The 243,793-nt window shown below is 49.2% G+C and overlaps 73 protein-coding genes and 1 non-coding gene across 88 annotated transcripts; 34 read left to right on the forward strand and 40 right to left on the reverse strand.

Moving 5' to 3' along the window:
* Window positions 1-20,771: 20,771 nt before the first annotated feature.
* On the reverse strand, window positions 20,772-24,132 carry PV09_03949. 2 transcript variants are annotated; one of them, XM_016357219.1, is made up of 6 exons: window positions 23,906-24,132; window positions 23,197-23,853; window positions 23,005-23,141; window positions 22,560-22,861; window positions 22,357-22,501; window positions 20,772-22,306 (listed from the first exon to the last, which is right to left on the reverse strand). In XM_016357219.1, the coding sequence occupies exons 2-6, from the start codon at window positions 23,382-23,384 to the stop codon at window positions 21,132-21,134; spliced, it is 1,947 nt and encodes a 648-aa protein (XP_016214623.1). In that variant the 5' UTR covers window positions 23,385-23,853; window positions 23,906-24,132; the 3' UTR covers window positions 20,772-21,131. The 2 variants fall into 2 exon arrangements, with proteins under 2 accessions (XP_016214623.1, XP_016214624.1); XM_016357220.1 differs by having other exon boundaries at window positions 22,560-23,141.
* Window positions 24,133-24,206: 74 nt separating this feature from the next.
* PV09_03950 (uncharacterized protein) lies at window positions 24,207-26,289 on the forward strand. The gene is made up of 2 exons (XM_016357221.1): window positions 24,207-24,315; window positions 24,361-26,289. The coding sequence occupies exon 2, from the start codon at window positions 24,682-24,684 to the stop codon at window positions 26,215-26,217; it is 1,536 nt and encodes a 511-aa protein (XP_016214625.1). The 5' UTR covers window positions 24,207-24,315; window positions 24,361-24,681; the 3' UTR covers window positions 26,218-26,289.
* A 961-nt stretch (window positions 26,290-27,250) lies between these two features.
* PV09_03951 (uncharacterized protein) lies at window positions 27,251-28,080 on the forward strand (the record flags this gene model as incomplete). Its single annotated transcript, XM_016357222.1, has 2 exons — window positions 27,251-27,383; window positions 27,464-28,080. 2 exons carry the CDS (start codon window positions 27,251-27,253, stop codon window positions 28,078-28,080), a joined length of 750 nt encoding a protein of 249 aa, XP_016214626.1.
* On the reverse strand, window positions 27,472-30,808 carry PV09_03952. 2 transcript variants are annotated; one of them, XM_016357223.1, is made up of 4 exons: window positions 30,375-30,808; window positions 30,285-30,317; window positions 29,247-30,118; window positions 27,472-29,200 (listed from the first exon to the last, which is right to left on the reverse strand). In XM_016357223.1, exons 1-4 carry the CDS (start codon window positions 30,580-30,582, stop codon window positions 28,283-28,285), a joined length of 2,031 nt encoding a protein of 676 aa, XP_016214627.1. In that variant the 5' UTR covers window positions 30,583-30,808; the 3' UTR covers window positions 27,472-28,282. The 2 variants fall into 2 exon arrangements, with proteins under 2 accessions (XP_016214627.1, XP_016214628.1); XM_016357224.1 differs by lacking the exons at window positions 30,285-30,317; window positions 30,375-30,808 and having other exon boundaries at window positions 29,247-30,153.
* On the forward strand, window positions 30,263-33,219 carry PV09_03953. 3 transcript variants are annotated; one of them, XM_016357225.1, is made up of 6 exons: window positions 30,263-31,075; window positions 31,131-31,217; window positions 31,394-31,502; window positions 31,697-31,791; window positions 31,848-32,256; window positions 32,307-33,219. In XM_016357225.1, the coding sequence occupies exons 1-6, from the start codon at window positions 30,901-30,903 to the stop codon at window positions 32,983-32,985; spliced, it is 1,554 nt and encodes a 517-aa protein (XP_016214629.1). In that variant the 5' UTR covers window positions 30,263-30,900; the 3' UTR covers window positions 32,986-33,219. The 3 variants fall into 3 exon arrangements, with proteins under 3 accessions (XP_016214629.1, XP_016214631.1, XP_016214630.1); XM_016357227.1 differs by having other exon boundaries at window positions 31,131-31,502; XM_016357226.1 differs by having other exon boundaries at window positions 30,263-31,502.
* PV09_03954 (uncharacterized protein) lies at window positions 33,060-34,314 on the reverse strand. The gene has a single exon (XM_016357228.1). The coding sequence runs from the start codon at window positions 34,116-34,118 to the stop codon at window positions 33,225-33,227; it is 894 nt and encodes a 297-aa protein (XP_016214632.1). The 5' UTR covers window positions 34,119-34,314; the 3' UTR covers window positions 33,060-33,224.
* Window positions 34,315-35,767: 1,453 nt separating this feature from the next.
* PV09_03955 (uncharacterized protein) lies at window positions 35,768-37,250 on the forward strand. The gene has a single exon (XM_016357229.1). The coding sequence runs from the start codon at window positions 35,838-35,840 to the stop codon at window positions 36,915-36,917; it is 1,080 nt and encodes a 359-aa protein (XP_016214633.1). The 5' UTR covers window positions 35,768-35,837; the 3' UTR covers window positions 36,918-37,250.
* Window positions 37,121-41,485, reverse strand: PV09_03956 (uncharacterized protein). The gene is made up of 5 exons (XM_016357230.1): window positions 40,513-41,485; window positions 39,301-40,349; window positions 38,221-39,151; window positions 37,848-38,161; window positions 37,121-37,798 (listed from the first exon to the last, which is right to left on the reverse strand). The coding sequence occupies exons 2-5, from the start codon at window positions 40,225-40,227 to the stop codon at window positions 37,751-37,753; spliced, it is 2,220 nt and encodes a 739-aa protein (XP_016214634.1). The 5' UTR covers window positions 40,228-40,349; window positions 40,513-41,485; the 3' UTR covers window positions 37,121-37,750.
* Window positions 41,486-45,600: 4,115 nt separating this feature from the next.
* On the reverse strand, window positions 45,601-47,276 carry PV09_03957 (uncharacterized protein). The gene is made up of 2 exons (XM_016357231.1): window positions 46,533-47,276; window positions 45,601-46,483 (listed from the first exon to the last, which is right to left on the reverse strand). Exons 1-2 carry the CDS (start codon window positions 47,089-47,091, stop codon window positions 45,888-45,890), a joined length of 1,155 nt encoding a protein of 384 aa, XP_016214635.1. The 5' UTR covers window positions 47,092-47,276; the 3' UTR covers window positions 45,601-45,887.
* Window positions 47,277-47,404: 128 nt separating this feature from the next.
* PV09_03958 (uncharacterized protein) lies at window positions 47,405-50,103 on the forward strand. The gene is made up of 2 exons (XM_016357232.1): window positions 47,405-49,107; window positions 49,158-50,103. The coding sequence occupies exons 1-2, from the start codon at window positions 47,443-47,445 to the stop codon at window positions 49,899-49,901; spliced, it is 2,409 nt and encodes an 802-aa protein (XP_016214636.1). The 5' UTR covers window positions 47,405-47,442; the 3' UTR covers window positions 49,902-50,103.
* A 192-nt stretch (window positions 50,104-50,295) lies between these two features.
* On the reverse strand, window positions 50,296-51,879 carry PV09_03959 (uncharacterized protein; the record flags this gene model as incomplete). The annotated part of the gene is made up of 1 exon (XM_016357233.1): window positions 50,296-51,879. One exon carries the CDS (start codon window positions 51,877-51,879, stop codon window positions 50,296-50,298), a length of 1,584 nt encoding a protein of 527 aa, XP_016214637.1.
* A 1,316-nt stretch (window positions 51,880-53,195) lies between these two features.
* Window positions 53,196-56,797, reverse strand: PV09_03960 (uncharacterized protein; the record flags this gene model as incomplete). Its single annotated transcript, XM_016357234.1, has 3 exons — window positions 53,196-54,413; window positions 54,459-55,663; window positions 55,714-56,797. The coding sequence occupies 3 exons, from the start codon at window positions 56,795-56,797 to the stop codon at window positions 53,196-53,198; spliced, it is 3,507 nt and encodes a 1,168-aa protein (XP_016214638.1).
* Window positions 56,798-57,241: 444 nt separating this feature from the next.
* PV09_03961 lies at window positions 57,242-61,004 on the forward strand. 2 transcript variants are annotated; one of them, XM_016357235.1, is made up of 3 exons: window positions 57,242-57,444; window positions 57,558-60,113; window positions 60,167-61,004. In XM_016357235.1, the coding sequence occupies exons 1-3, from the start codon at window positions 57,397-57,399 to the stop codon at window positions 60,176-60,178; spliced, it is 2,616 nt and encodes an 871-aa protein (XP_016214639.1). In that variant the 5' UTR covers window positions 57,242-57,396; the 3' UTR covers window positions 60,179-61,004. The 2 variants fall into 2 exon arrangements, with proteins under 2 accessions (XP_016214639.1, XP_016214640.1); XM_016357236.1 differs by having other exon boundaries at window positions 57,242-60,113.
* Window positions 61,005-61,552: 548 nt separating this feature from the next.
* PV09_03962 (uncharacterized protein) lies at window positions 61,553-64,262 on the forward strand. Its single transcript, XM_016357237.1, has 5 exons — window positions 61,553-61,886; window positions 61,947-62,717; window positions 62,770-63,092; window positions 63,153-63,488; window positions 63,555-64,262. The coding sequence occupies exons 1-5, from the start codon at window positions 61,755-61,757 to the stop codon at window positions 64,126-64,128; spliced, it is 2,136 nt and encodes a 711-aa protein (XP_016214641.1). The 5' UTR covers window positions 61,553-61,754; the 3' UTR covers window positions 64,129-64,262.
* A 17-nt stretch (window positions 64,263-64,279) lies between these two features.
* Window positions 64,280-68,409, reverse strand: PV09_03963 (uncharacterized protein). Its single transcript, XM_016357238.1, has 3 exons — window positions 67,483-68,409; window positions 66,878-67,410; window positions 64,280-66,828 (listed from the first exon to the last, which is right to left on the reverse strand). Exons 1-3 carry the CDS (start codon window positions 67,505-67,507, stop codon window positions 64,663-64,665), a joined length of 2,724 nt encoding a protein of 907 aa, XP_016214642.1. The 5' UTR covers window positions 67,508-68,409; the 3' UTR covers window positions 64,280-64,662.
* A 447-nt stretch (window positions 68,410-68,856) lies between these two features.
* PV09_03964 (uncharacterized protein) lies at window positions 68,857-71,134 on the forward strand. Its single transcript, XM_016357239.1, has one exon. It carries the CDS (start codon window positions 69,255-69,257, stop codon window positions 70,791-70,793), a length of 1,539 nt encoding a protein of 512 aa, XP_016214643.1. The 5' UTR covers window positions 68,857-69,254; the 3' UTR covers window positions 70,794-71,134.
* On the reverse strand, window positions 70,979-74,001 carry PV09_03965. Of its 2 annotated transcripts, XM_016357241.1 has the most exons (4): window positions 73,757-74,001; window positions 72,241-72,359; window positions 72,077-72,178; window positions 70,979-72,005 (listed from the first exon to the last, which is right to left on the reverse strand). In XM_016357241.1, the coding sequence occupies exons 1-4, from the start codon at window positions 73,763-73,765 to the stop codon at window positions 71,117-71,119; spliced, it is 1,119 nt and encodes a 372-aa protein (XP_016214645.1). In that variant the 5' UTR covers window positions 73,766-74,001; the 3' UTR covers window positions 70,979-71,116. The 2 variants fall into 2 exon arrangements, with proteins under 2 accessions (XP_016214645.1, XP_016214644.1); XM_016357240.1 differs by having other exon boundaries at window positions 72,241-74,001.
* A 1,996-nt stretch (window positions 74,002-75,997) lies between these two features.
* On the reverse strand, window positions 75,998-77,854 carry PV09_03966 (uncharacterized protein). Its single transcript, XM_016357242.1, has 2 exons — window positions 76,897-77,854; window positions 75,998-76,830 (listed from the first exon to the last, which is right to left on the reverse strand). Exons 1-2 carry the CDS (start codon window positions 77,671-77,673, stop codon window positions 76,189-76,191), a joined length of 1,419 nt encoding a protein of 472 aa, XP_016214646.1. The 5' UTR covers window positions 77,674-77,854; the 3' UTR covers window positions 75,998-76,188.
* Window positions 77,855-78,004: 150 nt separating this feature from the next.
* Window positions 78,005-80,069, forward strand: PV09_03967 (uncharacterized protein). The gene is made up of 2 exons (XM_016357243.1): window positions 78,005-78,284; window positions 78,349-80,069. Exons 1-2 carry the CDS (start codon window positions 78,107-78,109, stop codon window positions 79,887-79,889), a joined length of 1,719 nt encoding a protein of 572 aa, XP_016214647.1. The 5' UTR covers window positions 78,005-78,106; the 3' UTR covers window positions 79,890-80,069.
* Window positions 80,070-81,824: 1,755 nt separating this feature from the next.
* PV09_03968 (uncharacterized protein) lies at window positions 81,825-85,781 on the forward strand. The gene is made up of 4 exons (XM_016357244.1): window positions 81,825-83,410; window positions 83,462-83,598; window positions 83,656-83,763; window positions 83,818-85,781. The coding sequence occupies exons 1-4, from the start codon at window positions 82,824-82,826 to the stop codon at window positions 85,386-85,388; spliced, it is 2,403 nt and encodes an 800-aa protein (XP_016214648.1). The 5' UTR covers window positions 81,825-82,823; the 3' UTR covers window positions 85,389-85,781.
* Window positions 85,782-85,844: 63 nt separating this feature from the next.
* On the forward strand, window positions 85,845-89,026 carry PV09_03969. Of its 2 annotated transcripts, XM_016357245.1 has the most exons (5): window positions 85,845-86,170; window positions 86,291-87,218; window positions 87,264-87,765; window positions 87,812-87,955; window positions 88,002-89,026. In XM_016357245.1, exons 1-5 carry the CDS (start codon window positions 86,065-86,067, stop codon window positions 88,755-88,757), a joined length of 2,436 nt encoding a protein of 811 aa, XP_016214649.1. In that variant the 5' UTR covers window positions 85,845-86,064; the 3' UTR covers window positions 88,758-89,026. The 2 variants fall into 2 exon arrangements, with proteins under 2 accessions (XP_016214649.1, XP_016214650.1); XM_016357246.1 differs by having other exon boundaries at window positions 85,845-87,218.
* Window positions 89,027-91,672: 2,646 nt separating this feature from the next.
* On the reverse strand, window positions 91,673-96,407 carry PV09_03970 (uncharacterized protein). The gene is made up of 3 exons (XM_016357247.1): window positions 94,497-96,407; window positions 93,121-94,442; window positions 91,673-93,034 (listed from the first exon to the last, which is right to left on the reverse strand). Exons 1-3 carry the CDS (start codon window positions 95,785-95,787, stop codon window positions 91,850-91,852), a joined length of 3,798 nt encoding a protein of 1,265 aa, XP_016214651.1. The 5' UTR covers window positions 95,788-96,407; the 3' UTR covers window positions 91,673-91,849.
* A 560-nt stretch (window positions 96,408-96,967) lies between these two features.
* Window positions 96,968-98,945, reverse strand: PV09_03971 (uncharacterized protein). The gene is made up of 2 exons (XM_016357248.1): window positions 98,404-98,945; window positions 96,968-98,343 (listed from the first exon to the last, which is right to left on the reverse strand). The coding sequence occupies exons 1-2, from the start codon at window positions 98,637-98,639 to the stop codon at window positions 97,698-97,700; spliced, it is 882 nt and encodes a 293-aa protein (XP_016214652.1). The 5' UTR covers window positions 98,640-98,945; the 3' UTR covers window positions 96,968-97,697.
* A 125-nt stretch (window positions 98,946-99,070) lies between these two features.
* Window positions 99,071-101,862, reverse strand: PV09_03972 (uncharacterized protein). The gene is made up of 2 exons (XM_016357249.1): window positions 100,746-101,862; window positions 99,071-100,693 (listed from the first exon to the last, which is right to left on the reverse strand). The coding sequence occupies exons 1-2, from the start codon at window positions 101,515-101,517 to the stop codon at window positions 99,204-99,206; spliced, it is 2,262 nt and encodes a 753-aa protein (XP_016214653.1). The 5' UTR covers window positions 101,518-101,862; the 3' UTR covers window positions 99,071-99,203.
* Window positions 101,863-102,130: 268 nt separating this feature from the next.
* On the reverse strand, window positions 102,131-104,136 carry PV09_03973 (uncharacterized protein). Its single transcript, XM_016357250.1, has one exon. It carries the CDS (start codon window positions 103,989-103,991, stop codon window positions 102,447-102,449), a length of 1,545 nt encoding a protein of 514 aa, XP_016214654.1. The 5' UTR covers window positions 103,992-104,136; the 3' UTR covers window positions 102,131-102,446.
* Window positions 104,137-104,365: 229 nt separating this feature from the next.
* PV09_03974 (uncharacterized protein) lies at window positions 104,366-109,534 on the reverse strand (the record flags this gene model as incomplete). The annotated part of the gene is made up of 8 exons (XM_016357251.1): window positions 104,366-106,693; window positions 106,828-107,102; window positions 107,212-107,530; window positions 107,606-107,964; window positions 108,015-108,147; window positions 108,200-108,775; window positions 108,828-109,452; window positions 109,506-109,534. 8 exons carry the CDS (start codon window positions 109,532-109,534, stop codon window positions 104,426-104,428), a joined length of 4,584 nt encoding a protein of 1,527 aa, XP_016214655.1. The 3' UTR covers window positions 104,366-104,425.
* Window positions 109,535-110,178: 644 nt separating this feature from the next.
* On the reverse strand, window positions 110,179-113,790 carry PV09_03975 (uncharacterized protein). Its single transcript, XM_016357252.1, has one exon. It carries the CDS (start codon window positions 113,608-113,610, stop codon window positions 110,890-110,892), a length of 2,721 nt encoding a protein of 906 aa, XP_016214656.1. The 5' UTR covers window positions 113,611-113,790; the 3' UTR covers window positions 110,179-110,889.
* Window positions 113,791-117,179: 3,389 nt separating this feature from the next.
* On the forward strand, window positions 117,180-121,861 carry PV09_03976. 2 transcript variants are annotated; one of them, XM_016357254.1, is made up of 4 exons: window positions 117,180-117,844; window positions 118,297-119,640; window positions 119,713-119,889; window positions 120,019-121,861. In XM_016357254.1, the coding sequence occupies exons 1-4, from the start codon at window positions 117,763-117,765 to the stop codon at window positions 121,164-121,166; spliced, it is 2,751 nt and encodes a 916-aa protein (XP_016214658.1). In that variant the 5' UTR covers window positions 117,180-117,762; the 3' UTR covers window positions 121,167-121,861. The 2 variants fall into 2 exon arrangements, with proteins under 2 accessions (XP_016214658.1, XP_016214657.1); XM_016357253.1 differs by having other exon boundaries at window positions 118,297-119,889.
* A 3,679-nt stretch (window positions 121,862-125,540) lies between these two features.
* Window positions 125,541-125,928, forward strand: PV09_03977 (uncharacterized protein; the record flags this gene model as incomplete). Its single annotated transcript, XM_016357255.1, has 2 exons — window positions 125,541-125,684; window positions 125,731-125,928. 2 exons carry the CDS (start codon window positions 125,541-125,543, stop codon window positions 125,926-125,928), a joined length of 342 nt encoding a protein of 113 aa, XP_016214659.1.
* Window positions 125,929-126,163: 235 nt separating this feature from the next.
* PV09_03978 (uncharacterized protein) lies at window positions 126,164-129,401 on the reverse strand. The gene is made up of 2 exons (XM_016357256.1): window positions 127,781-129,401; window positions 126,164-127,731 (listed from the first exon to the last, which is right to left on the reverse strand). Exons 1-2 carry the CDS (start codon window positions 129,094-129,096, stop codon window positions 126,270-126,272), a joined length of 2,778 nt encoding a protein of 925 aa, XP_016214660.1. The 5' UTR covers window positions 129,097-129,401; the 3' UTR covers window positions 126,164-126,269.
* A 1,071-nt stretch (window positions 129,402-130,472) lies between these two features.
* PV09_03979 (uncharacterized protein) lies at window positions 130,473-132,465 on the reverse strand (the record flags this gene model as incomplete). Its single annotated transcript, XM_016357257.1, has 2 exons — window positions 130,473-131,895; window positions 131,957-132,465. 2 exons carry the CDS (start codon window positions 132,463-132,465, stop codon window positions 130,473-130,475), a joined length of 1,932 nt encoding a protein of 643 aa, XP_016214661.1.
* A 587-nt stretch (window positions 132,466-133,052) lies between these two features.
* PV09_03980 (uncharacterized protein) lies at window positions 133,053-134,337 on the reverse strand. Its single transcript, XM_016357258.1, has 4 exons — window positions 134,268-134,337; window positions 134,066-134,194; window positions 133,851-133,927; window positions 133,053-133,689 (listed from the first exon to the last, which is right to left on the reverse strand). Exons 1-4 carry the CDS (start codon window positions 134,283-134,285, stop codon window positions 133,497-133,499), a joined length of 417 nt encoding a protein of 138 aa, XP_016214662.1. The 5' UTR covers window positions 134,286-134,337; the 3' UTR covers window positions 133,053-133,496.
* Window positions 134,338-134,443: 106 nt separating this feature from the next.
* PV09_03981 (uncharacterized protein) lies at window positions 134,444-137,449 on the reverse strand. The gene is made up of 3 exons (XM_016357259.1): window positions 136,525-137,449; window positions 134,928-136,389; window positions 134,444-134,847 (listed from the first exon to the last, which is right to left on the reverse strand). Exons 1-3 carry the CDS (start codon window positions 136,826-136,828, stop codon window positions 134,781-134,783), a joined length of 1,833 nt encoding a protein of 610 aa, XP_016214663.1. The 5' UTR covers window positions 136,829-137,449; the 3' UTR covers window positions 134,444-134,780.
* Window positions 137,450-138,828: 1,379 nt separating this feature from the next.
* Window positions 138,829-142,854, forward strand: PV09_03982. Of its 2 annotated transcripts, none has more exons than XM_016357260.1 (3): window positions 138,829-139,133; window positions 139,340-141,702; window positions 141,818-142,854. In XM_016357260.1, the coding sequence occupies exons 2-3, from the start codon at window positions 140,062-140,064 to the stop codon at window positions 142,274-142,276; spliced, it is 2,100 nt and encodes a 699-aa protein (XP_016214664.1). In that variant the 5' UTR covers window positions 138,829-139,133; window positions 139,340-140,061; the 3' UTR covers window positions 142,277-142,854. The 2 variants fall into 2 exon arrangements, with proteins under 2 accessions (XP_016214664.1, XP_016214665.1); XM_016357261.1 differs by having other exon boundaries at window positions 139,544-141,702.
* Window positions 142,855-144,355: 1,501 nt separating this feature from the next.
* PV09_03983 (uncharacterized protein) lies at window positions 144,356-146,293 on the forward strand (the record flags this gene model as incomplete). Its single annotated transcript, XM_016357262.1, has 5 exons — window positions 144,356-144,452; window positions 144,578-144,792; window positions 144,876-145,225; window positions 145,311-146,168; window positions 146,257-146,293. The coding sequence occupies 5 exons, from the start codon at window positions 144,356-144,358 to the stop codon at window positions 146,291-146,293; spliced, it is 1,557 nt and encodes a 518-aa protein (XP_016214666.1).
* A 61-nt stretch (window positions 146,294-146,354) lies between these two features.
* Window positions 146,355-146,760, forward strand: PV09_03984 (uncharacterized protein; the record flags this gene model as incomplete). Its single annotated transcript, XM_016357263.1, has 2 exons — window positions 146,355-146,367; window positions 146,489-146,760. 2 exons carry the CDS (start codon window positions 146,355-146,357, stop codon window positions 146,758-146,760), a joined length of 285 nt encoding a protein of 94 aa, XP_016214667.1.
* Window positions 146,761-147,126: 366 nt separating this feature from the next.
* PV09_03985 (uncharacterized protein) lies at window positions 147,127-148,507 on the reverse strand. The gene is made up of 2 exons (XM_016357264.1): window positions 147,920-148,507; window positions 147,127-147,851 (listed from the first exon to the last, which is right to left on the reverse strand). The coding sequence occupies exons 1-2, from the start codon at window positions 148,311-148,313 to the stop codon at window positions 147,688-147,690; spliced, it is 558 nt and encodes a 185-aa protein (XP_016214668.1). The 5' UTR covers window positions 148,314-148,507; the 3' UTR covers window positions 147,127-147,687.
* A 702-nt stretch (window positions 148,508-149,209) lies between these two features.
* On the forward strand, window positions 149,210-152,629 carry PV09_03986 (uncharacterized protein). The gene is made up of 4 exons (XM_016357265.1): window positions 149,210-149,380; window positions 149,504-150,119; window positions 150,180-150,656; window positions 150,717-152,629. Exons 2-4 carry the CDS (start codon window positions 150,097-150,099, stop codon window positions 152,401-152,403), a joined length of 2,187 nt encoding a protein of 728 aa, XP_016214669.1. The 5' UTR covers window positions 149,210-149,380; window positions 149,504-150,096; the 3' UTR covers window positions 152,404-152,629.
* A 260-nt stretch (window positions 152,630-152,889) lies between these two features.
* PV09_03987 (uncharacterized protein) lies at window positions 152,890-154,193 on the reverse strand. The gene has a single exon (XM_016357266.1). The coding sequence runs from the start codon at window positions 153,915-153,917 to the stop codon at window positions 153,039-153,041; it is 879 nt and encodes a 292-aa protein (XP_016214670.1). The 5' UTR covers window positions 153,918-154,193; the 3' UTR covers window positions 152,890-153,038.
* A 173-nt stretch (window positions 154,194-154,366) lies between these two features.
* Window positions 154,367-156,510, forward strand: PV09_03988. Of its 2 annotated transcripts, XM_016357268.1 has the most exons (3): window positions 154,367-155,036; window positions 155,091-155,221; window positions 155,275-156,510. In XM_016357268.1, the coding sequence occupies exons 2-3, from the start codon at window positions 155,141-155,143 to the stop codon at window positions 156,349-156,351; spliced, it is 1,158 nt and encodes a 385-aa protein (XP_016214672.1). In that variant the 5' UTR covers window positions 154,367-155,036; window positions 155,091-155,140; the 3' UTR covers window positions 156,352-156,510. The 2 variants fall into 2 exon arrangements, with proteins under 2 accessions (XP_016214672.1, XP_016214671.1); XM_016357267.1 differs by having other exon boundaries at window positions 154,367-155,221.
* Window positions 156,511-156,727: 217 nt separating this feature from the next.
* Window positions 156,728-158,643, reverse strand: PV09_03989 (uncharacterized protein). Its single transcript, XM_016357269.1, has 2 exons — window positions 158,398-158,643; window positions 156,728-158,342 (listed from the first exon to the last, which is right to left on the reverse strand). Exons 1-2 carry the CDS (start codon window positions 158,441-158,443, stop codon window positions 156,877-156,879), a joined length of 1,512 nt encoding a protein of 503 aa, XP_016214673.1. The 5' UTR covers window positions 158,444-158,643; the 3' UTR covers window positions 156,728-156,876.
* A 54-nt stretch (window positions 158,644-158,697) lies between these two features.
* On the reverse strand, window positions 158,698-159,781 carry PV09_03990 (uncharacterized protein). Its single transcript, XM_016357270.1, has 4 exons — window positions 159,427-159,781; window positions 159,335-159,370; window positions 159,153-159,268; window positions 158,698-159,107 (listed from the first exon to the last, which is right to left on the reverse strand). The coding sequence occupies exons 1-4, from the start codon at window positions 159,554-159,556 to the stop codon at window positions 159,054-159,056; spliced, it is 336 nt and encodes a 111-aa protein (XP_016214674.1). The 5' UTR covers window positions 159,557-159,781; the 3' UTR covers window positions 158,698-159,053.
* On the forward strand, window positions 159,703-161,333 carry PV09_03991 (uncharacterized protein). The gene is made up of 3 exons (XM_016357271.1): window positions 159,703-160,093; window positions 160,236-160,609; window positions 160,672-161,333. Exons 1-3 carry the CDS (start codon window positions 160,053-160,055, stop codon window positions 161,016-161,018), a joined length of 762 nt encoding a protein of 253 aa, XP_016214675.1. The 5' UTR covers window positions 159,703-160,052; the 3' UTR covers window positions 161,019-161,333.
* On the reverse strand, window positions 160,889-164,039 carry PV09_03992 (adenosine deaminase). The gene is made up of 2 exons (XM_016357272.1): window positions 161,063-164,039; window positions 160,889-161,004 (listed from the first exon to the last, which is right to left on the reverse strand). The coding sequence occupies exon 1, from the start codon at window positions 162,446-162,448 to the stop codon at window positions 161,393-161,395; it is 1,056 nt and encodes a 351-aa protein (XP_016214676.1). The 5' UTR covers window positions 162,449-164,039; the 3' UTR covers window positions 160,889-161,004; window positions 161,063-161,392.
* Window positions 164,040-164,396: 357 nt separating this feature from the next.
* Window positions 164,397-169,074, forward strand: PV09_03993 (uncharacterized protein). Its single transcript, XM_016357273.1, has 6 exons — window positions 164,397-164,902; window positions 164,969-165,286; window positions 165,394-166,111; window positions 166,164-166,261; window positions 166,310-167,077; window positions 167,162-169,074. The coding sequence occupies exons 3-6, from the start codon at window positions 165,692-165,694 to the stop codon at window positions 168,372-168,374; spliced, it is 2,499 nt and encodes an 832-aa protein (XP_016214677.1). The 5' UTR covers window positions 164,397-164,902; window positions 164,969-165,286; window positions 165,394-165,691; the 3' UTR covers window positions 168,375-169,074.
* On the reverse strand, window positions 168,421-171,734 carry PV09_03994 (glutamate decarboxylase). The gene is made up of 6 exons (XM_016357274.1): window positions 171,178-171,734; window positions 170,721-171,120; window positions 170,451-170,628; window positions 170,271-170,399; window positions 169,692-170,208; window positions 168,421-169,641 (listed from the first exon to the last, which is right to left on the reverse strand). Exons 1-6 carry the CDS (start codon window positions 171,378-171,380, stop codon window positions 169,509-169,511), a joined length of 1,560 nt encoding a protein of 519 aa, XP_016214678.1. The 5' UTR covers window positions 171,381-171,734; the 3' UTR covers window positions 168,421-169,508.
* Window positions 171,735-172,424: 690 nt separating this feature from the next.
* PV09_03995 lies at window positions 172,425-174,179 on the reverse strand. 2 transcript variants are annotated; one of them, XM_016357276.1, is made up of 2 exons: window positions 174,094-174,179; window positions 172,425-173,906 (listed from the first exon to the last, which is right to left on the reverse strand). In XM_016357276.1, exon 2 carries the CDS (start codon window positions 173,500-173,502, stop codon window positions 172,666-172,668), a length of 837 nt encoding a protein of 278 aa, XP_016214680.1. In that variant the 5' UTR covers window positions 173,503-173,906; window positions 174,094-174,179; the 3' UTR covers window positions 172,425-172,665. The 2 variants fall into 2 exon arrangements, with proteins under 2 accessions (XP_016214680.1, XP_016214679.1); XM_016357275.1 differs by having other exon boundaries at window positions 172,425-173,967.
* A 160-nt stretch (window positions 174,180-174,339) lies between these two features.
* Window positions 174,340-174,456, reverse strand: PV09_03996. Its single transcript, XR_001622104.1, has one exon. It is a non-coding gene; the product is annotated as a 5S ribosomal RNA (ribosomal RNA).
* A 553-nt stretch (window positions 174,457-175,009) lies between these two features.
* PV09_03997 (uncharacterized protein) lies at window positions 175,010-176,387 on the forward strand. The gene has a single exon (XM_016357277.1). The coding sequence runs from the start codon at window positions 175,665-175,667 to the stop codon at window positions 176,187-176,189; it is 525 nt and encodes a 174-aa protein (XP_016214681.1). The 5' UTR covers window positions 175,010-175,664; the 3' UTR covers window positions 176,190-176,387.
* Window positions 176,329-179,496, reverse strand: PV09_03998 (uncharacterized protein). Its single transcript, XM_016357278.1, has 2 exons — window positions 177,467-179,496; window positions 176,329-177,418 (listed from the first exon to the last, which is right to left on the reverse strand). Exons 1-2 carry the CDS (start codon window positions 179,293-179,295, stop codon window positions 176,356-176,358), a joined length of 2,892 nt encoding a protein of 963 aa, XP_016214682.1. The 5' UTR covers window positions 179,296-179,496; the 3' UTR covers window positions 176,329-176,355.
* Window positions 179,497-179,637: 141 nt separating this feature from the next.
* Window positions 179,638-181,048, forward strand: PV09_03999 (uncharacterized protein). The gene has a single exon (XM_016357279.1). The coding sequence runs from the start codon at window positions 179,698-179,700 to the stop codon at window positions 180,856-180,858; it is 1,161 nt and encodes a 386-aa protein (XP_016214683.1). The 5' UTR covers window positions 179,638-179,697; the 3' UTR covers window positions 180,859-181,048.
* A 328-nt stretch (window positions 181,049-181,376) lies between these two features.
* On the forward strand, window positions 181,377-182,973 carry PV09_04000 (uncharacterized protein). Its single transcript, XM_016357280.1, has 2 exons — window positions 181,377-181,959; window positions 182,021-182,973. The coding sequence occupies exons 1-2, from the start codon at window positions 181,450-181,452 to the stop codon at window positions 182,666-182,668; spliced, it is 1,158 nt and encodes a 385-aa protein (XP_016214684.1). The 5' UTR covers window positions 181,377-181,449; the 3' UTR covers window positions 182,669-182,973.
* Window positions 182,974-182,979: 6 nt separating this feature from the next.
* PV09_04001 (uncharacterized protein) lies at window positions 182,980-185,949 on the reverse strand. Its single transcript, XM_016357281.1, has 7 exons — window positions 185,323-185,949; window positions 185,095-185,266; window positions 184,987-185,009; window positions 184,772-184,936; window positions 184,402-184,708; window positions 183,757-184,352; window positions 182,980-183,703 (listed from the first exon to the last, which is right to left on the reverse strand). The coding sequence occupies exons 1-7, from the start codon at window positions 185,496-185,498 to the stop codon at window positions 183,316-183,318; spliced, it is 1,827 nt and encodes a 608-aa protein (XP_016214685.1). The 5' UTR covers window positions 185,499-185,949; the 3' UTR covers window positions 182,980-183,315.
* A 3,066-nt stretch (window positions 185,950-189,015) lies between these two features.
* On the forward strand, window positions 189,016-190,684 carry PV09_04002 (uncharacterized protein). The gene is made up of 2 exons (XM_016357282.1): window positions 189,016-189,867; window positions 190,024-190,684. Exons 1-2 carry the CDS (start codon window positions 189,156-189,158, stop codon window positions 190,659-190,661), a joined length of 1,350 nt encoding a protein of 449 aa, XP_016214686.1. The 5' UTR covers window positions 189,016-189,155; the 3' UTR covers window positions 190,662-190,684.
* Window positions 190,685-191,524: 840 nt separating this feature from the next.
* On the forward strand, window positions 191,525-193,180 carry PV09_04003. Of its 2 annotated transcripts, XM_016357284.1 has the most exons (3): window positions 191,525-191,560; window positions 191,639-192,069; window positions 192,117-193,180. In XM_016357284.1, exons 2-3 carry the CDS (start codon window positions 191,904-191,906, stop codon window positions 192,884-192,886), a joined length of 936 nt encoding a protein of 311 aa, XP_016214688.1. In that variant the 5' UTR covers window positions 191,525-191,560; window positions 191,639-191,903; the 3' UTR covers window positions 192,887-193,180. The 2 variants fall into 2 exon arrangements, with proteins under 2 accessions (XP_016214688.1, XP_016214687.1); XM_016357283.1 differs by having other exon boundaries at window positions 191,525-192,069.
* A 1,096-nt stretch (window positions 193,181-194,276) lies between these two features.
* Window positions 194,277-196,175, forward strand: PV09_04004 (uncharacterized protein). Its single transcript, XM_016357285.1, has 3 exons — window positions 194,277-194,443; window positions 194,495-195,100; window positions 195,151-196,175. Exons 1-3 carry the CDS (start codon window positions 194,431-194,433, stop codon window positions 196,062-196,064), a joined length of 1,533 nt encoding a protein of 510 aa, XP_016214689.1. The 5' UTR covers window positions 194,277-194,430; the 3' UTR covers window positions 196,065-196,175.
* Window positions 196,099-197,957, reverse strand: PV09_04005 (uncharacterized protein). Its single transcript, XM_016357286.1, has 2 exons — window positions 196,471-197,957; window positions 196,099-196,418 (listed from the first exon to the last, which is right to left on the reverse strand). The coding sequence occupies exons 1-2, from the start codon at window positions 197,896-197,898 to the stop codon at window positions 196,170-196,172; spliced, it is 1,677 nt and encodes a 558-aa protein (XP_016214690.1). The 5' UTR covers window positions 197,899-197,957; the 3' UTR covers window positions 196,099-196,169.
* Window positions 197,958-198,299: 342 nt separating this feature from the next.
* PV09_04006 (uncharacterized protein) lies at window positions 198,300-201,150 on the reverse strand (the record flags this gene model as incomplete). The annotated part of the gene is made up of 4 exons (XM_016357287.1): window positions 198,300-199,884; window positions 199,940-200,784; window positions 200,833-200,987; window positions 201,036-201,150. The coding sequence occupies 4 exons, from the start codon at window positions 201,148-201,150 to the stop codon at window positions 198,597-198,599; spliced, it is 2,403 nt and encodes an 800-aa protein (XP_016214691.1). The 3' UTR covers window positions 198,300-198,596.
* Window positions 201,151-201,937: 787 nt separating this feature from the next.
* On the reverse strand, window positions 201,938-202,849 carry PV09_04007 (uncharacterized protein; the record flags this gene model as incomplete). The annotated part of the gene is made up of 1 exon (XM_016357288.1): window positions 201,938-202,849. The coding sequence occupies one exon, from the start codon at window positions 202,847-202,849 to the stop codon at window positions 201,938-201,940; it is 912 nt and encodes a 303-aa protein (XP_016214692.1).
* Window positions 202,850-203,204: 355 nt separating this feature from the next.
* On the forward strand, window positions 203,205-204,787 carry PV09_04008 (uncharacterized protein). The gene is made up of 3 exons (XM_016357289.1): window positions 203,205-203,888; window positions 203,942-204,126; window positions 204,179-204,787. The coding sequence occupies exons 1-3, from the start codon at window positions 203,345-203,347 to the stop codon at window positions 204,680-204,682; spliced, it is 1,233 nt and encodes a 410-aa protein (XP_016214693.1). The 5' UTR covers window positions 203,205-203,344; the 3' UTR covers window positions 204,683-204,787.
* A 222-nt stretch (window positions 204,788-205,009) lies between these two features.
* PV09_04009 (uncharacterized protein) lies at window positions 205,010-206,557 on the forward strand. The gene is made up of 3 exons (XM_016357290.1): window positions 205,010-205,522; window positions 205,577-205,648; window positions 205,700-206,557. The coding sequence occupies exons 1-3, from the start codon at window positions 205,463-205,465 to the stop codon at window positions 206,459-206,461; spliced, it is 894 nt and encodes a 297-aa protein (XP_016214694.1). The 5' UTR covers window positions 205,010-205,462; the 3' UTR covers window positions 206,462-206,557.
* A 20-nt stretch (window positions 206,558-206,577) lies between these two features.
* On the reverse strand, window positions 206,578-208,723 carry PV09_04010 (uncharacterized protein). The gene is made up of 2 exons (XM_016357291.1): window positions 207,372-208,723; window positions 206,578-207,320 (listed from the first exon to the last, which is right to left on the reverse strand). Exons 1-2 carry the CDS (start codon window positions 208,366-208,368, stop codon window positions 206,749-206,751), a joined length of 1,569 nt encoding a protein of 522 aa, XP_016214695.1. The 5' UTR covers window positions 208,369-208,723; the 3' UTR covers window positions 206,578-206,748.
* A 131-nt stretch (window positions 208,724-208,854) lies between these two features.
* PV09_04011 lies at window positions 208,855-212,565 on the forward strand. 2 transcript variants are annotated; one of them, XM_016357293.1, is made up of 2 exons: window positions 208,855-209,101; window positions 209,160-212,565. In XM_016357293.1, the coding sequence occupies exons 1-2, from the start codon at window positions 208,993-208,995 to the stop codon at window positions 212,171-212,173; spliced, it is 3,123 nt and encodes a 1,040-aa protein (XP_016214697.1). In that variant the 5' UTR covers window positions 208,855-208,992; the 3' UTR covers window positions 212,174-212,565. The 2 variants fall into 2 exon arrangements, with proteins under 2 accessions (XP_016214697.1, XP_016214696.1); XM_016357292.1 differs by having other exon boundaries at window positions 208,855-212,565.
* Window positions 212,566-212,830: 265 nt separating this feature from the next.
* On the reverse strand, window positions 212,831-214,112 carry PV09_04012 (uncharacterized protein; the record flags this gene model as incomplete). The annotated part of the gene is made up of 2 exons (XM_016357294.1): window positions 213,830-214,112; window positions 212,831-213,760 (listed from the first exon to the last, which is right to left on the reverse strand). Exons 1-2 carry the CDS (start codon window positions 213,974-213,976, stop codon window positions 212,831-212,833), a joined length of 1,077 nt encoding a protein of 358 aa, XP_016214698.1. The 5' UTR covers window positions 213,977-214,112.
* A 201-nt stretch (window positions 214,113-214,313) lies between these two features.
* On the reverse strand, window positions 214,314-217,003 carry PV09_04013 (uncharacterized protein). Its single transcript, XM_016357295.1, has 3 exons — window positions 216,428-217,003; window positions 214,790-216,341; window positions 214,314-214,733 (listed from the first exon to the last, which is right to left on the reverse strand). The coding sequence occupies exons 1-3, from the start codon at window positions 216,767-216,769 to the stop codon at window positions 214,582-214,584; spliced, it is 2,046 nt and encodes a 681-aa protein (XP_016214699.1). The 5' UTR covers window positions 216,770-217,003; the 3' UTR covers window positions 214,314-214,581.
* Window positions 217,004-218,139: 1,136 nt separating this feature from the next.
* PV09_04014 (uncharacterized protein) lies at window positions 218,140-218,549 on the forward strand (the record flags this gene model as incomplete). The annotated part of the gene is made up of 2 exons (XM_016357296.1): window positions 218,140-218,339; window positions 218,441-218,549. The coding sequence occupies 2 exons, from the start codon at window positions 218,140-218,142 to the stop codon at window positions 218,547-218,549; spliced, it is 309 nt and encodes a 102-aa protein (XP_016214700.1).
* Window positions 218,550-221,666: 3,117 nt separating this feature from the next.
* PV09_04015 (uncharacterized protein) lies at window positions 221,667-222,619 on the forward strand. Its single transcript, XM_016357297.1, has 2 exons — window positions 221,667-222,004; window positions 222,159-222,619. Exons 1-2 carry the CDS (start codon window positions 221,813-221,815, stop codon window positions 222,537-222,539), a joined length of 573 nt encoding a protein of 190 aa, XP_016214701.1. The 5' UTR covers window positions 221,667-221,812; the 3' UTR covers window positions 222,540-222,619.
* Window positions 222,620-222,800: 181 nt separating this feature from the next.
* On the reverse strand, window positions 222,801-226,676 carry PV09_04016. 2 transcript variants are annotated; one of them, XM_016357299.1, is made up of 4 exons: window positions 226,439-226,676; window positions 226,295-226,389; window positions 224,202-226,000; window positions 222,801-224,150 (listed from the first exon to the last, which is right to left on the reverse strand). In XM_016357299.1, the coding sequence occupies exons 2-4, from the start codon at window positions 226,318-226,320 to the stop codon at window positions 223,687-223,689; spliced, it is 2,289 nt and encodes a 762-aa protein (XP_016214703.1). In that variant the 5' UTR covers window positions 226,321-226,389; window positions 226,439-226,676; the 3' UTR covers window positions 222,801-223,686. The 2 variants fall into 2 exon arrangements, with proteins under 2 accessions (XP_016214703.1, XP_016214702.1); XM_016357298.1 differs by having other exon boundaries at window positions 226,295-226,676.
* A 3,566-nt stretch (window positions 226,677-230,242) lies between these two features.
* On the forward strand, window positions 230,243-230,581 carry PV09_04017 (uncharacterized protein; the record flags this gene model as incomplete). The annotated part of the gene is made up of 2 exons (XM_016357300.1): window positions 230,243-230,395; window positions 230,465-230,581. 2 exons carry the CDS (start codon window positions 230,243-230,245, stop codon window positions 230,579-230,581), a joined length of 270 nt encoding a protein of 89 aa, XP_016214704.1.
* A 3,872-nt stretch (window positions 230,582-234,453) lies between these two features.
* PV09_04018 (40S ribosomal protein S18) lies at window positions 234,454-235,562 on the forward strand. Its single transcript, XM_016357301.1, has 4 exons — window positions 234,454-234,568; window positions 234,705-234,732; window positions 234,806-234,905; window positions 234,970-235,562. The coding sequence occupies exons 1-4, from the start codon at window positions 234,527-234,529 to the stop codon at window positions 235,265-235,267; spliced, it is 468 nt and encodes a 155-aa protein (XP_016214705.1). The 5' UTR covers window positions 234,454-234,526; the 3' UTR covers window positions 235,268-235,562.
* PV09_04019 (SBDS family rRNA metabolism protein) lies at window positions 235,523-236,972 on the reverse strand. Its single transcript, XM_016357302.1, has 2 exons — window positions 236,733-236,972; window positions 235,523-236,665 (listed from the first exon to the last, which is right to left on the reverse strand). Exons 1-2 carry the CDS (start codon window positions 236,751-236,753, stop codon window positions 235,757-235,759), a joined length of 930 nt encoding a protein of 309 aa, XP_016214706.1. The 5' UTR covers window positions 236,754-236,972; the 3' UTR covers window positions 235,523-235,756.
* Window positions 236,973-237,174: 202 nt separating this feature from the next.
* PV09_04020 (uncharacterized protein) lies at window positions 237,175-239,407 on the forward strand. Its single transcript, XM_016357303.1, has 3 exons — window positions 237,175-237,942; window positions 237,996-238,901; window positions 238,968-239,407. The coding sequence occupies exons 1-3, from the start codon at window positions 237,471-237,473 to the stop codon at window positions 239,219-239,221; spliced, it is 1,632 nt and encodes a 543-aa protein (XP_016214707.1). The 5' UTR covers window positions 237,175-237,470; the 3' UTR covers window positions 239,222-239,407.
* Window positions 239,408-239,480: 73 nt separating this feature from the next.
* Window positions 239,481-240,450, reverse strand: PV09_04021 (uncharacterized protein; the record flags this gene model as incomplete). The annotated part of the gene is made up of 2 exons (XM_016357304.1): window positions 239,481-240,197; window positions 240,325-240,450. 2 exons carry the CDS (start codon window positions 240,448-240,450, stop codon window positions 239,718-239,720), a joined length of 606 nt encoding a protein of 201 aa, XP_016214708.1. The 3' UTR covers window positions 239,481-239,717.
* An 810-nt stretch (window positions 240,451-241,260) lies between these two features.
* On the reverse strand, window positions 241,261-242,368 carry PV09_04022 (uncharacterized protein; the record flags this gene model as incomplete). The annotated part of the gene is made up of 2 exons (XM_016357305.1): window positions 241,261-242,217; window positions 242,270-242,368. The coding sequence occupies 2 exons, from the start codon at window positions 242,366-242,368 to the stop codon at window positions 241,261-241,263; spliced, it is 1,056 nt and encodes a 351-aa protein (XP_016214709.1).
* Between the last annotated feature and the right edge of the window lie 1,425 nt (window positions 242,369-243,793).

Raw genomic sequence — 243,793 nt, forward strand, 5'->3', positions numbered from 1 at the left:
GTTACTAGGGCTATTTCATCCTCTATATCTTTTTGATCAGATATATTTGGTGAATCTGCTGATTCTATATCTAATATATCTTTAGATATATAAGGATTTTTTTAGAGAATTAAAAGGTAATTCTTTAAATCTGCCTTCTAGTATTTTTACATCTCTCGACCATATAGTGTTAATCCAGAATGAGATCTATGATATATTTCTTAAATAACAGAATGAAAACATTAGTCATTCAGGTATTAGGTAATAACCGAGGTATTTAACTAACCGAGGTTGTATGAAAAGCGGGGTAATTGGTCTATATAAGCAACAGGACCTACCTCAGTTTTGTAATGCAAGTAAAACAAAATATATAACTTAAATATATAAGTTTTCTTCTATATAAATCTTACTAAGCATCCGCCCTCCAATGAGCATAGCTTAACATTAAGTAGAATAAGTAAAATAAATAAGGTAATAAGGATACTAAGAATTAAGTCTATATAAATATCTTGTCTCTACTAATATTACACTTCTTTGTAATTTAACTATCGAGTTTATCTAGTAGTTAGTTTAAATATATTCCTATACTCTTAAAGCTTATACTATTCTAAGTTATAAATATAACTATCTTATTATATTCCTTCTATAATAAGCTCTGGTTATATCTTATTCCTTTACTCTAGGAAGCTAAACCCTTTCGAAGTGGCTTACATTAGTGAAGCTAGTCGGTACTGGGAAATTATTCCTAATAGTATTTAGGCTTAGTTATTTAGGTTTAGGTTAGGCTATTATAGTCTTAGAGTTTATATTATAATTATTTAATATAAGATATATTTTATACTTTATATTTAGCAAGAACTACTATTTTAAGTAAAGTATTTTTAGGTTCCTAAATATTATTATCTGGGTTATTATATCCACATTATTTAATTAGGAATTATAATTAATAGTAGCAGATTTATATATCTAGGATCTATTTAACTAGGTATTTATCTTCTCTATTAATCTTAATTAGGGGTAGTAGCTCCTATTACTGGCTAGGTAGTAATTTATAGCTAGTTAATAATATTAGATTTAATATATTAATTATAGGTTATATATATATTAAGCTAGATAACTTTAATTTATATATATAGGGTAATACTTTTTTTTAATTTTATATAGGCCCACATTCTTCCAGTCCAGTTTTTTAGTTAGGTAGTGGCTATATATATTCTTTAAGTTTAGCTAAACCTGATTACCTACCTAATAGTTAGGTCTTATTTACCTATTATAATCAGCCTTTTCAGCATAGATAGCCTGGGCCTAGGCTATTTTATTATATAGGTATCAGTTTAATTTATATATCTAACTTATAAAGTAATTAATATTATTAATTATTAGAGACTATAGGCTATTAGAGGGTGGCTTAAAACCTATTCACGGGTGCTAGCCAGTATTTATTAGGAATAGTATTATTCTTATTATCTTATTTCAGCTATTATTACTAGTAAATTCTGTTATAGGTAATCAGTTATCCTAATTATCTTATATATAGTCTATAAAGCTGCGGAGGTACTACTCTATTTCTGTGAGGAACGGAGTAGGAACATACGCACGGTACGGCTGCGCTCAGGCTACGGGTCACGTGCTCCAGGGGGAAGTAATATTTAAGCTATATATAATATTTACCTTAGTTTTACTCTTTAATTATTAGTTTTAATATTAATCTATACTTATTACTCCCTATCCTGATATTATACTTATATTTACCCCTTATAATTCTGATAACTCTTTACTAAAATAAAGGTATAGACCTAGTATTAGGATATTAGAATAACTATATAATAATAGTATCTTTATATCTATTATTAAACCAGAATCCTTATTATTAATACTATTAATTAACAAGTAAATCAGAGAATTAAAGAAAAGAGAAGTAGATCTTTAAAGAAAGATCCAACTTAAAAAGCTAAAAGAGAGAGTAATATAAATAGAGGCTATAATTAAAAAATAGTTAATTTATAATATTCCTACTACTATTAAAGATAGCTAACTAAAGAATATTAATATTAAAATCCCTAAATTAATACTACTAAATACTCTACTTTAAGGGAAGGATATCTACTTAAAGGATTTTCTAGAATATAAAGGAAAAATATTATAGAAATATATTAACTAGATTAACTATACTATAAACATATTTTAACTAATACTTAAGAGATTTATATAAGAAAGTATTTAAGTTACCTAGATTTAATAATTTCTTATAAACTCTTTAAGGATAATTTAGTCTAACTATACCAGAAATAAAGGAGATAAGCTAAGTATATAGGAAGAACTTATAATATTCCTACTTAATAAACTTAAAGATCTAAAAAACCATAAACTAAGTATTTATATAGTATATACTTAAATAACCTAAAGGAAGGGCTAAACTATAGCTAATTTTAAAATATACCTTACCTTCTTAGAAGCCTAGATAACCATTATATAGATAGAGAAGGAGAAATATAATAACCTTATTATAAAACTTAGATTAAACTTATAATATTATCTAGTAAATCTACTAATACTACTAGAGATATATAGCAGTATTATAATACTGTTTATAAGATGGGAGAAAACTAAGAAGAAAATAGAGATAGAGATAGTAAATATAGGCTTAAAATAAAAGTTTAGTAATAATAATATATTTTCTAAATATAATTAAAATAGGGAACTAGTAAATCTAAAATATAAGTTAGAAGACCCTAAACTATCTACTAATAAAAAGAAAGAATTAAAAATAAGATATTATAAATATAATAAGTTTGGATATATGGCGCGAGACTATCGTAAGCTAAAGGGAGAAGTAATTAATAAAGGAAAAGTATTAAAGTCATATTAATCTTTATATATATAACCTATATAGAACTTAAAGCTATAGGAAAAGTAATTAATATAAGTAGAATAATTAAAGGCCTTACTAATAGTAAGAATATTAAAATTATATTAAATTTAGGAGCTGATATCAGCCTAATAACACTAAGACTTATAAAAAAGCTTAACCTCCTAAAAGCAGATATATATATACTTTACCTATATTAGGGGGGTGTTACAGATATTAACTACTTTAGGATATATAAAATTAAACTATATTTAGAAAATTTAAATAAAGTTAAGAAGATTATACTAGTAATTATATTTATAATAAATTAAGGGTAGTTATATATTATTCTAGGTATACCTACTATAAAATAATAAGATATACTCCTTAATATAGGATAGGAGAAGTAATACTTTAAAGATACAGTACTAATAGTGCGTATAATAAGTATAGAGGAAAAAATTAATAAAGATAAGTACTATAGTATACTTCTCCTAAGTATAAAGCTGAAGAAGGTGTAAATAGAATATATACTACCTAATAAATTATAAGATTTTATAAATATCTTTAAAAAAGAAGCTATAATAATATTATTAAGTTATAAGAATATAGATTATATAATTAAGATAATAGTAGAACCGCTATACTATCTAATTTACTATATATTGGTAAAGGAGTTTAAGGCTTTTAAAGAATACCCTAGTAAGGCGCTATAGAATAGGTAGATAAGACCTTCTATAAGCCCTATAGGTGCACCCATCTTATTCATACCAAAGAAGAATGGTAAGCTACACCTATATATAGACTATAGAGGCCTTAATAAAGTTACTATTAAGAATAGATACCCCCTACTATTTATTTTAGAGATCCTGGACCGACTGAGTGGCGCAAAGATTTTTATAAAGTTAGATCTTAAGAATATGTACTATAGAATATATATTAAGGAAGGCTATAAGTAGAAGATAGTGTTTTGCATACGCTATAGCTACTATAAGTACCTAGTAATACTATTTAGCTTAGCTAATACGCCTATAATATTCTAGGTATATATTAATAAGGTGTTAGGGAATTATATTAATACTATATATATTATATATCTTGATAACATCCTCATCTATTTAAAGGACTGGGAATCCTATATATAGGATATATATGTAATACTTATACAGCTATAAGTATATAACCTATATTATAACCTTGAAAAGTATAAGTTCTTTACTAATAAGATTAAGTTTCTCAGCTTTATGATTAGGATAGATAATATATATATAGATAGAGTAAGAGTAGTGATTATTAAGGAATAGCCTACACTAACAACCCTAAAGAAAGTATAAATATTCCTTAGGTTTTATAACTTTTATAGATAATTTATTAAAGATTATATAAAGATTATAAGGGGCTTAACTAACCTCATAAAGGGAATGAGAAATGGTAAGCTGATAAAACTATTTAAGTAGACTAAAAGTACAGAGTAGTTATTTTAGATATTATAAAATATATTTATAATAGTACTAGTTATTAGATATTTTAATCCAGAACTACTAATTAGGGTAGAGATAGATATATCATAATTTGCAATAGCAGGGATATTATCCTAGTATAATAAAGAGGGCTAATAGCACTTAGTAGTATTCTATTTATATAAGATAAAAAATACTAAAATAAGGTATAAGATATATGATTAAGAGTTACTTATAATTATAGAGTGTTTTAAGCAGTGGAGGCACTATCTAAAAGGAAGTACTACTCTAATTAAAGTCTATATAGACTATAGAAATCTAACTAGACTTATAAAGGTTATATAGCTTAATAGTAGGTAAGCTAGATAGGCTATACTATTAGCAGAGTATAACTTTATCCTTCACTACCGTACAGATCTATCTAATCCCGCAGATACGCCCTTGAGACGCCTAGACTATATAATAGAAGAAAGACTGTTAGATGACCTGCTTCTAATACTATATTAAAAATTAGTAGTATTACCAGAAAGTACTATATATATAACCCTAATACTTAAAAACAGATCAAAAGTAATTAGGTATATAGGGTAATAACTAGGGACTAATCTAGAGTATAGGGAGGTAAGCCCCTATAGTAATACTATAACTATAGCCTTATATAATCTTTATATATCTTAGATATAGGAAGAGTATGGGTATTATAGATAGCAAACAGTAGGGTAAGTAGGGAAAAGCACCTACCTATATTATGTTGTTGTGAGAGCTATAAAAGGTAAAATAGCCTATATGAAAAAGGAGATCCCTAATATTCTATAAGAATTATAAGTTTAATATAAAATCACCAAAAGTAAACATAATATATTAGAAGAGTAAGTCAGGAAGAAGGTAGGTAATTAGTCAGTAAACCATTAGGATATCCTACTATTCTGGGGTTGAGCCTATGTACTAGACGATCCGGCAGTAAAGTTTAAGCTTATAAGAAGGTACTATAATAACCCTTATATAGGATACTTTAAAGTAACTAAAATAGTTAAACTCTTAAGTAGAAAGTACTACTGGCTATTAATGTGCCAGGATATATAAAAATATATATAGATATATAATATATATTAGTAGGTGAAGGTAAAGAGATACTGCCTATATAGTAAATTATAGGTACTACCTATACTGGAATATTTATAGATAGAGATTATTATAGATTTTATAAGTGGCATCCTACTGTCTAAGTGTGATAGTAATATATATAATACTATCCTAATAATTATTAATAGATATATAAAAATAGTACTTTATACCCTAATTATAAAAGATTATATAGCTGTAAATATTATTAATATACTACTTAATTAGGTTATAAAAAGTTTTAGCTTACCTAAAGGTATTATCTTAGACTGAGACCTGAAATTTATAAGCGAATTCTAGTTAGAACTATACTATATATTATATATATATAGATGTATGGGAACCGCATTCTATCCGTAAACTAACAGATAGATAGAATATTAAAATCAAATAATTTAGGAATACCTGCATATATACTATAGAGAGCATCTGAAAATATGGGTAAAACTACTGCTAATTATTAAATTTATATATAATAATAGTATTAATATATTAATAGATATAACCTTATTCTTTATATTATATAGGTTTTATCTAGAGGTTTATTATAATATTAAGAATTAAAATATAGTACCAGATATGCAAGAATAAGTGAAACAACTCCATAATATCTATAAGAAGTTAGAAGAATACCTGGCTAACATAAGCTAAGAGTAAGCAAAATACTATAACCATAGGTATAAACTAATAATATTTAAAATAAATAACCTAGTCCTACTATTAATAAAATATTTATATTTAAGGTATATAAGTAGGAAACTTATACCATATTTTATTAGGTTATTCTAAGTCCTTAAATTAGTTAATATATAAATATATTAACTATAATTACTAATATTATGGAAAGTCTGGAATATATTTTATATCTCTCTACTGGAAAAGTATTATTAGTATATAGGTAGTAATAATATAGTAGATTACCTACTACTCCTAGAAATCATTAATGATAAGGAAGAATAGGAAATAAAAGAAATCCTTAATAAGAAGAAGTATAAGGATAGTGTATAGTATCTGATTAAGTAGAAGGGTTACCCTATAGAATATAATTAGTGGTTATTAAAAGAAAACTTAGATAATATATAGGAGAAATATAATAAATTCAATAATTAGTTAAAAAGAAGATATATATAGAATATAAGAAATAAATAATATATATTATATATTAAAAGAAACTATACTAAATATATTATATAAATTAAAGATATAAGGACTATATCCTTAATTAGAATAATTAGAAGAAAGCTCTATAATAGAGCTCTTATAGTAATAGGGGGTAAACCTATCCTAGCTTAATAAAGGTGCTATAGGCAGAGGTAAAGTAGTAGTATAATACTACTAATAAGAAGAGATTATAGGATTAAAAGAGGAATTAGGCCTAAAGGCCCAGTAATTATAGTAATAGGAGGAGAAGATGAGTTTAGGTAGAATTTAGGGGACACCCCTTAAATAATCTAATAATATATTAGCCTAAATAAATTAGTAGAGCTAATATACCAGCAGAAAACTACACCTATAGGCGAAGACAGAATCCCAGCTAGGGTATTTATACCCTGAACCAGTTATTATATTTAACCTAGTAAGTTATGAAATATTACCTTTAGGGTTAGGTAGTGATAACCACCTAAATAGTTATTATAGGTGATAAATACCTTAACTATGGTTCTATAGTATATAAATATATATATATACTTTACCTAGTTAATCCAGACTATTAATATAATACCTACCTTATAATCTTTAAGAGCTCTTATAAGCTTAATAAGATAGATTAGGTAGTAGCTAAATTATGGTAGGACCTATTTATAATAAGATGAAGTAATAAAAATATAATTATAATTATAGAATTTGAATCTCTTTATATTTATAATACTAGTATAAGCACCTAATATACTTCTAGAATATAGATATATTATATTTAAGGATAAGGTTAATATCCTTACTATATTAGAGGTAGATAAAAATGTCCACCTCTGCCTTATTCCCCTCCTCTAATTAAGGTAAGATTTTATCCTTACCTTAAGGAGATAATAACCTTATTACCTTAAAAGCAACCTAGTAATAGTAACTAGGAGGCTCTAGTACTAAGATACTATTGCTATAATACTGATATCTAGAACTTACCTTACTATACTAGGATACTGATAGTGGTGATATAAGGGTTAGGAAATAAGGAGATAGGGAGTAAGGGTAGGGAGCATACCTATATCTAGAACTTGCCTTACTATATTAAGGAGTTGATAATAGTAGTATAGGTATTAGTAAAGGAGGAGTTAGGGAATAAGATAAGGAATACCTATAACCTGTACCTGAGGAGCAAGGTATTAATGAACTCTATCTCACCCTTAACAAATAAATGGCTGACTGCTGTAAAGATACTATTTATATATATATATGAATAATAAAAGAATAAACTTTAGGATATAAAAGAATTTATATCTTTATTAAGTATTAGAATTATAATATTATTACTATATAATAGTAATAAATATAATAATATATATAATATAATACTAAGATATAATAATAATAATAAATAGTAAAAGTGATAGATAGAATATACCTAATATAATATTATACTAGTAGAGGAATATAATCTTAGTAAGTCTGGGGACCAGACTATGGAAGGGGGGGAAGAGTTATAAGGAATAGAGTAGGAATATATATATAGTATGGCTGCGCTTAAGCCATAGATTATATATTCTAAGGGGAAGCAGTATTTAAGCTATATATAGTATCTATTTTAGTTTTATTTCTTAATCATCAGTTTTAATACTAATCCATACTTATTGCTCCCCATCCTGATATCACGCTTACATTCACCCCTTACAATTTCCCTATTTATATATTTAGTTTGGCTATCTATTTCAGGGTGGTAAGTAGTTGATAGGCGGGTGTTAATATAGAGGTATTTATATAGGTATCTCTAAAAGAGCGATATAAATATGCTTTCCTAATCTAATATAATTATATCTAGTAAGCTATAGAGTTTCTATATATGATGGAGGAATAGTTAGGTAATTATAGGTATTAAGATCTTAGAATATCTAATAGAGTATTACTATTTAGATAGGTAATCTACTATTACTATAATATTTATATTACTATTAAATATAGGTAGTTTAATTATAAAGTTAACTAAGATATTATACTAGTATTATTTAGATATAGGTAAGGGCTTTAGTATACTGATATAGGTAGTCCTCCAGGCTTTTACTTATAAGTAGATATAACAGGAGACTATAAAATATCTTACTAATTTATATATCTTTAGCTAATAATAATAGTATAATAGAAGTTCCAAAGTCTAGAAGTAATTAGGGTAGCCCCTAATAGGAGAGTTATATATATATTAGAGTAGTTTAATCTTTAGTTTATTATTATTAGGAACTACTATTTATTTTTTATAATATAGATGGCTATTAATAACCTCATATTCAGCTAGAGTAATTAGTTTTAATTTATACTTACCCTTACTAAGTTAGTAATAGACCTTAATAATAAATTTATTATTAATATACTCTTCCTTAATAATCTATTTAATTAATTAGTTTATCTCTATTAGCCTAAAGTTAAAGATTTCTGGTTATAGTAGTATTTACTAATAAAAATAGTAGGCCTCCTTTTAAGTAAGCTGGTTCTAAAAGTATTATATTAAGGTATTAGGTTTTTAGCCCTAGATACCTAGTTAATATATAATTCTAAAGTTAAAGTATAATAAGTACTTTAACTATTAAGCTTATCTATAGTTAAACTATTTTATAGTATAGAAATATTATAGGTTCTTATAATTATTTAATATCTTTATAGGATATATTACTCCTTCTAGTTTAGATTATTATTATTTAAAGTATTAAATAATAGCTAATAATTCTTTATTATAAATTTTATAATTATATTTAACTAGGTTTAATCTTTTAAAAAATAAGTAATAGGGTAAAGGATTCCTTCACTATCCCCCTATAATAATATCCCTCCTAAGTAGTAGTTAGAGGAGTCTGCCTCTACTATATAGGGTAATAAAGGGTTAAAATATTATAAAATAGGTATAGTAATAAAGGCTATCTTTAAATAGTTAAAGGCCTTTTAGTAAGTAGTTATTTAGAGGAAGGAGATATCCTTTTAAGTAAGTTAGGTAAATAGGGTAGTTAGTATTAAGAAATTATTAATAAATAGTAGTAAAAGTTTATAAAGCCTAAGAACTTATAAATATCCTTAATATTCTAGGGAGCTTTCTAGTTTAGGATAGTAGAGACTTTCTTAAGATCTATTTTAATACTATTTATAGTTAGGATTAAGCTTAAATATTTTATCTCTTATTAATAGAATTTATACTTATTAATATTAAGTTAGAAGCTTATAGCCTTTAATACCTTTAGTATTAGTTATATATATTTCTTATATTTTTTTAAATTATTACTATATATAAGGATATTATTAATATATATAGTATAAAAGATATCTAGGAATAAATATAAAATATTATTTATATAGTATTAAAATATACTAAAGATATTAATTAAACTAAAGAATATTATTAAATACTTAAATAGGCCTTTATAAGTATAGAAAACTATTAAGTATTTATAGCTAAATATAATTCAGATTTAATTAAAAGTTAAAATAATATCTAGTTTTATAAAGTATTTAGCTTTACTAAGATAATTTAATATTTCTTAAATTAAAGGGATTAAATAGTAATTTTTAACTATAATTTTATTAAGTTTTTAATAGTTAATATAGAACTAAAGGCCTTCTCTTAGCTTCTTTATAAAGATTACTAGGGAGGATATAGATAATAAACTAGGTCAGATAAATCCTTTAGTAAGATTTTTAGTTAGATACTTATATAAGACTAGTAGTTTATAGTATAATATTATATATAATAGTTTATAGGTAGGTTTTACTTTAGGGATTAGCTTAATCTAATAATTATATAGGTAATATTCTAAGAGTTTATCTACTTTTTTATATAAGAATAATTCTAGGGAGTCCTAATAGTTATATGGCAGTTTTATCTTCAGGTTAATATATTTCTTATCTATAAAGGCTTTTTTAATATTAGTTAATAAAATTATAAAAATTTTAATATTATACTTTCTTATAAATTAGGTAAAGGGGACTACTTTAATTATATAGATATCTATTATAATATTAGAGGGTAGATTCCCTTCTAAGTCTAGGTTATCTATAGGGAAGGGCTTATCTGGGGGGTCAGGAGCTTAAACTATAAACTATATTATCTATAGTTTATACTAATAATCATACTATTAGGGTAGTATATTAGGGTGGTTTAGTAAAGCCCTTACTAGGGCCTTTTCAGGGGCGGTTTAGGGGCTATCAGGTTTAGGTAATTCTGGTTATTGTTTGACCATGAAGTGGTTGCAGCGTACCAGGGCTATAAACTATAACTTATTATATTTATAGTGAAAAATTTCTAAAAGGGGTAGCTCCCTTAATAGAGGTTATAAAAATTTAGTTTAATATTAATTTACTTATTTAGGTCCCTATATTATTAGTTAAGCCAGGTAATTAGTGATTATAGGGTTAGGAAATTATAGCTAAGATGGCCTAGTATAACTGCTAGTTCCCCTAAAATATAAGATTATATATAGGTTAGCTTAGTTAATTTACTAAGGTAATAGTTAGAGTTATCTAAGAGTTTATTTATTAGAGTAGTCTTCTATTTAGCTAGCTAACTATATCTACCTATAAACTTAGTACTATCTAGAAGTTTCTCTAATAATTATATTTGAGTAATTAGGGGTTCCTTCTATAAAGTAAGCCTAGAGCTATTTATAAATTTAGTAAATATATTTATTTATTATTAGTTATTAGTATTAGGAGTAGTAAGAGTGATTTTAGGGGGGGGAGCCAAAAGCTAATTTAAGGGTGGTTATCTCTTTACTTAGAGTAAGTACCACCTAATTCTATTATATAAGAGCTTCTTATATGGTATAAATTTATATAGTTATCTATTCCTATATAATATAAATAATTACCTCTAATTTTATTATTATAGCTAGTAAGGATAGTTAATATAATATAGTATTATAAAATTATTAAAAGTAATCTATTTAAATTATTATATAAGATAAACTAATAAGGTTATTAACTATCTATTTAGTAATACTATACTAAAGTATTATATAATAATTAAAATATTATATAAAGAAGGGAAGGCCTGAAAATAGTTTTTATTAAGAATATAAAGGGGGCTTTATTATATCTTTCCTAATTGGGATTTAGGTGCGCGCGCGGTGAAATCAAATTAGAAAATCGGTTTAGTTTAGGAGTCCACTTAACTAATATTAGGTAATATTAGATTATATTAGGTTATATTAGCTGATGTCAGTACTGCTTTAATCAGATAGATAACAGGATGATGCCAATCACGTGTCATAGGGGTGACCCCATGACAGAAATCTGGTACTTATCCTGCTTATCCATGAGTACCATAAGCGTGCTCATCCCGCTCATCTATAAGCACCATAAGTGTGCTTATACTAAGAATCTAAACGCTGTTACCTGTTCCATTGGTCATTCGCTCACGAACCAATAGGACTGGTCCCTAGTGTTATGCTCATAACACCTTATTGCTTTAGGAAGCTCATTATTTCTAAAGTAGCTTGCGATAGCAAAGCTAGTCGGTTTAAGGAAAGTATTTCTACCACTTAATTAATATATTCAAGAATTGCTACCTCGACCGATCCCTGCAAGTAATCAGTTGTATTAGCCTAAAATACATAAATATAGCTAGCCTAAGCAATGACATCTCTGCTATCATTGGTAGCGTTTTGGTCATATAATAGCAAGGTATATGGAATAGGGGCGTTAGACCTGTAAGTCATGTGCCAAGATATTATAATATATATATTCTGCATATTACCCTCAGCTTAGTTTAATTCCTCAGTAGTCAGTCTTACTCCAGAATATGAGCTATTATTCCCCATGTTAGTATCACGCTTACCTCATCTTCTTAGAGGTCATGTCTCTTTCATGTCTCTTTCATGTCTCTTTCACGTCTCTTTCATATCTCTTTTATATCTCTTTCACGTCTCTTTCACGTCTCTTTCAGCTCTCTTTCAGCTGCACGACCTCTAACATACATGTGTTATGGCGTACTTGTCAGTACGGCCAGGGTAACATGGGTCATTGCCAAGCAATGCCAAGTAGTAGTCTCAGTCTTGGCATATGAGACTTTCTGCACCAGTCTCAGCCTTAGTAGATAAGACTATATATATAAGTCTTATCAGGAGTAATTAAGACTTGGTCATAAGAGATTAAGAATAGGTCTATATAAGGAGAGCTATACTTAAGCCTACACTTACTATAATTTAACTGTCTAGTTTATCTAGTAGTTAATTTAAATATATTCTTATACTCCTGAAGCTCAGACTACTCTAAGCTATAAATATAATAATCTTATTATATTCCTTTTATAATAAGCTCTTATTATATATTATTCCTTTACTTTAGGAAGCTAAACCCTTCTAAAGTAGCTTATATTAATAAAGCTAGTCAGTATTAGGAAAGTATTTCTAATAAAAGTTAAATTACTATATTATTAAATAAGGTAAGAAATAATATCTTATATCTACTATCTCTAAAAAAAGTAGTAGAAATTAATAACAGTCTAGTCTACTAAAGAAGAAGGTTAAGGTTACTTCAACTACTGGCACTACTAAGCCATTAATATATAGAATAGTAATACTTTCACCACCTCCACTATTACTAAGGGATCTGGAAGTCTTACCAGACACTCAACTATTAGACAACTCTGATTTATCTAACTTAAATTCTAATTCTAGAAGTAAGAATCTCTTTAATAATAATATAGTATAACTAAAAGTTAATCTACTTAAACCCTTTAAAGGGGAGTAATCTAAATATAAAGCTTTTAAATCCTAGCTTAAGGTTTATATTTATTAGAACTAGGATAAACTTAATTCTGAGGAAAAGAAAGTTATATATACTATTTCCTATTTAAGGGGAAGTGCATATACTTAAATCCAGAGACAGATTAATTAATATATCTTAAAGAAAGAAGATATTCTATATAATATTAAGAGGATCTTCTAGAGTTACTTAATATTTATAGGAGAAATAGATTAGTACTTCCAGTAAGTTAATAAGGCCTATCTAGCTAAGAAGAAATTATTAGAACTATAATAGAAGTTAGATATAAATTCCTATATAGTCAAATTTGAGAAATAGGCAGTAATTCTAAAATAGAATAATAATATACTCTATACTAAATTTTTTACAGGACTTAAACCAGAAGTTAAAGCTTAATTATAATTTAGGAAAAAAGAAATATCTACTTTTATTAAACTTATTGAATTAGTGATTAGGATCAATTCTATCCTATTTAAAAATAAGCTTAATAAATAGGGAAAGATACCCAGATATTAACCTAATTATAGGAGACCACGACGCTCTACTAATTACTATAGACTATAGCCTATAGAGATAGATAAATTCCAGAAAGGTAAACAAGCCCTAAAAAAGCTTAAAAATTTTAAGAAAAATATAGGAAATTATTTTAAGTATAGTTAACCAGGATATTTTACTCAAAGCTATCTAAAGCCTAAAAAATAATCTATTAAGATTCTAGGAACTGGTATATAGATATGAAAGATCGCGATACTTAAAAGAAACTCTTATAATATTTACTAATAGGGATTAAATTAAAATATAGGATTATAGGATAAGACTATAATCTAAGGAATCTTAGAATGGCATCCAGAGGTCCAGGTGAATATAGCTTATAAATTCTATTAGGCACTACTAATTAGCCACTGCAAGGTCCAGAATTGCGGATTTTAGGAGTATAGTAAAAATAAGGATTTAGGAGAACTATTATAGGAATATCCTTATAGACCACCTAAGGTTTCCTTTATATAAGTATGGCGAATACTCCAGATTAAAAGTATTAAGGGTAATAATTACCATATATACTATAAGCATCTTCCAGTTAATCTCTATATAGCTTAGGGTTATTAATACCTAAGGCACTATATACTATTAATATAATAGGGAATTATTAATAAAAACCATTTATTAATTAATACTAGACCATCACTGCAGGGAATCCAAAGTATAATTAGAAATCTTGACCTTAAGAAGAATAAGATAATGGAAAATATCTATAAATATATTATAAAACTTATCTATATAATAGATGATTTAATAAGAAGGGCTATTATATAGATTTTATTTAAGAACTTATATTAAATTGGATTTCAGATAAACGCAGATCCAGACTCTAAAGATCTATAGAGGTTATATTAACTAAACCTGCAAATAATAAAAGTAATATCTAACCTGGATGGAAGTTCTAAGGAATAGGAGTTAGGTAAAGAAATACTTAATAATAGTAAGAGTAAGTACCCTTACTTCTCAGGAAATAAGGAGATTAACTATTAGGGGGTGTAATAGTTGACTCTTGGAAGGAACCTTAAAGCCTTAGTAAGTTAAGGGAGAGTAAACTAATAGTAGAAGTTAAGATTATAGATAATTCTACTATAATTATGATTAACTTAGGAGTTATAGCAGACTTCTTAAGCAGTTAATATATTAGGGAGTAGGGACTACCTTTATATAAGAAAAGGGACCTATATCTATTTATTACTACTAATAGAACTCTAATTACTTTAGACTAAGGTATAGTTAAATATAAGATAACTATTAATATAATAATATTAGGTAAAAGGGTTAAGAGGATATTTAATATTACTAATATTAGAAATTTAGATATTATCTTTAGATTATTATAGTTCTAGGATAAAAGACCACATATTAACTAATTAACCTTAACTATATCTCTAATTAAGGATTAATATCCTGCTTAGGCCAGAAAGCATACTAAAGAGTAGATAAGAAAGCTTATACAGCAGAGTATATAAGATATAGAGGTAGTAGCTATTTATTAGCTTTAAGGGGAGTAGAAGATAGTATTCCAAATTCCTTCAGAGTATAGAGAATTTATAGAACTTTTTAAGAAAGAGGCTCTAGAAGAAGCCTTACCACCGCACCAGCTATTCGACCATAAAATAGTACTAAAAGAGGAATCTTAATTAAAAAGGTTTAGTATCTATCTATTTAGGGTAGACTAAAGAGAGGCACTAGATAAGTACTTAGATAAAAACCTAAAATAAGGTTTTATTAAAGAGTCTAAGTCTCCTATAAGATATCTGGTATTTTATATACCTAAACCTGATGGCAGATTATAACTTTATATAGATTATAAATACCTAAATAGTATTATAATAAAGAATAGTATAACACTACTATTAATCTAGGAGTTATAAGATTAACTTTAGGGAGCTTAATAATTTATAAAATTTAATATACCAGAAGTATTCCATTAAATTCAGATTAAATAGAGTAATAAATATAAAATAGTATTTAGTACTTATTAAGGGTACTATTAGTATAGGGTAATACTATTTAGATTTATAAATACTCTAGCTATTATATAAGTATATATAAACCATATATTATGGGAATACTTAGATAAGTATATTAAGGTCTATATAGATAATATATTAGTATACTCCTAGATGCTTAAAGAACATATTAAATATATCTGAAAGGTCTTAAAAGCGCTAAAAAAACATAATTTACAGCTTAAACCATCTAAATATAAATTCTATAAATAGAGAATCAAGTTTATTAGACTAATTATATCAGAAAAGGGACTGGAAGTAAATCCGGAAAAGGTTAAGAGGATTAAAGAATAGCCTAAACCATAAATAGTTAAGTAAGTTTAAGTATTTTTAGGATTTATAAACTATTATTAATAGTTTATCCCTAGATATTTAAGGATTGTAGTACCACTTACTGAACTTATTAAGAAACAGGAAAACACTAGTATTACTTCCTAGAAGTTTCAGTAGACTAAAGACACTTAAAAAGCCTTTAATAAGTTTAAGAAATTAGTTATAACTATACCAATACTATAATTATTTGATAAGAAAAAGCTAATAAAAATTAAAATAGATGCTTCCAAATATACCCTTAGAGTAGTCCTAAGTTAATAGGGTAAAGATAGGCTATAATAACTAATAGTCTATCACTCTAGAAAGTTTACTAATATGGAGACCAGATACTCTATATTAGATCAGGAGTTACTAGTAATTATTAATATATTTAAATATTAATAACACTACTTAGAAGGTACTAAAGATATATTCTTAATCTTATTAGACTACTAGAATCTCTGGAACTTCACCACTACTAAAGTGCTAAATAGATAATAGTTAAAATAATTATATAAATTATCATTATTTAACTTTAAGATCAAATATTGGAGTAGAAAATTTAATACTAATACAGATATATTAAGTAAAAGAACCAACTATAACAAAGGAATAGAGGTTAAATATACTCTCCTATAGTAAAAAGGAGACTCTATAATATATTAAATGGCATCTTTAATCAAAATTAATATACCTGAGATTTAGAGGATTCAAACTGAATAATCAAAAAGGGATTTTATTAAATAATATATAGACTATAATAATAAACTATAGGTCTATATATATAAAGGGAAAATTATACTACCTCCAAACCTTAAAAAGGAATAAATACTTAAGTATTATAAGCTACCTTTACAAAGTCATACTAAAGTAGAAGAAGTCTTAGAAAGATTATAACGAAACTACTACTTTCCCAGGATACAATAAAAAGTTTTTATTTAGGTTAGGGGTTGCTATTTGTGCAAGAAAGCCAAGTATAAATAATATAGACCTTATAGACTACTTTAACTAAATAAAGTACTAGAAAAGTCTTAATAGGAAATATTAATAGACTTTATTAGACCTTTACCACCTTCTAAGGATAAAAATAATATAGAATATGAAAATATTATAATTACTGTCAACCACCTAATAAAATATGTGATATTTATCTTAATCCCTTAATAATTTACAGCCTCTTATTTGGCGAAAGTCTTCCTGAAAGAAGTAGGGAAGTTTGGTATACCTGAAAAGATTATTTCTAATTAAAATAAGATATTTATATCTTATTTCTGGAAAGAATTATACTAAATATTATAAATAGTATAGGGAATATCAATAGTATATTATCTATAGAGCAATAGCTAAATAGAATAAGTAAACCAAATACTGGAATAATATTTATAAATATATATTAATAATAAATAAAATAATTAGATATAGCTTTTACTATAGGTAATACTAGTATATAATATAACTAAATAAAATACTATAGGGATATTACTATATTATATAAACTTTAGAAAGGAACTAAAATTAATAATTAATATATTAGTATACCTACCTATAGAAGTAACACTATTTATAGAGGACCTATAATTATTTTATACTTAACTACAATCTAATATTATATTCCTGAACTAAAGAATAATCTCCTAAGTAAATTAAAAAAGGTCTAAGAGACCAGACCTTAAAGAGGGGGATAAAGTTTATCTTTAGTGATGAAATATTTGTACTAAATACTAAAATAATAAACTTAACTTTCTAAAAATTAAACTATTCAAAATTAAGAGGATTATAAGACTAGTAAATTATAAGCTATAACTACCAAAAAATATAAAGATATATCCTATATTCTATATTTCTCTATTAGAAAAAGTGGATCTGGAGGTCCCACTCAACAAAGAAACCAACCTTAAGGACCTGGCTAAACCGGAATATGAAATAAAAAAGATCCTAAATTATAAAATCTAAGGATATTAGTACTTCTACCTTATTAAATAGAAAGGTTATCCTTTAGAAGAAAATATTTAAGAACCTTATAAGAACCTGAATTATCCGCTTAAACTACAGTATTTTTATAAGGAATATCTAGACTATATTCCACCACTAGGATGGAAGTTAAGTCTAAATTAGGATCCTTAGGAGATAGGTTATCCAATCTTTATTACTTTAGACTATAATTAAAAGATTTAGGATCCCAGGTACTCCAGATGGGAAGACTATTTAAAAGAATATTATTTTAAATAACTAAATCCTTTAATAATTCCCCTAACTTAATATTAGAAAAACTATTACTTTTTATATACTATATCTCTTCTTCCTTTTCTAATTTATTTAGGAGATATACTGCCTTTGCTTTCGCGCGATCCTCAGCCAGTTTCAGAATCTTTTGATTTTTCCTTAGACGCGCGGTAATCTTTTCCAACTCCAGTAAGTTAATATCTATTTATAACTTTGCCTCTTCTCTAATTCTATCTAGAGAGGCCTAGGATAAGTTAATATAAGGAATTCCTTTTAAAATATAGGAAGCGCATTTTACTAATTTTATTCTAAATATAAAGATATAATAGATACTATATTTAAAATAATTTTAATATATTATAATTACTATATCTCTATAAAGTTTAATCTTACTATATACTTACTTCACTTTATAGTGAAAGTATATTACTTATAAGACCCTACTAAAATCTTTAGAAGATAAAATAGAATAAGACATCTTTAAATCCTAAAGAAGGGCAAAACAGTACTTAAATGAACTGGCACTTAGGATAAACTTACTAAAGAGGGGAATAATATTACAGTATACTTATTAGTATAGCTAGGGTAATATAGGTTATTACTAAGCAATGCCAAGTAATAGTCTTAGTCTTAGCATATAAGACTTTCTATACCAGTCTCAGCCTTAGTAAATAAGACTATATATATAAGTCTTATCAGAAGTAATTAAGACTTGGTTATAAAGGATTAAGAACAGGTCTATATAAGGAGAGCTACGCTTAAGCCTATACTTACTATAATTCAACTATCTAGTTTATCTAGTAATTAGTTTAAATATATTCTCATACTCTTAAAGCTCAGACTACTCTAAGCCATAAATATAATAATCTTATTATATTCCTTCCATAACAAGCTCTTATTATACATTATTCCTTTGCTCTAGGAAGCTAAACCCTTCCGAAGTGGCTTATATTAGTGAAGCTAGTCGGTATCGGGAAAGTATTCCTAACAACATGAAGCTCGAACGGCCCAGGCTCATGCATATTTCTTCAGGCATTTATGATAGCCTTGAAGCCAGCCAGGTCGTTCTTATAACCGACTCGCTTTACCTCCTCTCGTGAGTAATATTTGGACTTGGATGAGTTGATTGCTACCGTTCATATTCATAGGTCAGCACCAGAGAGCTTTTGTTTGACCTCGTCGAAATATATCCCATGATCGTCATCAGCCAACACTGAAGCTTTGATGCGTCGGCAGCAGATCCGAAATCAGTCTGCGCATGAATATGGCAGCGATTTAGAACCATAAAAGTTTTACTTTGAGGGTCCTTGGGCGCTTCTCTGACACTGTGATTATGAAGCCACTTGCGAGGATTCTGCATAGTAATTGAAGAGTATGGTATGCAGTTGAAACAGCGTGGGCACTTGGCGAGTTCCTAAATTTGGCGAACCTTAGTGGAATTAAGTAACGTAGCTAAGATGGCGCTCCAATACAAGGGCAGCTTAATATTCTTCTATCTCATCTTTTAACATCGTCGAGGGAACTTGCAAATGGATATCAGCAGATATTAAAGGTGGCCAGATACTTCATGCTCGGTGTAGTAGTTCTCAAAGATTTACGACAGTGCTTTCTCAATAGCTTGCTCATCGGGTTGTTCACTTCAGAGATAATTCCCACCCGCTTCGCCGTCGCACAGGTTAACCCCAATTTTCGCAAACGTACCATATATTCCTCCGATTGAGGACCGTCAGGCACGAACAGCTCTTCCAGCACCTACCGGTAGTCTTCGAGGACAATTTGTTAATGGAAGTTGATGTCCACACACGGGATAGAGGTGCAAATGATCTCGGAAGACTTGGTCATGAAACAAAGGAAATGGAAAGCCTAGTCTTTGGAACCCATGGGCCCTAGAATATCGAAGAAAGAGGTTGCAGACTCTGATATCATGACAAAATCTTGATACATAAATTTCTGCATCAGGTTGAACTATTCATAAAATTATTAGCTTTCATATTTTGGATGGGGACATATCACCTGTTCGCATGGATAATTCGGCCACACACGGATAGACAGACTCGTTATGACATCCTTACAGTAAACTTCTCATCATGGTCAGGTAAAGGGCCTTGCAGGAACGGAGAGCTCCTGTCAAGCCGCTCAGCCTGCCAAGGTGTTCGGAGCCTTGCTCGACGAACTTGCCCAGAACCTCTGTAGCAATAAATGCGTCATAGCTATTCCCAAGAACAAAAATGTCGTTGCGGCCGCCAAAGAGATTGCACAACAGTTAATAGGTCGAGCTGTCGTCAATCTTAAATCTGAAGGCGCGCTTGAATTCATGAATTGTTGGCGCAGACTCAATAACTTGAGTGTCAAATTTTTATAAAAAAGTCGAGATGCATCAAAAAAAAAAAAAAAAATAGACAGTAAAGGTCTCAACGTCTGTGCTGGGAGATGTCCTGAAACATGTATCGCATCGCGAAGAAGTAAAAATGTCAACTCTAAGCTCACAGGACAAATTCTGGAGCATAGGATTCGAGGCAGCCTCGACAACATGCGGAAAGTTCTTGCCGTGAATCATCTCTAGAAGGCTTTTCATTGCGCCCAAAGCCTTTGGGTTTAAGGTTGGAGAGTGGAAGAAAAAAGCTGCGGCTGTGTCTGTCTGGTCTACCCGAAGATCATCAGAATTAAATCGAATATCCTACCCGTTGAAAATCATATCCAACCAGATGTCATTTCCGCGTTGATGCCCCTCGACGAGCTTTAAGCTCTCCTTCTACTAAGTTCTCCGAAAGCGTTCTCAATACCCTTCTTGATTTCTTTGAAACTGACAACAAACACACTTTGCTCATCTCTGCTACAAAGCTGAATCCTCTCCTCGCTTCCGGCGTCAAGCTTGTTCAAGCAATTGATGATATGTCCGAGGTCTGTAATTGGTCGGCCTTGTTCATCCACGGCGTGGAAGACGTAGTCTCTGAAGAGCTTGAGGTAATATCTCTCGCCCGTCTCACTCCACTGAGGATTGTGCTCGTACTCTGGACGCTCGTTGATCAATCCTAGTTTCGCCATTAGCCGAACAAGCCGGCCATTCTCGAGTTCAGCCATAAGCGTTTGAGTGAGTGTGTCGGTTTCGTGGAACTGCATATCCAGAGCCTGAGCCATTTCCCCTGAAATACCCTGTAAAAACACGTCGATATTTTTTTCAACACCGGTATCCGAGGATATTAGCCAAGTCACACATTCTCTGAGTTTCGGCGTGTATGTTCGCGTTAAATGCTCCATAGCCTTGCCGATGTTGAGTGCAGCATTGGCATTACCTGCTATACTGAGTATTAGACGACCCAGCTGAACGAAGTCGTCTTGTTTGAGTTGTTCCAATTGGAACTGAGAATCAAATTGCACTATATCGAGAATGCCGCACGCATTCAATCGTATGCGATTCTTCGAAGTGACAATTATTTTATTTGGAACAATCGTCCGTACCGCAAGTCGCAATGAATGGCATGCTTTAATTGCGGATGCCAACTGCACAATGTACGACCACAGGACGTTCTCTGGTACATGTGGAGATTGCTGACGGCTTCCGTATCTGCCACCTGAATGGCTCTGAAGATGCGTTTCGGCAAGTGATTTTGAATTCGGGTGGTAGTCGGTGACTACAATGAGCGAGCTGTCACCGAACTCACGTGTTGTGAACGCCTCGTGTATGTGGACGATAGAGCCATTATCAACTTGCTTCCATTGACGCGCTGCATGAATTGCCTTCTCGTTTGTAAGGCGAAAGCCTTCCAGGCGCCGCAATGCGTAGTATTTGCCATCTTTGCTTGACTGGGCTTTATATAGCCAAGTGACATAGCCGAATGTTGTGCTACTGCGTTGTCCGCTTGTATCGAGGGGAACAAGCGAATGAAAATGATCAATATTTGGAAGCGTAGAGCCTTGCGGTTTGCATTAGCGAATTGTAAGCTGAATGGGTCGGGATACGAACTCGGTAGAATTTGCAATGTGCTTTCGGCCTTTTTTTGCAGCTCCTCCCTGAGCTTATCAGGCATGAAAAAGTCGTGCGCGGTGCGTTGATAAGCTAGTAGATTTTCACGGTGAGGCCCTAATGGCGCATAGTTATGGTATTGGGCCTAGTGATGTTAGAAAAACTTCAGTCATCAAGATTGCCTGCGTTGAAACAGTACGCACCGGTTGGGCGAATGTGCTTGTGTTCTGATAGAACGCCGTCCCCGACAGCGAGGATGCATCTTGAGCATAAGGATTGAGTGCAGCGGCAACATGGTTATTTGTGATGCCTTGCACTCCAGTTCCCAAGGTAAATGGATCTGAATAGCCTAGCATACTAGCGGCAGCAGCAGCGGCAACGCTTGGATCGGCGGACGATATCAACTGGCCGGAATACTCCGTCTGCGGGACGAATTCGTGAAATGGCTGACCCGTAGACCAGCTCGATTGTGGTAGTCCACTTTGCACGTTTGCGGGTTGCGTAGCTAATACGAAACGTTAGATTCTTTCTACCCAGATTAGAAGGGAGTCTGATGCTGGTAACTCATTTTGCATCTGTGGGCTAGCAAGCTTCCATATGACGCTATTGCCTGGAGGGAGTAACTTGAACGTGAAAAGGGAAACAGACTTGCAGCATTTGTCTTTGGAGTGAATGGCGTCGCAGTTGCTGATTTTGGCGAGATAGTAGTATTTCGCGGGTCATGCTGCCCATTCGAAGCGAGCTCTTTTGGTTGGAAGGCAGGTGACTCAACATTGAGACGTTTACTATGAAAGTTAGAGTTTCTGATATTTGGAGAGATCAAGAGCGAAACGCACGCACCTGTTGTCATTATTCCGTGTGCTGTTTACATCATGATTGAAGGCGCAACCATCCTTCTCCCAGCGGCAATGACCATATATACCGATATTTCGACATAAGGTGTTCTTCGCGTTTTCTCTCCCCTTGGGGGGCCTTGGAGAGGCAAGCCCTCTCCGCGCGTCTCCGTTGTTCGGGCTTAATGTAGCCATGTCTGATGCTACCGAGGCCAGCTCTTCCACGACATCTGTGGTCTGCGTATCCGAGTGGTCATCTGGCAGCGAAGTCGAGGAAGGTAGTTGCAGATGTGCCACACTGTCTGTGCTTGCAAGGCTAGACTCGTAGTATCGACTGTTAGGATTGCATGCGATGCATAAACTACGTTCTTTGGTTTGAATCCGTGGTTCTCAGCACTGAAGAGAAGCAGAAAGCCTAAGCAGGCTCCGGAAAGATGGTAGAGGGAGCTCCTGAAACAGCAATTGAACGCGAAGCGCTTGTTTACCGATTGGAACGACGAAATATGGTGGAGGGGAAATACTATGCAGCATATAATAACCGTACTTTGGACCTGGAGTATAGACGCCGCAGCGGGACCGAAGTTTCTTTACGACCTTGTCGTTGGAGTCAGAGTACGAGTATAGGGGAATTTCAAGCCTGGCCGGATCTTGGTGCCCTATTTAGCTGTGACTACTTAGCTCGTATGTAGAGGTGATTGCATGTTAGCAGGGTATACCTCTTTGTCTCTTCTGTTTGCACCCAACTATTCAATTGCCCGTCTACAGAGCGCAAGAGCAGTCCATAGCTCTGGCGCCTTTTGTTTCGTCGGCACTAGCGCTGGAACAGTCACTGCCGCTTGCTCTGGACGCGTGTGCGGATGCTGTACTGGCGAAGGCGGTGGGCAGTGATCGATACGGGAGAAGTAGTAGAGCGCTCACAGCGCAGGCGAGCAAGCTGCACTGCGGGAGCGCGGCATACTGACTGTGTGGGGCATTCAGGCGCAGCAGGGCACCGAAAGAAAAGCTCTTCAGCCATCCAACGATCCATCGCTTACGACGACAGTTGCTGCTGTTGCTGTCATTGTTACCGCTCCTGCGTCCACTTCTGATACTACTGCTGCCATTGCCGCTACCTGCTTCTGCTTCGGTAGTTCAAACAAGCGCCAATATTGACCTGACCTGACTTGACCAGCGCCGGCCCTTCGCTCCTTCACAATCCTCAGCCTTATCACGCTGCACACTGCTACTCCGGCCCAAAAAGTCACCTTGCCGACTTCTTTACGCACACGTCGCTGCGGAATATGCGACACTTTTGACCTTCACAGCTGTCAAAGAAAATTTTACTGTCAGAGCTAGGACGGGGCTCTCATTATCTGTCTGCCATCGAGACTCCGTTCCACGCTGCCTCGTTTCTTCCGCGCTGTAACCTCGTCACAGCTCTTCATCTTGACCCCCAACCGTATTCTTCATGCCTCAACCGCGATAACACATCTTCCCTACATCAGCACACGTTATGGCAAGTTCCGACATCGACCTCAATTCGTTGACGGACGTGCAGCGAGCTTCCCTAGACCAAGTCATCGCCTTCACGAATCAGGAAGCGGCTTCAGCACTACAGTTGTTGCAGAGATGCGAGTGGAACGCTCAAATCGCGATATCACGCTTTTTTGATGGCGAACCTACTGTAGACCCTATAGCCGAAGCTATGACACAGCGTCCCGAAGACATAAGGAGGCAGGAGACGCTGATGAATGGCTTTTCGAATCCACAATCGGTCCGGCGAGATGTCATTTTAGAACCCGCGCCGAGAGTCGTTCTCCAGAATGATGCGCATATTTCATATCGTTCCAATACCCTCCTTGGCATAGTCGTCGTGCCCATTTCCATTGCATATGCGCTGTTCTCGCGTGCTGTTAGGCTTTTCGGGTACTTGTTTCCTTTCTTACCCAGGCTTTTTGGACGTCTTCGGGGGTCATCCCAAGGCACATCTCCAAGCCACACAGCGGGAGGCAGGATACCGTTGAAACCTAGAGATGCCGCATTACGCTTCATTCGAGAAGTTGAGGAAGAGTATGGCACAAACGAGCTACCATTCTTCGAGAATGGATATGCTCAAGCCCTTGATTCCGCGAAGAACGACCTCAAATTTCTTCTTGTTGTGCTCGTTTCTCCTGAGCACGATGATACCGCCAGCTTCATACGCGACACTCTTCTTGATCCGGCCGTTGTGACCTTTGTCAAAGACCCTGCAAACAACATCCTTCTATGGGCGGGCACGGTACAAGATGCGGAAGCTTATCAGGTGTCTACTGCTCTCTCTTGTACTAAATTTCCCTTTACGGCTGTGATTGTTCATACGCCCTCCGTCTCCTCCACAGCAATGTCCATTGTGCAAAGGATTGCCGGTCCTTTGCCGGCGCGGGAGTACATTTCCAAACTTCGCAGAACAATCGAACAATACAGTCCAAGTTTGACAACCGCGAGACGAGCAAGAGATGAGCAGAATGCTGCGAGGAGGATTAGAGAGCAGCAGAATGAGGCATATCAGCGTAGCCTTGCACAAGATAGGGAACGGGCGAGGAAAAAGCGTGAGGAGGAACAAAGGAAAAAGGATGAGGAGGACCGTATACGTCGTGAGGAAGAGTACAAGCAGAGTTACGCGAGGAATTTGGAGCAATGGCGCCAATGGCGCGCGTCCCAAATACCCCCAGAGCCTGACGCAGATGTGAAGGATGCAGTGCGTATAAGTATTCGCATGATTGATGGTAAGAGAGTGATCAGAAAATTTCCATCTGATGCTACACTTGAGGATCTTTACGCATTTGTTGAATGTCATGATACTCTACAGTCAGGCCCTATTATACAGAAGGTGCAGGAGCCCTGTGACTTTAGCCACGAGTATAAATTCAGGCTAGTCAGCCCCGTGCCACGTGAAGTATACGAGTTGGAGCCGGGAAGAACAATCAAAGACCGGATAGGCAGAAGTGGAAACCTGATAGTTGAGAGGACAGATCTCGATGATAGTGAAGAGGATGAAGCTGAGGAGTGATCTTTCGCAAAGTAATTTACCTTAAATTCTAGTTCAGACAGAACAAAGTACAAACTGCATCCATTTTTGAGACCTCATGCTTAGTTTGTGCACTCGAGATCCTTCCTGTTGTGCTGATCCTTGACCATTCTTCAAGAAACATGCACAGCAATTATCATTTACATGTTCTCGCGAGGATTTCTTAATCGAATAAGAATGAGACAAGAGCTTCTGCTAGTCTAACCTCCATTCATCCTTTAATGCTCACATACATAGTCATTTCTCATCCCGAAATTGGTGAGGGGGGGCGGTGAGGTTCTAGTGTTCTACAAAATATTCGACGTCAAATATGGGTCAGTTCTCGAAATATTCTGTTGCTATGCATTTTGCAATTCCTAATTGACGCATGACCAAAATTTGCACATTATTTGCTTGTTAACCAAAATTCGACCATTGGATATATACAGATATATATAATCTTCCACTTCATACTTGGTGCTCAACCTCTGTTCTCACTCAGTCTATATTAATCAAGACTTTTGATCTCTTTCAACAACTATGGAAGTTGTTACTTAAAGGCGTGGATCAGGCTCTGTTATTGCCAATGGTCTGCATAATTACACAACCAGGAGCCTGATGGAGAACATGCTCTGAATTTGAAACAGACTTAAAATCTCATTACGCATATGTACTTTCTAGTAGGACCAAGTTGCTTCTGTGGAGAATGTCGGTCCATCTTGTCATGGGAGATTTTTATCGTCCTCTTTATGTACCGCCGGTGAGGTTACCGATCGTTTGGGACCACAACATTAACCATGTGAGCTTTACGTGTGTTTTATCTTCGTCTCGGCACACGCAGGAGTTTGTTGCCTTGGTGTTGAAAGAGGCGCTACGCACTTCTGGCCGATGTTTCATCAGCCAATGAGATGTTATTATCTCCAGCCCGGACAGCTTTGCCTCATGAATGAAAGCATTATGTATATAAAGAAGAAATATTGTGAGAGCTCTTGGAATATAAACAAAGACACAAAGGACAGGGACGTACGATAGCAGCATGGTCGCACTAACACCAGAACAAATTTGCTTGTATCGCTTGCAGGGTTATATCATCCTGCGGGCAAACGTACATGACTTGGTCAAAGAGTCAGAATTGAAAATTTGGACTGATGAGGTTGCCAATTGGCCTCGTAATACGGGGAAATGGACGCCATATGACGAAATAAACACAAATGGAGACAGGCAGCAATTGCAGACGGAAAATTTGCAGATTACCATGCTCAAATTGCTAAATTACTCTACGGACAGGAACTAGCGAACATACTTCAACTACTCTCCGGGAGGGAGATGCAACTGTTCAAAGCCAAGATTAACTACAAATTGCCCAAGGGGAATGGTTTCCACGCTCATCTCGATGGACCAGCATATGACCACATTTGCAAGACAGAGCATGTGACTGCGAACTTCGCTGTCGACCCTGCGGATTTGGAAAACGGCTGCCTCGAGGTCGTTCCAGGTTCTCATAAAATGATGGTTGAGTTGGCTGATGGAGGTCCCATTTCTGACGACTGGATTGCCAAACATGATTGGGTTCCTGTACCACTAAACCCAGGAGACATTCTGTTCTTCGGCAGTCACTTAGCCCACAAAAGCGGCCCCGACAGAACCAAAAATCGAAGAGCTAGCCTTTACGCTACATTTTCAGGGAAGGCCGATGGTGAAAATCTTCGCGAGAAATATTACATCCATCGACGGATGGTTTTTCAACCAGATCATGAGCGTGAGGAAGGGAAAGGTTATGATGATGGTTGGAAAACATACGGCTTCGCAGCTCCGTTCTCGAAGCCGAAGGTTGATGAGCCGGCAAATGCGATTGTGACCCATTGATTTGTTGCTTTGGTGTTCGATTTCGAGGCGATTCCAGGTAAAAGTTAATGATCTTGATTAGCAGAAATGAATCTTCGACATCTGTTATTCACTTTACCGCCATTGTGTAGACCACTGCTTGTCAATGCCTTCCTATTCTTTCGAGCCCCGAAAATTGTGTGCGGCCTTCGCGAGAATATGTAGAAAATTAACAGAGCCGTGCTTAATGATTTGTGAAATCATATGAGAGAGGCCAAGCTGGTTCTACTCCACTATCCTGAGGGCCCAATAGATCAAAAGTCATCCAGTCGAAATCAGAATTGATGAATTGTTCAGAGTTTGGTGTAGATGCTGGAGGCTGGTGATGATTTGCTGGCTCAAGAGCCATACCGTCAGCAGCAGGCGCACGAGCCGCATCTTTAACACGCTGCAGTAAGCTGGCAAGACCCTCGGCAATCACAACAAGTATGTGATTACGATGTACGCCTTCCGCGATATTTTTGAGCACAAGCGTCATGTCTTCCACGAGATGTAAGAGCTCTGTGCTGTCAACACGAGCTGGCTTTGCGTATTGAGTTGCGACCTTAAGCAGGAAAACCACTGCAAATGCTATCATAGTATCAAAGTATAGTGGAAGTCCATTGAGATGAATCTGCATCTCCTTGTCCTCGATAAGCGTCCTAAGGATGGATTTAGCAGCAACGACGGCTGCTGAAGCAACTTCTTCTAATTCCGGATGGAGAGATGGTATATAAGGAGTAGCCATCCCGGTCTTAATGGGGACACCGCGAAACGCGTGTGAACAGAGGTACAATTTTGCAAAGTGAAAATGCATGCCTACACCTTTAGCGGGATAGTTGCCGACGTGGTCATTCGGGCGAAAGCGTTCGTTCCAGTCTGCACGCCAGGTATCGAGGGCAATTCCGAATCGTCGAATTTTTGGAATCTGTTCGGGCGTGATGGCAGCGTCCATGTCGAAGTCGAAGGTATCCAAGACCCTCGAGCCTGTTGACCATATCTCCACCTGCGAAATTAGACGAAAGTCATCTTCGCCAGCATGCGGGCATCGCATGAATGACTTGGCAGATCGAATCATCTCACAATCTCTTGACATCGGTGATCGACCATATGCAATTGAGAACTAAATCCATCAGAACCTTGGGGCATAGAGATTGACGAACACTTACATGGTGATCACAAACATAGACTAGGTAGTACAGGCGGGTTTGTAAGTACGCTAGCTTATCCCCACGAAGAGCCTTGTTCAGGCAGCGGTGTAATTGCATCTGTGTTGCTATCCGAACTGCAAGTCCTACGAGAGCCCAGGAGAGGTCTGCCAGCCAGAATGCCCCTATACAGAGCCCGCGGATATCGTTCAAGTTGGCGTCTTTTGCAACTACCTGTGCAGCGCAGAGTTCCTGGAATTTGTGGTAGCACTTGTGAAACAAATGGCCGAGTGTCTTCGAATGCAATGCACTCACTGTGCAGATAGCCGCCATGCATAATGGGGAATCACCCCTGACACGCCTTAACGAAATAGATTCACCCAATATGCGATACAAGTAATGGTCGAGTCTGTCTCGGTAGGTTGCGAATAGTGACTCAGCTTGTTCTAGAGTCACGACGCCTTGAGTTACGAAATCTGCATTGAGCGCTGGTATAGTTGGGGTTATATCCGTGCGAACTTCAGAGACGATAGACGCTGGAATAGCTGCCGGTCCAGTATCAATATCCATACGCACTTCCCATGTGCGAATTTGCGGACTGATGAGACTGCTACTTGCGGGTGGGGTGTTGGTAGAGTGTGAAGCTATACAGGCTGGTGCTGAGATGTCATTAGAAAATTCGACCTCTTGCTCTGATGACAGAGCGGCCTCGGGTAACTGAAGTTTGTCCCTGACGGTGTCCATGAATTGCTCCAAGACATGCAGCTTTCGGGTCACCGAGTGCTTCCATGAAGCATCATCCTCTAAGAGCATTTGCAAGCTTTTATTCACGGTGCAAGACAGACCTCGCTTCCGGCATCGTGCACAAGGCGCTTTGCCATCGATCATGTTGCCTATCGGCGTTTAGATTAGCTATTATGTATTGCCATGCTGCCAGTAAAAAATATGTCTGGACGATGCCACTTGGGTTGGTTTCCACGCGCTAAGTGTAACCGGGCCGGGGTCGGCAAACTTGACACCGAACTCCTACGAGATTCGTGGCAAACATCACATACGTACATTTTATTTTTTGTTTTCTGCAAGCAACACATGCTGTCCCAAATCTGTCAGTGTACTAGCCTATCTCGACTAATGATGGTGAGTAGATACCTGTAATCTTTCGAGTAATATCGGGGGGTCGCCTATCTCCGAAATGTTCTCTAATTTGCTCTGCGCTCTGGGGCAATTTGGGTGGCGGCAGCACAAGATCCGCCTCCTCCGACATCTTCGCCTCAGCAGCCTCAATCAAGGCTTCAATCGGAGTGCGGACGGCCGAAAAGCTAGAGTTCCGGCGTTCCTGCCGCACAGTGGAGGCCATGATGCTAGCATAGATTAAATACTGGTCGCCGCGCCAGACCAAGCACGGCTTGTCGCGCGAATTTGACCAGTGTGATAAGCTACGAGACCTCCACTCTCAAACACGTGTTTTTCTTATTGGACAGCTGAAACTTGGATCCCAACGGGACCCGAATATGAAGCCTGCCTTGAAAATATGGCCAAAATTGATGATTCGGGTCACTCTCAGAGTTTGAGGTGGCTTTGAGAAGATGAAAGAGCGAGGAGAATATCCCACAGAATGAGCGACACAATGGGAAACTTGCTTGGCTTAGCTTGAGAACAGACCAGGGTTGGATGCATGAAGACGTGGGAGAACAATGTCGCTCACCAGCACGCGGAAGTGCTGCCCTACGACAGCAGAATTTTCACCCATATCATGGAGACTGTGTCGCTCTCAAAGAGGGTGCGATTCCTCGCTCTCGCGTCTTCTGGCTTGTTTACAGATGGCTATTTGAACCTCTGCATCGGCTTGAGTACGACATTTGGCTCCCTGGTAGACGTCGCGGCAGCCGCGCTAACACTGTACAGTCGTGCCCATGGTGGGCTATGTCTACTTCAAAGACAATAAAAACGCAGTTCCAGTTCATGACAGCGATACTATAAAAGCCTCTCTGGGTAAGGTCTTCCACCACGCGCAGGGAGTTTGATGCACACATAAGGGAGTTGAGACCGGAGAATATGAATTTCCTTCTTTGTGATATAGCGCATTGGTAATTTCAAATCGATAAGTGGTTATACACATCAGTGAATTAGATTTCAATATTCCATGCTGACGTAATTACTGGTTGTAGGGATGGGCATGATTCTCGGCCAGCTTTCCTTTGGACTCCTTGGAGATACGCTTGGAAGACACCGTGTCTACGGAAGAGAGCTTATCGTCACCACGATTGGAACACTTATGTACGTTGAAAAATGCACGTTTTGTACCCTAAACAGAAATATGATCTACACACATTCCTCTCCCCCCACCCAGGGGAGGCGCTTCTTTTATTGGGGCTCTCGGGAATAATTTGAGACATTGCCACCATTGCTGTAACGGATACGTTCCAGAACGAGCCACAGCAAGAGCATAAGACTGATAGAATGAATAATAGGTGTATACTACTCCCATGGAGAGGATTGTCTCACAGTGGCGTAATCGCATGGCTGTCTTGCTGGCGTGTCTTCACTGGGTTTGGAATCGGTGGCGGTTAGTCGTGTGGCTTATGTGGCATTTAAAGTCTCATTTGCTAAGTGACGGCTTAGATTACCCGATGTCTTCCGCACTGGCAGCTGAAAAGGCGCCGATCGGCAGTCGAGCCGTCATGGTTTTGATCGTGTTCTCTTGCATTGGCTTGGGAGCCATTACATCAAGCATCGTATACCTCATTCTTCTTACAGCCTTTAAGAGCTCTATTGATCACGATATCAATAATCTTGAGTACGTCTGGCGCTTGCTCCTAGGACTAGGTATTGTTCCCTGCGCGATGACCGTTTACGCGCGATTGAAGATCAAAGAAACTTTGCCTTACAAGCAATATGTGCTGAAGCGTGATGAGCTATTGGGTAAAGACAAGAGGAGGCCCAAAGACCAGATGCAAGACTTCAAATCCTACTTCAGTAAAAGAAAGCATGCGAGAGTTTTATTCGCTGTATCCGCGGTATGGTTTCTCTTGTGAGTCACTGCGAATTTTATCGCGCGGCACGTATCGCTAACGATCAAAGTGATATCGCATTTTATGGCATCAACTTGAACCAGAGTGTCATTCTCGGGCGTATTGGCTATGGCAGAGGCCCTACGCCATACCAGACTTTACGCAATACAGCGGTTGGAAATATTATTGTCCAATCTGCTGGTTATCTGCCAGGATATTGGATAGGTATTTTTCTTCCAGATTGGATTGGGCGCATCCGTCTTCAGTTCTGGGGTTCTTTGCTTGTCGCTGCCGTTTATGCGATTTGGGCTGGAATCACCAACCATACCAACACGGCTGGTCTCACAGCCATCTTTGCCGTATCTCAACTTGTTCTCAACTCGAGCGTGAATGTAACGACCTTTCTGCTTCCAGTTGAAGTTTTCCCAACTCGTGTTCGTGGAACTGCTCATGGTATCGCGGCGGCGAGCGGAAAGGTTGGAGCAATCATCACTGCGATGTGCTTTGGCACGGTTAATGAAAAGATAGGAATTCAAGGCAATCTAGGTTTGTTTGCGGGAATTATGGTCTTGGCTGCCCTCTGCACGCTTTTGATTCCGGAAACCAAGGGCAAAACTATTGAAGAGATTGAGCATGGTGTTCTCTATGGACATAGTATTCAAGATCGGACAGTAACTTATGCTTCTTCTGTAGATGACAGAATCTCTTACGTGGAACATGTGGACGCCAATTATGGAGAACAAGCCTAACTATTGTCGGAACTCGATTTCAGTCTCAGAAAGCATCTCACCGCAGAGAAATAGCACGGACAGATGGGATCAAATTGTGTGACTCATGACCAACTCCATAATTTGGCTTCTGGCGCATGGTTTTCATGTTCTTGGCTATCTCCATACCCGAAATATAAGACTAGGCGCAGTAAGGTTTATTAATTCCAACATTTTTGTAAAGCTTGAGTGTAGCAATAAATATGAAATCATGCAGGATCTCAATATCCGTGGCCTTCTCTGGTACGTAGCCATTCTCTTTCGAAACACTCCCAGCCACCATCTGGACTCTCGCACATCTTCAGGTCACGCACAACCATCTCGTATGAACCATCCTCGGGTAAAGCCCCGTTGCAGACGTTGCCTCCAATCGCAACATTCAGTATTACCTGAAAGTCTTCCAGTCTCCTCATCCCCCCAGGACGTGTCGCTTTCATGACTGGACGTCCGTCAATGTACCATAGCATTCTGCCACCTTCGCCGCTTTCTGGCTGATCCCAGGCAAACCCGTATATATGAGGCTTGGTGATACTAGAGACCTCAACCTCACGAACACGATGTTTGCTCATATCCTCACCAGCGAAATGCCCCCAATGTAAACAGCAGTGGTTCAGCGTGTTCCTGTTCCATGACTCCATAATGTCAATCTCGCCATCCTCCGGCCACTTGAAGGGCTCAGACGGTAGCAACCAGAATGCAGGCCAAATTCCTTTGGCACTGGGAGAGCTAATGGTAGCTTCCAGGTAGCCACGTCTTTTCGCTAGTGTTTGGTGCGTTCGAAGTCGAGCTGAGGTGTACTTGTCGCGAACCTTAGCTGAAGCAACGACTGCCCTCAGCACTAGGCACTTCTCTTGAGTGTGAAATGAATTCTCTTCGCTATCGGTGTAGTTTTCCAGCTCATTGTTTCCCCAGCCCCAGTCGCCACATTCATGCTTGAAATTGGCGCTTACAGCCGTGGATTGTGAAAAGTCAGCGCTCCAATATATGGATACGGACGTAGCCGAAGATTTACCACTTGAGGGAACGGCTGGAGTCTTGATAGCGTTCTGCAACTGAGGTGGGATATGCTCTTGGAATTTATCTGTGAGCTTATCTATGTACCTTGAAAATGGCATTTGTGTCAAAGAAGGGGAGTGTCTCAAACTTTTGCAGCAAAATGGTCCAACGTTCACGTTGAAGTCAATTGACTGTTTGACGTTGAGATTTTGTGGATCAAGATGCCAGCCAGGTTCTCCGGTTGCGGAGAATCAGAGCTTGTAATATCGATGTTACAAGGATTATCGCGTCCAAGGCCATGTCCGCACCTTGAGAAGAGGAAGGGAACATGAATGGACCCCGCTTTGGTCAGGAAAGGAGGCCAAAGCAACACAAACTCATCATGGAGAGATATGTGTAGACATCCTTGCCTCACAACAGTCATTAACGTTTTAAAATCGTCGTGAGGCATGAAAACATATGGCTTTCATTACGACTCTGAAACTCACGTTGAAGTCCAAAAGTTTAACCTCAGGAGCAAAATTTAATGTCCAGAAAGTACCAGTGGGATCCTGAAGGCATCTGCTCGTGCAGCCATGTTCAGCACCTTAAGCACTGAGCCATTCGACAGTATGGTCAACCTTCGGATGCGTGAAAGGGCCAGCGGTCCCCACGGTACCAAGTAGTGACCCGTCCTGTCTGAAAGCATTTCTTCCAATCTGCGGACCATAAAGCTTTCTAAGTATTCCGCATGATCGATTGCAATTCTCGCGCGTTCGATATCGTTTCGATCTTTGCTGTTCAGTATCTTGATTGGACGAAGAATCTCAATTACGAGGTTCTGGATGATGAAGGGCTTCGCAACCTGTCTTCGACGAGCGTGTACCGCGCAAATTGGGCCATAGAGCAAAAGATTATTTATCACAGCCCCAAGTCTCCACGTCACTGCATATGATGCCGCATCTGGATCCATGCTTGAAGTGCTCATATCTTGAGGGAGAAGATCGCGACCGTCGCTCAACGCAAAGAACGTGCGAATCTGAAAGCGCACCTTGTTTACGACGGCGCTACTGTACGGCAGCACGCGCAGCCATGTGGCATAATATGTTGTAAGATCTTCGAGGAGTAGATCAAGCTCGAAGTGAGGCTGGCAGTTGGTGGCATGCTGATCCCGGGCGAGGAGCTGTTTTACCTCGTCATTTAGTTGCCGGTTCGTGAGCATCAAATTGCCAAAAACGTTTTCGAACGGCAATGTTGAATGGAAAATCTTTGTCGCCGTCGGGTCGTCTAGATTTCTTTCCACGTTCCATTTCTTCACATGTTGGAACGTTGGAAATGAAGTCTCGGATTCACGAAGGAGAAAGTCGAAGATATGATCTCGAATCTCGCGAGGAAGTTGTAGTAGATACGCCATATTCTTATAAAATGGCGGTGAATTATGTGGTTATGGAGTCGTCCAAGGCTAGAGCTATGACCTCTTGGCCGATAAGAGTGAACGAGAAGTGTTTGACTTCTAGCCGACTTGATCCTTGACCGGCTGCATGTGTACTAAATGACGATTCAATCTATGGTCCCCTTGCGCGCCGGTTATGATCAACAAACGAGTTCACGTTGAGACGGATATTGGCTTGTCCGACATTCGAGCTCTATGTTGCCTGCTTGCTCCACAGTTCTTTGTTCAGCGAACGCGGTCGAGATCTTGGATATGACAAGGGCCTTTGTGTTGCCTACTGTGGAAAGGTTTCACGTGGAGGCCGCCAGCGCGAAACTGTTAGCGCCCTCTTTCGCATTCCTCGGCGACTCGTATATCACTGCCTAACACTTCTGAATAGACAACAACAAATCAATGAGTCGCAGCAATGGCCATAGAAGAAGACGAGCAATACAACTCGGCATCCGATGAAGACTTTAATCCAGACGCCGTGTCCGCCGTGGAAGACTCATCGTCTGACGAAGACGCGGCTGAAGGAAGGACAGTTGCAAACAGTTCCCGGAGACAGGGCACGAAACGCTCGCGAGAAAAAATTGAGATCGGTGCTGAATTAGACTCTGGCGACGAAGCGACTATCAGAGAACGGAAAAGGAGGCAAAGGAGAAAAGGGAAAGTCGACGAAACCGAGCAGAGCGAGGACTCTACAAATGTCTCGAGCGACGATGGTGGCGAAGGCGGCTTCGTTCGCACCCGCGCGCAGAGACGCGCCGGAAAGATTGAGCGAAGAGCGCTTGCTAGCACAAAAGGGGCCACCGTAGATGTGGACGCGATGTGGGCGCGCCTGTCATCCATGCCGGTAGGAAGGGCTCCAGAGCCTGAAAGTATATCGGCGGAAGGCGAAGACGACTATGTTGTCATAAAACGTACGACGAAATTTGCCGGCCAAATCACGACGGAAGAGAGGCGTGTGCTGAAATCTAGCAAGGAGGCAAGGGTGTGGTTCGAGGAGCAGGAGACAGCGCAGCGGAGAAAAGAGCCAGAGAAGGAGAACAAGGCCCCGGATGCGCAGCCTGGCAATCAGCAGGACATAGATGAGCCGTCGCAAGCAGCACCAAGTATGCCTCTGCGGCGGCCTCTGAAAAGACCGTTTAGGTGGGATCCTAATCCCACAGGCGAAGTCAAAGGCCTCCCAGCAAATCTGCAATTGCGCTGGCCTCGTGGTAGACTTCCTGCTGCTACTGCCACTGCTGACCCCAATGATACAAATATCGCCAGTCACCGGGCTCTACCAAAGCTGCCAGCTGCGGCTAAACTGAACACTGTACAGAAGAGCAAGTACGATTGGGCTACTTATGTCGATGAGAATAAATTGGCGGAGGAATTGGACGAGTACAGTCGCAGCAAAGAGAGCTACGCTGGTAGGACAGACTTCTTGAATCGGCTGGAGCAGAAGAGAGAGGAGAATCGGCTGGCGGCAAGAAGCAAGCTTAGTCAAGTACGACCGTAGATGCCTGAAAAACGGAAACGCGGCAGACTGTTTGGTGCTTTCTTGAGCTGCTGGCAGTTCTAAATTTGAGCGGATATGCATTCTCCAGGTTGGAATGGATGGATGGACGTGAGAGTGCATAGTAAGACGTACAATTGGCCTGCCATCGCAAGGGCCGACTGCAACTTGCAAACGATTGCAAAAGGTCGTAGAAAGAACACTGGTGTAAAGAGAGATACCCTACCGCCTTTAATTTTCTTTGCGTGCTGAAATTGTTGCTCTTGGAGCAACTACAATAGCTGCTATATATTGATCGCCTCCGATATCAATCGAAGAGATGCATGCGAATTTGACAATCTACTGCCGATCGTGGTGCTCCTCCATTTCTGGACACTTTTATCTTCTCTTTTCGAAAAGTTCGACGCGTGAAAAGATTATTCAAGTTCTGTTACTCTCTTCCCTTTTCCTAGCAGGCAAGCCAGCAATACTAAAAACACCCGCTCGACTGAACTCCACAGAGAAGACGAATAGATCAAAAACAATTACAAGAACGCCCATGATGAGTTGATGAAATTTGTACCCCGTTGAAAAACTTCACCTGTTCCCCATTGTGCGCCGTGCAAAACCTATCCAGTTCACAGTATTAAGACATGATGAGAGGGACAAGCGCTTAAGCTATGCTTTCGTAGGAAACTAGGTAATAAAAACAGACAAAGAAATTAGAGGCTATGCAGATTGCTCGGTCGGTCGTGTATCGTGATGAAAATGGCTGTGTTATGTGTTGCGGTCGTTAGCTTGCAATTGAGGGTGGTCGTCGCTTTTCATCGAAATATGGCATCGAGCGCACCACATTGTCAGAAAAAATGTGTGTGTGGTTTGGACATCTCATGAACTTCCATTTCCTGGACACGTTAGCATGAGTTGTGCAGCTATATCACGTTCCAGGCGCACCATTTTGAAAGAATTTAGTTCTTCCTTGATCTGTTGAGCAAGCATGGGCGTGAGACGGTTGCAGGTCGCGATGTCGCCACGGCGATCGTATTCGGAGCTTGCGAAGACATCAAAAAATTGGACCTTGGGGTTCCACGAGATGTTGCGAATGGGGCCATTGCGCTCTGGTAAGCTGCGTGAGCTGTCGTTACTGAAGGTGTTGTTCATGAAGAAGGCATCTCCCGAGTTGGAACCGTCAGGTGTACTCGGAATGCTTGGGACCGTGAGCTCAGATGGGTTTGGCTCATTATGAACGGGTGACGAAGTGTTATTACCTGCACTGAGTTAAGATCGCTGTTTCACATGACTGGAAGATTTATGTGGCACTGCTTACGCTTTAGTATACCCTTTTTGACTGCGGCAAGTACTTCCTGCCTTTCCCGATCACCGCCAACTATGCTTTTCCTCGACGAGGTGGAATCGCTTGGAACGTGGCGAGAGCTGGAGGGTCGTTCGACGTTGGTCACGGGTTTCACTTCTACAGACGCTCGCTCCAGCTTAGGATAGGCTGTACCGCCACCAGAGCGCTCGTGTGGATCGGGGTTGACGTTCAACTTCTCCCGCTCGGCTTCAACTGTCACCAAAGTCACTGCGGCCTCAGCAGCAGACGGAGAGCTGACTGCATTATCTGCCGCTGGGTCACCAATAATTGACTTGGGCCTGAAAAGTCCACGGAGCGACTTTGTTGACTTCTTCACGCCCTTTCCCATCTTGCGAAGCATGACGGATGCAGACGAAGCAGTGGACTGAATGGACAGGTTGTCTGTAGATCCGTAAACTCCACCCTGACCAGAGTAAATGCTAGCACCGATACCTGCAGCTTCTTGTTGAGCAGCAACCGCTGCATCTTCCGCTAGGCGTTCTTCTTCATCGGACTTCTCTTTACGAAGCTTATTGGCACTGTTCTGCGCGGAAGCCCTTCTCAGTTCTTGTGCACTACCGAAGGAGAAAGCTCTTCTCAGTCTAGACTTCATTCCCTTGTTCTGGTCTCGATCGGACAAAGCAGAGAGCTGCTGGACTGCCGCACTTTGGGCATTGGCCGTGGTGGGTCGCACTTGAGGCGATGCTGGACGATCGAGGTCTGGCGGAGGGGCTAACCGCTTCTCGGGTTCGGAACTGATTGGTTTCGAAAGAGGTGATGGAGAAATGACACGCTTTGAAACATCTGCCCCGGTTCGTGGCGAGCTGGGACGAGGAACCATCGTCGGAGCTGTGCCTGGTCTGGAGGACGTGCTTTTGGTTGAGCTGTAGGACTCCTGACGTGCCTGTTACAGGTTAGCTGCTGGATTGGCGGGACGTGAAGAAACATGAAATGAATGCAAAGGTGATATGAGGGGTGGTATCCTGCACGCTCAGTGACTTGAAGCAGCCTTGCTTGTGACGGGCGTGAATACTGGCATTATCATGAGCTTACATTTACTGGTCGTCGAGCAGAGGTGGAACCAGTTGAGGAATGGCTACCAGCACTGTCGTTCCGATGATGTAAAGCTGGTGGAGAAGCGTTGGCCGACGCTACAGCTGAGTGACCACGCGCAGCTATTTGAGACCAGGTCGGAGCCGGGCTGGTCGCGGGAGGGGTAGCCTGCCTCGAAGTATTGGAAGTGTCTAGGGCACCAATACTGCGCCGTCTGTACCTGCCCGAGCCTGATTGTCGACCAACAATGATGTCGTCAGCACTCTCGCTGCGCGTGTGGCCCGTGGGTCCTTTGAACGCAGCATTCAGGGCTTGGTGGGCAGCTTGAGGAGTCGGCCATTGCTGTGAGAATCTTTGGCTGTTGCCTGCTTGCTGATTGCCAACGACACTGCTGCTGCTGTCCACACGCTTGGCAGTCCGCCGATAGCGTTCTGGAGAAGGCTTCGATGTGTTGTCAAAAGATACAAGAGTAAGGTCGGGCGTCGAAGAAGAAGTGAGAAAGGTGGACTCTGGCCGCGTGCCAGTCTTTCCCAACAGCAAAGTGTCATCCTTCAACAGGGATTGCTGACCGACATTAGATGACGAGTTAGAAGCCGAGTTTGAAGACGCCGTCGAGGCAGAGGACGATGGAGCGTAGTTCTGTCGGCTGTTTGCCAATGTGCTAGATCCTGCAGACTGCCGATGGGCTGATGGGGCGACGTTGGTGTTTTGGCGTCCATCGGTCCTCAGATTTGGCGTCGACTGGAATGCGTACGGTGCGACTGGGGCACGGTACGACGCAGGAGCATTGGAAGTACCAAAGGATCTAGATGCCTGGGGGCTACGGGCGGCGTGGTGAGATTGTGAGGCAGAATGGCCATGGTAGCCATCAGCTGGGTGCAGGTTCATTATCGGAATCGTCTGTGTCGATACAAGTACCTCTGCCATCGGGACAAGGCACTGTAGAAAGGTGTAAGACTGAAGAGAGGGACAAAGGACTTGTTCTTGTGTGAGGAGGAAGGGAAGGTGGTCGAGGGTGTCGATGAATGACAGATACGTGGCTCGCTATGCTGCAGGAGAGCGCTGTGTCAGTCACAAGCTTGAGATAGTGAACATGGCAACGACATAGGTATGTTTACGGTAGTATGGGTATGTCGAAGTGAAGGAGAGAGAAAAGAATGTGTGGTCAAGTGGGACGTGTCAAACAAGGCTGTCTGGCGCGAATCGACGTACCTTTCTCCTCGCCGAGCCGTCTACGAATTAAGGTATGGGTATGATACAAATGCTGGGCACCGACGACAGTCGACCAAACGAAATCTTGCGCGATGCCTAGCAGACGAATGCTGACAAAGAGACCAAAGAGAGCAAAGAAAACGGTCGAGTGTTGAGGTTGAATGTTCGGGTGTTGTGTGCCGTGTGCCGAAAGGATGAAGATATTGGATGGACGGCGGAGAAGGGGGCCAGCAGGGGAGAGCCAAAAGTCCAGCCAAAGGGCGGACGTGCTGCAGCAATGTCAAGAGGACATTGGTGACGAAGGGATCAAAGAAGATCAGAGACGAAGCGACGAGTCTCTGTGAGCGGTGGAGAGAGGACGAGGAAGGGAGGAGGTTAAGTGAGGAGGGAGAGAGAAAGGGGGGGGGTGAGTGGATGAGCAAGTGAGAAAGAGAAGAGGAGAGAAAGAGAGTGTGTGAGTGAGAGAGAGGGGGCGAGTGTGTGCGTGCGAGTGTGAGCGTATGAGTGAGAGTGGCAGGCGTTTGGTTGTGGAAGGATTTCGAGAGAAGGAAAGAGAGAAAGAGCGAGACGTGTAAGTGAGCGGGCGGAAGGAGCGGGCTTTGTTTGGGGGGGGTGGGTGCGGTGGATGGTGAGATCGATTGTCGAGCACGCCCGTTTCGGCGATTACGCAGAACGTGGAATAGGGGAGAAGCAGCTGTCTCAAAGAGGGCCCCAGGGCAGACAGGAGCTCCGGGCAAAAGCCACCGTCGGAGAAATCGAAGACCAGCTGGAGAAAGTGCAAATGTGACGAGCAAGCAACGGGACGAATGTCAAAGCCAAAGTAAAGCAAGAAGGCAAAAACGAAGAGGCCAAGGGCGACGGCGGCGGCGGCGACGACAGCAAAGGCAAAATTGCCAAGGAGAAAAGTCGACGAAGGTGTAGGAAAGAAGCGCAAAGAACGGAGAGAAAAAATCGGAGTCGTGATTGAGGCGGGCATGGATGGTTAAGCTGCAGCCAAAAGGGCCAGGCCAGGAACGACGACACCACAACCACGCAACAGCAAAGCAACGCGAGCCAGCAGGCCGGCAAGTACGCGACGGCAACGGCACGGGGCTGATGGTGTTCATTCTTCTGTCCGTAGGCCGACAGCCCGCTTCTCAACCTCGTCCTGCTCATCCGCATCGTCACCACCACCGCCAGCACCAGCGCCGCGGGTGTGCCATGGCCAAAAGCTGCGGACGACGAAGCTCTGTCGCCTCCAGCGTTGGGAGCCGCCTCTCAAGCCATTGCGCTACGATCGTCCGTACGTGACCACGCACCACCAAGTGCACGCGTTCGTCAAGTCGAACACGCGCTAGACCAGAACCAGGCGGAGCCCACATGGGTCGAGCGCGGCCAAGCTGAGCAACGGGCGCCGCTGGCTGAGCTGCCGCCTTCATTTAAAGCTCGAGTCCGATCGGGGTTGTTGCATCTCCTCTCGCGCTGCACTCTGGTACGTCATGTCCCAGCCGCCAGCGGAGCCATCGGCCTCGTCTTTGCCCGTCGGGAGCGCACTTGTCGTGGTCGTAGTCCTCCTCGTCGCAGCAGTAGCGAAGCAATCGCCGGAAGCAGTGCAGCGACCAGGCGCTTGCAGCGTGTCCCCTCCGTCTCCATCAACCTTCGCCCATCCGTCCTCCGCCTCGTGCAACGCCATCCCGCTCCCTCGTTCTGCTCGCTCCGCTGAACGGGCAGAGCATGCCCGTCTGCCAGCGTCAGATCACTGCTCTTTTCCAGCTCGACGCACCAGCGTTGCCACTTCTCGTGTTCATCGTGGCCTGTTTGTCCGCACAAGACACGCCCGTACCCACACTGAGCCATCACCGTGCGCTGTCCCCGCCCATGGGTTGCCGACGCGCTAGCGATCCATCGCGCTGCTGCTGTGCAGGCCCCGGTGTGTGACTGCGACGAAGGTACTAACGGATTATGAACTTCCTCTTACCACCTTGATATCATCTTACTTTGCTCGAAGCTTCGCCTGCTTGCCGGCCTGCAGACTCTCTTCCGCACCCCCATGCCCCGTTGAAACGTCCTTCCCACGGCCACAGGCAAGGCCTACACCTTTTGGCACACGCACACACATACACAATCGCTCCCTTCTCGTCTCTTTCTCTGCGCCAACGCATCACACACCCCCCTTTCCCCCCGGCAAATTGCATCTGGCTCGCCAATTTCCATCCCTCACGAGTCGAGCTCGTGCGTGTTTGCAGCGGGTAATTTTGGAAGCGACTAGACCAGCGCCGTGCGGGTAGACAGGCATGCAGGGTAAAGTGCCGCGCTATCAATGCACGCTGTCGCAAGCTCGGGATTGCAAAGAAACATTATTATCGCCTCATCATCGCACCTTCCAAGCCCGCTGGAACCCACGTATCCACCCTTCGCTCGCTACATCTCAACGACCGCCGCGGCGTTCGTCCAATGCCCCCTCGTCCTCGCACAACAATTCGTCGAGTCCCCTTGAACACCGACCCATTCTTTTGCACCCAGTCGAGACGTACGCCGAGCCAATGTACCGTTGCGATGCCGCCTTCGTTCCAGCCAGAAAGGACCTTGAATCCCCACACCTCGACCTCACGCCCCCCGTCGCAAGGGTTCCGCGCCACCATTCGCCCGCCATGCGGAGGAGCCATCGACGTGACCTCCCATTCTCTGTCTTCGCCCTGATGACCGCTGGGATGATGCCAGGTTCGTTTGCACGGTGGACGAACCTTCAAGAACACCAGCCAAGGAAATCTTGTCGCATCGCCGTTTCGCTCGATGTCTCTTCCCCACGCGCAACGGTGCTGTAGCATCTGCCCTTGAACCAAGCCATGTCCAACACCCGCAGCGACGGCCCTACTCTCTCGCCTTATTGAGAAAACCCTTATCACTGCATGAATCCCATGTAACTGCCGTAGTTGCCCGTAAATTCGTTGACGATCACGAGTTTTTTTTTTTCCTTCTTCCTCGATCGATACCCCGAAACGCACACTACTGCATGGTGCAGGTGAGCAGTCATTGCAGAAGATCCATCTGGCCTACTTTCGTGTTCGATACTGCAAGCTGCAAAAGCCACCCCAACCCCACCAGCTGGCTTGTGAAAATCTCACAAACACGGGTCGATGGATAGTCCTCTTTCCTTGGTCCAGATGAAAGCCCACATGTGCTGATCTAGATGTTGCCTGCTTTTGCCCTTGCCTCGTCGCGAGCCTGCGGATCATACCTGCCTGCATCACGACAATAGACCTTAGCCGAAGTCTGGCAACACGCGGGAGCATTCGTTTTTAATAAATATGCTGAAACAAGATCCTTCCCCGTCTTCGTCCCCGTGCCATCTCTTCCATGGCTGATCTCGCAGATCCTCATGGGGAAGCGGCTTATCTGGCGGCGAAGCGAAAAGCCACTGTTCGAATTTGGTCGAGATACGAGTGAAGGTTGACTTGTAAACCAGCTGATCTTCAGTTGTAGACTTGCCTTCACAAGCCAAGTTCGTTCCAGTCTTCACAGGGTTGGCGAACCTGCATCAATGATGCTTCCAGCTCGACCCGCGCAAATGACCCGAGAATCCGCACGTTCCTCGTACTGCCCATACGATTCACCGGAGAGCTTTCTCCAACATAGGGAACTACAGCACCACTGCCTTTGCAGCAGAGGATTACGGAACAACCCAATAGCCAATCGAATGCCCGATATCCAATCTCTTTGTGGAGAGAGATAGTCCATGACATCAAGCCAATGAATTTTTCCTGTCTCGTCAAATTTCCTATTGGACATTCACCTTGAGACTTAGCACATGCTCTACCCGTCAAGCATCTTCCCTGACGGACGGCTCCACGTCTCCCGTTGGCCTTTGGCAAAATTGACGTTCACTGAGGAGAAAAAAAAAAATGACAACTCGGCCTTGCTTTTGGCTTTTTTAGAACTCTGTTGTTGGGAATTTGGAATCGATCTCCCGGCTGACGTTCCACGCAGGACTTGTGGCACGTCGTACGGACTAACAAAACTTTATTATGCAAACTCGTGCCTCATGGATTCCGAATGTTGTCTACTCTTTTTGTTGGTGACTCGCCGCGCCATGCATCGTCATCATCGTGCGAAAACGGTTTCGGATCAATTGTTGAGTTTGTGTCCAGATGAAGACTTGGCACTTGCTCCGCAAAGCTTTCTTTTTTCTAATATTGTACGGACTGGTCTGATCCAAGCCTCGTCAATGTTCAATTTCTGTGCCATTTCCGGCGAGAACAATCACCGCATTCTCTATCCCTCCTTCTGATACTCTATCGCAATCCTGGGTGTTCCGATCCCAGAAGTTCAAACCTTAGATACGTGGACAGTCCCCACCGCAAGACCAGAGTTACTCAGTGGTCGGCGATCTTGCGCACCCATTAAATGCTAGATGTGTTTACGTCTCCGTTGGCTGGGTTGTTTTTTTTCCTGTCTCAACGTAATCCTCTCTATGTGCTTCAATACGCTGCAATTGAGGAAAACGCCAACAGTCAACGAAGCAAAAAGAACCGTACTGCTTCTAGGTCGAATGTTAACACCATTTCCCCTGAGAACCCAATTGCTCAAGGCGCTTTGCTGTGCGGTAGTCTGTCTTGACGTTGAACAAACTCATTTTGTCTTGACGGCAAGGTCCATTCATATGTCGACTGTTGCAATGAGATCATTACTTCATTTTCCTTTTCACACACGAAGCACTAACGTGGGACACTAGATCCTGACTTTCCCTTTGTGTTGATTGTCATTCAGAGCTTTACAACTTCGCAGCCGTAATCGATTAATCTTCGCAAATCACTTGTCGGTATATCAGCCTCGTCGGTCGAACGTCTGATCTTCCATGCACGGATTAAATTCATGAAGAAATATGTGTGACGTATTTTTTATGGGCTTCAGCATTCTGCCGGCATATTGTTTGGCATGCTCTCTACAGAGGCTGGGAGTACCATATCAGTCTGTCTTGGCCGTCATATCCTTGCGTACACATAGACAGGAGGGAATATCCGCGAGGCAGGGGACATCTGATACTTTTAAGCATGTAACAGATTCGGAGTACGTAGTGAAAATGGAATGTACTAAGTTCGGAAATATTTTCCTGCTCTGTGGATGTGATATTGTTACCCAGATGCTGATAAAGAATACTGATGAAAATGACGTGCGTGTGTGTGGTGAAGATTCTAATTTGTTGGGCACTACACTGCTATTGTCGTCTCTTCATCTGGAATGAGCTTGGACGCCTGTTCAGGCCATGCTTAAAACCACTGTTCGATCATAACGATAAACTTGGCTGTTTAGACTGAATCATCTAAACGCTGTTCGACCTTAGGAACATCCTTGAAGTTCATTTGATTCGATGATGAACACCTTGAACCAAAAAGACGTCACATAGATGTGACGCCTTCGTGCTCAGGTGCTCGAATCGCTGACGATACTCTGTCCGCAAGAATCTTTTTCTTCTGCTGCTCACGCTCCTTGATCCCAATGTTGATGTTAAAATGTGCCCTTTTAAGCCGTTGAAACAACTCGCCAGCCGTTCGAATATTCTGGTCCTCATCCTCAAAAGAGAAACCAGGACTCTCTAGGAGGGGATAGTCTATGTGCACCGGTTCGTGTGCCCGAAGCACAAACACTATCGAGTACCTGTATTTCTCTTTAATTGGCAGCTTGGGTTTTCCAAGAGACAAACGATTCAGTAGCCTCCTGGTTCTTGATGGCGATAGCGTCTCTAGATTCTTAGGTATGAGACGGGAATTTCCGCCGTAAGACATGACCCGATGCCCTCCGGGATTGAAGCGGCTGCGGCTTAAATATTGCAACTGTCTACCAGCCATCAACGTAGCCATCCCTTTTTCGAAGTTCCGCTCGATCGGATGCCATCCGGGCTGCAACTTTCCGTCCACAGTTATGGACGTGTCCCAGACTTCAAGACCAGGTGTGTCTCCCACAACTAAGGACAGGAGACCAAGGTCCATGTGTGCTGCATATGTTAGCCTATACATGCTATCTGTGAATCCTTAAGTGCTCACGCTCAGCCACCAGCTTCGCTCCGTCATTCTCGTATTTGAAAAGTCTCAACATCGTCGCGCGAGCGTGATGATCCATTTCGAGGCAGGGCTCGGTATATCTCGTTAAGCTCGACGGAGGGAGCTCCAGGACCTTTTCAATACCTTTCATCCATTCGTTCAAAACACCAAACACCGCATTCCACGCATTCTTAGCTGGAGCCCGAAGGACGTCAGGACAGTGGTCTGCATCATCTCTCCTCAAAGTGATGAATTCTTTCTCGCCTTTGATGCTCGAATAGCCTTCTTCGCTACCATCACGTGTGAGAAATTTTTCTTTCTCATCAGCTTCCAGAGCGAAGAATTCCTTGCTAGCAGCAAGTAAATCCTCGATTGCTGGCCAAACATGGGGATAACGCTCGTATGTTCTGTCATGACCATATATCTCATGCGGATGAGAACCTAAGCTGAGGATACACCATCCCTGAGGTTGAAGCTGGCGAGCTACATCTATAGCATATGACCTAGGGTAGTTTGGAGGTGGTCCTGGTGGTGGCTCATAAATCTCGCCGTTCACACCCATGACCGGACTTGGGGAAAAGTGTGTGGAAGCGTGAAGCGTAACTAATAGCAATGTGGACTAATGACGTGGAAGGATTCCAAAGTGTCTTGAGGCGTACCAAAATTATTGTCCAGACTTTAGGAAGGTGTCTCGGAGCGTTGCGAGCCATGGATCTCGACATAGCTATTCATTCTGACAGAATATCGTGTTGCTCTGCCACATTGTCATGAGAGCAAAGCCACATTTGATCAGGACAGCAGCCCGCCAATCCCGATTTGACGTTACCTCCGGTGCTCCGCAAAAAAAGTTCCGAATGGTTTTTTTTTTGCATCGTCGAACTCACAAAATAACAGTCTACGGTTCACAATCGCCATGGCTCCCAGAGATGATCATGATTTCATTCTAACCATTGACGACGAAACAAAATTGGAGGCAACAGAAGAAGAGTATCAGGAAGATACTGAAGACCAGCTCCCGAACAGCAAGAAGCGGAAGAGAGAAGAGCAAGACAGCAAAACGAAGAACAAAAAAAGAGTCAAGCAAGCCAAGGCGAGTAAAGACAACTCTGAAGAAAACAAGAAAGACGAGGAAGAACTAGGATGGGCAGACGGCGGCGAGGACGATGGAGCGCTCGACTCAGATTTTGAGTTTCAAGTCGGCGAAGACACTGGTGTGCTCGAGGAATTTGACGGGTGGGAGAAGCCGAGCAACAAGGCGAATGGTGCGACGAAAAAGGGAGTCGACCTAGACGAGATAATTGCTCGTCGTAAGTCGAAGCGTGCCGACTTGGACAATCAGAGATCACAAACGGATAGTGCAGATGAGAACCAGGGCGACTTTGCTGGCTTCGATGAGGATGATGACGAATTGCTACCAAGAGATGGCTTCGGCATGGGTGCTGTGAGCGGGAGCGAAGATGAGAACAGTGACGAAGACGATGCGCACGATTCGACGGATGGTGAAAAAGATGCTGAAACGACTGGTCCTGAAGACAACTCAGATGATGAATCCGTTGCGGAACCGATGCCACATCCTGATGATCTTGCATCCACCACCGATGAATCAGCTAGCGACGAAGAAGAAGAGGAAGAGGAGGAGGATGCTATGGAAGCTGAACGGAGAAAGGCCTTTTTCGAGTCTGAAGCAAACGTTGAGAGACTCAAACCTGCCGCTGCAAAATCAGGTTCTTCCTTTCAAAACATGAATCTATCACGGCCTATATTGAAAGGTCTGGCTGCTGTGGGATTTAGTGATCCCACACCTATACAACAAAAGACGATACCCATAGCATTGCTCGGCAAAGATGTTGTCGGTGGTGCTGTGACAGGCTCTGGTAAAACCGCTGCGTTCATCATACCTATTCTCGAGCGACTCTTGTACCGCCCGAAAAAAATTCCAACCACGCGAGTCGCCATCCTCATGCCGACACGAGAGCTTGCGGTGCAATGTTTCAACGTAGCCAACAAGCTCGCTTCATTTACAGATATCACGTTCGCCCAGATTGTTGGTGGCTTTTCTCTTCGTGAGCAGGAGAATATCCTACGGCAGCGCCCGGATGTCATAATTGCCACTCCCGGTCGATTCATTGATCATATGCGAAACTCGGCAGCATTTGCTGTAGATACACTGGAAATCTTGGTTCTAGATGAAGCCGATCGCATGTTGGAGGATGGTTTCGCCGATGAGCTCAATGAAATTCTCACAACGATACCAAAGTCAAGGCAGACGATGCTATTTTCCGCTACCATGACGGATAGTGTTGACAAGCTTATTCGAGTTGGTCTGAACAAGCCAGTACGCCTTATGGTTGACGCAAAGAAGACGACTGTATCTGGACTTGTCCAAGAGTTTGTTCGGCTACGGCCTGGGCGGGAGAGCAAGAGGTTGGCCTGCCTTTTGTATCTCTGCAAAGAAGTGTATACGGATCGAACCATTGTCTTCTTTAGACAGAAGAAGGAAGCCCATCGCGTGCGAGTAATTTTCGGTCTTTGCGGGCTCAAAGCTGCTGAACTACATGGAAGCATGAGCCAAGAACAAGTACGTACGCTCTCCAAGCTCAAAGAACAAAGTACTGATTATCATTTCAGCGTATTGCAGCGGTTGAAGCGTTCCGTTCTTGTCAAGTGTCCTTCCTTCTTGCCACTGATCTTGCCTCACGTGGTCTTGACATCAAAAATGTTTCGACCGTATTGAACTACGAAGCTCCGCAAACGCATGAGATTTATCTACATCGTGTTGGCCGTACCGCCCGTGCCGGTCGTTCTGGTCGTGCCTGCACTATTGCTGCTGAGCCAGACCGCAAGGTTGTCAAAGCGGCCGTCAAAGCAGGCCGCTCGCAAGGTGCAAAAATAGTCAGTCGTGTTCTCCCCGTTTCAGAGATCGATAAGTTGGATGATGAGATCCGAGCCCTGGAAGACGAGGTCAATGAAATTCTCGAGGAAGAGAAGGAGCAGAAGCTGCTGAATAACATGGAGCGTGACGTAACCCGCACGGAGAACATCATAGTCCACCAAGACGAAATTCTATCCCGACCAAAGCGGACGTGGTTTGAAAGCGAACGCGAGAAACGGGCTGCGAAAGAAGCAGGAAGGCGGGAATTAAATGGAGTGGTCGACAGCGTCAAGGTCAAAGGCGAGAAAAAGAAATTGAGTAATAAAGAAAAGAAAAAACTAGAATTAAAGGATGAAAGACGAGCAGGCAGAACTTGGAAGAAAGGAAAGAAAGACGCGGCAGCACTAAAGACAGGAGGTACAAAAGCGTTGGCTAAGGGCAAGCACAAAAAGGAAAAGACGAAAAGCAGTAAACCTTCTATGAGAAGGGTTAAAAAGTAAAGAACTGTTCGAACATATGTACCACGACCCAGAACAGTACGTTTACGAGTTCGTATTGTGCATTGTCCGCAATGCGGTTAAGTATAGAATTCCATGCTCGACGAAAGCAAACGAGACAAATAGTTGAGCTACCGAATTTGCCGCCCGTTGAACAGACATTTTACGTTCAATGCGAATTGAAGAAGACATGAGCCTTGCTAAAACTTTCTTTCATCCACTGATCATTTCGCTGCTGTACACAGGGAATGCAACCACGAATAGAGTGACTGTACATTTTTCCTTTCTCGGGGGTATAATGCTTTTTGACAGAATACGATGGGCAATTAGCCCTTTCTATGCTTAAAGCACGTACAAGGAATAAACGAGTCGTAGTCCGGACATCACGACTGCACAATCACGTCCTGATCCCATCGTTTTTCTTGAACAAAGCCACAAAGCTCTTCCGCTTGCTTAGCCGGGGGCTCAAAATCGGCTTGTCAAGTTCCGGTGGTATCGGTGGTGGACTTGGAATCGCTTCGGCTGGACCAGTTATATTGCTCAGATTCTTTCTAGCGCTTTGAGGTCTTGCGCTTACGCTTGGCCGCCTTGACGAACTTGTCACGATGGGATCTTTCTCGCTGCCTGCTCGTTCGCTTGGCGTTGCAAACGGCGGAACAGGCATGGGCGGCGGGTTCGAGGATAGTGGGGAAGGAAGAGAAAGGTCTTTGTTCAAATTCGCAGGAACCGAATCTTTGCTTGAGGAACCGCTAATTCCATTTGGCGAGGAAAGCCGATGTAGATTTGGTAAATTCGGGATTTGGTTTTTCGAGGAAGCTGTTGAGAAGCCTGAGATAGAAGTTGGCGACGGGAGAAGCTCGGATGGAAATTCTATAGGAATTGGCGGAGATATTTTGTCCTTGAGAGACTTCGCCGAGCGCAAACTACGCGTCGAGAACTTGCGCTCGAGGGTGTGAAATACATTTTCAGTCTTTTCGCTACTCGACTCCTTCTTCTCTGCCGTACGGATGATACTTTTCCGGTTGTCGGCCGCTGCCATACTCTTTCTTTTCTCGCCGATCATGCTTTTCCTCGAAGATTTGCTAGTAAGTGATCTCACGAGTCCGTTTGTTCTCTCTTCCTTGCAATCGACAGTTGCTGCGTCTCTTTCAGCTCGCTCAATCTCACCCGCCACGGTGCTTCCGTTGATTGCTAGATGTTCTTCTCCAAGTCCTAGGAATCGTACTACGCCTCTGTTACTGGGTACATGCATCACATCAGCTATGAAACACTGTATCAAATACGCGTTTCTCTTGTTCGTGTTGGGTTGAACCTCGCTTGGTATGGCAGTGATGTCCAAAATGTATGCCGGCTCGAAGGAACCACCCATCATCAGACAGGCGCTGTGTGTGACTGTCAGCAATATTGCAGATTCTGGCCGTCTGAATCGTTCGCTAAGATGTTGCGAAAGTGAAGTGACAATCGCATATTCGTTTTTGATGATCACATTGGTTCTCAACTCAGCAACAATGGGCGAATCGTGCTGGATTCGCTCTCTTGCTCCTTCTTTTGCGTTGCTGGAGTTTGAGAACGCACTGTCGAAGTAATTGAGCCTTTTCGATGCGCTTTCTGAGCGGCTTAATGCGCTGTCCTCGGCCATGGTATTCGGGCCTTGTATACCCTTTGTTAATGGACGAGATAACGCATGCGGATGCTTTTGATCTGCGAAAGAAAATGTGTCCGCGAAGGAGATCAGCGAAAGGTCAGGTAGCGGAGTGATGTCGGAATTGGGTAGATATGACGAAGGCGATGTCGGTTCAGGGTCGAGGTTGAAGGTAAACCCGGATAAGGCTGGGGACATGAAAGGCTCATCCTCGATCTGTGTCTTAGATGCCGTAGTTCCGGCAGGCTTCCAGGACGTATCTGGAGCACTGGTAGAGCTGGGGGCGGTGTCAATGTCAAGGATTCGAGAGTCCACCGAACTCGCGGGAGAATGAGGCATTGCTCGCCAACATAAGGGCGCTCGGATTCGTATCCAAGCGTAATGATGCAGGCCACAAAGGCAAGTAAGAACGGACACGCGTTTGGAATGGACCAATCAAAGAGCGCGCTGTGTGATGAATATGGCCTTTGAAATAATTGACTTGTGGAGATTGGAAAGTCAGCAGCCGATCTGAATGAGAGATGAACTGCTATTATGGATAGCTGAGCGCAGGGAGACAACAGCTTGCGACTTGCGCAACCAAGACAAGCCAACAGGGATATAGAAGTACTGCTGCGGACGCCATCATGGCCGTTGTCAACGTAATGATTCCTGTTGATTAAGATAGGAAAAGACTCAGAAAGAAGTCTAGCTGCCGAGTCGTTGTACTGCTCTAGGCGCAAGCCTTCCCGTAAGGGGAAGCAATTTTAGATGCACTCCTCTTCCTCTAAGTTAGTTCGTATCCAGCCAGCCAAGGATGCCACAGCGTTCTCGAGTGCGTCAGCCGTTGGACTCAACGCTCATGTGGCAAGCGAGGATGATACGAATTGAAGGGCTCTGCAAAGCCTAGAGAACGAGCAATTGGGACAAGATATTCTGACTTTGACGGTGATTCGTGTTGAGATCCATCAGATTCTCAGGACAAACGAAGGACACGGCGCACTACGGATCTATTTCTGTTGTGAACTGCTCGTCTGAAGCGATGCCTACCTGGTATTGGTAGATCGTGACGGCGCGGGAGGTGGACAGGGAGAGCCAGATCGCTCCGGGCAAGCACTAAATCTACCACGGCAAGTCGTGGCCGCATCCTGAATTTGCCCCTGGATTCTAGCCTCATCAGGAACGGGGGCGCGCGGGACGGAATGCCTTGATCATTCGCTTGTCCACCAACGAGTCATCGTTGAAATCAAAGAATGATGCTATCTTTGCTTCGTCATGTGTACCGGCGATGAGCAGCCCTTATGAGACCGTTGATGGTCACCACATACTACTGGCGACGCGTGCACGTCCAGACCATCTCCATCCTTCAGCACCCCCCACTTTGGCCGCCAAAACCACAGTCAAACTGAACGTTATGCATGCCGTCCAGCTTGTGCGAGAGCTATTATTTGGTCAAATCTCGAGCTGAGACGTTACTCTTTCTGATTCAGCCGAACTTACAGTCTAACTGGCATCCTGCAGGACATGATCTGAAGGTGTACCTATGGCCATCTTGCGTCACTTGAAGCCTCAGGTGTGGTGCTCCTGATGGATCTCTCTCTCAAACCACCTTGGAGTCTATTTTCTGCCCGCAAGCACCATTTCCTTGTAGTACAAACCAGAAAACACGCTTAAGACTACACCAGGCCTCGTTGTAGCGGGCCAACGAAAATATCTATTTTTGCCATCAATTCCGGGATTCGGAATGGCTTGCTGAGCACATCATCCATGCCAGCATTTTTTGCAATAGCAACTTGTTCCAGTCTTGCGTTCGCTGTGATAGCAATGATTGGAATGTGAAAGCGAAGCTCCCCAGACCGCTCGTACGTTCTGATCAAGCTCGTCGCCTCGATGCCATTCATTACGGGCATTTCAATATCCATCAGGATAATGGAGACCTTGGAGCACGGGCTTCTCATTCTCTTATCTGCTCGTGATTCTCCATTTGTTGCCCAATGCTCACACCTTTTGATCATTTCTATGCATTCAGCGCCGTTGTTTGCAATAGACACCGAAAATCCTTGAGTCTTCAACTGCTTACTCAGAACTCGCTGGTTGACCAAATTGTCTTCCACGACTATCACGTCAATTTCAGACGGCGCTTTCAATCGAGGGGAGACTCCTGCTGATAATTTCTCGCCCTGATCACCGACTAAAATATTAGATCGTACGGGACAGTCTTGAAGGTCACTTGCGCGAGGGTCTTCTGTCCTCCTAACTTTGACGTAGAACGCAAACGTGGTTCCTTTGCCTCTGACGGAGCTTACGCCAATTTCACCACCCTGTAATCTGCTTAGAAGTCGCGCAATGAACAAGCCGAGGCCAGAACCACCATATTGTGTATGTGTTCGTGGAGATGCTTGCTTGAAGCGTTGAAAAAGGCGTGTCATTTCCTCCGCGGTCATGCCCTGACCCGTGTCAGTGACTTGAAATTGTAGATACAGTGTCTCTCCACACCCCCATTCTGGCTTTACTGTTGGGTCGTCAAAGACTTCACCGTCGACCCCATGGAGGTAGCTTACACCTTGACTGCTATGTTGGGGAACCGTGGTCGAAGCGCCGACTCGGATGGATATGTCTCTGTGAAGACTATCCATGCTGAATTTGATGGCATTGGTGCAGAGATTGATCAGGACCTGGAGGAGCCGACCAGGATCTAGTTTGACCCAATTGATATGTAGTTCCTTGAAAGAAGCCTCGACGTCGAGGGCCATCCTTGCTTTGTTCGCAGCGAGTTCTGCTGCGAACATTCTGATAGCATCCTCTGCTAGTGCCAAAGGCTGCACCTCTACCGGGTGAATCTCGATCAACTTAGCGTCAACCTTCGAAAGTACCAAAACATCATCAACGATTCGCTGACAGCTATTAGGACATTATTTTGATAAAGATAGCGCACTTACTCTTTGATGTTGAGCACAGAGAGTAATCGTACCCGCGTTCTCAATCGCGTGAGCAATAGCTTCACTAAAAGTCATAGGAAATCCATCCCGCTTCCGCGCTCCCGATTCCAATCCTTGAGAATCCGCTTGAGATGGATGCGATGTACCCTCAACATTTTGTCGAAGAATCGACAGCGCATTTACGATGGCGTCGGCGCATTGAAATATTGCACTCAATGGATTTCGCATTTCGTGAGATGTAATGTCCATGAAATTCTCCTGTGCTCTCTTCATCTCAAGTGCTTCTTGACGTCGCTTATCCTGCATCGACTCAATCCATTTTTGGTACGAGATATCTGTCACTACAGAAATGACATACTCTTCTTCGCCGATAGTTTGAACTAAGGCTGAAACCAGCACCTTCGTTTGGTCTTTCACGATGTCGCCTGAAGTAGGATCAGCATATACCCAAGGTTTCCTCAGCGTCAATTCGAAAGTCCTCTCTTGTCTCTGCTCAGCAACAAGAGACCATTCAATCTTAGCCCGAGCAGCGGATTCCTCTGTCATTATCTCGAGCCATGCAAATGGAAGATTATTGTATGAATATGCAGTTATATTAGTCCATGACGAATTTGCGTATATTATCGTTCCATCCATGGCAAGAAGACAAGCGCCAACGGGAGAAGCCTCGAGCATTGAAACGGCTCGCTTTTCCATTTGTAGTGCCTCACCAACGCGCTTTTTTTGTTCGTTGCCAAGGATGAGCGCAGCCAAAGATGATGAAATGGTGCGAGACAGATTACGCAGAAATGCCTCATAATCCGCATCGTAAGGCCGCCTGGTATTCATTCCTACAAGCAACACGGCATTGACTCCATTATGTGTGATCGATTCAATTGGAATGAGGACAGATAATCTTGGTTGGTCACCGAAACTGCGGTTAGGTTGTTCCTCCATAATGGCAAGAGCTATATGTGAACGTGACTCTAGGTCAAAAGTCTCGAGCTTTCCAGATCTGCATACTTGTTCAAATACTTCTAAAAAAGACTTTTCACAAATCAGCTTTTGATGCACTGCAGGTTCATCATTATCCAGAATGCGAACTCCCATGTAGGACTCGAGCTTAGCTAAGCCATTCTCTATGGCTTCGTTGAGAAGGAAAGGCCGTTTCCAATCGATCTTCGAAGGCTCCAGCGAGTAAAGCATCGCAAACGGAAAGTCATTGCCTGTTGGTTTTAACGCATGAAAAGAGGAAGATGGGAAGCGCGAAAGTTACCGTTTGGCTCTAAGGCAGTCATGATCTTCTTGTAGAAAATTGTTGGATCTTCTTCTCCTGCTGTTAGTTCATTGATCTTCCTGATATTTTCTGATCTCCGCTCGTTCAAGGCGTCCTGAGTGATTTCCTTAATTTGCTCGTAAAACCCAACCGTCTTGCCGTCCTCGTCTATGACAGGAAGGAAACTCAAGTTTACGATATGCTCTTGAAGTCGATTACCATTTCGGAGATAGAATGTCCGATGTTGCCAAAAAATGGGCTCGCCTCGGACATTTCGCGTCCAGAGATCATTCAGTGTCTTGGCCACTTCTTCCTGTCTATATAACTCCGACCAGGTATTATAGTAGGGCTCACCAAGTGATTTTGGGTGCTTATCATGAAGCATTGGCACATAAGCTTCATTGTAGATTCCAGCCAGCTCCTTGCCCCAAAACAGCACAGCTGGGTTTGGGTCAACAGTAATGAGATTGGCCATGAGGCGCAGCCTCGACGACCACGTCTCCAGCGGCCCAAGGGGCGTCTTGGACCAGTCCCAGTCCCTCAAAAACTGCGAGTGGCTCGTAAGTTTGCGCGGACAGATTGGTGCAGTCCAGTCGTGTGGTTGTGCGTTCTGCATCAAGTTGTGAAGCCATTTATGATGTGCCTCAGCACTGCCTTTCGGAAGGTTCTCAGCCACTCCGGCATGCCTAAGGTCATGGTGCAAAGCGTCCGAATCACTGTCGTCCGAAACAGCGGTAGTTGAGGTAGCCTGGATGACCCTCCAGCGTTTTCTCACCGTATTTGCGATCCAGCTCATGCCGTGGCAATTGATCGTTGGTCTTTCCTGCGCATATCGACTGAGCGCCCAATTTCGGAAGTGGACGCGTTCATCGTCGACCGCGTCCGTGTTGCGACTAGGTAGTTCAAAATCGTAGCCCTTTGCGAAACGGGCATTGCGAAAGCAGATTCGTGGCAGATTCTCTCGCTCGGAAATGTGATCGAGATCCACAACGCACGTCGGACGCTGGTCGTCCTTTAGCAGCTCGAGGAGGCCGACGGTGGCTAGGTCGCTACCAGAGGCTTCACCTCTGCTTGCAGTTGTCATCTGAAGTCAGTTGTCCCCCTAAGGAAAATCATGACAAGCGGATGAAGCAGAATCACAACACTCGGCCTGGGATCGGAGATGCCGCGGCTCTTGGGCTCTAGTTGAATGCTATGATGTAAGTACTGTAACGAAAGGGCAGACCTGACGCGCGCATGGTTAGCGCCCACCGCTCTGCATTTTGTCATGCATGTTTGTCGACGCTGCGCATTTTCCCCGTCCTTGGAACTGTGTCTCTTCGGACCCGTAGGCTGACGACAAAAGACCAAGCATTCCCAGACCGTGATCGCGAACTTGCCGTTCCCAACGAGATAAGGGACTATGCCGGCAATTTGTAGCAGCTCTCGTCGCTAACGTGTCAACCGCTGAATTTGCAGTGAGCTTGGACAGCATCACGAACTCACAGTTACGATGGAAGCACACGAGAGACCCGCGTGGGGACTGGAGCCATTATCGTAGCGTCATCGCATTACCCGCTCTCACATTGCTATCTTGAATTGCTATCTGAGGTGGCTTCTTCCCAGCCCTACCTTGTCTTACAGGTGTTGCACGAGCTGCTTGACAACGAAGGCAAAGTGCAAGGGTGGTCTTGGCTTCGGTTCATGTCGCGTGCCCATCTTGGAGCGACGAACAATCCATCAAGTCTAACTGTAGGTCCTGGATGTGTCCCCGCTCTGAATCTGCCTGGCATTGCCTTACCTAGCATTTGCCTGAATATATTGTCTCTGCGATCTATGCCTGGTTACGTGTTGACTACTGTCAGGTTGGCTGTCGTCGTAAGCTCTTGCCTGCATCACTGTCGAACAGGCTCACTCTTCGTCGTAAACGAAGCATTTGCCTGAGTCACCTCCCCGAGACGAGGATGACAATGCATGAACATTCTGTCAAGAGACTGTTCATATCCATAATATGCCTCACGCTACTTGCAACCACGTTCCGACGATACGTACTTGACATCGGCGATCCTTTCCACTGCGCGGCACTACTAAATGAAGGTCAATGGCTTGATAAGCCTTCTCAGCGTCCACCAAGGCGCGCATTTCAAAATTGGCAGCCTCCGGGATGTCTCTTGCATGAATATATCGGCGCAGATATCAAGACCTGCGCAGGAAATCGAGAACTGCTGTTTGTTGGCGACAGCAATGTTAGGCAGCTGTTTTGGACTGTCGCGAAAAAGCTGAACCATCACAACGCAATTGAGATGGCCTCCGTCGCGACAAGACATGGAGACATACAATATCAAGAGGGTGGAGTGAGTCTGCGATTCATTTGGGATCCATACTTGAACGGATCCGTCCTAGCAAACGAGTTGGAGATTTACAGTGAAAACGTCGGTGCAGGATTTTCTAGAGCCGGCAAGAAGAAAGGGGAGATAGAGCAGGATGTTGTCTTCCTCGTGCTTGGCGGTGGGTTATGGCACGCGAGACAGTTCGAAACCGAAGAGGCCGTGCGCAGCTTCAAAAACAGCGTCAACAATATAATTATGTATACACAGCGAGATCCAGGCAAAGAGTGGAAAGCGCAAGATCCTTTCAGTGGCTACGATGGCGTTGGGGATCAGGTATTCTTTTTGCCTGTTGAAGTTCCGGTCTACGAGCGACTGAGCCCTGCCAGACAGCAGACCATCATGCCGGAGGAAGTGAACCAGATGAATGAGTATCTACGAAGGCTCACCCACGAACAAGGATTGATAATCCCATGGGTTAATCAGGTTATGACGGGGACAATGAAGTACGCGTATGAGCAGTCTGGTATTCACGTCGTCGAGTCGATTGCAAATAGGAGAGCCGATATCATCTTGAACTTCCGATGCAATGCCAAAATTGACAACGCAATTGGTAGTCCATACGAGAGAACATGTTGCAGCAAGTATTCAAGCGGAAATTGGTTTCAATGGTTCCTCATTGCAACCAGCCTCATTGTGCTACCAACAATTACACTGCTACCGAGAGCGAACAGGTTGGAAGCATCAGCGGATCTTCGTTCGATTCTGCCTCCACTCACTGTAATTGGACTCGCAATGGCGTACAGCTTTGTTGCCGATCGATCACAGCTATTCACCAAGGCTCGCAAGGTCTACCATTTGTCCGAGTTGGTCATGCTTACGATGTTTGCCTTCGCCGTTGGTCTTCTCACCATAAGAAAGACTAAAGAAGCCCAGATGCGAAGATCCTCGACTAAGGAAGTGTTCGTTACAATGGGCCCTGCGTTTCTCTCGAGGGAGCAAACGGACGAGTGGAAGGGCTGGATGCAGATTATTGTGCTTCTGTACCATTGGACCGCTGCTGACACGCAGCTATCTTTCTACATCCTTCTTCGTCTTGTAATAGCCAGCTATCTATTCATCACGACCTATGGCCATACGATGCATTTCTACCGCCAGCAGGACTATACTTTGCGTCGCCTCGCAGACGTAATCATCCGTCTGAACTGCCTTCCAGTTCTGATGAGCTACCAGATGTACAACAATTATCTTTTCTACATATTTCCGCCACTGGCTACGTTCTGGTTCCTTGTCACATTTGGAACGCTACGATTTGGAGCTGAGCTCAACGGGAAGCCAGGATTTTTGCTGGCAAAGCTTGTCCTTTCTGCAAGTTTGATCTATCTAAGTCACACGCACGCAGAGCCCACGGATACGATCTTTGGTGTGTTCCGGTGGATCTTCAGCATCAATTGGAACGGAGGAGACTGGCGAAGATTTGTTATTCTTGATATCTATGTTCCATATTTTGGTATGCTGGTTGCACTACTGCACGTATGGTACCAAAAAGCGGCGAACTCATCCCTGAAAGGCCTCGATCGGGATGAGCGATTGGCGACATCATTGCTCCTTGCTGCTGTTGAAAAACTTCGACCCTGGGTCGTGGCTCTTAGCCTCGCTGTGCTGCCGATATTTAGCCTCCTTGTTAGCAGGTCACCAGATCAGAATGACTTCAATTGGTGGGCCGCTTGTATATCACCCCTCCCCGTGTTGTCATATGTTGTCCTGCGCAATGCACACCCGTTGCTCAGGGACCACTACAGTATAGCATTTGCATGGCTTGGAAGATGTAGCTTAGAAACATGGACGCTGTCGTACCATATACTGCGGGCAGCTGATGGGAAGGGTGTCCTCGGCATCGGACTCTTCAATTCCGGTGACGGTAGTTTATTTCCGTATCGATGGCGAGATGCCGTTCTGATCGTTCCACTCTTGCTGTGGACCGCGTGGCAAGTCTCATGTGCAAAGAGAAGGCTTGCGGCTTGGTCCCTTAGCCAACCTGGACTAGGGAAGAAGTGTGTGGCGCTTGTTGCAGCACTGTGGATCTTGAATCTGGTAAGTGGACGCTTGGTCTACGCGGGGTCATTAGCATATTCATTCTTTTACAGGTTACTAGCTGAGTAAACTTGGAGACGCCTGAAGCCCAGACACGATTATGATGTAAAGCGTTACGTGCTTGACGGTATTAGGTTTCTATTCTCCTCTCTTAAAGCCATGTGCGTTGCGCATAGAATCTTCAGCTTTGCCGGACCTCATCTCCGTGTCTACCGGATCTTTGTTCCCGTTTTCGATAAGCATGGATATTGCTGTCTGGCAGAAGTACGCATGTTAGTAAATGAGCTGGGAAACATCTACGGTATGGTATTTAATATCCGTGACCCTTGAAATGACCTGCAGTCTTACTTTTCTTCGAGGGACTGCGTGGGTCTTCGAGGATACACCACCATTACTAGCATTATACACGGGAATATCGCGCGCGCTGCTGCTTCCTGTGGTCCAGAGTTCTTCTGTTGGCAAGGCTCAGGGTGGCAGACCCTCCTCAGCCGTAATTTTGATTGGTTGTGTTTTTAGCGCTCCCTACATCCGCCCATACCGGGCCGTGCATCGGTAGATCGGCTCCCTTTAGGAGGTTCTTTGTTTAAAGGCTTGCGGCACACATTGCATGGGGTTGTCACCCTCATTACGCGGCAACTTCCAAGAAAGAGGGAACCCAACACAGCAATAAGAAAATGCCCTTAATTTGATGAAGAGGGCTAGATACACGGCCTTATGCAGGCCAGCGTAGTGATTACAGTACTTCGTTCTTGATCCAGATGTTTGAAAAGTGCTGGAGCGGAATGCCCCATGTTAAGCCGCTCAGAACTCACTGAATCTGGTCTAGCGGAACGAAAGAACATGCGTTAGGTTAGCCGCGACGAATGACCAGCAACCAATGTCCTCTCTTTGTGTTATTGAGCGCCTTTTTTTTGTTCAGGGGGGCTACATACATCCTCGTGGAGGTTGCGCTCGTCTCGTGGATGTTGCTAAAGACCCAAGTCATCGCAGCTGCAGGTTGATTACGGGAGGGCTCTAAAAGCTTCCAGTCCTTGGTTCGGCTTCCAGTCAAAAAGTAGCTCTTCAAGAAGCGGACCACAGCGCGATCCGCCTGTCCCAAAGCCCGTATTCTTGGCAAAAGTGATGGCTGGCCTCTGATCGCCTCCGCTGCAAAAATGGTTGCAGTCTGAGACGCTACCGAACTGTGGGGTATATCCAAATGATGAGGGTATATGCAGGAACGTACTCGCAGCCCTCGCAGTCTCGCTTGGAACCATGACTCACTACGCGTGATTTCTTTTTTCGCAAGGTGACAGTAGTCTGGCGGCATAGGACGCGGCTAAGAACTCGTTCTGGTTATCTGGAACACTACCTCAGCCGCTCATATTCCGACACAAGCAATCGACAAAGTCCGCTTCCGTCGGCTGCTCTTGAGTACGCTGTGTGGAGCTCGGGTTCCCGTCGGCGGCACAAGGTCCCAAGCTACCTAGTTTGGGGCTTATCGCTGCATCATAGCTCTCTTGGACCGTTGAGGCTGGCTATGACAGCAGCGCCCTCGGCAGAAATTTTGATTGGGCGCTGAATTCGTGTCATGATTGCAGTGTAGCCGTTCATATACAGTGGACAGGGCTTCTGGCTCCTTGAACATGCGAGTGATTCTCAATGCTGCATTCCAACGAGACCTTCAGTCGTGAGCTGGGCTTGTCGCTGCCCGCTAAAAGGCGATCCGAACCTAGACGAAGGCGATCATACGTTCGCGCTGCATGTAATAGCTGTCGCACCAGGAAAGTCGCCGTAAGTACGGCCAATAGTGTCCTTACTCGTGTACACCCAGAGTTCACTAAGCGATGCTAGTGTGATGGTGAGCGACCTGTATGCAACAACTGCAACAAAAAAGGTCTTCACTGCGCTTACGTGACTCTTGACCCCGACGAGACGCAAACGTCGGCGCTCAAGCGAAAGGTTCAAGAGCTCCAAGATGACCTCAATGACCAAGCCGAACTCATTAATCACCTCACAAACGGGCCTGAAGATCTCGTACTCGACTTAATTCGACAGCTGAGGACAACCGGGAACCCGTCCGCTGTGTTGCATGAGATACAACATGGGACCTTCTTCAAAAGATTACGGCCATCTGATCATGCCACGGCACGAGCAGTGCTCCCCCCCTCGCACATTAATTTCGCTTTGGAGTTAACTACCATTTACCCAAACTCTTATCCCATCCTTGAACCAATCAACACTGCATCCATCAGCATTAATGATCTGTTCACACCTAAGAGGGGCCATGCACCTCTCCCAACACCTGTGACACGAACCCCCCCTCTACAAATGGCCGACTTAGAGTTGAAGTATCCTTCGCCTCCGCCAGAAGATCTATGGCAAGTAGGGCCCGTGCAGGCTCCGTCCTATGCAGACCAGCGATTAAACCAGCTGAGGATGAACTTCTGGACGTCGGTTCCTATAACGGATGACTTCGCAGCCAGCGCGTTATCTTTGTACCTCCGAACAGACCATCCTTATCAAGGATTCTTTGACTCAGATCTCTTCATTCGCGACCTGGTCGATCTCAAGACAGACTTCTGCTCATCCTTTCTCGTTGCGTCTCTAATGTTCTACGCCTGCGTGAGTATTGTGTTGCTTTGTAGCACAGTATACGAATTGACACAGCTTCCAGCAATTGTACGCTGCCGTGGATCCTCGCTCATCTGTCATTAGTCATGCGTTTTATGCGCAGGCGGAGATACTGTGGGAGACAGAGCGATTAGTAGACTCTTTGACGACGACTATTGCTCTCCACCTTTTCAGTTTGGGATGTTTGGGTCAAGGAAAAGACAGACGCAGCATACAGTTGGTTCAAGAAGGTCGGGAAATGGCTGAAAGGCTGCATTTGCTGAACGTTCCACCAAATAGCATGATCGAACGTCAGTTCTGTGCGATGTCGCCAGAATGGCAACGTGCTACGGCCCATTCGGCGTGGGGAATTTACATCTGGCTCACGTATGTCGATTACCTATCCTTCTTCGTCTTTTGAACCCATGAAGCTGAGGGCTTGAACAGTTACCGAGCTTTTTTCTATGAGGATGAGGGAGTGCTCTATCCTCCGATGTATCCGAAGCCGGGAATGCTTTCTCCAAGACCAATTAGGCTCGGCGAAGTGCAGACGTGCGGCTCACCGCATCACGCAACAACTATTCTGGCTGCCCTTTGCGAGCTGTGCGTAATCTCACAAGAGGTGGCCACGGTGTACTATGAAAATTCGAGCGAGCCGATTCCAGCGCGCGTACCATTAGCCTTTGCGGAAGCAAAGTATCGTAAACTACTTTCGTGGGCAGAGAGGCTTCCGCCTGACATTGTTCGTGACAAAGATTACAGAGAGGATGTCATCGTCTTGCAGTAAGCGTTATCTATAGCTTTGATTTTTTTTTTTCCGAGCATTTGGAATGACTGAGTCGTTGACAGCATTTTTTTCCATATCGTAATCATATCAGTTTTTAGACCTTACATCAACCAACCGCAGATGCAGAGGTTACATACTTTTTCATCCAACGATAGTTCTCCCCGGGCAGTGTTTTGGGCGTCGGTCGAACAGCTCAAGTTCCTGATACTAATCGCGCGCTTGAAACACCCGCACTCCATCAATCCGGTGTTGACATCCGCAGGCCACGCCCACATATGCAGTGTTGTGCTTGCGAACCGCTCTGAGCCGGACTGGAAGTTTTACTTCCTGCTATGTGTGGCGTACTACCGAGAGATGTACACGAGACACCATGTCTTTGAATTGCTGATTCAAGGCGTCCTAGCGCTCGCCATGGTCAACGAGGCAATCACAGTTTCCGAGGCGCGGAAAATAATGGAGGGGATAAAGATCAAGGGGCGGCATCATCAGACGAAGGAGCAACCCTCTGCTTTTTTCAAGATCGACTTCGACCAGGCGTCGCAGAATTCGGATGATCGCAAGGTCGACACTTTGGCGCGAAAGTTTGAGGAGCTGGCTACGAATGTGAACGGGCAGTTTGCCAGTCAGCCTACATGACATATCCACACGCCTCTTGGAACATTGAACCCTATCAGGATCACCCTCCGCTCATAAAGCAGTACATGATCATCGTGCTCCGCCAGACGATTCTAAATAGAAGTCACAAAGCGAAGAGACCTTTCAATTTCGTGGACCCTCTAAACTTTTTTTTTTTTTTTTTTTTTTCATTTTTCACTTCTTACAAGAGAGGGCTTCAAACATTAGTTTCAGCGCTGGCTTATTTCGTTTCGCCCGCAAGTCCCCCAGTGGGGTGGCGGGGAGACTGGACGTCGACAAGACATAGTAGTGCACAATCTGAAAGAGCTCTCCGTCTTGGTAATCGAATATAAGTCGATGAGATCATGCCAATTTTCGTGAGTGGGTATCATTAAGATTACGTAGCTCATGTATTCTACTGTATGTAATGATCCACTTTTCGTCGCTCATGCCTCGAAAATCAAAAGTGTCCAGACGTGGTCCTCAGATAGGACAAAAGTCGTAATCATACATGGGTGCAGGATCTTGAAGATAAAACTAGTCGCTAGGCATGACTCACTTTTTCTTTCCTTTCTTGGAGTGGGCAGCACCACCGGCAGCCTCCATGCTTCCAAGAATGGCATCAAATGTTTTGCTGCTGTCCGCTTGGCTCGAAGGTCGAACCGTCGGACTGCCCTTGGGTCCTAAGATGGGAGAGCCGCTACCAGACGGCGTCCTGACCCCACTCCCGATGCCATTCGCGAACACGCTCGGTGGCATGGGAAGCGCCTCGAGGCCGCTGAGTATGACGCTTGCTCTCTTCATGCGATCAGGCCGGTTCGGGCTCTGACTCCTGCTTCTTGAGCCTGTAGAATCCGCGGCTGGGATGCTGCCCGGCAGCGCCGGAAGAGCATCGTTTGCTCGCTGCAGAGTCTCTGCCACTGCTTGTTGCATGATCTCAGAGTTGGCAGTCCACTTCTCTGCCATGATCCAGCAGTGACTGCGGCGATAGATGCCCTCAATGCCGAACTCGATAACATCACTTGGTAGACTGACGACGGTGTTTGCGTTGCCGGCAACGGCGTAGTACTTGCGCTCGCGCTCGGCTAATGCCCAGGGCACGCCCGAGCGTGGAGGCATGCAGAGAAAGTATTCGACGCCTTCGGTCCATTTCACGGCCGGCGCGTCGACCACAAGTAAAGGCAGAGACTGTAGAACGCCGTACATGAATAGCCACTGTCCTTGTCGCAGGTCTGCAACGTGGCCAATGGTGCAATGAACGGCCTGCGAGAACTCGTATTCCTTGAATGCGGTGAGGAATGGCGTCTGTTTGGCGTCCGTGTCGGGATTGTAAGAGTCCTTGAGAACCTTGTACAGCTGATCCTTCTTGAGCTTCTTCGCTCTCGCTTTGAGTTCGGCCTTTTTATCGCCAACAGGCGTCATGGCCGGAATTCTAGGCGTGTCAAAGGGTATTGGCGGTTGGACTGGCGGCGTGCTTCGATCGTACTCGTTCAACACCTTTCTCAATGCTCGGTGCATGGGCCCCCAAGACTCCTCGGTATCGTCATCCTCCATGACCATGTCCGTCGTGCGAGTAGTCAGTGCTGTGCGATCGACAAGCAGGTCATAGAGGTCGCTGAGATCCTGGTAAAGATCTCTGAGAACCAGCCTATTCAGCCCGCTTGTCTCAAGGTTGTTCTTCTTCGAGCTGGCTTTCGGTGGCCAGGAGCCATATTTGTTCTTGTAGTAGCCCATGAACCATTTTCGTGTGCTCATAAAGCTGTCACGCCAAACGTTAAATCTGACTGTCTTAGCCTCATCGGCAGTTTTGCTGTTCATAATTCCAGCAAACATGCCGGGAAATTCAAAGTCGTGCAGCTTCTGATTGATGTTGCGCTTCCTCGACTGCAGATCTAGAGCAGCGCGCTCCATTCGCATCTTGGTAACGTCACTGATGAGTTCGAACTTTGGGCTCTTGAGCTCGAGAAGATCGTCCCATTTGCCGACGCCGTGCACGAAGGCTTCATTGTAGAGGAGCACTGAACGCATTCTTTCACCGAGCACAATGGCCTCGATGGTCTTTTCACGGCTGTGGCGCACATCGCTGATGCGCAGCTCCTCGACGTAGCTGTTGAAGCTCGCATTCGCAACTTCGCCGAACGTTGAGCCGTCCAAGTTGGAGAAGCCGAAGCTGTTAAGCAGGTCTGCGACTTTCAAAAAGATACCGAAGATGGAACTCCTTCGCTCGGTGGCCACAATTGACTGTCCCTGAAGGAATGCAAACAGATTCCGAACGGAGACCAGGATGTCAATGTCGTTTTCGCTGAGCGACGGCTGTTGATCGCCTGGGCCAGTGATGGCGCCATCAGCACTGAGCGAAATTGGCAAATACAGATGAATTGGACCCGAATTGACCTCGTCTAGTCCTCTGGAATCCAACGAGTCCTCTGACGGATCAGAGGTGGAATTCGCTGGCGAGCGGAAGATCGGTGCGGGCGAGGCCGTCCGCGAGCCTGGCCTGGGTGTTCGGTCCATCGAAGACTGTCGTTGCGAGGCATGGCTGAGCGACGTCGTGCTCATGCCAGCACCCGCCACGCTGTAAATGTTGCCAAACGCGAGCTTAGTCAATACGGAGCTGGAAGAGAAGATGCCTGAGTCCACGCGGAAGGATGGGCCTTTTCCTGAAGTGCGGGGGAACAGGTACACGAAGACGTCGCCCTGCGGGTCCCACAGTTCCGATACCTACAAGACATCAGACATGTTGCTTTTCACGTTCAGGCGACGTACGCACCTGCTGAGCATTCAACAGCGGACGAAGATCGTACGCTGGCTTCTGGCCATCGATACCCGCGATCCAGGATGTTTGCTTCTCCTCCTTGAAGTCTTTGCTAGGCTTCGTGAGCTTCTTCTCTCCGCCCAAGAACCAACTCTTTCTTTTGCTCGCCCGTGTCGGCGACGATCCCGGTGAATGCCCCGGGGACTCGCCACTGGTGGGGACAGGTAGGGTGTTGGCATGATGCGGAGCAAGAGTGCTTCGAAATGGGGATGCAGGCTGGCTTGAGTAACTAGTGTTGGGTCTCGAATTGACCGGTGACGTCGTCGCCGAGGACACTCTCGGCGACGTGGCTGACTCGCTGCTGCCCACGGGTTTCCGATGTAGGTCGATGGGAGGCGCGAGCGGTGAGAGCAGTTTGTGCTTTGGGATCTGTACGGAGGAGGAGCGTCCGTGTTGTTGCTGTTGCGGAGGCGTCCACAAGGTATGGTTGGGTGTGACGGGACGTTCGGGTAAGGTTTGCGGGTTATGAGAGACGGCTCGTCGCTCTTCTACAGAATCTTTAGGACCAGAGTCGACAGTGACACGAAGAGAAAAGATTCTAAGAAATAGGCTGTCATTACCCTTTTTCTTCTGAAGCGTTGCCATGTTCGGGCTGACTTTCTATTTCTGTCTCCTTGTGCCAGAGTCTAAGGCACAAGAACACAGACAGATGAACGGCTGGACGTTACAGAAGACGGGGTCAAGACTCGTGGAACAGGAGCAGACCCCTTCTCTGAAAGCAGGACACGTCTCTTTTAGTACTAAATAGAATGTTTATTACAGGCTTGGGGTGGCCCTTGGGACGGACGATACACCAATGTGCCGCGTAAGGTGGAAATGCCGGGGTGGGAGGGGGATGTCGACGCAAGAGGAGCAGAGTAGGGACGGCCTGGCAGGACCACGGAAGGCCGTCAGGAGCGGGTACGTTGACAGGTGTGTCGATGAACGACTAGGCTGTCGTGGAGCGAGCGCGCGAGTGGGACTGTACCTGCAGCGTTCGGCAAAGAAGTGAGGGATGGATGGAGGACTGGGAGAGATCGGATATGGAGCACGGAGCCACGGAGCCACGGATCCACGGAGCCACTCCTGTCTCTGTTGGAGTGTGGACGGGCAGTTTGAGCGGAGGAAGAATAGACCAGAGGGGGTTCTTGAACTGGAACTGGAGTTGGGAGGTGAAGAAGAGGAAGAGGAAGATTGGCGACGGTGAAGAGGGCAGATGACCTGTCAGGGAAAGACAAGCGGGCGGGAACAGGTGAGGGAGCAGTAAGAGAAAAGCAGACTGACGTGCCTGATGATCACGACGAGAGCGGTGGCAGCGTCTTTTTCTCGAACGGGGATAACGGCCAGTAGTGCCTTGATCTCCCTCGTCCCCTTCTTGCAGGATTTTTGCTTGGGCGGCGGGTGGGCATCAAGAGGGGGCAAGACTGGGCTGAGCCGGACCAGCAATCGCAGGTATTTGCTTTGGCTCTTTGCAGCTCGCTCGTTCTACCGCGGGCACGAACGAACTGGAGCAGCTTTGATGATGATGATGACGTAGCCCGCTGGTATGGCGCAGTCGACCTCGTGCGCGGCCCAACCCTGGCGTCCGCACTGTCCTTTGGCACTGTGTGCTCCACCCCAAGCATCAAAGTCTGTTCAATACCTGCTGCCGGATCCCGCCATCTGTTCGAGCCGTCCTACGCAGCCGCCCGTCCATATTTTTTGTCCAGCGTCGCAAGCCTCCTTCGTTCCGGCAAGCCTATCGATACCAACGGTTTTTTTCTCGTCAACCGTGCACGTCTTCTGTCCTTTTCTGGACCTTCCGTGACGCGCGTCTACTCCGTCCTGCCCTGCCCCCCCCCCCCATTGTTATGCCCGGTGGATTGAAAATCCTCGTCATCGACCGCCTTGTGAAAAAGCGCTGCCGAGACGCGGACGCTCCCGGTTCTGATTGTTTCTGGTCTCAGGGAGGCGCAGTTTTATTGACCACCTGGAAGATCGGCAACGACGACATTAATTCCTGACGGTGACATGTTCAGCGTCTAGGATGCAGCACAAAACATTATGCCTCGCGCACGTGGGAGAAAAAAGAAGGGAAAAATACCGCGTCTTTGCCGTCGGTATGGCAACTTAGTGACAGGACGAACAAGGAGGGAAATTGAGGAAAGAAAAAAAAACCGTTGACGCTACAGGGACCCTGTCTCTCCCTCCAATGACACGACTTGTCTGTCTCATTCTGAAGAATCGTCGTTTGCCACTCTGCCACGTCTTTTTGTAGCGCTCAAACACAAGGTGCCGGGGCGTGCCTGCTGCACCACACCGTTCGGTAGCAGCAGCAGCAGTAGCAGCAGCAGTAGCAGCAGAAGCAGCAGCCATGGTGATTCGAGAGATGAGCACGCCCAAAGCAGCTGTGAAGCGCGGCCATCGGAAGCTCATCAACCTCCTGCGAGGATGGCCGAACCCGGCGCTGCTGCCGACCAAGCTGATGAGGGAAGCCGCCGACGCCGTGTTCGCCGACAAGGACGTGGCCATACCCGCCCTGCTCTACGGGCCTGACGAGGGAGACGCGCGTCTGCGGCGGGAGCTGGCCAAGTGGCTCACCGAGTTCTACGCCGACTACTTGCAGGAGCCCATCGGCGCCGACAGGCTGGCCATCACCGGGGGCGCCTCGCAGAACCTGGCCTGCCTGCTGCAGACCTTCACCGATCCGGAATACACGCGCAACATCTGGATCGTGGCGCCGAGCTACTTCCTCGCCTTTCGCATCTTCAACGACGCCGGCTTTGGAGCCAAGCTGCGCGCCGTGCCCGAGGGCGACACCGGCATCGAGCTCGACTACCTGGAGCGAGAGATCCGCAAGAGCGAGGACGAGGCCGTTCGGCGCGGCAACGCCAAGCCGGCCTTCAAGGTGCCGACACCGTGGGGCAAAGTGTACAAGCACGTCATATACGCCGTGCCCACCTTCTCCAACCCGAGCTCCAAGACCATGATTGCCAGTCGCCGGGTGGACCTGGTGCGCCTGGCCCGCAGGTACGACGCGCTGATTGTCACCGACGACGTGTACGACCAGCTGCAGTGGCCGTCTGCGCGCGAGGCAGCGGCTCAGGACGACGCCCAGCCGTCCGGCCAGAAGGACATGACGAGGGCGCAGGATGCCCGCATCGTCGACGTGGATCGATACCTCGACGGTGGGCCGGACCGCCCCGGCGCCGACGGCTTCGGCAACGCAGCGTCCAACGGCAGCTTCAGCAAGATCGCAGGTCCGGGCATGCGCACCGGCTGGTGCGAGGGCAGTCCCAAGCTCGCGTACGGCGTCTCGCAGACGGGCAGCTCGCGGTCCGGCGGCGCGCCCTCGCAGATCGCAGCCAACTTCCTGGCGGAGGCGCTCGCCAGGGGCGCGCTGCAGAAGCACGTCGACGTGGTGCTGCGGCCGGCGCTCGCCAGGCGCCACGCGCTGATGATGGACGCCGTGCGAGAGCACCTCGTTCCGCTCGGCGTCCGGCTGCCGCAGGACGGGAGGCGCGTCGCGGGCGGCTACTTCGTGTGGCTACGTCTGCCGCCGCGCATCAAGGCGAACCTGCTGGCCAGGCGATGCAAGGACACGCACAACTTGATCGTCGCCGACGGAGCCATGTTCGAAGTGCCCGGCGACGCACACCCGTCGATACACCACCAAGTGGCGGAAGACGCCGTGGCCGCTGGTGGCAGCTCGGAGGCGCCAACCTCGTTCCCATACGACGTCAGGCTGTGTTTTGCGTGGGAGGAGGAGGATGCCCTGGAGGAGGGCGTCGAGAGGCTGGCCGAAGTCATACAGTCCATGCTTGACGAGCCGGAGGGGGTGAATCCCAACGTCAAACGATCAAGCTTTGGGGAGACGGACCGTGTGCCCATGGATGTCAGCAGTTTTCAATGAGTCGGAGAGCAAGCGCTGTGTTCACGTTTGTACGCAAGAAACATGAGTCCTTGTCTACGCTCTTGGCTGCGATTGTGTTTGCTTTTTCTCGTGGAAAATAAAAAAAGAAAAATACTTAAGAATGGAATCCTGTAGTCTCTGAGATTGAAATTGCCTCAGATAATGCCTACGAGGGAGAGCCAATCAAAAAAAAAAGAAAAAAAAACTCATGATTCCATTCACGTTTCATGCAGCATCATAAAGCTGGGTACATACCAAACGAAGGCCAAAACTATTGCACAAGGGATATATCGTCTAATCTCGTCCGGAGCGTGCCCATACTTTCAGCGTGGAAAGACCTGCCGCAATGCTTCTTGAAACACGCCCACATTGTAGTCAATCAAAGCCTTGCCCTCTGTTGGGCTGTTGTCACCCATTATGCATATGAGGCATAGATAGGTGTTCACTTCTCTCAGGTAGAGATAGTTGCCCTTCTTCTCCATTGTTATCAAACTCTCTGCGGGGCCGTTGCCGCTCTCCTGCAAAATACCTGCTGAATTTGGCGAGTCCGAGCCATTCGCTTTGTTGACAGCCTGTGACCCTTCTTGGTCCTGCTCGGTACCTTCAAGTTGCCCAGTGTCCACCGGTCGCTGGCCGTAGATTTCGGTGATGTCTAGTATGACGTCAATGTAGTCCGAGCATATCTCGTAGCTTCCAATATCTGTTGGGGATGTGTCTGTAGCGATATAGATTTTGGACACCAGGTCGAAAAGGTACGCCTTTTGAAATCGGCAGTTGAAGCACAGAGAGTTGAGCAGCGCTTCTAACGTTGGCAACTGCGGGATGAGCTTCTGTATGACCTTGGAGAAAGCCTCAAAGATCGAGTGGTCGTAGATACTGGTCTGGTGAAAATGCACCGGTGCGCTATCAACGCCCGCGTCTGACAGCTCGTCCTGCACGCGCTGTACTATGTCGCGAAAGGTATCGCTGCGGTAGTCATCAGAGAGACCGTCGACCTTGTGCACAAAAACTTCAATGTTTATCGCCGGATAGGTTGTCTGAAGGTTGAGAATAGTAGCATTGAGGCGCGCTACGGCGTCTAGGTACTCGTCCTGTGCGTCGATGACCCAGATCAGGGCGCCAATCTCTGAGAATATCTCGGCACTGTCGAAAGCAGGGTCGAAGTAATTCAAGTGGCCGGGAAAGTCCCATACCTGGAAATCCATGAATGAGCTGTAGCAAAACTTAGCCGTGGATCATCCTCGCGCGTGGGGAGACAGGCCGTCAGTAAGAAGGACACGTACTGCATTGAATCTTTCCTGATCTTGGTCGTGGTCTCGAGGTACAGCGTCTCGCTTGGGGGCAGCTTGTGAAAGACTACGCTGGAGATGGACGATTTGCCGCTCCTGTCGGGTAAGAAGTCAACCTATGCTGCTGCTCTTAGATGTGCTGAGATTCACGAGCTTACCGGCGCTGGCCCATGAGCAGCAACCGCGGCTTGCCATCGGCGACCTTGCTGTTTGGAAGCTTGCCTGTGTGGTACTTTGGCGCGGCCGAACTAGCCGGCGACTCTGCTTGTTCGAGATTCTGAAAGTATCGGATCAGAGTTGAACTAGTAGCATCATCAAGACGAGAAAGCGTGTGATCGAAGTTCTTCTGGGACTCTGTAGGTGTTGTGGATCGTTCATCATGGGAAAGCGCAGATTTTGGCGTCATGGCCGAGAAGGGAGCAGAAGATGGGGGGAGCGCAATGCTTGAGAGTAGTGACCAGCCAATGCGATGCTAAGAGGAGTTTGGGCGAAGGTTGGCAGCAGATAAGAAGATTAGAATTTTTTTTTTCCTGTTTGGCCAGGCTTGCGTTCTTCCCGAGTCTCAGCGAGGCAGCAGGGTAATCCGGCCAAAGCGAAGACGTGAGAAGGCGAGCAATGACCTTGTCAACTCAAGCGTCGTCCGCCAATCCAATCGCTGACAGCATTATTTTAAGAAAAGGGATTGAAGCGTCGTGCTTGTGTTCATACGCTTGACTCGATGCAGAGCTGACGCAGAAGCCACAAAGGCGACGTTCGGATGGGAAAGAGGAGAGAGGAAGAGGGACAAGTCTGAAAGGGAAGTGTTCGTGTTTTTGTGGTTGTTTGTGTGTGCGTGCGCGTGTGTGTTGGAAGGCTCGCGGAAGCGAGCGCCATATACCGTCGAGGGATGGCAAGGGAGGATGAACAGTAACAACAACAACAACAACAACAGCAGCAGCAGCAGCAGCAGCAGCAGAAACAGCAATAGCAGCAAAGGCAGGCAGGAAAGCAGCCGGATCTAGAAGAAGTTGAGCTGACGAGAAGGAACAATGTTTTACAAGTCGCAAAACGAGGTCACCGCCATTTTACGTTGCGCAAGGACGGCGATTGGATGGGCGACGAGTAGCATCGAGAGCCTCTGGAAGCCCAAGAGGCAGCAACAGCGAGATCAGCACGAAGAGGCAAACATCCCACGCGACCGTGAAGGGGTTTTAAAAATGGTGCGGCTCACAGGGACAAGTGCCGTGCTTTTGCTGTTCTGCGCGCTATATCGTGTCTGCCAGCTCACTTCCTCGAAGATCCAGACTAGCGGGACTAATGCAAGGCTGTCCTAGCATCGGGTACTCGACACGGATCCGAGAGGATGGGATTGGAAGGGAACAGGCGAGTGAAGAAAGAGAGGGCGAGTTAGTGTGCTCGAGTGCGCGTGTGGGCGTGGCGTCTGGCCGCAGAGGCAACTGCAAGGCTGGTGGCGGGACAGGGATGAACGCAGGTCAAGAAAAAAATTGAGAAGAAATGAAAAAAGAAAAGCTGAGACGGGCAGCGGGAGGGAGGAAAACCAGGCAAAGGCTTGTAGGTTGCCGTCGAGGTTTGGCAGGCCGATCGGGAGAAGAAGGGGGTGGGGGGTGATATGGACAGGCCACAGCAGCGATTGGTACAACAGAGAAGCGCAAGAAGAGAAAGAGCAGGACTCACCATGGCCATGAGGCGTCAGAGGACGGAGGGATCGTTCCGTGAGCGAGCGCGAGTCGAGACAGACAAGCAAGGGAAAGGGCGAGAGAGGGAGTGTGCATGAGCGGCAGAGAGGCGTAGGGCCCGGCGCGGAGTTCCGGTGTGCTGCGACACAGAACGACGACAAGAACGACGAGCGATCGAGCGTGGACGAGGACCGGAGGAGACGGGCGGGGCGAGGAAGGGGAGGGCGACGGCGCGGGGTGCTGCGCGCTTGTCGCTTGATACGCCGGGCGGGAGCTGTTGGCGAGCACACGCACCGCACGCGCACGGCGAGCAACCGCTCCCTCCAAGCGCCGGCCGCTGTGCAGCCCCGTGCTACGCTGTGCCCGCCCGTGCTGAGCTGTGCGCCGCCCCGGCCTGACCGTTCCCGCTCCGCCCCAGGCCGCTCGTCCTTGACCGAGTCCCGATGCTTCGCGGCGCTGTCCGCGCAAACGCAAGGCAAGCGAGACGCCGCAGCATACACGCGGATCCTCGAGGCGCTGGCCAGCGGCAGGCCAGTAGCCGTCCACTCTCTGCTGGACGACGCTGACGTCGGACCCAGCGCGCAAGGGTGTGCCTGGCACCAGCGAGGCTCTGATCTAAGACCGTTGCCGCCGCTTTGCGGTCAGAATCATGGCGCGCCAGTCCGTGTCAGCGCGGATGCATCGGGTAAGAGTCTTCTGGCCTGGGCTAGGCGTGGGAAGAAAGCGTAGGCAAGTAGACGAGAGCCGTGTGTCAGAAAGACGGCCAGCAGAGGAGAAGTCGGAACGCCGTGCTCGACAGGTGCGCTCAGACCTCCGTACGCCTTCTCCACCTCGTCCTCGTTACTCCTCCTCCTCCTCCTCCTCCACCTCTCTACTTTCTCTTTCACCTTTACTTCCAACATACATGCTTCCTCCTGCCGGATTGTCTTTGCGGATTTTTCTTTTTCAATCGTGCCATTGTTCTGGCACAAACTGCCCTTCCATTGGCCACGAAGACGGTCCGCTGACCATACCAGTCTAGTTATTCGCCTCTTTTTCCGAGATCGATCGAATTGGCTGATAAAAAGGACAACAATGCTACCCGGCTCTGGCGACGTGCATCCGCCGACCCTGGGTGTGTGCAGCATCGCTCTACGCCACCCACGCAGCCTCTGTGACGGGCACAAATATGCTCACGTACAAAAAGCCTCTCCGCTGCGTCTCTTTACGTGCACCCTTCCGTATGTGGCAGACATATCGCTCTGTACACGCACAACTTGTACGGACGGCAAGTCAGTCTACCGCAAGCTCCTGATCGCCCACGCGTCTGCTGTCGCCTTTTTCGTATTCCCTCGAACCATATCATTGTCACGGCTCTGTTGTGGTGCCCCTTCTACCATCCTCGTTCGATAATGTGGGGCCCTTGGTGCACTCTGGGCGACCACATTTGCCCTTTCAAGCTGTTACCCGTGTGCGCTAAATAACAACGTCTGCAAAACCTCGCATTCCGACTGGGCTCCACTCGTTTGTTTTTCATCCAACCGAGTCCATCGATTACGCGTGCCATTGTCGGGCCTTCCCACGCCGTTCATTTCGTCCAATGTGGAGTTCCTACATCCCTCGGCTGCGCGCGCGATTCGAGCGGCCGGCCAAGTGAGCTTGCCTGCCGTTGCGGGTATACTTGTGGCATAACATATGCAAAGCCACTGGTTCCGGACATGCGGTGTGAAATAACTATACTTTGCTGTCCAGCCTTCTCTCTTCCCCTCCCAACCAAATTGCTGACCCTCCTTTCCACACCCGCACCTCATCATGTCCGCATCCTGTTCGTTCAGTTGCCATGGTTCAGGAACGCGGTCAGCGTGATGGGCGATCAGCACGAGGGACGGGTCGCTGCGTAGGGCTCAAGACGAACGCAAATCATTTTTCAAAGCCTGCCTCCATTCTCTTCTCTTCTCCTCTCTTCTCCTCAGAAAGAAAAATGTGACGCACGTCGCGACGTCGGTTTTCGTGCCCAGACGGCCCGCTGCCGCATGCTGTGTCGTCCATCCTTGCCTTTGCTGCACCCACCCAGCGTTGCATGACGGCGCATCGATGCACATTGGCTATTTGGCCAGGTCTGTACAAAGCTCAAGAGTCTGACTACGAGGTTTGCTCCGCCGGCGCGTCTGCAGGACCTCACGCTTTGCACCCGCGTTCGAAATCCATCATGGTTCGTCTGGATGGGAACGTTGATTGGGGGAAGTTGATAGGTCAAGAATAGACAAAAATCATTTCATTCGTCGCGCTATGTACGGTTTTCCCTTCTAACAGAGGAGACGAGAACATTCGCCAGGAAAACGATGACTCGGGGTGGAGGCATTTGCATAGGTAGTAATAGTCAAAGGGCTGGCCAAACGGGCAAACAGCCTAGTGGCCAAATGCGATCTCCGCCTAATTGACGAAGACCTTCTACTCCTTGCCGCCCGCACGGCGCTCCCAGTCGTCGCTGAACCGATTCCCATCCACGATCTCAACCCCTTTGCCAAGCCCGATCAGATCGCTGTCAACCCACCACGGCCGCTCTCCGCTTGCCCTCTCCTTGCCCTTGATATCACTCTCGTCCTCGGTGTCGATGAGTCCGCCAAGGCCCGTACCGCCGCCGCCAACTACAACGACGACCTGGCCGACCCATCCCTTGACAGCCTCGACGTTCTGGCCCTTGGGACCCGAAAGCGAGTCGACAACGTAGACCAGGTCTGGTTGCATGTGCTTGCACATGTGCACCCATCCCTGCGGCGTCTCAAACGTGAGCACGTTGACGGGATCCTCGACAATGCGGACAGCTTGCTTGTAAAGCAAATCGTACGGATCGCCTCCCGAAGAACGAGCAGACAGCGCGGGTGTGGTCCCTGGTGGCGTATACGGCTGGGGATCGAGGGACTGCAGTTCCTCACCGGGGGTTTGCGCTGGTGTGTTGATCGCTGCGTACGAAGATCCAATCGATGATGGTGCTCGCGGTGGAGTCTTACCCGATGAGGGGTTGGGGTTGTATATTAAGATGTGTACTGACGTTGTCGAAGGGTCCACTGGCGGTAGGTGGGAGAGTAGGGACTGCACAAAGACCGTGTTAGTGTCTGGGATATGATTTGCTTCGCGATTGCCGTAATTCGCACTCACTGCATGTTCCGCGTGATACTTGCCGTCCTCCTCCTGCATCTGATCCAGCATGATCTCTGAGCTCAAGACAATCGCAACCATCTTTCGCCGCCCGCCCGTGTACTGTTTCGGACCTTCCTTCAGGCTATCGCCGAATGCCGTTACGTTTGCCGAGACCGCTTCACGGCTCTGCTCAGCATGACTAACAACACGCTTCTCCGCCTCCTCGCTCCACCTCTCGTGGTCCGAGAAGCCCTCTTCCGTCTGCCTGTTCTCCCGCCTGTTGCGGGACTCAGTGCTCTCCTCACGGATGGCACTCAGCGCACCACCAACAGCGGCTCCCGCCGCTGCGATACCCGCAGCGCCGAATCTCTTCACCGAATCAAACGCCTGCTGCGGCGATGGAGTCCGTCGTATGGCCTCCTGCACTCCTCTGTGCAGGCCACCCACAAACGTGCTCTCGTCCGCGCCATTGCGGCCTCCAGATATGTACTCGTCGTCGCGAATGACTCCTTCGGACACGCTGGATTCGGCGCCACCGCCCCGAGGATCTCGCCCGTATCGCTCGCGTGCGACGCGGGCCTCTTCGCCGTAGCTCAGATTCTCATCGTCAGAGGTGACATCTTGATCGGTGGACGAGTACTCGTCGCGTGCGCTCCATACCCAGGCGGCGATGCCTCCCGCAGCAAGAGTTACCGTTATCACGAGCGGGACCCAGTACGTGATGGCGGAGCGCGAGCTCCGCGCTGGTCGGTGGCGGCTGTTGTCGTAACGTTCGTAGGAGAAGGAGCGTGACATTGCTGGAGTGTGTTCATGTGCGACTCATGATCCAAGGGGGAAAAGAAGAAAAAAAGGTCGAAGGTCGCAAAAGACAGAGATTCCTTTTTGACTTGGTTGTGTGTATCTTGTGAACCGAGGAAAGGCTGGGGTTCATTTACGGGATTGAAGGGGATTCAAAAGGTGTTGATGTTTGTTGTGGCTGGGTCGGTTGTCATCCTTGACGGGTGCTTGTACTTGCACGCAACTACAGCCGAGCCGAGGAGGCTGAACGCTAACCCGCTTTGGTACAGCTCAGGTTTGGAGTCATGAATTTTGGTCCCGCGGAATACATCACATTTTCTGGATACTGCTCTAGTTTCCATAAAACTGCTACAGACCTCTAATTTTTCCTTCTTCGTCTAAACTCTACTTTACGCAAGAGAGGAAGAAGGCAGGCAGTCTCGCGTGCACAATGCCACACGCGACCTTGCCCTCGCCGGGCTTCCAGGCGCTCATCTTGTGCGGCCCTGGCGCATCTCTCGATACTTTTACCTCCAATCTCGAAGAATTCCCCAAGGCGCTGGTGCCAATTGCGAACAGACCCATGGTATGGTACCCCATAGAGTGGTGCAGCCGCATGGGAGTTACGGGTACGTCTTGAGTATGTCCTGCGCATTCGTAGCGGCCGTTGGGGACTGATCGTTGATCGTGCAGACATAACTTTGATCACCCCGCCAGCAGCCCAGAAGGCCACACAGGCGGTCTTAGATCTCAACCCAAATTTCACCTCTCTGCCTCGAGTAGAGATATGTTCACCTGCTGGTCTCACCGAGAATACTGGAACTGCTGAAATCTTCCGACTCAAGGAGGTTCAAGACATCATCACTCGAGACTTCATAGTCCTTCCCTGCGATTTAGTGTGCGAGCTGGATGGCTTGTCATTGCTAGAAGAATGGATGGTCCTTGAAGGCGGACTGGGGGCAGCGACGGGTGGCCTATCCCCACACGGCCGCGAGATGCCCATGGGTGTAGGTGGTGAGAAACGGGGCCGAAGAGGAGGCCTTAGTGTTTGGTATGAGACGAAAGTCGACGGCAACATGAAGAAGGAGGAAACCGACTTCCTAGCTTCCACGCCGCTTCCAAAAGCCAAAGTGCCGCCTCCGCAAGGCTCGATACGAAAGGACATCTCTCAAGTCGTCCTTACCATGCCTACGGATACGCTCAAGGATATACAAGAGGCGAAGGAAGGCAACTTTGCTCTGCGGCATTCTCTGCTCAAAAAGTTTGGACGATTAAAGCTGCATACAACGACTAGGGATGCGCACGTGTATCTCTTCCCATACTGGGTCCTGCAGATGCTGAAGAAGAACGAGACGTTCGACAGCTTATCCGAAGACGCGCTCGGATGGTGGGCCAAGGCCTGTTGGCAGGATGGGTTGGGCGACAAACTAGGGCTTCGGGATGTATTGCAGCCGTCAAACACCACGGATATGCAGCTATCAACTGGGGAGCTCAATCCTCTGCTTGACGAGGTTGATCTGTCTACGTACATCACCACAACCACAACACCGACGACGGAGGCCGACACCGTGAGGACGGTATCGCTCGCGTCGCGTGTGCAGAATCCCAGCTTCCCCACAGAATCCTCCAGCACCATTTTCGAATCGAAGCCTCGTCTTGTCATCCCCCCACTCCTAGCCTACGTTCAACCAAGCTCTGCAAACGAGCCCCTTATCCGCCGTGTCGATACAGAAGATCAGCTCCTCAATGTATCCCTTCGACTCGCACGGCTACCAGCTCTTGATGACAAGACAGTAGCTGCGCACTCGCCGTACAGTTTTGATTCCAAAATCCACCCTCAAATCACCATTCCCAAGCAATCCCACATCGACACTGCTACTACGCTGATTGCAGCGAATACAACCCTTTCAGAGCGGGTCGCCATAAAAGAATCCGTTGTCGGTGCAAATTGCAGCATCGGCATGGGCTCTAAACTCACCAGGTGTCTACTCATGGATGGTGTCGTTATCGGTGACTTTTGCAGTCTGACCGGGTGCATAATTGGTCCGAGGGCGAAGATCACCGGCGGCCCCAAGGAGGATAGGAACAAGACAGACCTGAAAAACGTGAAGGTCATGGGAGGCATGGTCGTGGAATGGGGAACTGTTGCCGAGGGACGGGTTATCGGTGGAGGGGATTTGTTAGATGAGGAAGGTTTAGATGGAATTAGTGGAGCTGAAGGCGACGACGATTGATGAATGAAGACAATGAAGAGCAAAAATGCATGTCTGGATCGCAAAATGGGGGTTCATAGAGACGAAAGATTTGCCCAGTGGTATATCCATTTTGAACAATGAGTCTATGGTCATCTATCATGTTGTTGTTCAATCTGAGCGCCAAATAATGAAAATACAAATGAAAAACATTTTCAAGAACGTGCTGCAAAGGCGCGCAACAGGATGACCGCAACGGACGTGATTTAAGGCGACTAGGCGCTGGACGCGTACAACGTCGCCAACACGTCATATCGCATTGTTGGATTTTTATTCAAGGCCCTCGAGCTTCCGTTCAAATATTCTAATAATGCTCTGTCAGCCACCAACTCTGTGTGTCCATGCTGTTGTTGTCGAGGAAACATTTGTGGACTCTTCATCCGTGTCTATCACTGCGGGCGACGTGAAGCTCCGATGATGCAGCGCGATAGAGAGTGGCCTTGGAAAGGACAAGTGTTTCCACACGTTTGACCAGCATATTTCATGGTCGATTTGGAGATTCGGGGGCAGATAGTCTTTGTTTGCCATTAGACATTCTCGACTATTGCGTGACAGACGCTCCGGCTGCGCCCTGGGTTGCACAGCGCTCTAGACACTGCCGCCGATGCGGCAGCGAATGAAACTGAGTCTGGCAGCAGGCTGGAAGCTACTCAAATTACGACACGAAAGTAGCACAAGGCCGACAGATGTGTGGGTGTGCACGTTCCAATTCCATGGTTGAAAAGCAATTTTATACGTAAACACGTTGTCGCGGTGGAAAAGGGTTCAGCGCTGTGTTTTCACAATCACACTTTGTCCTCCCTCATGCACGTGCTGTCGGCATCCGGCATGTTCTACTCATGGCTTCATTTGTACAAGGTGCAGGGGAACAAGGGCGCCCATTTCGACTAAGACAGCAGTCTTCGCCTATTTTTGGTGAAGAAGTGTTTATGTTTCCACGTTGTGGGAGCGAGAAGATGGAGCAGCCGTTTTCGCCGCCCATCTATATGAGGCAGATGTTATATCTGTGCACATGGTCATCAAAATGTCAGGAGGGGGTTCCAAGCCTGTCAGCGACCTATTGCTGCCGAGTGCGGGTGCGAGAACAGCACGACGCAGTAGTTGTCATAGATCGCACGGTGACGCTCCCAAGGGCAGTGATCACACTTGCTAAAATGACCAGCGGAGACTTTCCAGAGTTTGGCATGAGACTTGACAGGTGAAGAAGGTCGCATTGAGTGCATCAGCATCCCCTAGCCCATGTACAGCCTAGGAATCGGTGAATTGGCAGGACGTGAAACTCGACGCCTACGGTGCTTTGTCAAAGAAAGGACTGGACTGACCCACATGGGAGGGGAGGCAAATTATTTGATCAACGGTTGTAATTGATGCCCAGCGCGTCATATGGAGAGACCAAGACAGAGGATATTAGCCAGGAGGAAATGCGGACATCCAAGGGCGGCGGAGATATGAGCATGACTCCAGCAGTGTGTTTGGGTTTGACTAGCGCAGAGCGTGTTTCAACAGCGATGGGGATTAGCGGGCGCACGACTGCTTGACTGGTGAAGACCAAGCCCCCTGGCGCAAGGTAGTCGACATCTCCGTCTGGTAGCAAGGAAGATAAAAGGTCACAGCAGGTGTCCAGGCAGCCATCGATCAAGGATGACAGGCTGCATGAAGGAGCGGGATCATGCAAGGAAACGGATGAAGGTCGAAGGCCAGCCAAAGGCGAAGATTTGTCACGGTCAAAGGGCGTGGAAGGCAAGCCGTGGTGAGGCCAGTTTGACTCCTGCAGGCGCCGAAGAGATCGAGTCGTGATCAGGTCGGGTGGCGGGAAGACCAGGAGGAGCACGGCGCTCGCGTCTAGACGGAAAGCGGACAAGCACACGACCCCTTGGTCATCAGCCCTGGTCGAATCAACGACAACGATCGCTTCGTCCTCAGCAACTCGTCGTGCCAGACTGGCCTTGCCCACAAAACACGTCCGTTTCATCGTGTCCATGCCACGTCCGTTTACTCGACATGCGTGTTTGCGCCTCCAGCTCGTCAGAGCACCAGCCACGCTTCCATGGCTCGATCCGGGCCCGGGAGAGCGCGCGATCCCGCTCCGTACGAAGGCCTGTTTCCGCGACCATCTGACTTGTCCAGCATCGCGATCATGAGGCTTGGTTAGATGCCATGATGCCCAAAAGCAAGCTCGTGCCGTAGCTCCTCACTCGCTTAGTCCGCGGATGGTTGAGTCGCTCGCCGCGTCCAAAAGAGCGGGGCGCGTGCGCGTGGGAATCAAAAGGGAGGATTGACGTACATGAAGGAGAGATCTGAGCCGCCAAAGATATCGCGCCCTTGGATCTGGATGGCTGTTTGAAACGCCAGCATTGTCAGGGCATACCTTGATCGTACCTGGTGGCTCCCCAGAAACGAGTCTGTCTACGCAGAAGACGATAAAACAAAACGTGGGCTGCTTTTTCGCTCGACGCTCCCGCTGTTCTGCATTTGTACTCCACCACGCCCATTATTTTCTCCATTCACCTTCAGCTCTTTCCTTTCTTGTCGCGCGAGACTCCGCTGTCGACTGCTCGACATACACTCATTCTTTTCGCCATCTCGAGGACCGGTCCTCATTTTTTGTTTCAGCACTTGTCACCACGCGACAGCTTGACGTTGCTATTGTTGCTAGTCACGCGCGCTCTCACTCTCTCTTGCACCTTTTAACATTGTTCTGAGCCTTCAATAGTCTACTCAGATCTCGTTTTCACAGTCATTCGTAACTTGTCCATAAAAGAAGCGCTGCCCTTTCGGTTTGCGCCTCTACAACTAGGCATTTCCTACAAACCACGGTCCCCTTTCTCGCTGGTCCAGGTTTATCCATAAAAACATCAACTTCGCTGCTGGATCAAAGCGAAATTAATTAGCAAAGCCATCTTCAAACGCGCGAGAATGATGCTTTCACGGCTCGCGCTTGTCGCGACGCTACCACTCTTCTCCAGCGTTTCCATAGCTGCTCCTACCGCCGCAGCGCAGCCGCTCGACGCGTCTGGTTTCATAGCCCAGGCGTCCGGATCAACACAGTACTGGCTGTCCAACATCCAGCGTCAAGGTACCGTAGCTTTCGGCGATGCTAGCTACAAGATCTTCCGAAACGTCAAAACGGACTGCGGTGCTGCTGGCGATGGTTCCACTGACGATACGGCTGCTCTGAACCAATGTATCGCATCTGGTAACCGTTGCGGACCAAACTGCGATTCATCAACGGTCACGCCAGCAATCTTATACTTTCCTCCTGGCACCTATGTTGTGTCCCAGCCACTAAACATGTATTACTATACTCAGATGATTGGCGACGCTCTACAGCCACCCACTATCAAAGCGGCTGCCAACTTCCAGGGCATGGCTGTGCTCGACAGTGACCCTTACGACTACAACAATGGCGGAAAGAATTGGTTCACCAATCAAAACAACTTTTTCCGTGAAGTCCGCAACTTTGTCATCGATTTGACCGCTATGCCTGCTTCACAAGGTGCTGGGTGAGTACAGCCAACGGGATAGTGACATGACGAGTGTTAATCGGTTCGTAGAATTCACTGGCAGGTCGCACAGGCCACCAGCCTCCAAAACATCCGTTTTGAAATGGTTCAGGGAACCAACAGTAATCAGATCGGGATTTTCATGGACAACGGCTCCGGCGGCTTTATGGCCGATCTGACATTTAATGGTTGGTAGACTCCTAGTTCGGCCTTTTTTTTGAGCGTCTTGCTGATTAAGCGGAAAGGTGGCAACTATGGCATGTTCCTGGGTAACCAGCAGTTTACAACGCGCAACTTGACGTTTAATAATTGTAACACCGCCATGTTTATGAATTGGAACTGGCTCTGGACATGTGCGTTTCTGATAACTGATTTCTAAACTCATAGATTGCTAATGTCAGGAACAGTCAAGTCAGTGAATGTTAACAATTGCAAGGTTGGCTTAGACATGGCCAATAACCCCCCGAACCAGACCGTGGGTAGCGTCATTTTACAGGACTCCGTCTTTAAAACAACCGTAGCAGCTGTAAACTCAAGCTTCAGTCAGAGCAGTATCCCTACTGGTGGCGGAACACTGGTGCTTGATAACGTGGACTTCACCGGTTCCCCCGTCGCAGTACAGCACTTCGACGGAACACCTATTTTACAAGGCGGAAGCGTCGTCAAGGCTTGGACTCAAGGTCAGCAATACGTTGGCTCAAATGGAACCCGCGTCCAAGCAGTCCTTGAATCGCCGCCAGCCAAGCCCGACGCTCTGCTCGCGAATGGCATGATCTTTGAGCGTATCAAGCCACAATATGAACAGTATCCCGCAAGCGCTTTCGTCTCTGTCAAGTCGGCAGGAGCCAAAGGAGATGGCGCCACGGATGACACTGCTGCGATTCAGAATGCGATGAACAACATACAGGACGGACAAATCCTTTACTTCGATCACGGCGCGTATATCGTCACGAAAACAATCAATGTACCCAAGAACATCAAGATCACCGGAGAGATTTGGCCGTTGATCATGGCTTCCGGAGATTTTTTTGCCAATCAGGATCAACCTCAGCCCGTTTTCAAAATTGGCGATATTGGCGACGTCGGCTCTGTTGAGCTTTCAGAGCTCATGTTTGAGACGGCCGGTCCAGCTCCTGGTGCCATCATGATCCAGTGGAATTCCGGTGCTTCGGCGCAAGGTTCTAACGGTATGTGGGATGTTCATGCGCGCATTGGCGGCAGTGCGGGAACGCAGCTTCAGTGGGACAAATGTGCAAAGAACCCGAACGTCACACACGGTGCGAATCCAGAGTGCATTGGCGCCAACACGCTTTTACATCTCACACAGACTTCGTCGGTATACATCGAGAATTGCTGGTTCTGGGTGGCTGATCACGAACTTGACCTTCCTGCCAAGCCCGCCCAAATAGACATTTATAATGGCCGTGGCGTTCTCATCGAGTCCCAAGGTCCAGTTTGGATGTATGGCACCGCTTCTGAGCACTCAGTCCTATATAATTATCAGGTCCAGAACGCGTCCAACATCTACATGGGTCTGATTCAAACTGAGTCGCCGTACTTCCAATCCAACCCTGCCGCACCAGCTCCATTCAACTTGGTCGCGAACGTCGACCCGCCTTTTAACACATACACCAGCGATCAAGATAAAAAGGCGTGGGGTCTTCGCGTTGTTGATTCGTCCAACATTCTAGTTTATGGCGCAGGCTTGTACTCGTTCTTCGACAACTACGACCAAGTGTGTGTTGCTTCAAACAATTGCCAGAACCGCATAGTCTCAATCGAGGGAAACGTTGACAACCTGAACTTGTTCGGATTGAGTACCAAAGCATCTGTGTCAATGGTTTCAAGTGTTGGCGGCTATGTCCTCTCAGGAAGCGCGAATAACGGCAATGCAATGACAGTGGATAGTGTTACGGTCAATGACGCAGATAACCGAAGCAACTTCTGCGCCACGCTGGCTCTGTGGAGACCTGGTTGAGCTGGTCTTTTGAAACACCGCGCCTTGCTCTTTTCTCCTTCGTTTCTAATCTTCAACTTTTTTGTTCAACAAGGCGTCTTCGTATGCGATATTATCCCGAAAAATGGGTATATTTCTCCTCCGTTGGGTTGGAGGATGTGTGACAAGTTTCTTGAAAAATGATACCAGATGTACATGAGGGTGATTCTAGAAGGCAACGAATACTGTTGGGGCAGAACAATCTGCCTCGCGGCGAATAGATCAATGGAATTTACTTCTTACATCAAATCCCACGAACAGACGTGAACTGAGCGTCCTGTTATCTGTGGATGGAGAACTTCACACTCAAACTCAGCGGGCGCAGTCTTGCGATTGGCTTTCGCAGAACGCATTGGCAACCAAACATAGTTTAGCGCAATTAGATTACATAATGAAGATCTGAGCCCTCCCACGAGTCGCTTTTCAACGTCATCAAAATGAGCGCCGATTTTTACTGAGCAGAACCATGCCCAGAATCCTAGCAGCCTGCATGCAATCTACCTGGGATGAGTTCTGATTTGTCCTGCTGCGCATTTATATTCGTGTCGCCGCCCCAAACCCGCAGCATACCTGAATATACATCTACGTGCGCGCTGTGATGAAATCCTGAGGAACTTGAATCGAGCGATACAAAGTCCCTTCTCGTAAAATCACAGGCATGGTCGAGGCCGACCATACGAAGGCTCGTAACGAGCCAGCTCCTTTGCGGAGCAATCTCAGCAGCAGCAACACTGTTCGGTCTCCTGGTTCAGGAACGATCAAAGGTCAGTGTGGGAGATTTTGCTTTTCCCAAGCCGATAAGAGCCCAATTTGCATTTAAAATGGCGGTGTTAAGTTTTGACTCAAGTTTCTACCCGTTTGCGCTTTGTGTTAACCTGCACTAGCTGTTCAAATCGCTGAACCACCTGATAGCATTTCTCCACTCATGGCGGGTGCTTCGAAGGAAGTTGATGATTTCAACCTCGACCGTTCGGGTTCGGGCACACCCCGTCAACATAAAACTAGCATTGCATCGTCCAGGATGACGGGAAGATCCGCCATGCCAATTCAGAAGCCTCAAACTAGGGGCTCGATTGACATCGGCCTCGATGGCGGCCCCGAAAGTAACGCTGCATCGAGGCCCAGCTCGCTGCAGGACGTCGAGGGGCTCGCAGCTCAGATCGCCGCGTGGATTCAGCGCGAGAAGAATCGCAGGGCTAAACGCAAGGCGAGGCGCAAGCAGAAAAAGAAGCTTGATGCTGACCATGATGTATGCATCGAGGATTCTGAATCTGACTCTTCTTCGGAGGGTTCACAGGCGCTTGACAATTTGCAAGATATCATTAGTCGTAGCCTAGCGATATCCGATAAGCCAAGCTCCAAAAGAGGTCTTGTTGCTATTCCGAGAAAACAGTCACGAGCTAAACTCCGTCGACCTTCAGCAGCGTCGGAGTCTGAGTATGGAGAGACAGAAGACTTGGTTCCAACTTGTGATGTCATATTGGACAATAGCAAAACTCTTTCATATAGCGGTGGGAGGGCGGATATTGAGACGTCTAGTGATGCGCGACCTCCACTTTCCAGATCCTCATCTTCGTATCAGAAAGATGCGTGGAAAAACTTCAAGTATGAGATTGTACGCCTTACCCATACTTTGCGCCTTAAAGGCTGGCGGAGAGTTCCTATGCAAATGAGCAGTCAAATTGAAGTCATACGACTGAGCGGTGCGCTCACAAACGCTGTGTACGAAGTGTTACCACCCAAGGAGCTACCAGCTAAGACAACGGATACCGTCGATGGGACAACTTCATCTCACCCAAAAGCGAAGCCACAGTAAGCGAACCTAGCCAAATGCTGTTCCGTCGCTAACGGAGATAGAAAACTGCTCTTACGCATCTACGGACCGGGCGTCGACAATCTCATTGACCGCGAGGCTGAACTACAGATTCTACGTCGCTTGCGACGCAAAAACATAGGTCCACGTCTTCTTGGGTGCTTCTCAAACGGCCGTTTCGAAGAGTTCTTCCACGCAGAGACTCTCAAGCCGCACCATTTGCGCGATCCATCGATTTCCGTGCAGATTGCTAAACGAATGCGAGAGCTCCACGAGGGAATTGACCTCCTCCCCCTCGAACGTGAAGGAGGACCATTTGTTTGGCAATGTATCGAGAAGTGGCAAGAAAAATGCGGCCAAATAGTCAAGTGGCTCGATGCCCAAGCCAAGACACACGGTGTCCAAGGTTTGAGTCGGCCGCCATTTGTTTGTGGGACGGAATGGAGTGTTTTCATCAAGACGGTGAAGCATTATCATGAGTGGTTATACGGTCTTTACGGCGGCGTTGACAAGATAAAAGAACAACTTGTCTTCGCCCACAACGATGTATGTGGCTCGTTTTACTTTGGAGAGCAATTTTTAACAGTAACAGACGCAATATGGCAATATTCTGCGGATGACGCCTGAGGGGGAATCGCCCCTCCTTACTCCTGCAAATCAACACAAGCGTCTTCAAGTTATTGACTTCGAATATGCGAACGCGAACTTGCCTGGTCTGGAGTTCGCAGATCACTTTGTAAGTCCTTCGTGTTCATGCTGGATGTTGAATACTAACCCTTTAGACTGAGTGGTGTTATAATTACCATGATGAAAAGGCTAGCCACGTCTGCAACGAAAAAAACTATCCTACAATCGAGGAGCAGAGGCGCTTCCTTCACGCGTATGTAACACACAAGCCGAGTTTCTCGAAGTCCGGTGACAGCGTAAGCGGTCACCCTTCAGGACCCACGACTCCCGCACTGACCCCAGCAACGTCATCCCTGTCAACTTCTCTGATCTCGAACTTCATGCTCGATAGCCGATTTCCGCAAACCACCAAGGACGGGGCGGGAGCGGCTTCAGAGGAAGAAGTTGAGCGTGAGATTGAGAACGAAGTCACTCGCTTGCAACATGAAACAAGGCTGTGGCGGCCTGCGTGTGCTGTTTTTTGGATAATGTGGGGAGTTATGAAAGCAAAAATTCCAGATCTGCCAGATTTTGACGATCCTACTCAGAGTGCTGCCGTGGCTGCAGGTCCTTACAATCCACATGTCTCCATATCCTCTAGTACTCCTGGGACTATTCAAAGCCCCATCGAAGAAGAAGAGGGAACCGATCCTCTGAATGCAGAGGCCAGGGCAATGGCAAACGATTTTCATGACAGACGGCCAGATATTGTGGAAGAAGGCGATGAGGAAGACGCAGAAGAATTTGACTACCTTGGCTACTCCTGGGAACGCGCGATGTTATTTTGGGGCGATGCGGTTGGCTTTGGTTTCGTGAAAAGAGAAGAGCTTCCAGAAGATGTTCAGCGAAACCTGAAAGTTGTGGAGAACTAGAAATCGAAATTGTTCCACATGATCTAGATCCTTTCAAAGGCTCTGAGGCTACTGGCTGACTATCCAAGTATGCGCCAAATGTCATGCCTCAAAGGACTACATGTAAAAGAGGACGTTACCTGTTCAACCTGGTGGACTGACCCGTGGAATTTGTAGCATGTAAGCTAACCTCAAAACATCGCCGCTTATGACTTATATGACAATTCGAAGTTATTGACAACCTACAACAACCTCTTTCTGAAGATCGAGGCAAATAAACAATACTTCTGTAGCTTTTTTTTTTTTTTTGAGAAATAGCGACCTTTTTGAGATGAATAGAATTCTAACGGCCAATGATACCCTCGTTAGACAAAATATATTGTTGTGGGTGAAGATGCTCGATCTAATGTGGAAACGGATCAATTGTTGGCATTGACCTGAAGCTGAGAATAAGCATTCCAGGTCTGCATATTGGCCCCTGGAAATTGCTACCTCACCGGTTGTGGAAGCGACTCAGACAATGACGGTGACTTGCGGAGTTTGTACTCAGCTACACGAGACACATTCCGCATTACTGTGACATGCGCGCCTTTGTAAAGGCAGTACATCCTCCCTCGGAGGTCAAAGTTCATGCGGGGGGGACAATCTGCGCGCAAGCCACGGAAACAGCACTTCAAAAAAAATCTCCTTCGTTCTTACCTGCCTACGCTGTCATGATAACTCCGTAGCAACAGAAAGATGGAAACTGAAGCAGAGCGGCCGCAGAGACTGTGAGGTCAAGAATTCAGCAAAAAGCAGGCCCCTTGTGGACCACTGGACAACACGGTTGGCTGACTTTGAGCTGCCGTTTCTACAAGCGTTGTGAAAGGCTGCATATGTTCAGGCTGTACATTTGGTTGGCAATTGCATTCTTGTGCGGACCTTCGCTACCCCGTCTCCAATTCGTTGTCGAGACGCCGTTGTAGGCCAGGTTCTGGATTCCGGGGATCATCTCTGTCCCTCTATCTGGTACTTTCTGGGAGACGTCTGGGCCTGGACCGCCTGGGACGAGCCTTATAGGCCAGAAATCACCACCCAGAGATCTTCGCTACAAGTCGCGATCTTTTTCATTCCGCTCGTCTGGATCAGCGAAGTTGCGAGGGGCTTATGTTTGCTTTGCTTTATGCTGTCAGACCTAGATTTTATTTTCTTTTACCTTTATTTTTTGGTTTTCATGCTCATTTCTTGCAACTGCATGCTATTTACAAGTCCCATGAATCTCAGATCAGTTTGTTACCGTGGTCGTATGAAAGAAGAATGTGCCGTCAGACTTGACTACTGGCTGGCTGCAGTTTATATCGTTTCTCCGTGGACATTGCCACTACTTTTCACCTTCTTTCTTCCGTTTGGGACATGGACACGCAAAATCATACTTACAAACGATGAAGTTGGAGCTCAAAGATTCGCTTCAAAAGTCTTTACTCTAACGCCCATTCTCGTAGTTCCCTTCCTAAGCGCGGCAGGTCTGCACATTTTGTTTCTATAAACAGGGTCTTAAGATTTCTTACTAGATGTTTCGTCTTTTGTTATAAGAGACATGGCAGCTCCGGTTCGGATCTAAGCCATATGAAGGCGCGCGTATTGATTATGCATATTTTCCGCTTGTGCCAAAAAGATACACATTTTGGAGGCAGATTGCATCAAAGGCTGGATTAATTGTCGTCTAGCGCCTGCTAAATGGTATGAAGCTGGAGAGGACGACACTGTATCCTACACGCAGGGAGATGAGGAGGTGGCGCGTGAATTGGCTGTTGATAACTGCGGAGTTACGATATGAACGCACGTATTCGAGTTGATATAAGATCGAGCGACGGATCGAAAGACGAGAACGCTCTGGATTAACTGTGTTTGTATCAACCAAGATGATCGTTTTCTTTGAGAAGCATGTACAAAAACCACTGACTCGAGATTTACAGCGGATCAAGGCGGACTATTGTATATCCGAGCAACGAACCAAACGCAAAGCAGGCTTTATCGCTTCTTTTATATCTCGAAGCAAGACCATGGCTGACATACCTGCCTGAGGGAACGCCTGAGCGACCAAATAGCTTCATCGAACTTGCACATAACCAACGGCTATTACTATTTTCCATGATGGTGCCTTTGGACTTTTGATTCAAAGCTCTAACCCATATGTTAGTGAGGAAGTGGTTTTCTCGCATGTGGATATTTCAAGAAATCGTAATTCTCCTAGAAAACACATACACGCGCTGGCGACATCTGAATCAATTGGGGGCTCTTTCCTACAAACATGAACCTTTTTTCTGATCCAGAAATGTAAACTCTGGTCGGAACAGAGCTATATGGATACAGGAGTCTGACAACGTTTTGCGAAAAGACGTTCTGCTTCACAAAGTTCGTCAAGGATGGCGCAAAAAACAATGGGCGTGGTATGTACGTCCTACGCCAGGATTTTCTTCTAGCACACGCAAGAGTGAAGTTCGAACGACGCGCCCCTGGGAGATTTCAGACAGCTTCTCGAAGCCGAGTGTCTTCGACGGACACGAGCGTTTCCGCGCCTGCGGCCCAGAAGATGGGCTCCGCCGAAGGCGGACGTGGACACGTCTTCACGTGAGTTGGTGAGGATTGGTCGGGTGGCGCGCGTTGATCATTACTCCGTGAAAGCGGGTGCTCCGCTCGATCCTTGTGTTGTCCTCGAGACAGATCGTCGAACTACAGATGCCTTCGCCTCACCAGCTGTAGGGCCCAAGTTGGCTGTCACGAAAGGTAGACGCATGGCATTAGTGCTTCGCGGAACATTGCCTGCATACGTTCTCCGATATGAGCGTGCCATACCTGCTCGGAGAGACCGGGTCGTGCTCAGCAGAGCGATACTTTCAATTGGTTGGCGAGTGCTATGTTAATGAACGGTATTATGGACGGAGAACCACTTAAGCCAGAAGCGGAAGAAATCTTATTGATGTAACGTAAGGTATTGCTGATTTCGGTATTTGAGAGTAGTAGGTGCGCTGTATTTCTTTTTATCGCTAGCATGGATCGATGCCGCGTATACACACAACTGTTCGACATGACATGCGAACTTGTCACATGGCGGCCAACCCTCTAATCCACACTTAACCATCATGATCATAAATTGGCTCAAGCCCCTCCCACTTGCCCTCGCCATTTCCAACCTTCTCCCTTTCCGTCCAGTATTCCCCGTTAAATTTCCAATATACTTCCCCGGTCGTCTCACACCTCGCCTTCTTGAACCACCTTGGCACAAATTCCTCCCCTTTCTGCTCTCTGATTTTCCTCCTTGCCCTTTGTGCCTCCTCGAGCCGATTCTTTTCGGTAGCCGCAAAATCGTATTCACCCTCTTCCATGGCGCGCTGATCAGGCCGGAGCCTCGTATCAGTCGGTGCTAGCCATGGACGCAAGTTGTCCGGAATGGCGTTCAAGGTGAGCACAAAAGGAGTGAGGTTGAACGGAATGCCTGTCGGACGAGGATTGGCCTCCCACACGAGAAACGCCTGCGAAGAGGAAACTGACATGCATTTGCCACCGTGTCCATGGCTGGGGGCGGGTCGAAGATCCGTGTCCTCGTAGCCAGGTGTAAGGCGCGCATAGATCTTGTCGTTCCACTTGCCGCCAATGGACCATACGGTGCGACCGTCACGACCGCACACTTTACCGACGACTTGATAGGCACTCCCTTTGCTCCAGCCACGCGGTTTGAACTCCAGCGTGCATACTTCTCCGGTCGTCCAGTTGCGGATCTCCATGGGACCGTAATTATCTACAGTGGGATTGCCTGTGATGATTCCAATGACAGATGATGTGACCTTCTTCCATGTGTAGAGCTCTTCACCACCACTTGATGGGCGCAGACGCAAGAACCATGTGCCAAGGGGATTAATGTCGAAGGATTTGCCGTAGAACTTTGACTTGACCGCAGACTCGCCATAGTAGTCCCACTTTGGACTTTCTGCCCACGCGGCGCCGATGGGCGGGTGATGCGATACTTGCTCGATGAAGAAGCGGAAGCCTTTGTCAGGTCGCGCGTACTCATAAGTCTCGCCCAAAAGAGGATTGAAAGGCTTTGCGACGCGGCCTATGGTAGATGCATATTCCGAAGCAGCGAAAGCCGCAATGTACACCAACCGTTCGAGGGAATCAGGCCTCTCAGCTGCCGTATCTAAGAGGTCGGTATACTCCATATCCTCAGCCACACGCTGCAAAAGCGAAGTAGGCTCGTTGAAAGACACGGGTAGTGTCATTTTTGTCATGTCCTTGCCGATCATCGATTTCAAGATGCCCTACACCTGAATAAGTTTCATGCTCCGCAGCGAAGTTGAAATTAAAAAATTTTAATAGAAAATTAATATAAAATTATCGAACTTACCCATAGTGAGATCTTTGGTCGATCATCAGCATCCATCTTCAACCTCTTCCTGACCGGATCCTCGTAGCCATGAAAACTTGGTTCGATTTCTTTCGCCTTTTTCATTCTCAAATCTTCTGTAAGAGCATTTGATCCTTCCGACTCAATGGGAGGGCTTGTCGGTATCTGTTCTATAACCTCGACTTCGCCAGTGCCGATGGCATCAAAGAATTCCTCTTCCTCATCGCTCTCATCCTCAGACACCACACTCACAAGCTCTGCGAAAGTGGATTTCTTGCGAGGGCTGTGCGCCGCAGCCATTTCGTGGGCTTCCTCCAGGCTTAGCTTCTCCTGCATAACTTCTTGTAAGCCCGGAGTCTGGGGCTGGGAGCCCGCTGCGGCGAGGTTGTCCAGCGCGTCCTTGAGGGCTCGCTTGGTCTTTCTACGCTTATCTTCACTCTCCCCAATCTTCTGCTCCAACTCTTCTTGCTCCTTTGCTATCCTCGCCATGCTCTCCTCCCACATACGCCGCACATTAATCTCCCGATCTAGCCTGTACTGCCAATATGCATCGCGGTCCCTGCTGATCTGCAAGAGCTTGCCTACGAGATCCTTAAGATTCGCAACTGCGCTCCCGTAGGTAGAGATGGCCTGCATGAGCTTTGGATTTGTGCCGATAAGATCGTATGCCTGGCACTCGGACTGGATAGCACTCGACACTTGAGCGAGGAACTCCAGCTGCCAGCGAACCGATTGAGCCGTGATCTGCAGAGCGTCCTTGTTCTGTGGTTGAGCCTCGTGTGAGCTCGCGTCGTCGCCATATTCCTCATCATCGTCAATGTCACCTTCAATAGTGGCTGTCTGCGCCGTGGATACCATTCTGGATAGCTCTGCACCGGCGACGCTGGGGTCTAAAGAACTCGGAACAGCACCGTCCTCGTCGATGTTGATGCTGCTCGCCCCAGCGCTTTGTCCACTTGTCAAAGTTACGCCCATCGCCGTGCTCGGGCTTAGGCTGTGTCCTCCCTTGGACTTTGTGTGCATGCTGCCCACCTCGCTGTCTGCGGTTCTCATCCTGTCAAGCTGTTCCAACTTTGCGCGGCGCAGTTCATCTGTCTCTTGTTTCTGACGTCTTTGCTCCTCTTTATCCTCATCCTTGGTCCATTGTATTGCGTTATTGAGGGCCCAATACCACCTCTTCGCCTCCACTTCATGATTCGCCTTGAGATGGTACTTGACCGAACCTTTGCCGCGAATTTCGAGCTTGAGCTTGTCGTCTGGGTCGAGATTCAACGAAGCAATGCGCATATTTATCGCGCCACGACACGCCGCTCCAGTGTCATCTGCTAGCAATTAGCTGGGAATTGGCTGTGACTACCTGAACACGAAATGCGTACCTTGGTGTTTGTAATAGCTTAGTACGCCTTCTTCTAGCACAAACCACCTAAGTTTCCACCCGCTCGTGTAGTTTGTCCACTTCTTAAGGTAACCTTTCATCTCGCGAGCCTCCTTGTTCCCTGCCGCTGCCTCGCTGGGAGATACTCCTGGTGCAGCGGCCCCGCGGTTGCCCACGATGGTCTGTTCTTGAATGCCCTGTCTAGCTTCCGCAGCTGCAGGTGACCTCTTCAGAATAGCTCGTGTCCGGTCATCCTTGGTAACGTCCTGTGGTAACTTGCCCTTGCGATCGCGCCTGAATGGATCTGCACCATTGAGCAGCAAAATCTGAATAAGTTTAGTATCCTTCTTTCGAGCTGCCTCATGTAGTAGTGTGCCTCCACTCTCGACGGTCGCCGGCTCCGTTGCCAGCTCCCCACTGTTGACATCAATGGTCGTGCGCACCCTCTGGTCCTTCAATAGCGTCTCTAGAGCCAGGTAGTCGTTCCTTGCGCAGAGCGCGTGAATCTGACGGATCGTAGCGTCCACGTAGAGCGAGCGGAAGAGCTGCAGTTGCTGGAAGATGTCAGGTGAGAAGGCGACGTCGATGGGGAACTGGCCGCTGTAGTTCTGGATCGCGTCATTGATGCCGTCCTGCTCGAGCAACAGCTTGACGATGCTGGAGCGGCCCAATTTCGCAGCCACGTGCAGGGGGGTGTTGCCGTCCTGATCCTTGGAGTTGATGCCATTGACGCCGTCCGACGAGGAGCTTAGGTTCGACAGCACGAACTCAATGACAGGCAGCTCTGCGCATTGTATCGCGAGATGCAGCACGGGGGGACCATCGGCGGCATCTTTGTCACGCATTGCCTTCTGGATGGCGGCAGTATCTCCACTGCGCAAGGCCTCGAATGTGCGGAACAGCCTCACGGATTGCTCGAGCGACGGTACGACATGGCCAGCCGGCGTAGGGAATGTGTTGCCGTTGGAGCTCGTCGAGGAAGAAGGGCCAGCGGCTCCACCGCCGTCTGTAGAAGCCATTGAGGTGGACAGATTGGGTCTATGTCGAGAGCGGTGGCTGCCGTGCTGGGATCTCGAGGAGGCCGAGAGCGCGGAAGGCTGGCCGTGGTTTGCCAAGGAGGCGGTTGACGTCGAGGCCGTGACGGAGGGTGAGGTTTTGCTTGGCGAAGCGGAGGGGTCGTCTTCGTCGATGCAGCTGGCGTCGTCGTTCCTCGAATGCACACGATGCAGCAGAGATTTCGCCAGGTTTGTCTTTGACTTTGATCGTTTGTGATAGTCGCCGTTTGCGTCCATGCTGGGTTTTGTCTGTGCGGTCGCGGTTGCGGTCGCGGTCGCTCTGTACCACAGGAGCTGGGCTCTCTAGCGAGCGCCTACGGAGCCCAGGGGGAGGCGCTAGGAGACGAGTCGGGGGATCAATGACCTCACGAAAATAACGCTGAGGAATCTCTTCGGACGGAACAGCACGTGCGAAGGTGAAGCAGCGAGCTAAGAACGGACGAAGCGAGGAAGAGGCTGAACAGTCGTGCGACAGGCCAACGCTACCCACTACTGCGCCTGGTTTTGAATCGTACAGATGCGTTGGCGGGCAAGACGCCGGCTTTGACGTATTTTTCTCCTGTGTTCAAACAACGCGGGGGACTTCAATCGAGTGTTGATCGAACGAGCTCGTGGAAGCGCCCGGTGTGCGCCACTGACGCACAGGCCAAAACTCTGCAGCGTGGACTGAACAAGCGCCAGTGTCGATGTGGATGTTCATGTGTATGCGTGTGCGTGTGCGAGGGAGAGCGAGAGCGAGGGCGAGAGCACGACGGTACGTGTGCGCGTGGTGTGTATGGTGATTCTAAGAAGGCCAGGACGAGCAACGGTCGGTTGAGACTGCAACGCTGGCTCAAAGGGCGATCCGCGGGCTCGAGTGCGTTCATGAGTGATGCTCTGGTATCATCGCAGCGAGCTCTAGTCCCAATCCATCTTGAACTTGGCCCTCGCTAGCGACGTTTGCTGAACAAGCCCTGCTCATTCCTCTCGGAGATACAAGAGTGTGATTTATAAGGATGCACGTCGTCCTGGTCGGCTTTAGCACGCAAGTTGCCCACCAAGCGCTTGTTGACTCGACTTTGCCTCCTCTGCCGGCATCCGACGATCTGCATTTTGACACAGGAGCCGCGTGTGCAAGTGGAAGGCTTAGACAGCCCGCAGTCCATCGTACCGTCTTTTGAGTCAGATTTCGATGGCGTATCAGAAATAATTGCCATCCACCTTCGGCTTTGCGCATCACCCGCTCGTACTCCGCGCGGCGAATCTGCGCGGCCCACCTGCTATACAATCACCGAGTGGAGCGACATATAGCTTGTCTTTGTTTGGTCGAAAAGCTGTGGAATCAAGCTTCGGCCGACGTGTCGACATATGTACAGTGGACAGCCGTGGTTGAGCACGCAATGATCACATGCACTGGTTCATTCAGAATATGCCTTATATATCATCTGCTCGTCATACAACTCTGCTTGTCCCTGTGGGCTTGTTTTTCTCAATGCATGGCTATTTATGTGAAGCAAGTCCAAGTTGATATGTGAAGCGGCTGCATGACTTGAACAGCAAACGCATGCAGGTGTAAAGGAATTACGTGCTGTGTCGTTCCAAAAGATTTCTAAGCGTTGTCACCGTGACACAAATCTCAATCAAGTGTGCCTCTGATAAATCAGATAACAACCACTTGCCCACTGAAAATGCGCATCATACTTGTCCGTAAACGCATATCTCCAAAGATAGTCTGTTGAAAGGATCATTTCCGTCCTTCTTCAACCTGCAAAATCACGCCACAGCCATGCCAACCAAGTCGCACGGCTTCCTCAACAACGAGCACATTGATTTTCCACACGAAACCTTTTCGAACACGAGAAGACACGCGGTCATGCGCCGCAAGCGATGTGGATTCTCACAAAGCTGTATCTACAGTACAAAGCGATTGAGAAGACGTGTGAAGACAGATGCGAAAAGTTGAGGAAGGACCTGATCGAGAAGTTGGCTGGGCGAGACAAGTGGACCGGTTATTGAGCAGCTTATTCAGACAGAACATTATTCAGAGGTGTACCCGATCACGGATAAATGCAATTCACCGTCAGACCACAGCTGGAGAGAGCTGATGTCATTAACCATAAATGACTTGCGCGCACACACACAGACTGTCTACGCCATTTGAGACCACCTCAGTTCTTGAAGCTGTCGTCCTGCGCGTACTCGTATTCCAGATCCGGCTGAAACTCCCAGTACAGCGTTTCGGGATCATTTGACATCCTGTGCGTGTACTCCGCTGCCGCGTCGTCGATCAGCACCTTGGGGATGCCGTTGGCGGCCGCTGCCTCGGCCATCAGCTGAATCTCACAGCTGCGCTCCATGAGCGAGAACATGAAGGCCGCCGCGTCTACAGTCTGGCCGACAGTCAGGAGGCCGTGATTTCTCAAAATCAGCGCCTGACCCTTGGGTCCAAGCGCCTTGGCCAGCCGCTGCCCTTCCTCCTTGGAGAAGACGACACCCCCGAACTCGTTGTACACGGCCTGAGTCTCGCCGTAGAAGTAGCAGACGTCTTGATTCAGCATCTCCAGCGGCCGGCAGAACGCACTCCAGGCCTTGCCGGCTTTCGAGTGGAAGTGACACGCCGCGTTGACGTCTTCGCGCGCCTGGTGCAGCGCAGAGTGGATCAAGAAGCCCGCAGCGTTGGCAGGGCGCGACGTGTTGCCGCCGATGACCTTGCCGGAGTAGTCGACTAGAATCATGTCGCTAGCCTTGAGGAGACCAAAGTGACGCGCCAGCGGATTGGTCCAGAACTGGTGTGGGAACTCCGGGTCACGGACGCTACGGGCTGCAGTTAGAGAAAAGATGCTGTGAAACACGAATGGGTGGATGTGATGCTACCTGATGTGGCCGCTCATGCCTTCGCAAAAGCCTTTGCGAGCCATGACCCGAAAAGCCCCCGCCATGTGCTCGAGGATCCAATGACGATGCTTTTCATAGCTGGTAAACTTAGGTATGCCCGGCAAGGAGACGCCTTGCGATATGGCTTGCAAAGGGGTGAGATTCTTGGTCGCTTCGATCTGCTTCGCGATCACGTCGTCCCCCGAAGAATCCGGCGAAATCGCAATGGGCGACATGCTGTCTTTTGTGAAAATAGTCCACAATGATTCGAAGTGGGGCCTTTTTGCAGAAGTTTGATTGTTCTCGTTAGAGACTTCAGCCCGCTTGCAAATGCAACGGCACCGATAACAATCTTTGACGTTCAGTGCCAATGATAAGACGCAAGAAAAAGAGCTGAGGACTCTTGTAGAAGAGGTTGAAACATGCAAGATGTTCCTCAACTTGTTGCTGCCTAACCTAGCAGGATAAAGAATTCAGGTTCTGAGCTGCACACCGAGGTGGAGGGATATAAAAGGGAAGCCATAGCTATAGCAATGCCTGAGCGTACGAATGAGCACTAATTGACTAAGTCTTTTTAAGAAATTCGCTCCTATTTGCCGGAAGTAGAATGTGAAGTTGAGCACGTGAGTTGCGATCATCGGCCTCGTGCAGCGTACGATGAACATGAGACATGTAAGTCACGCTTAAACATTTCCAGCCTGTTCTGATATGTCCTGGCCGAATTTAGCGTTACACACAAGTATATGTGCTCCTAAGGCTTGAATGACGAGAATACTTTTGTTCAATATTATTTTAGGTAGCTAAACGCTAGCAAGCCAAGTAGAACCGCAATTAGGGTTCAGCTTGTTAGCCCATGCTCTCTCCGACACTGGCAGTAGACCGCTCGCGAGGCCTGTTGTCCTATTCCTTCGGATTCCACCGCACTGCCGAACACCATCGCTGTCTGCTGGCAATGAGTCGAGGCTCTGCACGACCTTGTCATAGTCACCAAAAAACTCGTGGGCGCGCACATCTGCACCCGTCGTGATTCCGTGTCCTAGTGTCGTTGCCCATTGACCCTCAACCTGAATCGTGTGGCCACTGGCGTCGCCATTGCGTTCGAGCAAGACAGAGTAAACATAACCATCGAAAAGTTCGCATTTATCCGCCAGTTTGGCGGGGAAGGTCCATTCCGTGGCGGTGCGGATTGGATGCCAAGGGGTGATTCTGAGGCAGCCAATGATGCAGACTGGTGCTGCGTTGACTTTTGTAGCTATGACTGCAGCCACCTTTGCGAAGCCCTTCAGCGTTTGTACTTTCATACCCAGTCGCAGTGATTGGATCGGAATCTGGTGTCCTCCTTCCGAAAGGACACGGCATTCTCCTGTGAAACATGGGTTCTCTCTGTTGTGATACCTTCTCATATCTACCACTGAGCTTTGATGTCCAGTTTTAAACCTCGGCGGTCTTGAAGGTTTCGGTGGTGGAAGGTGATCGAAGGCTTTGTCAAGTGCGTCTCGGCACTGGATGAACAGTGGCGATTCACTTCCGTACAGCAGCGGTCCGCTATCTTTGAAGCTGTTGCAAACTTGCTTCTGGTGAGCGCAGAGGATGGACAAAAGATAGTGCTTGCCCCATTTCTCGAAGTAATCGATATTTGACACCGCCAGCCTGATTTGACCGTTTGGTTCTTTGCCCACAAGATCTTCAATTAACGACAACATGGACCCGTCATTTCCTGCTTGGACTTGTATTCTGCTTGCAAGCGCATCGACCTTTGCACAAAGTTCCGTCAATGGAGCATCGTCTGTAGTTTGATGCTCCTCGATGCAATTCAATGGGAACATCCAATTTATGAGCTCACAAATCTCTGCTCGATATCTATGGTAGGTAATGGTTTCGGGTGCAATTACTTCGAATGAGGCAGTTTCTGAGATGTCAAGGAGAGAACCGTTGATTGGCCGGCCAGTCAGGCGGTATGTGATGGATTGCGTCTCGATGCCCGAGGGTCTCTCTTGGTATTTCAAAAAGATGTCGCGAGACTGGCCGTAGAGAACGTCGTCGAGCTCAATTATAAGTGTGTTCGTTCTAGCCCCACCGCTTGCAATTTCCTTGGAAGACTCGTATTCGAGGTCAAATCTGCCACCAGAAGTTACAGGACCGCGCGTGGCTTCGACGCCCATGGCTTTCGAGAGCCTCACACTTTCGGGGGTTTCCACCGTCAAAGTCACTTGTGTAGCAAAGGTGGATTGAAGATTGGCGACTGCATGGATGAAAACGGTTCCAAGCATTCCAGAATCGGGGATGAAGGCTAGAGAGTTAGACCAATATTCACGCAAAGCATGGTTCTTGTCACAACTCACCGTAATTCCCACCTCCAATCTCAGAAAGCGATTTCATCAGCCCAGAGCGCAACGAAAAGCCGAATCCGAAGGTGTGAAGTCGTGCCGGAAGGCGATATGTACGGAGCTTCTTTACATAGCCTTGTGGGGGGCACATGTGGTTGGGCAGACCGTCGGTCAGGACCATAATGGCGGGAACACAATTCGATCTCTCGTCGCATTCAAAGACCCTGATCGATTCCATCAGGCCGTGCCATAGGTTGGTCATGCTTTCTGGACGAAGGTGGTTTATGTTCCTTAAAGTTCGGGCTTTGTTGTCCGGCGTCATTGGCAACAAGCGCTGGATGATCTTGGCCTCGGTGCTGAACGTGACGAGAGCAAGTCGGTCTGTGTCATCGAGCGTCTCTACTATCGTTCGTGCTGCGTGCTTGACAAGATCCAAGACGGTGAGTCCATTGTGTTCTGTCTCGTTGGGGTTGATAGCCGGAGGAGGCGCCTCCGCACTCATCGATCCGGAAACATCAATCGTCAATACGATGTCGCATGGGGTGTGCTTGAGCTGAGCAGGCACCTTCGGGGGTTTGACCGATATCAGAATTCCATCCTTTTCGGCGGCCTCATGCACTGTGACGCGAACACTAGGCTGGTGCTCGAATGCCTCCTTCGGTCTGAATGCAAGCTCTCGTTCCTCCGCAATTGACTCAGCAGGCGTAGGAACGAATTCATACTCGGAAGACATTTCTGAGTCGCAAAGCGTTTCGCTCTGCGCCTCTTCGCCAAGCATGGTCGCCATTAATAAGCCTGATTCGTTGCAGGTTTCGTTAATGATATTGAATATTTCTGCTTGTAGAGCGTGTGCAGGTATTTAATCATCAAAATGACGCCACAATGCGTGGCAAACTGAGACAAACTTAAACTGGAAAGTCAAATGGAAGCCGCCCAAAGAGTAAAGATGAAGATAAAAAAAAGTTTCCTGGGCTTAACGCAAGACTCAAGGGGAAAGAAGTATATACTCCCGGCTGAGCTACATGCAGGAGGCGAACTCAGCATGAGAAGCATAGTGCAACTCGTGGTCCCCCGTTTCAGATGAGGCTGTTTTACGGCCTCAAAAACTTCGACCTGCAACTTTGGGACGAAGGCCCGTGTCAGACTTGAGAAAGCCGGTCAAACGCAGCAAACGCCCTAAGGATGAGACTATCTCAGCTCTAGCCTTCTGTGGTGCTTGATTGGAGCCGGTCTACCGCTCTCTTAGGTTCAGCAATTACGAAAAAATTGTGCGGGGAAATGCAGTAAACTTTTTGCGCGGCGCAGTGTAAGAGACGAGTGGAGGCTGAGCTCGTCAACGGCTCAAAGTTTTTCTGCCCGTGGAATACGAGCAGCTGAACTCGCTAACTACTACCGATATGCACAAACGAAGCGAAGCCATCACGTCAGGGGAAATCAGGCAGTTCCTCGACAATTCACACTGCTACTCTTCGTCGACGAACGACTCGCTCCTAGAAATAGATGGGCTTCGCGTTGTTCTTCATCTCAAATAGCAAAGTGCGGCAGCTTGCTATGCGAGCATGCTGCAGATTCTCACCATCATGGCTTCCGCAACGGATAGCGTAGACTTTCCTGCGGTACAATACTATATTCACAATGCCATCACAGCAATGCAACCGCCGTACCTTTTCATGTCGATTCATGCCCGGCGAAACGAGAGTCGAGATCTGGGATTTCTCACGTTACTTCAAATACATTGAGCCAATGCTTCTTCAATCTCTTGCACAGATTTTTCCGTCCGCGCCATTCCTTTAATGTATTCTCAAGCTCGCAACCGATGCGAACAAGGACTAACCACACTCGTTTCTCAAGGTCGTCGCCAAATATAGCCTGCTGTTCAGCGACAGGACCCCACAGGCGCAGGCTCTTCCCCGTTGACTCGTCTTCCAGATCCCCCTCATCAACCAAATGGCCAGCATTCATTTTTGGTGTGTTGGAATGGACAAACGCAGGGCGCAATGCAGCCTCAATTGAGCCGAGAGGCTTATCCACCTGACGTTTATGGACCGCTTCAGGCTTCACGTACTTGTTGTAGTCGTCGATTGGATGCCATTGCACCATCGCCGTGCCTTTGTAAATGCCAGCTATTTTCCGTCCAATCGACTTGACCGGAGTCTTGACACGATAGTATGGTTGTTTTAATACGTACGCGGCCGTTGTAAAAGTTTCCTTGTCACCTTCACCCATAGCGCCCTGACTGAGCAATGGGTAGTAATATTCGGGCCCCCACACGTTATAGTATGCAGCCAGAAGTAGCGTCTTCAGATGCACGACTTTGTTCAGTAACAATTGGCCAGCCTCGCTAGTAGATGCTGGCAAATCATTTGGGAAAGTTTCGCCCAGTCCGGCTATCTCGTAAAAGCGTGGATGCTCTGAGCTTTGCCAGAAGTCCGGCCAGCCCACCAGTCCGGTCGTCATGTATGCTTCGCTGGAGAACAGTTCCTGTTCTGGATCCACAAGTGGTATCGAGTCCGAATCAATGTAAAGGACGTGCTGAAAAGAACTAAGAATCAATGCTAGCGCCTTCAGTTGATAGTGTGTAACGTGCAGCCCTCCATTGGACTTCGAGTCTGCACCTGACTCTTGCTGTGGCTTGAGATAGTCATCAATAACCACACATTTAGCACCCAGAGCTGGCAATGTATCCTCACACAGTGCAGCTTCATACTCGTCCCATGAGGCTAGAAACACTTCGACCGGTAGAGTCGAACCAGTCTGCCTCAAAAGATTAATTCCCACAATTGCGGGGCCGTAGTACTCCCCACCAGCCACGGTTATCACACCTATGCCTTTATAGAGTTCCTCGGCAGCAGTCGTGGCATCAAGGTTGTCGACGTAGCTCTTGAATTGTGCATGTGAATGTCTCAATTGGTCCACGTCTTCCTCTGCCAATTGGACATAGCTAAGTGGAGGCTTGCGAATCGCCAGTGGATCTATCGGAGCAGGCGTGTTCGGCGCAGGACCGGTCACTCTTACAGGGCGCGCTTTCGGTCTAGCAATCAGTATGTTTTCGGTCCAGGCCTGCCAAAAATTCAGAATCTCGGGGTCCGCGGTGGAGTTTCGATGAGGAGCGAGGTCTTCACGTTGAGGCCGCAGGAGGCCGGGCCATCGCAGACCCGGAAATTGCGAGGCAATTCGAGAAGACTGCCGAAGCCACACATAGAAAGAGAGCCAGACAATGAAACTTAGGAGAGCCAGCCGTGTGAGTAGGGTAGTGCGCATGGCTAGAGGTGGAGGCCGCAAAGCGCAGCAAGGCTGGAGGTCCAAATGTCAACTGACAGATGAACGGCCTCCGGTGCCTTTCCGAAATTAACGCACATGCCTTTTCCCAAGAATACGGAGTGCCAGACGTGTAAGGATGGTGGGGAGATGCGAAGGACGCGCAATGGGTAGAACCTCGAGCTATCGTTGCCTTTCTTCAACCGGTTAGTGCCCATTGGCCATGACGCAAGTAGACAGACGTGAAACTCTGTCCAATGCAGTCTGGAATCATAAAGCATGGTCTACGTTCTACATTAAAAACTCCTTTGCAACTGCAGTATAGCGTTTTATTTTTTGAGAATTCTTCGCTATCTACCAAGTAAAGACAGTAGTAACAGGGGTATCTATCGAAGAGAGCTTTCGCGAAACTCCGCCGGACTGAACAATGTTTCCCATCATTGGGCTTTGCCAACTCTTTTTCCTCCCTGCCCAAGAAGAACTTCATCCTTCAGGCTATCACGTATCTGATCAACATCGATCCGTTCCTTGCTGCGAATGATGCCTTCCAATTGCCTCAGTCTCTCTTCGAAGTGCTGTACGGACTCTTCATCCCTTCTGCTCTCCATGCTGCCTCTTGGCGACTGCATGGATTCTGTTTCGGCATCCTCATCATCGTCATAATTTTCATCATAATGGCCGTTGTTCTCATCCAAAATAATTTTCATGTCCGTGGGGTTTACTGCATGTGTGCTCATCATCTTGACATTTCGCATAACTTCGCGTGGGCTTAAGGCACCTGCACTACTGGTAACAGAGGACCCAGCTACTATCGTTGTCGGCGAAACTACAAGCCCTCTATCTTCCCGCGAGGAAGAAGGCGCTAGATCATTGCTACTATCACCAGTCTCGTAACCACGGGCCTTTCGCTCGCGTGGGAACGACGTGAAAGCTGAAGTTCCTACTGGCGGGATGTGGAAAGAGCCGGTATTGAAATTGGGAGATAGCGCCAAACCTGTATCTGAGTCGCTCCCTGCCGTTTTTGGCCCCGATTTCTGCTCGTGTTTTGGTCCTAGAGGCCTTTTGTTTGAGCTTGACCGAGATCGTGAACTAATCTTTGGACCCGTGAACGAACTGTTGGTAGGTGATGCTACGGCAGTAGCTGGCCCCTTCCGTCCACGACCACTAGAACCAGGTGCCCGAGGAATATTCATGCCAGCCGCAGCAGGCGAGAAAATTATTTCCTCCGAAGGAGCTGGCGATGCAGCCCTCCGTACTTCTTGCGGCACCTGCCATGACCGTCCTGTGGAGCGTGAACGCAAAGACGACCCGATAGACGCAGTGTCTGAGCGTTTACTGCTAAGAGCTTGTCGATGCCGATTAACTTTGTTTGAAGGCTTTCCGAGAGTCCTTGGAAAGCCACTAATTGAGTTTCGATCGGTGTTCTCAAAGAACAGCATAATATCTACGATGGTTGAGCGTTGCGGAATGTCTATCTCGATCGGTGGCATGGAGAATTTCGAATTAAGGACCATATCAGCCGTTGTATCAGCTGTCATACTGAATATTTGAGTGGTGCCCTCGTCGTCTCGTATTACGAAGCGGGGAAATGATGTACCAGTTTTCTTTCGTAAAAGTTTGCCAAGCGAAGACATTTCGACCGTGTCGTTAGGTATGCGGCAGCGGATCATGCCAGTCGACATCCAGGTACCGTCCGCTTGCTGTGCTAAGTCTCCAATTGTTTCATAGTAGAACAGTGCTGCCAGCAGTTTTGCAGCAAGCGCTTTGATTTCATTCTTATCGATTTGGCTGCGAATTTTGTCTCGTAATTCTTCCAGCGATCCAAGATCGTCGCTCGATGGGAGCTTTTCAGACACGCGTGGGTTAAATCTGACAAATCTGAGGTGTGATTTTGCTGATGAGGGAAAGTCGTGGATGAAGTCATCGCTCGTTGACTGGCATTTCAGAAACGAGGTACGGCGTTTTGTGAGTGTTCTGCTGGGGGTTTTTCGCTCTGCGGAATCGCATGAACAGTTTGGAGGAGTCTCGGACGAATTCCAAGAATTATACTTGCTGTGATCCACCAGTTCTTCTTCCACTCCAGCCCCCAAGCTAATGATCAAATCTGGCGCGTCAGGATTGCGAAGCTCTTGTTTAAAGATGCGACGCTCTGAGTCGGCAATGTAAATGGGATTAAGATGTGGTGGGCCTGCAGCGCAGTAGATGTGCTTAGTGGCCTCGTGCAAGAACGGCTTGAAAAGTTTTGGTGTTGATATCGTAGCTCTAGCCGCCTCCCATAGCTTTAATTCCTGCTCTGGTTTCTCCGGCCGGCGAAATATGTAAGGCAAAGGATCTATACAACGACGATTGTAGCTCGCTAGGAGGACAGGTGTGCCCGTGACAGAACTTGCCACAACGGCAACATCACTTGTTGAAGACGGCGAGTCTCTGTTATTGAGGGCACCGAATAGAGGATCATCCTCTCCAAAAGCTTCCTTGAGTGCGTATTCGAGGCCGGCGGTATCATATTTTTCCTTGCTTGCCGATTGCAGGATTTTTCCGATTCCCGGTATGTTCCTTCCGTGCCTTTTCGTGAATGCATGCGTGAAAATTCGTTCAATATGATACATGCATTTCTTCACGGACCAGCCGCGGGTAGTTAGACCCAGGGCGACCAATCCACCGCTCCCACTTCCCACAATGAGGTCAAAAAAGCATCGAATAGACTGTTGAGATGTATTAGTGCGGTGGTCAGAGAACACACGAATTTGCACGGGTATAGCTTGTACGTCTGTAGCATGCGATGGAAACGTCGTTCATAAATCATCGCAGTGACCACAGTCAGAGATAAAGTACGTACCAATTTGTTCATCCATTCTTCTTCGAGAAGCTTCAGAACCTCAAGTTGGATCATAGACCGAACGCCGCCATGATCTAGAGTAAGGACACGCGAACTTGCAGCGTCTGGCTTCAAGTACACGGCGATTGTACGACGCAACGGAGGCGCATCAATCTCGAGGGGACAATGATGCATTTCAACGAGCAAATCATTCCTGCTTTCACCATACGAACGAACACAGACGGAACATAGCATATGACCGCAGGGAAGAGTATGCTCCGGTCGTTCGAACAAGCCTGCTCGTTGTTAGACAAGATCGTCAATTCTGTGGCATCTTCAAACAGGTTACACTCTAGTGGTATGTTAGCCTCATTCAACATTCCTCACTAATGACTCCAGTCTTACCACAGCCCAAACAAACGCCGTGGGAATGTGTAAATGTTGCGTTTTCTTGGTCCTGGAACACATTGGCATAGAACGATCGTAATGTTTCTTCGCGGTGAATGCCATTTGCGGCGGAAACATCATCCTCTCCTCTTCGAATCCGATCCTCCAATAACCGCATGAGCCATTCAAGGTGCTTGAAGATTTGGGTCTCAAATTCATTTTTATAGTTTTCGTAGGTGAATGCTGCTTGGTATTCACCAGCTGCGAAAACAATGCCTCTCCGCGTTTGATGGCCTTTCGACCCGTGACCGCTGCGTACATTGCAACAACGTGCCCGCTGATTTAGCACGTGCAGATTGCGCTGGAAAGCCATTACATGCATGTGCTGCATCCTCTGGGCGTACTCGCCAACGGTGATAGTGAATTCACAAGGCCAATGATGGTTGCAGAAGTCTGCAAGAGCGCTGTGAATGTGCTCAAGATATTCCGGGAAAATTCGTTCGGCATTTCCACGAATCTCATGCCTCACAGAATCAAGCATGATGCAACTTGCAACCATACGTGCTAATTCACGAAAAATCCCAGCTGCCTCGATCTTCTGTCGTGCTTGTGTTTTGTAGTCCATGACGTTGAGAGCCAACCGTAATATATTTCCGCCGAAATCTAAAGGGATAGGTGAGTTGAACAAAGATGCACGTACAAAATCGAATGCTTCGTCTAGGGTCTGGCTGAAATGATCGAAAGCATGTTGCAAGTATGATTGCATCTCGCCTACGAGAATTTAGTCTATGTTCGGCTCTCTACCCACCGAGTCCACGTACCAGCATTAAGAAGCATTCGAAGAGACAACTTGCGTTCTCTTGCTCTAACACAGCCTCGGTCGATGGCATCGTACAGTTTTTCGATTTGTATCTGAAGCAACTTCGGCCTACCCGTTGCCGGAATTCTTACAACCTGCAAAACATTAGAGTTGATTGCTCCACATAACAACTGTCGTACCCTTTACCTCGATGGAGCTAAAATAGCAAAGCACTAACTGTTCAAGGCTCTCTATCCGCTTGTTTCGATATGCCCAAAATTCGACGTGTTTCTTGAACGTCGAATTTTCTCTGACGGTTGTCGCCAACGAATCTAAAAGACTGCGGGTGCCACGTTCGACGTCCCATAGTTCTGGTTCAACATTAATCTCGGTAGCGTTGAGGGCGATCACAGCTGCGGGGAGTACAGGCTGATTCGACGCTGCTTCCAAGGCTGCAGATGCCCACTCAATCAGCCTCTCAAAAACCCCTTCGATGACGCGAGGGTTCTTCAGAACGAAAACCACTGTGTCTGAGAAGCTGAATAGCAGCCTTGGATATAGATTTGCAACAGCGAAACTCCTGGTTCGTCGAGAGGCATCCTCTGTTGCCCAAACAAGCTCTCTAGACGAGACATATACGGGATAGTCGGTGGCTGCAGATGAGCGAATGCGAGCATCAGGTGATGTTGTCCTCGCTTTGCGAAATCTCGCACCCACAGGCTCACGCTCACCGCCGTCGAGACCTTCACAATCGGCGTAGAGTATGGGCGCAGAAGAGTACACCTGACGAATCAGCCGTGACGCAATCGAATTAATTAGCATAGATAATACTCACGGAAGCTGGATCTGGATACAGATGAACATCCTCGGACGTAGGAATGTCTTTACCAGTCATGCCAACCACCGGTGTTGCAAGTGCTCCCCGGTCGACACCTCCCTTGAAGGTAATAAGAAAGTTGATGAGAGTGCTTTTGCCAGCTCCGCTTTGGCCCACAAACGAGGCAAGACTCGGAGTTCGGCTATCTTTGGTAGTTGATGCTGTTTGGTCACCTTCGGAGTTCCACGAGAATCTTATCGAGTTCTCGTCCCTCGTCTGCGCCATGAGCTGGGCGTAGCGTCCGCTGTCCTTTAGATACAAAGGGTCATTGGTGCGTCTGCCGCGGTCTATACCAAACCACGCTGTACTTTCATCGGCTGCGCAAAGCCGCGCGTAGGAAAGCTCGTCTGTAGGTGGCGACAGGATGTTGTTGATCTGGCGAGCGATCCACGGATTAGCTTTCTCATGGATGGCGACGGACTTGCCAATTTTGGCTCTACGATGTTGAAGCTGAACATTCCAGCATCTCTCACAGAGTGTCACGTCGCATGCATAACAGAAGTGCAAGGTTTGATCCAGAGCCTGCTCCTCGGGTTCACACGCCTCGCAGTAGATGTCGAATTCATCAATATCAGACTCTTCTCTGAACTCCAAAAATTAGGCATGGTCCCAAAAAATCTGATAAGAGCCCCTCACATGATAGGATTGGGCGAAGGATCAGACATATTAGACAGTTGATCCTGACGAGGAGTCCGCATTGATGTTGTGCTTGTTGATCACGGATTGAATGCGTTTGAATGCGTCGTGCAACACGACGATGCGTGAAACGAAAAAGGCGCTATCAATCGGCATTGAATTGGTATAGCTGTTCAGAATGAGAAGCCATCGCTGTAACTTTGCAGTATATTCATCGTCGTTGGTTCGAAAGACGGTAGAAGCCTATCTACAATGTTCTTGCAATAGCTTAGCTGAGAAGCACTTATCAAATACCCGGCTCTACGAATCAGCGAAGGGCAAACCTGGAGCCCCTACATTGGTGGAGACACCAGCGCTGCACACATGGTGTGCTCGACAGATTTGCATCTGAGGCGCATTGATAGGATTTATTAACTAGCGAACATGCGCCATCCCACTCGAACATGGAGGCCGGGTGGGGGAAATGTCGCTCTGCACCGTCCCCAGAGACTAGTAGGTTTCCACCTCGTGAACCAAATTTGGAGGGGTTTCGCCGTCATATCACCGGCCGCATCGCTTTCAGATTGGCCGAGTCTGCATCTCAAAGGCAAAGAAAAAAACCCAAGGTGGCACCAGAGAAATTCCGCCGTCGGAGAGGGAATTGGCAGAAGACAGGCCAAGCGAAAGTTTGCGACCTGCCCCTCCTTCCTCACCCCCCCTGCAGTCTTGCTTATCTTTTGCGCTCCAAGTCTTTGAATTTGCGAGAAAAGATCGTCCAAAAGGCGGAGAGGGCCGAAGAAGCCAATAACGCTTCTGGCTAAGAAGGCTTAGACAGAATTTGGGCGAACCCTTATCCTGCAGGGTCGCGTGTGCAAAAGTCCGACTATACAATCCCACCGTCTCAGCCTTAGTAGCAGATCGCACTCCCAAATTGGCGTGATTCCGCTTTATTCACGATGCTTGTGCTGAGCCTTGGATTTGTGCTGGTAGACGTTTTCAGGTTGCTTATTGAAAGTGAACTTTCCCTAAGCTTCTTGTCGAACATGCTGCAGCTTACGACTTGGATGAAAGTCCCGCTGAGTTTCACCATTCGTCTAAACATTCATTGGGCCAGGGCTTCATGAGACAGAGTCGATGAAGTAGTAATCGAACTAGGGAAAATCATCTCACCCAAGTCACTTGGCTCAGCACTTGGTGTCGAAAGCGATTGGCAAGAATTGAAGCTCTGTCCATCATCCTGCTCAACGAGCGAATCTGGATTTTTCCGCCGAGTTTTGCAAGCAGCTGCAAGCAACGGCAAGAAAATGATCATGCTCTTGGCAACCGATAACAACGCTGCACGCAACACGTTGCAGATCAATGGCACAAAGAGCTGGGAGGTGAGGCATCGATTTCTTGGACACGACTAGGCTTGGTCTGAATTCACTGGTTCCAGCGACCCGAGGCCAACTCCCTTGCTTCTTGCTTTATGCAAGGCTTTCAAACATTTTCCTATAGCTTCAAGATCGCCCAGTAGCGTAACGTGACCACGCTCACTTGCAATAACGCCACCTTTCGCGGCCCGATAGCCATCCGGCAACTGAGCGGCTCTGGCTAGGACGACGCCGTCACCGCTCGCAAAGACGAGGTCGTCGTAAGCATCTGCACGAGCAATGCCATCACGACCACGCACGCGAGCACCACAAACAGTCGGCTCCGTCTTGCCGTATATCACGGCAAAAGGAGGGTACATGTTTTTTTCTTGGTGGCTGGGATTGTGCGCTAGCTCTTCTCGAAAGCGCTTGATCCGTGGCAAGACTCGTGTGAGATATTCGATGGCCTTCTCGCGAGAAATCGTCACCCCCGTTGCCGCTTGCGTAGGTTCTTGTTTCCCATGGGCACCCATCTGCGGCGCCATACCAGCTTTAGGCAATCCTTCAGCGTGTAGGTCAGCCTGATGTGTTTTAGTTTGCGTATTGGCAGAATTGGAAGCATCCCTAACGCTGGGATTATTCCCACGATTGGTTGTAGAATCGCGACGGTTCCGAAACGGAAGAGATGGGATAACAGTCGTAAGGGAGTCCGGGATGACGCTCGATACGCTACTGATCAAGCTGCTCGATCGTCCAGATGTGGATAACGCCGGCAAAGGAGGATCAATACATGGTGACCATCGATACTTTATCCAATCATTCACGTCGTAGAAATCTACGAGATACTCCTCCTTCGTGTCTTTGTCCACGAAGCATCGCCCATAGAGCGGCAACAGTGCGATGCTCGTACGGATCGACAGGTTAACCTGTGCGGTTAGCACCTTCGAGCTGAAGAGCACATCGTCACCGTTGCGCAATGGCCCGAGTATGTTCACACATGTTTCAGGAACACCGGCGTAAACGACCCCGTTGAACAGCTCTGGTCTTGCATTGACGGCATGCCTCGTCATCAGGCCACCGAAACTGTGTGCTATTACTGTCGCACCCCGTTTTTCAGGTGGAGTACCGGGGCTATTGCATGGCAAAGTCTCTAGGAACTCGATGAATTGCTTACTCAGTCGATGCGGACTAAGCCTCCAGTCATAGCCATAGTTGTGAACACGCAGAGACCCTTTTTGGGTATTTTCGCTTGCTCTAAGCCTCTTCAAAAGTCTTCTGCTTATGTCCACGGGCCCAATGTGCGTAAGCATCCCGTCCGGTATGATCTTTTTTGTGACTTGTTCCTCGTCTTCGTCGTCAAACCCAACCTCGAGATCTACTTTTCTCAGGTTGAAGCCAACCTTGAGCGGCACCCACAATCTCCTATGGGGTGGATGGGCTTCTCGAAGTATTGAGCCTCTGTAGCCTCCAAGCACTACTATGTCCCCCGTCAGATTGCATAATGCCTCCGTGAAGTTAGGATGAGCAGCGGCATTCGCGGAAGACATTCCTGCGATCTTCGGGCTTTTACTTGGTATCAGACTTGGCTTATGGGCATCATGCTTTTCAAATGAGGTATGAAGGTCTCTTGTCGAGTCATACGGGCTGGGTAACAGATTCAGTCGCATCCATGAGTTTGAACTACGTGAGCCTTCTTGTTGCGAGCCTAGGTCAGTTCTTGACGAGCTAAAGCCCAACGGTGGTTTTGGCAGGGTGGGTAGATTACGGCGCAGATTCGAGTCCTGCCAGCTGTCTCGAATCGCTTTCAATCTACTGTTCACTTGCTCGTGGATATGCTCAAATCGCGTGTCATCGCCAAGGGATGATGCTTTCGATAAACTTCGGGCCAAATAAAGCGACTGATCCGACGTCGCTCGACGCAGCCCCATAGATGGTCTGCTCGCCGCTTCCGTTGGTGTAGATGATTCTTGGCCTTGTTGCGAGGGTACTGGATGCGACGAGCCTTGCGTTGGCGATAGCGCCCAGCTATTCTCAGGAGGCTTTTCATTTAAAATCGAGAGACCTCGTGCTTTGGCTACAAATTGGTTCCACGAATCTCGAGTCCATGCAGCGCCGTCGAACTGCGGTGAGTTCGGCTCGGGATTGGTTCGCTGCCGTCCGCCGGATTTTGCGCTGTCTTCATGGCTTGATCCAAACAAACGAGGGGGCTTGGGTAGGGAAGGCAACTGCAAAGGGAACTTTGCTTTCTTCTCGGGGCCAGACGAGCTCCGTTTCCGAAAAGCGGATCCCAGGATTCCGCTTGTTTCCGCCGGCCGTTCAAACGTCTTTGGGCCGGCTCGCCACGGCGTAGGCAGAGTGGGAGGGGGTGATTTTGGCGATTCCTGCTTCGAAGGGGCCGTTTTTTCAGTCGCAGTTATGGCTGATTCTTGCCGTGTGCTATCGGTTCCTTGTAACTCCTGCTGTTCTTCGTTCTCGGGGGACTCGCTAACGTCAAATTGGTCATCAAAAAACCCGCCGCGTCTCCCAATGGCGGCCATCTTCTCGATCGCGGGTGTATTTGGAGACTTCAAGTGCGACTGTGCCTGCGATATACTGACGCCGATAACTGAGGCAGTGTCATCTGCGCTATGTACAATTGTCTCGTAGTCCTCGTCGTCTGAGGAGCCGGCCGTATCCTCGACAGCCGCGTCGCGCACGTTTGGCAGCAGCGGATCCGTCGAGCCATGCTCACGTGCATCCTTTGGGTGAGAATCTACTACTTGCTGATTTGCCATGGTTAAGGATGAATTCCCTTGGTGTTGAAATCGAATACTAATATTCCGGTCAGACACGCGAGAGCGCCTCCAGCCACGATCTGTGTGACTTCGTCACAAGAGAGGCGCGCAACACAAAGGAAATAAAGTAAGCAACGCGATATACGAGGCAAGGAAACGGCGTTCGGGAGTACGAAGACTGATTCGGTGGAAGGTACATTTCCAAGATAGGGTCGCAGTCGGAGCTGCGTCACCGCGGCACAGCTACCTCATATTACATAAGGCAGACCTAAGTTGCCCATCTGAGTGCTGTACATGGTCGCATTCGACGAGTTTTGGGGCCGAGACGATGCGCACATGATTTCAATATACAGATGATGAGCAGCATCCTCACGAGGGCAGTTTTTCGCAGACAAGGGCTGGTAAAGTCTTGGTGCTGTGGCTGGACACGAGACGGGATGAGTTCATTGTAGCATGAGATGAGTGAAGTCTGAGTCCAGCAATGAAAATGATAGTCTTTAGCAGTGGCTATGTCCGTGACTTACGTTGTACCAACTTATTGTGGCGACTTTTATTTTTCCGCTCTTTCGCCCATGACAACTGTCGTCGTGCGACATGAGTCCGTTGAAAGCTTTTCTTCTTGTTAAATGGAGACTGCTCTTTATTTATGTATCCATTTCAATCGTTTTGTGCACAGTCCCACGAAGAAAAAAAAAGGTCTCACATGTCATAAGGTCAAAAATAATGTGCGGTTTTTGTGCCTGAGACTAGCGTATATAAACATCGAAAAGAAAGAAGAGCGTTGATTCAAGTCCTCATTCTCCTCGTACTGTCTGAAAGTGAAGTGAAAAGAAGCTCATCAAACGCACTAAAGCCTATTTCCAAACATCTAAGCAAATCACCCGAGTAGTCGCTTGATTGCGTATTTCTCCCGCTTAGGTCTCACGATATTTGTAGACATGGTGCATACATGTAGCGAATACGTTCTGTGAGAGTAGTGTCTTCTTTATCCCCACGTAAGATACTTGCACTGGCTCTATGAACTCCGATTGTAAACTACAAGTAGTATGTCGCCCAGCGCCTATGAAAAAACAACGGTGGGGTGACTAAATGCTTACGCATGCGTTGTTCCCAAGTCGGTGAGAAATTTGGCAAGGGAGGGATCCCATCGAATCATAGCAAAAGCTGCGCGCAAAGAAGACGTGTGGAGTAGAAATAACCCAGGGGAAGGAAAGCCTCTTGGGGGCCAGCTTACAAACTCACCACGTCTGGCAACGAACCCAAGCAATTGGGAACTTCAAACATCAAGTTGTCTTGTTAGGAATTGATGTGAAGGAGGGGGAGGCAAGCTGCCACAGCACCCTGAACATCCGGCAATGCGATTCGACCGGTTCACTCCCGTGCGGAATCCTGCTCGGTGTGGACATGGTACAAAATAACGGATGAGACGGCTTCACAGAGGCTGTACGGCATGCGGCCCCCACGGCTCGATGTGCAGCAGCATCGCGAGATCGCTGATCAGCTTCTCTCAACCTGCTTCTGACAGCATCACTTGCCTAATTGGCCAGCGCGGTAACGACAGCATTATAGTCGCCAAGAAGGCAATGCAGATATGTAGTCAAGCGGTCGTTGATGCTCTATGCGGTTGGAATCGAGCACTTGAACAGACGGGCCAGTATCATCTCAATCAGCTTCCCGTAGTATGCATATCCCAAATTTCGCTTTCTAGGCTTCTTTTTCGTTGTCGGTATGATCAAGTCCTGTAAACGCCCATGGCACTGCGAGCTTATCAGGAACAGTGCTCAAGCTCTCTCTCCTCCCTTCCTACTTTGGAGTGATTGCCTGGTAAAAGAGAAAAGCCGAACCTTTTCGATCGTTCGAATGAGAAGCAGATGGGATGCATCGCGCTGCTAAGGACAAGGCTTTTATTCAGCATTGGTACCTTGACTCGGACTGGAAAGCGGACTCGCAGCTAACGATAATCAGCTATGCTCGTGCCACGGCGTACAGCTGACAGCCTGGAGGGCCGTGGCTGGAAAGGAGACTCCGCGTTAAAATAGGATCTCCCTTTGGTCTCCGCTTGGTTGATATGAGACGTGAGAGCCCCTTGCCTGAATTTGGGATTCGCATGGCGGACAGTGGACGGGGCTTGCGTGAAAGGATAATCGCAAAGTCTCTTTTGGGAAGCCGAGCAGGACCTGGGGTTGGGGCTTGTGCCGAAGCTCGTGTTTTTCCCTCCGCGCGGGTGCTAAGAATAGAAACAAGGGGTCAAAGTCGCTCTACTTTGGTACATATGCAGACAGCGAGTAGTGTCTAGCTGGTGTTTTCCTCGCTGTTCGCCCGTGAAATCCCTATGTCCTGTTGTTCTTGCGCTGCACTGGTCAATGCATTGCGTCGATCCAGCTGGGGAAGGAGACTCAGCTGGCCGCATCTACACTCGCAGCGTTGTGCTCAAGCGAGCCCATCGGTGTCTTGCTACATGGTACTGTGTGGTCCGGAGTCCCGCCTTTGCGCAGTACTGTTGGACCCTACGGTCCTGAAGAGCACACCTCCAACTTTTGCGTTCGTCCCGCCAGTACCTGTACACGAACGGCAACGAGCTTTTCAAGGGGTGAGGGGTGGAGGGGATTTGGAAAAGCTCGACGGCAGCGCTTAAGTTAGGCATAGTGCGCAGCCTCAATTGGGCTTTTCTTTGTCAGACATGAGGACACTGATCAGGGATAGTGGCAACGATCTGCTTATAGCTGGGCGAAACGCAGTTGGGTTAGATTCCGCTTGTGCTCCGGTCTCATGCACGTGTATGCACTCCGTACTGAAGTGTGTTTTGAGTGCGCCCAGCAGCCAGTGCTTACGGCGTTGCATGGCCCCCGAGTCGAATGCTTAGACGTCGAGGGACGGTTCGTTATTCGGCCTGCATGCTGGGCAGGATGACGACGGTAGCGATGAGCGAAGCAGGAATTTGACAAGGTAGACGACAGGCGCAGAATCCGTGCTCGTACTTTGTTTTTCTGCTTGGAACGCAGCTCTTGGGCAATCCCCCTCGCATGTTCTATTCGCCTGATAAGAGGAGCTAGCGTTGGCGACGTTGGTTGGTCGTATTGCGCACGCCAAACGTTCACATCCACTCTCCGCTCGTACACGCTGTCGTCTCGGGCTCTTGCTTTCCCACATGACTTGGAGCCTGCGCAGTCTTGCTTGGCTCGAACCTGCTTGCGCACCTCGCCGTCTGGCGCCCTCGCCTGCCCGAGACGAGTTGTACTACTGAGTTGGTGACGAAAGACACATTAGACGTACCAACAAACCTTCTCTCGTCGCCTTTGGCCAACTCGCCGTCCTCGAGCGTCTTGGCCCACATGCGTGCGATTCAGATAGGTGTGCATAGCTCCATAGTCCAAGAGAAAGGGAGGAGAAGAAGATCGGTGGCCGTTTCCCTGGCAGGTCCCAACAGCCGGTGCTGCAACGACGTATTCGAAGCCGGTCAGTCTCATGCTTAACTGCCAGCTAAGGCGGGCCGCACCCAATCCATCGGGGCGACTGGCCGAGCATCTGCTCCTCTGCGTCTCTGCGTCTCTGCGTCGCTGCTGGGAGCGCTGGCCGTGCTGGTGCTGGTCGTGCTGGGGCCTCGCTCAGCGGACGTGTGGGCGCGGCCTGCGTGGTTCAGCGGGCGCGCGTCTTATTCTTAGCACGGCCAGGTTTAGCAAGCAAAGGACGGTCCTCTGCCGCTTCAGTCGTGGACTTTATTGTTCTATCGCTTCTTTTTGCTCCTCGTCCACTCCGCCATCCTGTCCCTGTCCTGTCATCTGCCCCGTCTAGAGAGGTTCCAGGTCGGTGCCATACGAGCCAGCTGAGCCAGCTGATCGTGTTGATCAAGGCCAACGCCAACCGCAGCCCGCGCATCCGTCCCGACGACGCAGAGCTGCACCTCTCGCGCAACCACCACCGACGCCGGGCTTAGGGAGCAGGTGGTGTTCTTTTGCTGCCTTCTTCACCTCGCCGGCGACCGACCGTCCAACACAGCCCGTCCAATTACCGCGCTCGCCACCGCGTCTTCCTCTCTCCTGTCCCCTTCGCCGCCTCCGGAGCCCCCTCCACGCCTCCCTCCTATTGCTCGACCGCAAGCCCAAGGCTGCCGCCACCAACAAGGTCTATAATTCTGTATCTTTCACCGCCCTCATGAAAGCCAAGATCTTTGGAAGCTCAAAGTCGAAGCCGTCCGCCGCCGACCCTTCGAGCGCGTATCACTCTTCTCTCGCAGGTATGTTGCAGTATGGCGACGACGGGCTGGCGAGGAGATGTGCCCCGTCCGACCTCTTCACCTCGCACCGCACCCGCCCCGCCGCCCTCGCTGGCCACAGCTCCCCACCACTCCCCTTCAAGCTGGCCGCCGTCCCCTTGCTTGCGTTCGTCACCCACAACATCGTGACCAAAAAGCGCCCAAGCAGTGTAGCATACGTTACGGCGCATAATCTGTCTTGAGCTGCCATGGCCCAAGTTTCCAAATCAAGCCGTACACCACCTCCAGGCACGCGTCCCAGGACCAGTCTTTTGGCCAGTGTTCTCATTTTTAGACATGGGGCTACAAGGCTGGGCCTGAAACTGGATGCGCACCCGCACCGCATGCCGACAACGGACCCATTTCCATGTGCGCTGAGCGTTTGTTTCATTGATGAGCAGAAGGCTAACCATCTTTCTTTGCCTGTTCGACAGGACAACAACAACAACGAGCCTCGTCGCCGGCCTACCCTCAGCAAGGTGCTCAAGCCTTCGCTGCATCGACCAGCCAGAACACGTTAGAGCGGTCGCCCAGTCTCCGCCAGTCCTCCAGTGCATTTGCATCGCAGCGACCGCCCCCAGCATTCGACGGCGGCGCCAGTCCACAGACCATTGCTGAGCAGCGCATTATCGAAAACAGAGGCTCGGTCTACTTCAACCAAGCCGGCCCTCCACCCCAAGGCCATCAGCAGCTGCAACCCGTTGTGCAAGAGAAGGAGCACAAGCGTGGCATTCGGGACAAGCTAGGCTTTGGGCACTCGAGCAAACCCAGCCAGGACGTACCCAAGCAGAGCAACAATAGCGGCGGTGCTGGAGCATTGGGGCGCTCTCTGTCCGTCAGCAAGAAGCGAGAGAGTCTGCCTGAGAAGTACTACAACCAGCCTGATCCCCGTTCTCCATACCGTCGCTCCGCCAATTCGAGCCAAAATCTGCTCAACACTCATACCGAAGAGGACGAGGAGACCCAACGCAACGTCTTCGGCCAGCAGCAGCACTACTCAGGAGTTCCACCACCTCCTCCGGCCAAGGAGAGTGACTACGAGCCACGTTACTCGCAGCAACCCGCACCTCCGTCGGCATACTACCAAGACCCTCGTTCCATTGGCCGTGTGCAGACAGATCCATCACTGCAGCAGACGCACATCGGCAACGTCGAGCTTCGCAATCCGATCGGGCAGGGTTACCAGTATAAAGACGAGAGTGCGCAGAGCGCCCAGGATCAATATCACGTATATCAGCAAGCAGGACATCCAGACGACGAGGCCACGCCAGGAACGCCCTACCAAGCATCGTCTGACGACGTTGCGCGATATTCGTATTCGCAACAACAACCACCAGCATATTCTACCCAGCAACAGCACGGCCGTGTACCTTCAGGCCAATCCAACCAACCTGAGCTATACTACCCTCAACCGTCCACCGGACGCGACTCGGAGAAGTACAGACCTCCCTCTCAACTAGGTCAGTTCGCCGGCCCTCAACAAGAACCTCCTTCATACGACAAGTCGACAAATTCTCTCTACCTCCAGGCACCCCACCGCGGCACTTCTATCGATCAGCCACCCTCGCCACTTGCCCCCTCAACCACAGCTACGCAGCCAGGACACGAGAGTGTGCCCCCTCCACCATCTCCACAGCCCCCGTCAACTGCCGACTCAGCTCAGTCGTCACTGGATTCGATGCCGAACCAATCTACGCGGAGCGGAAATACAATGCGCGCTGAAAAGGCTGCGGCTGTGGCCGCAGCCGCAGCATCCGCCGGTTCTAGGGAGAGCTCCGGTCAGTTCCCGCCCCCAGTTCCGTCGCACAGGCAGGGTGTCGCAGCGTTCGGAGCTAATGTCGTCCCCTCAGGTTCCCAGGGAGCGCCGTTCAGAGGTCAGCAGGGACCCGTAGCCGCAGCCGCAGCTGCTGGGCAACAGAAGGGTAGAGATAGTCCGGCGCCAGAGCAGCAGCAGATGGCACCTGTAGAGCTTGCAGACGAAGAGGCTTCAAGTCTTTTACAGTTGCAAAAAGAGCACAAGGAGCTACGTGAGTTTCCGTTTTTTTTTTTTTTCAAAAAATTGTGTCACTTCTATTTCAATGTCGAATTTAGCTCTTTCTAAAGGATGAAAACAAACCTGTTCGGGGCGATTGAGGTCTGACTCTGGCAATACACAGGCGAGAAGTACCAAAAAGTCAAGAAGTACTACTTCGAGAAGGAGGCACAGGTGCACTCGCTTCAAAACACGCTGGCGCATCAGCGCTTAGCTGCGTCGCGAACCTCCCTTGACGACTCCGAATACGCTGCGCGCTTCTCCCGCCTAGATGGCCTCATCACACAACTATCATTCAGCATTCGCAAGTCATGGAAGACCATACCGGAGTTCTTGCAGCGTACCGTGAACAAGGACGCCTTGACGACAGGAAAGCAGGAGATGACGGCCGTAGGCAAGGCTTACATGTCACACTGGCTGGTCAGCAACTTGTTTGACATGTACTTCCATCCGAGCCTCGAACTTGGCCTCAGCAAAGACCTAAAGGAGATTTGGAATAACGTTCGGAAATACTGCCCGCCCTTCCAGTCCGGCGAGGAGGAAGAGGCGCTCAATTCCAAGCTCGTTAACTGGCGCATGACCACGATAGACGGATTGCAAGAGCGTCTGCGAGCGCCTGAGGCAGCAACACATCGCTCACGTCTTGTTGAAATGCTCAATGAAAAGATGGTCGGTGACATGTCATTGCTGCTCGCAGATCCGGCGCCTCCAGATCTAGCGGGAGGCATATCCATGATCATTGACTTAGCCGTTACGGTCGCACAGCACATTCCCATGGAGTCGCGCGACGTGTCTGTCGAGTACTACTACCCTGGCACGCCCATCGCCACCGATCTGATGAAGATCGAGAATGGCATTCCTGCACTCACCACGCCTGTGGCTCCGGCGGAGACATCGCCCAGCTCAGCCGGAGGAGGAGATATTGGGGATCACGCGAGCGTCAAGAGTACAGACACGCGAGAATCGTCTGCTGCAGATCAAACGCGAGACAGCACTGACGGCGGCGCCGCGTCTCGTGAAGAGAAGAAGGCCCGAGGCATGTTTGGAGGACTCATGAGTGGAGGTAGCGGCGGCGCAAAGATCCAGAAACAGCAGCCAACTTCTGGCACGCCGACAAGCAAATCTGTTTCTGGGATGGCAGCGGCAGCAACTTCAGGTGGGAGAGAGACTCCTGCTAAGGAGGAAAAGGTTCGGTTGTGTGTTGGTATGGGCGTGCAGATACGGGGACGCATTGTGCTGGCCAAGGCGCCTGTCTATGGGATGTCTGCGTGACGGTCCTTCCAAGCAACGCAGAGAACTGACACTTCACGATCCCCCTAACGCTGCGCGTGTGATGGGCTTGTGTGATGTGGAGATTTGAGATGGGCGGACAGGAGAAGGTGCTCTTGGAGAAACAGTAGAAGTGAACAGACGCTTATTCGGGCAGCACTCCCAGCCGCCGAACTACTCCGCCAGGCCAAGTCGGTTTTGTGATGGTTCGGGACGTGTTGATAGACAATGCACCGTCTGTGTTGTTGAGTGGGGCTATGCAGAGGCTACCACTCGTTGGACATGCTCTTGGTTCTCTTCTTCGTCCGAGGACTTTGCACAGCGCACCGTTCGCTCTTTGGAACCTTTCCAAGAGTTTCCAGTTGCGGTGGGAGCGGAAGAACGGGATCTAGGACACTCTGTTTGCATGGTTGAAGCCTGTAAATGCCAAGCCATCGCGCTTAAATTTTACATACGAGATGGAGGATACGAGGGGACGGTCAGGGAAAGATACCGCAAATGAGGGATGATGCGGCGGGGGATTCTTTGTAACGGGGAGTCGGACAGGCGAGCGGCGGAGCAAAGGGACGAAAGAGACAAGGGATCAAAATTTCATGATATACCCTCGCTTGGAAAATTCCACCTCCTCTACCTAGGTCAGCTGGAAACCTTAAAAAAAATTATCTGGGTAACTCAAATCTTCACGCTATACATCCCCCTTTTGTGTCATCACTATGCTCCATGATTATCATCACCTTCGTCGTCCGTCCTGCTGAGTGCCACAAAATGGCCTACCCTTGTTTGTTTCTTCTCCTCCGTACCCATTCATTATTGGGAGGGTGCGCCACGCGATATCGTGAGCCTTTTTTCAGCTCGACGATCACACGATAGTATGATCACGCCTGCATTATTCACTATACGTGCTGTACCTGCTACCACCGTCCCAACTGCGGAAGTTGCCAAGCTGACGCGGCCTCTGGGCCTTTCTCACGTACCTGGCCTAATTCTTGGGTCGGCAACGAAGAGAAACTTACAACGGTTGCGGTTTTTTATCTTTGCTTTTTTTGCCTGTGATGTGGTGGAGGTGGTGGCTTGCTTCTCTGTCCCCCTAGAAGAGAAAGGCCTAAAGCGGATGAGGAGGGCGGATGCCATTGGCGCTGCGGTGCATGCAAAGCCGTCGACACGTGCGCGAGGAACACGTTCCCGTCTCGTACCTGACGCTTAAACGCGAACGTTCTGCAGACTTCGCGGCAGCGGCGTGAACGTGCAAAAGGGCAGACGTCTGTGTGCGATACTCGCGTAGCCACGAGCCTTTGCCCGCCAGCCTGGGCTTTCGCGGACGGCCGACAGCCAGCACTACCATCGTTCCTTTGGCAGCTACGGACCTGCACGTCATGTGTGCCGAGCCCAGTCGTTTTCTGCTTTGACGCCGTGATGTGCGCCTGACGTGTGAAACACCAAAACGGTGCGGGTGAGCTAGGAGGACGCTTGTGGTGTTTCCCTGGGGTTTTGAGTGGCCTATTATGACGAACCAGTTCAGTGTCCGTTTTGCACGAGTCTGGTGATTGTGGATCTATCCCTGCGGTGATGGAGGGCTGACGACGGGCATGCAAAGGATAACTGTTACGGGGAGAGGTCGTGGGGTTCCGTGATCAAGAAGGAAGAGAAGCTGTGATAGCTGCTCGTGAACACGCGTGGGACATTGACGACCATTGAAATGGATCATATAGACGCTGGGATGTGCATTGAGTAAGGCACGCTGGATTGACCACCCTCATCGATTCTACAGACGCTGAAAACGCTTCGAAAGGACGAGAACTCTGCGCAAACGCAACACACAAAGCGGTGAAGAAAGAGGCAGGTCGTTCCAATGTAGTCATTGCATGATAAGGCGAGAACAACTGCGTGAGATGGACCAACAGCGACGCGGCATACAGACGCTGGCCACGTCTTTTCAAACTGACTTCTGAGGCAGTGAGGAGGAGTCCTGGCGCATGGCCGCGGCTCTGGTTCTGCAGTCTGCGGCGGAGCGTGCATGACGTACACTGTACGATGAGCCAAAGATGGAGGAGGCCAGCGGAAGTGGGCTGTCTGTGATTCGTTCGAAGAGATCAGACCCAGACCGTCTTTTTGTACGATCGCCGAGACTGAAGGCCACGATCGTGCCTTAGCACCGGCGGCTGGAGCGAGCCGGAAGGATTCAAAGTACCTTTTGACTCGGCTAGAGGAGGTTGGGGGTTGACGGGCAGGCTGCCTGGGCGCTTTGAGCGCTGGTCATCACGGACCAGCCTAGCGTTCGCGCGTAGCTAGTATGGCTAATGCAACAACTGTGAATAGATGTGCAAAGTGTGCCATTGCCAGAGCGGAAGGTACGAATAGATTTGCGGTGACGATTTACATTAGTCTGCAGGTGGTGGACTCATGTCAAAGATGTCAATCCATTAACGATGGCGTGGTCTGGTGCTACGAGGGGCGTTGTGGAGATCAGCCCGCGGTAATGGCAAAATCCTGGGCAGCGGAGGTGACTGTGTGATGGCCGTGCCATGGCTTACCTAGGCGCTTGATGTGCATCAGGGAGGGTTTGAAGTACGTACTCGGCCAGAGGGTTCTCGGCAGCGTGGCATCTGGCTGGTTGGCCTCGAGAGAAACGAGCATGCGGTGAGCAACGCACGACGAATGCTGGGAGCCCGTCGAACTGTGTGTAACAGGGGGAAGGAGACCGTTCCTGAGTCTGACGCTGGTGTCTTGGGAAAGGATGGGAAGGCTTTGAACAACCGCTCTTATTCGATGGCAGCGTCTGCAAAGGAGACGTACTTGCTTTTGACTCGGTCCCAGAGAGCCATTCATGGAAGCAAACGGAAACAGAACAGATTAGTCCATTGAGGTGAGCAGTACCTGGAGCCATATCCCTGCCTGAGTAGCCATACCCTTCGAAAGACAGGTGTGAAGCACCAGAATTAGGCGCATGTATGCAGCAGTTCGGCACCGGAGTTTGTGGCCTGGGACAACAGCGTGTGAACGCAAATGCAGCCTTGCAAAAGTCGGCCGTGCAGCAGTGGTAGAGAACTGCGAGATGGACCTGCATAGGCATCAACTAGATCTGCGAACCAACGTTCCCCTGGTCGTCAATAATAGCAAATCATTAATCGCGGGAGATCCCAGCCCCATCACTTGGGCGACCAGGGTCGCAAGCAAAAGTTTCGAATCGCGTTATGCGTCGCCCGTGATGCGGACTTTCTCCGCGACGACGCTTCGCGTGCAGGGCGGAGCTTCTGCAGACACATCGCAAGTGACGTTTGTGCACTCGGTGCTGTCGTCCTCGGGCCTTTGGGAATCATTGCGATGGCTTCACACCACCGTTCTGTGACTTTGCCAGGGATGTGCACGACGGGGTGTGACGAAGAGGTGATTTGTGTGCTGCGAGTGGAGTCAAGCCACAATCCTGGCTCCGTCCGTCTCTTCGGCTACCCGCCAATCACATCCCGCGACGCCTTCTGGCCCGCTGTCAACCTTCTTGAACGAACTCAGAAAGGAGATCGACTAACCTTAACGAACGCCTATCTCCAAGTAGTGGAAATTAATTCACGCCGTGTCGCAAGGCTCTGACTGACGACTGTGCTGTGGGACGGCCCTGCGGCAGATCGGCTCTCTTGTCCTTCTTTGCTCTGTCTCTGTCTCTCATTGGCTGCCCAGCTACATGCCGTCCGTTTCAGTGCTCAACGGCTGGATGCGATTGATGGCCATTACACCCTATTCTCTCCTTTTCGCTCACACAAGTCGGTCTGGAAGCTGCAGAAGATCGCATAGTCCCGTTTCTTTGCGCACGGAGGGACGTCCTGTTACCTGATTATCCCAATTTTGCAATGTCCTGGAGATTCATGCATTGATGGCTCCCGTCTCCTTGGATACGAGGGCGGTCGAGGACGCCATCGCCATGCCTGCTAAGCCAAAATCCTTACCCAGATCGCCTTTTTGGAAAGCCCTCGAATAAGAATTCAGATGTTAACCGCTGTGGATGTGATGTGAAGTTGACCTATAGAGTGACCCGAGGAAAAGAAGTTTAACCTGGTCATATTCGTTATCTCTTTCTTGATATGGAAAAAGCCAGCTAGTGCACTCTCGTCATCGTCTTTCGCTTGTCTTTGAGGAAGTCCTGTTAACGGTATCAGTGCATTCGAACTGGACCACATAAGAAGGACGTCGATCTCCCCACATCTTGGCATTGCCTTCCTTCAACACATTGCGACATCAGATCATTTGTATTATATCTCCAGCTTATCATATCACTTACACTCTCCGCTTGGTTCTCCCAAGCTCTTGAGACAGTCCTTTGACTTTCTTCCGCTGCGCGGCAGTCACTGTATTATACGACCGTAGCCCAAGATACCAACAGCAACAATGTTCAAGGGCAACTTTTTCACCATCCTTTCGCTCACAGCAGCGTTTGGAGCACTCGCTGCACCAATAGCTATTCCATTCACTGGCTTGACTGCTGATCTTCACATGAAGAGAGGTGGTATCATTCCAGTGCTTGAGATAAGGGTAAGAGGCTAGTTCAGTACATATAACTTTACTGAGACATTATTAGGACTCAATCGCTCAAGCTCAAAGTAATGAGCTTTTGGTCCGCGATTCTCGTGTCCAGGGTCATAAACGTGACGAGATTGTTGCTCGGGAAGCTGATATCGAAGCCCGCGACTCTCGAGTGCAAGGCCACAAACGTGACGAGCTCGTTGCTCGGGAAGCTGATATCGAAGCCCGCGACTCTCGAGTACAAGGTCATTGAGAGACTGCAATTGAAGCCGGTCATTATTTAGAGCTTCACTCCGGCTTTTGTGATGTTCATATTCAACTCTTCTCGAATTTCGGATGGCTAGGAATGAAGCCTACGTTCGCTCCGATCTCTGGTCTCTCCTATTTGTTGGTCTTAGTTGCTTTTGGGGGGTTCTGTATCTTGTTTGGTACTGTCTTCACTGTTAGAAACAACGCGAGCAATTGCAAAGAGAAGGAAGCTAGTAATTGCAGGCAACAGCCAAGCAGGGCATTCAGGCAAGTTCTCAATTTGAAAGGAGAAGCTGCTGACCAATAATCGACAAAAAAAATGAAAGTTCCCAAATTCTCGACAATTCAATCGTCATCTAGCTGAACCTTTATATCCCGTGCTTTCCTCCGCACATAACCTTGTGACTTGTTTCCTGGTCCGACGAATCCTTGAACATCTTCTCCGAGACCGTTAAAAAGGATCGCGAGCGCAGAAGTCTTCCAAATTCCAATCTGTTCTTTGTCCTTTGAGCTTCTCCACATGGTTGTGATTAAGAAGATCAAAGCAAACACTAATAATGCCACAGGTAGAGTGATCCATTGCCAGCGAATATCAACAATAGTTACCGCTCTAGTAGCAACGCCAACTGACACATCGTGCGTTCCCGTACTAGAGAGAGTGTTGCGGCGGACAACTTGATTCATGACTGTTATAGCTTGCGCCATATGGTCTGATACATTGGCCCACGGCTCCCATGGAAGTTTTGGCTCAGTCACAATCACTAAATGCGGCGGGCTGTAGAGCCACCAAATCTTCAAAACCGGACCTGTTTTCGCTGGATTGCTAGCTGAAGGTCGCGTAAAGGTCGATGGGGCAATCTGTGCCCACACATCGTTTACTTTTCGACCTGTGGTGTTCGTCAATCCATATGTTGAAGTCGGTCCTGTAACGGAGTGCTTATCAGGCAAGGTCATAAAGAAACTGGCCTGATATACTGTTGGATCCTGGAGGTCCCAGGTTGAGGTTACGTTACTCTCAAACTCCCATGTCTTGATGTTCTCCTCGAAGAGCTGGCCGTTCACTACTTGCGATTGAACTGTCTTTACTACCCAGTGCAATTCACACTCTTGAATTTCGGGTGTGACGTTCTTGACCGCGCCATCAAAACCTCCCGGGGTAGTAACCAGAATGAAGTCGTTGATTGGATGTTTGATCTGGGGGAACAAGATAGAACCGTTGAAGAAAGGAACTCCTGTGTAAATGTCGGTCATGGCGAAAAAGCGGGTTGACAGTACCTCGCCCACGGATCCATCAACTGTGATCTCATATCCGCTCATAAGTTGTGGCATGTAGCCTGGTGGAGTGAGATAGTAACCGCATGAAGTGACGTTCGGATTCTGACCAGGCCCACCGTATGCGACAGTTGACAACCATTCAGCAGAAGTATTCTTACAGTCGAATTCAAGAAGGTCAAGTGGAAGCGGTTTGCACTGGAAATCGACGCCAAGAGTTTCAAAAGGGTCGAACGTGCAATTGCCAGTTGGGCAATCAAACGGAATTCCGGGAACAACACCCGTTCTCAGCCAATATGGATAAAGGAAAGCATCCATCTGGGAATCTTCAGGAGTCGCGAAGTTACCACCGTCTGCAGGTGGTCCACCCTGCCATTCACGTTCTTGGTCTGGGTTATATAGGATTGTGCGAGCAATTGTGGCGTTCGCTTGAGGATCCACAATGTTCACAGAGGGATAAGCAATGATCTGCTGAAAGAACAGATCTAAAGGAAGTGATAGAAGGATAATAGCGGCACCTACCGAGGCGAGCGTGCTGTGGAAGTCAGCCCAAAACCTATAGCTACGATTGTTGAAATACGCACATTCCCTTCGTTTTAGCGAGTAACATCATTGAGCCCCAAGGACCACGACTTGCAGAATCAAGTACTTCGAAATCCATCATTCTCTTCTGTTTATTGGTGAACCAGTTCCATTTCAGCTGCCCAAGGGCTTCTGCAGTAGGCAAGAGCAAGGCGGACTTGGCAAAGCCGGAGAATATGGAGATGAATGCATTGATAGATACTCCAAGCTTCCACTTGGGCATGGGTTTGCCATCGACTTTCCACAGGACGATGATTATGGTCATCATGCAAATAGCACTGAAGATCCAACTGGCAATTTCCATGGCCCACCACTCGATGAACCAGCGTGTGAACCAGTTTGATGCTTTCTCAGTCTTCGACATGTGCCATGAGAATCGAGACTGTACTGCATCTAACGAGTCCGGAAGTGAGGGAGGTCCACCACTTCTTGAAGTGTCCATCGAATTGTTTTCCCGAAATCTCATTGACGATTGGGAACTTGGACTTCTAGGGAGCGACCAGCCCCCACTAGTAAATGACGGTTTTTCATTGAACTCATGCTTCTTGTACTCAGGACTTGAACCAAGCAATTGAGGAGGGGATCCCGGAGGATTTAGGGTTGACGCTGTAGATCCTCTATCAGACATGATGTCTCCCTCATTTGTTGCCATTGAAGTGCGTGGATCTGAGGTTGTGGAGGTCCTAATCGATGTGGTTGACGTTCGTATCGAGTCTGTTACCGATCCTCTCACTTGCGTAGGTGGGTGCGAACTTAGCGAAGGATGGAGATTCTCAATGGCCGTATCATTCCATGCTGCCTGGACTTTGGATGGAGCATCATTTCGAGGAATATTACAGTTCTCCTGCGGATTCAGGGAGTTGGGTTGGTAAGAAAGCTCAGGAATGTCAGAAATGATTGGCACTGCAGATCCAGCAGCAACTTTGGCTTCTTCTGGAGTCGCTTCTCGTATGGATACTCGGGACCTGCCACGAGTAGTTGAGTACTCAATGATCGAAGGGACGGCTCTGTACTCGTTGTTAGGGCCAAATATTGTAGGAGCTTGGACATTCTCGGGAATGGAGAGCAGGTCTCCACTAGGCGCTGGCGTATCCTCTGCGTTTTTTATGCCGAGCCCATTACCGACATGCGTGGTAGCAGTTGACAGCTCGGATACGTTGGAATTCACTGAGCCTCGTTTGTCATCGGTTCTCCGTTGAGAAAGCATCGATATTGGACGCCCGTCCGGACCGAGCTTTTCTTCTGGGATGTCAGGCATGTCAGTGGGCTTACTGACATTGAACTTCCGCATAAAATTCTTTATGTTTGAAGACGACATATTGCAAAGTGACGGACAGCAAGGCCGTTGTTCGGTTTACCAAGTCATCCAAATGAGATGTCGTTTGTTTGAACGATTCGGCGATATATATTAAATATGTAAAGAGAGGCTGCTCTGGTGGGGGTATGCTCTAGAAGTATAACCCTTGAAACTCGGATAAGGTTAACAGCAATTTTACAGTACCCAGGTTTCATGGGATTTCATCGATGTCATGAAAGAAGCGTTCGCGTTCTCGACTACAACGTGGGTCCTGGGACGTATGTATTCAGCGCGAGGCAACCCGGCCTACGGATAAATGGTCTTTCGCCAACCGTGCGTAAATGCAGGAAAGATTCGGCAAAGTCGTGTACCTTATTGCTTCCGCTGCACCTTTAACACTTTCTTGGTATGGCGCGTAGGATTATACATAGCATTTCCCCAAAAACCAGGACGAGGGAATCAGGCGATAAGTCAACGACAGACCAATACCGTACCAGATTGGCAAGGTCAGCGAATAAAATAGCGGCCCGAAGCGCGAGGACTTTTAGTGTGCAGATTTGTGCAGTATGTACAGCGGTCGCTACTGGATGGCACTCAGCTAGGCGCATCAGCAACTAGAGACCTCGTGCGCAGCGACAAGCGAATCCGCGCTCGCGTACATGCTGATGCTCGACAGGCCCCCAACGGTTGTCGGTGAGTTGTTGGCCATGTCTTGGAGGTCACAAGCTCGAAAGTGGGGCTCCGAGCCGTGTCTACTTGCAGTACCTTGCCGAGGGCAAGAAACGGCATTTCGTGATTCCGCAAGGCTGTGCAGCATGTAGCATTCTGGAAAATTCAGTGCTGTTGACAGAATTTTGACTCTCGAGGCGATGGCATGAGCCATGAAAGAGGATAAATCTTCCGCCGCTGGTGATCGCGGAAGTGACTTTTGTCTGAACGGGGCTGCGGGACGAACCGGTTATCGATACGGACGATAGGCGGAGAGGCGGTACTTGCCTGCATACATGTATCGATAAGCGCTGCAGACTCCGAGTCAGTAGCACAGCTGCGCAAGCCACTACTGTGAGCTATGACCTGCCAATCCTTTTTGGACTTTATCACTCATGCTCTTGGTCATAAACGTTCCCAAAAGATTTGTCGGTCGCCTTGCGCGCTGTCGCTTCTGCGTACGAAGGATTGTGCGCATGCGCTTTCTGAATGGATTTCACGACATGTCCTAAGCAAATGAACCAGTAGAAGCAAGTTCGGGCATTTCACGTGGCAGTACAATTAGGCAGAGTCGCAACCTCTGTTCATGACTCTCTTTGCCAAGCGCTGTACCTTTCTATATCATATAACTCGTCAATTATTCCTCGCCATATATTCCCCATATATTGAGTTCCCAGTGATTCGGATATCTACGGTTTGTTTGAAGTAATATGCTCTATCTGCAAATGGCGCCCATTCTCGAAGGAAGTTAAACATACACGCATCTCTCTGGCTACAGCTCGTACTTCTTGTAATGAGCCTGCACCTCTGAATTGATCCCTGGCCTCTGCGCTCAGACTATGCACAAGTGTGGTCAAATCGGAGGCCTTCCAGACCTTTTTCTTAGTTGTTTGCACAATTGTAGCAACCAACATGACCAAAGTCATGACAAGCACTGCTAGAGGGAAGACGAAATAGCCCCAGCCTACGTCGATGTAAGTCACGTATATTCCTGAGCCGTAAACCGTGATAGCGTGGGTAGGGTCATTTCGAAGCGCGTTCGTAAGTTGCAGTGCCAGGTTGTCAACAAGTTTAGGCACCATTCCTCTTTTCAACCAAAGATTATTGAAGGGCGATTGAACAATTGTATCTGGTTCACCATTAAGCGTCGGCCAGTGGATTTGAGGCTCCGTGGTCTCATCTTGCTGGATAATTGAGTTTGGTATGTACCTGTCCAGAGCAAATCTGGCGCCAAGCATGGTGCTGTTAGTAACCAAGAATTTGTTGTCTGAATACGGAGGTTCGAGAGTTATATTTTGATGATACTGCCAGTCTTCCGTGTCTGGTGAGTAGCTTAGCTGTTCAGGAACGATAGTATTGTTTACAAATACCGCCATTTCCTTTTCTGTATAAACGCCCTCAGAAAATGATGCTCTCATACGCTTGACGCACCACCTCAAGCTGCAGCTAAAAGCATCTGGTGTTTCGTTGCGGTATACCGATTGGATGTCTTGTCCGGAAACTGCCGCGAAACCCGCAATTGGTGTTGGAATATCTGGCGCGGCAAGCTCACCTCCCCAGTAACGTTGGTCCACTCCGGGGTCGTGAAAATTGAGCTGTCTGGAGAGGAGGACGCCTCCCTCAGGCATAAGGGAATACCCGTTCATGAGCATGGGCTCGCTGGATGATGCATTGAAAAACCAACCGCAGGAGAAACCCCTCGTGGAGTTTGTGGCCGTCTCATTGATCGTCCGAATTTGTCGCCAGCTGCCGTCTTCAGCTGAGCAGGCGAACGTGAGGTATGAAGAGATATCACGGCAGTCGGAGCAGACGGCCAGAGTCTCAAAGTCTGGCCATGTACACGAATCTCCGGGGCAAAAGGTGTCCAAGGGAACGCTGCTTGAATTGAATCTGTAGAAAGTTGGGATCACACTTCTCCAGTCCTTCTCGTCCGTAACTTGATCGGTTCCGTTGAGATTAACCCATTTATTGGTGTTGTCGAACGTCACGACGCGTGGGACTCTGCTCCTGTTCTCCGTGCTAGGTCTGCTCGGATACGAAACCAGCTGCTGGAAGAAAGGGTCCAGACCGAAGGACAGCAGGAAGATTATGGCCCCGAGCGTGGCAAATGATCTTGGGAGAACGGTCAGATGCGTGCGAATCGTAGGGCGGAAAGTCCAGCTCAAAAACATACCTCGCCTTCATTCGCCATATGAGCTTGACCGAGCCTATCGGGCGTCGAGCAGCGAGCTCGAACCGCTCAAAGTCGAGAAGCGGCCGTTTCGGCGTTCCTGTCGCGAAGTAGAGGTACTTCTGAGAAGCCAGCGACTCCTCCAGAGGAACGGCCAGCGCCAGCTTGGCTGTCGCTGACAGGACCGACACGTACGTGTTCAGCTTGAGACCGAGCGGAAAGTTGTTGGGCAGCGGTCTTCCGTCCCAGACGCAAAGCAAGACGGCTATCAGCAAGATGCACAACGCAGCGAAGCACCAGCAGAAGATCTCTGTGAGCCACCAATCTGTGCACAAAGACGTGAATGTATTCCACGCTCTTCCCAAACGCGACGGAAGCGAGTCTGATGCGATCTTTTCGGCATCGAAGCCACCCTCTGAGTCCACCAGCGTACTCTGCCGGCTGAGATCGATCGCAGACGACATGTTCCAATTAACACCTTCCCGATCTGGTCTTCCTCGCTCTTTCGACATGTTCGAGCTTCTGAAGGAATCAATACAGGATAGGAGATCAAAGAACCGTCATGCGGCCGATGCACGACACACGATGTACGTAAAAGCATGCCTTAAACATGTCAGTACTCCGTCCGGAGCAGAGGAATAAGGTAACCACCAGCACCCGAAGGTTTGGTTCCTTGAAACACAAAAGCGCGCGCATCTTCTGGATTTTTTTTAAAGATTTCTTAACGCTGCTACGCGCTTCGCTATGCTGGAATGCTTCGCATGGAAGCAGCGTGGATCAGGCTTAAGCGCCGGACGAGGGAAGGTCATGCACGCGCAATGCGGTGCAGGGAGGAGAGCGTCGAAGAAATCGACCCATTGGGCCAGGCCAAAGTTCTGAAACAAGAAGCGTAGAGGTGAAAAAAAAGAGTGAAAAAAAAATCAAAATAGAAAAAAAATAACACAATTGCCCAAGGTAAACTGTCGTGCAACGGGGGGGTGAGGGTAGTCTGCTGGTCGTGTCTTGCGTCTTGGGGCTGGCTGGCCAAATCTTCTCGCTTGCGGGGTGGGAGTCAGGCCGCCTTGGGGTTACAGACCGAATTCACGATCGACGCTGGTGCAAACAAGGAAATGGGGAAAAAGAAGGGCGCGTTCGTCTGAAGTTCACTCGCTTTTGCTATTGCTGGGAAGATCGTGTGCGGCGGACACAAACGCTGCTCTTTGCTTGGGGGTTGTAGGACTGGTCGTGACGGCGCAAGCTCGAGGAGAGATGCGCTCTGTTGCGAGCAGCCTCCCCAATGACACACGTCTAGCAAGCGCTGAGATAACGCTCCCTCCCCCTTTTTCAACAATGACATCGTGACGATCATCGAGTGCAAACGTTGAGGTTTTCCAGGGGACGTCGAGATGCTCTTCCCCTGCAACTTTTCTTATCGTCTTCGCGTTTCTCCCCTATGCAGACACAACTCGGCACCCAGACATGGCGTATCGTCAGAACCTTGGAGGCTGAGCAGGATGCCTTGGGTCAAGACCGCGCGCACCATGGCCAAGGACGCAGGACTGGCTCACGTCTCGAGGTTGATACTCCTGCCGAACCGCCCGTACAGCGCTACCTTGAGCTCGCTCATCTCGTCCTGGCACGCGCCGAGCTTCTCCTCCAGCTTCGCCACATCCTCGTCGATGCGGGCCACGTCGCCCGCGACGAGCTCCTGCACCTCAGACAGCGGCAGCGTGAAGAATGAGTCGCCGATCTTGTATCTGTCCGGCTTTGGTCAGCGACGGAGCCGGAAAAGAAAATAAGCCCGATGCATTCGAATAAGTCAAGCACCGAGCAGGATGCCGCCCCCTCCATCAAAAAGATGGGGGGGAAAGAGTGAAAAAGAAACCGGCCGAACAAAGGGGACAAACTGGTCACGTACGGCACTTTGGCGTCCTCGTCCAGCAGCTCCAGCTCCTCGAGGTCGCTCACGATCTCCTGCAAGTCTTCCTTGTCCTTCTGCAAGCACGCCCCAGAGGCGTCAGTCCATGCGAATCGCAAACACACAGAAAGAGATTCCTCCCCCCCTCCCAAAAAAAAAAATCGCTCGGAGACAGCGACACGGGCCAAATAAAAAGGAGGCAGGCGAGAACGCACCTGCTTCTGTTTCAGCTTCTCCTCCAGCGTCGCCGAGTGCTGGTGAAGCCGACTGAACCGGTTGATCTTCTCCTGGTCTTCGCGGCGGACTTCGACGTCTTCCACCGACGCCTCATCCTCCTTCGCCAGCTGGAAAGAAAATGAGGAAAAACCCGGCGGTCAGCATGTCTTCTTTGTCGAAATGCTTTGTGCGCTAACTCACCATGCGAGCTTGCATCATCTTGAACAAGTCTTGTTCGTCGTGATTATTTTTGACCTCGCGGGGGTTGAGAATTTAAAGCGGCTTTTCTTTTTGGTCAATAAATCGAATTGGGAGCTTGGAGCACCTGCACGGCCACCTCCACACCAACGTCACACAACTCGGTTCAAACAACACGATGTTGAGGCAGTAAAATTCCACTTTTGGATTGAAACTCATATATGGATATCACGGTTTAGACAGACAAAGAACTCTAACAGTTCCGTATTGTTCCACCTTCCCCTTCCAAACTCGAACCCGTCTAAGTGTATACTTCCCGATCATTTCCCGATCCAGGGCGTAGTCAAAGCCCCGTGCTTTCCATGTACAAACATGTGATATTTCTCAGTACGAAGAAAAAGAACGCCTCGCTAAGCCCATATATGTCATTGAATGGAAGTGAAGCATCCAGTATAGGTTTTACAATATACACAATTTGGTCGTCCCAATATGGCTGCCTAACAAACGTCGATCAACTCAAGCGTTTGCCCACTCGAGAGTTTCCAGAGCCAACATAACAAGCACAAGCGTTGAAGGAAGGATCCTGTCATAAAAAAGTTAGTAAAATTCATAGGACAGTGTGTCGGGCGAACAGAGAAGAATGGCTTGATGGACAATTCATACCATATGACGTAACTGTGGAAAAGCAGGCGTGTCATTGTGCCCATGTACACGTTGTTTATTTGACAGATTTGGGCAAGCTGGAGAGCGCTTGGTGCGCCTGCGAGCAAGTAGCATACGATGATGAAGATCGGGTCGCCCAAGATGTTCACGGGTAAGAACTTAGCCGTCAACGTCAGTATAGGTGCCATGACGAGCATTGGGAGTAGCATTCTGGCCACAAGTGACGCGATGAGCAGCTTGCGCTCAAACTTTGGATCCTCGTCCGAAGGGGTGCCTTCCTCCTTTGGAAGCGTGTTGCGCGCGAGATTGGCCCCCAATACGACGATGATAAGTGGCACAGCGACATCGCCAGATTGCTTAATGGCACGTGTCAGACTGTGCTCGAAGAATTCGACCTCGAATAGGAGGTGCTTGAGTTGGGGAATGAGAACGACGGGAAGAGCGGCAATCATGGCGACGAGCGGAGGGTTGAGATTTTCCCAAACAGCGACACCGAGATTGCGCAAAAAGCGCTGGAGCGGCCTCGGAAGGAGCGAAAAGGCCTCACTTGAGACGTCGCTAACCTTTGAGGTCATCTTTGCCGTCTGCTTCCTGCACTTCCTGAGTGCTTTTTTGCAGCTCGCTTTGAAGCTTGAATCCCCATCCTCGACGGACTCGGTCTCTATGAGTGCGGGCCAATGGTGATGTGATTTGTGCGGTCGAGTGGGAGTTGTGCGCCCGTCTGGCAGGTTGTCGTGGTCTTCGAGTACGCCGTTTGCAGATACAGTTGAGAATGTGTTCGCATGTGCATTGAGGTCAAGCCGGCTGTGCTCGCCTTCGCATGTCGAGCATGTCGACACAGAACTTGCGTATGTCTTCCTATTCATCGGGGTTGCGGCGCCAGACTCGAAGGGTGTGTTCAAAGCTGACATCGAAGACTTGGATAGGTTGTGCATGGACGCGTCGGGTGTGATCTCTTCGTCATCACTGTAGTCAATGAGACGTGTGTTGTTAACGGAATCCTCGTCACCATCCACGTCGTCTCTGTACCGCCCGCCCTCTAGTCTCGCATATCTGTGCTCCCGCTCCAGTTCATCCTCCTCCTTATACATCTCGGGCGGCGCCAGCAAAACGCGGTAGCCCCAGCTCCAGCGCAGCAATTGTCCCAGTTGCTGGAACAGCACTAGGTATGTGATACCTCTTGACGAGACAGATGCATCGTTGTCATGCGGTTCCTTGGACCAATGCAAGCCCTTGATGGTAAAGGCGAGTGACGTAACGAGCGAGATGGGTAGAGAGTTCGAGTTTCCGAAAACAGCCATGGCAATGACGAAGTTGCGGGGGCGCTTCTTGAAGCCGCAGAACCAGGAGACTCCCCTGGCGCACAGATAGGAGACGATGGTCTGGACAACGAAGATAACCGGGATGAGGGCGAGGCCAGGTAGATCCTCGCGCCTCAGCTGGCTGGCGAGCTTGTAGAAAACTGCATGAAGGGCAAAAGGTTAGTAATTGAACCATTGTCAGCAACTGGCCAACTCGACCATGATAATGCTTCCTGGGTATGGAGAGAAACCGTGTGGGGAGACACGAATGAGTTGAAGGAAAGCTGTAGACGTACTCAGACATGGAGTAAAAAGCTGCACATTCAGGTTGGCGGCGAACTTCTGGGCTTCGGCGTCGAACATGCCTTGCCTGGCCACAATGAAGCCGGGCAGAGCGACGAAGACAACCTCGAGCACGGCCTGGAAGACCAGAAGAGTCAGATGTCCAAAGTTTGGATGGGACGAGTGCGGCGGCAAGTTCTGGTTCGCTGCGGCAGCGTGCTTATAGACGTCGAAAACCGCCATATTGGCCAGCGTTGGGAAGCCATTGCTTGCTAGATCTGCCGTGTCGAACGTCTCGAAGTCCTGGAGCGTGCTCATTCTCTTTCCTCCCTACGCTCGTTCAGGTGGGAGGACGGTAATGGTGATGGAAGTGGCGGCGGCAGCGGCGGCGGAGGCAGCGAAGAGAAAGAGCGGAGAGCGAGGTCGCTCTGGCAACGGCAACGGCGACCGGGGGGGAAAGGCGGAGGAGCTTTATATGAAGGAAGGAACGATGGCGATGCGCCGTGTACGCGTACTCGTTTGCTTGAGCTTCTGGGCGGGCAGGCGCCAGTGGACGGAACGGAAGAGGCGGTACAAAATGCGCCTCGTCTTTCCCGCTCGTGCCTTAACCCTCGTCTTCGGCGGTCCGGAAGCGATCGGCAGGCTCAGCAGGAAACGCAATGGATCGGATCGTGGATGGCAGAGGGATGGGCTCAGATGGTTGATGACGGTTGCGTGGTGCAGCACGCAATCCGTGTTCCAGTCTTGGATGGGGAAGGAGAGCGGGATGTGGGTGTAGCGTATCTGGGCTATCTACTTGTAGGTGGCGTTTGCGCCAGACAGCGGCGAGCAGCAGTGCGTCGCGTGTGGGTGCATAGAGAGTACGTAGGTGGGTGCGGAGAGGAAGGGCAAGACCAGACCCGTCGTCGAGCCAAAGGCTAAGCAGCGTCATTCTTCGACGGCGAGAGAAGCACGTTGGCCAACGACACGCCTGCAACTGGCTGGAGCCTGGCCTGACGCTGGGGGTTTGAGTGCCGAGCCAGCGGCCTGCTCGGGCGTCCTCCCCACTGGCGCACCAAACAAGCACGATGCAGCAGCGCTGTTGCCCAAAGAGATCAGTCAAGAGCAGCGGCTTCGGCTTTGCGTCTCGTCGCGCGCGTTCTCCGTCTGGCCTCTCTCGGATTTTGCCTCTCGCTCCGAGCGTTCGTTGTGCTTGTGGCAGCCCCTGCTTGTTTCTGTACGTGAGCGGAACGTCGACTTTGCTGAGATCGAACGCATTGCTTGCACATGAAGATGGTTTGCCCAGCAGCACCAGACAGAGCCACACTAAGCACGCTCTTCCTCTCTTCTGGTTCTCCTTCTGGGATTGTCTACGTGGGCTGCAGGACCGTGCCGCGCCTTGCACTCCCTGCATGTTATTCCCTCAACGCACGCAATCTTTCTCTCAACGCACACCACGAACCTACCCTGCAGCGACGTGGACATCGGTCGATGCGTTCGTGACGTATCGCTAGTGCGGTGGCGACGGCGTTGAACCAGATCGCGCCTCACCCCAATCTCATCTCACATCCAATAGCCGATTCGAGCTTGCGGCAGTCAAAGGAGAAGAGAAAAAAAATATGCACAGCAGCCGGGGAACCGAGTGCTCCCCAGGGCTAGCCTCCGCACAAATGACAGCCCAAACCATGGTAGAAAGGCCTGACAAGAAGGTTGGGTCGAAGGGCGGGGCAGGCGGAGGGGCAAAGGGCAGTCTAGATTGTGGCCTACAAGTTCGACGCGTGCGACACTGCCGCGCACAACTTGCAGATGCACGCTGTTCCTCCGTGGGACTTCCGAAGGACAGACAGTACGACGGACAGACAGGCGAGCGTGCGCAAGGGAACGATAAGACGAAAGCGAGCAAGTGGCAGCATTTGTTGTGTCTGCTCTTTTCTTTTTCTGTTGTCGCCAATCGCACGCGACGTTTGCACTTGAGGGCCGTGCTGAAATGTGCTGGGCGGTGCTGAGATGTGCTGGGCGAGGCCGACGCACACTTGTCTGAGACTGGCCCGCGCTGGCTGGTCGTGCGTGCGCACTTTGCTCGTAACCGCTCTAAGTAAGTGGGCGCCCGTATGTTCCGTGCCTTTGTCTGGGGAGAGCGGGTTTGACAGCCGTCTGCGTCACGGGAGGCTCGATCGCAGGCCAAATTCTCGATGAGCCTTCGATCGGACGCGGCACAGGCGATGACAGCGCCGTCACTGATCCAGTCCGTCCTGTGTTTGATCCAGGAACCTGGCGAATGGCACGGCGCACGGCGAGGATGCGCAGAGGCAGCCGAAGAAGGTGCGAGAAATGGGTCAGTCAGCCATGCCATTTGCACCACTTTGCCATGAAGCGCCTGGTGGGCAAAGTGGACGAGGACGCTGCGTGCATTTGTGCGCTTCCGAGAGTTTGCTGAGCTCTCACCATCGCCTTCACCCGTCTGATGGCATGTTCTCTATCTTCTGACCTCCAACACCATCTCGCCTGGCTCTGTCTTGTCCCTTGTCATTTTGTGTCTTGCCGTCGTTGCCCTGCCTGCTTGCTGACAGTTTCCCGTAGCGTCATCCGCTCTACCGCTCGCTGGGCTCTGTACAGGTCCGATCGTGTGCGACAGAGAGTGAGAGTGAGTACTTTGTCTCCTTTATTGAACGAAGCCGATTACACCTGCCAACGGACTACAACGTCGTCGACTACTGCTCGTGCTGCTGCTGCTGCTGCTGCTGCTGCTGCTGCTGCTGCTGTTCCGGCTTCCGTTCGCTTGTCGATCATGAGCTGCCACACACCACGCAGCATAAGCACGTTGCATACGGGTTCCTGACCAGCTCCCAGCGTCTCCTCCCACTTCTCGTGGCGGCAAAGGCATAACCGCCCGACGTCGGGCAGCGGCAGCCAGCAGCCAGCACGTCTCCTTGTCTTTGCTGTGCTTACTTGAATTCCACCGGCTCGCAAAAACGCACGCACGCACGCACACGCACACATATACAAATACACGCACGCACACACATTCGAATACTCTAACAACATCCACCCCAGAAGAAGAAAAAAGAAGGAAAAAGCCACCACCGGCTTCAGCCTGCTGCTGATTGAGCTTCTGTCAAACGCCCGGACCTTCCGCCGAACGCCAGACTCGCCTGTAATGATCTCGCCCGTTGGCTGTCCCCACCAGATCCGACTTTCCTGCTTTCCTCGAGGTCCGGCCGTGAGGGACGTCGCTTCATGACTGGCCCGCGACGACCGAGTGCAGCGCGATCTTCACTTCGCCTTTCCCGACCAAGCCCACTATCGTCTGCGCTCGCCGGCCTGCGCCACACTTTTCACCACCAGCCAGCACGAGGACGTCACTCCCGTCGCGCCCCCGGCCCCAGAGAAAAAGTACGTCGTCGTCGCTTTGCCGCAAGAAACGAGTCCGCCAGATACGACGCCCAAACAAGAACCCGCTGCCTTGCTCCGCGCGTTTTTTTCCTGACCCGTCCCTTTGATAAGTAAAAGCAATCCTGCCATTCCTTCTCCTCTCTTGCTGCTACACACTCTCTTCCTCATCCTCTGCGAGCATGGGCGACCCTTCGGACCCCTCAGCGTCACCAGAAGTTGCTGTGCAGAACAACATGGAGCCGTCGCCCACAACCGCAGACGCGCCCGCAATCGCCCCACCAACTCTCTCTCCTCGCTCTGCCTCGGCAGCTGCTAACATAACGACCTCGTCGACGCCGCTCGGCAACATCAACGCCGCCCGCAGACCGCCTCCCGCCGCTGCCGGCTTTCAAAAACGAGGCAGTGGCTTGAACATGAACGCCGACCTTGCTGCCCGCATGAAGGCCTTCCACCTTGGTAGGCAAGGTGCGCCAGCCAATAGACCCTCCCCCATCTCGAGCCTTTCAGACAATGCCGCCCAGTCAGCAACCCGCGACTTCGCACCAGGCGCCTCGCCATCGCCAGCGGGGTCTACCGGTGCGACTCTGACGCCAACTGGTGCCCAGATGGCGATGCCGGGTGGCATTCCCGCTGGATTCAAGTTGCCCAATGGTGCGCCGCCGCAGCTCAAGAATATACACTCTGCACCTGCTGCGGCAGGAGCATTCAAGAAACCCTCGCTGGCTGAGAAGAGAGGCATGGCCTTACCCGGTGGGTTACCTGGGTCGGCACATGCCAATGGGACCGGCTCCTCGCAGGCAGGTGGCGCTTCGAGACCCAGCAAGAAAAAACCCGGCCTGACGCTGTCGCAAATCACAGGTGAGCAGCCGAACAAGGATGGTTCAAGCGTGGGCGGCACCGCGCTGGACAAATACGCTCAGTACCTGGACGCAAAGACCGGAACGCTGCGATTCGCGGGCAAAGCGGTTCTTAGCTCTCATGGCGTTGAGTTCGCCTCCGGTTCGAGCTTTAGCATATCATTGGATGAGGTCGATACGCTCGACGAGCTGGGCAAGGGCAATTACGGTACCGTCTACAAGGTCAGGCACTCGCGGCCGAAGATACGACGGCCGGGCCTAGGTTTGGCTGGAAACAAGCTGCGTCACAACGAGCAGCCTGTTTCTCCGACGCGGAAGTCGGCAGACGATAAGGACGACAGTTCGCCCACCCTGCCGCCCCCCTCGGCTGGCACAACTGGCGTCATCATGGCTATGAAGGAAATGCGACTCGAGCTGGACGATGCCAAGTTCGCGTCCATCGTTATGGAGCTTGATATTCTGCACCGGTGTGTCTCGCCCTACATTGTGGACTTTTACGGCGCCTTTTTCCAGGAGGGTGCCGTGTACGTGTGCATGGAGTTCATGGACGGCGGCTCCATTGACAAACTCTACGGCAATGGCGTGCCTGAAAATGTTCTTCGCAAGATCACGTACTCTACCGTTCAGGGTCTTCGCTTCCTCAAAGACGAACTAAACATCATACATCGCGACGTCAAGCCGACAAACATTCTCATCAACACGAAGGGCCAGGTCAAGATTTGCGACTTTGGCGTCTCCGGCAACCTGGTCGCCTCGTTTGCCAAGACGAACATTGGTTGCCAAAGTTATATGGCGCCGGAGCGCATTTCTACCGGTGCGGCTGACGCAGTCACGAACCCAGGAGGCGGCACCTACAGCGTTCAGAGCGACATCTGGTCGTTAGGCCTAACGATCATTGAGTGTGCGCTAGGGCGGTACCCATACCCCCCGGAAACTTATAACAACATCTTTTCTCAGCTCTCGGTACGTCATTTGACCTCGACACTACAAATCCACGTGCACCGTGAGCCGCGCGCTTTGCGTCGCGGGAGCATTAGTCAAACAAAGTTGTGACTAACGTAAGGGAAAATTTCTATAGGCAATTGTCAACGGTGACCCTCCAGACTTGCCAGAGGAAGGCTTTTCTGACGCTGCGCGTAACTTCGTACACGGTTGTCTCAACAAGATACCTAAGCTTCGTCCGACCTACGCCATGCTGCTTCAGCACGCTTGGCTCGCGCCCTTATCGAAACCCGCGGCTATTCTAGAAGAAGACGAGGAGGAGGAAGAGGAGAAGAAGGAGGAAGTGGATAAAACTGAAGGAGACTCATCGCCAACGGCATTAAGGGAGGAGCCGGAGAACGTAGATAGCAGACTGCCGGCTGACGTTGTGGACCCAGAGGTCGGGCTCTGGGTCATCGAAACACTTGAGGCAAAGCGGGCCGGGAAGCTGGCGAGGGCGGACAAACCGGCGCTACATGCAGCGCCCTTAGACGCAGTTGCCAGCACCAGTCCTGCGATCGAGAAGAAAAACGGCGATGCGGTCGGCGTCTCATGAAGAGGATTGCAACCCGACAAGTGGTCGGTGACTAAAAAAAAAATCGCCAGGGCGTTCTTGTGGCTACTGCGACATCTTCTGTCCAGTCCCGGGCATTCGATGCGGCATCATGCTTTTGGGTCTCGTTCAGTATATATATATTTTGCGCGGTGAAGTAGGTGAAGTAGGGAAGAGGAGATGAACAGCACAGCGAGCTAGCTGGCGGGCTGGCTAGCCGCATTCATATGTACCTACACATATGTTCCTTCCTGGAACAAGGACATCTGCTTGGGCCGGATCTAGCTTCGGCACATTTCACGCACGTGTATGGTGTTTGGGAAGAGCCATGGCTGTCTCTCGTTTAGAGAGATGTCTTGTAAATGAAACAAGGGAGAGCGAAATCGCGTGGGAAGAGCGACACACACACGCACACGGAGAGAGAGAGAGAGAGAGAGAGAGAGAGAGAGAGAGAGAGAGAGAGAGAGAGAGACAAGGTAGAAGTCATGGAGAATATGAAAGACGGACGACGAGGAGAGGGCCTTGACAGTGTCTTTTTTTTTTGTCTATTTCTAAACAAAATGCAACGATTTTGATCATGACTGTCCTGATTGCTTCGTAGGGACCAATTTGGTGGCCATCTCAAGTTACCCGGAGCACAAGGGACCTGCAGGAGTAGCGCTGTGCCACGTCTTGGAGTGACGATCGCGACGATCTGCGTTTCTCTTACGTGCCGTCTCTGCCGACCTCTTTTGCGCCAGCAAATTCTCCCATTGGATTCTCCTGGTCAAAGCGGGACAGCCACCTGGGGCATTAAGAGGGTGGGTAGGATGGACCTCGCGTCACGTTTGACAGCTCCCCAGTGTGTGTGCTTCATGATTTTCTTCCAGCACGACCGCAGCCCGAGTCCAATTTCTCTGCGCGCCAGGGAGACTGCGAAAGCCCTTTCTGCTCGGTCTTCTTTCTTCCCCTCGACCGTCTGCGTGTTCCAAAGCTGACCACACAAATCTCCCAAGGGGAGGAAGCCACGGTGAGTCAAAGCCAGCCTCTCAGAGAGGGGGGGGGGGGTAAAAGGAGGTGTATGACCCTTGCGACCTTGAGCCTCGACAGGAGTTTTTTATTTTACTCTGTATGTCCCCAATTCCGCGCGTCCGCTCTCCCGGAAATGCCCAATGCTCCACCACGTGCCTCGCGTCGTGGCTCGAATGGAAGAAGGTAAAGAGAGCAGCGCCGGGCGATTGCGCGTCGAGGCTCAGTTCTAGTACACGCAAGAGCGAGTGGCAGCTGGAGGAACTGTGTGCAAACCCTCCTTTGTCCTCAACTTTCGCAAAGTTCGAAACGGAAGAAACAGAAAAGCCTGGACTACTTGGAAGTGCAGCGCAACAGCTGATTCGTTCTTTTTCTCGGGACGCCCTGAGCGGAGCAATACCGCCCTGAGGGTGGGGCGCAACCTGGCGATCCTTTTCCCGCAGAGGCGTCTGTGGCTGGTTCGCATTCGACCTCTTTCTCCCCTCCGCTGGCCACATCGAGTTAGGAGGCACAAGCCCTTCCGCATGCCGTCATAACCGAGAAAATGTGAATTCTTGCTCTTCTCGTTTGCCGTGCGCTGCAGGCCGCAAGCAGGTTGCTCTCGAATCTTTCCCAGCGGACGGCACCTGCGAGAGTGTGAGCCTGGGATTTACCTGCCGTCGAACAAGAACCATGTGTCTCTTGGTGAGAGAGGAAGGGGGAGGAAGATGGAACAACGGAGAGTGGAGTTATAGTCTTTCGTCTTGGGGTGTTGTACGCACCCAGCGCGACCGCCCCAGTGTTGAGCAAATCATGGCGCTGGCTGCGGGGACTGAGAGGCGTCGATTTCCATTCCTGTGACTCTTTTGGTTTTTTTTTTCCCTCGCTTTAACCTGTTTGCTGCTTCCACTCTCGTTTCGAGCTCTCTCAATACTTTCAATTGTAATGTCTTGAAGCGTCGTCAGTCACGCTGGTTCGTTCTTCTCCCCTTCGTTTTACTTGCCGTGCCGTACGTCGTCTCGTGCCCTCGCCTCGTCCTTCGTTTTCGGCCATAAAATTTTATACACGTCTTGGTACGAGTTGTTGGTTGCCACCATGCCAGACTATGAGAAGGAGGAATTGGGCACCGATCTCAATCCTGGGATTCTCATTTCCGATCACACAATCGCAAAGGTAGCGAGCCGACAGTCCGGTATGTTTTTCCGCCGAAGAGAAGTCATGATAACAATGAAAACCTGGGGGAAAGAATAGAAAAGAAAAAAGAGGCTTTGTGCAAAGTGACGTGCATGAATGTTGACATTTGCTTTCCTTTTCTAGCCCAATCGAAACGGATCGGCGCGAAGAAAGAGGCGGTTGAAAGCCAGGTCGACATCGACAAGATGGACAATGGAGACTCCTCGTCGCTCTCGAGTGGGAATGGCTTGGAACCCACGCCTACGGCTGGAAACGAGCTCGAGGTCACGCCGACGAGTGACAAGATCATTGTGTCCTTTAGCGACGATGACCCGGAGAACCCATACACTTGGAGCATGGTACGCGATTACACTCAACACACACATAGCACATACTTGAAACCCTTTTGCCCGGCAACATTTCGACTAAAGAGCAAACGCAGACCAAAAAAATGTTCGTCTTGTTCGTGTCCATCTGCTGCGTCATGAACTCGACCGTGTCCAGCGGTCTGGCGTCCAACTCGGCCTCCTTCTACGGTCGCGAGTTCGGCGTCACCTCCAACGCCCTGCTCATACTTCCCACGTCGCTTTTCCTGCTCGGCTACGTCATCGGCCCCGTATTCTACGGACCGATGTCAGAGCAGTACGGCCGCAAGTATGTCTCCGTCTTCGCCTTCATCTTCTTCGCCATATGGACCATGGCCAGCGCGCTGGCGCCTAACCTGGCCGCGCTGGTCGTCTTCAGGTTCCTGTGCGGCATTGGCGCCGCGTGTCCCATCGTCGTCGTAGGCGGGTAAGTCAAATAGTCCGGATGGCATTCTTGGGTATGTTGGAAGGCACAGCGGCCGAGCTAACACCACAGGGCGGGTTGTTAACAGGACGTGTGCCGACATATTCAAAAGCCCCGCGTCGCGTGGTCGAGGCATGGCCATCTTCATGGGCGCGACCACCTTTGGACCCTGTGCGGGACCCGTCATTTCCGGGTACATATCGCCCGCCCTGAACTGGAGATGGTCCTTCTGGGTCGGCCTCATCTTCGCCGGCGCCACCATGGTGCCTCTCCTGCTCGTGCCCGAGACGTATGGTCCGGTCCTGCTGAAGCGGCGAGCGCAAAAGATGCGCAAAGAGAGCGGAAACGACAAGATCGTGGCACCCATCGAGCTGGAGAAGGAGGACTGGCGGCACGTTGTCAGTAAGGTCCTCACCCGACCGATACGCATGTTCATCTTCGAGCCGCTCGTTCTGTTCAGCTGTCTGTACCTCAGCTTCGTGTACGGGGTGTTCTACATGCTGTTCCAGGCGTATCCCAAGGTCTACGTCAACATCTACGGCTTCTCGCTCGGCCAGGAAGGGTTGACGTTCATCTCCATCGGCGTGGGCGCCTGCTTCGCCATCCCAATGTATCTCTGGTGGGACAGCATCACCAAGAAAGCGCGAGCGCAGAACAAGGAATGGGTGCAGCAGGAAGAGATGCGCCGTCTGCCGCTGGCGTGTGCGGGCGGGCCGTTCTTCATGGTCAGCTGTTTCTGGCTCGGCTGGAGCGCCAGGGAAAGCGTCCACTGGGCCGTGCCGGTGTGTTCGGGCATCTTCTTCGGCGTGGGCTATCTCCTGATCTTCATGGCGCTGCTCAACTACCTCGTGGACGCGTACAAGATCTTTGCGGCAAGTGCCATGGCGGCCGCGTCGGCGTCCAGATCGCTTTTTGGATGCGTGCTGCCGTTTGCTGCAAGACCAAGGTAAGTGCCGCTCCGTTTCTTGAAGCAGGAAATGGAGAGAGGAAAAAAAAACCCCTCGCCTCGTGCGGTATACTGACCTGTCCGACAGTAAGTTTGAAAATATGCCCCACCTTGTGACGGCTTAGGCACATAAACTTCGGTCCGCCGAAAGTCAATTACAACGTGGTGTTTTGTTGTGGACTCGGGATGTCTGGATGGGGTAAATCCTTGTCTACGTAATGCCTTCCCCCGCGTTACGGCCATCCACGCCATTGGTAGACTCGACCTCGTACTAATTTGCAAGAACATGTACGTTCATATGCTAACGGGCACGGTTGCAGTGTACGACACCTTGGGCGTTCCTTGGGCTTGTTCGCTGCTTGGCTTCCTGAGCCTGCTGATGGCCGTCATTCCGTTCGTCTTTGTCTGGAAAGGAAATTCGATTCGGGGCCGAAGCCAATTCTGCCAGTACCTGCTGCAGCGAGAGATCGAAGAGGCCGAGAAGAAGGCTCGGCGTGAAAGACGGGAGCAGAGACGGCTTGAGAGGGAGCGTGCGCGCCTCGAGGCCAGCGCCGGTGCAAGCGGCAGTCTGAAGGACGACAGCATCGTCTGATCGGTCATGACATGTGTGCGTCCTGCATCGTACGGGGCGTGGGAGCATCCGCGTTCCTCCTCTGGCCGGAGAATCACAGGAGGGAATGCGCCATAGAATTGAGGACTTTTTTTTCCCGCAGCTTCCTTGCGGCAAGCTGGTCCACGCCCTTGCTATTCATTCCCCACAAAAATGCCTACGTTCGAGGTATCGAGGAGACACCTTGACATTGGCATCTGAAAGACGGAGCTGGGCAGTGTGATCCTCGTGCAGGATACGCAAAGCCAGCTCGACTCACCCAACCAGAGAGACGTGTCTCAACATGTGTAGAGCAAGACTACAGACTCTGAGCAAACACGCGGATCAAAGTGCTAGAGGAATTGATAATGTTGTAGAGGAAAAAATTTTAATTGTTCTGGCATCTAAACGATTCGAACAATAATGTATGCGCAGATGATCCAATTTCGAGCAAATGCATTGCTGCTCTTTTCCAAAGTCTGCGTTATTTTGCCTCCCGCCAATTCTCCCTCTGCAAGGAAAAAAAAATTGTGCTGGATCTCGGGGCTGGGGGCTGAAAAAATCATGACTGTCTCTTCTGTGTGGGATGATCATGCGCGTGAACCCTCACAATGCAAATGCATGTTATAAACCACCGATGATCGGTTAACGCCGTGCGCAATGCAAGGAAAAAACAAAGGATACAAAATTTCCAACGCTCAAACAGGGAGAAAAAATGCAGTCAGCCACCCTTTTCGGAGGCGAAAAAAATGAACGGATATGTACAAGTATCAGCGTTCGCAGACGTTATCGCATACGCGAGCCGCTAGTGCCAGTGGGAGGCCGTAGGCCCTCGGGAGCTGACTGTGAAAGAGGGGCACCTGACGAGCCTAGATGCGCAGCCTTGCAGGTGGCCCGATAAAGAGACGGATCAACTCAGGCTGACCCACCCTATGGAGGAATCTCGAGTCGTGACCGTTGCAAAGCCAGAGCGAGATCTTCCTGAGTAAATGGTGTTTCGTGTTGTGACTGAGGCCGCTGATGGATGGCATCCCCAGGAGTGAGGAAGCCGCTGGTTTCGGAGCTTGAATAAAGACCATCGGTAGACGAATCAACTGCACGGCAATCTAGTTAGCCAAAAAGTTTCTGGGAAGTGAAATATCATGGAGGCGAGTGGTCGTACCATTAGCCGCCGAGTCTTCGTCACTGCCGTCGGCCAACTCTCCGGTATCGCCTCTCCTGAGGTGCATGCTTCGTCTGGCACCATGGAACTCCATGCTACCGCGCCTGCTAGGCAATCGACTGCCCATGGGCGAGTATTGGCTCGCAAATGACTTTGGTCTCGAGTTCCAGGCGTCTGCGAAGCAGAATGCCTCGAGCTTCTCCTTGTGAGCCTTTTCGACGGGCCGGCGGTACTTGTAGGGTATGCGCTCGCCAGGCTTGTAGACCGTGTGCGTCGTGTGTCGTATGAGGTCGTCTCCAAGCGTGCTTGAGGCTTCCGACGACGTGCCTGACGTGCTGGAGGAACCTCTGCTGAACTTCTTGCGAATTTCTCGTGCTTTTTCCCGGAATGGCATCTTGAGAAATGGCTGTGTAGATGTGTGGTGAAGTAGAGGAAGGATGGTGCTTGCCGGTTGCGGGGAGACTGGACGGTTAGAGGTGCGGGCAAGAACGTGAAACAGACATATATATGAACGATTGAGGGTGTTAAGATACGAGACACAGACGTGTTGGGCCACCAAGGAGGGACGAAGCTCTGTTTGAATGCAACGTCCGCCAGGTGAGGGTGTGCCATTGGCGACTTGCTCGGATACGCGGCCAAGCCCGGTCAGTGCGACGCATGGAGAGTGTGAGGCTCCACCAGGTAGCGCAATTTTTGGCTTCTCGTCCGGGCGACCCACGTTTCGCACCGACGACACATTGGGCAGTTGGGCTTATTGCGCGTTTCGGATTGGTCTGTCTCGCCTGAAGCCACTATTCCCGTAGGGGCTTTCGTGGGGTTGTCCCAAATTTGACGCTATCGGATACAGACGGAGAGGCATTTTCTCGCTCGTTTGGCGCCTGTTTTTCCTCCCTTTGGTGGCAGGATAGCGTCACCCCAGCGGGCCACTCTTTTGCCATCGCCCTCGCCAACGTAATTGGATTACCCCGTCCACAATCTTGGGCTCGCCAAGTGGGATCCTCGATCTTTTGGGCGGCTCTGCAATAATGTTGTGCGTGGTTTGCGTGGAATCGGACCGCGCTGCTTCGACGTCTAGCCTCTCAGGGCCTGATTCTAGCCCGCTTCCAGGCTGCTTCCAGTACAGAATTCTTCCTGAACTGATGGCCTGTGGTTGGCTAGATCTCGGGTGGCGAGCGTTCTCGCTTGATAGCGGACAAGCCGCTGTCGGAAACAATGGAGCGCGAGATTGTCGCCACCGCGTTGACACCACCTGCGAACCTTCGAGCCCTGTCCTCTGATACTACTGACCCTCTCTCTTTGCACATCTCCGGTTGCCTCCGCCGATCTGTGTGGTGACATTTCTCCGTCCATCGGCTGTCTCTCAAGTCTGTCCGGTATTCTCACCATGTGGCATCAACCCACCCTACAAATCTTGGCCTAACTACTGTCCTCTCTCTGCGAAGGTTTGGACGGCCTTGATGCGTAAGTCGAATGACAACTCCCGGAATCACGAGCAGTAACGTGTCAAGTTCCCACAAGACTGGAGATGACCAAAAGATTAGTGTAACTATGGATGATGATCTCCTGTTGACAGTTGCGTGTTAGTAGGTTTAGTCCCTAAGAAGAAAGGAACTTCCCAGCAAGGCACAGAAGAGCCTAACCGTCAGCCCCACGGCGGGCAGAATTGCGGCGAGTCGGCGGTCTGGGTGAAGAAGTGGGGAATGGGCCAAAGCTGCACGATGCAGAAAGACAGGGCATCCAGGCTTCGCCGGCTTCGACACTTCAGGCCACAAGGCCACAGACACTCTCGGCACAACACGCACTTGACTTGCCGAGCGCAGTTCAACTTTCATACGTCATAATGCCGTTTTCGGCTGGTATGTGGGATAGCACAATTTGGCATGCCATCAGCGGCGGATCGATGCCATCACCGTAAAGCGCTTTGTTCGGACCATGGCTGCGGCCTCTGTGTCACGTTCCTTTCCTTGTTAGGTACCCTATTCAACTGCGCTTAGCTTGTTCTAGCCATGATTTTTGGCAACGAAAGGCAGGATGACGTCCTCGAGCATAAGCATCCTCTCTTGCTATCACCTTTCCGACATGCGCACAGCATGCTCAGTTCCCAAAGCAATTAATACGACCTGCCATTCATTTTGAGGCTACAGTATAGCAGTGAACACGGCGTCTATTTCACAGCCATGGAGAAGATCAAGAAAATCCTGTAAGCACACAGCCGCACGCTCAGGCATCATCCTGGCAACGTCCTTTAACACCATTACAGGACTCCCGGCAAATCAGTTGACGATGAGCTGTTGTACGGAGCAGGACACAGTGGCAGCAGCCCTTCGTCCGATCGTTCTTCTAAAGGCCATGGGTCAAACATTGCCTCACGAGGAAACCCCGCTGGCAAGCCTCGTGAGGCGGCACTGAATGATGCGGACTCTGCGTTCCCAGTAGCTACCCGGGATTATGCCTCGCAAGAGGGAAAGCGACGATTGCTAGCTTCAAACGCTACCTCCCCTCCTCAGGCCATTCCGGGAGCTGCTGGCGAAGACTCCAGCGAATCTCGCCCTGATCTTTCGACCCCTAACAGCGCCGCATCAATTGCCAGTATCAAATCAAATGTGATCGGAAAGGTGCCTACTGGCATGGCACTTGAAGGTGAAAAAGAGCAAAATGCACTGCCAACGGTACCCACGACGGATGGCAAGTTTATGAGTGAAGATGCGCTTGCAGACGATTCGCTCAACCCCACCAGGTACTTTACTTCCCGCACAGCGGAAAAATAGATGTAACATTAATATTTTATCGATTGTAGATCTTCACCTTTTGTCGAGCCTAGCACAAGCATGTCCCACCAAAACGCAATAGTCAGCAACCCAGACTCAAATTTCAATTCATCGCAAAGTGGCGTCGACCCGCCCGTCGAGCCCAAAACCGATCATCATGCTCGCAATGCAGCTTTTGGTGGAGCAGGAATGGCAGAAATGGCTGCATACGAGGCTTTCAAATCCGAGAACTTAGGTAAACCAGAATCTATTCCTCAGGCCGACCCTGCTCGAACTTCAGAGCACGTAGACATTCCGATTGGAAGTGGATCGACTGCCACTCATCGGCTTTACGATGACTGGCGCTTAAAACATATGCCAGGAGCATATCCGGAAACTCCACAATACGAAAGTGACAAAACCCTCGAAGTTGACAGGGCAGGTGTGGGTAGCGGTGCCGCTGTAGTCGCTGCGCAAAGGGCGTTCCAAAAGAATACTTCTGCTAAAGAGACCCCTCTTAAGCAAACGGTTGGTGTCGAAACGGAGGCCATACCATGCACCTCTATTGAACCACGTGTTGATTCGGCTGCAAAACAGGCTGCTGTACGTAGCACAGCCGGCGGAATGGCGACATCACAGGTATCCACTTCACGTATTATAAACCCGAAGCAGAATGATAAGGACTCTGACGTGGCCTTTGATGATAAATTGAAGGAGTCAGAAGCGAAAAGAGATAGCCATGTCAACGAATTCGCTCTTGCTGGAGCAGCAGCAGCAGCAACTACAGCCGCTGGCGCTTATGAGGTCTCAAAGCAACGCGACAACGACATGCTGTCCAAGTCTGACACTGATCCATTCCCTGCTTTTTCTGAAGACACAAAAGATAACGTTCATACCGAAGCACCGAATGACGTTAAAGTGGTGCAAACGACTATTGTCCCTAGTGACTATCCCAAAGAACGCGAATTCCCTCTTGCCGGAACCCCCGAGCAAAATCAAGGGGTTACAAACTTCAGTTATACTAACAACACTAAAAACATCACAGCAGTTTCTCAGGAAAGTTCTTGTGCAGTGGAGGACCCCAAATTTTCGACGCTCATTGCTGATACCGGGGCCGCTGGCGCAACTGGCTCAGCCGAGTACGACGCTCTCAACGAAGAACGACGCAGTGATGCACTGATCCACCCTCCGCATCCCCATGCTCTAGACGGCTACGATGACCAGAGAGCACTGCCGGTTCATGTCAAGAAAAATAATGCGCAAGAAACAGACGCCAACTATATCCACCACGATACTGTTCCGGTTGGTAGTGATGCAGCTGCAGTCGCACTTAGTACTCAAGAGTCCCACGAATCTAAGCTCGAGAAGGAACGTGAAGAGCACCCAGAGCAAAGCTACGATGGGCATGAGTCAAGCAGCAAGCACGCACGCAAAAGTGAGGAGAAGCATCGTCGATCTACGAGCAAATCTGAAGATAAAGAGCACAAGCATGGTCTTCTCCATCGGATTATGCACCCTCGGGAGAGCAAGGAAGGACTGAATGGAGAAAATGCAGAGAAGACGTCTGCAGGAAAATCGCCAGTGAGTCCTGAACGAAGTACGTTTGAGGAGCCGGAAAGTAAATATCCAGTTGGATACAGCCCAAGTAGTACTTCTGAGCATGCCAGGCATGGTCATGAGAGGAACAGATTGCACAAGGACCCTCCGCCTGGCTATATAAGCAAACGAGATGCTTAAAACGCGTAGGAAACTATTCCCTTTTTATGACGTGCTGATGATGAATACTTTGTGGAAGTGCCCATAATGCGAGCGCACAAATTAACGACAGTGGAAAGTGCTGCTTTTCTTAAAAGTAATGAATATTAGTAATGTCTTTTCAATTTCCTACGTACCAATTTCGTCGGTTTGACATCCATACCGTATTTTAAGTCTCTCTTTGATTTTGATGAGTGTTTTATCCATGCGCACGATATACGAGGATCAGTTCATGATATGCACTCCCCCAATTGCCTCCAGATCCAGTATGATTTACTCAGGCCCTACGCGACACCTCCCCGATGTAATTTACTTTCTGATTAAACTTTCATTTTAGACTTCGTGTGGTTACGCACATTGTTTGACGTTGATCGTTTCTACGCGGTTGTAGATGCTAGCTGTGATGGAAGCACAGCTTATGGCATTTAATGAAAAGTTGGAAAAGAGCGCCAAGTTACTCATGGGACTTGAGGGACTATGTTTTAATTCATATTATATTTTTTTTGGGTTGTTCATTCTGCTCGCACTTGTCGCACAAAGATTATTTGTAACTTGTTGTTATCTTCTCGTTCCATGGTAGTTTTTTACACCAGACGCCACATGAAGAAGCCCTGCACTTACTCTATGTCGACCATCTTCACCTCGACATAGTCCTTGTCTTGCTTTGGAACCTCGACCCTCAAAATGCCATCCTCAAGCTTGGCGGAGATTGCGTCAACGTCGACTTGGGCTGGGTTCACAGGAGTACCGAGTCTGATCTTCCTTTCGAAGAGTCCGACTTTGCGCTCGTCCATTGCCAAGGTCTTCAAGAACTCCTCGTCGCCCGGTCGGTGGACGATGCCTGAGACTGCGAGCTCCGACTTTTCGGCATCCCATGTGACGGAGATGTCTTCTTTCTTGGCCCCAGGGACCGAAAGGTGAACGACGTAGGCCGTCTCAGTGTCGAAGACGTCGGCCTCGGGCTTGAAAGTGCCGTCGCTCTCTCCTTTGTCCTCGTTCCAAAACTGAGCGAACGGGCCAAACGGAAACCCGCCGCGACCGAACGGTCCGCGCCCGCCGAATCCATGAGGACCGCCGCGCTTGGAACCGCAATGTCCGCGACGGCCATGACCTCCTGGGCCGCATCGACCACGGTGCTGGGGTCCGTCGGCGCCATCTTGTTCTGGAGCCTTGTTGGACGGCTCTCCTTTCTCGTTTTGAACCGTCTCTGGGGAACCTTCAGCCTCCGTGAAGGGTGGTGGTGGAACATCAGCTCCTGGAGGTGGAGGGGGTGGTGGAACGCCGTGGTGATGATGGCCGGGCCCGTGGTGTGGGTGTGGATGCGGTCTGTGAGGGAACATGCCCCATGGTCCGAATCCAAAGGGAGTCTCTCCCTCGCTATCTGAACCGTCTCGATGTCTGCCACCGAAGAACGGGTGGTTGATACCCTCGCGCTCCATGTTGGCCACAAAATCCCAGAATGGAGCTGATTGATTGATGTATCTTAATGAAGGCATGATATATACTGTGAGTGCTTGATGATCTTTCACAACAAAGGAAGCTCAGATGGAAATTTTGGATCATACAAACGCAAAGACATAGCATGAGATTATATACATTTTATCTATCTAGGCAGGAGTGCATACGCATTCATTTGCCCCAAACACTTGAATTCAGTGAATCGGTGCTTACGCATGTGGTTTGATAGGCGCGGGAATTCCAAGCAGATGTGAAAAGAAGCGACAAGAAGCAGCTAGTACACTGGATTACCGTCAGGTTTGTCTATTACTGAGCCAACGGCATGCGCAAGAATACGGCTGCCTTGAGTGACGCGCGGAAAGGTGGTGTGGCGAAGGGAGTTGCCTGAGGTTCTCGCTCTCTGCGCCGCTTGCTCGGCCCCGAAGCTCTTGGCGTCCGTCAAACTCGCCCTCGCTCTGTGCTATAGTTGAGAACATCTTCCATCCATCTTGAAAACACATCGGTACTTTGATGCGCCCGTAAGATCTCAGTCTTGGTGGGAGTTTCCTCCTAGCGATGACCTCACCGCAAGAAATGCACGTCGGGGAAGGTAGCTCAAATGAACGGGCTTAACAAACTTCGTATTATCGGACTTTTTTAAGTCCCGAAATCAACAATGCTTGTGCTACGGTACATGTAGGGTATACACATGTCGCACGTAATTTCTCACAAGTTGCTATTCTTCGAAGCAGCAGGTGAGTTCTTACCTGTATGCAATAATCTACATGTTTCAATTCTCGTCGGGAATACCCAGAAAATACTCAGCCACCTACGAAGTGAGCGCTTGACAGTAGGAACACTGAAGGGAAGAAATATGTGCATCATACATGCAAGTACTTACTAGAGAACATGGAAATCAATTTTGAAGCTTCGAAACGACCCATGGACTGCCTGGATGGTATCAAGCATTGGTGACCAGGATTGCATTCACCGTTTGTAGCTGAGATCAACCTCAATTCCCCCGCACCCCGCAACAACCAGTCTCACAGCTCAGGCGGGACGTCAACACCTCGGTATGCACTCACAGGGCCAGCATGGGTCGTCAAGTAGACGAATCAGGACTTCTCTGCTACCAAATGATCTTTTCCGAGCCCGCGGATAAAAATTGTCTACAAAATGTGAGGTTCTAAGAGAGTGCGCCAAAGGTTGTTTTGGCTTACCAAGCAAGGAAGAGAGGACATAGAAGTTTGAAACACATAGGCGACCTTGTTGGAAGGAAATAATGAAATCCGCCAGATACTATGGACCACGAGACCTGAGGATCGAGACTGTCCCAGATCCACCGGTCCCCAAAGCTGATGAGGTAGGAGGAATTACAAAAGCCTGTGTGTTAAAATCAAGTTCTCACTGAAGCAGGTCACCATCGATGTTACCTGGGGCGGTATCTGTGGAACAGACTTGCACGAATGGGTGTCCGGCCCGATGACATGCAACACAAAGGAAAGGCCTCATCCTATAACGGGAGACTACATACCCATTGCCTTCGGCCATGAGTTTACAGGGCGCATATCTGCCTTGCCGGAAGGCTATCCTCTTGAGGGTCGGTTCAAGATTGGAATGCCGGTAATGGTTGATCCTCGAATCGTGTGTCGAAATTGCACTGCGTGCACTAGCGGCTGCGACAACACTTGTCCAAACTGGGGTTACATTGGCCTCAACGGAGGTGCAGGTGGAGGTGCAGGATTCAGCGAGAAAGTGAATGTGGAGATGAGAATGTGCCACATATTACCAGACGATGGAACAGTCGATCTGGATAGCGTTGTTCTCTGTCAACCCTTGACTGTTGGACGTCATGCGATGAAGTCCACCGGAATACCTGATCTCACCGGTCTGAATATTCTCGTTCTTGGAGGGGGCCCTGTCGGACTGGCTGTGCTGTTGAACCTCCGTGCGAAAGGCATTGGAGTGGGTTTGAGCGGCCGTGTCTTTGTGTCGGAGCCGACCGCAAAGCGGAGCCAAATGATCGAACGCCTCGGCCTATCAACTGATATCATGAATCCAATGACTACAGATGTGGCCAAGGAATGTAAAGCACGGACAGATGGTAAAGGCGTCGACGTCGTCTTCGACTCTGCAGGTGCTCAGGCAGGCATGCTTGCGGGCATGGAAGCCCTCAAATTGCGCGGAACCTACGTGAACATTGCCGGATGGAGGACTCCATTTGCAGTGCCAATGCAGTTCGCGATGATGCATGAGATCATCATCAGGTTCTCATTCGGGAACGATGACAATGACTACCGAGAAGTCGTGGAGGACTTTTGTGCCGGCAAGTTCAAAGGTGCCGAAGCATTGATCACTCGAAGGTTGCCGGTGGAGGATCTTGCGGAGCACGGCTTAGAGGAATTGGTTCGGAACAAAGACGACCACGTTAAGATCGTGGCTACCTGGCGTAAGGAGCTCCTGGAACGGACAACCCTGCGACAAAGTGCGTGAGTCCACATTGGATAGAAACATTGTTGTTGATATTGGACCTGCTTCGTATTTTGAATGCACCGATTAGACCGGCATTAAGCTCAAGGAGTGTATCACGCTAGCCTCACCTGCTGTTGATTAGACCTTAAAAGCAATTGTAGGACCGAAAATGACGGCATCGCCATGTTTGAGTATTCTTTTCGTGATGAGCGAATGTTCGCAAAAAGCAGTCGGATGACCCTTGGCATTGTGGGACGACCGAACGTCTACCGCTCGAAGTCAAGTACGTCTTTGGTGAGTCAGGGAAGTCATCATCATTTGATATTTGTAGAAACATGAGCGCTTGCCTCATTGTGGACATCATGTAATCAATGAGTCGACTGTCACAGATGGAAGAGGTAGAAGGAGTTTAAAACCGGATGACAAGGTCATATCGAACCTTTCATATGCTTAGCTACGTGTTCTCAGAACTCCACAGCCTCGTCCAGTGGACGGTAATTGCCAAAAAATGGCGATCAAGTCAATGCTCGTGCACCATGTCTAGATCTATATTTGCAATGTCTCTCGTCTATCGATATGTAAGTCCTCATGGGAGACAGCATTTGCTGCAATGGGCGAAGATGACGCATTAAATTTCGCTTGCTCATCGTTCCTCGAAGCAGGGCCCCTGCACTCGCCACCCATTATGCAGCCGGCCACCGAGACACAACCGCCGAATGCATGCCTCACGAGTGAATCTCCAGCCAAACTGCCCACCACAAAGACACACGGAGCAACTTGGAAGCTATGCTCAACTTTTGCACGAAGTGTACGTCCGGATATCAATCCGTCGCTGGTAACGGCCTCACACGAGGGTGAGATAACTTCTCGACGAAGAGGTTGACTGAGATAGTCGAGAGAGCCCCGTCTGCCTACAACATAAGCCAGCTGGCCAATTTTCCGTTCAACAGCACGGCCGCTTTGCAACTGGATCTGGACGACAGCGCTGTCTTGGCCCTTTTGCAGTACTTGAATAACTTGGGCGTTAGGTAAACCCTCGTACGTGCTCGCCCAGTCCCTCTGTGAAAAGACGGGACTAACTTTGCGTTTCTGAGCTGGTGGAGATGTCAAGGATGATCTCTCGGAAGATATAGCAGCCAGCTTCATCTGGCGATATACGCCTGCGTATTCAGGATAAGCCTGAGGATGGCAACCACGTAAAGGGGAAGGTCGCGTCTCAGGAGCCCATTTGAACAGATGAATGATCTTTCGACGTTCTGGAGCTGAAATTATCACGTCAGCGGCAGAGAATCCGGATCCAACTACCAGAATAGGTTCCTGTTCATTGCGAAGAGGAACTAGAGGGGTGAGTTCCGCATAAGGGGCAATATTCAATGAAAAGATGCCTGTAGCCAAAACGAGATGCTTGCAACGTATTCCGTGGGACGATATCACGAAACCTCCCTTAGTCCGCGAGATGTGGCCAACATTGACAGAGGTGAAGATCGCGTCCGTCAACCCGACTGCGTGAGGATACGCAGTAAAGTAAGCGGCAACATCTGATCTCGACGGTCGCTCGAAATCTGGCAGTGGCTTGTGATGCGTTTTGAAAAAATGTTCTGCATAGCTATATCCTGGCAACGAAAGCATTTCCGAATAGCTCAAGCTTCCGATGTCCTCACTGGCTTCTACAGGGTTGTCCACCCACTGCCCACCAGGACCTTTCCCGGCAGTCAAGACAACGTGACTTATGGCTCGATCTGGCTCATGTTTCCATTGTATGCAAGACTCAGGGTTGGTCTCCGTGTCGGCATTGGGCCGAATGAGCGTATCGAGCAGGGTATTTAAGGGCAACGCTTGGGTTGAGTATCGCAACGAAGATGAGAAGTGCGCGTACGTCTCAGGACAAATGTTCAGCAAGTCTGGCTTTTTGGACAGCCTAGAGTGCAGCAGATCGTCGTAGTGCTTCCCTACATAGTACGGAATGTGACCGTGGAGAATATATGAAAGGATCAAGCTCGCTGGGCCGCCTCCTGCTCGAGTCAGTCTGCACGCATATTTGGCAATTGCAAATGGAGAACCGCATACCGACTATCACCGTATCAACGTATTCCGGTAGTGGACGTCGTGCCATAGCAAGCTGGAGTGCAGTATCGTAAGCGACATGGCGACGGGGTGGACGATCTAGGCTGATTTGTAAAACGTGAGAGCCCGCGCCGGGATGGAAGAGAAACTAGACTGGCTACGAATGGCGACAGTGATCTAGTTCGAACCCAAACCGGGATTCTTTGCCTAAACACGAGAACGAGCACGCACAAGTGGGGTGGGGGGACGGTACCTAGATTTAGACGGACAAATTCCAAGCCACGGAATTGAAGCGGGTTTCGCGCGACTTTTCGGCCGATCTTGGTTCTGTCACGTGAGATGCAAGAGCGCGGTTGACTTTCCAAGCTCTGCATTGTCCACATGCATTTGGCTCTCGACGTACGTGTGCACACATAGATAGGTACATGTAAAGATACGTATATAAGCATGCATGTATGTATGTACAGTGCTCATTGCAGCCTTCGATTCAAGGGCTTTAGTCCCCAGGTCAAGGATGCCAGCCGGAGTAAGCCTTGCCTTGGATAATACAAAGACCCGCTACTGTTCACGACATATGAGCTATGTGAGCAGATGGGATGCGTCCAGCTGAAGGAGCAAACATGTTTCTCCTCGTCTCAACCTTGCATGATCCATCTCAACTAGTAATCAGACATGATATCGCCCCTCCGCTTGCCTCTCAACTCGAACTTGCCCTGCCATTGTCAGCGTCACGAACTTGCCAACTGGTTCTAACTTACATCTGTCTTGTAAAGAACATAGCCGATTAGCGAAGGGACCGCAATCACATACATGAATGCGATACGTGCGGTTCGCGGCGTCCATCTGAAGTATTCATGGCGTTTGACGTAGAGGTCTTGGGTTTCGCATTAGTATTTCGGTCCTCCTCTTGTCGGCTATGAATTAAGTATAGGGAACGTACTGGCATATTTGACCAACGCCGGGTCCATGTTCAAAGCTGCGTGGCGCATTAGCATTCCGTCATTCGGTACAAAATGGCTCCGCGTTGCGTACTGTTGGCGTGGCCCATCCTGGCTAGAGAAGGCCGCATGATGGCAGCCTCGACGTAACAATTGACTAAGTGTAGGAACTGCGTGGCTTCTGACGAGTTCGGGGATTCGCGAAGGATAAAGCGAGGAGACATCAGTCGGTCAAGTGTTGCTATGTCTTGGCAGCTATCTTGTGGCCTGTATGCCTTATCAGGCAGAAGTCAGGCTCCCAGCGCAGGTCGCGAAGATTGGCTCCTCTCCTCACCAATGCTCCTATTGCACAAAGCAATTGACGTGACCGCGACAAGTGACGTTGCACAATTATCTCTGATCAACGACATTCAAGCTGATCAATCTGGATGACTTGGATGCATCTTGCCTGGTGCATATGTTTCAAGAGTGGAGTGCTCAGAAACTAGTGCAGTTTGAAGAGTTCTTCGATCATGGGCTTAGTCACATGCGAAGTGTTACGATCACATCGCCGAAACTTCCGATCCCGTTCCGTGCAGAATTGGGAAGTGTAGATGTCAATATTAAACGGGGCTATTTAAAAGCTGGCTTCCTCCCTATAATTCAATTTGTCTATCATCCTTTAATCAGCCAACGTCTGGAAAGCACATTCTTCGCGCGGCATTTTGTAGAACCAAAAAAATGACGGATGCAAATAAGGGGTGTAAAATCACCGTCCACTGGTAAGACACATTCTCTCCAGGACCTGTGGCTATCAGGAATGCAGATTGCATGTGCTTGATAACGCAAGATTTTGACGACGCGGACGAGGACCGACATAGAACTCTGCCGAAATTGAGCTAATCCAGTTGATCGTAAAAACAGGCTTGAACAGTCCCGCGCTCAGCGCATCATTTGGCTTTTTGAGGAACTCAACCTCAAATATGATATCAAACTGTACAAGCGGGGCAAAGACCTCCTCGCACCCAAGGAACTGCAGGAAATCCACCCCCTGGGAAAGAGCCCTGTGATCAACATCGAGACACCCTCAGGGGCATCTAAAGTCGTCGCCGAGTCAGGCGTCATTGTCGACTATATCTGCAAACACTTTGGTCCGCAGCTGATTCCGAAAGAGTACCCTGCGGGCAAGGAAAATGAGGTCGGTGCGGAGACAGAGGCCTTTTCCCGATACAATTACTTCCTACAGTACGCGGAGGGCTCTCTCATGCCGCCTTTGCTGATCTACTTGGTTTTTTCGCGTAATGTGGCCCCTTTACCCAAAATAGATGTGCATATTCGAGCTGCTAATGTCCGTGAACAGAATTGAAGGGCCCACAGGTTCCGTTCTTGGTCCGGCCGATCACTAGAACTATAGCCAGCCAGGTCGAAAAGCAATTTCTCAACCAGGAGATCGAGAAACAGTTTCGTTTCATCGAAGCTCAGCTCGGATCGTCGGGAGGGGATTTCATCTGTGGTTCTGAATTGACAGGCGCTGATATCATGCTCATCTTTCCATTGCAAGGAGCAATCGAGGCCAAGGTGCTAGACAAAGCAAAATACCCAAACATCAGCGCTTATATCGACCGTCTGGAGGCGAGAGAGGCGTGGAAAAAAGCTGTTCGCGTTGTAGAAGAGAAGACAGGGGAGAAATATTCTGTTGCACCTTAACTTTAGCTAAGGGTGGTTGTTGTGAAACTTGCGTCTGCTCTTACAACAACGAAGCGTCACCGCTCTGATTTAGGATTGAACAAACGCTACAATAGGTTCAACTAAGCTTGTGTCGTGGATGAGCAGCATATGTACGCTTTGTGTCTCGATATAACAAATGACTATGCGAAGGGCCAAGACATGTAGCGACCTGTTCTTTCTGTCGTAGTAATAACGAATGTAGATATTACGAAAGCTATGCGAAGCTGCCATCATAAGTCCATTTCCGACAATGTACGAGCGTGAGCGCCAAAGGCAAATGTTGGCATTGCAACGTCGATTCTACTCCCACTGAAAAGACGCACATTATGGAGCCGACTCGTGTCTTTCATTATTCAAGCCCAGTTGTTGACCGTCTCATGTAGTAACGCGAGCAGTTCGTCTTTTCTAGCATCCGAGCACCATGAACCCTGAATGGCATTCTTGCATATCCTCACCCAATCGTCCACAGAAAGATCGTGATGCTGCTGCACGGCACAGAAGTTGTCTAGAATGTAATTCGAGCCAAAGTAGGCCGGGTCGTCGGAATTGATGCTAAACCTTACACCGGCATCCAAAAACTTTCTGATGGGCACATGGCTTACATCCGGCACACATTGAAGCAAATCATTGCTTACGGGGCACAACGACAGCAGGATCTCATTTTTAGCGACTTCTGCCATCAGTTCCTCGTCGTGGGAGAGCTTGAGTCCATGGTCGATGCGCTCAATCCCTAAGAGGTCCAGACCGTCTCTGATGTACTGCGCGGGACCTTCTTCGCCAGCATGGGCAGTTCGTCGAAGACCTTGCTTGTCTGCCCTCGCGTAAAGTTCCTGGAACATGCTGGGCGGAAACGGTAACTCGCTGGAGTCAAGGCCGATTCCTACCACTTGTTTGTTTTCGAAGCTGGCTTGGACGTCTGGGTGGTCGAACAAGGTAACACTGTCCACTGGAGGTAGATGACGTAGGAAGCAGCAGATGAACAGCGAAGTGATTCCCAGTTCCTTTTCCGCGCGCTGCCTGGCAGCTTCGAAGCCTTGCAGGAGAGTCTTGTACTCGACACCTCTGCTCAAATGAGCTTGAGGGTCAAAGAATATTTCTGCATGCTTCAGGCCCTGACTCGCAACGGTGGAGAAGTATGCCCAGGCCAATGCTTCGAAATCGCTTGCATGTACAAGCACTGACATGCCGATGTAGTAATAGTTTAAAAAATCGTCTAGGGATGTGAAACGCGTATAGCGATCTTTGAGGGCCATGGGCGAGGCAAAAGCATCATCATCATCCGGCAGAACAATGCCATTTTTCTTTGCAAGTTCGAAGAGCAGCGAAGGTTCCAGCGACCCCTCAATGTGGATGTGATGCTCACATTTGGGTAGCTGCACCAACAGGTCGTGGAGCTTGGTGTTACACATGGAGCTAGATCTGTGGCCGGGATGTTGTGGAAGGGAATCCGATCCTCCTCGCTTGAATGCTTGGTCTGAATTCTAGAAGTTCTGGGGTCTAAAGGCTAGCTCAGCCTCGTCAATTGGATGTGAATGGAAACGAGGAGCGAGGAAAGACGTGTCGCTAAGCCGAAAGACAAAATCCAACCATGTGATGGTTTTGAAATGCCGCCTGTGGGTGGACACGACACGCAATGAGAGTGGCGATAATCGACACACAACTTTTTTTTTTCCTTTCACCGAATAATCCATCCCTAGCCGTGATAGTTTCGAGGGACAAAAGACCAGTCAAGGGTTTGCGATTCGACAGTTTTTTTGATCGCGCAAGGCTAATCCTGGAAAGTAAGATTGGCCCTTCGGAGCCTCCCGAAGTTGGACTTTTCGACTCGCAGGTGGACCAGTCTTCCCAAATTACGCCTCGGCATGTTCGAAATGAGCAGGTCGAGTTCGTGGCCTGCGTTCTCGACCAGTAGGATGAAGACGGTAAACGGTCAGAATCCAAAAGGGCCGTCAAGCCCACACGTGACTTGCCAATCTCCCCGGCACGATCACTCGGCGTGTTCGTGGAATTGTGCGAAAAAGAGACCTCTTGGTCCTTGCATCGGGCCGTGGCTACAGACGGATCAGGTCAAGCACTGAATGGGCAAGCTCTTGACAACGTCCCATGTGTTGCCGCGATCCGAGTGGGCTGAACGGTTTCTCCTTCTGACCCACTTTGCCGTGCACGTTAGTTATCGTACTTATGGCTGGTGTATGTACTCCGACTGCAGAGAATGGTGTCTTTGTCGAACGTTGTCTGCTACCATTGGCGGGCTCCTGTCCTTTGGAGCGGTTGGAGCAGAGTTGGTTCTATGTTGGTGCCTGTGCAAACACCGGCATACGATTGTTGGTCGGATGCTCGACACGTCGAACGTTCTTTTTTCGCTCCAGTACACCGAGCCACTCGACGGCTGCTCAGTCCTCAATGAGGAGCCATCCGAGCCCGTCCATCAAACACAGCATTCGGTTACATCCGCACTGACTAACTCGCTGACATTGCGTCACGCAAGGGAGACGCTCGTATGGGCAGTTGACCAGTTTGAGATGACGCCGTCGCGATACTGTTTTTACAAGCGAAGATTGACGACGTGGGCGATCTGATCGCAACCTCATGCGTGGCACATCAAGATGCATGTCGGCAGCGGCTGCTGGCGAGTAATGGGCAGGCTAACCCGTAGCTGCAGAACCGAGGCAGTGGAGATCCTCGTTAATCTGCACTGGTTCATGCAGCGAATTTCATGGGGCCTTAATACTGTGTTGTATTTGTGCGCGCACGCACGGGGTCTGGATTCGCATCCAACCCAGAGACGTCGTTGCTGGCGATCTCCGGCAAAGGTGCCACGCGTGCCGAGAGCATATGATTCTCTGCCCGCCGTGGCCGCTTCGCGTGACCGAAACCGCGGAAGTTGGAAGCGACGTCTACGCATCGCGAGAGTCAGGCTGGTCTCGTGTGCGCGCATGGCAACCGGGGCCACAGCCTCAGGCCGTCGACGACGGAGGCGACAGGTGCCCAGAGGCGAGGACGAGCCTCTGCTGATGCGTCCACTGCCGTCGATCGCCAGCAAAGGAGACGGCCGGAGCCAAAGCCTCTTTCGGCGCCAGCAGCTCCTCCCAAGCACCACGAGATCAGTTCCCGCTTGACATGAACTCAGGGCTCCGGACGTCGACCGGCGACTGCGTGCATGAACGGTGAGGATGGACAGCGTGACGATTCGCAAAATTGAAGTCCCAAACGTGGCGCACCTCCGGGGAAACAGCGCATCTTGTGGGCGTCGACGTGCGGCTCCGTCCAGTGCTCTGCTCATATGCAAACCCGCCGGTTTTGAAAATAGCACTGGGCCTCTTCCGTACGGCGCCGCGCTCGCAGGCTTAGCGTGTCCTCGCTCGAGCTGCTCAAGCAAACGAAGCTAAGTTCATATGCACGACGATGGCCGTCTCGAACTCGCCAACTTCAGCCCCGCATCGTCGACTGAATAACCCTAGACGCGGCCGTCGTCCAAGCCTGATGATACTATGCTCGTTTCCACCCTTGATCCGAGTTTAAAGATCGCCAGTGCGGCAATCGCCAGCCAGCCTGTGCACGCCCTGTTCGCGCTTTCAGAGCCCAGATTTCCTTCGGCACGGAAGCTCGTCAGGCTCATCCTTGCAAGGAGAGACGGCAAGCAACCGCTCGGTCGAAGAGAACCAATGCACCGGCTCCCGGAGAGAGTTGTCTTCAAGTCATGATTGCCCGGACGAAGCTTTAACGAGCCCACTTCGACTCTGCTAAGGCTCCACCTCGTTTAGTAAAGACACGTCGACTTCATAGATCAGACTGAACTGCTATCACACCATTTGTTGCCGTGGGATTCATGAGATCCTTTCGTGCGTCGACCGTCTTTGTCGGTGAGTGGCCCTTTTGCGTCACGCATAACGAAAACACATGTATGCTAATGCTGTCCTACGCAACAGCTGCGTCTTCACGTCTGTGCACTACTGTTGGCCAGAAACCTATGGTCGAGTGCATCCGAATCAAATTGATTCCTCTTGCAAACTGCCAAAGTTCGATAGTTCGAGATCGTCATCAGTACATTGCACTTCCTGGATCCTACGCACGTGCAACTGAGACAAAACCGCAAGCCGTCAAATAAACTTATCCAGGGACGGCTACCAGCCGTTTGTGTAGGAGATTTTCAGCTTGATCTAGCTGACAAGCTCGCCGTGCTCGAACTGATAAATTCTCCGATACAGGAGTACGGCATTGATGACATCGGTCCTAGTCACCGCAAGGTATGCAGCCTGGTGCATCGGGAGCAGCATTTTCATCCTCCCCTTATTCTTGTTGCTTCGACCTGAACCAAAAATTGCTACCAAAGCAGGCTGATTTGGTTTGGCAGGAAATTAATCCACGAGTTTCCGGTGGCATCGATAATTCCCGATTGAAGCAGCCTCCGATCAGCCATCAAAAACGTGCGCCGCTGTGTTTTCGGAACAAAATATTTCAAAGCCATCCAAAGATTAGCCAAGAGAGAATGTTTAACTTGTTCAAATGCCACTAGCTCTGTTGTCATTCAACAGAGAGACTCTGCTAGGGGTTTGGGTGCTTCTTGGAGCCTCTTAATTTGCTGTTCGAGTACCAGCAGTCTACGCAAGGGCATTTCTCCCGCTTCGACTTTGTGCATCAACATTGATAAAATGGACACTCCCATGGGAAATTCCTATGAAGGGCAACATAATCGCCACGCATTGCCAGCCTCCACCCATGAGACGTCATCAGTCTCATCGACTAGCTCGGCCCATATCTTGCTCCCTCCACCGTCAACTCTACATCCTCCACCAACGCGGACTCTTCCTGAACCGATAATTCAGACCCCACTGACTACTAGGTCTCCTGTGGGCTTCGGTGGCCCCGATCTCAGGTATCACCCTTACGCTGCTTCTTCTGGATCGCCCAGCAGCGTCAGCGGGTCAATGCCTGAACCCAACGAGCAATATTCAGCCACTGGCATCTCGCCAACACAGATGGGCGCATCTGCTCTTGGAACACAAAAAAGAGCGTACAGGCAGCGAAGGAAAGATCCTAGCTGCGATGCCTGCAGAGAGCGCAAAGTCAAGGCAAGTGGGCTTCTCCTTCGAATAGTTGAGGCAGACCTGACCAACATTGTAGTGTGATGCTACTGAGACTTCCAGCTGCTCCGAATGCTCAAGTCGTGGTGTTAAATGCCAGTTTACAAAAGAGACGAACAGAAGAATGTCGTCGATAAAGTTGGTACTTCGAACTTGATTTCGGAATCCGAAAACTAACATTCATAGACAAGTACAAGATCTCCAGAACCAGTTGTCGGAAGCCAAACAGCAGATCAACCAGCTCCGTTCAATGTTGGACACAGTACATCAAGAAACTGGCGAAAGCCAACAAGGCCCCATCATTTTGCCATCGCTTGATCAACGGAGGCCCGAGAGGGAGCAGAAGCCTCCAAATGTGCCAAATTTTGATCATGTCCGTCGAAATATCCAGAAATACAGCCGAGGAGTTTTTAAAATACCACCAACGCATCGCTATCCAACATCTACACCGTTGATCAACTCTTCGGAGCCAAATGTTCCGCCAACCGAAACAGTTGAAGACCTTCTTAGGACATATCATAATCAAGTACAGCGCCAGGCTCCTATGATACATTGGCCAACATTCATACAACAGTGGGAGAAGGTTCGTGACGCCGGAAACTTCATGGGCGTACCGCAAACCTGGGTTGCTCTATTCTTCATTGTTCTTGCATGTGGTACTTTACAAGCATCATCCAAAGCAAGCGCTGACACGGAAGGGATGCGCTACTATGTGATCGCAGCTCGTCTTCTTAATACGTGGACAGACAACTTGCAAGTAGACCATGCCAGGGCGGCCCTGTTAATCAGTGTCTTTCTTTACGAGCAAAACATTCGGTCTGCATCCTGGGTTTGGCTCGGTACGGCTATTCGCATGTCGCAAGAAGTCGGTCTGGAATGCGACGAGGGTCCTTGGTCAGCTATCGAGCTGGAAGGCCGGACAAGGACATATTGGGCAATAGTTTGTTGGGACAGGTGAGTTTGTACCATCGTCCGCCATGATGGCAATTGGTGGTGCCTTGTTCTGGGTAGCAAATGAGCTAACGTATCATGGTATAGGCTACTCGCCCTCCAAGAAAACAAGCCATTCTACATGAACATAGGCGAGACTGACGAACCCTGGCCGACCGCTGTCGGAGATCACTGGCTACAGCCGAGAGGAAACTTAAGACCTCCCGAAAACGTTCCAGGATTCAGCACGGTCGGCATTGTCATACCTGTCATCCGATTTGTGGGCCAACTAATGAAATCGCTTCGAGCCAAAACGATAACCAGGGATGTTATGCAGACGTACGACGAGTACTTTCGATCTATGCATAATTACTTTCCAGAGCAACTTCAGTCGCATTCAGACACTTGGCTGGAGCCGTTTGTCTTTAGTTCGATTGTACCGTTGTTGATGGTACGGTTCCAGCTGTACCGACATAACCTGAACATCTATGCCACCCCTCAAGAACGAGCCGAAGCCCTGGAGAGATGCCATTCCGTGGCTTTCGACACCGTCAGGTATTTGATGCGGACAATGCGAACCCCACCATCGTCTCCGCAGAGAACAGCTTTGGATCACGGATCGCAGTCGTGGAAGGAGATGCTCAATGCCGTTGCCCACAATCTTCTCTGCCGCCACATTTGGCGCTGTACCCTACTTCTGTGCTTTCGAGGGGACTTCAGGTCTGCGCAGACGTGCGTGCATTTTTCCAAGGCCATCGGCGACGCCCGCAAATTGAACATCGCCTGCGGGCGAAACTTGGCCTTCTTCCTCGATCGTCTGACCGAGCGGACAGCCATGGGCGCGTCGCAGCAAGAAATCGAAGCCGATCTCGAACTGATGGCGTACGCGTCGGGGGACCTTCAGGGCAACGCAGAAAGCGGCTTCGTCTGGTCGGGCGTGCACGCGACCGTTCCGGAAAGGGTCAACGTCGGAGGGCCGTCTTCGCTTCGGTCGCTTCTGGAGGACGAGACAAACGTGTCCGCCCTTCTCACGGACAAGGAGGCTGCGGACTGGGGCGGGTGGGAGCACGTCGAACGGCAGATTGTGCGTCTGATTGACGAGCAGAATCGGCGCCAACAGGCGCAGCAATTCCGTCCGCTGAACCTGACGCAGTCGCCCGTGTACCAGCGCGCCGCGCACATGGACACAATGCGTTCCTCAGGAGCGCCTTCTGAGCGCACGCCGAGCCCAGGAAGTGCCGCAGGACCGGGCGCGAATTCGACCAGAGGCAGCACCCCTCCCACCGGAGCAAGCCGCATCAGTATTGCCAACATCATCTGAGCCTGTCCGTTTACCGGACTGTCATCCTCGTCATCATAATCACCATCTCGTCGGCGGGATTTTGTTAACCGAAAAAGGGAAGAGAAGAAAAAAAAAAGTACATGCTCTGGATACCAATTTCCTTACGGCTTCATTGACGAACGTCTTAACCGGTTCATTAGCGAGCTGCTGAAAAGCCCAGAGCGTGCTCGCTTATGATCTGGTTGTAAATTGCCTTCGTACAGGAGTCCCAATATTGCTAATGACATGGGGATCGGTTGCGCGTCAGGACGCGCCTTTTTCTCCTTCCCCTCCCTGTGCCAACGTTTTAGAATCAGGGCTTTGTGGTAAACATTGTTTTTTTCCCCTTGTGTGTTTTAGGGTTTTTTTTTTTTTTAGCGAGCAGGACAACTAGGTTTACGATTGTTTTATAACCGTGATATGATGGAAATTTCGAACGTAGGGCATTCAATGGATGACAAAAATGGGATGGTGGCTTGGTCAACTCTGGTGGATTCGGCATACCGAGGATAGTCTGCTATAGATTCTGGCGTTGTTGGTTCATCCTACGATGGGGTTCCTTTTGTTTCACAATGATGTTCCTGGCTCGAAATCCAAAAGGCTGTAAGGCTTCCGTGTTTACGGGTGAGGCGAGGATGAAACGTCAAACCACACAGGTAGATCACACATTGACGTACATCATACATGATTCGAAATGTCAGAGCATCCCTACATCGATCTCGAAACGTTCTGGAAATCTTCCGATTTAGTTTTTGCTCGGTCTAGGCGGGGATCTTAAACATCGTGACAGGGTTCTGTCTTGTCGGGGAACAAGGAATATTGAGCCGATGAACCGAAGTCACGTTCTTGCCGAACACATGGCATAAGCCCGGAATTGAATCCCATGTCATTTCATTTTAAGTATAATGTGTATCTGAGCTTCGGCAAGGTTGTGACAGACTCGGATACAGGTTTTCGGGCCGCGAAAAGTAGGGGGTTTCACGAGTCATCGAGTCAGCCTTATGGATGTAAAAAAGAGAGCCTCGGTCGTCACGCTTAAACGCACTTAGGAAAAGACGGCAAAGATGAAAGACTGAAGACAAACGGCCTCGGATGTACATTCGGGCCGTCGCGCCGCATGTCGAGCAGACTGCATTAGCAGACCGCATGGGTTTTTCCATGCTGCCCTTGCAAGCTGTGGTCTTCATCCCCGTAAAAGGTACTCATCCTCCGACTGTTGCGCCGGGCGGCGCTCTCCCATTTGCTCATAATCATTCGCTGGATATGCCTAAAAAGGGAATTAGCAAGGATCATAACGCGCGTGTAGCAAACACTGACTCTTCATGTGCCTTGACCTTCTCTTCGTCCAAGCGGTCCAAGGTCTGGATTGCGAATTTGATGTCGCAGATCAGTGCATCACAGCGGGACTTGCTGAAGTCCTCCCTGACCACGACACGCATGAGCTTAAGCTTCTCAGAATGAGGAGCCATGGTATAAGCAGGTACAACCCAGCCTCGCTCCCTCAACTGATGCGCAAGCGCAAATTCGTCGTACAGTTTGCCTTCCGGGAGTCTGAAAGCAACAAGGGGCAAACCTGCACCCGATTTTTTTGACAGAATCTTCATGCCGAGGGCCTCAAGATTCGCGGAGAGGTAATCAGCCGTCCGGGTCAAATTCATCATGATTGCGCGATATCCCTTCTTTCCGAGACGTATCAATTGGTAGTACTGCCCGATAATCTGCGAGGCACCACGGGAGAAATTCAACGTGAAGGACGCCTGGTCTGCACCGAGGTAGTTGATGTTGAAGACTAACTCCTGAGGCAAATACTCCGGATCGCGCCAGATGACCCAACCTGTGCAACGACACGCGTCAGAACCAAAGCTTCAAAGCCATCTTTAATTTCAATCAACGTACCGACGCCAGGATAGACCAGTCCGTATTTGTGGCCAGACACGTTGATCGAAACGACCTTCTCCAGACGGAAGTCCCAGACGTAGGAGGGATTCACGAAAGGAGCGACGAATCCACCAGAGGCAGCATCGACTGCGTCTTTGTCAGCACGATTTCGCAGTAGCAATACTTGGGAAACGTTACCGTGGATTGGGCAATCGATCTTTTTCTTTATCAAAAGATCATTTATCGCCTTTACATCTTCGTATTCACCAGTATACGTCGTTCCCACAATGGCACAGATGCCAATTGTATTCTCGTCGACAAGATTTACGCACTCTTCAGGGTCGATGACGTATCTGTCCTCTGTACAGAAGACATACTGCATAGTAGTATTCGGTCAGCTCTCTGAACGCAGGATGTGAGAAGACAAGGCGCGCTGACGCCTCAAAGTGAAATTGCTGTGACACTTGCCTTCTCCTCAACATCGAAGTACCGAGCCGCCTTTTCCCAACAGACCTGCACGGCTGAGTTCATGACGATGTTTGGCTTGTCAAAAGGCTTGCCTTCGGCCTTTCGCTTGTTCGCCCACCGTTTTTTCATGGCCAAAACACCCAGCATGATGGCTTCGGAGCTGCCAATGGTAGATGTACCGACGGCGGTGCAACTGTCGTCATGGGTGGGGGCATTGAAGAGACGAGCGATCATGGAAACACAGCGGTTTTGGATATCTGCAGACACCGGGTACTCTTCGTAATCGATAAAGTTTTTGGGGAAGGCGTCAACCATGAGCTTCTCAGCCTCGTCTTCCATATATGTCGTAACAAAGGAGGCAAGGTTGAGCGTTGGAGTACCATCCAGCGTCAGGTCATCCCTGCACCAAGTCGTCAGTAGGTTTCAAGAGCAGCGTACGGGTCAATGTAGCACGCACTTGATCATTCTGTACGCAATTTCCTTGGGCATCTCGTTCTCGGGCATCTCATGTTTGGGCAGGTCTTGGGCGGCAAACTTGGAGCCATAGACCGAGGCCGTGAAGGTGTCTTCATCAAGGGAGGGGAATTGAATGTTGTTGATCGCCTGTGCGGTCTCGCTGTGGACTTGCTTGTCCGTAGGGACGCCTGAAAGATGCACCATACTGATAGTGAGGCCGTAGGTAAAAGTAGAAGAATGTTGGCCACGCAGTGGTTGGTTTCACAGTCGATTGCAGAGGGTGGGAGAAAGGCTCGCCAGAGGAAGGGACGGGAGGGGGCTGCGTAAGCTGAAACTGGCGAGAAAGGAGCGGTCTTTAATAAGGCAGAGACAGTTCACCGCACCACGCAGCCGACGAGCTGGCAACGTGCTTCTCCCTGCCAATCCTTGTTGGTGTATGCAGGTGGCAAGCTGTGAAGCTCCAAAAAAAAGCAATTAGCTCACGGCGAGGAGCGGCAGCGAGCAGGCTAAGAAGACAAGCTTTCCTAAGCCGCTCAGGTCCACGATTCGACACTGATCTCGCTAGCCCCGCTACGTCATGAATCCTCGCTTGCCCCGCAGTGGATTGTGTGCGCGAGTGTGGTCGATCTCCACCGCCAGCCGCGTCCGCCTCGAGCGCGAGGCCTGCCGGTCCTGCGCCGACTCTCTCTGCCTCCGAGACCTTCGCCGCCGACACTTTGATGATTCTTCGCTCCCCCGTACGCGTGTTGGCGCGCAGAGTGGCGCAGTGCATCCATCCTAAACCGCTCTCTCTGTACGAACAGCTAGCGTGACATGGTTACATCAGACCCCGCGCCTTTTTGCCCACGCAGTAATCAAGCTCGCACAACACCAGCAATCGCGAGACACCACGTTATAGAATGGTTCCGCCAGCTCTCTGAGACAATCCTCGGATAAAGGAAAAAAAAAGAAAGAAAAAACCCAAAGTGTCGCCCCCAGACGAGCCGAAACGTTGCTGTTTGTCTGACGTCCACTTTGCAGAGCCCCAAGCTCGCCACAGTCCCACCACATAACAGACTGTTGTTCAAAAGTTGATCAAAAGAGTTCGTTTTCTTTCGTTTCCCATTTCATTATGAGATCGAGCGGGCGCTCTTACGTTGGCCGACTAGAAGAGAAGGGCTTTGTCCGGACCATCCCGTGAGAATAGCTTGGTAGACAGCCGTCATCACTGTTAGGCGACGAATCTGTCCGGAATAAGACGCGAAATTTGGCATTTCCCTTTTTATTGATTAGACTAGGACGCAAAGATCAGATGCAGGTGATAGTGATTGCTTTATTTCCAATAAAGGATAACATACACAAATGATGTCGTATGCGCAATCCTCTAAGAAATTGGTCCTGACATAATTTCTTTGTACAAAAAAATTTCCTTTTCGCGAACACAGGCAAAGCCTCCTCGTTGTTCTATTTTCATGGATGCGGCAGCCATAAGCGTCGCTCGCCCTCGGCTTCATCCCTTTGTCTCGCCCATAGGTATTTTCATCCCGTGGGCTCCCACGTATTGGGGCTTTCTTGGAGGATCCCATGCATTTAACACAGTCTTGTCGTCCAGCTCAAACACCTCCACTTTGATCGGCCTGCACACGTCCTTCATCTTCCCACCTGAACCTTCCCCCCAACCCCAAGCGCTCAAGTCTCCTCCAGGACAGGTCGACAGCGCGCAGAGCAGGTCCATCTCGGCGAAGAACTCTATGTAGTCGCCAGGCTTGGCAGGCGACGCTTCCATGAAATACTTGCCGTCCTTGTCCAGCCCAGTGACTTGAAAGACGTTGAGGACATCATGTACGTCGTACTCGGTCAGCCCGTAGGGTATGACTGCCCGAGTCAGGTTTGAGTGGCATTGGTAGTCGTAGTCGTCCCCCGTAAGGAGTTTGTTGACGTACGGGTCGCACCTTGTTCCGAGCAGATCGTGACACCGGCCGCCGAATCGATCGACACCGTAGTCGCGAAGGCTGTCCGCAACAATAGTGACCATCGGCCTCAAGTGCGGAAGACAGCTCCAAAGTCTATCGCCTACTGTGACGTGGCTTGCCTGAAGCTGACGCGTTCGCGATGCCCAGAATCGTTCCCGTGGATTCTCCTGGTTCCAGAGATTGAGGTCGCCGACTTGAGGCCCGTCAGGCGTGCTCAAGCGGAAGACATGGCCCTTGGGAACCGTGAAGGCATATCCCGATCGAGGAGGCACCAGATATTCACTCTTCAGCGTCCGTCGGCTTTGAGCGACTGTCGAGTAGAACGATTCGTTTTTGGGTGGGGTGGTGTACGCTGGTGGTGGGTTCGACGACATGGGGCCTTCTTTTTGCGTTTGACAAGGATGTCGGACAGCAAAGAGGATTGATCACGATCTAGAAGTGCGAGCGATGATCGAGACAACAAAATGAAGTTTTTCTATTGCGCTGCTCAAAGATCGCCCCTGTTGATAGCAGTCGCGAGATCGGACGTAACAGAAACTACAGCTAGCACACAGATGGAAGGCTCACTCACGTCTACGCAAAGCTTGACCGACGGTCAGGACTCATTACGTCCAGTAGTTTATCCAACAAAACTGCGTACTTGTACATTTTACTATATAATTGTGGACGGATTCTTGGGCCCCAATAACATTTAATGTTTGTTCATTCGTGCTGGATTGCTTTAATTGTATACTACTTGATCTTCTAAAAAAAAAAAGGAACGCGTGCAGGAGAATCTCTACCAAAAGGTTAGCGTTTGCAACTCAGGACGTTAAAAGTCGTTGTCCAGGACTCGATGGCTAGGAAAATTCAGTAGGTCTCCAAGCAATTATCCACATGATAATGTTCGGAACAGGTCTGTGAATAGTATTGCAATTGCTTTCATCATTTCGGGCGGCGGTTGGCATAGTCACAGGAAAACTTACGAGCAAAGCAGAATCTAGATGCATACGATCATCAAAGAGTTTGGTGATCCGCGTGAAGGAATCTAATGGCTGACTTCAATGGTGCCTGGTTACAACATGTGCTGGAAGAAAAAAAACTCTGAACTGGAGAAATTACGATCTTTGACACCCTAGGCACCAAGGCAGAAGTTCTAGCTTTCTATGGCTTTTCCGCAAAGTGCACAACTTCGAGCCAGAAAGGGCAAACATCAAAAAAAAGATAAAAAAAACATACAGCAGCACCGGATTCCCACGTGGTCACCCACCGTAGTACTAATGGGCCGATATGAGGCTTATGTAGGAGTGAGCGGACGGGGACTCCAGTTTTCCTCATTCTATGACCGTATGTGATAGAATGTAGTGCAAAGTTGTATACATAATGCCTTCAACTCTCGCCCTTTTGTTTCACAGCGTACGCAGCCTCCTCCAATATGGTTGATTCGCCGCATAGCCCCTTGAGGACGCCTCAGCAAGAGTGTTTCTGGCTTTGCGTATGCTTCATATATTGCGCTTATTATAGGTTCGTCTAGTTCTGATGTGGGTGCTCGAGGCATTGGAACAATGTCATGTGCTGTCTGTCAATTCACGGGGGGGTGGCACACTGGGTCTGCTGCTGGATCTTCATTGTACAGACAAGGATGCGGTGGGGTTGCTTGTGGAGTCTGACGGCAGTGGAGGGAAAGACCACGAGCCGGCAGATCACACGTTGGAAAAAGCTAATAAAAAAATCGAGCCCGCCGTCTCGACAGTCTCGCATCTGTTCGTTGCTCTATCGTGGGCAAGCATTGTTCGTGGCAGCTGTAGCCATGGCAAAGTTATCCGATTTCAGATTTCTAATCATTGCTCATTTCAGGCAGTGATTGCGTCTTACCACAAGTTCGTCAGCACACTGGAGGGTGTTACATATATATCTCATCTACGTTCCTTCTCGCCTGCCCTTTCTTCCTGCTTTTGCAAATTTCACCTCCTCAACGTCGGACTACTTCATCTTGCCTCCAATTTTCTTTCCAACTTCTCTGAAATCGTGCTTGCGTGCCGTTGCCAATCTAACGAAACGAAGCTAAGGACTGAGCAAAACGTATGATTAATCAGCAGCAGCAGGGTATGTCAAGCTACTTGCTCGTGTTTGCAGCAGCTTGGGCATCCGTGAGGTCGCCCTGCCACTGTGGTGATCGGAGCAGGTAGGTAATCGCATGAGGCGTAGGGTCAAGATGGATAGACGTTTCGCCGATATTATTAATTGCAGCACTCGGAGTGAACCCGAACAAGCTACCCAGGCATTTGTCGTCGGCAGAGCACGGTTCAACCTGTTCCACTCGCTGCATGTATTTAAGCTTTGGAATCTCTGCGAATCATGTCGAATGGCAGAAGTGTCGAGCTAGTATTTCGAGCGACAGACAGAACAAGATAGTTCTTCCGACTGGCTTGAGAGAAAGAATCTCAGATCTGCCTTCGTATATATATTTTCTTTGAATTTGGCCTCGACCGACCCAACAGTTCCAGTTAAGTTCCGATCCGTTCTCGGAGACGCTAGCTTCACATAAAGATAAAACATGACCTCCTACAACCTGTACGATGGAACGGTGGTGTATTTCGCCGGTGGCATGAGGGCGCTGGCGCACATCCTCTCCAAGGCCGAGCAGCACTGCAAGGAAAACAACATCCCCGAGAAGGAGTTCATGGAAGCGTCCCTGGCACCGGACATGAAACCGCTCACCTTCCAGATCCAGACCGCCTCCGACACCTCTCGCAAGGCGGTGTCCAGGCTGACGGGATCGCAGCTGACGTCGATCCCCGACACCGAGTCGACCTTCGCCGAGCTCCAGGCGCGCATCGCCAAAACGCAGGAAGTCCTGGAAGCGACGAAGAAGGAGGACTGGAACTTTGACATCGCCGAGGAAATCACCGTCCCGCTGGGCCCGCGAGAAATGACGTTCACGAAGAAGTCGTATGCGGAAGGCTTCGCAGTGCCGAACTTCTACTTTCACGTCGTGACCGCCTACGCGATCTTGAGGATGAAGGGCGTGAACATCGGGAAAGCTGACTACCTTCGTCCTATCATGGGCGTCCCTGCATAGTCATATTTATGGAGGGTTGCACGTCGGGATTTTCACGTTCTCAGCGATCGGAAACCTGCAAGCTAAAAGCCCAAAGGTTTACGAAAGCTCGAGGACAATAAAAAAAAATAAAAATTCAAGAAGCACATATCAAGAATCACAATTAAAGGTTATTTCAACACTGCTATCATTTCCCACTTCGGCTAGCATCAGCAAAACCATCCATGCCGAAGTCTGTTGGCAAGTAGTCCAGCCACATCATGTCGTCTGTTCCCAGCATGCTCATGTCAATGTTCTGACTTTCGATCATCATATTTCCATACGGCATCGTACCAATGTCCATTCCCATGGTGCCGCCTAATGAATCTGCATGTTGTGAGTGTTGTTGCGTTGCGTGGTGGCCGATTTCGGAAGAAGTCTCATTATTGTGCAGCAGCGACTGTTCTTGATTTAGATCGATATTATGGAAAGGGTCAGAAAACTCATGCGACGTGAAAGGAAAGGAGAAATGAATAAGTTGATTGATGTTCGGCTGATCCGAAGCACCTTCGATTCCTGTTGCGGAGCCGGTCTTGGTTTGATGGGCATGGAGACTGGCCGGTCCTTCAAAAGCACCTGACGCCAAAGCCATCGGTTTCTGGAATGGCCGTACTTGCTCTGTACCAGGCTGCAAGTCTTTACTTACTGTACTGCTGGAAGCGTCGCCGGAGTACAGCACAGAGAGATTAGCACTCTTAGGCGAGTTCATCGTCCCGGTCAAACTCCATCCAATAGCCCTTCCAGACTTTTCACTGTGGCTAGCTTGCAAATATGCGCCCCAACTTAGCTTTCTCCGCCATCCAGGCGATGTAAATGCAGGTTCAGGCCTCGGCATCTCCAAGGCATGTTCACTCTCTTCCTGTGTATACAGAAGTGCATCCCAAACTCCCTTTGACTTCTGGTCGAGTATCGTGATGATGTATTTCGTTCCAGCCCAGTAGTGCTCTAGCTGTTGCAGCGCACGATAGCAGCGCTGGTAATTCTGTTGAGCTGAGGCTGCGAGAAGAGTGTGTTTCGCTTGGGCTTGTTGGTCCAAAGGTGCGCCATTACCGGATCTCAGAGATGCTCTTCTTGGTGGGTCCGATTCTTTGGACGATGTTCCATTTGTGCTCGATGACGGGGGGGATGGCGCTCGAGAGTTGCAGGCTGAGTTCATGGCGTGAAGCGCAGACTCTTTAAGAAATGCGCACGCAGCCACGTATGTCGGTTGGCTATACTAAAATTAAACAAAGCTCGAAGACACGTAAGACTAAGCTCACCTCGTAAATGGACTGCCTACTGTTGATTGAGAACTCATGATTTCTGTGAACGCAAGTATGTCCGCAATTGTCTTGGCGCTCGAGAGAGATAGTTCTCGACTCCGCGGGAAGAGCTCTTGCATCTCTTCGTCAAACGTGTGCAACAGGGTTGGCTGATGCAAAATGATTATCAACGTGTGGAACCAGAAGTGCAGCATCACGAAGTTGGTCCCCTGCCCGTTTTGAACATAGTGTTGGAAATTTGCGGCGTTAAAATGTAGTTTCGGAGACAGGCCTTGATAGAGGTCTGTCAAGTTGCTTTCCATAATCATCAGTCGTTCGATGACTTCAGGGGTCAGATGGGAAATTTCTTTTATGCCGTTCAGTATCTCAGCAACACTGCCGTAGAGGTGCACAATGCGAATCAGCGCTGGCCATGGTTTCGGCCAACCCGTTTCCGGATCAACTTCATCGAGAGGTGGGAAAGCAATTTCGATGTCTTCGTCACGCAATGCAACGGGGCGCCCCGTACCGGATGAGATGTAGCGATCCAAGTGGAATACCGCCCAGAGCGTGTCGACTCGTTCTTGTTCGATGGCAATCAGTTCCTTGGTCGTCTCATCGTCGGGAATTTCTACTTTAGGCTCGGCAACAGGAACGGGTTCAGTCCTCATTCTTTTCTTTCGCGTGTACGTAATGTTCTGCGGCGTCAAACTCCCTCGACCAACGTATTTGAGACCTTCCAACTTTTGCATTCCCAAGTCTTGTGCCATTCTGATGGCGATGCCCAAGTACATCCACAGTCCGGAATCCCTATTTGCACCGAACTCGTCGTATGCCAATAGTAACGCTGCTTGCACGATCGCCACGCTTGGACACGGAAAAGTGTCCGGTATGGCCGCTTTTGCTCGCTGTGCAAAGAGCTGGCCACGCTCCGGAGGTGGAACCTCGAGCTTGGAATTTGCGCTTTTGCCTGTTAACAGCGGATGGTTGCTAAACCGTGCCGCTAATGCGCAGACAGCATCGACTAATATAGGGTCGACCTGCTTTTCCTGGAGATCACGCATAAACCTGTCTTTCTGCAAAAAAGTATAATTGCAAGCTAGATGCGCAAAGAAGGTCTCACACAGATGTGTGATTAGAGGGTTGGGAGCTACCTCTGAAGAGTCGTAGGATGGGGGCTCACAGGGCATAGGCGGCTCATCGGGACGTGGCGAGGTATTTTCCTGGTTGAATGACGCGCCCAGCGCTGGTGGTGAGCGTTCACCAAGAGATGAAGTTGCATTGCTGCCTCGCTGCTTATCCTGGACCTTGACAACCATCTGCTTGAAACCAGGCATGATTGCTGTTGGGCCGAAATAGCGGAAATATGGCATCCTGTTGCGGATGGACAATGTGGCAAACGTCTCTTCAATGCTTGGTTGGCTCTCGTCGACAACAGGTGCTGGCTGTGGTTCCTTCCAGCTAGCAGACGCGTCAAATGCTGATTGTGAGGACGAGGGCTTAATCAACGGCGATGTACTGGTATCATGACTGGTCGGATGCGATTGAGACGCAGACCTTGACGAAGCGTCTCTCCCATCACGGCTCTTCCTCTGGTCTTCAAACCCCTCAACATCCTTGGTTGGGCTTGTTCTCGCACCACTGGCCGGCCCGTACCCAGTGCACGTTTGATTACTCTCCTTACAAGTCTCACAAGACGGCTTCTCACCCGAGCACCGCGTCTTTCGCCGGCGGCACGTGTTGCAGGCAGTGTTGATACGCCTTCTCTTCGCGTATGGCTTTCCGTCATTGGTAATGAAACGGATGGGCCGAGATGTGAAAGTTAGAGGCGCGGATTCCTCAGCCATTTTCGCACGTCATGTGGTGGTGTGGAGCTCTCCGTCGGACGTTGTTGCGTGCGCTATCGCTCACTTTTCCCTGGACGTTCTGACAGGCAACACAGACAACTCAATGCAGATGGCATGACGGAACGAAGTCCTACAGAAGACAAGATCCTCATAACGAGCTCTGGTCTGGGCGCAGCTAGAGTCACGATTGGCCGGAGGCGGCGAATATTAAGCCATAGTGTTACCCTTCGTGATGCGGAGAACTGACCAAGTGGGGACGTGAAAAAAAGAAAAGCTGGAGAGCGCTAGACCCGAAGAAGACGCTGGAGACGGGAGTGTTCGTCGAAGCCGCCGACTGTTCATCGCCCTTCATCACATCTGCAGTTCCAATTGCTCGCCAACTCTCCGGATTGATCCTCCCAGATGGATTCCGTGGTGCTGTTGGCGCAAACCCGAGCCTTGCAGGTGTTCTGTCCGCGTGCGACCGCAACTCTGTCACGAACACGTCTAAGAACACCCAGCACGGCGATTCTCAGCAACCATCGTCAAACATTCGTCCACACCTCCTCCTCCAGGTCTGCGACGTCCGTTCCACACACTGAGATACATAGTGCACCTCCCCCCCCTCCAGAGCCAACTCCGTCAGCGTCGGAGGAACGCTTGCGACGGCGCCGCCAGCAAGCTGAGCTTCTCCAGCAGGCGCACAATGCCAAAGCAAACCCTGCGAAACCTGCAACTGCACTTCGCAAACGATTCTGGAGACATGTCTCTGTCAGGCCCACCGATCAAGGGCTGCAGGTCCATCTAGATACGAGGGCGGTGCGGACGGCAAACAAGGAGGTCTTAGTTATCCCCAAGAATAAACATCAACTTGCGATGGCGATTGCATTGGAGTGGGATCAACTGGTGACGGCGCAGCAAGCACTCAAACAACACTACATCCCGCTAACGTCTCTGATATCGCGCGCGATTGACATCGAAACGGCAGATGCGCGAGGCGACACGCGGGTACGAGAGAGCATTGTGACGATGCTTATGCGCTACTTCACGACCGACACTCTACTGTGCTGGGCGCCAGAGAAGGACATACACGGGCCTTCAGCTATGATGGGCAGAGAAGAGGAGGGGCAGAGTCTACGGGATCTCCAAATGCGGGTTGCTACGCCCATCATCTCATATCTTACGACCCGCGTCTGGCCAGGCATTGAGATCAATCCCGTCCTCGACCCGGACAGCATTCTTCCTTTACCTCAACCGGCGATGACACAAGAAATCATCCGGGGTTGGATCACGGGCCTGAAGCCGTACGAACTTGCAGGACTAGAACGAGCAGTTCTAGCGTCCAAGTCATTCCTGGTTGCCGCACGACTGCTTGTTGAATGGAGTCAAGAATTTACTTCTTTGCGCGACGCCGAACCTGCCGAGCGCTTTGGCATCGAAGATGCTGCCCAGGCCTGCAGCCTCGAAGTCAGCTGGCAGACGGCCATGTGGGGTGAGGTCGATGACACACATGATGTTGACAAAGAGGATTTGAGGAGACAGTTGGGCGCAGCAGTCCTGCTTGTAAATGGAGAAACGGCATAGACCATAGAATTGTGAAATGGGTACGATTTTCGTGTAGAATATGTAATACATGTACTACCAATAGAACACTCACAAGCGGAGAGACGGACCTTGCGAAGCACCATCAGCAAGCACGACGTACTGTTAGCGGGCGTCTGCGTAGCATGCAAGAGTCGCATTAAGCTTTTCCCCTGGCAAAGCCTGACGTAGGATCAGCCACGAAGCCTTCGGACTTATTGGAGGGCTATCGGACGTGGCAAAACCAAAGCAGCACACCATACACCATTCTGCACAGCACGAAGCACCGACGCGTTCCTTTTGCTGCTCGATGCTTGATTCCCAGCCACATGTGAGCGCCAGATCTTCGAACGCCGTGCAGGCACCAACGGCGACAGACGAGTTTCGCAAGCGCATCGACATTTGTGAGCAGACCGGGTTTAAGCAGTTTAACTGCGGCCTAACTCCTTTTGAAAGCGGTGGGAAGCTTGACCCCACCGAAATGAACGCATCATATAACGGCACGATTGCTTCATCCGCGGCAAAGTGGAGCATATAGCTGGCCGCCTGTAGCCTCCATTGCGGGGAGGGGAAAAGCGTCGTGAAAACCTTCCCATGCATATAAGAGCTTCTGCGTCGCTACGAGTAGTGCAACCACAGCTCTCATCTTTGACCAGACCAAGCCAGTTAGCGGGACGTGCGTGGATCAGACCGATTGTCACCATGCCAGTCAGGACAGCCTTCGATCCTAAGGACATGAAGTTCCGACACCTGGGCCCAAGCGGTCTGAAGGTGTCTCTTCTGTCTCTTGGTGGCTGGCTTACCTACGGCGGGACGCAGAAGGGCAGCATAGTAAAGGACTGCCTACAAGCTGCCTGGGACCATGGCATCAACTTCTTCGACACGGCTGAGGTGTACGCCAATGGAGAAAGCGAAATTGAGATGGGACGCGCCCTCAAGGAGCTTGATTGGCCAAGAGACGAGTACGTTCTCAGTACCAAGATCTTCTTTGGCACGGGCAGGAAGGAGCCGAACACTCGAGGACTGAGTAAAAAGCACATTGTGGAGGGCTTGAAGAGCTCTTTGGAGAGGTTGCAGCAGCCTTACGTGGACATTGTGCTGGCTGTGAGTTGTCTTCTTTTGCACGTTGTCTGCCCTCTACTCCGCTAATGCTTGAATAATGCAGCATCGCCCGGACGTGGGGACCCCGATGAAGGAGATTGTCGAAGGCTTCACACAGGTGATCCGCAACCTGAACCTCGCGTACTACTGGGGTACGTCCGAATGGTCGGCGACCCAGATCCTCGAGGCAATTGACATCGCCGAGCGGTACAATCTCATTGCGCCCATCGCCGATCAACCGCAGTACAACGCATTCCACCGTGAACGTTTCGAGGTCGAGTACGCGCCACTTTACGAGAAATTCCAGTACGGAACGACCATTTGGTCCCCGCTGGCGTCCGGCTTGCTGACTGGCAAGTACAACGACGGCATCCCAGAGGACTCGCGCTTCGCAAACAATAAGGCCTTCTTCGAGAACACGATAAAGGAGTTGAAGTCGCCCGCGGGACAGGCCAAAATAGAGAAGGTCAAGAAGCTCACCGCAGTTGCTGAGAGGTTGGGCGGCACTCCCAGCCAGCTCGCCATCGCGTGGGCAGCCAAGAACCCGAACGTCAGCACCGTCATCCTGGGCGCAACGAAGGTCGAGCAGATCGTGGACAACTGCAAGGCGATCCAGCTCCTTGACAAGTTAACTCCAGAGGTCATGGAGGAAATCGAGGGTATCTTGGAGAACAAGCCGACGCCGCCAGCCACGTACGGCAGATCGAGGTAAGAGGGGGCCTCTTTCGCTCGTCCATCCCAATATTCTATTGTTGGAGAAGGAACAGGACTCCTCTTCCCTGTCGGTCGGCAGCCGGCGCGGAAGCGTAGAGCATTGAAAATTTCGGTCTCATACTAGCCAAAAATTTACTGTGCGAGAAAGTCGAGCTGATTTCGGTTCAAATAGGGTCGATAGACCACGAAAGAAGACCTCCAAGATATAGACAAAAGAATGCTAGGCAAGATTTTGTGAATAGAATTTTTGAATCAGTCCTTCAGTCCCTTTTTATTTTATTTTTTTTTTAACAAAAAATTAAAGAAAGTCTTCCTTTTCCTCTCGAACCCCACGGTAGTAATGCTGGCTTGAGATGCGCAACCCCCTTGTAAATTCCCACAGGACCGTGAGACCTAAGCAAATGAGTGGAACTTGCAGCATGGAGATTGCGCTTGGCTAAAGCTTAGCATGGAAATCTTACTCTTTACAGGATCAAACGTGGTACTTCACGGTATTCGGCAGGTAGGCGTAGCGGAGAGTGAAAGCCCTGGGTAATCATAAAATCTACGTAGCTACAGTGTTGACCTGAGAGTACATTTAAGTTCACACACACTTTGTTCCCGCACGTTTTGGGAAACAGGAAGGTTGGTCGAAGAGCAGGGCGATTACCCCGCCGTCTTCGAAGATGCAGCAACAGCGATGCTTTCATCCGCCAAGTCTGCCTCAGCAACTTGATGCTCAACTGCTCGCTGAGTAGAAGTTCCGACAGGTTGGATACCATACCAAGAGATCACAGCCATACCGACGAAGGCAGCAACGCAACTGAAAACGAGAGCAACGATACCGCGTGCCGTGAAGCCCGCAGGAAGTGGCCCAACGCTGTGAGTCTGGCCTGTCAGATCGAGCAAGTCCTTTGTGTTGCCTGCGGCATTTCCTTGAACTGGGTAGTTGCTCGCAGCACAGACATCGTAATGATTCTGTGGAATCTGGAGGGACTTTTGAAGATCCAAGGGGTTTTCGATCAAGGTCATCGCAAGACCGGCGATCATGTGCCTGTACGCATTTAGTGTCAAAGTTTTGCAGACTCGTGGAATGCCCGGACTCACCATTCGATGTGACAATGGAACAGCCAGACGCCAGGGTTGTCTGAGACGAAGCGAAGGACAATGTTGCCGTTCGGTCGAACCAATACGGTATCTCTCCTCATTGGTACCTGTGGGAAAGTGACATTATTGGCATAGAAGCCCCCCTCTTCAGCTGAACGAGCAATGAGCTGGAAATTATGGCCGTGGAGGTGGAATGGATGCTTCCCTGGGTCGTTGTTGTTTACTATTATGTCAACGATCTGACCCTTTTCGAGCACGAATGGGTTTGTGTCTGTCCCATATACGGTGGAATTGTCCGCGAAATTACCCGCTGTCATTACAGTGTATAGAGTCGGAACCTTGGGGAGTGTGTACGAGATGCCATTGAACGCTGCGTAGTTTGCACCGTCGCCTAAGTTCTCCATGGTGAGCTCGAGCTCGATCGTATGGTCTGCATCCGGTAGCAGCTTCATGCCGTCAGTTGGTACAAGTGTGTAGTCATCGAAAGGCTCGAAAGCGTCCACAAAAGCAGCTGCGGGGAGATCCTTCTTGTCATCATACACAAGCCAGCCTGTGACATTCGGGTTTAGAGTTGCAGGAATCTTATCAAAGAGATCCTGCAGTCGTCAGTTCTGAACCCCTCCTAGGTTGATACAAACAACGCACCTGGTCCATGCTTCCTTGAATGGCAAAATTGGAGTCTGTGTCGTTTTTTGCGGTAATGAGAACACTGTATCGCTGAGCTGCGGTGATGTAAATCATGTTTGCGTCTGCAGGTTCGGTGTAAACACCATCTACCTCGACAATCCGCATTGTGTGCCCTTCGAACCACACATACTGCGCAGCGAAGGCTGCCATATTCACCATTCGAAACAAGTATGTCTTTCCTGGTTCAATTTTGACCGTCACATTCTGCGTGTCGTTCATCAAGGCCGCATCTGGCACAGGCTCGGCGCCAGTAGGATTCTTATAGCTGGGACAATTGGTCAAACACAAAACCATCCTTTCGAAAAGGTGCGTGAAAAATCGAAATTACCTTATAAAAGATTTGATAAGGTCCGACGGCAATTGATGATACCAATCCGAGAAAGTTAGTACTACTTCCTCGTCGTACTGATCCTTGTATGGCGAGTTTGGATCCTCAACTATGAGCGGTCCACGGAGGCCGTCCGGATATTGGCCACCAACATGCGAGTGATACCTAAAGAAGGGCTCAGCTTAGACCAGAAAGATATGCGAGAATAGATTTACCAGTAGGTTCCCGGCTGATCGATCTACATGTTTTTTTTTTAGCTTTGTTCATGCACAGGATCGTCGAGAATCCAGTCTCAACTAGGATGCAGGAAGATTCAATCTTACCGTGAAGTTGTATGTGAATGTAGAGCCAGGTGGGATCGGGCATTGATTGATACCGGCGGGACCATCCATACTCGTGGTTCCATTCTGGAATAGCCCGTGAAAGTGCAAGCTCGTGGTTACATTACCAAGTCCGTTATGAGCGTTCACTATAACTCTGTCGCCGACATTGCATCTTGTACTTCTTTCAGCCGACGCATTACTAAACTACAACCGATTTGAACGACTGACCTGATCTGGGGAATTGGCCACTGTTCGTTGATGCCAATCACTGCGCGCTCAAAAGCGCCATCAGGATTCGCTTTGGTCCAGGTGATGTTGAAATCGTACGTTACTGTCGCGGCATTGCAGAAGGTACCAAGCAGGAACGTTAGAGGCAAAAGAAAATTGGACAGTGATCTCGCCATGGCGTGCAATAGGGAAAGGGCTATCTCATGGGCTACGTAAATGTTATGAGAATTGAGAGAGATACTATTCCTCACTCAGATCTTGACGACAAAACAGCCCTTCCTCAGTGTATTGTCACTTAGTTCGAGGGCAAGATTGCAGTCGAGATTGATAAGATGGATATGATAAAACTTTGCGTCTAGCGGATTGAAACAAGGTCACAGGTTACCTTTGAACGATCAGATTAGTGGTATGCACACTGCAAGGCGAGCTACTCATGTCCAAAGCCGAGCATTGGCCGGCATTTGCTCGGAATCCGTATATGCCCGGGGCTGCACGAGAAGCGAAGACCATGACAGCAAGGATGGCTTGACGTGCCGAAGAGGGATTAAATTTGAACCGAGATTGGTATGATGAGCTGTGGGTGCCAACTTGCAGACTAAGTCGAGCCAATCCAGAGCTTGATCTTAGTCTGTTGGGCTGGGCTGCAAGCAGGTCAGGAAGAATTTGGACTGGGATGTCCAGCCTTCCTGCAGACTATGCCCACGTCGTTCAGACGGGTGGACTGACCTGACAAGATTATCGCTATCTGATTTGTCGGATCAGATACGATAAGATCAAAATTTTACTCACACTCGGCTGATCATCAGCCAAGGGGGACTTTGGGAGCGGGAAAAGAGACTTGCTGCTTGGTTGAGGGTGTGCACACAAGTTTTGCCCAGCGATCTCGCGAAAGGCTTGTGCTAGTGGAGCCCGCTTCGTGTGGAGCACCTGGAGCACCTGGAACTCCTAGTTCTAGTTCTCGATCATCCGGACATCACACCTCCGCGCCGAGCTCTCCGTCCTGGCGTGCGAACGGCTTTGCTGAGAGGAAGAACGCTTGGGCAGAGAGAGAAGGAGTCAAGGGGTGATTCGGAGACTGCTGAACTTCAGAGACCGGCGGCGAAGGAAGAGTGAAGCACTTCGAGCGGAGGTAGATCCCGTCCGAGAGGCATGTGTAAGTGAAAATGAAAATTTCGCGTTCCATAGGTTAGCCACTTGCATCAACGGCCTGGCATGTTCCGTATCGCACCATCTACTAGGCCTGCTCGAGGAAGTCAAAGCTTCTAAATCCGAGCTCGGAATGTGTTGGTGACTAGTGTCGGACCGCCTGTCGCATAAGTCGGCAAAGTTTCTTTTCGTACTTTAGCTTTAAGTTATCTCCTCCGTCTTATCAGATGAGATCGTAGAGGCAGCTTCCAGACCAGATCTTCCTGCTGGTGAAATCCATTGTGTTCCTCGATTTTGATTGAATTATCATCCCATGATTAATACCCTGAATCAGCTGTGATTATGGTTCAAGTCTTTGCTGCGCCGTTAGTTCCCCTCGTGGTGGTTTTGGTTTCGTCGTAAATTGGTTGCTGGCTCTGCAAAGCGCTGGTTATACACTTGAGGGAGCATCTAAATGCCCTTCAAAGACAGCCTGTGCATTTAAACGCCGCAATCTATTTACATGCCGTGTGTAATTTCTTTTACTAGGAAGGCTAACAGTGACCTCGCAGAGGTACCATCAGAAATCACGAGATACCGCCATGAAGGAACTAACCAAGGAACATAGTCTTTTTTATTTGCTTTCGAGAATGTCTTGAGACGTCCATTATTGTCTCTGTCCTCCTTGCTTTCACGAAACAGCTTGTTGGTAGCGACAAAGCGTTACACAGAGCGCTTCTAAAGCAGGTGTGGAGACCCTGTGATGCGTTTTGATTTGTGGCATGATCTAATCAGATAAACAGATATGGCTGGGCGTTGCTGCTGGCCTGTTAATCGTGCTCATCATCGGTGCGGGCATGATCGGCGCTTTCTACGGACTACAAAAGAACGTATGGTCAAATTCTGAGGACCTCTGGGAAGGTATCTTTTCTTTGCTCGCCTCCATCATCATAACACTCATGGGGGCGGCTTTGCTTCGGGTCTCAAAGCTACAAGATAAATGGCGAATCAAGATTGCTAAAGCAATCGCTGCCAAAGAACGAAAGGGAGTCAAGTTCGGCCACCGTTTCAGGCACTGGGCAGAAAAGTATGCTATGTTTATCCTACCTTTCATCACCGTCCTTCGTGAGGGCCTCGAGGCTGTGGTCTTCATTGGAGGTGTTGGTCTAGGTCTTCCAGCTACATCTTTCCCGATTGCAGTCATTACAGGTCTGCTTGCTGGCGGCATCATCGGCTACCTCATCTATAAGGGCGGAGACATGTTCAAACTCCAGATGCTATTGATTATCTCGACTTGCTTCCTGTATCTTGTTGCCGCAGGACTTTTCTCAAAATCCATATGGAACTTTGAGATGCATGCGGTAAGCTGACACACATTTGACCGCGCCTAAGCCCACTGACAGCGATACAGTGGAACAAGATCATTGGTGGTGATGCCGCAGAAGTCGGTAGCGGTCCGGGAAGTTATGACATCCGTAAAAGTGTTTGGCACGTCAACGTGAGTCACACGATACGATAGTCATTCAAAACCAGATACTGATCTCTCCAGTGCTGCAATCCAGAGATCAACGGCGGCGGTGGATGGGGAGTTTTCAACTCTCTCTTCGGCTGGACCAACTCAGCCACATACGGATCAGTGATCTCATACAATATGTATTGGATCGCCGTCATTGTTGGGTTCCTTGCAATGGGTTATAACGAGAAGCGAGGACACTGGCCCTTCATGAAGCCAAAGCCAGCATTTGATGACGAAGGTGTGCATAGCAGCTTAAGTTCGTCTTCCACGCCATGCGGAAAAACCGAGGAACCATACGTGAAGGTCCAAAATATTCAAGCTTAGTAGAATTTAGAGGATGGCCAATTTTGAAGCGGTGGTTGTGAGTATGACACGGCCCGATTGATGCTATCAAGAAAGGTACTGCTTAGTGGCTGTTCCAATTGAACCTTCGCCAACGATTCTATGTACTTTTAAACTTACCAAGGATTCGAAAGCAAAGTACGTACGTGGTACGCAATCTGTGCTTGACTCGATATGTATAACGCTCACGATATTCAAGATTCATGAGCTAGTAAAGATACCTCAGCGAACTTGCTGGCAATTACATCATCATCATCATCATCATCATCATCATCATCTTCATCTTCTTCTTCTTCATCTTCATCATCATCATCATCATCATCATCATCATCATCATCATCATCATCATCATCATCATCATCATCATCATCATCATCATCATCATCTTCTTCTTCTTCTTCTTCTTCTTCTTCTTCTTCTTCTTCTTCTTCTTCTTCTTCTTCTTCTTCTTCTTCTTCTTCTTTATTACATATGCGTAACTGTAGACCGCGAGGTATATAATTGGGTTCTCTGGAAACTCTTTGAGACGTATAGTACTTTCGGTAGCACTCGATTACAGAACCATTGAATCAAATGCAAGGCCATGTATCATTGCCACATAGTTGCCGAAGCGTGCCATTTTAGTTGCCTAATTGCAGCCTCGCAGCCTGAAGGCTCTTTCGTCACTTAACTTAGAGGATCATCGTTTCCGTCTTTTCCTACCGGTTTCCCCTTTGGTGCTTCGCGTTCGGTACATACATTTCTCATGGTAGTTTAGGCTGCGTTGCTTTGAGATGTTTTGGCCCTATCCTTGAATTTGATGGCAAAGACTTGAACCCGATTGCCTTTACACGAAATGCATATATAAATCATGTCGAGCATCCATAGTTCCAGCACTGACGGCGATGATACCGCGAATATCATCGTGATCACCGAAGCCGGCGACTTGCTCCTCGAAGTAAGAGATGAAAAGCTCAACCAAGCATTTACCTACCGCGTCGACATAAACCGCACATCGCAGGCTTCAGCTTATTTCCATCGCTTGCTGGATCCAAACAAGTTTGAAGAGGGCTCCACGGTTTCCGTGAAGCTAGAAGTATTAAGAAAATGTCATAAAAACTTCTCTGATGTTCCAATGGAAGAGCTACCGCGTATTAGAATCTCAAATATTGGGAGGATATCAAAAGTGAGCAGCATCAAACAACTTTTTGGAGATTTTTTGAAAGTGCTTCATGGGCAAGACATCGGACCACCGTCGCCAGGCGCAGCTGCCATCCCGCTCGGAAACCTCGCAAACCTCGCTGTTGTGGCCGATCGATTCGATGCTCTTCCTCATGTCACCGCGTACATTCGTCGGAAGCGTTTTCTCGAGACACTGGATGCGAGGGGTAAGGCAAAGCCAGCAAAGGCGTCCGAAGAACGTCTTAGGCAGAGACTGCTCGTGGGTGCTCTATTTGACCATTCTCCTTGGATCATGTCTGCAAGTCAAAATCTGATTATTACGGGATCCGCGCGCTGGAAGCCAGAGGCGTCAGCAGATGATGACCTCCCTCTGTGGCATGATTTGCCTCTGGGCCTGGAAGGTAACAATAAAATTACTCTAGATCTTTCAACTGGCCCAGGCTATTCAAGAACTACGCATATACGTCGTGGTTCGATTCATCAAGGCTACACATCGTTTTAGCCTGGGATCAGTTTCCATCTTTCCTGTTTTATGTTGCTAATCCCTCTTTCTTTAGACGAACTGATCATGCGCCGTAATTATGTGCTCGATACGCTGCAATCGCTTGCCTTGCACTTTGTTCAAGCGTACTCGTCTGGTGTCCAGCAATGCCGGCTAGGGTATGCATCGTCCTGGGTTTGTGATAGCTTTCAGTTGGGCGAGATGACCAAGTTCTTGAAGAAGAATAATTTGATCAAGATAGCACCTATCTTAACTGGTCAAGAAGAAATTGATCCGTACTCTGGGGACATTGAGCGTATCCTCGACATCTATAAATCATGTCCAACATATAAGATGGATGAATATCATAACCATTGTGGAATGCGAACCCGATTGGTGCCAATTATAGAGCATCTGGAGATATTGCTGCGAGCGAGCTCTCTGCACGGCGTAGGTATCTGCGGTGAATGTTGGAAGACACATCGTATAAAATATGCCTGGACTGATGCTATGAGACCCGTAGGCTGGCAAGCTCCTGTGCCACGACCTCCCTCTCATCTAACGATAAAACATCCAGGGTCAGAAGCCTGCTTGCAGCAACACATTGCAATCCGTAACATGTTTTTAGCAGTCGAAAGACTATGGACATTCAATGAAGACCGCTCTGAAGGGATTAGGTTTGGAAAGACGACGCCATTTTTGAAGTACGATTGAACAAATTTATGTTTCAGATAGAAGTGACAAAGATCTGGTGTCTGCATGATAAGATCATGACTGCTCAAATCTACTCATAGATTCCTAAAGAAAAAAAAAAAAAACGAACCATACATCAGCAGCCCTCAATCCATACATTCAAAGGCATTTTCCATACTGAATCTTGGAGGCTTACCTTTAAAAAACAGCTCTATTGCAAACTTTTACTAGCAGATCCCATCTGGTGTCGACCGGAAATACGGAAGGCACAGATTAACAACCAGCCTACTTGTGGAATCCAGCCTTGGCGTCTTAGAAGTAAGGTGCATTTGATGCTCACCGGCTCGACTAAGAAAGCCTTTCTAATCTGCATGTTCACTGATCTTGCGAGCCCCAGAGACATGCATCCCTGGGGAGTAGCCTGCAACCCTCCTTTGTTCGAGAATGACAATGCCAGGAGAGTAGCCGAACTGCACTGTGGTTTAATTTGGATGAGTTCCGCTGCATAGGCACTGAGAAAAATTACATTTTAGATAATGTGAACTCTATACATCCTGGAATTTATCATCACTTCCCGGGCAATGTAGACGAGTTTGAATGTACATTTCATGGTTGGTATCCACTCTACACAGGTAGGGATCGCAGTGCGCTATTGACGGCTTAAAGGGGCTTTTGATATGATCATTGGAATGACAGAATTTGTTTTCTGCCACCAGGGAGAGCCTCATAGATATCTGAAATGGGGCTGTCAAATGATAGTTTAAGTGTAGCGAGGCTGATTTACAATGTCTGACAGAACGCGGAGCCATGATTGGCTATTGCAGGACAAGCATGACAGCTTTGGGCGGTGCACACCAGCCAACGCAGCCACATAGATACTTTTACACTGCCCGTCGTATTTGCCCCAGATGTAACGCAAGGTGCGACAAACGGCCTCTGTGCACTGATTCATTTCGTTTGTGCAGTACTCTGGCTGATCATGTTCTCTGTCGAGGCAGACTTCTTGCAGGTTTGGTCGTCTGGGCTGAATTGAGCGTTTAGCGACATGGCTTGACATTTGACTTTTAATAACCGCCATAGAAATTCCCTCTTCTTCTGGTCTCATTCCTCGGAGAGACTTTTAAAACGTGTTGATTCTCAGGCATATTCAAGCTACACTTTCTCTGCTCTGTAAGCACTCTACCTATACAAGATCTTGAGTACACGTTCTGAGATCTTGTCGACATCTTAAAGCGTGAATTCTCCAAAGTGAAAACTACAACGATGGAAAGAAATGGTCAAGGTATTTTTGGCACCTTGAAAAGCAAGATATCGCATAAAAAATGGGACAAACATAGTTCTGGGGCGTCGCAAGAGCTATTTTCTACGCCAATAGCGACGCAAGCGTCAAACCTGTTCGCACAGACTTCGCAACCTACGCGAAGACCGAGTGAGTCGTATTTCGTGACAACAAGATCCCGACTGACTTGTCCAAAGTTCACAGAAGTGCGAGCAGAACGCCAGACGAACCACCGCCAGCATACACTCCAACAGTGGCTTATTCACATGCGCAGGCGACCGGGAGCGCCAATGACAGTGATAGCGATCCATACGCGTTTTTATCCACATTTGATACCATTTTTGTGATTGACGACAGCGGTTCGATGGCTGGAAGATCGTGGACTGAGACACAGCATGCCCTCGAAGCTATTACACCAATCTGCACAGCTCACGATGCAGATGGCATCGACCTGTACTTCTTGAACGCACCAGACAGCGTATATTACCGCAATGTGAAAGATTCTTCCGCTGTTCGCGAGATTTTTTCGATGGTACGGCCAAGGGGCCAAACTCCATTGGGTACCAAACTCAATCAAATCCTAAAACCTTACCTCGCACGCTTCGAAAAGAACCCCGAAACTACAAAACCGATCAACATCATTGTAATCACGGATGGAGAGCCTTCTGATGACCCAGAGTCTGTGATCATCTACGCTGCTCGCAAGTTGAACAAGCTTGATGCTAGTCCTTGGCAAGTCGGTATCCAGTTCTTTCAAGTCGGACGAGAACCGGGAGCGAAGGAGTACCTTGAAGAGCTTGATGACGGGCTATCTGACAAGTGCGGCGGTCGTGATATGGTAGATACACAAGCTTGGAAGAATGAAGATGATAAGGAACTGAATGGTACTGGTATATTGAAAGCTGTGCTTGGCTCAGTGAACAAGCGATTGGACAACAAAAAATCAGACAGACCAAACTACTGCTAAAATGTTGGTTCTTAATAGACATTCAGAGAGAGGGATATCTACCGAGCCACCAAGGCAAAACTAAGAGCTCTTTCCATCACTGTAGCATGAAATTCTCTGCGTCATGGAGCGCAAGAGCGGAATTAAACCATGATATGATCGACTAACCCTTAAAAAGCACCTGTACCTTTTGTGTTATCAAGTTGAGCGAACTTTCCGCACCACTGTCCACGGCTGTGGCCTAAGATTCACAATGTCTCATGGCTTGACATTTTCACGGATATGAAGATTTAAAGGAAAATAGGCGAATAAAATGAGATCTCTCTGCAGAAACTACTATATACTCTAAGATTGTCTCATGAAAATTGCACTGGGAGAAAGACAAGAGCTGGCTTCAGCCTTTTTGCCAACATATACTTATGAATAGATTTTCGATTTTGGCGTCAAAAAGGAAGTAGTGCTCAAGAGATAGGGTGACATCCGCGTACTGTAGCAGCAAAACAAATAATAATATAGACATGGAAAAGATCAATGCAACAGTTCTTAAGAAGAGGAAGAGGAGTACAGGTGGTACAGATTCTGAAGGGGTACGAGATTGTCGAGTGTTTCGTGGTCTAGATGCGATGCTGAAAACATCGCCACAGTGAAGATGCTATCATCAATTTCTTTAGAGGACGTGAAGAGCTATATCGTCAGCACCAAAGACGATAAGTACAAAGATAGGGCCACCACACATAAGATTTCGTATAATAAAATATACCCAATGATACAATGGTCACAGAATTATCTTAAACACACTTGCGCGCTGTGGTGGAAAATGAATCAATGATCCTTTCTGCGCACAAAATATTCTTAAATCATCGATTGCTAAACATTCTAAATCAGGCATGTGTACATGTGGACGGATTTGTGGAAAGTCAAAGCGCATATGGCTTTGTTCTCTCCAAGGGTTACTTCGGTTTTTCTAATTTCTAGAAAAAGAAGAAATACCCCGGAGTTGCTCATACTGAAGTCAGATAAAAGGATTCTCTCCGCTGTCCTTGTGATTAAGACGAATAAGCTTCGCGTAAAGCAGCTGAGTCCTTGAAGAGAACTATTGTAAAGGAGGTAGCGAAAAGTATTTGTGAACCGGAATTCACTGAATCTTCAATATATGACTCACTTTAGTGTACTTCCGGCGAAACAAGCCGGATTTGCTTATGGAGATGCAGCTCGAAGGTCTGGAAGCGAATTTGCTACTGTATAGAGTCAGCAAGCGACTCCGTAACGGCGCTTCGCCAAGTCCAGCCACAATGGATTCGCCCCAGTCAATTTCCAAGGAAGAAAGGATCTGCACGATGACATCGATCGTCCTGCGGGTTTCCAATGTAACCAACTCGATTGAGATAGTCTTCCCAAAGACGCACTCGGGTATATGTAAGAGCTGGCACGTCCGGTCAACCATAATAGCGATTTTTCTTTAATAGATTTGGCAATACGGACTTCCTTTGCCTTTGTAATTCTGTTCCGGCTTGGTGCCTATGCTTCGTTCAATCACGTAAAAACAAACTGCGAAACCGAAAGAGATGAGTGACCAAGGTTCGCAATCCTACACATACCAACCTGTGAGCACCAGCTAAAGCTTTCCAGACCGTAAGCCGTCACCTCCTAATTCAGTGCTACTGCAAGGCTTTGAATGGAATGTTCCTGCAGACCAAAAGCATTACAAACGGCTTCTCTCCTCTATTGAGAGTCTTAAATCCATAGGCATTGATAATATCTGGCTTCCACCCGGATGTAAAGCTTCAAGTCCAGAGGGTAACGGTTACGATATTTATGATCTTTATGATGTCGGCGAATTTGAGCAGAAGGGTAGTACGGCAACTAAATGGGGTTCAAAAGATGATCTCCTCGCTCTGAGTCAGAAAGCAAGGGAGATTGGCGTGGGATTGTACTGGGATGCTGTCTTAAATCATAAGGCTGGAGCGGACAACAAGGAGAAGTGTCTGGCTGTGGAAGTTGATGAGAACGATCGCACGAAGGAAGTCGGGGAGCCGTACGAAATTGAGGCTTGGCTAGGCTTTGATTTTCCTGGACGAGGGAAGAAGTACAGTGAGCTAAAATGGCACTGGTATCATTTCAGCGGGACGGACTGGAACGCAGCGACCGAGAAGAAAGCCGTTTATAAGATAGTTGGTGAAAACAAGAGGTGGTCCGAGTCTGTTGGCAAGGAGAATGGAAATGCTGATTACATGAGTACGAAGTCAGCGTACTTGTTCGGTCCAAAGTGCTGACTGTTTCTACAGTGTTTGCCGATATCGATTACCACCATGATGAAGTCATCGCTGATGTCAAAAACTGGGGTGTGTGGATTACGAAAGAAGTCGGCCTTAAAGGTTTCCGACTTGATGCCGTGCAGCACTTTAGCGAACGTTTTACCGCCGACTTTGTCGAGAATATCCGGAAGGAGTGCGGATCTGACATCTTCTTCGTTGGTGAGTATTGGACAGGAAATACACAAGAACTGCTCGATTGGCTTGAGGTCATGCAGCACAAGTTTTCTCTTTTCGATGCTCCTCTTCTCTACAACTTCAGCAACATAAGCACGAGTGAGGGTGGAGATCTGAGAAAGGTGTTCGATAACAGCCTGGTAGCGGCAGAGCCGTATAATGCCGTGACTGTTGTCATGAACCATGACACGCAACCGGGACAAACTGTCGCAACACCTATAGAAACTTTCTTCAAGCCTCTGGCCTACTCCCTGATCTTACTTCGAAGTCAAGGATATCCGTCTGTATTCTGGGGCGATCTTTACGGGCTTCTCGGACGAGGAAAAGATGCACCGAAGGAAGAACCGATAGCTAAACTTCCCGACATCTTACTTGCACGTTCGCTGTATGCCTATGGCGAACAGAACGACTACTTTGAAGAGCCCAACTGCATTGGCTGGGTACGACGTGGGACATGGGACCATCCTGCTGGCTGCGCAGTAGTCATGTCAAATGCAGACATCGGGGAGAGGAGGATGAATGTGGGGGATCTCCACAGAGGTCAGATTTGGACGGATGTGCTTGGATGGTCCGATCGCGAGGTTCAGATCGACGATGAAGGATGGGGAGTCTTTCCCTGTGGTGGCTTGAGCGTGAGTATTTTCGTTAGGAAAGATGCTGAAGGGCGCGATAGATTCCCTGTTCAGTTTGATGCCAAGATTTTTGATTGAAGTCCGACTATTACCGGAATTCGAGGATCGAAAATGACAGTTAGAACGCAATTATATTTTAAATGCGATGAACTATTGATACGTGATCCGGTGACCAATGACCGGCTACAGTTTCGACCGTTCCAAAGTCATTTGAGCCTTGAGTGCCTCATCAATGATCTGCATAGCACTAACCAACCGCCTCTCTTGCAATGTTGGTGCAACTACTTGAACACACAATGGTGTCCCTAAATATTCCTCTTTATCAACCTTAGTCCACAGTTCACGGTTCACTTTGTCCCATGGTCCTAGCGGCGGAATCGAGGGAACATTTGCTCTGAGATCGCTTGATACTAGCGGTCTTACAGGTATTGTCTATAACGGCGTCAGCACAAGTGAATGAGAAATAGCCAGTAGATACACTAACACCCGCAGGATAGTCTAAAAGGACAAAGGAGCTGGTATAGCTAACGCCATTCCATCGGTCGATAGGTGGGACCGGGTGCGGTGCCACAGGACAGATGATCGCATCGATCTCTCGTCCTGTGCTTGGATCTTGCCAGATCTTGAGGAATTTCTCTCGCAATTGGGCGCGCTTCACATGCGCTTCTCTCAGTTTATCTAGAGTAATTGGTGATTTTCTCTTGAGACGCGTTGAAAGCCATGGACTCAACGGTTCTCCCATCTGCTCAAGTACATCGAAGACGTAGTTGTTTCCATCGATGCTAAATAGCACGTTCGCAAGGGACTGACATTGCTTGAAAAGATGTGAGATGTCTAGTTCCACGGTCTGGATGCCTTGAGCACGAAGCATATCGGCAGTCTCAGAAACAACATTGTTGATTGGGGGGAGAGGATCAATCAGTCCATCTCTTCGCACAATACCTACGACCAAGTCTTTTTTGGTTTTGATAGGACCCTGCTCTTCCCAAAGGCCATAGGCTACGTCGGCGTCCAGCTTCCATGGTTGCCCAGCTGCCACAGTTTTCAGAAACATTTCACAATCCCGCATGCTTGTAGCAATAGGCCCAGCACTGGCGTGCACAGAGAGGTATGAAACACCGTCTAAACCTGCAGCTTGTTGTCCACTGTAAGGCACTCGTTGCCAACTGGGTTTGACGCCGTACAATCCATTGCACATGGCGGGAACACGGATGCTGCCACCTATGTCTGTTCCCACACCTAGAACACTGCCGCGCATCGCGATCAACGCCCCCTCACCACCGGTGCTTCCCCCGGCAGTGACTTTGAGGTTGAGTGGATTCAGTACCCTCCCAAAGACATTGTTGTGACTATCAAGCTGCATAAGACTCTGAGGAATATTCGTCTTACAATAGAGGACTGCACCTGCGTCGAGGAGCAGATCTACCAAGGGTGCGTTTGTGGTAGAAGGCTTGAAGGCGAACGCGGCGAAGCCAATGCTAGCGTCTTGGCCTTTGATCTTGAAGCTGTCTTTGAGAGAGATAGGAAGACCGTGAAGGGGGCCGAATGGCTTTCCGTGCTCTGAAAAGTAATTGTCGAGATATTTTGCGCGGTCGAGGGCAACGTCGAAAAAAATCTCCGTTAAACAGTTGGTAACCTGATGTGCTATAGCAGCACGTTTGCAAAATGCCTTTGTCACATCGAAGCTTTTTAGACCACCAGTGCGGAGCTTTTCGAGTAATTCTGTAGCATCATAGTCCTCTGTGACATGTAATTCCTCTCTGCTTAGAAGCCCGCATTGTCTAGGCACGTCAATAACGTTCTTGGTGTTATTTTTTGGGAGGTGAGCCGGGTCAATCCTCCACTCTTTGGGGATACGGGAAGCCTGCTCAGCTTTCTTCCGTTCAGAGATCGCTTTCCAGGTATCGGGCATTTTGAGATACCTCGTCAAGTGCAACAGACACCATTGTAGAATGCGAACTTATATTGAGGTTAAAAGCTGTGGGGTTAAGCCTCGGCTGGAGCAGGAGCAAGAGCTACGCTTAAAAGGGAAGTTTTAAGCTAGAACGAGTGCTGCGACCTCCAAATGTAACCAGTATTACCTACATTAAACTCGGACTCTGGCGTATGAAGAGATACATGACTGGTAGAGTGCTCATACGTATTACAAACGTGACTCGCGGTCTCCTAACTTAATATCGAACAGCAGTGCACGGTCCAACACGGTTGATTGCGTTGGAATTATCTGGGTAATTTCTGTCAGTTGAAAGTGGGAAAAATCTCATACTTGTCGCTAGCTCCAATAAGGTCTAATAAGTCTCTTTTTTATTCGCTTCTAGAACAAATAGATGGTTATCAATTTCCATTATCAACTTTACATTTCCATTTGTGTCCTCTTTCTTCACCACGATTTAGTTCTAAACCTCTCTTCATGTCTCATATCTACCCAGTCCACTTACATCTCATAACTCTCAAATGTCCATGCTATCATTGAATTTGGATGCTAGTATCAGTGAGAGGATCATAATATATAGCCTTGCGTAAGCAGGCAACTCCTTCGGCTAAACTGAAGTCCCAACTGGCAGCGTGCTAGGAAGTAATACCGTGATGTTAGCGTTTTCTTAACTTAATTCACCGATTGGCGCTTTCATAAGCACTCAAGCTAGGCGGGAGATCTTCAAGTTTTGTGCCCCACGAACTCTCGTTTTTGCCCACCGTAAGTATCAACTCTTTGCCCTCCAAGAAGAATGAGTGATCGATCCAATTTTTGCTGTACGCCACTCCATCTAGTGTTGCAGACTGGATGTAGATATCTTCGTAATCTGGATCAAAATTCACCACAGATATTGTTGCTGTCTTATTATTGATTGGCGAGCGTATAGATACCCGCTCAAAAAAGGGCGTGGTGATGAGATACACATCCTGGCCAGGATTTGGAAAGAGCCCAATCATAGCGAAAGCCAAAAATGAACCCATCGCTCCACTGTCATCATTGCCTGGTAAACCAGCACGTGTCGGTTTGAATGCGGACGGGATATAGAAGTGCACACGCTTCGTTGAGAGTGCCGGCCTTCCAGCATAATGGTACTGGAATACAGTCAAAAAGGATGGCTCATTGCTTATAAGAGTGATGCGTCGGTCATGGAGATAATCCAATCGTCGCACGAACTCGTCAGGTCCACCAAGCTTCGTGATAAGTGAAGCTTGGTCATGTGGCACGAAAAAGCTGTATTCCCAGATGCTTGATTCATATGTTTCGGACGCTCCTGGTTGCAAGGAACAGATACGGCTTGGGTTTGTATCGATGTTGCTGCAATATATCGGGTCTTGATAGCTCCAGGATAGGTTTGTGTACTTCGGCTGGAAGAAGCCAACAAAACCCGTGTCAAATCCATTGATTGATGACCTGATATCCTCTCGGAAGAGGTTCATCCAATTTTTGCTTCGCCGAAGGTATTTCAGGATGTCGGAAGACTCCGAGTCCATGCCTGTTGCTATTTGAGCAACGCAAAAATCATTATAGCTGTATTCAAGAGTCCTTGAAATGGACCTGGTCAAAGTGCCGTATCCCTTAACGTCGAAGTCTCCAATCGGGACATATCCCAGCTTCTTCCAGCTTTCGAGGTTGCCACGACCTTCGCAGCACCAGTCATAAGGCTCTACTTCCGCATCTTTTACAACAGCCTTGTATCCAAGCTGCCAATTGATATCATCGCGTATCCCCTTAACGAATGCGTCGGCAAGAACAATGTCGGCATTAGAACCCCCTTGTGTAAAGCCCTTGCAAAGTGACATCCTGCAGTCTGGTAACCAGCCTTCATGTTTGTATGTGTCGATAAGCGACCGAATAATGCGAGCCACTTGTTTCGGGTCAATAATGGTCAAAAAAGGCAACTGGGATCGAAATGAGTCCCAGAGACTACGAACTATTAGTCCTGAGCTATGACAAAAGTTCTGCATTAGTGGGGCCTCACCAATAGAAGGAATCAAAATAAGGCTCCTTGCTTTTCCACAAAGGGTTCTCTCCCGTATAATCCTGTGGATTTACCATAGTTCGGTATATACCAGAATAAAAGTTGGTGACTAACGTGCTATTTTTCAGTCCTCTGGTAGAGACTTCGATGGGAGCAAGTTGGCTTCGCCACTTATTTTGAGCGATTGTCATCGTTTTCTCGAAGTCAAAATCCGGGATCTCGGTTTCGGCATTCTCACAGGCTCTTGTTTCACTGATAAAGCTGAGACCAGCCCTGACAAAAATTGTACTGTTCTGTTGAGGAATGAATCGTACCCAAGCCCCTTCTGGGATTGGAAATCCATTCGTTATCTCCCGAGGTGGAACTGTCAAATTACGAATGGCGGTGTTTGGAACGTTTTCAACGAATGTGCCACTGTCCATCAAAGATCCACCAGAGAAGTCTATGCAAAAGAATGCTTTGTACGTTCCAATGCCAAAGCTGGGCTTAAAGGTTGAACCACCAACCATTCTCCCGCTCTGCTGATCTACGAAGATCGCTCCATCGTTCTGCCTTGAATCAGAAAGGTCTGTAAGGTCCAAAAGTATCAAAGGGCTGTTTCTTTGATCTTCTTCAAAGGAGAACGAGAACAATGATGTGTGTTGAGTTGATGTCATTTTGGCGCGAATCCCTGTGCTAAGAATCAGGCTGAAATACCCTGGCACCGCCTTAACACTGCTTGATATATATTGAACCTTTCTACTTGTCTTTGTGAAAGTGTTGTTGCATATGCCAATGGTTTTGTCCAGGCATGATAATTGTGGAAAGATCGGAAAGTTTCCCAACGAAGGCGAGCCTCCAGTTCCCTTAACACAATTAGTACATGCACTTCTAGCTTGAGTATTGGGACTTACAGAGTCATGCATGCTTGAAAATCCTGTAATTTCAAGACTTTGATCATTTGAAACGAAGCCGCCCTGGTTATTGGGTCCAACAGACGGAATGTTGTTGGTATCTGCCACTGGCTTGGCCATACCATATGGCAAGCTTGCTCCGGCAAAGACGTGGCCTAGGTTGTGTCAGAGCTTCCTAAGAGGCGTATTTGTTTTTTAATTACCATCATTAGCAGAACCAATAAGCGGATCAACGTATCGCAAAGGATCGAAGAACTGTTCTTCGCCTCTCACAACTTCCAGAAAGACTAAAAAGGAAATAAAAGTGTGCCAAATCATTGCTCGAAAACTTTTGGCCTTTGGCTCGTGATATGCCAATATGAAGAATATTTGTAAATTCTAGAACGTGTGCCAACTAAAAATAAAAAGATCAGATCTTCGATTCTATATTTTAAATTGACCCGCAGTGTGTCCACATCGGTCATCCACAATGAGTAACAACGTGAAACTTTAAACTCCTTTCAAACTATACAGATATATAGTAGATGTATAGTGGAAAGCATCACCAGAGTACATTAGAACGATAGATGAAATTTTCGTTCCTTATTCCTATCGAATACGCAACACTTTCACTCATGCTAATGTTGGCAAATCCAAAGCTGCAGCCGTAAATGAGAACTGTGAATAAGCTGGACAGATTCCCGTAAAAGCATATTAGGTGGGTGCTTTTAGGAAAGGGTGCGTATCTTTTAGTTTCATACTCCCTCGCTGGCTCAAAACTTAAAGTACAACTCAAATGCAGAGCCAAGAGCCTCTCTTTTCGGATTTATGACTTGTGACTTGCCAATCTGATTCATGCGCCAATAGGTAGGCATCGGCGTTCTTTGCTTGGTATCCGTGATTGGTAAACTAATACATCTTCACCGTGACCATGAATTTTGGTTTATTCAAAGTTCACTACATTCTTAGAAGAAAATAAAATTTGAACCGACTTCAAGCTGATATTATCCGACCATCGCCCTGAAGAAATCTATCGATCGAAGCAAATCCAAAGCACGATATTCCATTTCTTTTTTTCACTGTGATAGTCGGTGCATTTGAATATACCATGGGAGGTAGAAGACCATCAAGCAAAACTCCCGTCGAATTGGCTCTTTTCCCTCTCTAAGAATTGCGGAAGTGAATGTAGAACGATGCCCCAGCCCTGAGCGGCTTCGGAATCCGCTAGTTTGTAGAGTTCTGCCAACTCTTTAGCACCCGAAACCATGGGATTTGTCTTCGCCAACTCTGCCGTTTCCGCTTCAGTGCGATACACTCCTTCAATGCGCTCTCCCGAAGCATGCTCCAAATCCTTGACTACTTGATCTACTCGTATATTTTCTTTCGATAGTGGAATTATTTTGCCAGTAAACTTTGTCGGGTGGCTGAAAGCAGCAGTCACGAAGGCGCCAATGTCGTAGGGATCAACCAAAGGGAGCAGAGTGTCCGGCTTGAAGGAGCAAACGAATTTGTGTTCTTTCCACAGTTCCGGGAACATGGAGCGACTGAGATGGCCCACGAAGTTCGACATGAAGTACCCTCCTCTTATTATGGTCCAATATTCGAATCCTGCAGCCTTCACAAGCTCTTCGACATGAGCTTTTCCAACGACGGCCGCAGCTACAATCGAGCCAGATTGACGAAGCTCTTCGGCTCTCGGTACACCCAGCGAGGTAGAATGCACAACATGCTTAACTCCCACATTTCGGGCTAATTCGATGATGGCCCTTGCTTGTCGAACTTCGGTGTCGTCTCTGATAGAGGGCATTTGGTTAAGGAACAGTCCAACACATCCAGTCATGGCGTCTTGCAACGCCTTCAAATTGTCAAGAGTTCCTTCAAACAATTCTGCGCCCAACTCCCGCACTGCGAGAGCTCGCTCATCTTTGGAATTTGAAACGTATGCCCGAGCTGGAATGTTGTTTTTCCGGAGGTGTTGGATAACAGCTCTTCCTTGCGTTCCGGTTCCGCGAAGTACTAACACAGGTGATTGAGACATGATCACTTAAAGCTCTTCTCCTGAATCTTTAAACCGAAAGACTTGAGATTCGTGCTTCAGAATAGTTACTGACCACTTTCTAGTACTTTTGCGCAGAACATTGCACGCATATATATAGCTATATATACCGAGCCTGGGAATTCGACTTTTCTCCGAGCGTATTCTGCGTACTTTTTTTTCCTCAACCTTACATTGTGTTCACAGTTCATGGTGTGGCCTGAAGTCCGCATTTCCAATAGCCCCAGTGCTACTGATTACTGAAGACAGCTAGCTTGTCCGCAAATGCACTAGCAATCAGCGGTCTGATTGGTCACCCCCTACATGTGTCTGGGTCAAACAACTAGGCTCCCTAAGTATCTCCGTCAACTTTGATTTGGATTATTTCAACGTTTGCAGGCTCAGGAACATGTCGAAACAATTTTAGAGAGAATTTTTTTGAGCACGAATTGGCGGGTGCGAGAGTCTTGACGAACGGTGCATCAATTCCTCCACATCATGTTCACCCGTCAGCTTCCTCGAAAGAAGAAGTCGTGCAGCCATTGCGTCAAAGCGAAGCGGAAATGCGACCTGGAGACACCGAAATGCAGAAGATGTGCTAAGCAAGACTTGCGGTGCGAGTACCCTTATGCGGAACGCCATATTGGAAGTGAATCTTCCTTTGTAACGGCAACGCCCAATACGTCTATGGACCGGAAACTTGCCCCGTCATTCGACTGTTCTCCTCCGCTAGACTTCGCAGCCTCGACATTGGACCCATTTCTTTCCGAAGGCTTGGGGTTAACAATGCCGTCTCTCGGGTGCTCAGATTTGGACCCCCTCGGGATGATGTTGATATCGGAGCAACCATTACTCGAAGTGGCGCACATGCGGCAGAGTCCCACTGCGTTCAGCATCTCCTGTCTAAACAGTTTCTCGTCTTCCCGCTTGCTGTATGCCATAGATCTGATTAAGAAAGCACCAGAAACTATGGTCATGAAAAATCAGACTCCCTGGTCTCATCCACGACTATATGACGATGCTATGCCTCGATGCCTGTCAGGTAGGTCGCATCCCGTTCTCAGCACTTGAAGCATGCGAGCTAAATCTCAGTAGAGGCATACGCTGCCAGTGCCCTCTCCATGTCACGAAACAATACCAATTCCGAATTTGTTTCTAGACATATAGAGAACCGATTTGAGGAGCTACTTCAAGCAGAAATACCGGCCACGCTTAGCGGCGTTCTGTCTCACGCACATGCTTTTATTCTATATCTCAGTTTACAAGTATTCTCCAACGACGTAGGTATATAGACTTTTCCAACACTTCACAGTCATGCTGACCTCTGGAGAGTTTCGCGCTCACGCTCAGGCACACCGCGCGCTTTCTCAATTAGAAATGTATGGCTACAGACTTCATAGTTTACTCATAAAAGACGGCGGTCTTAACTTAGATATGCTTCCTGCATCTCTGTCTCTGTATCCCATCGCCTCAGCGGCCATTGCATGGCGTTCATATATTCTTCACGAATCCGCACGCCGTACACTTCTCGTCATATTCTTCATGACGACTCTCTGTAATGCATTGCGAGGCGAGCTCGGATACTGTCACGCTCGAGGAGCCCTGTACACTTACTTGCTCGGATCCGCACACCTCTGGAGAGCGTCATCAGCATTCGATTTCGCCAAGTCTTGGAATGAGAAAGATCGTTTGATCATTGATAACTTGGATTTTGCGTCGATGCTAAACGCTGCCAACCCAGACGACATTGATGACTTCGGACGAATGCTCTTGGTTGCATTGCTAGGAGTTGATGAGGTGCGAGGTTGGTTCGCCATTAAGGGAGGCGCTTTTTGACTTCGAAATGAAATTTACCATCTTTGCCTTTGTCGAACCAGGTTTGCTACGGAGCATGAAGCTTACGAATCGTCACGACTGCGAGGTCTGTCGATGTGCACATATGATAATTGTTGTTAATTTTGTTCATGAAATCACATCTGAACACCTTTAGTTTTGTTTTCTCCCTTGTGCTCTCTGTTCTCATCAATTTCCGATGTACAGGAAGCATTAGCAGATTGTCTTGTCATCATGCAGAGGCTATTCGTAGCTTCCAGGGTGTTGCTCCGATCGAACTGGCCGATCTCGCCCACGATTTGTGCCGAAGTCATCGATCAACCGTCGTCACTCGTGTCCAGTGTTCTACGAGCTTCGCGGTCACTTAGCTCTTGATATAAGCTTCTAGGGTGTTGCACGATTTTCAGAGACGGTCTGAAACGGACGGTTGAGACAAATCAACATTTCAAGGGCGCGACCCATGCCGGAGATTCCGGACATTGCTTCGTTTTGACTACACCCGTCATTTCCTTGTCAAAATTCCACAACATGTACCATGCGTGAGACTACAAGTTCGCTGCGCAAACAACCATAACGATTCGACTTTCATAAGCAATAACTTAGCACGGTTTTCCGAGATCCCGTGGTCTCATCATCGCTGCTACAACTACCACGTCGCAGTCTTAGCTTCCCGCAGTCCGTTACACTTAGCATTAGCGGATCTGCAAAAACCATTTTCTGATCTTTGAGGCTTATCCTCATTATTGGACTGCTCTCAAGGACACCAGTGATATCTGACGTCCCATGGCACCTCGATCAAAGGGCGTTATTTCCGATAGCGAGCCTACCCGTTCGTCAGGAAAGGTGAGAGAACAGCGACGGCAGTAAGGCTTATGGACGGCTCTGATTCAAACGCAGAAGAATGCAAGAAGACCAACGTCACCAGCCGCGCAATGTGCATGCCAAAATGCTAATCTTCTTAAGCCAAAGGTAAGAACCTCAACGTCACCTCGCCGACGTAGCCAATTAATGCATCCGTAGCGCAAGGCAAAGTCCAAAACACCAATGAGCCAAGAAGAAATCGCGGCTCAAATCGCAGCACGCATAGCTCAATTATCTGTTAGCCCTAACGATGCGCACCTGCAACCATCCGTGAAGGTCAAGTCTATTGCAGAGCTGCGTAGCACCAAGATAGCACGTCTCACCACCCAAATTGCAGCCAACGAGGCCGAAATCGCGCGCTTGGAGCGCGAGTACGCGCTCGCCAAAGAAAGGTTGGATCGTGAGACGAAGGCCTTGGAGTTTCACAAGGATCCAACCGTCAATCCCTCGAGCGACCCCGCGCGTTCCAATGCCGTTCCCCGTGCGCAGTCAAAAGAAACTTTAGCTATGATGGAAGATGCACGCGCAAAGCTCGAAACTGTCGCAGATCGCGCCCAGAACTTACTCAGCAGGTTCAAAGACGGTGAAATCAACGAGTACGCCGCGATGAGAGAGCTTAAAGACCTTCTAGAAAGCGCGAAGGACGGCGGCTGCGACGTCGCTGGTTTATGCCGCATGGTAGCCGCATCAGACTTCAAAAGTCCAACCAACTTGGGTGACATGGATAGAAGAGTCGAGCCGGCAAGAAAACGCAAGGTTCAGGATGTCAAGGTCGAGGAGATGAATGCGAGAGTCACTCAAGAAAAGCGGAAGATTGAGAGTAGAAGGGAGGCACAGGACACCCAAGCGGCCCCCAGTGTATCAAATACAACCGACATGGCAACCTTGGGGCCAGTGAAGACAAGTCTTTCGCAGCAGTAGCCAACTATGAAACGAAATTCGTATTGATCATAAGCGACAAGTGACGCCGCAAGATAAAATGGTTCCTTACGTCTGTCTTGACCACGCCGATAGTATGAACATTATCATTTATTGTCAAAATGAAGAAATCAAGGCATTAACATTATTTTCTATCGTGCTATGAAGGATTACTCGTCAGGTATACAATAACACACCTCAAATGGCGTGCGCAGGGTATCGCGTATTCTTGACCAACCCAGAAGCCGCACAAAATTCATGCAGTCCTGTTCATTCGGTCACTGGAGTCGTCATAGCATCATGAACACAAAGGCTGTAAGCATTAACCCAGCCGCCATCAAATACCACGTTATGCTTTGAATCTCTCCATTCGTAGCAACTGCCGAAGCACTGCTCCTGATGTGCGATAAAAAAACATGACCAGGTTGATGTTTAGCTTCGAGCTTGCGCATTCTCTTTTCTTCCCAGTCAATAAGGTGCAAGCCCCTTCTGACCAGATCTACGACTCTCACCCCAGTGATGGGCTCTTCGAAATCGCCCACCTCACTCCAATCGTAATCCTCACTCTTCTGCCGCTCCCTGAGGCTGATCGAGAATTCTCCCTCCGCGCCATGATTAAAGATGCCTGGCAGGTCGCTTCCCACGTGTTCATTTCCAGGCACTTTATGATGGTCTCCTATCAAGACATTCTCCAGAAGTTTACCGTTCTGAGATCCACCAACGCTGATCTGGCCACTGGAGGTAGACGAAACGTTATGCAATTCGGTGGCGAGAATGTTCGAGGAGCGGCCACCGGGACAAAAGATGATATTAAAGCCTGCTCCAGAAGGGACAATGAATGTTGAGGTTTGGTCATCGAACGCTGGACATTAAGTCAACAATGAAGATATTCACGTCGGCAAACTCCACGTACCGTAGCTGTAGGCATCCGGACACACTGCCTTGGCGTTCTTGGAGTACTCGGATGGCTGACATGCACTCGGACTATTGTATGTACCAGTGCAGCAGTCTTGTGGCAGGTTCCACTTTGCACACGCTGAAAAACACGGATTGAAAGCTTGACGCTGCACACTATTATCCGGGTACATGTACTTGCCGTCATTTGGAGGCTGCGGCATGTTGAGCTGCAGTTCCCACGGGCACCAGTTTAGCACCTGTTGGTAATTGACATTAAAATCAAGAGGTAGAGGATACGAGGAGTTTGTGTTGAGGAAGGTCTGGCCATTCGCATACGGCATCCAGTCTTGGGGAGCAAGCAATTCCGCAGTACCACTACAGGTTGGATTGGTGAGATTGGGAGGAAGCTCGTCTAATGTAAAGTTTCCATGCGGCTCGAGTACAATGGCCATTGGGATGTTGTAGCCGTCCACCAGGCTGATGTCGTAATATGACTGGTCGTCACCGGCGTTCAGCGTGAACTCGGCGAGGGTGACGGGTACATCTCCTCCCACTTTGCAGGCGAGCATGCCGTTGCAGTCACCAGAGCCACATGCTTTTCCTGGACTGCCGTTGGAGGGTCTCGTACCGTCAGCATTGAACGAGCAATTTGTTCTCCCCCAAACGCGGCCCTGCCAATTCTCGGATACCACGAGCTCTCGTGTCTCGCCAGGACTCAACTTGAAGCCCGTATCTGCTGGACCTTTGCCAGACTGCGTATTGATTCCTGGATAGATGTCCTCAGAACAAAGGTTTGTGATGTGCAAGGGCGTAGTATTCGGATATTGTCTGGGAACCAGTCGTCGTGGCGCGCGGCGCTGCATGTGATGTATTGCTTGGACCTGAGACAGGCATTGTAGGAGTATTAGCACACTACGCAGTGAAAGCCTCCTCACTCCTCTCGATGTTATAGTGGTCGAAGATAAGGCTCGGGGCGCTCCAAGGCTATGGGTCTGAGCAAATCCAACAGCCATCGACGCTTGCAGGGACGGCAGGATTGAGAATTAGGTCTGTTCAGGTACTATACTTCACGTTCTTCGAAGATCGAAATTCGCGAGAGCGACAGGAAAGGATACGCGAGAGGAATGGGTCCAGATGCATGCCATTCGGGGCATGGAGGAGTTGTCAAATGAAGGACATCGGGACGCAAGAAAAGCCGCAAGCGCAGTCACACAACAGGTGGATTTGTGTTGTCAAGGAAGGACGAATGACAAAGAAGCCGCTATCGATGCAAGGAAGGTTGTAGGTGGAGGGGGGATGAGCCATGATGTTGCAAAGCGATTTTTGCACTGGTCCTTCCAAGCTTTCCTCGCTATCACCATAGCCTGAGCTTCAGCATGTGGTTGACAGAACGATTCGTCATAGGCGCAAGGATGCTGTGATAGCGCTTGACTGTGTTTGGGAAAGCGACAACGGACAATATGAGCTGAAGTCACCAATCGGCGCTGAATTCCCAAAGACCTGGCCTCAACACCGGTCAAATGCAGATCAAGAGCCCAGAGCCCCGCGAAAAGGCATCAAAGAGTTCTGATGCCGTTCGATCAACGTTGCGTCTAGTCTAGTCAATCTGGTCATCACTCCGCTCTGCACTTAGCGCCATGGAACCAAAGGCGCTCGATCTTGGGCGCTTGAACCACAAGTTGGATGGGCAGAACCACGATCTCTGGCTCCATCTACAGGCGGATACCAAGCTTGACAAGTATCCAGGTAAACACGTCCTGCCACCGGCCTGTGAAAGATGGTCTTCTAACGAGCCGATCCAAAGCAAAGCAACACGTTCGGGCTGTGGCCACAAAGCTTGGCGTAGACGAAGGCTTAATTTTTCTGGCCGGGGAGAAGACGACGCTACTGACTGATAGCGATCAGCCGGTTCCGTTCCGGCAGCGCAGATATTTTTACTATCTCACAGGCTGCAATGAGCCCGACTGCTACGTTCTCTACGACATTGCAAAGGACCTGCTTACCTTGTACATCCCCAGGGTCGACCTCAAACATGCGGTTTGGGGAGGAGCCGGATCAACAAAGGCTGAAGCTTTCGCCAAGTACGACGTGGACAACGTGGAGTATACCGACAATGTTTTGGCCAACGTGGTACAGCTCTACGCTCAACAGAATTATGCTGGAAGACTCTATGTTCTGTCAGACGTCGAGGGCAGGACTACTATCGTAGCATCAAGACTCGCTGTCGAGATGTTTATGCTCGATGAAGTCCAGCGCGACGTTAACAAGAAGCAAACGATTGAAAAGAAGGTCGACACGACCAAGCTAAAGAGTGCTATAGACTCATGCAGGGTGATCAAATTTCCGCATGAAGTTGAGCTGATCAGACGTGCGAACGATATTTCAGCGAAGGCACATCGGGCTGTTCTAGAGAACGTCAAGCATTTCAAGAATGAGAGAGAAGTAGAAGGCCGCTTTCTAGATACTTGCATATCATCAGGCGCGCACAGCCAAGCGTACAGCATCATAGCTGGCGCAGGTCCGAATGCGGCAGTTTTACACTACGTCGCGAACGATGCGCCATTTGATGACAAACAAGTCCTTTTGCTGGATGCCGGTGCAGAATATAGTTGTTACGCAAGTGATGTCACAAGGACGGTTCCCATATCGGGCTACTGGACCGAGGAGGCAAAGAATATTTATGATGCTGTCAACGACATGCAGGCGCAATGTATGGCACGAATCCGCCCTGGCGTGCACTTCCGTGACCTGCAAATCTTGGCCTCTGCCATTGCCACGCGGTGGCTTCTGAAAATTGGAGTGCTTCACAACGGCTCGTTAGCTGAGATACTTAAGGCTGGTACTATACGCGCGTTCTTTCCCCACGGCCTCGGTCATCATGTCGGATTGGACGTCCACGATGTGCTTAATGTGCCTATACAATCCAAAGGTGCAGTCACGGAGGTAGAATCCGATCTAAGCGTATACAGGGATACCGAACTCGATGGACTACCTCGGGAAACTATCTCCCAGCTCTACAAGACTTTAATTGAACGCAATTCATGCAAACCTCCTGTCACATCCGACAGTCCTGTCCTTGAGCCTGGCATGGTTGTCACAGTGGAGCCAGGTATTTACTTCTCTGATTTCGCTTTGTCAAGGGTATATTTACTAGACCCTGTACATTCGAAGTACATCAACGTGAAAGTTCTTGAGAAGTACATGCCGGTAGGAGGAGTTCGTATCGAAGATGACATTCTGGTTACGAAGGACGGTTACGAGAACTTAACAACCGCGCCCAAAGGCGATGACGCTCTCAAGATTATCAGAGGCGAAGCTGAGACCGAGTATCACTCGAGGTTCGGACACGATATTCCCAGTATCCTTGAGCCTCCCGTTCCGCCAGCTGCAACGTCGGACAACAAAGGCAAGATGCCTTTGGGTAGCTCAACCATTTCCTTGCGAGAGAAGCCTGGAATGAAAGATACTTCAAGAAACTGGTCAAAACAACCGAATCAGAAAGCCTTTGCACTGACGAGCACAAATGCGGATCCTAAGCTAGATGACGACCTACCTCCCATCAACGAGGATCACAGTCTGATTTGCTCTTTTCCCTTCGCGAAGACAACATCGGTTTCGATCACAGAAAAGCCCGCCTGTTCCACCACGTCGAGTCCTGAACATTGCCAGCGAATTGACCTGATTAAGCAGATTATTGAAAGCCAAGAGCGCACGAAGAAGATCATTGATGACTTCATCTCATTATGCACTACGAAGAACGACACGAACATTGTACCAGACGAGATTTCAAAACTAGAGAGGGACTTGGAGAATTCAACTCTAGCGTTACAGGCCTCTCAGAACGCTACACTGTCTCAGAGTAAAAATGTGCTTGCTGGACTTTTGGAGGGCGAGAGCTCCAGCAAACAAAGCGCCCCAGAATCTGCCTCCTCACGTTTGGAACAAACCCAAGCCGAGCAAATAGGGTCTGCCAGCGTGATGACAAGGTCAGACTCACCTGAGTTACGAAGCTCATCGCCTCGGAAAAGTCAATTTGCTCGCGTACTGTATGACTTTCACGACGCCTATGACGAGGTATGCGTAGTATTTAAAGAAGGTGATATCGTCGAGATTCTGTCAGAGAATAGAAATGGCTGGAGGAGTACAAGGAATACGCGAACAGGACAGCGAGGATGGTTGCCGAGTAACTATGTATCGAAGGAAGAAACGGCTCGATTAAGGAAAGGACCGCCAACGCTGTTACCCGCAGATGAGAAGCCAGATCAGAACACAAACTTATCGGAATCTTCGGACGATGAGCGGGCAGCTGCAAATCAGATTCGCGGGATTATGGCGGAGCAATGCCTGCGATCTGTATTCACGAAGGAACTTGCTGTCTTGATGGAGGCCACGGACGCAGCGCACACCAGCGCCACGCACAAGATTGAGGAGCTCATCAGAAGTATTGTTGAAGAAAAAGAAGACGGAGACAAGTTGACTTGCTTCGCGGGTTTGTGCATGCAGCTAAGAGCCGTTTTGCCCTCGATTCGTCTGAATGTACTGCCTGGCTCCGGCATGGATAAATTTAGAAGGCTGTACAACAAAATCGACGAGACTTTGAAGAACGAATTCGCGTACGGTCACCTGTTCTATCGGGTCGATGCGGTCACCAGGACTGCGCTGCTGGCCAACAGATGGAAGTCAATTCGGATCAAGGAAGAGGCTGCCGTGGGAGAGATTGGGGTATGTGGAACGTGTCGGGTCTGCAGAGTTGGATTTGTGGGTTGGGATGAAAGGTGGTTAGCTGATAGCGTTGACGAGGACGCAGATGATGAATGACGAAATAGCGACACTTTACCTCCGATGTTGAAACGTAGTGTACCACGGATGTTATTCTTTCCATACTGACCTCTCGGTACGGACAGGAGAGCTCTTAGCCTTGAAATATGTACGGAATCTGCTAAAGAGCTAACAGGGGTTGGCGAGGAAGGCTGAAAGAGCATTAATCTGGTTAATTCATGACGCGAATGGGTTATGCTGACATGATTCAGACATTGACTCTGGAGAATTCAAATGGGAACGTTTTCCGGGATATTTCTATCACCCAAAACAGATGAAACGCTCATCCTAGTCAGGCTTATATCACAATCGTCTTTTCAAGCCTCTTTCTTAAGACACAATTCATCTACTTGCTGGATCTATAATCTAAACCTAAAACGTTGGGCCTTTAGGGTGGGGCATTTGTGTTTGTCTCTTGTGCTTTTGTGTTTCTTTCGCTGTGATTATCAAGCGTACATATGCTCTATTGCAAATCTGCTAACAAGCCTAAAACGAAACTGTAAGCCTTCAGGTAGAATGCATCAGACATGGCAATGCAGGTAGGAGGAGAAGCGCGATGCCACAGATTTCATTAGCAGGGAAGCAGACATGCTTGTTAAAGCACTGCCACGGTCTCTGATCGTACATTGGAACAACAAAAACCTAAGTCGTTGACATCTACCACCGAAACTTTTCGCCCACGAGTTCTTCGCTCTTTTCCCACAACTTTTCGGCCTCTGAACTGGACACCGCTAGCGGGTGCGCCGCGTCGGAGATCTGGCAGTCGACGAGATACACGCCCAGGTTGTCCTTGCCCCCCGCCGCTTTGCGAGGCGGTCCCAGACTTGCGTCCATGGCGGCGACCAAGCTCGTGCTCGATCCAGCACCCAGCGTTTTGCTGCCGAGACGCTCGACGAAGGCGCGAATGGTCGCCCGCGTCGCGTCATCCACGTAGCGCGCCGATTCCGTCCAGACAATGCCAGGGTGGACGGCAAAGCTCAGGATGCCGTACTGCTCGTACAGGCGGTCGTTCAGGCCGACACTGAACAGCACGTTGGCCACCTTGCTTTGGTTGTACGCCTCTATGGGCACGTACTTCTTGTTCTCCACGTCGACCGTGCCCCACTGCCGGAGCATCTCGTACGGTGGCCTTTCGGCCTCTGGCAGATCCTTGTTGGCGACCTCGAAGTTCATGTCGCTCCAGCGCATCCTGGCCACGGTCGGGGACAGCGACGTGACGTTCACGACTCTCGTCGCGCCCCTCGCGTTCTTTCTAGCCGCCGCGAGGATCTTGGGCATGATCAGATTCACGAAGAGGAAGTGGCCGATGTGATTGGTGCCGAAGTGCATCTCGATCCCGTCTTCGTTCAGCGTCCGCTCGGGAAGGTTCATGATTCCGGCGCTGTTGACGACGATGTCTATTGTCGGGATGTCTTCCCATGCAAGCACTTGTACCGCCGCGGCGCGCACAGCTTTTTGACTCGACAAGTCGAGATTGAGAGGCCGGTAGTCGACATCCGGGTACTCGCTCCGCATGGCGTCAATCGACTCCTGGATCTTTGCAGGATTGCGGCCCGTGATGATGAGGTGAGCGGGAGCTTGCGACGCCTTGACAATCTGTTAGAGCTTGGTCTGCAAGGAAGCGAACAAGGCGTTCCAGCGTTTGGAGATACTGACAAAAGCTTGCGCGGTCGTGAAGCCGATGCCTCCGCGATTTACCCCGGTCACCAGGATGGTCTTCCCACGGATTTGCTCTTTAAATGCCTTCGCGACATCCAGAGCTTCCGTATCAGGTCCGAAGTCTCGGTGTGTAGTTGCTGTCATGTCGGCAGATAGAGTTTCTTAGGGAATCTCGCGATGAGAATTCTGCTTGAATATACCTATGGGAATGAAGACCAGTTGTCTTTTTTATATTATTTAGGCAGACGTTATTAAACACCTTCCACAAGGGCTCTTAAGTCCGAAAGTCCTCATCTACATGTGTACAAGCTGTGCAGTAATACAAAAGGTGTCAGCCGAACTGCATATCGTCGAGGCTGAGCAGCAGCGTGATTGGCTGTTCATGGTGCTTGGCAGACGGCGGACTTAAGGGCATTCCAAAAGGCTGATTCTTGGCCTTCCAACGAACAAAAAAATTCGGACGAACAGTCGTTAATGCAGGCAAAGATTGTTGTACTTGACGTCAAAATCGGAATGCCTATGTACTCATACAAGGTGACCACTACGTAAACATCCAGGATAAACTGTATGCTGCCTTAAACAATGCACAATAACCCCGGCTAGTACACCATTTTTTTCTCCTAGGACAGTTCGCGAAGCTCTAGGTCGGCAAGTCGACAAAAAGTGCTCATGATGGCTTGTCTCTCTTCGACAGCAGTATTTCGTACGCCGTTGCAAATGCTCTAAAACACAAACTCCAGCCAGATCCTCTACTCGTCATCAGTATCTGTCTCCGTGTCCGTAGTACTGTCCTCATCAAGCGCCTCATCGCCTTCTGTATCGCTACCACTCGACTCATCTCTCACCACGCTCCTCTTCACCCGCTCGCCTTTCATCATAGCCATCTGTCCCGCAAGAGAATCTAGATGGTATTGGTTAGTTTCGATACGATTGAAAACGGATAGGACATGGGCGTACCTTCATCTGGATCGCTGATTTCTCCTCCGTCTCCAATGTCCTCTGCCATTGTCGCGTCCTTGACTTCCATCGTTACGTTCATCTTTGTATCTAAGCCCAGATACGAATCACAGACCAGATGCATCTGGAACGTGTAGACACCTGGTTGAGGTGGCGCACCAAACTGCATCTTGAGCGTCTGCACCTCAAAGGTAGGAAGTCCGGTGTCTTTGTGGAAGATCGGCTTGTCAAATTGTGCGAATGTGAATGGTGGCACCACTATCTTTCCTTGTTTAGCATCACCGAGGAACATGTTCCACTTGGGAGAGTGATCGCGCGCAAAGTAAGGTGCGTGGGCCAGGGGTGGGGGATAAGAGACTTCGTTTGCTTTGGATCGGCGTGACTCATCCTTGTCGGGCTCCTCCAGATCGGCTTCTGTGACGTGAGGAACGTTTGTGCTGCCCGGTGGGATGACACGTGCCTTGACAACGAATTGAACGAGGGAGTTGGGAGTCACATAACGTTCTCCGTGGACTTTGAAGAAGGCCCTTTCAACATGGAGATAAGGCATGTTTGAGGCTATGGACATCGCTTGCTGGTACTGTCTTTCGTCCAGGAGGCCCGGTCCTACCACTTTAGACTTGCGCTCGTTAGGTGGTATAGCCATAAATTTCTGGACGGAGAGATGTTTGCGAGACTTGACGCCTTCAATGGCGGCCACAACCTTTGGAGTGAAATGGGGAAGTTGAAGTAGCGGTGATCCAGCAGGTGGGATGGCTTGTAGCAGGCATTGCGACAGGCGATAGGAGTTGAGTACCGGCTCCATTGCGCCAAAGTGCAGGGCAATGATAGTGAATGCTTCATTAAGAAGCTGCGCGATGGGGCCGACCTCGAACTTCTCGTCGTTTAGGATGGCGTCTTCAAGGTCGATACGGCCGAGGTACGCCCAGATTAAAGCGAGCGTTTTCCTGCGCTGTGGGTCGTCCATCTGCTTAAGTTTCTTCTCGTCCTTGGCCGTGAGACCAGACGCGAACTGCTCAAACTCACTGGGCGCAAGGACACGCTGCTCTATACGTGCCAGACCTGACTCCGCCTTCTCCCCCTGCAGCAATTCTTTGTATTCGTCGGCGCCGCTGCATGCTTCGATAATGGCACTCGTATTGGTCTCTTCGCGGAAGGTCTGGAATAACGTCCCCGCGCTGTTCACATAGATCCCTTCTTTCGTCTTCTTCTGCGAGCCGTACCACCATCGGCCGACGAAGTACGGCACGGCGACGCCAAGCAAGCTGAGATAGAAGAGCATGACATACTTACCGTTGCCCTCTGCGACAAGGAAAGCGGGGAGGGCAAGGCCGATGCTGAAGCTCTGCTTGCCGTCCGGGTGGCCGTACTCGAGGTAATTTCTGCGAACCTCCTCGTCCGTGAGTGCCTTGAAAGCCTTCGTAATCTCGACCCAGTGCTCGTTGACAGACTCAACGGTCTGGTTGAGAGCCGGATCGATCTTAACCTTGTCCGGGTGGTGGGTGAGGGATAGTTTGCGGTAATGCGACTTGATCTGCTTCTCGGATGCCGACTGTTTGTATTGCGATCTTGTTAGCCTCTCGTCACCCGTATTGCATAGGCTCCAATCTCGGACGCTAATGCCATGGAGAGACATACGTAGGATATACCCAGCACTTCGTACGGATCCCACACCTTGGGGATCGTCCTAGCGGTGACGATGATCAAGTAGACCATTCCGACCATGACAGCCCAGCCTGCGATGCTCACCAGCATCCTCTTCGTCCGGCGCTCGCGCCTCCTCTGCTTGCTCTTGACCTTATCGACCAGATCCGCATCGTCAGGACGATAGTCAGTCTGTATCCGCGCCGCGGTGTTTTCGAGCTCTTTGCTGGGCTTCAGCCATGAATATGTGGTGGGCACAGTGACGATCGCGGCAATTGTGAGGATGAAGTATGGGAAGAATTGGCCCTGTTCATCATAATTGTACTCGGTCGACATGATGGCGGAGAGCTGGCGGACCGCCTTGAATGCGGCGCAAGAAGTTGGTTCGTCCGAAGCTTTGTGCTCTTTTCCGGGCTGAATGCTATGTTCCGGCGAGGTTTCGTAGAGAGCGGGCCGTGAACATGCAAGATTGCATAGCACACGAGGGCTTTGGAGGAGGGGGTGATTTGCTTGCGAACACGAGAGAGTTGAGTATGTGTTAACTAGTAAATTATCGCCAACGAGCCTGAACTATTCTCCAGGTGGCCTTTGGACCCCTGGCGGACTCTTTTGGCTGGCGAATAGCGAGACGCCTCGGGGCTTCGGCCACACTAGGGGGGAAAGGCAGTCTCTGCGCCAGTATGCGCTGTAAATTACGTCCCGCTGCTGTATGCATCAGCCAATCGTTGGCGGGCATACACCAACACTGGTGGCTTGTTGTAAAGTTATCAAAGCTGCACTGTACAATACGGTATGATTGAACCGCTTTCTGCTCTGTACCGTACAGTGTAGTGCTGTGACCACTTGCATATCCTCTGGCCTCTCTCATCAAAACGTTCGATCCTCACCTCCAGCTGCGTAATGTTGTACCATCGACACTCATTCGTCCTCGGCTCCGTTCTCGATGGGGTGGTGGTCCGCTGCCGTTATGCACGTTGAACCGCCGCCTCAGCCTCCGTCGCCAGTTGTCCAGGTCACCACACAAACACAACTGATAACGGGGTCACTGTATTCTTTGTTAGACGACTATATCTTCGTACAAATATCGTGGATTGCACTACATTAGCCCGAAGTATACTGGGATTGCCTTATCTAGCTCCATATCGCATCATTCTTTGGTTCCGAGTCTCGTCGCCACCCACTCCCGAGTCAACTGCTTCATTTGAGTCATCAAGCTACTTATACGCCAGCAGACCCAGTTCACGCCAACCAACGTGTGACAGCACAGGATTTTTCCCCGCTTTGAATCAATCAAGGTGCCGATTTTCTTTGTCAATCATTCTTAATCACATATATCTCGTTGTTTCTTTCTTTACCTTCCGTCTACATCTTGTCTTGCTGTCACCCACTCACTGTGCTGCCTGAATCGCGAGCGAGCCATGGCGCTCACATCGTCAAAGATGTAGGACCCTCATAGTCTGCTCAGTACGTCAGTCACTCCCGCACACAGGGGTAATTTCAGCCGGAAGCAGGAGTCACTGGATGAACAGACCTGGTACATAACGTTGGCCGCCACGAGGTTGAATTGCTCTCCCCACAACACCATTACCTGTACACCAAATCTTTGAATCCGTCTACCTCAAATCTTCTTGAATAGACTCCCCAACCTGGGCAGAAAAATAATTTCCGCCTACGATCCAACGTCAACCGCACGTACCAGCTGAAACATGTGCGTCCTCTACGGCACACGCTACACACAATGTGGCGACCACACGGAAATCGAGCGTGTCAACTATTGCAAGCATGCAGACCGCAAAACATGGACCTGTCCATACAATCATCAGATCATTGCCAAGTCAGACCGCATCTGTCCCAAGCATAATCGCAGCCTCAGCGACTCGGTACACAATCTGTTCCATAAGATGGAGTAAGATATCCTGTTACCCTTCTTGTGCTCTTTCAGACTCTTGTTCCCAATGAATTCCAATGAATGCTCAGTTACCAATAGAGCTAACATCTAGGTGGTAGGTTCTACAGCGATGAGACATACACGCCTACTCCTGGTGCTTCAGTCACGGGCGGAAGCACGCCAATCTCTGAGGCAAGTGACAAATCAATGGATGCCATGGAGATGTGAAATCACCGTCTCTGCACCGCTCGTCTCGAATGTCCAAACCTACCCTTGTGCCTCAAAGAGACGAGCGCGTCGAACTTGATGACTCTGACGAAATCCACGAATTTTCCAGCAGCGAAGGCGTTTCTAGGTCCAGAAATAGAAAATGCGACCGCGAGGTCATTGAAGGGCAAAGCACTGTAGTCTAGCTTTTTCGACGCTTTTTTTTAATGTCAAAGTCATGCACACTGATCGGACTATGCATTTGTTAGATCGTTCCGGGGGGTGTACCTTGTATCGTTCGTAAGCCATCGATGCGTTGCCCAGGACAAAGTAGCGTCTGAGTTCCAAAGCTATTGTGACTCAGCATGTTTTCACGTTTTGTGATAAACAAGGCCCGTTTAAGGGCTTCTTTAAGCTCCGCTTGCGCGCTGCTATCCCTGGCGATATCCGTTTGCGCATGACACCTTGCAAAAAGGTCAGCATCCTCGATCAAGCCATTCACTTCCAGACAAACGCACTCTGACAGAGCCGGCAGATTATTGACCATGCCCCAATCAACTTTTATTTAAAGGAGGGGAAGCGCGCGGGATCGGCACGTACGGACGCAACGATGCTTGAGGGCCGGCTTCATTTCGCACAAGTTTCTGTCGCGTGGAAAGGAGGGCGGATGATGCGTTGACGGCAGATTCCTTGTGGACTGTCGATCTCATTCCTGAATCGAAACCCATAGCACCGCAAAAGCCTTTTGTGGTTTCGTGTCGACATGTGTCTGCCTATCGGCTTGTACGGATAAGAGGCAAATGTCAGGAGGCCGCGGCTCAACTATAGTTCATTGTTGATACCCTCCACGAAGCTCCCGAACAGGATCACTATGTACTGAGTGGGTTGTCACCACCGGAGTGGTTCTATCATCAAGCAACTGGTCCTGATCAGTTCGATGTTCCCGTCGTGGTTTGCTTCCAGACAGCTGCGGTAGAGGCTCTCCGTGCATGAAAATCGGTTTTCCATGCTCGAAGATTTGATTTCAGGTATTTATACCGTCTTTTACGGCGTCAAGCTTAGCATCAAGAGTCTGATAGTCGTCAGCGTTCGTGTTTTAATAACATGACCGTGAGTCTGTGTCAGCGCTCGCACTACGATTTAGCGATCCTACAGCTCTATTGAACTGTGTCTGAGTTAGAAGCGTGATATACCTTATGGAAACTGAATGAACTGAAGAAGATCTAAAATCAGTTCAAAAATAACTTGATTACAGTTGGATGTAGTCAAGTTCCTGGGCTATTATCGCTGCAAGTACTGGAATACAAGAACTATACGAATGCGATACTTTTGGGTCAAGCGACTGCTCAGTACAGTAGAGATAGTGATTAGAAAGGCTGCGAATCAATTTTAATCGCTGAGAGGAAGAGAAGCAAGACGGAGTAGAAATGTAGACCAGCAAGTGTGGCAGGTGAAGGGCGTTTGGAAATGATGACTTTCCATGATGCAGCAACAGAAGGGACGCAGGTACATTCATTTCAAACTCGTCGGTAAGCCCCTCTGAAAAAGACGGGATGTCTGATCAGGCTCAAACATAAGTACCAAAGCACAAAGTCAGAAGCGTCGGTGTTCTGAGGCCGTCAGTCCCGTACACAGCATCCTGGGCTCGGATCAATATCTATCCAACGGCCTCCTGACGACACAAGCCGGTCACATAGAAACCCCGACAGAAGTTGAATTTCGTTGAATGCGAAGCGGGACTTGACGGCAAATTGACCGTGACTCAGACACCTCAGACTAGGACCGGCGTATGTGTCCACGAAAGTGTGCTGCGTCGTCACTTTCGCCGTGCAGTTCCACGGAACTCACGTGCTAGGTTCAGTAGCGTTGCGAGAGACGCAGATGCCCGAGGGGCCCGGACCGAACAAGCCAAATGACTCAAAACGTCAGAAATCATCCATTAGCTGTACGTGTGCGGGCTTTGTTTTGATTCCTCTCTTGCCAGTTGCGCATGAAATCGGCTACCTTAGATGTTAGTTCTCGGCAGCGGGCGGGAGGGGCTGAGCTAGCTCATAGGATGGCGATGGCATGAAATCGACTCTGTACAGCGAATGTCACATCGCCTACGATCATTTTCCCCATCAATGCCGTGCTCTGGCACAGCTAAAGGCTTTGTTCTCGTAGAATTATACGGTAGATCACGCTCGCGGTGTTAAAACTGCTCGACTTTCACTCGACTAGAACTATACGCGAGGCAAGCCAGGATCACTCTGCCAGGGTTCCCACGAGGACATCATGCTCGTGCACTTTTACAAGCTCCAAACCCATGAGATTCTAGTAGAATGGACGTCTTTGCAATGCGAGTCCAAAGACGTAGTAGATGCCGGCGAACAGACCATCTTCCAGCTTCCGAAACGAATTGCGCTTGTCCGCTCCCCGGCCGCCAGATACATCTTCTTCGGTGAGTCCATGACGGGGTTCGATCCAAAATGCCCGAGATGATCCTCCCATAGCAAATGCAGACGTTTTGTCTTTAGTGGCCACAACCAGGAATTCGTAATGGAGGCCAGTGCGGAAGATGGCGACATTCAGTCTCCAAGTCCCACCCCCTCATCGAGGGATGATTTTCTTCCGACTTGCCAATATGGGAACCAAGCTTGTTGTTGACTCGTGCTCTGCTCTCCCCTTCAATAGATCCGGGCAGAAACAATTGAGGCTCGGAACAAAATGCGAACGATTCTGCAGGGCAGAAGCTGGACTGCCAGGTACGGAGATTGAAGTCCTTCGAGGTCCTGCCAGGCGCTAAGATGTGATCCACAATACAGTACGTCGAGGACAGTACAAATACCTCAAGACTTGCCCTTCGGGCGGTCACTCTTCTGGCCAACAACCTTCGTCCTCGAGTGGCAGAAAAAAAATGCAGGTCCCTAAGATCTGGTCTTTTGTTTCGTTCGTTTGCTTGTTCGCTTGCAACAAAGTGTTCGCAACAGTTTACGTTGTACTGAACCGACCGTACGATGGTGTCTCTGTAGCAGAGTATACGGCCCCTTCCGAGGAGCTTGATGGGCAGAAGGTGATGCCTTATCCGAATTCCACCTCCTACGAATGGTCAGTCCTCTGCTGTGAGCTTGACCGTTGCGACGTTAATGTTTTGGAAAAGGTGGTAGTTCGATGCCGTATCCACGTCTTCGGCCAATGAATCCATCACCGTCATCTTCTTTGAGACATTGAACACCGCTTTTCCCACTTTTGCCGACAACTCTTATCTCTCAATCTCTCTGTCCGGCACGTATGAAGAGGGGAGCATGTTTAATTACGTGGTCCCTCTAGGAAACACATCAACGGACATCGCCGCCATCATCACGGCTGGCGACGGAGCTTCCGGAGTGTGGGGTGAGACGGGCTTCAGTTTTGCAGGCGCTCCGCATGTCAGCTCGCACACGGTTAATATCGACAGCCCGTCTCCGGCTATCTTTGGAACCGTGACGATGAAGTCGGTGAGTTGTGTGCAGGGAGCGCCTTACCAAAAACGCCCGCTGAACTTTGTTTCCTTCAGGTCGCTCCGCCCCATTGTCCCTGCAGCGGACGGGTGTCGGATGCGAACGAGTTGCTCTTCCCGCACGTAGGATGTGTCAACGCAGTGCCGGACAGCGATGCCATCAGAGATATCAACATCAACGGCACAGCTTTACCTTCACGGGCCTGGGCTACCACGACAAGAACTGGGGCGACGAGCCGTTCATTGACGCGGTCCAATCCTGGTATTGGGATCATGGTCGCGTCGGGCCGTATTCGATTGTCTGGTTCGATGCGCTGGAGACGAGTGGGAACGAGTATGTCTCAGGTTACGTGGCCGACGACGACCAAATCGTCGCAGTCTGCTCTGCCGGTTCGGTGGTTGTCAGGCCGTACGGCGCAAACTCCGAATACCCTCCAACTGTTTCGTCCGGCGTGCCGGAAGGCTTCATAATCGTCATTGATCTTTGGGATGCTGGTCTGTTCAATATCACGGCGACGACGGAAGCTATTTAGATTCCAGGGGGTTCCCGTACAGCATATGGCAGGTACTTAGGGCCGCTGTCGGGTACAATAGCTGGCAAAACATACACCGGAAAGGCGCTTTGGGAACAATTCAAATTCTGAGGTCTGTCGGCAGTCTGTTCATCGGCGGCGGCGTACTCTTGTCAGGATCCTTCCTTTTTTAAGTCATCTTCCTCGACCGACAACAGCAGACGAGAATGTTAATCATTAGGTCAAGACAACGTTCGATCCACTCTGCTAGTACAATCAAAGTTTTATGAGCACAATTTTGCATACCTACTCGATTCCTTCATTTACATGGTTTAGAAGAAAAAAGCTGTGCAAACTGTACGCAAGGAGTAAATCGCATGCGTAAGTGTGTGAAGTATGACTAGATCAATCCCCAAGGTCATGTCATCCATTACAGAATTACGCTGCAAAAGCAATTTGGAATTCTCGATTTCATCGTGTACATTGACAAAACGAAACAACTTGTACCTTTTCAGTAGGCCGAGCCTCAACCCGGCGTATGTGTCCAAGAGCTGGCGATCGAAATTACGGAGAGATGTTGCAAAGGACAGAGAGGCTATGACAGTGACCGTCCAACTGAGCTCGTCTAGGAAATGGAAGAGACGTAGTAAACAGAAACTGCGCTGGGTATCTTTGCTGAGTCGATCCGGCGTGGACGAAGAGAGAAATTAAAAAAAAAAAGGAAAACATTATTCAACGGTCCCAAACAACCATGAGCTTGAAATAGCATGTGAAATCGCTGTTCTATAGTTTTGGCACTTGGCGCGTAGACATAGGAAACCTTGGAAGAGAAAACAGGCATAAGAGATGTTGAATGGGAGCGCACTCCGCACGACAACCCGCGCGTCGACTGGGCCTAGATGCTGACATGGCGCAAAGCAGCCGATGGTAGCAAATACGCTAACACGTGGGGCAGAGGTGCAGGAGGTTGACCCATAGGTGGCGAAGCTATACTAGCGTCCTCGTGGGTCGTCCAATACAAACCCCAAAGGCTAATCATTTCGATAGACCAGGGAATGATAGGACCGACCTGAACCCCGCAAAATTCGCGGCCATTGAACGCTAACGTTCCAGCCTGCTGACAGAATGCGTTTGATGAATGACGGACTATCGCATGTTCATCCCGCCTTCACCGTCGCAAAGAATTGACGGATTTGTAGCCCAACGGGCTAACGTGGCTCGCTTCTCCGCGTCGAAGAGGGTCTCGAATGCGCCCTCCTCGAGCAAGGGGTGTTGTGCCTGTACAATAAACACATACATAAACCGGAGGGAGACGATGGGGGTCTAGGCCGACGCAGCGCACGTGCAACCACTTATTACAAGATTCGCACTGGATCATGAGTTGGCCTTCGATTTCGGTAGCAGAGCAGACGCAACGCGTGCTTTCAGTTGAGCGTGAGCTACGTTCAGTCGACGGTGTGAGGATGTCCGCGTCGGTGCCACTCGTAGGCGAAAGGCTCGAGTTACCAGTGGACCCAAACGGATCGTAAGAAGTGGCTTGCTCCTGAATCGCGCTGAGCTTGGCAAGGTCAATTGATGCTTGAGACCAGCGCTGGTTGTGTGCGTCAAGAATAGCCTGCGAGTCGCTGAACTCTGAATCACGCTTAGCAAACGTCTGCAGCGACGAGTTCATGTAGTACCTACCTTGTCGCCGAGGGCGGCTCTCCATTATCCTTTTGAGAGCCGCTTGAGCGTCCGTGCCGTCGTTCATCATCTTGTCTTCTTTGTTGGGGCTGATGTTATTCGTGGATATAGAACCGGAGAAGCTATCCGAGCTGAATCGGCGATAATTCAACTCCTTGGATGAGCGTTTTCCCAGTGGGGTAGTCTCCAGACGTGACGCCAGACTACTGATAGAAGCAGAGGAGACCGGCCGTTTGTTCGGATCGTAGCGATCAGTGTCACTGCCCGTTCTCGCATGCTTGCTCGATCTACGCTGCAGTGAACCAGGATTCATGCCGAAAGAGTTCCTTTGGCTGTTTGGCACAATCTCTTCATCTGAGCTGCTATCATCCCATAGATCGAACCCACGTTGGCTATTTCTTAGACCATCCGAAGTTTCGACAGTCTCTGTTCTTGCCCGTCCATCTTCATCAATAACAAGTCGTGTCTTCGGCCTGGAGCGGACTGCTTCAGGGATCGCACTCAACAAGAGCTGACTGTGCCTTTTTAGAGGCGAAGGCCGTCGTTCGACCTGATCAACAAGTTGACTAGCCCGCGAGCCGTCGCCAAAACCCAGCTTTGGTCGACGGAATCCGCTGTCGGTATTGCTTCTCTGTAATCCAGGCCTTCCAAAGGAAATCGATGCAGAGCCTGCACTCGACCGATTGTGCATCTGTTTGGCCTTTTTTGCGAGCTCCTTTTCTCTGTTCGATTCCATGGTTTGATGTTCGTAAGGTTGTCTTAAAGCCGTGTCGATTTTTTGTGGCGTTATGTGTGGTCGAACCGGTGACGCGTTGTCAACTTTCCGGGGGCTTGAAAAGCTGGATATCATGCTGGGATCCACCGCCGCAGTCGTAACTGTGGACGCGAAGGACGACGTGTCGCTGAAGCTTGGAACCTGTTGAGAGTGGATTGTTGGCGTCGTCCAGAAGTCTGCACCTTGAGATGGCTGGCTGTACGAATGCTGCATGTCTGTCTGCGAAGAAACTCCAGAGAGGTTCGGTGTCTGCCATTGGGCAAAGTGTGGGCTCATCGAATGCGGTTGACCAAATGCACCTTCCTGGGTGCTCATCATTGCCTCATTTGCAAACGAGAAGGAAGGACTCTGCGTATCCCAGGAGAACCTTTCATTAGGCAGAGTTGATGTGCTGGCCTGGGTGCTTTCGGGAACTTGAAACATAGCAGGAGAGAACTGCAATTGAGTTAATTGAGCAGGCGTCTGAAATTGAGGCGTCTGCTGCGTCATCTGTTGTTGTTGCTGTCGTATCGGGGTCTGCATTGACCCGGGAGGCTGCATCTGGCCAGGGGTAGTGGCGAGAGCGGACTGGACAACAGCATATTCCCTTCGGGCAGAGGAATCCCTGGTAGGAGGTGGTGTTTGGAGATGAAAGGGCTCCATCAGTTCCTGCTGCCGTGAACCGGGTGCCACTATGGTTATCTTAAGGTTGTCGGATGACTTGACAGAGTCCGGCGTGGAGGAAAGCCGGCGGGCAGGATCCACGGGTGGCAGAGGTAGGTGACCGACTTTGTAGTGGTTTACATGGAACTGCGGATCCTGCGGGGTCAAAGGAGAAGTATGTGGGGATCTAAGCAGTCGAATTGTTGAATCATTCGGTACTACCGGAGTAGCTGCAGGAGTTTGGTGGCCAGTGGCTCGAGGCGTATAAAATGCATCAAGAAAATGTGACGGCGGCTCGCACTTCGGAGTTTGGAAAGGAGCTTGCTCGAGAGCTGAAGACCTAGGAGTCGACGTTGGACTTGGAAAGTGCCAGTCTGGAAGTCTGTTCAGGCGGGGAGTTAGTCGATGATGAACTCTTTGCTCGTCGCACAATCTGACATGAGATCCACCACAATGGCTCTGTGCCAGGACTAGGGCGTGCTGATGCCTTCGAAAGCGTCTTCTTTACAAGCAGTCTCGTCCCAATGACAGTTGATCACGGTGGTCGATGCCTAGCATGGGCAGGCAGCGAGGGAGGATTGCAGCCTCAACTTTTGCTTTCCATTGCCTCATCCATGCCGTACCATGCAACACCAAGCAGTACTGCGTGTCCAAAGCATGCTTAGGGACAGCTTACCCATGTATCGAGGGACCCACGTTCATATCAATGTGAGAAATGGTTATCGTGTGTCTATCTGGCTTCGACGACGCTGCAGGTGTGTACCCGTTCGTCTGCTCTGTACGCTCAACACTCGACCGGACACTTGCAGGCTGCACCCACTGTGACGATGTAGGGGCCTTGCCCGACTGCGGGGACAGAATTCTCGGTGAGGTGACGGACTGCAGAGCGAGATCAAGGCGGCGTTAGCTGGAGGGCTCGAGTTAGCGGCGTGGAGGAAGGACGAGCAGGAAGAAGAGGAAGCCGGGTTGAAGTTTCAGTCAAATATAGTAGAGAAGAGAATTTCTTGCTCGAGTCCAAAGTGCATGGGCACCGAGCATGCGAGTTAAAAAAAAAAAAATATTTGATGGTCTGCGAGGTGGAGTTCGCGGTGGGTTTGGGGGCTTCCGGTTGAGTAATTCTGAAGCCCAGGGTAGTCCGGACAGGCAGCTAAATGTATAGCAAGAGCATGCAAGAGAAGGACAGAGGAGAAGGTACGCACAGCAAGCAAAAACGAGGTCACAGATCTCCTGAAGGATCAATATCCGACCTCCACAGGGTCAGGAGCGGTTGGCACATTGGCACACAAGCCAGCGCGGGCTGAGCGAATGCATGTTCAATCGACGACGTCTGGCGGGGACGTGTGAAGGTCGCGAGAGCTAGGAGAACTCACGGCCTGTTGCGGGCTCACGCTGGCAAGGTCGGCCTGGACTGGCAGCGTCGTCTTGCGCAAGGTACATGCGACTCTTTGGCCGTGGCGTCGGCCGTCTCACGGTTTCGACCAGCCGTGCTATGCCCAGATCGGATCTCGTTTGTGGAGAGCAGCGCAGAGGCTCGCCGCCGCCGTCGGTCGACGGCCGTTGGCTGCCAGCGCGAGCTTCGTGTCGCCCACTTGGGTGCGCGCTGCGGTTACGGCTCTCTTCCCTCATGCCGATCCACGGAGACGTCGCTGCTCTCTTCACGGGAGCAGTCACGAACAATCTCAACTCTGCATGACTGAATACAACCCTGCGCGGCGCGCTCGCTCTTCAGCCGCTGAGGGGCAGATCTGATAGGCCACGCTAAGTCTCCTCGCCTGGTCGTTTGCCTTGACGATCTGCCTTTGGTCGTCCCGTTTCCTCGGCCGGTCTTGTGGCTTTTTACACGTCGTTCGAGCCGCTCGTGTGAGCCGGACTCTGTGTCTGCACTCCTGAAGGGCATCAGCAGATTCCCGCAGCGCATGGCGCAACGAGCTGTCGTCGACAGATGCTAGCGTCATCAACGATCGCCCCCCGTCTCGTCATTGGCGGTCTCGAAATAAGTCATAAAGTCAAGCTGTTCGCCTGTGCCAATGTCGTCTCGACTGTCCCAGCCCTATCACGGGTCGCCGCAGCCGCTGGGCCCGATCGTCAGTCCGCTTTGCGCATCGCATTTCCGTCTACTTGCGTCCTGCTGCCTCTGCCCAGCAAGCGAGCGTACGAACTGTTCGGCATGCTAGTTCAGCTGACAGCGCAGCAATGTCGGCTGGGCGGGTCCAATGACAGCGACAATACGCCAGGCACAAGCGCCTATCTCCTTTCTCAGCCCGGATCTGTCGTGTGCCGTCACTGTGAGCTCCAATCCCCCACCCAGCAAGCATCAAGGATGCTCGAACTTTGCCCTCAAACCAGTCGTTTGACGTCCCTCAATCCGTGTATATTCCGCGTCTTATTACTTCTCAGCAAGGCTGTGACTTGTCTCTTCGCTCAGGAGAAGCCGGCCTGCCACGCTAACTACTCCACTATTGGCTGCTAAAGTCGTCAACCGAGCATGTAAGCCCCTGTGTAACATGATCAAAAGGTTAAACAAGTCCCGAATGAAAAATCGCTGCATCGGCTCTGAGTAAACGCGACGCGCCTGGATCCTTGGGAGCTACTGCAAGGCACAGAAGTTGCCAGATGGCGATGTGATCGTTCCTGAGATTCCAGCACTTTGGCATGCATTTCTTTTCGACTTTCCTTTCTCGAAAACGCCATGTTCTCGCCCGGCGACAGAAGCGACCGAAAGGAACTTTTCCTGGCTCAAACAGCGATAATCCTTCCATCTACAGCACGCCCTGCTGCGTGCTCTGCTCCCACGCTTAACGTGCGCGAGTGAAGCGGATGATCGGAACGACAGCCAAGCCCCGCACCGCAATGTCTATCACGAGCCCTGTGGCTACACAGATCTGTTTTGAGGAAAGCGATTAGAAAATCCCGCCATGGAAATTGTCTGTAGCATTTCGAACAAGGAACTCTGAATAGCGCAATCTGATTTGACATCCTGTTCAGTCGGGACTGAGGACCTTTTCCCGCTGCACGACAGCCACAATCCCGACTGTTCGGGGTCTATCGAAATGATTCTCTCACAATATTGAATGTGTTAAACGCAAGCCGAGCTCTAGACCAAAAAGATCATTTCGCTTTCCGTAACATCATGCAGGAACGCTTGCCTTCCAGGATCTGCTCTCGCAACGTCTGCGAATGCACATTGTCCAACCCAACGCCTAAACTCGCACATGCTGCTCGCCGTATCGACTCTTGGGTTTTGGGGGCAAGAGCCTCGATAGGGAATGGCGACCGCACATCTGAACACCTCTTGCTTGCGTGTCGACCTCTCGATGTCAGCCCAAGGAGACGTGGAAGAATGAATCACCCCCTCGAAGCACGCTGTGGCAAAGCGATCCAGTAATAGAGTTCTGACGTGCTGGGATGCTCGCTAGCTAATTCCATTTACAAGCATGGCGACCGACCCCAGATCCGGGGCCCAAATCAGGCGAGATCACATCTTCCCGGGAAGGCAAAGAGTCGCTACAAGGCTGTCTTAGAACATTGTCCACCCCCTAGAGACGACATCGAACTGGGTCCTCGAAGTAGTATCACGGCCGAATGTGAATCTTTACTTGCTTCCCAATTTGAACAAAATACACTCGTCAGTTGCTTTATCATGCAGAAGAACTTTCTTTTTAATTTTTGTTATTCCAGCGTTCTTGCATGAGAGAATCATTTCTAGCATCCAGCCTGTAGTCAACATTTTGCTGTCGACGGAGAATTGTTCAACAACGAGGATGAACCCCGAAATGAATGCTTCCTTGTCACCATGTGGTCTTTGCAGATCCGCACAGTAACCTCGTCGCTCTAAGGCCTCCTCCTACTTCATGATTCAATCCGGAAGCGGCGGTCGCATTGGATTCAAATGGCCGATTACGTGTATTTATCGCCATATGAGGTAACGATAGCAATGTTTCACGATTCATTGTCCAAGCCAGGCCGCTGCAACCACTATACTTGAATTGCGCGATTACCAGGTCCCAAACGACACCCATCATAACTCAATCGCTCCACGCGCTTCTGGACACAAAGAACACCCTTCATATAAGCGCCTCGCTCTCATCCCTTAGATGACACAAAATACTGTGCTCCTATGGAAAATGGTGGACGAATGGCCCAGCAATAAGGCACGCTAGTGCGTTGTCGTGCCTCGAAATCATCCACACCGTCTGCCGACTCCTACTTCAATTGATCAATTCAAAACCTCTCCTTAGCCCTCACTTACTCGAGGATAAAGTTGATCCATCAAAATTTAAAGATAAATCTAGCGACTCGCACACCACTATGTTTGATAAGATTGATGTCCCTCTTCCTGAAGATCCGGCCAACGACTCGGTCGCTTCAAGGACCATACCACGTGCTGGACTGTTCCTCCCCTCGCTTCTTCACGCCTCCAATAGATTGTCCTACCTTCTCTCCAAGGTCATGATTGTAAAGGACGTAGAGCTGCTGAAAGCACATCTTCATCGCATCAGCGGCATAGGAGAAGTAGTTGGGATAATGTACATTATCCGGCCAGTCATCTACGCGCTAGCACCATGGCACAGGAGCAAAAACAACAAGAGCTGGAAAAATTTTCGACTAAGCGTGAGCATTGAGCATGGGGCAAGGCAGCCCGCGAGAAGGACTTCTAGGAGAGGATTGTAGGCGGCTTGAGACGTTTGACGGGGCTAGAGAGGGAGGATATGAGAAATATGCGGCGGAAAATGATCTGGTGGACGAGAAGGGGCGCCCTTTACGAGAAGTCTACAAAGTGAGATTTCTCTAGTATTCCCTTTTCGGGAAGTTGAGGTGCGTCACTGATGGATTGCTTAGAGCTTAGATATGCTCTGTGACGAGCAAACTCAAGGGTAAGCCTGTCCTTGATCTTGCAGCAACTGTGATTGAGGACTTCGAGTTCTTGTGGAACGAGAACTACTTCTCGACTCCGGCGCTATGAGACAATGAGTTCGCCATAGAATCAGAATAGCTAAGTTCTCCGCGAAGATTGGTGGCACAGTCTGGCGGCGCTAAGAATTTCCCTTGTCGCTGTTGGATACTCGATTTTCCCATCTATGGAAGTGGATAAATAATGAACCCAGGTACCTTCTGTTTCAATATTTGGATGACAAGCTAAATAGGGTGTGTACTCAAGTGATCTTTTCCAGAATACATGAATAGCTGATGAAGATATGAATCTGAGCGATCTATTTTCTTACAAGGATAGCTCAAATTGGAACAAGTCATGAATGCCTATGTTCTGTACCAAGCCGCCTCTTCAGGTCATCATCGTATGGTGAGTCCTACTAAGTCTCAGATTCTTAAGGTCAAGTAAAGAACTGCATAGATGGTTTACTATCACGACGCCTGTTAAACTCATGTAAAGTATCTTGGATTGAAATAAGTACTATTATGATCCTGCTAACAAATGGGCTATATATACGGTAATTAGCTTAGCCCTTAGGACGTAGCGACCATCGAACACAACCTAAATCGTCGAATCATGATTCCTGAACAAGACTTCAGCAACACCTGGTTGAGCTCGGTACTACCTTGCTTAAAGCTGGATAGAACTTATTTGATGCATCACATCTTATTCATGCAAGGTCGCTTCCAGATATGACTTTTGAGCTAGTTGCATGTCCGTTCTTACAGCCTTGTAGCTTTCTACCGCACGTCATTGGACGATGCAGACTACCAACCTTCTGTATCCGGCGATTTCGATTAATATGGATGTTGCACCTGGTGCCACATCAACCACAGGGTACTCTCCTTGAGACTAGCGATTATTTTAGCGTCAAATACTCCTTTTTCAAGCTGGAAAGCACGAGAAGGATATAGCTCTGGTTTCAGCCTCGACCGAGAGCTCTCCTCGATGTGATGCGATAGACGCAACGATTCCGATGTCTGGAGAGTGAAGTTGAAGATCCAGCATAGGACCATCTCTGACTAAGATCGTACTTGATCAACTGATGTCCCTCCCACCCGGTTATATGGCCAATCCTCCAGACACACCCAAGCTCTGTCGTTGCCATTCCAATTGCATGCCGTGGTGCCGGGACGTACATCATCGTTGTCAATCAGCCGATCATGAAGACCACTATCGATGGGAACCAATTCGGTGGCGTTGGTTCGCCCGGCAGCTATGTTCATCCACACTTTGCTCGGCACAAAATGCCTCCCAGCCGCTGTCAATGCGCAACTTCAACCGCAATTTCTCTGAACAGACCTTACAAAAACTACATTATCTTCCACAAGCACCCAGGTAGCCCAAGGATCGGACGCCCTGTGCAGATCAAGCTCAGGGCAGGCTGCCCAGGTAATGCACTGAAGACGGAGCTTTGGCTTGCTGGACCGGGGACACCGCTTCCAAGAGGGCCGGGATGGCAGCCGGATGAGTATTGGAATCATTGCCATTAAGCTTCTGCCGCTGTGTGTGAGTGGTGCTTGACCGTTGTAGTCCAACAGAGGTGGTCGCAGAGCCGTGGAGACACAATTTTGGCTACTAGCAGTAGACTTCTCTACAATCCGACGTAGGCATACACTGAAGCTGACCAGAACAGCTTATAGGACACTATTGAGGACTAAGATAAGAGCCGTGCAGATGACATCAGATCATCGTGGCAGCTGAGATGCTCATGTTAACCATCTTTGATTAATTATGAAACTGTTATGATCCTGGTACTAAAAAGGCCATCTATATGGTATTATACGGGTCTTCCTATGTGTTCCAAAACCGTAGATTAGAGAGGAATGGTTGAATGGAGACAGTTGTGTAGGTAGTGAAAGGCAGAATGACGCTAACAGCTGTTCCCGATAGCTTCTCCACAAATAGCTTTGATGAGAGATGACGGACAGGCAGGAGATGGACGTTATTCAACTTTGATGGCGAGTCCAAGATGACCCTTGTGTTTCGTCAGTTGAACGAGCCCCGAGGTGCTCGTGCCCATGTCGCTCTTACCAGGTGTGAGTGCCTTGTCCGCTGTCATAGAGATGCTCCTTACTCGTAGGATCACAGAGCATTCCAATTTCAGTTGGAATACCTTAACATGAATTATACATTATATGATCCTGTCATGCCATGCAAAGTGAGTGCTTCAACAGGATTGTAAATATGCTTGAGTTCCCGTAGAACGTGCCTCTAACCGATTTGAAACCTCCACTCGCGTGTTGTACAATTCCTGAGCCATCCTCAACCACAAAGAAACTGATCTGTAAGACTGAGCGGTAGCTAATAAGCCAGTCTCGTGGTTTCTGAACGTTTGCGTGACGAAGAAGGCCGGAATGTGTTGCTGTTTATGGACAACATTTTCCGTTTCCTCCAGGCCGGTCACAAAGTGTCTGCCTTGCTTGGTCGTATCACATCTGTCATCGGTTACCAGCCAACACTCGCTGTAGACGTCAGTGTCATGCAGGAAAATGTTACTGAAATATTAAAGGGCTCAATCGCTTCTATGCAGGTCGTGCATATGCCCGCTGATAATTTGACTGATCCCGCGCCCGGCAATCACCTTTTCACTCACCTGGACGTCACGGATGTGCTTTTTATGGTATCTCTGAGTTGGCTATCTACATGGCGTAGAAACTCCTGAGCTAGATTTGACGTTCGTTGTGCAGGCAATCAAAGGGGATCTGAAGCTTTAACCCTTATCCCACTTTTTTGTCTTCCGGAGATAACAGCTGGTATTCCATCATATTATCAACAAAGCAAGGTAATGTCTAGATAATATATCTATGAGGATAGCTATTGCTTCCGACAAAGAGTCCATTTTCAAGTACAGAACAATACTCGTTCGAGGTGTAAATGAGAAATGTGCTGTGCAAAACCGTTTTGGAAAGTGGTGGTAGATATATATCATCACTTTGATCTAAAGCTGTTGAAGAAACATGCTCAGGCCGGCAAATCTTACTATAATACCAAGTATGATGAGTGTATATTCGGATACATGGCCCTGAAATCGAGTCCTTGATTGTGCCGGCGTTCAGCAAAGTAAATAGGGTCCTGGTTTCGGTCCCTCCTGAGACAACAAATTAAGAAAGCTAGGAAGTTCTCTGACATTACACTTCTAAAATTAAAGTTTTTCCTTTGAATACGGAGAAAAAGTGACTATTCCTAATATTTGGAAAGGATCATGCCAATTTTGTCTTCACGTGTTGATTAGCAGGAAGTTAATTAGCTTCAATCATACCAAGTGCTATTCCTTACAATTCAAATGTTGATGACTGAAACACTTATTACGACAGACAATTCACAGATGGTGAGAATCAGCAAGGTGCGGGATTATTTCCTGATGAGGGAAGTCAACAAGGTTCGCTGATATCTTTTGTTTGCGATTCGCCAGCCAGTGTTGACTGCGTTTTCACCGCCGTTGAACAAAACGAGCTCTCCATGCATGTAGGACTATACTTGGTTCTAAGGCTTTGAATTCAAGCGATCGATTTTCCCCTTAAGAGAAATCTAGAGAGCATTGGAAACAGTCAACATTTCACGATCTCCACGAGAGTAATCTTGCAATTTGAACAGTAGAGGGTGAGCACAAGCCCAGAGCAGTACCGGCGCTTGACTCTCAATATGTATGGACGGTAATTGCATGCTACGGGTCTGCGGTAGAACTTTCTATGATGTACAGATCACTTGAATTTTTTCATTCTTATGGGATTGAACAATAGCAGCAAAGCACGAGATGGCAGAGTCATGACGACAGTGGATTTTGACGCGGAAACGGCACGTGCAGGGACCCAGTTGGTGCTCGGGTGCTGGCGGTGTTGGCAGGCGGGCAAGGCTTCAAGGCCACAAGGAACAAGCGGAGCACAGTGCCAAGAAGCACACCACGAAAATCCATCCACACAGCTAATCGCACGAACGTGACAATACAAAGACACACAACGAGCACACGCCGCCATCATGTCGCTCGTCAGCGGGGAGAAGTCGAACTTCCAGTACATCGTACGCTACAACCCTCCCAATTGGAGAGCCGATTGCGAATTGGCGCCTTGCGAATTTGACGCTGGGCAAAATTCTTTCGACGACTCCGTGAAAGCAATACTTCTAGATGAATAGGTTGTGCTAACATTCAGTGCAGCTCCGTCTCCTCAACACCAACGTCGATGGTTAGTCCTCGTATGAGCGCGCAATAACGTGCAATCACTGGCATATGGATGTCGGGCTTACGCTCTCGCACAGGCAAGCAGAAGGTTATGTACGCCTTGACCAAGATCAAGGGTGTTGGAAAGCGGTACTCCAACTTGGTGTGCAAGAAGGCCGATGTCGACCTCAGCAAGCGGTACGCACACGTCTGTTAAATTGGCCGACGGGGCAGAAAATGCTGACGCTAGTGGCAACTGTAGCGCTGGTGAACTCACCTCGGAAGAGCTCGAGCGCATTGTTACCATCATGCAAAACCCAACACAGTACAAGATTCCCACCTGGTTCCTCAACCGACAGCGCGACATTGTCGACGGCAAGGACAGCCAGATCCTCGCCAACGGTGTCGACTCGAAGCTCCGTGAAGATCTTGAGCGCATGAAGAAGATCCGTGTGCACAGAGGTCTGCGTCACTTCTGGGGCTTGCGTGTGCGTGGTCAGCACACCAAGACGACCGGTCGCCGTGGAAGGACCGTCGGTGTCAGCAAGAAGAAGGGTTAGTGGTTCTGCTGGGGGGCTACTGTTGTTCATGGTGTGGACTCTGCATGTATGCATGATTCTTCCCTCCCGCATGTTAGAATGCGTGCATGTGGGTTGGGTGAATCGTGCTTTGGCGCAAATTATTATGGGACATGGCAATCGGTTTTTGTCATTATCATGATGTGAGATGCTGGCGGGGTCTGTGGCATGGAAGATGATAAAAAGTGTACACAGGTTCTGCTTCATCGGCAAATGAAGACATCAAAATTATTTGCACAAGATTCTGGATTCAATGGACGTGATTTGCGTTTTGACACTGCTCTATTGCTGCGTTTCGTGATGATTGCTTGCGTAGACTAGCCCTCCACTGTTGCGTCGTAATAGCTTTCTACCGCTCCAAGTCTTTCATGAGACCAAGCAGCTGGCCTGGAAAGCATCAGCAGCATGCTGTGACTGCAAGCTACAAATTTGATTTTGCTTCTTCCCATCCTGCACACCACGAGGTCACGCTCAATCTCCTTCATGCACCACAGCCATATCTAGCACTTCCGCCCTTGCTTTCCCCTTTGTCTGTGTCCCTATAAACTCCGTCAAGGTTTTGTAAGCTCCCGGTTCCACAAAGCCGACCACTTCCCACTCGGCGCCCACCACGTCCTGGCTCTCCACCTGTTCTACGAACGAGAGGATTTTATCCTTGACTGTGCCCGTGGCTTTGTCCTCACCCTCCGCTGCCTTGACCGCCTGTTTGGTGATGTTGGTCGGGCACGTAATACGTAGTCGCATGCGAGCGCGTGCCACGGGGATGGGCTGGTGTGCAATGAGTGCCTTGATTGCGAGGAGGGCCTGTGATTTGGCGTCCTTGGTCGTGACGACGCCCGTCCACATGGGCTTCTTCTTCGCCTCGCCGTTCTCGCCCGCAGCTGGCGTGCTCGTCCCGCTCGAGCCCTCTGGCGCAGCCGCTTTCGACGAAGCCGCAGCAGAAGATGCAGATGCCTGCTGCCCGGCCTGCGCGCTGAGCATGTCCAAGGCCTTCTCGATCATTCCGTGCGTGTACACTCTCTTCGTCTTGGGGTCTACGACACGGCCTGCGACCCACTCTACGACCTCCCTCTTGATGTTCTCTAGCCCAGCCTGCCGCTCCTTCTCTCCCACTTGCAGCTCGCCCTTGTTCAGGATCTCGAGGATGATCTCGTCTCGCGTCTTCCCCGGGAACGCTTTCTTCAGCTCCTCATTGGGGGCGTCCTGGCCCTTGGACACGTTAAGGAAAACGTTGGGGATCTGCAGCACATTGTCGAGGTCCTTCTCGGTGCCAGCTCGGTACTCAAGCACTTTGTTCTTGTAGCACGCAATTTCGAAGCGCTTCTTGCCGCGCTTCATGCGTACGAGGGATACATTTGTGAGTTTGATCTGATTGGAGGGCTGCCAGGGTCGCAACGTTAGTGACTACATTTTTATTTTTCATGCTACATCGAAGAGAGCACCGTACTTGATTTATTCCAACGGGCATCTTGAAAAAAACAAGCGCTGTGTTGCGCTGGGTCGTGTTACCGTACGGGCCAGAAAGTGCAGAAAATGAAGCGTTGCGAAATATCGATCGAACGTTCCGACCGTCCTTTGCAGCCGGATTCTGTCGTTATGCTTGTACTTTGTCTTATGATTCAGAATGACTTTTACGAAGTACCCAGGGCAGAATGTGCCGTTCAGAAATCCCACGCACCCACACACGTCCACGCTCGTATTCCGCACTCCCAGAGTTTACTTTGATGCGTCATATGCCGGGCGTGCTGCCTTGTTTCCTTGGGCATAAAGTTGCGCCACCCAAGTCATGTGCACAGAATGTCCCAAAACGGGATAGCCCAGCCACACTTGCATGCGCCGTCCCTGCTTGTGTCTCGAGTGAAGCGTCATGAGGCTTCGTTGGCGGCGGCGTTGCCTGGTGCTGCTTGCGCTCCAGTCCCAGAGCTTCCCAAACACCTCATCCGCGCCCTCAACCAACTCTCTCTCCCTCCCTTCTCGGACCCTCTACGTCTGCTGTCACCCCAATTCTCCTTTGTCCATTGATTGGAGCCGTGTTTGATCGTGCTAGGCGAACATCCGGCCTTATCAGTACTTCCGGTGCTTAACGGGACGACCAGGTGTCTCCCCGCCACAACAGTCACACTTCTGAGCACACGAGCAGCAGCTGGCTTCACCGGCTCACTTAGGCTCCTGAATACACAACACAATGAAGGCCATCGCTTCGCTCGCCCTGATTGGCGCGGCGTCCGCTGCCGTCACGAACAACCAGCAACCTCTCAAGCTCCCCGAGATCATTGGCCAGGCAGCCTCCTCGTGGGACAAGCCGCTGCACAAGCTTGAGGATGCCCTCAAAAGCCTTACAGCTGAGGCCCAAGCCGTCTGGGATGAGGTTGCCATGATGTTTCCTGAAGAAATGAGCAAGGCCAACTTCTTCTCAAGCCCGAAGCCCCATGTTAAGCGCCCAGACGGCGAATGGGACTACATCACGAAGGGCGAGGATATCCAAAACAAATGGGTTATCAATGCCCAGGGTGTAAAGGAGAGGGAAATTGATGGCAAATTGAGCAACTATAATTTGCGCACAAGGGCGGTTGACCCCAGTAGCCTCGGTGTAGACACCGTCAAGCAGTACTCTGGCTATCTCGATGACGAGGAAGAGGACAAGCACCTCTTCTATTGTAAGCAGTCTCCGAATTCCTCCATAATTGGTCTGATTGCTAATATATCATAGGGTTCTTTGAGTCTCGAAATGACCCCAAGAACGATCCTATCCTGCTCTGGCTTAACGGCGGACCAGGCTGCTCCTCCCTCACTGGCCTCTTCATGGAGCTTGGCCCCTCTTCGATCACAAAGGACGGCAAAGTCAAGTACAACCCGTCGTCCTGGAATGCCAACGCCTCAATTATCTTCCTCGATCAGCCAGTCAACGTCGGCTACTCTTACTCTGGCAACAGCGTCTCAAATACCGTCGCCGCCGGTAAGGACGTCTACGCTCTGCTTACACTCTTTTTCAAGCAATTCCCCGAGTATGCAGAGCTCGACTTCCACATCTCGGGTGAGTCGTATGCAGGCCACTATATACCAGTGTTCGCACACGAGATCCTCTCCCATAAGAAGAGGAATATCAACCTGAAGTCCGTGCTTATCGGTAACGGTTTGACCGATGGGCTTACTCAATATCAATACTATCGCCCAATGGCCTGTGGTGAGGGCGGATACCCTGCCGTTCTTGATGCCCAGCAGTGCGACGCCATGGACAACGCCTACCCACGCTGTGCATCTCTCATCCAAGGTTGCTATGACTCTCAGTCCGTTTGGCGCTGTGTGCCTGCTGCAATTTACTGTAACAACGCAATGATTGGCCCATACCAACGCACCGGTATGAACCCATATGATGTGCGCGTCAAGTGCAAGAACGGAAACCTGTGCTACGACGAGCTCGATTGGATTCAGGGTTACCTTAACCGCAAGGATGTCATGAAGGCACTTGGTGCAGAAGTCTCCTCGTATGAGTCATGCAACTTTGATATTAACCGCAACTTCCTATTCCAGGGCGACTGGATGATGCCCTTCCACCTTCTTGTTCCGGATCTCCTCGCAGAGATCCCTGTCCTCATCTATGCCGGTGATGCCGACTGTAAGTTGCTCCTGTACATCTGTTTGTTTGCGCGTTGAACATTTCTAACATACTCTCTTCTTGCAGTCATCTGCAACTGGCTCGGCAACAAGGCCTGGACCGAAGCTCTTGAGTGGCCAGGCAAGAAAGCGTACGGTAAGGCCTCGTATGATGACCTCTTCCTGTCTTCGGATAAGAAGACCAAGATCGGCAGCGTCAAGAGTGCTGGCAACTTCACTTTCATCCGCATTTCTGGCGGCGGTCATATGGTGCCATACGACCAGCCGGAGGCAAGCCTAGACTTCGTGAACAGGTGGACGAGCGGTGAGTGGTTTGCGTAGACGAGCCGAGGTGGGGTTTTGTATCTCGTCAATGGAGTAACGCGCATGGTCGCAATCGTAGGGGAAGAATTTAGATTGTACAGTCTAGGCAGATGCGCTACGGAAGCTTTTTTACTGTTACTTGTTCTCTCATCCGGTACATAGTGTAAATCGGCGTTTATATCGTAAGAGCAATCTGTTGTACAGTTCACCCTTGTTCGAGCACCTTTTCTCACGTTCTGCTCCCTTTGACAAGTTCCCTTTCCCTGAGAACCGATTTTTGAAGAGAACATGATGCTTTAGATCAGAGTTGGGACGCACGAACGTGTCTAAAGTCAAAAAGATGCAAGCACGATTCATCTCGCCCCTAGCGCGCGGTACAGTAAGATGATGACCTCTTATACACGTTCACACATTCGACATTGCATAATGACGACCTATAGAAGGGGAAACCAGAATCTTGAACGCAACGCACTCGGTCCGCGTCATCCTCCAAAAGAGACACTTTTTCGTGCCCTCATCGCACACGGCTATCGCGACTTGGGCCCGAGTTCTCCATCGCGACCGTCGCGGCCGTCTCGGGCAGCCTCTCCTCTGCAAGTGGGCCGCCGGCACTTCCCCGCGTGCCCGCCCGGCTCTCGCCTTCGCCGAGCTGGGCGTCGTCGCGGCGCAGGGCCCGCTGCCTTGGGTCCAAGGAGTCCAGCTTTTCGTCAACCCTGGCGCCGGCGCCTTCGAGGCCGCTGCGCTGCTTGCGGCCGTCTCCGCGCAGCTCGTTCGAGGTCTGGCCGGAGCCAGGATGCCCGTAACCGGTGTGCACGTCCGCGGAGGTCGAGCCGGGCAGGGTGGACGACGCGCTCGGGTTGGTCTCGGCCAGGGGAGCCTCATCGGCGGGGCTCGGATTGAAAGTTCGATCCGCAGGAGAGCTTCCTGCCGGCAGGGTTTGGGCGTGGAACTCGGGAGCGCTGTCGGCTTCGCTAGCTATGACGCCCGGCTTGTGCTATAGAGCACCATGTATCAGCCGACACAGGTTCTCTATAGGGAAGATGCAAAATTCAGGTGCTTCGAGGCGAAGAGCGTTCCCTTTGCTCTCACCACGAAGATGTGTGCCTCCGGGGGACACTTACTCCATGTGTTGTGATCGGTTCGGCTCTTGGCTTGCTGGGCCGGATACCGTTAGGATCCGAGCCTGCAACGGCATCGACATTCTGTCTCGTTTCTAGACCACCGTTTTTATATTCAGAGGTGCTCATATTGAACTGGATTGCTCTTGACGTTCTTGGCCAGGGTAAGAAGAGATTTTGGAAACCGTCGCTTCGCTTTCAGAAACAACTCGCGATAATTTGTGCAAAATGGCACGCAATGAAAAAGAGAAGCTTTCATATACTCGAAGAAAGAATACATTGTTGTCGACATTACATCACTGTAGCCGGGAGCAACGTATAAGTCTGCAGGGGCGGCCTGTCAAGTGTTGATAAAGATCGGAGCCCATCTCCAATAACGGTGTTGACAGAATCCATACATCTACGTCAGGTACCCGCATATGCATCAATCTTTTTCTGTGACGGGATTCTGAAATGGCATGTCCGTTGATCTGAGCCTGTCGTATGCGTGATGTAATATAGCGAACAAGGTCGGCACGTGATATGTGTCAAGGCAGACGTGCTCAATTGAAGGAATTCGCTCCTAAAGAATTCAAAACTCCTTTCGAATGACCGTCGGACGTTGCGTAGCGCGTGACGCTCATTCGCTCTGGATAACTCTTCAAAGTTCAGATGACAAGATCAATCCTCTTTTATTGCGCCTTATCTGGCTTTTCCCCCGTGATTGACTGACATATTAACAGACCCGGTCCTCATCCCAAATCAAATATTTCCCGAAACCCGCGCCTGGAGCGCCTTGCCAAAAGAGTTTTGTTGATCCCAGGAATACGTCAGTCATATATAACAAGTCCCCGCAATATCGTACATTGTTCCGAGTATTAGGTGCTGGTTGTGGTTCCGTCTCACAAAAGGGAAGTGCATAGAGGGGACATCAGGTCTGCTAGCCAAACAAGCAGTGCTTCATCGAGTGTGCATGTCATTCATCTCAATCTCTCGCCGCCGGTCATCTCTGCTTGAGATGCGCTGGTGCCGAGTCGACCCCGGATCAGCACCGACCGCCCTTGAGAATCTGTTCCACGCTCCTGCGTTGCCGCCCGCGCTTTGACTTCGTTTTCGACCTGCAGCAGCGGGAGCCAAGAGACGGCCGCTGTCGTCCATGGCGGACTGTCGCCTCCTGCCTATGCCTCCTTCCAGCTCGTGGTCACCTTCTTCAGCCTGCGGCCAATCCAAGTGAAAGGTTGACCGCGATGCGTTTTGACTAAGCCCCAGGTCTCGCCTGGTTAACAACTTTGCCATCTGTTGATTGACAAGCTCCTCCTCGGAGGGTTCCTGCGTGCTTCGCATGCTCGCTGCTCCATCGAAGGATGCGTGACTTCGTGCACCGCTGAACGGTTCGTAACCGTTGGCTGGGCTGAACGTGGAGGGGTGCACACTCTGCGCATATTGCGGGTAGTAGGCTGGGTCTTGATACGGCCCTTGCATTGTCGTCGAGCCTACGCCGTACGGATTCTGATCAAGCGCTCTCGTCATTCTCCTGACGGATCGATGCATCATGAGGGAAAATATGCCGTAAACCGACGCGGAGGCAAGTGTGAGGGCGAGGGTCGTAGGCGCGGAGGGGTCTGAGAACACATAGCGTGGTGAAGCGGCTAGCGCGTAGCACGCGGCGAAAAAAGCGAAAAGAGAGACCGAAAAGACAGGAAGGAAGATGTGATCCAGGCGGAAGAGAGTCGAGGGACAGGCGAACCAGACAAGGCCGGTCAGGCTGTAGCCACCCGTGAGCAGGGCCACGATGATGATGGCAAGCACGCCCTTGTTGAACCGAAGCCGTTGGTCGCTATCGAAAGTCGTTGGAAGGATAAGGTAGCCTCCGAGGATCATGTACGTTGCGATCTGGGCGATCAAGCGCCAATACCACTGTCCTGTTTAGCCATGCTTCTCATCTGCCGGATCCGCACGCCAAACGTACTCTTGTGTTCGCCTTTTCGGCATGCAGTGAGTCCAGAGACTGATACTGCGTCGCGTTGTTGCTCCAGGCAGCCTTGAAGCTGTTCCACTGCGAGCTCATGGCCTGGCTTCCTGCTACCGCACAGCTACTCTGTCTGTCCGGGCGTGACAGCGTCTCGCACTGCTATGTGTCGGGGAAGACTTCATACGCTATTTTCCTCTTGTCGAGCGTTGCGGAGAATATTGCTGGACTGTACGAGGCGAGGAGGGGCCAAGATCTAGGCTGACGAGGTCGTACGAAGATATGGAAACTTCCGTTCGAGGCAGACTCCAGCGAGGACTTATGGTACGCGTCAGGCTCGGCCTGAAGTCTTTCTGCGGGCGCTTCGGTGCTTTGGTTGGCTGAAGGGCCCAAAAAGCGTACACGATCGAGGTCCGCTGATGTGTCTTCGAGGCAGAACAAGTGGAACAGGGTTTGCAGGGGGGGGTGGGAGGACACTGTGCGCAAGCGCGGAGACCACGAATTCTACAATGCGGCAAAGCAGCCAGAGGACGGGCGGAGGGCAGCACTGGAGTGGTTGCAAGGACAGAGGCGAGTTGGTCAACAAGCGCGATCCACGGGGTCGCGCAAAGGCGGTGGTGCGTACGTCCGAGGCTGGGGTTGAGGACGGCGGAGATCAGCGAGGCAAGGCTGGCCCAAGCGAACAAGCGCAGGAGGCGTGCGCTGCTTGGTCCCTCGCAGTCCACTGCTGTACCTGCGGACGCGGCCTTGGGCCTCGCCCGCACAGCAGTGCGCGGCGCTGGAACCGCACCCGATCTCCTGTGCGCCGCGTCGCCGCCATCGCCGTCGGCGTCGCTCGTTGGCCTGGCCGCGCGACGAGTCGAGAAGCGCATTCCACGCTGCGCTGGATTCTGCGTCTTCTCGGACGAGGCTAAATTTGGATCACGACGACTGCGTCGCAGCCGGGCTCGTTGGCCGTGTGGCTGGGGCGCCGCGGCAAGCCCCAGCGCTGGCCCAGCCACGGCGACAAGCAGCGGCTGAACATCAAGAGCCTGCTCAGTTGCCGTGACACGCAGTCGCTGTCCCCGATGCCACCTTTCGTTCCTTAGCAACGCTCGTCGTCCTTTCTTCTCATTTGATCTCGCTGCCCATTCGTCGAGCCCTGCCCTTCGCGTTTCCCCCGTGTCGACCTGCACCACCGCGTGCACATGTCGCGCCGCTGGGAGCTGGTTCAGGCACACATGCACGTAGAAATACCTCAGTGCCTCCGCCTATCATGGCGTCACTTTCTCGCACAGCGCATAGTTAGCACTGCATCTTGTGAGCATGAAGACCATGGACCCGAGTTGAAGGGGATATTAATCGCATCAAAACATCGTTCTCGGACGGTTGGGCATTCGAAAGCGTGACCAGGCAACCATACCTGAGCAAGAAAGCTGCTTGGAGGGATCTTTCGAGAGAATAACTGTCCCGAAGTCCCAGAGACACTTGACCGTCTGTTCTGCACGAGTTTCTTCCCCTTATGAGCAGCAATTGCGTCGCCTC

This window comes from Verruconis gallopava (genome assembly GCF_000836295.1).
Source record: "Verruconis gallopava strain CBS 43764 unplaced genomic scaffold supercont1.11, whole genome shotgun sequence".
Taxonomy (NCBI): Eukaryota; Fungi; Ascomycota; class Dothideomycetes; order Venturiales; family Sympoventuriaceae; genus Verruconis; species Verruconis gallopava.

Bases quoted from the DNA above. Each gene is read 5' to 3' on its own strand.
- PV09_03949 (XM_016357219.1), bottom strand. From the start codon at position 23,384: ATGGCTACATTAAGCCCGAACAACGGAGACGCGCGGAGAGGGCTTGCC. The intron at 22,502-22,559 runs GTGCGTACTGTT...TAACATCACTAG, and splicing joins CAAGCACATTCGCCCAACCG to GCCCAATACCATAACTATGC. The intron at 22,307-22,356 runs GTTCGTATCCCG...GCAAACCGCAAG, and splicing joins CACATTGCAAATTCTACCGA to GCTCTACGCTTCCAAATATT.
- PV09_03950 (XM_016357221.1), top strand. From the start codon at position 24,682: ATGGCAAGTTCCGACATCGACCTCAATTCGTTGACGGACGTGCAGCGA.
- PV09_03952 (XM_016357223.1), bottom strand. From the start codon at position 30,582: ATGGCCTCCACTGTGCGGCAGGAACGCCGGAACTCTAGCTTTTCGGCC. The intron at 30,318-30,374 runs GTATCTACTCAC...GATTTGGGACAG, and splicing joins TATTACTCGAAAGATTACAG to CATGTGTTGCTTGCAGAAAA. The intron at 30,119-30,284 runs GTACGTATGTGA...AAACGCCGATAG, and splicing joins CAGAAAACAAAAAATAAAAT to GCAACATGATCGATGGCAAA.
- PV09_03953 (XM_016357225.1), top strand. From the start codon at position 30,901: ATGAAGACGTGGGAGAACAATGTCGCTCACCAGCACGCGGAAGTGCTG. The intron at 31,218-31,393 runs GTAAGGTCTTCC...TACTGGTTGTAG, and splicing joins TACTATAAAAGCCTCTCTGG to GGATGGGCATGATTCTCGGC. The intron at 31,792-31,847 runs GTTAGTCGTGTG...GTGACGGCTTAG, and splicing joins TGGGTTTGGAATCGGTGGCG to ATTACCCGATGTCTTCCGCA.
- PV09_03954 (XM_016357228.1), bottom strand. From the start codon at position 34,118: ATGCCATTTTCAAGGTACATAGATAAGCTCACAGATAAATTCCAAGAG.
- PV09_03955 (XM_016357229.1), top strand. From the start codon at position 35,838: ATGGCCATAGAAGAAGACGAGCAATACAACTCGGCATCCGATGAAGAC.
- PV09_03956 (XM_016357230.1), bottom strand. From the start codon at position 40,227: ATGGCAGAGGTACTTGTATCGACACAGACGATTCCGATAATGAACCTG. The intron at 39,152-39,300 runs GTAAGCTCATGA...AACCTGTAACAG, and splicing joins CTGCTCGACGACCAGTAAAT to GCACGTCAGGAGTCCTACAG. The intron at 37,799-37,847 runs GTGCGCCTGGAA...TAACGTGTCCAG, and splicing joins AACTAAATTCTTTCAAAATG to GAAATGGAAGTTCATGAGAT.
- PV09_03957 (XM_016357231.1), bottom strand. From the start codon at position 47,091: ATGGGTGTGAACGGCGAGATTTATGAGCCACCACCAGGACCACCTCCA. The intron at 46,484-46,532 runs GTGAGCACTTAA...TAACATATGCAG, and splicing joins AGCGAAGCTGGTGGCTGAGC to CACACATGGACCTTGGTCTC.
- PV09_03958 (XM_016357232.1), top strand. From the start codon at position 47,443: ATGGCTCCCAGAGATGATCATGATTTCATTCTAACCATTGACGACGAA. The intron at 49,108-49,157 runs GTACGTACGCTC...TTATCATTTCAG, and splicing joins GAAGCATGAGCCAAGAACAA to CGTATTGCAGCGGTTGAAGC.
- PV09_03961 (XM_016357235.1), top strand. From the start codon at position 57,397: ATGTCGCGTGCCCATCTTGGAGCGACGAACAATCCATCAAGTCTAACT. The intron at 57,445-57,557 runs GTAGGTCCTGGA...GACTACTGTCAG, and splicing joins ACAATCCATCAAGTCTAACT to GTTGGCTGTCGTCGTAAGCT.
- PV09_03962 (XM_016357237.1), top strand. From the start codon at position 61,755: ATGCTGCATTCCAACGAGACCTTCAGTCGTGAGCTGGGCTTGTCGCTG. The intron at 63,093-63,152 runs GTATGTCGATTA...GGGCTTGAACAG, and splicing joins GGAATTTACATCTGGCTCAC to TTACCGAGCTTTTTTCTATG. The intron at 63,489-63,554 runs GTAAGCGTTATC...AGTCGTTGACAG, and splicing joins GAGGATGTCATCGTCTTGCA to CATTTTTTTCCATATCGTAA.
- PV09_03963 (XM_016357238.1), bottom strand. From the start codon at position 67,507: ATGGCAACGCTTCAGAAGAAAAAGG. The intron at 67,411-67,482 runs GTAATGACAGCC...AAGATTCTGTAG, and splicing joins AACGCTTCAGAAGAAAAAGG to AAGAGCGACGAGCCGTCTCT. The intron at 66,829-66,877 runs GTGCGTACGTCG...GATGTCTTGTAG, and splicing joins CGCTGTTGAATGCTCAGCAG to GTATCGGAACTGTGGGACCC.
- PV09_03964 (XM_016357239.1), top strand. From the start codon at position 69,255: ATGGTGATTCGAGAGATGAGCACGCCCAAAGCAGCTGTGAAGCGCGGC.
- PV09_03965 (XM_016357240.1), bottom strand. From the start codon at position 72,488: ATGACGCCAAAATCTGCGCTTTCCCATGATGAACGATCCACAACACCT. The intron at 72,179-72,240 runs GTAAGCTCGTGA...CTTACCCGACAG, and splicing joins CTGCTCATGGGCCAGCGCCG to GAGCGGCAAATCGTCCATCT. The intron at 72,006-72,076 runs GTACGTGTCCTT...GTTTTGCTACAG, and splicing joins ATCAGGAAAGATTCAATGCA to CTCATTCATGGATTTCCAGG.
- PV09_03966 (XM_016357242.1), bottom strand. From the start codon at position 77,673: ATGTCACGCTCCTTCTCCTACGAACGTTACGACAACAGCCGCCACCGA. The intron at 76,831-76,896 runs GTGAGTGCGAAT...GTCTTTGTGCAG, and splicing joins AGTATCACGCGGAACATGCA to TCCCTACTCTCCCACCTACC.
- PV09_03967 (XM_016357243.1), top strand. From the start codon at position 78,107: ATGCCACACGCGACCTTGCCCTCGCCGGGCTTCCAGGCGCTCATCTTG. The intron at 78,285-78,348 runs GTACGTCTTGAG...TTGATCGTGCAG, and splicing joins CAGCCGCATGGGAGTTACGG to ACATAACTTTGATCACCCCG.
- PV09_03968 (XM_016357244.1), top strand. From the start codon at position 82,824: ATGATGCTTTCACGGCTCGCGCTTGTCGCGACGCTACCACTCTTCTCC. The intron at 83,411-83,461 runs GTGAGTACAGCC...ATCGGTTCGTAG, and splicing joins CCTGCTTCACAAGGTGCTGG to AATTCACTGGCAGGTCGCAC. The intron at 83,764-83,817 runs GTGCGTTTCTGA...TGTCAGGAACAG, and splicing joins TTGGAACTGGCTCTGGACAT to TCAAGTCAGTGAATGTTAAC.
- PV09_03969 (XM_016357245.1), top strand. From the start codon at position 86,065: ATGGTCGAGGCCGACCATACGAAGGCTCGTAACGAGCCAGCTCCTTTG. The intron at 87,766-87,811 runs GTATGTGGCTCG...TAACAGTAACAG, and splicing joins TTGTCTTCGCCCACAACGAT to ACGCAATATGGCAATATTCT. The intron at 87,956-88,001 runs GTAAGTCCTTCG...CTAACCCTTTAG, and splicing joins TGGAGTTCGCAGATCACTTT to ACTGAGTGGTGTTATAATTA.
- PV09_03970 (XM_016357247.1), bottom strand. From the start codon at position 95,787: ATGGACGCAAACGGCGACTATCACAAACGATCAAAGTCAAAGACAAAC. The intron at 94,443-94,496 runs GTACGCATTTCG...AATTGCTAGCAG, and splicing joins AAGCTATTACAAACACCAAG to ATGACACTGGAGCGGCGTGT. The intron at 93,035-93,120 runs GTAAGTTCGATA...ATTCAGGTGTAG, and splicing joins GACCAAAGATCTCACTATGG to GGCATCTTGAAATCGATGAT.
- PV09_03971 (XM_016357248.1), bottom strand. From the start codon at position 98,639: ATGTCGCCCATTGCGATTTCGCCGGATTCTTCGGGGGACGACGTGATC. The intron at 98,344-98,403 runs GTAGCATCACAT...TGCAGCCCGTAG, and splicing joins GGCATGAGCGGCCACATCAG to CGTCCGTGACCCGGAGTTCC.
- PV09_03972 (XM_016357249.1), bottom strand. From the start codon at position 101,517: ATGGCGACCATGCTTGGCGAAGAGGCGCAGAGCGAAACGCTTTGCGAC. The intron at 100,694-100,745 runs GTGAGTTGTGAC...CTAACTCTCTAG, and splicing joins GATTGGAGGTGGGAATTACG to CCTTCATCCCCGATTCTGGA.
- PV09_03973 (XM_016357250.1), bottom strand. From the start codon at position 103,991: ATGCGCACTACCCTACTCACACGGCTGGCTCTCCTAAGTTTCATTGTC.
- PV09_03975 (XM_016357252.1), bottom strand. From the start codon at position 113,610: ATGGCAAATCAGCAAGTAGTAGATTCTCACCCAAAGGATGCACGTGAG.
- PV09_03976 (XM_016357253.1), top strand. From the start codon at position 117,763: ATGAAAGCCAAGATCTTTGGAAGCTCAAAGTCGAAGCCGTCCGCCGCC. The intron at 117,845-118,296 runs GTATGTTGCAGT...CCTGTTCGACAG, and splicing joins GTATCACTCTTCTCTCGCAG to GACAACAACAACAACGAGCC. The intron at 119,890-120,018 runs GTGAGTTTCCGT...GGCAATACACAG, and splicing joins AAAAGAGCACAAGGAGCTAC to GCGAGAAGTACCAAAAAGTC.
- PV09_03978 (XM_016357256.1), bottom strand. From the start codon at position 129,096: ATGTCGTCTTCAAACATAAAGAATTTTATGCGGAAGTTCAATGTCAGT. The intron at 127,732-127,780 runs GTGCGTATTTCA...TGACTTCCACAG, and splicing joins CTCGCTAAAACGAAGGGAAT to CACGCTCGCCTCGGTAGGTG.
- PV09_03980 (XM_016357258.1), bottom strand. The intron at 133,928-134,065 runs GTGCGTTCTCGC...GCGTGCTTGCAG, and splicing joins AGAAGCTGAAACAGAAGCAG to AAGGACAAGGAAGACTTGCA. The intron at 133,690-133,850 runs GTACGTGACCAG...AAAGCCGGACAG, and splicing joins GACGAGGACGCCAAAGTGCC to ATACAAGATCGGCGACTCAT.
- PV09_03981 (XM_016357259.1), bottom strand. From the start codon at position 136,828: ATGAGCACGCTCCAGGACTTCGAGACGTTCGACACGGCAGATCTAGCA. The intron at 136,390-136,524 runs GTACGTCTACAG...CCCTTCATGCAG, and splicing joins GCTTTTTACTCCATGTCTGA to TTTTCTACAAGCTCGCCAGC. The intron at 134,848-134,927 runs GTATGAATTGTC...TTTTTATGACAG, and splicing joins TTCCACAGTTACGTCATATG to GATCCTTCCTTCAACGCTTG.
- PV09_03982 (XM_016357260.1), top strand. From the start codon at position 140,062: ATGGGCGACCCTTCGGACCCCTCAGCGTCACCAGAAGTTGCTGTGCAG. The intron at 141,703-141,817 runs GTACGTCATTTG...AAATTTCTATAG, and splicing joins ACATCTTTTCTCAGCTCTCG to GCAATTGTCAACGGTGACCC.
- PV09_03985 (XM_016357264.1), bottom strand. From the start codon at position 148,313: ATGCCATTCCGGGAAAAAGCACGAGAAATTCGCAAGAAGTTCAGCAGA. The intron at 147,852-147,919 runs GTACGACCACTC...ATTGCCGTGCAG, and splicing joins CGAAGACTCGGCGGCTAATG to TTGATTCGTCTACCGATGGT.
- PV09_03986 (XM_016357265.1), top strand. From the start codon at position 150,097: ATGGAGAAGATCAAGAAAATCCT. The intron at 150,120-150,179 runs GTAAGCACACAG...ACACCATTACAG, and splicing joins GAGAAGATCAAGAAAATCCT to GACTCCCGGCAAATCAGTTG. The intron at 150,657-150,716 runs GTACTTTACTTC...TATCGATTGTAG, and splicing joins GATTCGCTCAACCCCACCAG to ATCTTCACCTTTTGTCGAGC.
- PV09_03987 (XM_016357266.1), bottom strand. From the start codon at position 153,917: ATGCCTTCATTAAGATACATCAATCAATCAGCTCCATTCTGGGATTTT.
- PV09_03988 (XM_016357267.1), top strand. From the start codon at position 155,141: ATGAAATCCGCCAGATACTATGGACCACGAGACCTGAGGATCGAGACT. The intron at 155,222-155,274 runs GTAGGAGGAATT...TCACTGAAGCAG, and splicing joins CGGTCCCCAAAGCTGATGAG to GTCACCATCGATGTTACCTG.
- PV09_03989 (XM_016357269.1), bottom strand. From the start codon at position 158,443: ATGGCACGACGTCCACTACCGGAATACGTTGATACGGTGATAGTCG. The intron at 158,343-158,397 runs GTATGCGGTTCT...TGACTCGAGCAG, and splicing joins CGTTGATACGGTGATAGTCG to GAGGCGGCCCAGCGAGCTTG.
- PV09_03990 (XM_016357270.1), bottom strand. From the start codon at position 159,556: ATGTCTCCTCGCTTTATCCTTCGCGAATCCCCGAACTCGTCAGAAGCC. The intron at 159,371-159,426 runs GTACGCAACGCG...TGCGCCACGCAG, and splicing joins CAGGATGGGCCACGCCAACA to CTTTGAACATGGACCCGGCG. The intron at 159,108-159,152 runs GTAAGTTAGAAC...TGACAATGGCAG, and splicing joins ATGTTCTTTACAAGACAGAT to GGCAAGTTCGAGTTGAGAGG.
- PV09_03991 (XM_016357271.1), top strand. From the start codon at position 160,053: ATGACGGATGCAAATAAGGGGTGTAAAATCACCGTCCACTG. The intron at 160,094-160,235 runs GTAAGACACATT...TCGTAAAAACAG, and splicing joins TGTAAAATCACCGTCCACTG to GCTTGAACAGTCCCGCGCTC. The intron at 160,610-160,671 runs GTAATGTGGCCC...GTCCGTGAACAG, and splicing joins GATCTACTTGGTTTTTTCGC to AATTGAAGGGCCCACAGGTT.
- PV09_03992 (XM_016357272.1), bottom strand. From the start codon at position 162,448: ATGTGTAACACCAAGCTCCACGACCTGTTGGTGCAGCTACCCAAATGT.
- PV09_03993 (XM_016357273.1), top strand. From the start codon at position 165,692: ATGGACACTCCCATGGGAAATTCCTATGAAGGGCAACATAATCGCCAC. The intron at 166,262-166,309 runs GTTGGTACTTCG...TAACATTCATAG, and splicing joins AGAAGAATGTCGTCGATAAA to ACAAGTACAAGATCTCCAGA. The intron at 167,078-167,161 runs GTGAGTTTGTAC...ATCATGGTATAG, and splicing joins GCAATAGTTTGTTGGGACAG to GCTACTCGCCCTCCAAGAAA.
- PV09_03994 (XM_016357274.1), bottom strand. From the start codon at position 171,380: ATGGTGCATCTTTCAGGCGTCCCTACGGACAAGCAAGTCCACAGCGAG. The intron at 171,121-171,177 runs GTGCGTGCTACA...GACTTGGTGCAG, and splicing joins ATTGCGTACAGAATGATCAA to GGATGACCTGACGCTGGATG. The intron at 170,400-170,450 runs GTAACGTTTCCC...ACAAAGACGCAG, and splicing joins GATCGATTGCCCAATCCACG to TCGATGCTGCCTCTGGTGGA.
- PV09_03995 (XM_016357276.1), bottom strand. From the start codon at position 173,502: ATGTCGTCGAACCCACCACCAGCGTACACCACCCCACCCAAAAACGAA.
- PV09_03997 (XM_016357277.1), top strand. From the start codon at position 175,665: ATGACCTCCTACAACCTGTACGATGGAACGGTGGTGTATTTCGCCGGT.
- PV09_03998 (XM_016357278.1), bottom strand. From the start codon at position 179,295: ATGGCTGAGGAATCCGCGCCTCTAACTTTCACATCTCGGCCCATCCGT. The intron at 177,419-177,466 runs GTGAGCTTAGTC...ATTTTAGTATAG, and splicing joins GTAGGCAGTCCATTTACGAG to CCAACCGACATACGTGGCTG.
- PV09_03999 (XM_016357279.1), top strand. From the start codon at position 179,698: ATGGATTCCGTGGTGCTGTTGGCGCAAACCCGAGCCTTGCAGGTGTTC.
- PV09_04000 (XM_016357280.1), top strand. From the start codon at position 181,450: ATGCATATAAGAGCTTCTGCGTCGCTACGAGTAGTGCAACCACAGCTC. The intron at 181,960-182,020 runs GTGAGTTGTCTT...TGAATAATGCAG, and splicing joins ACGTGGACATTGTGCTGGCT to CATCGCCCGGACGTGGGGAC.
- PV09_04001 (XM_016357281.1), bottom strand. From the start codon at position 185,498: ATGGCGAGATCACTGTCCAATTTTCTTTTGCCTCTAACGTTCCTGCTT. The intron at 185,010-185,094 runs GTAAGATTGAAT...AAAAACATGTAG, and splicing joins CATTCACATACAACTTCACG to ATCGATCAGCCGGGAACCTA. The intron at 184,937-184,986 runs GTAAATCTATTC...GCCCTTCTTTAG, and splicing joins GATCAGCCGGGAACCTACTG to GTATCACTCGCATGTTGGTG.
- PV09_04002 (XM_016357282.1), top strand. From the start codon at position 189,156: ATGTCGAGCATCCATAGTTCCAGCACTGACGGCGATGATACCGCGAAT. The intron at 189,868-190,023 runs GTAACAATAAAA...CTCTTTCTTTAG, and splicing joins TTTGCCTCTGGGCCTGGAAG to ACGAACTGATCATGCGCCGT.
- PV09_04003 (XM_016357283.1), top strand. From the start codon at position 191,904: ATGGAAAGAAATGGTCAAGGTATTTTTGGCACCTTGAAAAGCAAGATA. The intron at 192,070-192,116 runs GTGAGTCGTATT...ACTTGTCCAAAG, and splicing joins GCAACCTACGCGAAGACCGA to TTCACAGAAGTGCGAGCAGA.
- PV09_04004 (XM_016357285.1), top strand. The intron at 195,101-195,150 runs GTACGAAGTCAG...CTGTTTCTACAG, and splicing joins TGGAAATGCTGATTACATGA to TGTTTGCCGATATCGATTAC.
- PV09_04005 (XM_016357286.1), bottom strand. From the start codon at position 197,898: ATGCCCGATACCTGGAAAGCGATCTCTGAACGGAAGAAAGCTGAGCAG. The intron at 196,419-196,470 runs GTTAGTGTATCT...ACGCCGTTATAG, and splicing joins TTTTAGACTATCCTGCGGGT to ACAATACCTGTAAGACCGCT.
- PV09_04008 (XM_016357289.1), top strand. From the start codon at position 203,345: ATGTTCACCCGTCAGCTTCCTCGAAAGAAGAAGTCGTGCAGCCATTGC. The intron at 203,889-203,941 runs GTAGGTCGCATC...AAATCTCAGTAG, and splicing joins TATGCCTCGATGCCTGTCAG to AGGCATACGCTGCCAGTGCC. The intron at 204,127-204,178 runs GTAGGTATATAG...ACCTCTGGAGAG, and splicing joins TACAAGTATTCTCCAACGAC to TTTCGCGCTCACGCTCAGGC.
- PV09_04009 (XM_016357290.1), top strand. From the start codon at position 205,463: ATGGCACCTCGATCAAAGGGCGTTATTTCCGATAGCGAGCCTACCCGT. The intron at 205,523-205,576 runs GTGAGAGAACAG...ATTCAAACGCAG, and splicing joins CTACCCGTTCGTCAGGAAAG to AAGAATGCAAGAAGACCAAC. The intron at 205,649-205,699 runs GTAAGAACCTCA...ATGCATCCGTAG, and splicing joins CTAATCTTCTTAAGCCAAAG to CGCAAGGCAAAGTCCAAAAC.
- PV09_04010 (XM_016357291.1), bottom strand. From the start codon at position 208,368: ATGGCTGTTGGATTTGCTCAGACCCATAGCCTTGGAGCGCCCCGAGCC. The intron at 207,321-207,371 runs GTACGTGGAGTT...CTTAATGTCCAG, and splicing joins TCCGGATGCCTACAGCTACG to CGTTCGATGACCAAACCTCA.
- PV09_04011 (XM_016357292.1), top strand. From the start codon at position 209,039: ATGGGCAGAACCACGATCTCTGGCTCCATCTACAGGCGGATACCAAGC.
- PV09_04013 (XM_016357295.1), bottom strand. From the start codon at position 216,769: ATGTCGACCGAGTACAATTATGATGAACAGGGCCAATTCTTCCCATAC. The intron at 216,342-216,427 runs GTATGTCTCTCC...CAATACAAACAG, and splicing joins AAGTGCTGGGTATATCCTAC to TCGGCATCCGAGAAGCAGAT. The intron at 214,734-214,789 runs GTACGCCCATGT...AATACCATCTAG, and splicing joins AATCAGCGATCCAGATGAAG to ATTCTCTTGCGGGACAGATG.
- PV09_04015 (XM_016357297.1), top strand. From the start codon at position 221,813: ATGTTTAATTACGTGGTCCCTCTAGGAAACACATCAACGGACATCGCC. The intron at 222,005-222,158 runs GTGAGTTGTGTG...AGTGCCGGACAG, and splicing joins GAACCGTGACGATGAAGTCG to CGATGCCATCAGAGATATCA.
- PV09_04016 (XM_016357299.1), bottom strand. From the start codon at position 226,320: ATGAACGTGGGTCCCTCGATACATGG. The intron at 226,001-226,294 runs GTAAGCTGTCCC...CCGCCTGAACAG, and splicing joins GTGGGTCCCTCGATACATGG to ACTTCCAGACTGGCACTTTC. The intron at 224,151-224,201 runs GTAGGTACTACA...AGCGTGATTCAG, and splicing joins GAGCCGCCCTCGGCGACAAG to AGTTCAGCGACTCGCAGGCT.
- PV09_04018 (XM_016357301.1), top strand. From the start codon at position 234,527: ATGTCGCTCGTCAGCGGGGAGAAGTCGAACTTCCAGTACATC. The intron at 234,569-234,704 runs GTACGCTACAAC...CATTCAGTGCAG, and splicing joins AGTCGAACTTCCAGTACATC to CTCCGTCTCCTCAACACCAA. The intron at 234,733-234,805 runs GTTAGTCCTCGT...GCTCTCGCACAG, and splicing joins CCTCAACACCAACGTCGATG to GCAAGCAGAAGGTTATGTAC.
- PV09_04019 (XM_016357302.1), bottom strand. From the start codon at position 236,753: ATGCCCGTTGGAATAAATCAA. The intron at 236,666-236,732 runs GTACGGTGCTCT...CGACCCTGGCAG, and splicing joins TGCCCGTTGGAATAAATCAA to CCCTCCAATCAGATCAAACT.
- PV09_04020 (XM_016357303.1), top strand. From the start codon at position 237,471: ATGAAGGCCATCGCTTCGCTCGCCCTGATTGGCGCGGCGTCCGCTGCC. The intron at 237,943-237,995 runs GTAAGCAGTCTC...AATATATCATAG, and splicing joins GGACAAGCACCTCTTCTATT to GGTTCTTTGAGTCTCGAAAT. The intron at 238,902-238,967 runs GTAAGTTGCTCC...CTCTTCTTGCAG, and splicing joins CTATGCCGGTGATGCCGACT to TCATCTGCAACTGGCTCGGC.